The sequence below is a fragment of the Gobio gobio genome, assembly GCF_949357685.1.
Source record: "Gobio gobio genome assembly, chromosome: 19".
Lineage (NCBI taxonomy): Eukaryota > Metazoa > Chordata > Actinopteri > Cypriniformes > Gobionidae > Gobio > Gobio gobio.
Genome location: NC_137112.1, coordinates 26,158,080 through 26,446,437, shown reverse-complemented (window position 1 = coordinate 26,446,437; position 288,358 = coordinate 26,158,080). Strand labels below are relative to the sequence as shown.

The 288,358-nt window shown below is 39.0% G+C and overlaps 1 protein-coding gene across 1 annotated transcript; it reads right to left on the bottom strand.

Annotated features, from left to right (window-relative positions):
• Positions 1-96,988: 96,988 nt before the first annotated feature.
• nlgn1 (neuroligin 1) lies at positions 96,989-256,297 on the bottom strand. Its single transcript, XM_079845127.1, has 4 exons — positions 256,151-256,297; positions 105,590-105,802; positions 101,703-102,492; positions 96,989-101,025 (listed from the first exon to the last, which is right to left on the bottom strand). The coding sequence occupies exons 1-4, from the start codon at positions 256,269-256,271 to the stop codon at positions 100,191-100,193; spliced, it is 1,959 nt and encodes a 652-aa protein (XP_079701253.1). The 5' UTR covers positions 256,272-256,297; the 3' UTR covers positions 96,989-100,190.
• Between the last annotated feature and the right edge of the window lie 32,061 nt (positions 256,298-288,358).

The window sequence follows — 288,358 nt, the reverse complement described above, 5'->3', positions numbered from 1 at the left end:
GTCACCTCAGTCCTTTCCCTTCCATCCTCCACCCACAGATCTTGCTTTCACGCTCCAATAGACTGTCTGCCCCCTCAAAACTAATATCAAAACCCTCTGAATTAATCACTTCTCTCAGTCTTGGCCTTATAATGAGTCTCTGTGGGAATTATAAACTGAGTTGTATTAGGTCCCTGAAATGTTCTTCGCATCCATTGTGTTCTTCAACAATCACTCAAATAAAATCAACAAACTCCTCAGTTCTCTTCTAAATGTCAATAACATTGAAAAATATTTCAAGGATACCTGACATTTCATAACAGTGGAAAATACATTCTAAAGAAATGATAGATATGAACAAACATTTGAAGTATTACTTAGCCTACCAATTGACGAATTACATTTATTAATTTAGTCAACGCTATTGTAGTACACAATGCCAAGTTTAAACTATTACCTAAATCCTAATTAGTACACAAATATATGTTTGTTTGTTTATTTGTTTATTTGTATTTATTTTCAAAACTCTGCCACTAGACAAACAACTCCGACAGCGCAGTCCCAAGCCCGGATAAAAGAGGGCTCTTGGGATGGGGCTCGCAACCCCATCCCGTAAAAACCTAATATGCTAATGAAATGCCAAGAAATCAGAAACAAACTCAATCAGTGGCAGAGACGACCAAGTCCCAATGGCAGTGTTGGGTCAAAGCCCCTCTGTGGCCGGCCAATGGCCAATGATTGGTTCGCTCTTCAGCACCAAGACCGAGACCCTCATTGGCACGTGGAACATTCAGTCACTTTACCAAGCTAGCTACCTTTCCAACTGCTCTGGACCTTTGATTATTACAGCCTTGACATCCTCGAGATTCGCTGGACTGGCTGTAGGCGCAATGTCAGCGACAGAAAAAAATATCTTATATGCCGGCCGCAACACCGAGCACATTGACTACGTTCATTCTCCGACTCTCGCGCCCCCTGCTCGTATCGAGAACAAAGCCCGGCGACAGAAAAAGCAACTGTGGGACCAGGCCTTCCAGGATCTGACTGGGACGCTGCTGAAGAGCGGTATCGAATAGACTATCGGTTGGTTAAAAGAAATTGTCGCCGCGATTAACGCACAGGAAGCTGCCAATAGAAACTACACACGATCAGAGATAAAGATGGACGTCCACTGCTGACGGCCAAAGCGCAAGAGAGGCGTTAGGTGGAACACTTCGAAACACTCCTGAACCGGTATCAGAATATGCAAATGAGATATTTTTGCCCGTGGTTGACCTACCTGTGGAAGACGGACTGATCTTGACCGCAGAGACTAAAGCTGTGATTATGGCCCTCCAGAGTGGACAAGCACCTGGCATCGACGAGATGTCAGCAGAAATGCTCAAGCACGGTGGCCAAGCCCTAATCGAAGAGCTGACCGTCTTGGTGAACAAATGTTGGAATACGTTGTTGGTCCCGGCAGATTGGAGACTAGGCGTTATTGTTAAACTTCCAAAGAAGGGAAATCTCACAGATTGCAACAACTGACGAGGTATCATGCTACTCTCCGTCCCCGAGAGGAGCAGTCCGGTTTTCAAAAGTGGGAGATCATGCATCGAAACAATTTTGTCCTTAGGAATATTACAGTGCAAAGTACAGAGTTCCAACAGAAGCTTTCAATCAACTTAGTTGATTTTACAACGGCATTTGATTGCATTCATCGAGAAACATTGTGGAAGCTACGGCATCACGGCAAAGTTTGTTGACTTTTTATGCAACATCTATTGTGAATCCAGCTGCTGAGCAAAGATGCATATGCCGGATCTTAAAAATGTACTTCCATGACTGGATCCCAGACGAAATTCACTGCTGCGCAGCCTTTGGCCGACACTGTCACCGAAAGGCACTTATGGTTTTGCAGGTCACATGCTATGCCAACAACCAGACTGCTTACCAAAGGTCACCAAACTGTGGACGCCTGCCCAAGGGAAACGGAAGCAAGGCCTGGCTCCGGTCATTCATTGATGATTTACGTGCTGTCAGCCTATCATGGGACAAAACGGACGATTTTGTTGGAGATTGCATGGCGCCGATGTGCCAGCCGGCGCAGGAGGAGTTAAGTGCCAAGTAATTTATTTTCAAACAGAAAGACTATCATTTTGTCTCAGTTTTCCCAAATCATTAGGTTAGAAATTAGTAGCAGATACATCTATATTGTACATTCCCCCAAATAAACTATATTAATGTAGTTTTATCATTGTAAAGCTAATGTAAGCTATATCAAAGTTTGTGTTGGTAAAATATATCTACTTTAAAACATTACTGTGTGGTTTGAGCATTTCATAGCCAATAGATTACATGGCAGACAATATGTCAGCTTACTCTGACAAGCACTAACTGGTGTCAATGTTAGATATATATTTTTGTAATAATTATATTCTTTATAATTATAAGATTCATTTGACCTACATTTGGAAACTGAATAGTATTCATGTTTAAATAAAAAAAACAAATTTACAAAATTTGGTGTTTGGGTTTGACAGCCACTTTAACAATAAGTTTAATTTACTAGACCTAAGTTACTAGCTACTGGTTTATAAACAGGCGTTGGTCCATAATAAAAGAAAATAATGTACAACAAAGTCATAACAAGTGTGATTTGCAACATTATCAAGAAGTTTTAATCTACAGAGAAGGTTATGACACTTGACCTTTACTGTTAAATCCTATTATCAGTTTAATTATGCACACCATGCCTCAACTTTTGCCTTGCACCTGCTCCTTCCTCAACTTAGAAACGCATTTTCATGTCCTTACAATTAAGGCGAGACACTACAGGTAAAACACAGTTTTTTCATGCATCTGTCAATTTTGAGATGTTGGGCTTTTTAGCTATTCATTGGGCTTTTTAGCTATTCATAAAGTGTTTTTTTTTTTTCAGACTAGTGGAAAGACAACATCCACAATACACTTTTAAGTGTATCTTTCATAGCACTTTATCTATTTGCGTCTGTAGATTTCAATTACAGTTTACATATCTTTAAAGGCTGTTTTCTCAGAAATCTCCACTTCAGTAGCACTTAAATCAAACTTTACAGTTGTATTCCTATCTATATTCTAAAGGTTTTTACTGAGAGGTTTGTTCATATATAATTTCCCTGATTTTATACATTTTATTCCTTTAAAAAAAAATGTCTAGCCTGTGACAGTATTTTCTGATTTATGGAGTGATAAAAAGAAATATCCAAAATTCCCTCTGTAAAAACCTTTGAGAAGTTATTTCTTTTACCCTATTCACTTGGGGTGTCTTGCCTTAAAGGCCCATTGAAGTGCCTTGAAGCACGGAGTTTTATGCCAATAGTGCATTGTTTGCCATTCACCATAAAGTGAACAGTGAAATATTAATTCATAAATTAATTGTGTGAACAAGTGACTGATTTCAGCTGCAGGATCAGTGTCTATTTATAGTGTAGGGGCGAGATCAGGGCCTGAAATTAACACCCCACCATGCGCCAAATGCGGGTGAATTTTGCAATTGGCGGGTAACACTATCAGTCTACATAAGAATTGAGTGATTCATTGGGCAGTTTGAGAGGATGCGACTGCGTTCATGCGATCGGAAAGAAGATGAGGCCCTTCTCTGACTATGTTTGGATGTGCGAGTATTAAACTGTTGGTGAGATGGGACGAGATAATAATGCAACGCTGACGCAGGCTACGTACAGTGACAGTTGCACAGATGTGTGTGCGTCGTGTGCGTGTGCATGTTGGGAGTTGGGAAGCGGTGAGAAAATGTCCGGTACGTGGTAACTTCACCAGTAATAATAATATTAATTTAGTTCTGTTTAATCGTTCCTGAACGTGACAAAATCAGCCATCAGCCTAGTGTGATGTGTTCACATACAAGCTGCGGTGGGGTTATCTGTGGACTCAGATTAGCAGCAGTCAGTATGACTGCCTGTGAAACGGGACATCAATTAATAAAAAGATTTAAAAAAAATTATATTGTAAGAGTTATTATTACTTATATTGATTTCGTTAATAACTTGACAGCACTTAAATTTGTATTCTTACAAGTTAAGGAACAATGTTTGTGGGAAAAGTGGATTTTTGAAGGGGCAAGTGAAAGAGAATTTTACTAGACAGATTAAAACATCAATAACAAAAAACTAGGGAATCAACAAAATGATTCTGCATTAATTTAGCTTAAGTGCATGGCGATCGATAGTGTATAATAATATAGGCTATAGCCTAATGTAATGTATAATAAACTGACGGTAACAATGTTGCGCTGGAGGAGAAATCATCGTTACTGAATGATTCAGCGTTTTGAATGAATCGTTTGTATCAAAGATCCAATGACCTATTCATAAACGACTGCCTCATTCTTGAAAGAATCAACCGTTTGAACGAATTGACTCAATGACTCACTGATTAAAACGGTCACCTGCTGCCACCTACTGGTGGTTTACTTTCATGTTTAAACATTCTTTCCAACTTTTCTCATTTGTATATTCAAAAATATTTAAAACAATCTCAAGACATTTTTGAATGCAGTTGTCAATTTTCAGTGTAAATTATTTAATTTGATTGGTAACAGCCCTACAGTGTCTTATTATTCTAATTTAATTTATCGATCAAATATAAACTGAAAGCTGAAGCATAGCCTTTATTTATTAAGATTATGGAAAAAAATACCCATTATAAAAGGTAAAAATATCAAAGATATGCAGATTTAAATATGTCAAAGCTTATTGAACACTGTTGAGAATATTTATTCAGAATAAATTATATCTACTACAACACACACACACACACACACACACACACACACACACACACACACACACAAAATCCGGACAAGCACGTGAACAGGCTTAATGTTGAGGAGAAAAAAAAAGTGGCTGGTGAAAAGTCACTGTGGCAGGTGGATTTTTATATCCACCTGCCACAGTAGCTGGTGGTCAAAAAAGTTAATTTCAGGCCCTGGGCGAGATGCTTCATTCTACACTGTAAAAAAAATTATATGATCAATAAGTTATGACAACATACATCGATCAGGCATAACAATAATGACCACTGACAGGTGAAGTGAATAACACTGATCATCTCTTCATCATGGCACCTGTTAGTGGGTGGGATATATTAGGCAGCAAGTGAACATTATGTCCTCAAAGTTGATGTGTTAGAAGCAGGAAAAATAGGCAAGTTTAAGGATTTGAGCGAGTTTGACAAGAAGCATCTCCAAAACTGCAGCTATTGTGGAGTGTTCTCGGTCTGCAGTGGTCGGAATCTATCAAAGTGGTCCAAGGAACAGTGGTGAAGCGGCGACAGGGTCATGAGCAGCCAAGCCTCATTGATGCACGTGGGGAGCGACGGCTGGCCCGTGTGGTTCGATCAAACAAACAAGCTATTGTAGCTCAAATTGCTCAAGAAGTTAATGCTGGTTCTGATAGAAAGATGTCAGAATACAGAGTGCATCGCAGTTTGTTGCGTATATGGGGCTGCATATCCGCAGACCAGTCAGGGTGCCCATGCTGACCCCTGTCCACTGTCGAAAGCGCCAACAAGTGGGCACATGAGCATCAGAAGTGGACCATGGAGCAATGGAAGAAGGTGGCCTGGTCGATTAAATCACGTTTTCTTTTACATCACATGGATGGCCGGGTGCGTGTGTGTCACTTACCTGGGGAACACATGCCACCAGCACTATGGGAAAAAGGCAAGTCGACAGAGGCAGTGTGATGCTTTGGGCAATGTTCTGCTGGGAAACCTTGGGTCCTGCCATCCATGTGAATGTTACTTTGACACTTACCACGTGCCTAAGCATTCAACATTCAATACTTTAAAAGTGCAGGAAGGCAAGTGTCTATTTCGTGCACCCAACGTGGTTAACCACAACAGATAAACATGTCAGCTATGTGGACGTGAACTAACAATTCGGTAACAATTTTCGTTTTTAATTGATACTGATATGGATTCTTATTCTCAATATATTCTCAATATATTTTAATCTTTACTGTTTTCTGTTACTAACTGGGGCCATCTTCCAAACGGGCCCGGGCAACCTAACCTTATCACGGCCCTGCCTGACCAGGTATTTTAAATAGTGAATAAAATTCCTTTCTTGCTTTGCGTTGTTGACTCTCTCGACTTGTTATCTGAAGGAAAAATAAGATCACGGATGGTTTTGATCATGCTGATTTGTCCGCAGTAAAGTTTAGCATATGTATGTGTGCGTATATTTGTTTGAGTGTGTGCTTGATGAGCGGTATATCCGCGGGTCAGACAGACAAAATAATAAAATATAACATTGTAATTAATTGAGGGAGGATGAGAAATGAATAATTAATGTGTTGATTTTATTAAAGACACAGAACTCTCATTTCACTGTAACGCCCGTTTCACACATACTCCGTCTGCAGTGCGTATGCGGTGCGTGTTGCGTTGCGTATGCGGTGCAGGAGCAGCACGCGCTGTTGTGCTTTCATATATGCTGCGTTTGCAGCGCGCAACTGATCCGCGGTTGTACCACAAACACAGCATTTATTCATTATTATTTTTATTTCAAATCCAAAAGTTGTTACTGAACATGGCTTGTTAGAATTGCAATTCTCTTTGTTTACACTTTCATAGATGTCACGTTTTAACGTAGTACATTTAAACAACGTTTTATTCAATTCATTACTTTATATTTATATAGCCTATATAACTTTATATAGCCTATAGCCTACTTTAGCTCACACAAGTGGCAAAACATTGAAATATAACTTATAGCCTATAAACATTTTAAATTAGAAACTTACAATAGAAACAGCCGACTCTCGTCTTCTCTTTCGTTTTTAAACCCTTTTAAAAGCAGGTCATAAAGACCTTTTTGTTTTTCCACCTCCAGGAACGTACGTGCTCTTCATTATTTCAATTTTTTTAACCTAAATGCCAGGTAAGGTGTCGTTTCCTTGCTTTACCCGAGAAAAAAAAGCCATGTGTTGACTTTGAAACAGAGTATATTTTAAATGACATACATCTGTGGTAAAATTACTAGATTTTCGTGTCAGTACATGTTTATTTTAAAGCGAACATTGTGCTGTCACTTTATTTACGCAGTGCAGCACAGCAAAAAATAGACTCGGTACGGAAACGATCGCCGGACTGCTGCAGACGCAACGCACCTGGAACGGACTGACGGACAGCATCCGCGCGCAGTGTGAAAGCTGTAATCCGTTAACATGGGTACGGAAAAAAATACGCACCGCATACGCACTGCAAACGGAGTATGTGTGAAACGGGCGTAAAACGCAACGAACGTGCGTCACTCTTTCACTTTCGTTTTCAAAACCAGTGTGACTTCAGGGAAAACAAATCAAGGATAACATATGCCTAGAGCACCTCCTAGTGGACAGTATATAAAACACAAAGGAAAAACCCTACATGAGATTTTGCTTAATAACTTAAAAGATTTACCTAAAATACACCAACTTAACAAAAATTATTCTGATAAGAATTTTCCAACATGATTGGAAATATTAACGTGTTTAAACCTTTTTTTTTTTTTCAGGTACTAATTTGCAGAATTTACCAAATTAAAAACAAAATGAAGGAAAGTCAGGTAACATGTGAGAGCTTTTTAGTGAAATAGTTTAACAGGACGAATCAAGTGTTGGGTAGCCTATGGGATGTGTAACAGCCGTGAAGCTCTCTATGTATATGACAATAAATTAATAAAGCCTATAAGCCTACAGTGGAGAAAACTGTGAAAATTGCTGTGTGTACATGCGTGCATGTGTGTGTGTGTTAAAATGTTAAGAGGCGCATAGATTTAAGTTAGTGTTTCAGTTCTACACAGGCAAAAAAGACAGGTCAAGACAGAAATTCATAGAAATTTCAGTTCAGGTAGAACCAAATGTAGAACAAAATCCATTCGTACTGATGATTGTAATTTTATTATTTTTAGGGCTGGGCAAATTAACGCGTTAACGTGGGCGATTGAAATTTAAAAATATTTAACGCAATTAACGCAGCGTCCGTTTTTATATCCATTTTTTGCTCTTATTCATATAAATGCTTTTAAACAATCTAAGTGTGACAAGACACAAGAGAACATGCTGTATGTCAATGTCCTGTCTGTGTGGCTGCGTCTCATGTCAGCTCATTGAGGGACACTCTGACACACACACACAATCAACGCACAGACGGACTCGCGTCAGTCTCGTGCACACATCGAGTTCTCTTTTGCTCTTGAACAAACTATAACAACACAGAGAATGCTGCTAAAACGCTAGTTTTGTCGAGTATTCTCATAAGAGCAGTCTTATATTAGTTAAATAACGTCTTAAATGAACTTAAAGAGTTGTGAGAAAATGAGATGCGCGTGACAGTGTCAAATCTGCGTCATGTTCGGCAGCGGCCGATCTTAAAGTGACAGCAGCACTGATGATGTCTGTCCTTAATATTCATCAAAGAACAAAGGGAACAGAGAAAATTGTAGCTTTAATGATGATTAATCTATATTTCATTTATTATTTATGCAGTTAAGGTGTTTGATAACTATTACATTTCTGTATACGTCTAACAGGGAAGGCCATGGGTAAATATAACATTATACTGGGTTCATGTAAAGATCGTTTTAAGTTCACTTAAATTAAAAGTTGTTTTTGAAAGCCTAATAAATGTTGAAATTGGTAGCTTTCAGTTATACTGTAATGTAACGTCATTAATGTTTCATTGAGACATTAGTATCAGTGATACTGGCCTTCATTCATAAAAAGATGCCATTACAACAAATATTTTTAATATACTATCTTTAAATTGTTTCTACATTAATTTGGAGAGTAACTGAAATTATCACAATATCAAAATATTAAAAATATATATTTTTGTATTAATTAGTTACTTTTTTTAATCGATTCCCAGTCCTAATTATTTTATATACCATTGTTGATATTTGGGATTTTGAAAATGGTTTTGATTGATGTTTCAACTCCTATTCAGTTTTCTACATTTTTTTTTTTTTCGGGCTGGTTAAATTTATTTCGGACTACCAAAATCTGAAGAGTGCCTGCGCAAAGTACTACCAGGGATTTTGAAATTTTGCGAGCCCTGTATTTGTAGAGCAGCCATCCATAATTGCAGGACGATTTGTACTAAACAATCACCATTAATATGTCACTTTTAACTTGTTTGTTAATTTTAGTAAGAGCTTGTATAAAACAGCTTAAGAACAATCATGTCATGTAACATCAAATTTACCTGAGAAAAGAGCTAGACACTATAGAAAGGGGCATTTTGCCAAATATATGCACTATATCATAATCCTTACATTTTTACTTAAAACTGTTGTCTTCATGAGAAAGAATGCAAGGAGCTAAAAATGAAATTCAACACCGGCCATATAATTGCACGTGAAATTAAAGCGTTTTTATTCTTTTTTGGCCCTTGAAAAAAAAATTGCTGCCTAACTTTTTCCCTTATAGGAGCCAATGACTCCTTAATTTATATTTTTGTCTGGAGCCCTGCAATATTAGGAAGGTGGTCATTATGTAATGCCTGATCAGTGTGTGTTTTACATTGCTTTAATTCATCAAAATAAGGTAGTCAATTTGCAACTTTTTGTATAAGTTATACAGGATATAACGTAAGGACATTATACAAGTTATACATTTGTTTTAAGCCAGTTAATGTAATATAAGTTGAAATTACTTAAACAGCCAGGTTGATTATACTTAAAAATCTAGGGCAGCAACTTCTTTTACAGCGTAGAGAGAATTTGATTGGACAAGAAATCTGACTAGAAGCTAAAGTGCTGAGTGATGTCATCCATAGGCCTATAGGCAGAAGTGAGAGATCTTCTTAATGTGAATTTTGTCATTGTTTTGGAGCACACTAGCTTATAGATAACCGTAAGGATAACATATTCATACTAAAAGTTAAAAAAAATTGAATTTTGATTTCATGGGGACTTTAAAAATGTTCACACTATCATCTGCTCCCAAATAAATCAGACTTAAATCAATTTGATGAAAGATATCTGCAAGTGTTTGAATGAGAAAAACAGATCTGAAGCCACACACACACACACACACACAAAATAGCATGTTATGCCATAATTCCATGCTCCCTTGGTTTCCTTTTAACCTGTTGACGTCAATAACACATATTTCCACTTGTTTTCTCCCTTTCTGAGGAGAAAGGATGTGCAATACTTCATTAATCCTGGGTGCTATCTGGGGAGAGTGACTTGTAAATGGTAAGCAACAATATCAATCATGAGATGGAAGCTTGAGATTCATCACAATGTGTTTCCATTAAAAAGCCCCACGAGAACATCTCTTCTGTCCTGCATCTTTCTCGATCAATACCTTAAGCATGGACAGCCTTCTGCACAGCTCTGCAAAGATGCATTAAAGCATGTTTAGATGTAGAAAAAAAGGGGGAAAAAATAACTCAGTCAAACAGAGCTTCTTTGAAAAGTAGCCACAAATACAGAAAGACTGATCAATACCTTAAGCATGGACAGCCTTCTGCACAGCTCTGCAAAGATGCATTAAAGCATGTTTAGATGTAGAATACAAGAGAAAAAAAATTCACTCAAACAGAGCTTTGAAAAGTTGCCACAAATACAGAAAGACCAATCAATAGGATGTATGATTTCACGAACAGCAATCAGTGAAATAACTGAATGAATTTGGCCTGTTTAGAAAAGACAGTTTAGTGAGGGGTATTTTTGATATTGTCTAGTTTAAATGTAAACATAATCAGCAAGTATGTCACAATCATTGTTTATATAATTTTGCTTATCTGTTTTTGGGCATCCAGACAGACTGCCATAGACTGCGCTGACTTAGCATTATGGGAAACATCTTTGTTTGACCGGTTGTGAAGCATGTGTGGCAAACACGCCAATAATTTGGCTTAAATAACCTCTGACAGGGACGTCATTGGAATGCATATGTGAGTGGCTACAAATAGTCGTGAAAAAAGTGTGCCTTCAGGTTTCTTTGTCTTCAGAGAACCGCATTGTGTGCTGTGTGTGCTACCTCACTCTGCAACAATCCCTGTGTTAGGAGTTAGTTTTGTCAGGCAGAAGTGAAGAAAAAAAAAAAAAGTTATGTTGAGAGAATCTATCAAGAGTTGTCTGCCGTCCTGCTCACGGCCCATTTTAGAGGATGATTCACATGAGTTTTGCATTGCATGTCTAGGCAAAATGTAAAATTACGCTAAAATAGACCCTCAAGGGCACAGAGTGCTAGCACTGCAACTTATTTCCCCATCAAAATTTCCCCATTCTCTGCTCCAGTCTCGCCTCATGGGGCTCGCCTGTCGATCTGGCTGAAGGGCAGGAGAAGGGTCCTCCTCTTTCTCTTGTCCTCTCACCAGATCGTGAGGTCCTCAACCCCGCTTCTGGAGCTTGAGAAGCAGGCCCAAGGAGTTTGAGAGCGCTACCTCTGAGCACTCCTTTCTATAGCTCGTACAGCAAGCTGCTTGAGGTATTGACTCTCACTGTGAGCAGTCTTCAGTTAGAGACCCCCAGGCGATCCATGTTAGACAACAGATTTCAGTTGGGTGACCAAGGGGAAGTACCAGAGCGATTGCGTCCCCCTCGAAGAGCTCAAACATTTAAAAAGAAGCTGGATTTTAGATCTCTAATTTCAGTCAAAGAAAAGTCCTGCCCACGACCAAGGGGTGTGTCCCTCTGGGTCGGGGCACAGCTTGCCAAGTTTTGATTGATGGGTTTCAGTGGGGAAACACCCTCTGATCACTGGCTTCATTTTTGGAGCTAAGAGACTAAGGCCACCCATCAGTGAAAGTTCCCTCGTAGGACTTAGCCGTGGTCCTTGAGGGACTAGTCGACACCCCCTTTGAGCCAAAAGAGTCAGCGCTGGTCAAGCTTTTGACTCTAAAGATGTTTTTTTTATGGCTATTTTGTCACTGACAGAGCCTGCAAATCCCCAATTCTCTTCAGTCTCGCCATTTTGCTTAGACTTGCCCCTGGACTGGTCAAGGGTATTTTGCACTCTCACCCATCTTCCTAAAGTTCCATTTTCAACTGTGCATCCGGTCGTTCTTGAAGCCTTCTGTCCTCCGCTGTTCACTACGCCAGAGCAGGAGAAACTCCACTTACTGTGACCATATACGGCCACCGCACTAGCCACTGTTAATTTGTCATCGAGGCTGCAACAGGGGGGCCAGCCGCCACCAAGTGAACAATGTCACATTGAGTGAGGGATGCCATTGATCTAGCCTATGAGGCACGCGTCAAGCTTTGCCTCTAGGCATTAGGACTTATTCTACCTAGGTGGGGTTGCATCCTCCAGGGCTTTAGTAAGTGGCGCCCCCTTGCAGCAAGTATCCTCTCCACACAAATTTATCAGATTTTATAGTTTGTAAGTTCATGTTACTCCGGGCTCACATGTCCTTGAGTAGACATCCCAAGCTCATGTCTGAGTTCTTTCTTGTGTTTGTGCGCACACACTACAGAACACTTCCAGTGCGGGTCCAGACACTTCCAGTAAGGCAACGTTGGTATCCCATTGCACTAAGTCAGCGCAGCATTGAGAGTAGCTTTTGATAGGTCTCAGTTTACTTGACTGTAACCCTCTTCCCTGAAAAAGCGGGAATAAGATGCTGCGCCGCATTGTACGTCTCTTCAGATAAAGTGACCTGAAGGCGCACCTGTTTCATGTCTATTTATAGCCTCCCACATGTGCATTCCAATGATGTAACTGTCAGAGGTTATTTAAGCCAAATTCTTGGCATTTGCCACACGTGCATTTCACAACCGGTCAAACAAAGATGTTTCCCATAGAGCAGCAGTCAGCACAGCATCTTGTTCCTGCGTTTACATGGAACAGGGTTATAGTCAAGAAACCTGAGATGTTCTTCTGTGACCTGGTTTGGAAATATATTTATGTAAGTGACTGTTTAAAATGTTATATTAACTTCTTGTATACTGAATAATTGTATTTGAATTTTATATTGTAAATAGTTAGAAAAGTGTTAGAAGATAATCCTTTTAATCATATTTTAAACAGCCCCAATCGCTGCACTGTTTCTTTCTCTCCTTTATCTTGCATTCATTTTCCCCTGAAAAGCATTTGCTTGACCTACATAACAGTCACGGGCAGCCAATCCTCTTTGCATTTAATCATTGGCTTTATTCATAAAGAAAGCTCTTGATGTATTGACGGAAATGAAGGCCCAATCTCACTTGTACTACCATCTGGACCCCTGATTAGATTCACTTTTTTTTTTTTAAGTTTACACGAAGATGATAACTGTATTGTTTCAAAACCATTTCAAAACCCGTTTCGAGGTTTGCATTTTCTAGCCACCAAACACTGGTGCCGTGCGGATGAGCGGCTGGAACGCATTGAGTTTTTTATTTTGGTTGAAAATGTGTAAGTGGCCTAAAGTAAATAACTAATGATTTTTTACAACGGAAATTAATCAATCAAAAACTGGACAATAACTTTTTTCTAGAGCTGACGTACAGCCAAAACAAATATCCTATTATCAACAATCGATATTAGGGGTGTAACGATACACTCAGCTCACGATTCGATACGTATCACAATACTGGGCTCACGATACAATATGTATCACGATATTTTGAACTAAATGAAAAAATAACACTGAAATTCAAATAACAGGTTTATTTTCAAAACATCAAGTGTTCCATTATAGTCTTTGTTGTACATATAACAAAGAATTTACAATATTTCAATTTAAATCAAGATTTAATTTAACCTTCTTTTAACCTAACTGTTTAGGCGTCCCTGCTCAATAAAACAGAATTTATCATGAAATTAGAATTAGGATAGCCTAAGAGAGAACTTCTTAAAGCAGTAAAAGTGCAACAACAACAAAAAAACAACAAGCAGTATTCTGTTCAAGTAAGTTCAACACACACAGCTTTATGGTTTGTTTAGGTTACATATGTTACTTAGGTTACATATGTTACTTAGGTTACGTTTTTTTGCCAAAAAAAACAGCATGTCTACATTTTCTGGCAATAGCTGGGATCTTTGTGCATTTACAATATCCCCTGCTGTTGAAAAAACACGTTCACTGGGAAAAGAAGTTGCTGGAAGTGTGAGGTAAGCCTTAGCAAGAGGGGAAAGAAGGGGATACATATGAGCATTTTCTTTCCACCATTTCAGTGGACAGTTAGTGAGGGGAATAGATGTCCTTTTTGTACATGTCAATCTCTAATTCTATCCTACTTCTGACTGGGTGACTGGTGGTTCAGAAAAAGTTGCTCCAAAGAGATCTTCCAGTGCTGTCTTTTTGCTAGGTGGCTGTTATCTCTCTGATGGGCTGCATCAGTAGGATCTCCATCACTGGCACCTCCCTCCCTCTTTTCTGTTTGCTCCACAGTGGGAGCCTTAAAAATATAATAAAATTAATAATTAAGGTATAGTAAATGTTATAATTTAAGTTGCACACACGTAAAGGTCTGCACAAAGTAGGTTACACAAACAAACATGCAAATGGAGTGACAAACACACACAATGCAATACACCGATTCTCACATGACATACCTGCTGTAACTGGTTTGATTTCACGTTGTTCAGGGAGTAATTGGGGCAACGACCGAAATCTGGGGTCCAGGGCAGTACACTCTAGCAGATAATCATGTTCCTCTGTGTATCTGCTTGAGAGGTTTTGCAGGATGGCCATCTTCATGTTAGCTATAGTTGTGGAGTCTTTCTTGTCCAGTGTCATGCTCTGTTCGATCATGGATTTCAAGGGCACAATGAGTGACAGGGTGGCGCTCTTTTCATCAGACAGGACAGTGGTGACTTTTTTCAGTGGTTTAAGAAGGTTTCTTCTGCATCACTGATGTCGGTGCTATCCATAGTATCGAGCATTTTTCGCGCACCTCTGTGCTCAAGAGGGCTTCCGTTAAAGCAGCTTGTTGCTCGAGATAGCGTTCCAGGATCTCCATTGAGCTGTTCCATCGTGTAACAACATCCATGATAAGCTTATGTGATGCGATGTCAAGCATGTTTTGCTTTGCCGCGAGCACAGCTGTTGCTGTGGCACTGCGGTGAAAGAAAGCCACGACTTTCCTCACGCGACCAAGCAAACAACTGACGGGGGCAACATGCAATCCAGCTTGCGAAGCAAGATTCAATGTGTGCGCAAAACACTTAATATGAGGTGTCAACCCGGCTTCTCTCACTGCCACATCCATGTGGCGTGCATTGTCTGTAACGACAGCAATACTACGACCAGATCTTTCAAGCTCCCCCTCTTGTATGGCCACTTTTAAAACATCAGCTATGTTTGTACCTGTGTGCGACTCGAAAAGCAGGTGAATCAGAAGCACAAAACTGTCCCTTTCCCACTCTGTGGTAATAACATGTGCCGTGACTGTGATGTAGCTCTGAACAGCTCGCAATGTCCACCCGTCAGATATTATTACCACACTCTCAGCCTTTTTCAGATCATCTGTCACATTTGCTTTAGCTTCATTGTACAGTGTTGGAATCACCTCCTTACTGAAGTGAGGGCATGACGGAATATGGTACCTGGGCTCCAGTACCTTCACCAATTCGCGAAATCCAACATTGTCGACAACAGAGAATGGTCTCATGTCTTTTGCGATAAAAACTCAGATGCACCTGGTTATTTCTTGAGCTTTTGCATTTGACTGAGACCACGTTGAAGCAAAACTATGTTGTATAGATGTTTGGCCTTCTTTCACTCTCTTTTTCGTTGCCGGTTGCAAGAGTTTGTCGTTGTGTTGCCGTTTCAAATGACACTGTAGTGACAATGTACCAATGTAAATGACAATGTAGTTTTTGACATTGTGTATAACAGTGTTTGTTTACAGTATATACACACAGTTCGTGTTTTGTCTGTTTGTTTTTTACCATCCTCCTGTCGAGTGACTGGAAAACCAAAATGCTGCCAGACATCGGACTTATAAGTGGACGGGGCATCCTCTATTTCAATTTCAGTCAAACTCATTTTGCCCTGCTACTGCTCAGTTCAAGCGTGAATGCATGCGTGAGGCAGCAGTGAATGCACGTGTGACGCAGGTGCGGTAGCTCAACCAATATGATAAAACGGACGTCATATTGTAAAAAAAAACACGCCATAACTCTACGACACCACGTACCACGATATATCGTTACACCCCTAATCGATATTGTAAAAAGCGCTATATAAATGAAGGTGACTTGACTTGACTTACATCTTACAGCCTACAGAATGATGCTTTAGCAGGACAATACAATTCCTGTCACTCAAACACCAGTATAGAGTTATTTGTCAGCATAACATTTAGTAAACATGACAGAGGAAACAGAGGAAAAACACATACAAAACAGCACATTTTTACATAACTGTCATACCGTACCATAAAAAATATGGTAACTGGGGCTAGTTGTGTGTAGTTTATATAGTAACAACTTTACAATAAGGTCTTATTTTGTACCATTAGTTAATGCATTTATTGACACAAACTAACCTGAATTAAGTGAGCTGACTCATAACTATTTTCATAATAAACTTCATGTGCTTTTATTATTTTTAAAATTAATATAATATAAAATTAAGGTTGAACCACTGGAGTCACATGGACTATTTTAAAAATGTTTTACTGCCTTTCTGGACCTTTAAAGTGGTAATTAAATTGCTGTCTATGGAGGGATCAGAGAGCTCTCGTATTTCATCAAAAATATCTTACTTTGCGTTCCGAAGATGAACGAAGGTCTTACTGGTTTGAAACAACTTGAGGGTGAGTAATTAATTACAGAATTTTCAGTTTTGGGTGAACTAAGCCTTTAACCAATGTTAACAAATGACACCTTATTTAAATTATAATATTTGTTGTTCCATGAATTGTTTAGTGTTTCATTACCGTTTTATTGTTTACAATTTGTTTTTGAATTTGGCTATATTTATTGGTACATATTTTGACAACATGGCCCACTAAAGGTCAAATTTGTTTAACGAACTAAACTTTTTTTTTTGTCTGGTAAATAATGGTACAAATGTTTGTGTAAAATACTTTAAGGTACATGGTTATACAGATATGGATAGTAGTAGTAGTAGTAGTAAAAATAGTTTGAAAAGAAAACTAGTCACTATTTCTCATTGACAGTTGGCCTTTATTGCGATATTGGAAAAATAAGGTGCTGTCACATTAATTAGCCCTTGTTAGTCTATCATCAGCCTGTGCTCATTAATTAAGCGATCAGTCTCTGAACAGGTTGCAATCCAACAGTCTAATGTGGAACTGAGCCATTATTAACAGCTGCAGTGCACAAACACACTATCTCTTAGGGCTTTCAAGAATGCAACTCAAACACTAGAGCAGTGAGGCCTGCTTTTCAAGCATTTCTGCTCAGAAACTTAGTATGTGCACTTACAGTAGGCTATGTGTACTTACCTAAGAAAGTACTGGGTAATATAAAGTAACTATATGGGACAAGGTTTGGTTTAGAAGAAGGACCAGGGTTAGTACATAGTTATTACCCAGTTATTGTAATTACTATAATAAGTACATAGTATGTACATGGGGAACAAAACGGCAAAAAAAAAAACGTGTTTTAACAAATGTAACTCTACGTCACCTCCTTTTTGAACAACCTTTTTTTCCTTTTATATTTACAGTACATCAACTCCAGGAAAGTATCTAATCACCTATGTCTCTCAACAGCCTGTATCTAATTTAAGGAGCTAAGTATGAAAGATTGTAAGGTAGACTGGGGAGTGTTGTAACTCATCAGTTTAACCAATTGTAAATTACCATCACTATCATTCATTTGGCAATGTGAGGTGACAGGGAAGTCTCTATTTAAAAATAAATACAAAAATAATTTTAAAAGATTAAAAAAAAACATACAATTTGCTTTGTGCTGATTTTAATAGATTTTTACAACAGTTAGCTGCTACCCAGTTTGATTGGTTGAACATTCTACCAATTCTAAGTATGCTCCTAAGTGACATAAGAAAAAAGAAAAAAGAAAAAAAAAAAGATTAGAATATGGACCATTTTCACAGACCGTGATAATGCATTTCTGTATTTAAATGACAGAAAACTGATCAACGCTGCTAGTGTTTCTAATATAATGGCTGTGACGGCTGTATAAAGGCAAATTTGATATATTTCTCTCTTCTGCAATGCAATCAATCTCTCTACATATTTTTTTCCTCTTTTGGAAAGTCATAGAAACGCTATTGTGGAATTTGACAAATGGGAATGCAAAAATTATTTTTGTTGTTGTTCCCATTCACCACTATAGAAATTGACCAAAACTATGACTTCAGCTTCTGAGAATCTCAAATGTGAAAAGGGTCCATTAATAGTAAAGCGATGCATGAAGCACCATTCACTTCCAAACTTGTTGCGAAATCTGCATGGGAAAAAAATTCCACAATGCATGCATTACTATGAAATGACTAGATTTTGACCATAATAATTCAGAACAACGGTAATTCACGCCAGTAGTCTTTAGGAGTCATTGAACAGTTCATTCAAAAATTGTGTTGACTCCCAATTCAGTCAAAACAAACGAAAAACTAAACTGTCCCGCAACTCAATGTGCATTAAATTGTATGAAAGAATAATTGTGTACCAAAGCATAGTATGTTGAAAAGAGTATGCCAAAAGTCCCTGGATGTTCTACTATTTCTGGTAGGTTTTCGAAGTGTGGATGTGTGCACACTCTTAACGTCTCATTCTGCCCACAACCCATTGTGCTCGGTTTAAAACTACAAACACTACAAACATGAGGGAGGTTCAAGACCGTTAGTTAAGAATAGATGCTCAGAAAGGGGTTTGATTTATTATTAATCAATACCTAACCTAATAAAAATGTAAAATGAAACATGAAAATTTTATGCTGAACACTTTGGCCATCATTATGCAAAAAACATGAACTTATTTCTCAGCATGAGAGAGCCACGAATAGCAGATCAACTTGCTGCTTTCTCTCCATTATGGTGGAAAGAATTGTACTGTAAACTTAATTAAAAGGGACATATTCAAAATTTCACACTTGTTTTTGAACATATTTATGTGTCTGCAGTGCGTGTACACATCCACCCTATTGTGGTAAAAATCCATCAACTCCATTTGTTATTTTTCACATAAATCTAAAAATGTGTGTCTCAAAATGAGCCGTTCAGGAATGTGCTCCAACGTGACATCACATTGGAACAGGCCCTGCCCACAAATGACGCTGAATCTGCTTTCAATGTCATCTTCTGTAAAAAGCTGTACAAACTCCTAGATAACTAATAATTTTCTTGGAATTATGTTTTTGCAGTGTTTCGTCAGCAGAACAATCCAAAAACACATTAAATAACAGTACAATCCACTGAAGAGATGTAAGTCTATCCCTCCCAGCTTCGCTTTCATTTCTGTTAAAAATCAAAGATGGCACTGCTGTGAATAAGGTCTATTAGCATAGCTCCTCCCCTGAGTGAGCTGTACAGTCCGCCACCTTTATCTCCTTGCCAGAGCATTTAACAGTAGCGTTCAAGTAAGAAATGTATTCTTATTAAAGAAAGCTATTAAGTTAAAATATGTGATTTTGTTTTCCTTTTGTTGTTTTGTCCATATTAACAGCATATACACTCCCCTAAAGGATTATTAGGAACACCTGTTCAATTTCTCATCAATACAATTATCTAATCAACCAATCACATGGCAGTTGCTTCAATGCATTTAGGGGTGTGGTCCTGGTCAAGACAATCTCCTTAACTCCAAACTGAATGTCAGAATGGGAAAGAAAGGTGATTTAAGCAATTTTGAGCGTGGCATGGTTGCTGGTGCCAGACGGGCCGGTCTGAGTATTTCACAATCTGCTCAGTTACTGGGATTTTCACGCACAACCATTTCTAGGGTTTACAAAGAATGGTGTGAAAAGGGAAAAACATCCGGTATGAGACAGTCCTGTGGGCGAAAATGCCTTGTTGATGCTAAAGGTCAGAGGAGAATGGGCCGACTGATTCAAGCTGATAGAAGAGAAACTTTGACTGAAATAATCACTCGTTACAACCGAGGTATGCAGCAAAGCATTTGTGAAGCCACAACACGCACAACCTTGAGGCGGATGGGCTACAACAGCAAAGACCCCACCGGGTCCCACTCATCTCCACTACAAATAGGAAAAAGAGGCTACAATTTGCACAAGCTCACCAAAATTGGACAGTTGAAGACTGGAAAAATGTTCCCTGGTCTGATGAGTCTCGATCTGTTGAGACATTCAGATGGTAGAGTCAGAATTTGGCATAAACAGAATGAGAACATGGATCCATCATGCCCTGTTACCACTGTGCAGGCTGGTGGTGGTGGTGTGATGGTGTGGGGGATGTTTTCTTGGCACACTTTAGGCCCCTTCGTGCCAATTGAGCATCGTTTAAATGCCACGGCCTACCTGAGCATTGTTTCTGACCATGTCCATTAGGGGTGCACCGATCCGACATTAGGATCGGATATCGGCCGCGATACTGACAAAATAACTGGATCGGGGATCGGAAAAATGAACAGATCCACAAGCCGATCCAGGTGTTTTTTTTTCGTCGCAGCAGAACCAGGTCATTCGTCAGCTTCACGTGTGTGTCGCATGCTAGAAGCAACATGGAGCGAGCCAGAGAGTCGGTGTGGAGGAGATATTTCACGCTTGCCACGCCAACTAGTTCGTCGGCTGTTTGCAATGTCTGCAAAGTAACTTAAATGTTTCGAGGGGAGGTGGTATTACTGCAAAGTCAGGGTCTTTCCTGCATTGAACATTTTTTGATGGCCGCCAAAGCCTAATTTGACGAGTTATTGTATGTGGAATAGATGCTGCGCTTGTGACTGAGTCAGAGACAGAGAGACCGACCAGAGAGCTCCTCCCCCGCGCGCGCTCTCTGGGTCTTCAAAATAATCAGCGTTAGCTCTCTCATATTTCACATATTAATCCAATTCCAAATCTAAAGGTCGGAAGACCGAAACCATGTTGCACGTGACACATTCGGACAATTGTGTCCTTGAATTACCGCTGGGTGTGCATTGCGCTCAAAAAATGTTGACTCTTCTCTGACCAGCTGACATAAAGCATACTTTCAATAAACGGGAGACAAATCATATTCAGTTATGAAGTGTTTTCTGTGTGTTGACATCTTTCGCGATGTTCTAACAGACGGGATTCGCACACAACGCGTCTGCTAATGTCCGATTCGCGACCTAATGACTCCTTTGAACCGAATCATTTTAACGACTGGTTAGATTAGAACAACTGATCTGTCCAACACTGAACTCATGAATCAGTTTATTAATTTACTCAGAACGCATCTGAAATGAGAACACAAGTGTGCTTACCCAATTAAGCAAGAGTGGGTAGTAAGAATTATTTTTAATTATCAACAGTATTTCATCTTATTTCTGTTGACAATGTGTAGTAAAATAAATAGGCCTAGCCTACAATCATTTAGACAGGAGTGAGGTGAAACCAGAACAAAGTTGTTATTAGCTAGCTGATCATTTTTATTAAATTGCATATGGCAAAAAATTAAGACTATTTGTTAATTTGGAATGCTACTTTTTAATATTGATATGATTATTTACCAAAACAATTATCTGTAGTGTAAAAAATGTTTGGTAACTGTCAGATTACTATTGTATGTTTGACCAATACACTGTTTTTTGTTTCCACTGCTACATTTTATTTATTTAAAGAAGTTTGATTACATTCTATTTTAGATTTGAATGCACAATTGTTTTTTAAATAAATAAGAATTCAACACTTTACATACATCTGTTATTTTGTCTTAGTTATTTTTAGTTAGTAAAGTCTGGTGCCTTAGTCTCTTCAAGGAAGGTATAAGGTGGAAGATATACAGTTTATTATTAATTCAACTATAGTATCGGATCGGTATCGGGTATCGACAGATACACAAAGCCCAGGCATCGGTATCGGTATCGGGACTGAAAAAGTCGGATCGGTGCACCCCTAATGTCCATCCCTTTATGACCACCATGTACCCATCCTCTTATGGCTACTTCCAGCAGGATAATGCACCATGTCACAAAGCTCGAATCATTTCAAATTGGTTTCTTGAACATGGCAATGAGTTTACTAAACTAAAATGGCCCCCACAGTCACCAGATCTAAACCCAATAGAGCATATTTGGGATGTGGTGGAACGGGAGCTTCGTGCCCTGGATGTGCCTCCCACAAATCTCCATCAACTGCAAGATGCTATCCTATAAATATGGGCCAACATTTCTAAAGAATGCTTTCAGCACCTTGTTGAATTAATGCCACGTATAATTAAGGCAGTTCTGAAGGCAAAAGGGGGTCAAACACAGTTTTAGTATGGTGTTCCTAATAATCCTTTAGGTTAGTGTACAGCAGTACGTACTGTATGTTATGCTGCTGTCACTTTAATACACAAATCTAATATGCAAATGCAATTTCTTTCCCTGCCGTTTATGTTCACAGACATAACCAACTGTGTTTGTGAACTTTGTGTGTTTTTGACATAACCTTGTGTGTATTTGACAGTTTTTGACATAACCTTGTGTGTATTTGACAGTTTAAGTGCAATAAGACATGAAAGAGAAATTGGTTTAATAATCACATCACGGGATGAGCCGTCTGACAGCCAGCTTTCTGTGTGTGTGCTTCGGATGCATGTGCTCAGAAAACCATATATCAGAAGTTTAAACTGATATTGCTTTAAAATGCATGCAAATAAAAAAACTTTCATGATGAAGAAGAACTGCAATGTCACGTGAGCGTGGCCGCGATAGAGATAATAATCAAACCCCAACAGATGTTTTATTCGTTTTTGGTGTATCTGATGCATGAGCTGTACAGGCTCTGCCCTCTTCTGGGGAGCAGCAGCTCATTTGCATTTAAAGATACATGCACAAAAACAGCAAATTTTTCCTTCCACTCAAAAATGGGCATTTACAACATGGTATAATAAATTATCTGTGGGGTATTTTGAGCTGAAACTTCACAGTCACATTCTGGGGACAACGGAGATTTATATTACATCTTGTAAAAAAAAGGCATAATAGATCCCAGAGTCCTGCACGGGTGCGGGTACCCACGGTTACCCGACGGGTGACCCGCGAATATAGCTGAAACGGGTGAAAAACATCCTAACTGTGTCGGATACGGGTGCGATTCCGGTCGGACAAGGGAGAACACGGGTCTAAACACGGGTTTTAAACAGTCACGTGCAAACGAAAATGTATAAAAATATATGCATGTATATTGTAGATGTGTTCCTAAAAAATATATGCATACTTTTAGGAACACATCTACAAAAATATGCCTTGCCTGTATTTTAAGTTGATAAAATAATTTAAAATCCATATCAGTTTATTTGTGGCCGCGCGGCGCGCGCACGCGCCCTCCCAGGAGGATCACAACCGCGCGCACGCACGCGATCTGCCTGCACTGCAGTCGTCGAGATGGATCCTGAGGAGTTGAAGAAAAGAGAGCCACAAATGTGGAACTTCATCGCTGAGGAAGCACGCAGATAACTGTGGTAACAAACCAAGCACACGCAGTTCTATTGAACAGTATTTTTCAAAAGGGGACAGAACTGAATGTGCCTCGTAGCGAGAATAAGGACACAACCATGTTTGACAGCTTCGGCTGAAGTTATCCTTGTGTTAATGGTCGTGTAATAACTTCTGTATGCTGGCAATAAACATTTTTGTAAGTGTGTCTATAATGTGATTGCTACCATCGTGTGATGCTAAAACTGAGTGTCAGGTATCGGTTCTATTTTAAGCGGGTTGGGTCGGGTGCAGATTTTAATTAGTGCTGTTGTCGGAAAACGGGTCGGATGCGGTTTTAAGCACTGCGGGCACGGGCGGGTGCGGATTTACAAAATCGGACCCGTGCAGGACTCTGATAGATCCCCTTTAAATAAAATGTGGTGTGTTTATACTGTATGAGGATGCTAAATGTGACATGATTGACACCAGGGAGTATGGCACAAGTAATGGGTATGGCAAAGTATGGCAGAAGTAAATTAAAGTGATCTGGTTGTTATATTCGTGTCACGACAGCACTGCAAATTTACAAGTGATTCTGCAGTAGGGATGAAACGATTACCGGTTTCACGATAAACCACGATAAAATTTTGTGACGGTTAGTAATATCGTTTAAAATTTAATTATCATTAAAACCGCGTGTGATTATCACGATTATGAAAACTCGTGGTAAATCCTGTCCAGTCAGCGTCAGTCTGGCTCAGGCGCAGCGCACCGCTGTTTGAATGAGAAGAAATGGCAGTGACAGCACTCTGGAGATTTTTCAGACTTCTAAAAGGACCAAATCTGAGGTGTGGTCATATTTTGGCTTATACAAAAGTCCTGAGGGAAACTTAATCGAAGATGGTCACCCTGTCTGCAGAACATGCTAGAAGAAAGTCGCTGTAATAGGGGGAACACTTCAAATCTGCAAATGCAAGGCAAGTGGACTTTGACCTCAATACCAAAAATACGTCTGGGAAATAATAACATGAAGCGAACGAACAAGTTCAGACAAGACTAGGGGGACATTAAGGGATAATAATCAGGGCTTGACATTGACAACCGCCATTTGCGGGTGTAACGTTTTTTCGGCTGCACACTAGCCACTCTGGCGGTTGGACTTATTATAGTCTTCTCAAAAGCCATCTGTTATAATCGCGTTGCGCATTATAACCACTCACACGTGTTTCTATTTAGTTTATGAATGCAATGTCTCATAATCAGAGGCGTTCAGATACGCCGGATTTATGTTCAGAGTGCGCGCCGCTCTCACTCGCTGAAATCTGCTCTCAAAGCGGAGATGAACATGCGATGACGCAGGAGATTCACTCATCATACAGTGATCGACTGTTTCTGTTCTATTTCAGCAGCGAAAATAGTTTCAAACAAACACAGCAGAACGGCTCGGGTTATGTATATAACCCTTGTTCCCTGAGAAAGGGAACGAGCACTGCATCGGAACGACGAATTTGGGGACACTCCCTAAGCAACAGCGTGTCTGAAGTATGAATGAAATCAGGCCAATCCTGATTTGTGTTGCGTCATGATGTAACTATGACGGCATACCCGGAAGATACATAAAGGGGAGCCCAGGCATAGTAATGGCAGTTATCGCGATGAAGCATGCGCTCCAGGCCTGCCGAGGTGTGGCGACGAGATGCAGTGCTCGTTCCCTTTCTCAGGGAACAAGGGTTATATACATAACCCGAGCCGTTCCCTTTCGAGGGAACTCCCACTGCATCGGAATGACGAATTTGGGGAACGAGTACCCACTAGGCCACACCGACGGTAGCACCAGTCCTAGTGTGAAGCCGGAGACCGGGCACAGCTAGGACTGGAGTACCCTAGCACCGGGCGTCGCAGGGAGGTGCAGACTATAAAATCGAATAAAAGTGTGTGGAGTAGCCCATCCGGCCGCCTCGCAAATGTCCTGCAAAGGGACCCCAGAAAGGAGGGCCACCGAAGAGGCCATGCCCCTGGTGGAATGTGCCTTCACGGCCATAGGTGAAGGCAGGTTGCGCACCTGATAGGCCGTGGCTATTGCCTGGACAATCCAGTTACTGATAGTCTGGGTTGACGCAGGCAGCCCCTTCCTAGATGAACCAAAACACACTAATAGCTGCTCAGATTTCCTCCACTGCGCAGACTTCTCCACATATAATTTAAGGGCTCTGACCGGGCAGAGCAGGTGAAGCCTCCCTTCTTCCGCCGTCACGTGAGGCGGAGGATGAAATGCCTGAAGAACCAAAGGCCTGACCACGCTTGATGGCACCTTGGGCACATAACCGGCCCTAGGGTGTAAGATGGCCTTCACTTCGCCAGGGGCAAACTCCAGGCAAGTCGGTGTAAGCGCCAAGGCCTGAAGGTCCCCCACCCTCCTCAGAGAAGTGATGGCTAAGAGAAAGGCCATCTTAAGGGTCAAGCTCTTTGGGTCTGCTGACTCTAGCGGCTCGAAGGGGGCCTCAGCCAATCCTTCTAGAACCACTGCCAGATCCCATGTTGGAACTCTGGAACGAGCCACAGGCCTCATCCTCCGAGCCCCACGGAGGAACCGTACAACCAACTGGTGCCTACCCAAAGGCCCATCACCCAACGGTGTGTGGAAAGCCCCAATGGCAGCCACGTAGCCACGTACACCTTGAGTGTGGACGGGGTAAGCCCATCAGAGAAACGATCTTGGAGGAACTCCAGCACTGAAGCCACTGGGCAGTTAACTGGGTCCACCTCACTCTCTCTACACCAAGTGGAAAAGACATTCCACTTGAGGCTGTACAGTCTCCTTGTAGACGGAGCCCTGGAACTGAGTAAGGTCTCGATCACATCCGCCGGCAGGCCAGCCTCTAGGTATCTGGCCCCCTCAAGGGCCAGACCCAAAGGTTCCATAACTCGGGCCGGGGGTGAAATATCGTGCCCCCTGCCTGAGACAGGAGATCCCTCCTCAGAGGAATCTCCCAAGGTTGACCTGCCAGCAGAGTTATGATGTCCGAGAACCAAACCCGAGTCGGCCAACGTGGCGCCACCAGAAGCAGGTTGGCGCCTTGTCAACGGACCCGCTCCAGGACTCCCGGGAGCAGAGCGATCGGGGGAAATGCATACAGACGCAGCCTCGGCCACGTCTGCACCATGGCATCCAGCCCCAGAGGGGCCGGATGCGTGAGAGAAAACCACAGTGGAAAGTGGGTCGTCTCTCGAGACGCGAATAAAACCACTTCCACTGGGCCAAACCTCTCGCACATGGCCTCCACCACCTCTGGGTGGAGTCGCCACTCCCCGGGCCTCAGCCCCTGCCTGGACAGGATGTCTGCTCCCTGATTTTGGACCCCCGGGACATACATTGCCCTGATGGACAACAGTTTCCCTTGGGCCCACAGGAGGATCTGATGCGCCAGTCTGCATAGAGGGCGCGATCTGAGACCCCCCTGCCGGTTGAGGTACGCTACGACAGACGTATTGTCTGTCCGTACCAGGACATGGTGACCGCCGAGGTCCGGGAGAAAGCTCCTGAGAGCCTTGTAGACCGCCATCATCTCCAGGCAATTTATGTGCCAGGAGGAATGACGGCCCTCCCAAGGGCCCCTCGCAAAGCGGCCGTCCATGACCGCGCCCCAACCAGTGAGGGAGGCGTCTGTTGAAACGGATTTCCGGCAACAGGACGCTCCCAACACTGGCCCCTGGGACAGAAACCAAGGTTCTTTCCATATGGCTAGGGAACGAAGGCATACGCGCGTTACCCTGATCATACGGAACAGGTTCCCCCTGGGGGAAAACCCCTTGGTCTTCAGCCAACACTGTAGAGGTCTCATGTGCAGCAGGCCAAAAGGTATTACGTTGGACGCTGCTGCCATGTGACCCAGCCCCCTCTGGAAGTGCTTGACAGTGATGCTGCGGCCTAGCCTTAATCCTGAGACCATCGCCCGCGTGGTCTCGACTCGCACGGGAGCTAGTTGCGCCCGCATCGATGTCGAATCCCACACGACTCCCAGGAACGTTGTTCTCTGGGATGGCCTCAATACACTTTTCTTGGTGTTGAGTCTCAGCCCCAAGCACTTTATGTGGGCCAGAACGACATCTCGATGCCGAACCGCCATATCGTACGATTGGGCCAGAATGAGCCAATCGTCGATATAATTCAGCACACGGATGCCCTGGAGTCTCATTGGAGCCAGAGCTGCATCCATGCACTTTGTGAATGTGCGTGGGGAAAGAGCTAGACCAAAGGGAAGCACTCGATATTGGTACGCCTCGCCCCCGAAAGCGAACCTCAAGAGCTTCCTGTGACACGGAAGGATGGATATATGAAAGTATGCGTCCTTCAGATCTATCGTGACGAACCAGTCCTCGGACCGGATCTGACTCACGATGGTAGGAATGGTGAGCATTTTGAACCTGAACCTCATCAGAGATCGGTTCAAATACCTCAGATCCAGAATAGGACGCAACCCTCCATCCTTCTTTGGAACTATGAAGTACCGGCTGTAGAACCCGGACTCCCTCTCTGGTGGGGGAACATACTCTATGGCCCCCTTTACCAGCAAGGATTCTACTTCCTGTTCCATAACCCGAACCCGCTCTGGTTCCACTACAGTCCATGTCACTCCACAGAATTTTGGTGGAGGATGACTGAACTGCAGTCTGTAACCTTTTTCTACAGTCTGCAGGACCCACGTAGAAATACTCGGAAGGCGTTTCCACGCTCCGAGATAATCTACTAAGGGAACCAGCCTCTCGAGGCTGGCCTCGGGTGTCAACCGAGCCTCGTCCGGCGAACCGGCAGGGAGCAGTTGAGGACAATTTTCGGTGTACGGACGCGCTAACTGCCCAGTCGCAAGTCCTCCCAGAGGCGGCTGGAGCAGTGAACGTCCGCGGGAAATCGATGTGGCCCGAAGCGTCTGTGACGGCGGGATTACCACATTGATTTCCCGAGAGCGCCGCGGCGGGGACAACCTCGGTTGTTCCTGCGCGGGGGGGACCGCTCTTTGAAGTCCAGCCGAAGCTAGGACTTCTTCCCAGCAGCCTTCCTAGCCTGAAGGACGTTTCTTATATCGCCCATAGGTGCGGAAGCCTGCTGGTGCGAGCGCCGCCTCTGTTGCCAAGCTCCAGGAGGAGGGGCTCGAGAGGCGACGCTCTGCTTTTGCACCTGCCGGTGCGAGGAACTGGTGGACGGCTGAGGCTGCCCGCTGGAGGCAGCCTTCCCTTTGGAGCGACGAGGGAGGTATTGGCGGAAGGCCGCTGACTGCTTCCTCGCCTCCTGGAATCTGTCGACGATGGTATTAACAGCGTCGCCGAACAGTCCAGAAGGCGAGATCGGGGAGTCTAGGAGGAAGGTTTTATCCTTCTCCTTCATCCCCGATAAATTCAGCCACAAATGTCTCTCCACAGTCACCATGGATGCCATGGAGCGGCCCACAGCGCGGGCCGTCTCCTTGGTGATGCGGAGAGACAAATCCGCAGCCTTCCGGAGCTCCAATATGTCCCCCGGAGAGGGACCCTCACCCTCATCTAACTCCTTCAGGAGATCGGCCTGGTAGGCTTGCAAGATGGAAAGAGTATGCAAGGAACTACCAGCCCGCCGAGCCGCCATATAGGCTCTGCCCACCAAGGCTGAGGTGTCCCTGCAGGGCTTGGTGGGCAGTACCGGGGCTTTCAGCGACGATGCCGATTCGGGAGAAAGATAACCCGCGAGAGAATCTTCAACCCGCGGCATCGTCCCGTATCCGGCTTCACGCGCCCCCAGGACATTAGAATAATCCAATACAGGGGGATTGGAAACGCGCGCCGAATACGGCTTTCTCCAAGACTTGCACAACTCATTGTGCAAGTCCGGGAAAAAAGGCAAGCCCCGGCGAGGTGTTTGAGCCCGGCGTGAAAGGAATCGGTCATCCAGCCTGCTTGGTGGCTGGATTTCCTCATTTTCCTGTGGCCAATCAATTCCAAATTCGTTGTTCCGATGCAGTGGGAGTTCCCTCGAAAGGGAACCACAGCGCAACTGATATGACTGGCATAACGCTGGCGAATTTAGGGACCGTCTATAAAGTTACACACAACATTGGTAACGTTACACATTTCAAACTTCCGCATTTGAAGAGAATGACTTTGTCATCAAACTGACTGTAAAGTGTTCATCTAGGCGTCATGTATGATGCACACATTTTTATATTTAATAAAATAAACTGTCAAATCATATGGAAATATGGATATGCATTATTTCACTAGGATACTGTTTGGGCTCTTACACAAAACATGCTAGATTTAAATGTGACTGATAGAACACTGATGAGAATATTGCTTGAGAATATATTTAGAGATTATATTTATGCGTTGCTATTGACGACGGCCATTATAAGGAAGGAAATCCCACAGAATCTAGCATTAAAAAGTGCTTAGAGCTGCTTTATTTATTTGTTATTTGTTGATTTTCAAATATAAAACTTGTTGAAATGTTAATAATATTGATAACCGTGATAATTTGGGTCACTATAATCGTGATGTGAAATTTCCATACCGTTTCATCCCTATTCTGCAGTGTTGAGTACTGTAGCCAATCACAGGCATTTCTGTTAAAAATAATGACCAATCAGAAGGTATTTACATTACCGGTTAGGAGAATCCACCAAGTGTTAGTTTTCACCAAGTGTTAGTTTTCCTGTACATCGTGAACCTTTTAGTTTTACAAATAAGGACTCTCTTTGAAGGTTGAAAAATAGGGGGAACTTTTTGAGCTTCGAAATTGCTGGAAAAAGTTGTGTGAAGTACTTGAAAATCCTTGAAAAGTCCTCCATTCTTATAACAGTGGTCTATAACTGTCTAATTTGCTGTGGTTAGGATCAAAGCTATACGCGATTCAACTTTGGACGCACGACACACACACAGGTCGCATATTTTAAAGTTGGTGCCGTTGTCAACAGGCTTTTGGCTGTTTTTCTCTCTGCTATTACTATACCTTTGGTATACATTTTCCATTTCATGCATTTTAATTTGTCAAATAGCTTCAATATATAGATATGCTTTTGTGGTATTTGAGGATGGCTGCTGCAGCAGCATGTACAGGGTCAGACTATCACGACGCGGGAGTAAGATTTGATGATGTCAGAGTTCGCCAAACCTTGGCTTTTAGTGGATTGATGCCACAGATTGACAGGCTGATTTAAGTTGACAGAACGCATGTAAATATGTGACAGAGTGCAATTGTATGACGTGGTACAGTAGTATATGTGCCAAAGCTTCCCTACTATTCTGCTACAAACTTTGTTCACAAAAAGAGTACATACTTTTAAGGCATGATATAAGTAGGCGAATGCATGCATGTTTTCCAGAGATGTGTCACACAGCAGGGTTTTTTTTTCTGTACCGACTGTACTTCGTTTAGAACTATTTTTGTTGGTGGAGCAAAAATAGACAAAAGTAACAGGCAACAATGTATCTAAAATGTAAATTGCTCAATTTTAACTTATTTTATAAAAACACATTTGTGGTTGCGATGCGATGTAAATATCGGCTCGCATTACCTTAAACTTGAGGCCATATTTGGAACAACATTCTTCCTCATATGATAGGTCTTTGCTGTTTGTAACAGATCGATATGGGAATATTATATTAAAGTTTGAGACACGTGGTATAAAAAACCTTACAGTTACAGACGTTGAAACCTAAATGAAGTTATCTAAGCAAAGAGGCAGTGAAAAAAAAAGTCACTTCTGTCATCTATGTCAGAAGCAGCTGTATTATTTGTTGTGCTGGGCTTGATAAGGGGCCGCAAGAGTGGTGTCCACCTGTAAGCTGACGGTCTCTGTTCATCACTTGAAATGTCAAGTGAATTATAATGCAAAGCTAGCATTTGTCACAAATACTATTGCACAGATACCTCTACTTGTCATACACAGAGGGGAAAAGGAAGCGTTGCAAGAATATCTCCCTGTGGTGCACTTCAGTGCTCAAACTGTTGCCTGATAACCAGAAAATAAATTCTGAAATCATTCACTGTCCATGTCAGTATTTTATGAGAAGGGCATGACATGCCTTGACTGGGGCTCAAACTCTACAGCCAAAATTAATTCTACAGTACGATAGTAATAAATCAAATTGAAATGTTTGTTCTGTAGAGTTCTAAAAGTAATAAGAAAAAAATGTTGGCTAATTAGATATGTATTTTTTAAACTGGAAAATCTGAATCACTAGTACCGCCACAGTACACTTTAATTTGTTATACCCTTATATGAGCTGCGAAGTGTTGTTTCAACATACAGACTGTAAAAGCAGGTGTTATGTTACATTTCACATATCTGCAAATTAGTTAATACTTTTGCTTTGTTGTTGATACAAGCTCAACAAACTAGATTTGCATTTCCTGAAGCAAGTGTCTGAAAGGCAGCACAAGATAGATGAACAGATGTAATAAAGAAAACAACAACTCTGTATGCAAATGGAGGTACTGAAAACATCCAAACACAATTCAAAAAGCAAATACTGGCAGATTGTGAATGGCAGATGCTCTATCGGTGTCAAACGGGGAGATCTTTTTAACTTGTGCTAGGTCCTGTTACTTCACAGCTATTAACGTACTGTATCAGCAGAACAAAATTAAAGATTGTTCCCTAACCGTCATCACCCAGAGGAAATCAATGCGCAGGTAAACTTGGGGCTTTAAAAAAGGCTGTGCTAGTGTATCTGTCAAAATCGCCACTATTGTAACAATGAATCTAATTTGGAAGGTTCGTTTATAACTCATGAGAGAGTTTATACTGAGATCTTTAGCAAAATTCTGAGTTGTGAGCAAAAAAAGCATTTGATTAGTTGAAAGTGAAGCATGTACTTTCAGCGGAACTATTCTGGTAGAATTTCAATCTCTCTGACTGAGCGACCCACCTAATAACATTGGCTCAACCAATGGCATAAGTTTGGTGCGGGACAGGCAGAGTTTTTAAAGGGTTAGTTCACCCAAAAATGAAAATTCTGTCATTAATTACTTACCCTCATGTCATTCGACACCCGTAAGACCTCTGTTCATCTTCGGAACACAAATGAAGATATTTTAGTTGAAATTTGATGGCTCTGAAAGGCCTCCATTGGCACAATGCACGGTACACTCTCAAGACCCTTAAAAGGTACTAAAGACGTCGTTACAAAGTCCATCTCACTACAGTGGTTCTACAATAACTTTATGGAGTGACGAGAATAGTTTTTGTGCGCAAAAAAAACCCTAAATAACGACTTATATAGTGATGACGATTTCAAAACACGGCATCATGAAGCTTCGAAGCGTTATGAATCAGTGAGTCGATTCAGCAGTTTGGATCGCCAAATTTCAGCAGTTTGGCGTTTTGACACGCAATCCGAATCATGATTCGACTCACTGATTCATAACGCTTCGAAGCTTCATGATGCCGAGTGACAGAGTGATACAATTTGCTACTTCTCTCACAAACTCTTATGAATGTGCCAAGGACAGTTCGGATGGATATAAAGATTTTAAATAACATGCATTTCTGTCTTTTAGTCCCACAAAGTTACCAAATGGCTTCAGAAGCATGAATCTAAACCTCTGGTTTGATATCTTACGGTGTTTTTGTTTCCTTTTTAAAGCTTTGAAGCCTCATTTCCCATTCATTTTAACTGCATTCAAAAGAGCATGACAAACTTGTTCTCCTTTTTTACAGATTATCATATAGTATTTTACAGAAAAAAGAAGGCTATACAGTTTTGGATCAACAGAAATGTCATTTTTGGGTGACCCATTCCTTTAAAAATAAACATTTGATGTAAGGTATTTGATCTTTTGCATCCTGAGGTTTTAAAGCATCCCAAGTCTGACCTTTACAGAACAGGACAGAAGTGAAGTTCAAAGTAGCTCAGATTAAGGGATTTATTATCTCCAGGGCCATGGCTGTCAAATATCAATCAAGAGCTTCAGAATGGTTTGTACATGCATCTTAAAATCTCTCAAAACAATCTCTGAAATGTTCCTTTGACAAAGGAACAGTCAGACTAATCAAATTTTGTACGGATTGTCTACAGATTGGGCGAGACAAGCTGTTGTAAAATGCTCTGTGATGGACCTAATTTCGGTCAAAAGCCTCTTATGACAAACTTCCACAAACTCCATCTTTGAAATGCGGAGGGAATTAGCCTCTAATTCACTCTACCCTATTCAGCCTTCTGTTGTGGCTTGGCAGGCAGGGAAAGGTCACAACAGGTGTCCTGTGCTGCCCCCTTTTAAGAGCGCTTGGCTGTGTTCCATGGTTACCCCAGTGAATGCCACGCACCATTTCCACTCTTCAATCAAACACTGCTGGTCTTTTTCTTTACAGCCTTTGTCCAGTTCCCCTGTCTAACCAGGGTCAGAGCAGGGCAGTAAGTGTCCCGAGTGGTTGCTATTTTTCACACTAAGGAACTTGGCGTCTGGTGGTCCTGGCTTGGACATATAGGTACGTAACAAAGTAGTACTATTGTAAATGATTGCAACCCTCTGGCATTTTGCGAGTTTTTAGAGTTTGAATATCCAAAATTGACCAATGTTATGTTCAGTTTAAAGGTTTAAAGGGATGGTTTGAACCCTTTTAGAATGCTGTCTCAGGTTAGAAGGGAAATAGATTGTCTCTGCGTGATATGTTGCTCTTGATGTCATGTGACAAGTGCTGAACTGAATATTACGCTGTGACAAGACTTACATGTCGGATTTATATCAGTTCAAGTCAAGCTGTTTTATTGTCTGTCGTCTCATTAAGAACAAGACTGAAATATAGTACCTCTGGAGCCACAGCGCAAGATGTAACAATGACAGCTGGTCATAAGATGCCACAGTAAATGATAAAAGAATGATATAAATGACGAAGAATAATAGACAAAGGCGAAATGGTTTGTGTTCAACAAAAATGGATAATGCTTTGTTGTCGATTGGCTGTAAGGGCATTATGTGATGTAAAATGTTTTGTGCTGATAAATGTGTCATGAATAATTACATTTAAAACCACGCATACCAGGATATTTTAAAATGGCGATTGGAGACAGTATGGAAAATTGACGAATTCTAGCCCATAAAATATGTTTTATTAGGATTTTGCGGTTATGACAGCGGACTAAAACATTAGTAAAACCAGAGAGAATAGGTTCAAATGTTCGCTTATTTCGCTGTTTTTCTGTAACGCGAAAAATAACAACAAAAAATTCTAGCGCAAACCCAAAAACCCATCGATTTGTTATTTAATGTGTTGAACATTGTATTAGAGACATAAATCAGGAGTAGATGAATAGTAAGCGGTAACTACGCGTTCGAATCTTTTAAAATTGTCTCGAACTAACATGTTTTTGTGATAAAACTATCTTGCAACAGATCTTATCGATTGGTCGACAGCAGCTACATGAGGATTTAATATGCTTGGATTGACGGAAAAGCTTAGCAATTGTACCGCATGTTGGCACAAAGGGAAAATTCCACCACTCACTAAAGAAGTGTGATTCTCTGCAGCCAGCAGGTACCGACACGGCCATTCAATAATTCCGTCACACAAAGGAAGATTGCAAGGATTTTTTGGATATTAGGGTTAAATGGAGCTCCTAACAGTGAGCAACGTTGCGTCAACATTTCCGGAGACACGCTTCGCCACAAGGGTTAAAAACCGTACTACGCTTACACTCCCATCAGCATGCCACGCCATTTTCCTGCTTTATTTCCCCCCGCTTCCATGCTTCCTGCTCCGCCGTCCCCTCCTGAACGCTGATCAGCGAGGTATTTTCAGCCGGAGGACGAGACACAGAACACATAAAAGCAACACAAATAAAAGGTCATTGTCTGAGGGCTTACCGGAGCCGAGGCAGGAAAGGGCCCGAACCAGTCAGTAACTATCGACCACGTGCGGGTGCTGGACCTGGAAGACGGAGAACAACAAAGACAGTTTGTGACAAAGCTGACACGCTGTAGTCTTGGAAGAGTAAAATCAATTGTGACATTTTTCATTTATTTGTAAATGCCTTTTTGGCGGCAGACTCACTCGAAACGACAGTCTGGCTCTTACAGAATAGGAGAGGTGAGAGTAAAATAGAAGAATCCTGACAGTTGCCTTAATGAGATTCCGCATTAGGGCCAGGCTCACACACTTTTCCCTCAGCCAGGAGCACGCCCTTCACTTTCAATCTCACACACAAGTAATTTGGGAAACGTTAACCCTATAAAAAACTAAATCCAGACAGCATTGCTGACACTTTTCTCACCGTCTCGGATTTAATGCGAGACAAGAGCCTTAAATAGTTCGCACTGATGCTGATGAACCGAAATAGATGTATATGTGAATATCAAATCAAACATTTGCAAAGTATATTTGATTTAAAAACTTGATGCAAAAGTCAGGCAGATTTGACACAACCGAGTTTGTTATTTCAAGCATAGAGACACACTAACTTCCATATTAGAATGTATTATTACCCGTCTGTAAATACAAAAGCTGTAAACTAGAAACATTTCTTTAAAAAACTTTATACTCAGTGTTTACAAACGCACATACTGTTTAATACACACTGTGTAACTGACCCTATTTTTTAATTTCCATTAAAGTACTATAGCAATTCATTTTAGTAACATGTATTAGATGTAACAATCACTGCACTGTTTTAGGTGCTAGTGTAAAGTTTTAGTTGTAATATGTATTTAGAAAGTTGAAGCTTACTAAATTTCAAAACAATGTGATATGACTGAAAAATCATAACCAAGTTAACACAATGTAATCATAATAATTAGAAATTAGGGCTACTTGGTCTTAAATGGGGTCTTATTGGAAATACATTTCTTTAAATGTAAATGAGGAATGTCTTTTATTTCTGTAAATAATAGAGGCAGGTGTGTCTGGTAATCATACAATTAATAGCAAATACTTAAAACCAAAAAAAAAAAATCACATATGCAACCCTCATTGTATTTTTCGGTCCATCCGTCATAGGTGGAGCGCGTGTAAGGCTTAGCCTTCCCCTGGCCACGAGTCAAAAATTACCGGGGCCAAAAATACACCTGCACATTTAAACTAAATCTGGGACAAAATTTAAAGTCAATCTGGGCCAAAAATGCACCTGCACATTTAAATAAAATCTAGTAATAAAGTGAAAATTAAAAGGAAATGAAAAGTGTTGATTGCTTCATAAAATTTAGATCTGCTCATGTTGCATTACATTTTTTACGCGTTTTATAGCATTGCGCACTATGACCAATCACACACGTTTCTATTGAGTTTATGAATGCAATGGCCAATCAGAGGCGTTCAGATAAGTCAATGCTGAGTTGTGTTCAATGCGCAAGATGAACTATGAATTCTGACTGAATTCCGCACTGAATTCCGAATACTCTCATCATAAACTGATAAACATAAACATATTTGGTGATTGCGCTCTTGAGCGCATCAAATATAAATCTTTGATTTTTCTTTTTACAACATATTTTTAAATCGTTACGCCAGGGCTGGACATTAACGTTTGTCCGGGACAAGTGGATTTTTTGAAGGGGCAAGTGAAAGAGAATTTTACTTCCCCGACCGGACAAGCTAATTAAAATGTCAAAAAATAACTAGGGAATCACCAAAATGCAACAATAATTCTGCATTCATTTAGTGTAATTGGCGATCGATGGTGGATATAATATATAATGTATAATGAACTGACGGTAACAAGGTTGCGCTGTTGAGGCTAGCGCAGCTTCTCGAGGAGAAATCACAACAAATGAGCGCCGCTGATACAAACAAACTCAGTTAACATATACGGTTAACATTACAAATTGTGGAGCTTTTATATTTATAACATATGATAGTACAGTAAAGCAACATCACAGAACCAAGAGTGCTATTTTCCTGAATACCATCACGACTGAAAATGACACTGATCTCATAAGGCAGTTCCATAAACAATTAATTAACATTAAGTTACTTACATTTTAGATGCAATATTCACTGTTTTTGTTCGATTTCAGCAGCAAAAATAGTTCCAAACAAAGATCACAGCAGAACCATAACGCTTCTCACAGCAACGGTATGTTACTGAATGATTCTGCGTTTTGAATTAATCGTTTGAATCAAAGATTCAATGACCTATTTGTAAACGACAGCAGTCCTGTCCCAAATGGCACCCTAAATCTTCCTCTGAGTCCGCACTTTCACGACGTAATGCCGCTTTGACTGCCAGGAAGAAGTCCGCTGCGTAGCTTGCACCAGTGCGGGCTCGGCAGAAGTGCGCATCGAGGGCGCATATCGACCTCAAACGGGGCCTCGCGAGCACCCTTCTGAGCCCTGAAATGACAAATGGGACACCCTGCGGTCTCGTGGACTTAACGGACACGCGCACGCAGCGGCCATTGTAAGTCCACAAAACCGAAAGTGCACATGAAGTGTGCCATTTGGGACCGGACCAGCCTCATTCTTGAATGAATCATCCGTTTGAATGAATCGTTTAAATGAATGACTCAACCATTAAGACGATCACCTGCTGCCACCTACTGGTGGTTTAGTTTATTTCTTATTTGTATTTTCAAACAATCTCATTACATTATTTAATGTAGTTGTAATTTTTTGTGTTAATTGTTTAATTTAATTTCTAGATCAAATAAAAAATAAAAGGAAAGCTGAAGCATAGCGATATTTAAAAAGATTATGGAAAAAATGCCCTTTGTAAAAGGTAAAAATATCACAAATATGCAGATTTAAATATGTCAAAGCTGATTGAACACTGATGAGAATATTGCTTCAGAATAAATTATATTTACAACACACACACACACAAAAAATCCGGACAAGCAAATATTTTACTCGGTCAAGTGAATGACAGATTTACTTGTCCGAAGGACAAGCACGTGAACCGGCTTAATGTCGAGCCCTGGTTAAGCTATGTAGCCAATCACAAACATATCAGATGATTTCTTAAACTCAATTGCCAATCAGACGTGTTTAAGTTAGAATCCCCTCACCACTCAAACGTATGTATTGCTGCATTAGGTAAGGTAATGTTTAATATTTATTATTTGAACTGGCTGCCATGCCAAATCACACATACAGTATGCTTGCCTGTTCAAATTTACATTTACATTTACATTTATGCATTTGGCAGACGCTTTTATCCAAAGCGACTTACATTGCATTCCAAGTAACACATTTTACATTTTGTCAGTACTTGCTTTCCCTGGGAATCGAACCCATGACCTTGGCGTTGCTAGCGCCATGCTCTACTGTTTGAGCTAGAGGAAAGCCCAAATTATAGTAGTTTGTCAACATAACCACTTTAATAATGCTGGGATGTGTAGGTTGTTGATAGGCAACATGTAGTCTCAGCCTCAGACGTCACACCCACAGAACGTTGGCTGAACGTCTGATGCATATGATGCACTTATCTGGACACCAACCCATTTCGAAGTTGTCATCTGATTGGTTAAATTCTACAGGATTTCCATGAGACGTGTGTTGCATTCTTTAATGGTCCGCCTGGAAACAAATGCTGTGATGCCAAACTTCCTCGTGGAAGAAGAACGGCGTCATGTTTACAGCTGTGACAATAAGCGCTTACCAGGATCGACTAGTATGTGAACTTTGCGGCTCCATCGTTGCAGTAAACTCGCACAACGCATTTGAATGAATCATTTATAGACGCACAGGATTTATTCGGGACATCAACTTTACATTTTCACACCCATAAACATGATGCGGAACAAAACGAACTGTGATTGGTTGCGTTACGTGTCAGTCAAACATCCTCTTGGGCTGTCCTTGACCAATGAAATCTGCAATAGAGACCAGACCTTCTGCCGTCGGCCCTACACTTAACTATTTCCTGACATTCTATTTAAATGTTTTTAAGGAGGAATCGCATCTAGCCTTACCCTAGAGTTGGTTCACCCTCTCTATGCCATCCATCCATCCATCTTCAGAAATGAATAAACCCCTCCTGCCACAGATGACGTAAAGTACTTCACAGGAGAACCAAGACAAGTTCATTGAGTTCACTCAGACTACTCACCCATGTACTCCATGAGGGACTTCCTTATTAAGACCTGTAATCTGTAAGCACAGAAAGAGATATATATCAAACAATAATAGTTTAATGCCTTTGGAATAACTTGATCTTAAAGGAAAAGTTTGCTGAAAAAAAAAAAAAGATTCTGCCAATTAATTCTCTCATCATTTACTCTTGTCATTCCAAACTCTGTATGACTTTAAAAGAAAATGTACTGGTCATTATTTTTTTATAAACGTACAATAAATCTGTGCTTTTGAGCTTCAAAAAGTATCATAAAAGTGTGCACATATTCCTTCAAGTTTTAAAATGACTATAGCTCCCAGTTATTTTATCTATCCCAATTATAGCAGTAAAAACGGTAATATTGTGAAATATTATTGCAATTCAAAATAACTGTTTTCTATTTTAGTATTTAAAAGTTTTATTTATGTGATGGCAAAGTTGAATTTTCAGCATTAGAAGGTCAGTCTTCAGAGTCAAATGATCCTTCAGAAGTCATTCTAATGCTGATTTACTGCTCAAGAAACATTTCTTAATATTATCATAGTTTTAAAATAGTTGTGCCGCTTAATGTAAAATTTTGATCAATTTAATGTCAAAACTTTTGAATGGTAGTGGATCTACAAAAAGTATTTTTGTCAAGGTATATGAGTGCATTAGCATATAGATATTAGCTTTGAGGCTATTCGACTTGTTTTAATTTAATGGGGTCTTTAATGTAAATCACTAGTGCTTAAAGGTTAGAACTTTTTTCTCTCTCTCTTTTACTTTTTACACGTGGAGCACACTCAGAAAAGGATTAAAGAGTGTAACGTTACCTGGATCTTTTGGAATCTCCCTTGATGTGCTGGCATAGATAAAAACAGATGGCTATTATTAACCCTGAAAGGCCCACTGTTGTAATATTACAACATCAAGTTTAGCTCTTCTAAAATAAACCTGTAGATTTTTTTTTTTTCTCTCTAAGACCACATTTCCACAACTAGGTCCTATTGTTCAGTCTTGCAATGCTATTGGATGGAAGATTTTGTGAATAGGCCTGTTTACCTGGCCATGAACTCACACAACCTGAGAACTTGACTTGAAGCACATCATGAAGTTTTACAGGACTGGATAAATCAACATTCAAGTAAGTAAAATGCCCCCAAATATTTTTTATGTGGTTAGTAATATGTCTAGATCATGCAGATATTAAGGATGAAATGTACTTACTAATATAAATAATGTTTTTGATAATTTACAAGTTTTAAAATGTCATCTTTGTTACAATTTTGAGTTTTAATCAAAATTGTATTATTAAATAAGTTCAAGTTGAATTAAGGAATAAATTATTTCTTTGAGAATTTGAAAATTTTTGTGTATCAATACTTGAAACTATCTGACTTATCATTTATAAAACATACTTAACTGGTCCTGTTTTCTTTTATGGGCTTTGTTTACCCAAATATCTGCTTCCTGCATGAGGGACAGGTGATAATGTTCAGGAATGTGGGGGGTAATAGTGCTTTTAGCATAATAGTAGAGGGCACAATAAGCTAGCCAGACGGTATTGTGTGAATTCTGTGGAACGTGTGAATTCTTTAAAGTATCATTGGGATATTGAAAATAACCAGAGTTTTTTTTTTTTTTTCATTTCAGATTGCCACCAGCCAGGAAACACCGTATTATCAACAAAGTGTATAATGTCATTGATGCCAGCCAAAACGGGAACAGTGATTTTGAAATGGATTCTTCTGATACAAGTTAAGAAGATTAATGTGGAGATGCCTGTGAACTGGAAAAGTAAAATAAACAACCCATTCACCACCTGTCTGATGATTATGTGGACATCATGCCAACAAAATCAAGTCACTCAAGAACACAGACCATGCCCCGTGACAAGTATCGCTGGCTGATAAAGGATTTTATCGGTCCCAACACTGATTTTTCAGGTCATGATATCACTAATGATGCCGAGCTTAATAGACCACTGGAGTATTTCTGAAAGTTTGAGTCAGAAGATATGAAGAAAATAGAGGACGCTGCAGACACTGTGGTAAAGGCTACACCAACACACTTTGCAGCAAGTGCAATGTCCACCTCTGCTTCTCAGAGGACAAGAACTGCCTTTGGGACTATCATAACTGAATATGGCTATGAAAATAGCTAAATCACATAAATGCCAACGTTTTCTAGCCTGGATGCCAGCCGAACTTAGCCCCGCCCACAACATTTTTACTCGGGCAGTTCGGTCTGGACTTGATCGGTAGAGAAGTAATTATGCCCGAACAGAAACTGTTCGGACCAATGAAATTGTCAGGGCGGGCTTTAGACGATGATGGACAGATGATCAACATTAACGTAATCATGCACGTCATCAAAGGCGCTTGGGTTTAGTTTGTTCTAATCCTAAACGGAGAAATTGTTCGTATATGCATTCACCTTTACTCTTTCGCTCAGGAATGATGATCGTGTTGGTAAGTACTCTGTGTATCCTTAAATTCTTTTTTTACAACACCGGCAAAGATCGTCCATCTTTTTCTTCTAACGTTGGGCTACTTATTACAGTGTGCGTGCGTGCAGGTACAGGGTTGCCAAGTTTTTACAACAAAACCCGCCCAATTGCTAACGTTCCTCAAAGCAAGCCAAAAACAAGCCCAATAGCTTTCCAGGGGGGATTTCCGGGGAAAAAGGCATTTGGGGGGTAAAATATGTGTTATTTTGGCAGGGCTGGCAGCTAAAAATCGCATTCCTGGGTCTGTATATCACATAATTGGGGTCGCTTCAACCCGCGGACATGGCAACACAGTGCAGTTGAGTTCTGCGTCGTTATGCGTTATGCGTCGCTCAGTTGCACTGATTGGTTGTAGGTAGTGCTGGGCGGTATACCGGTTCATACCGAATACCGGTATTTATTTATTTTATGATATGAATTTTGATGATACCGCTATACCGGTATATGTCGATTAAACAACGTTGGGAACGCAGCGCATCATTGTTTGAGAGGGGACACATTTCATTGATGCACTGTATTAAGAACAGTCAGAGCACAGTTGAGATCGCATTAATAGCACAGCCTATGGCTGAATCCTATACTCTCATGCACTATTCCCTACATTATCACTTTATTTGAAGGAGTGAATGAAAACGTGCGTGAAGTAGTGCTGGGCGGTATGACCAAAAATGGATATCACGGTATTTTTCTAAATTATATCGGTTTCACGGTATATGACGGTATTTTTCTGTTTATCATCACGTTTTTTTATGAACATATTTCATATACTCTAGTGCTCTAAACGTGAACCCGAAGCGTGCATGCGCACATATTTCATCACGTCTGCTTCGAATGAAATGTGCACTGATTTGGCTACACTGAACCATACGCCTGATCACGACCGCGGACACGATGGATTATTCTGCTATACAAAAGACAATGAATGATGTAAATTAATAAATAAACTGACAATTCAAAGAAGAATGGGCAAAAAAGTAACTGCTTTATTCTTTCTGTGTTAAACTGTGATTCGTTCAGAGAGTAATCTTAAATGTATTGCAAATATCCGCGTTTCTCCTTGTTTTGTCAGTTTGTTGTTATATGGGGTTAGATTTTTAAAATACTGAAGGTGCCCTCCACTCAACTTTTAATATTCAGGAGTCTGTAAGTATGACTCTGAGTGTGTTGCAGGTCTGTGTTTTATTGGTTGTTGTCTCTCCACAGCATCATTTTGTGGGGCTTTGCAAACCTGTATTAACTCTAGAGTGGAATTTTTCTACAATATTCACTCGTCATGACAGTAAAACAGGGTATTCTAGTCAATCTCCTGCAGTATTTCCTCTTAATCAGTAGAAAATGTGATTAACACCCAGTCATGCATAGGGGAAAAAATACCGTCATATACCGTGAAACTGATATAATTTAGAAAAATACCGTGATATACATTTTTGGTCATACCGCCCAGCACTAGTTGTAGGCATGGGCGTCGGAAGCAAAAAAAATGTGGGTGGGTCCTCAGAAATTTTTTACTGGAGTAGATGCCAATTACATTAAGTACAAATATACCGCTTTACTTGGTAAACGTATAGGTCGGAAAGACAAAATTACGTAAATTAATCGCTATTTCATTGAGAGCGACAGTAGTGTAGGGGTAAGACGCACGGCATCTAGCTTGACACAAATCGACCCACGGTTCGAGTCCGGCTTTCGCCGAAATCAATCTTCTCCGTTTTCCCATCACATATCAAATCGGAAAGGCATTTATTTCCAATACAAATTAAGAAAATATTAGAAAAGTGGAAATAAAGCGTCTAATATGTGTTTAATAATAAGTGTTTATCGATTAGGGTTAGGTAAACAGACATGTGCTGAATGTTAGAGACGATAAAAGTGAGTGGGTCCAATATCATTGATCGTAAAAAGTGGGTGGGTCTTGTCCCACCCATATACAATGGTTCCGACGCCCGTGGTTGTAGGTCTATCCAATTGAGGTCTTTCCTGGTTCGGTTGAAACACGCCCCATAATCGCAGCCCAACGGAGCAGTATCAGACTCATATTCTGACTAGAATTGAGTATGACGACGTCAGGCTAAACGTTTTCATTCAGTTCATCATGTTTTGTAAATACAATCTGAACATATTTTTTTATAATAAATTATTTTTCATAAAAATATGACTTATCCAATTATTAATATTGTGTGATTATTAGTGTATAAATATGCTACTAATATAATCATTACACCTTGCAAATGAACCCTTAGATGTTCTCTACATTTATTCAGACAGTGAAATCACTGAAAATCTGCTAACCAACGTTATAATATCACAACATTACCCTAATAACTAACTGAAATGTCGAAAATGTAAAACCCTGTGTATTTCTAAGTTAGAGGCCTCCTACAACAACATCTAAAAGGTGGAAAACATTTTTTTTCTATATTTGGACTTTGGGTTAAAGTCCTGTCGGAGCGCATGCATTGTAATGCAAGTATATATAATATATTCATGAAGGAATAATATAATCATAAAATCATATGAGTCAATAAATATACGAGTCTAAATAATGTGATTTCAGAGAGATTTGACACGTAATTGAATAAAACATGTTAAAGTTTTTGTTTACTGACCAAAAGAGACCTCCCGTTAATTCAGTGGTAAGAAATGAATGCAATGTTATCCCATTAATGTAATCTTTATTCACGTTTTAATGTCTGTGTATAAAATTTATATTTTAAACCCCCATATTGTGTTGAAGTCAATGTTATTTGGCACTTAAACGTAAAACCTGGTTGTGGTGCAGCTAGCCTAATGCAAGTTACGAAATCTTACATAAATTCAATATTATTTAATCCTTCGTGAAGGATTATGTGCTTGTATTATTTCTTTTGATTAAATAAGTTCAAAACAAGACACTGATTATTGACGTCCATTCATCCGTCTTCCATGCCGCTATACCATATGGGACGCGGGCATTGCTGGACGGTTACTGACGTAGGCCTACAGCAGGGTAAATGATATCGGAGTAAATGCATGTGCAATTTTTGCCCAGGAAGCTCGTATTTACAATAATTCAGATAGAACGTGAAGGCAGCATTACTATAAGCTCAGGGATCATTTTAGGTGCGTAAGTTACACGCCATGTCCAATGACTCTTAACTGTAAAAAGCCTTCACGTGCTTGTAGAATTTGTAATTTTCTAAGAGCTTGTATCGCGTAGCCGCTGTACCACATGACAACGTTCGCGCCATGTTGTAATTGTCGTAATTGATTTCAACTTGTAAAAAGCGTTCCTTGTAAAGCCCATTATTATACCTTGTAAGATGGGAACTGTCCGATAGCTCCTACCTGTACATCGTGCTTGTGGCCGCTCATTTAGGCATTAGGCGTGTGTGCACTGCTGGTCTGCAGTTTCAGAACCGCGGCCACAGAACTGGAAGTGAGGGGCGGGGCTTAAATATTCATAGCTGCGCTAACCATACACGTAATTTTCTTTTGTTAAATATAAGCTGTTTTCACATGGATTTTGATTGGACCAATGTCTACAATATTTAAAAACAATACTTTTAAATAAAGTCACTTTTATGTACATATAATATGCATAAGATATCATATCATGATGACATACGAGCAAGATTTTAAAACATAGCCTATATCATGCTTGTCAATGCATGGACACAGTTTGTACTTCAAGGATATAGGCTACACTGTTTTTATAAAATAAAATAAATATTAATACATGTATTACATGTTGTAAAGTGTTTCCCATTTGACTGTGTTTCCTTCATGTTCAATTTGTTACAAATAATACTTAAAGGGATAGTTCACCCAAAAATGAAAATTATCCCATAATTTACTCACCCTCAAGCCATAGGTGTATATGACATTATTCTTACAGACAAATACAATCAGAGTTATATAAAAAAAAATGTCCTTTATAAAAGTAAAATTTCTAGCTTCCAGTGGACCCCCTTCCGTATTCAACTTACAAAGAAAGTGTAATGCCTCAAGCAGTTCAAAATGCTTCCGCTACATCTGATGCCATCGTCGCACCAGTTATGTGGCGTTCACACCGGACGCGATTCGCGCGAATAATTCGCGCTAATCGCGCGAAGGTGGACGCGTGTACATTTTGAGTTTACTCGCGCGAATCGCGCGTGAAATTCGCGCGAATCGCGTGTGACATTTACTGCACAACAGATGCGAATTCGCGTCATGGGCGGGGCTTCCGCCAGCAGCTCGTCTCGTTGAGAAATGGCTGACATGGGCTGTGTTTACATGTCTTTTTTTTTGTTCATATCTACTGTTAATGTGTGACAAAACGTAGTTTTAAGACTTTTTCAGTCGATAATGTAGTTGTTTAAAGCTCAAATCTGTGGTTTATTTACATAAACAGTGCCTATTTGAACATTTTATCTGCCGTTGTCGGAGCTGTGAGCTCCAGCGGACAGCGCGCTCAGCGCACGTGAAAGCCGGCGAGGGCAACCTTTCCTCGGCCAGTCCTTCTGCCGTCTCCCGCTGGCTCTGATGTCTCTGTGGTGTGTCTCGAGCTATAATTCGTCTTGTAACGGCCGATCTTTGGTCTCATGGATCTATAATTTGTTCCCTGGCAAATCGTTTTGGCTGAGGGCAAAGATAAGTTTCATTACTTTATATTTTTAGGCTATAACTGTACGTTGCAGTTGTAACGTTAGCCTACTAGCACTGACTTTGAATGTTTGACTGCATTGTTGCTTTGTTTCATGTATAGCTTGTTATACATTACTGATACTTTTGTATTATTGATCATACATAAACTTGCATTTAACAAAAAGAGACTGGGTTGTGTTTCATGTAATTTAATGTTATCACAGTAATAATCATATTGTCTGAACCAGATATCAATATACAGATTTTCTCTTCATTGTTGTCACTACTAGAGCAAGCTCCTGATTGGTTAACGCGGCGCGAAATATCCGCCAAAGTTCAGATTTTTCAACTTGAGCGTTTCGCGCGATTCACGCGATTCGCGCGAATCGCGCGTTCAAAACGCTCAAGTCGCGTCCTTCTCGCCGCCTCAATCGCGCGAATCGCGCGAATCTCGCCGCCTCATTCGCGCGAATCGCGCCGCAGAATGCCATTTCGCGTCTCTGCATTGACTTAACATGTAAATCACTCGCGCGAATCGCGCGAATCGCGTCCGGTGTGAACGCAACATTACACTTTTTTCATAAGTTGATAAGGAAAGCGGTCTGTCGAAAGCTAGATATTTTACTTTATAATGTGTTAAATATGGATATTTGTCGTACAAAAAACCATCGATTTAATAGATTGAGTATGTTTGAATATGTTTGAATAAAATTGACTACATTAGGTTAGCTAATTTTAAGGGTTCAGGTAACAATATAGATCCTTACAGATACACCTACCACTTTTTACTGTGTGGAATACATAATAATTACAGGGTTTTCCAAAACATCACAAATTCTCTTAAAGGTGCAGTGTGTAGTATTTATGAGGCTCTATTGACAGAAATGCAATATATAATATACATAACTATGTGTTCAGCGGTGTATAAAGACCTTACATAATGAACTGTTATTGTAACGTAGTTTGTTCGTGTGGGAAGAAGGAGACGGGAACCGGCAAACATTTAAAGGAACACGCCAACTTTTTGGGACTTTGGCTTATTAACTGTATTTCCCAGAGTTAGATAAGTCCATACAAACCATTCTCATCTCCGTGCGTGCCATAACTTTGTCTGACGCACCAGCAATTACTAGATAATTTACAATCATGGATGTTCACTTTATTGTAAAGAACTGAGACAATAAACAGGGGAGATAGGTAATACAATGATATTTCATATAATTCCCATCCAAAACGCTGACCTGATGAATCGATGGCTGCTTGCTCTGGATATATATCCAAACACACCTGTAGCCATCATCAAACACCATCGCGTTTGCGCTGAACATTTCACAGAGGACGACTGTTTTGAAAAAATGGAATCGGAGCGACCGTACGAGAGAGTGAAGAGAGAAAAAAAATAAAATTCTTGTCCGGTTCCTGGACACACTGCCGCTCGGCCCTCAGCCAGCCGAGGCTCTTCCTCGCAGTGCCATGCGATGGTACTGGACGCTCGGTGGACAGCTCGATCCTCCTCCAACCCCCTGGCGGCCGATGGTGGCTCCTCCTATTGAGGGAGCCGGCAGTGAGTCCCGCACTCCCTGCTTCTCCCGGAAATGGCGGACGGCAGCAGGCTCTGGCTCACAGCGAGCGCCGGCGACTCCTTCGCTCCCTCTCCGTCCCACCGCATCTTCACTCGCTCCAGCACCACTGCCTCGGGGAGCCACTCGTGATCTTCATTCTTCTGCGCTGCCCGATCTCCTCAGCACCGCGATCCCCCTAAGCAGCGAGGGCTCTCCGACAGCATGTCCCTCCTTCCTCCCGGGCTTCGGCACCAATGTAACGTTGTTTGTTCGTGTGGGAAGAAGGAGGCGGGAACCGGCGAACATTTAAAAGACTTTAATAAAATAAATTAACAAAATAACATAACCGGCGGCAGCCCCTCACGGACTACTGCCACCTATGTACAAAACAAACATAAACAAAACACAAATTAAAATTCAGGCCTGGTCCTCTCTCGTCCTTCACCGGTGTCGCTCGTCCTTATATGCATCCGTGCTCCCTCAGAGGACTCGAGACCGGTGTGCCTCGCAGGTGACGCTCATTCTCAGTCACGCAAACCGATCTCGCTCGCTCCTCCGATGTCTCTCGCTCATCCACCTCGCCACAGTTATGTTTTTATTACCTTAGAAAGAGCCATTTTTATCTACATAGACTGTGGGTCCCCTTACAATGAAGTCACCATTATGAACCTCTATGTTTCTACAGTAGACCTAAACCGATAAACTGCTCAAAAGAGCGCGTCACTCTCTGCTGTCTCAGACAACAACCTCTTTGTCTTTTGTTAGCCACAGTAGCTTCTCTATGTGTTTCGTAAAGGAGAGGTGAGCGGTGGGCGGTTGCAATTCGCAAACTCACCACTAGATGTCACTACAATTTACACAGTGCACCTTTAAAGGCCCACTGAAATCAAAATAAAGTTGTTGAACTTTTAGTGTGATTATCTTAGCCTTAAGGTTATGAATAAGATGGTGTGTTATAAGCAGATGGAGATATAAGCATTCAAAACTTCACTTCTCTCACTTCCGTTAAAACGAATCAAAGATTTTGATGACATCATCGCAGACTTCACCTTCTCATCAAATTTTCTGTCCAATCAAATGCGCTCTAGAATCTGAAGTCCCGCCCCCTGCATTATAAATAGACCCTGAACTGCGTCTGAAAACAATCAGTTGTTCACCCATTTACTATTTTCTACATGGTGAACGGCACATAGCGCACGATATATGCGATAGGAAACGATTCAGACAGAGTAAATATGTTTTCAATTGAGGCGAATTAAGTCTGGGTTCACAATTGTTTCACACGCACCGCAGCAGCGCACACACATAGTCTAGACCAAAGCCGTTGACTACAGACAGTGTAAATATGTCGGCGCAGACAACAAAACATATCGGACTCATTTAAATGGTGCACAGAATGCTGTATTTCAAAGAGATATGGAGGAGATTATGAGGATAAACGGTTAGATTCGGAGGAAACTGGCTTTAAAAAAACAGAAAGGCTCTAGTCAAACTGTGGTAATAACGAAACACTATTGGCTGTTTCAAAAAAGGCGAGGAGCTGCTAACAGCTGCAGCCATTTCAGGGAAAATAAGATTAATATTCCTGCCTGTTCCGCCCTCTTCAGTGATGTATTCTGCCCCAAACGGGCATCGTTGTTTTTATCCTCTCTCTATCCCCGAACAGAAGGCCATGGAGGAGTATGTTGAAGAGACTCTCCACTAGGGTTACATCCGTCCTTCCACATCCCCTGCTGCTTTGAGCTTTTTCTTTGTGGCGAAGAAGGACGGAAACTTGCAGCCCTGCATAGATTACAGAGCCCTCAACAACCTCATTGTGAAATTCCGGTATCCACTTCCCCTCGTCTCTGCGGCCCTGGAACAACTTCGTGGAGCAGCCATGTTCACCAAGTTGGACTTCCGCAGCGCATACAACCTCATGCCTAATGGGTTAGTAAACGCCCCCTCCATTTTCCAGCATTTTCATCTTGATTAATTCCTGGAGCCTGGCCGACCATCGCCAACACGTTGAGGAGGTCCTTCAACTCCTGTGGGAGCACCAGCTTTTCCTGAAAGCTGAGAAGTGTTCCTTTCATCCTTTCCATTCCTTTTCCTAACCCACTGTGCAATTCCTCGGTTATAACATCAGTGAACACAGCATCCAGATGGACGAGGGGAAGGTCACTGCAGTCCATTCCTGGCCCATACCTTCAACCACCAAAATGCTCCAGAGATTCCTAGGTTTTGTAAACTTCTACTGTCGCTTCCTCCACAGTTACAGCTCCATAACCGCACCGTTAACCAACCTCCTCAAAAAAAAGCCCATGTCTCTGTCCTGGACTCCAGCCGCCACCCAGGCTTTCCAGAGCCTCAAGGATGCCTTCACTAGCGCACCGCTCCTGATCCAATCTAACCCCAATAAGCCCTTCATTGTCGAGGTTGACGCATCCACCACCGGGGTAGGAGTGGTGCTGTCTCAGCAGCAGGGGAACCCAGCACGTCTCCATCCATGCACCTTCTTTTCAAAGAAGTTATCCCCAGCCGAGATTAACTATGACATTTGCAACAGAGAACTGCTCGCAATCAAACTGTCTTTGGAGGAGTGGAGACACTGGTTGGAGGGTGCTAAGGAGAAGTTCACAGTACTCACTGACCACAAAAATCTCCAATATCTCCGTGATGCCAAGCGACTCAACCCGAGGCAGGCAAGATGGGCTTTGTTCTTTACTCGATTCAATTTAACCATCTCATATCATCCAGGTACCAAGAATCTCAGAGCCAATGCTCTCTCACGTCTCCATGCTCCAGAAGATAAGTCAGAGGATCCTGAGCCCATCTTGCCTCAAAACATTCTCTTGTGCCCCATTCAGTGGTCCATTCGCCAACAACTCTCTTCCTCCAATGCATCTGAGCCTACTCCGCCAGGATGTACAACAGGACGCACGTATGTGCCCAGGTCCCGACGCACCAATCTCACGCATTCGGCACATACATCCGTGGGCCACCCAGGGGCCAACCACACCCTCTCACTCTTACAAGATCGCTTCTGGTGGCCTTGCTCCATCTTTAAGAATCCACGTCATCTTCCATCCGATAAGCTCCATCCGTTGCCCGTTCCACAACGCCCCTGGTCACACCTAGGAGTAGATTTCACCACAGACCTGCCTCCATCAAACGGTAACACCTCTATACTTATTATTGTTGACCGATTCCATAAATCCTGCCATTTGATCCCCCTGCAAGGTTTACCCACAGCCATGATCACTGCAGAACTCCTCTTCAATCACGTCTTCCGGTACTATGGCATCCCTGAGGATATTGTGTCTGATCGAGGGCCTCAATTAATTTTGCATTTGTTAAAGGCCTTGTTCAAGCTCCTAGGTGAGGCCATCAGTCTATCATCCGGGTACCACCCTCAGTCAAACGGGCAAACAGAGCGGAAGATCCAGGAGATTGAGCACTTCCTGAGAACCGTCTGCCATGGCCACCAGAACTCTTGGAGCCAATTCCTAGGCTGGGCAGAGTACGCCTGAGTCAGCCTGCCACTGGACTCACTCCCTTCCAATGCGTGCTCGGCTACCAGCCTCCACTGTTTCCGTGGTCCGGGGAACCCTCCGATGTCCTTTCAGTCAACCATTGGTTCCGAGAGAGTGAGAGGATCTTCAGGGGGCAGTGCGCAATAAGTTAATAACTTATTGGTTATTAACTATCCATGGTATTAATGATTATTTTTGTATTAATTATTAATTTAATATTTATTTTTTTATAATCATATTTTCAGTAAAATTATTGGCAGTTATTTGTCCTTTATTACACAGCTCTGTAAAAAACTGATAACACATCAGGTAATTGTCATTGGAGTCAACGTTTTACACGTGCTAGAAAAATGTTTTCCTTGTGGATGTTTTGCATTTGGTGAGCTAATAAAATATTAAAACTCAAATCAATATTTTGTGTACAGTTATTTCATTATGTCATCCGGTATCGTGGACTCGCTCTCTCTTGTTTTATACAAGTGTTTTTAAAACAGTTTCATATCAATATCTCTTAGTTATCCCTATAATTATTTATGTGGTCAAATACCATGTAATGAGTGGTATGACTATAACTATTGTTTTATTTTGTTTATAGTTTTATTGTCATTTAAGCAGTTTTAGTGACATCCTTGTGGTTAAATCACTAACTGAACGATTAAATGAGATATGATAGATTTTGGTAAGTTCAGCGGTATTTTTGAACATATCTTCTGATGTTCATCCATGTTTATTTCATTTTATAGCTTGACTAAAGAGGAAGAGTGTGCTGCCGCTTCGCTTGAACAATGCTACAGCAATCTGTCAAGGCACAATAAAGAAAAACCATTCATTAAATTACCATTTAAAAGCTAAGACTTTGTTTCATATAAAAGTAACAATGCGCAAAACTTATGGGAGGCTAATAAATATTGAAATAAGGTCTATCGGTTCGATTTTTAATCGACACATATTTGAGAAATCAATATTTTTCACCAGCACTAGGCTATATAAAAACAATAACAAAAAAACATAGAGAAACACTGCACTTATGGATATAGCTCAGGGTTTGATAAATTTGTCTTCAAGTTCTCTCAGGACAGTTGTAAACACTTCCCTCCTCTCTTTACCTTTGCAGGGTTGAACGGGAAGTGGATTTACTTGCAAGCGGCATGCAGCGTTAGAGTCTGAGGTCAGCTCTCTCCTTCTACCCCTCTGGTGAGGTCACAGCAGCCTAACTTCCATACTGATACACCTGACCATTGGAGCAACCATCCATAATCTAAAGAACTTGGGAAAGTACAACAGTGTGCTTCAAGCTGTGGTACTGAGGATGCGAACAAACTGAGGGAACCTAAAAGAATAAACAAGATATTTTAAAAAGATTTGAGTATGATTTTTGGTTGTACCTTCTACATCTTCGATTTTTTTTTAACCTGGAAATGCTTTGTCCCAAACTTTGTTTTTATATATTGATAAATATAAATGTCCCTGAAAATATATTTTGTCAAATGTCCATTAAATTAATTTTAATTTGTTAACATATTATGTATTCAAAATAAATGTGAAGTATTCCATTAAAATTAATTAAATATATGCACTTTGAAAACAGAATTCATGTATTTATTATACAGTTTGGTAAATGCAAAAGCAACTACATTTGCTTTGGCATTAATTTTGAATTAATATAATTTAAACCAATTGTTTAAAGGAACACTCCACTTTTTTTGAAAATAGGCTCATTTTACAAGTCCCCTAGAGCACGGTTCCTCAAATCTTACCCTGGAGGTCCAATGCGCTGCAGAGTTTAGCTCCAACCCTAATCAAACTCACCTACCTGTAGTTTTCTAATGAACCTGTAGACATTGATTAGCATGTTCAGGTGTGTTTGATTAGGGTTGGAGCTAAACTCTGCAGCGCATTGGACCTCCAGGGTAAGATTTGAGGAACCCTGCCCTAGAGTTAAATAGTTGAGTTTTACCGTTTTTGAATCCATTCAGCCGATCTTTGTATCTGGCGGTAGCACTTTTAGCATAGCTTAGCATACGTCATTGATTCTAAACAGTCCATTAGCATCTCATTCAAAAAATGACCAAAGACTTTCAATATTTTTCCTATTTAAAACTTGACTCTTCTACAGTTACATCGTGTGCTAAGACAAACTGAAAATGAAAAGTTGCGATTTTCTACTATATGTCTAGGAACTACGTTCTCATTCCTGCGTAATAGTCGCGGATATTCGCGGCCGTACCATGGCTGCAGCGGCGCAATGATTCGTTGGTATTCTGTGAAACACATCACAGCCCTTTACAACACACAGAACCATGGCTAATCACACAGGTAAATCCACAACACAATTTGTTGGCTGCAAGCCTGAAACTTTCTCTGCAACTACACGAACTTAGTGCCGGTCACATTGAAAGTTACCTAGCTGGGGGCTAATTTCAGGCGCTGTAATATCATGGCAGCCATGGTACTGCCGCGAAGATCCGCGACTATTTCGCAGGAATGAGAAAGTAGTTCCTAGCCATATAGGTGTAGAAAATCGCAACTTTTAATTTTCAGTTGGTCTTAGCACACAATGTAACTGTAGAAGAGTCAAGTTTTAAATAGGAAAAATATTGAAAGTGTCTTTGGTCATTTTTTTAATGAGATGCTAATGGACTGATCAGAATCAATGACGTATGCTAAGCTATGCTAAAATTGCTACCGCCAGACACAAAGATCGGCTGAATGGATTCAAAAACGGTAAAACTCAACTATTTAACTCTAGGGGACTTGTGAAATGAGCCTATTTTCAAAAAAAGTGGAGTGTTCCTTTAAATATTAGTTTTGTCAGGAATTTATTTATTTGTTTGTTTCTATTTATTTCAAGCAAATATGTGCATGTTAATGTAATTGGGTTTGGGTTTGGTAATGGGCATGTTAATGGGTTTAATACAATATGTAATGTTAAAAATGTATTAAATCAAATAGAAATATGTTTATTCATGTCAGACTTTTGGACTATATTCAGTCATACATTCAGCATGAAGCGTAAGTTGCGATAGGCCTTTCTTTCCTATTGTGAAATACATTCAAGTAAAACGGTTTCTCAAAAAATAAAAAAAGGAAGTGCAGGACTTGATTTCCGTCAGGAATTATTTGGATCATTGTGGTTTGCTATTGCTGTGATCTCATGAGTGACAGGTTGTCCCTCGCGCCAGTAAAAACATCATCAGAGAAGAGAAGAAATGTCACTGCAAGAGGGAGAGGAAGCTATTTTAATTAAAGATAACACAGACACCTTAAAATAAAGTGCAACACAATATTCCATTGAAAAATAAGAATTGTCAATTTTGATTTCATCGTGATTTTCAGCAATAATTTATCAATCTGAAACTCTGTTATTGACTCACTATTAAAACCATAATGAGACAAAATGATACTCCTTTGTCTCTGAAATTCATGTGTAAAGCACATTCAGGCTAGACTAGTGACTCTCTTGAGACTGTGCTCTGACCCCTCTCTCACTCTTTTTTACCTTACTGTCACAACTGACAGGCTTCTCCTCTTTCCAAGCAGCAAAACAGTGACACTGACTCTGTCCTGTCAATTATTTATGTCTAAGTGCCCAGCCTTGAGTCGTATGCCCTCTCCTCTCAGTGCACACTGTCTGGGCTTCAGTCTCTGAGAGACCCCTCCATTCCATTCAGCCTTCTGCACTTTGGCTGATAAAATTCAGCCGTTATTTCTGAGATGCTTTTACTTATGCAATAAGCCACGAGAGACTGTTCTTTACAGGCGAATTTGCCACAGGTAAAGGCTGTTCTTCGGCATGACCTTCTTTGGCATGTTCCTAAAATCTCCACAATCAATACTCTAGTGGCTAATTAAACGTGTTTAAAATCATGTAAAGTCACGTGATGATGACTGCAAATAGTAGTTAACAATGGAATCAAAAACTGAATTAACTAATGCTGCATCAAGGTGTCAAGTCCAAGATACCTGTCATAATGTCAAGCGCAACATAAACAAAATACATAGAACACTTGTATTACACTTGATATAAGTTTCAATACAATACACACTTTAGCTCCCTATGGTCTAAATGTTGATGTTGATACTCAAGTTGTTTATCTTGTCTCTATATTTATTGCTTCTGTGAGAATTTTTATTTATTTTGTTTTATTTTTAGAATTGCTAATTGTTGTGAGAGAAATCACACCTTGACAAAGGCTTGTTGCAGAAACGTTGGTGCAATAAAGTATTTGCAAGGGAGTGTGCGGTCATATCTCCTTCATACAGATTTGTTCCCTTTCGAGGGAACTCGCACTGCGTCGGAACGACGAATTTGGGGACACTCCCTAAGCAACAGCGTGTCTGAAGTATGAATGAAACTATCCCAATCCTGATTGGTGTTGCGTCATGACGTAGCTGTGACGGCATACCCGGAACATACATAAGGGGAGCCGGCGCATAGTAACGGCAGTTATCGCTCTTCAGCATAGCGCTCTGTGTTTCAAACTGTCTGTCTATTTGGGGTTGTTTGTCACAAAAAAGAATATATAAAGTATGGCGACTCCGGGCGGGCAATACTAGCGTTGTGTGCACCCGTGTCCCAGTTATATGTTGGGCACGGACACACATATGCTTTGTGTACAGTGCCTGGGCGTGCAGCACGCTAGCGATTGGCGATTGTGATAAGCTGCCGCTCAGGGTGCTTCGCTCGCGGCTGGCCGTGTTCGATGAGGCCGGCCAGCCTCGTGAGCCCCGTGGATCGGTCCCGCATCCGCCGAGGCGGTGCGGCGAGGCCGGTCATGGGGCTCACGGATGGACATGTCAGCGAGACTTGGGACTGCTGAGGCATCTTCCCAGTCTTTGTCTGACAGTTCAGATGTTCTCCTTCCCCGCGTGGAAGCCCGCGCTGCGGCTTCTTCCCCCAGGGTGGAGGACTCGATGCTTGAGCGGTCTGATTCTGAGGAATTAGACGTGCTCAGCATCGAGGCAGTCGAAGTTATAACGAGAGCTCGCCACTTCTTATATGCAAGATTCAATCTCACGATTGCCGAGGCAGCACGCAGGTTATGGGTCTGCAATTAAGGTGAACACACGCGATCGGTGTGCATGGGATACTGGTTGGTAACGTCTTGAGCCACGTTGCTGAGGCAACGTGTGGTTTACGAGTCCGTATAGTACGATAAAACAGTATCGCCTGATGATTATGGCTGCATTTAAGTCTGAGGATTTAAATGTAATATGATCTGACTCTGAGGAGTTAGATATTCAGCCTGTCATTCAGACCATGTTTCACTGTATTGTGTGATACTGTTTGGCTTTTTTCTCGAGGGATGAAAGCCAATTGTATTATAACGGCTTGAACCACGTTGCTGAGGCAACGTGTGGTTTACGAGTCCGTATAAATACAATAAAACAGTGTCGTCTGATGATTATGGCTGCATTTAATTCTGAGGAATTAAATAAAATATGATCTGACTTTGAGGAGTTAGATATTCAGCCTATCATTCAGACCATGTTTCACCTTATTGTGGCTGCATTTAATTCCGAGGAATTTAATTAAAATATTATCTGACTTTGAGGAGTTAGATTTATTTTTTATTCAGCCTATCATTCAGACCAGGTTGCACGGGTTGGGTGATTATGATGGCATTTAATTCCGAGGAATTGAGTGTCATGTTATCTGACTTTGATAAGTTGGATACTTTAATTATGTCACCCAAGCGTGTTTGACTTATTCATCTAAGGTGGAGCCCTCCTGAAGTTGATGTCATTCTCGCCGCCTTGTGGCCTGCGGGACACATCAGTTTCAGGCAATTGCTAATCGCAGTGTCCGCCCTAGTGTTGCGGCCCTGTCGAGCTGCTCCCTTAGATGAGGCCCCTGCTGGCCAGCCCCCTCTCCTGGGTAGGAGCGATCGAGCTGCAGGTCTTACCCCGTCCACACTCAGGGTGTACGTGGCTGCCTTTGGGCTTTCCACGCTCCTGTGAGTGATGGGCCTTTGGGTAGGTACCATCTGGTTGTACGGTTCCTCCGTGGGGCTCGGAGGATGAGGCCTGCAGCTCGTTCCAGAGTTCCAACCTGGGGATCTGGCAGTGGTACTTGAAGGCTTGGCTGAGGCCCCCTTCGAGCCACTAGAGTCGGCTGAGGCAGAGAACCTGACCCTTAAGTTGGCCTTTCTCTTAGCTATCACTTCTCTGAGTTGAGTGGGGGACCTTCAGGCCTTTGCTCTTACACCGACTTGCCTGGAGTTTGCCCCTGGCAGAGTAAAGGCCATCTTACATCCTAGGGCGGGCTACGTGCCCAAGGTACCATCTAGTGTGGTCAGGTCTTTGGTTCTTCAGGCATTTCATCCTCCGCCTCACGTGATGGCGGAAGAAGGGAGACTTCACCTGCTCTGCCCGGTCAGAGCTCTTATAATATATTTAGTGAAGTCTGCACAGGAGATCTGTACAGCTGTCTATAGCTTGCACCTCCCTGCGACGCCTGGCGCTAGGGTGCTCCAGTCCTAGTTGTGCCCGGTCAGTAGGGCAGGCGCTACCCTCAGTGTGGCCTAGTGGGTACTCGTTCCCCAAATTCATCGTTCCGACGCAGTGCGAGTTCCCTCGAAAGGAAACTGCTCGGGTTATGTATATAACCCTTGTTCCCTGAGATAGGGAACGAGCACTGCGTCTCGTCGCCACACCTCGGCACGCCTGGAGCGCATGCTTCATCGCGATAACTGCCGTTACTATGCGCCGGCTCCCCTTATGTATCTTCTGGGTATGCCGTCACAGCTACGTAATGACGCAACACCAATCAGGATTGGGATAGTTTCATTCATACTCAGACACGCTGTTGCTTAGGGAGTGTCCCCAAATTCGTCGTTCCGATGCAGTGCACAGTTTTCTTTGACCTGCACCTCACATGGTGTGCGGTTGCTTTATTAAGAAAGTGTTTTATTAAGGAATTCACATTATGAAACATTTGTGTGTGTTTTGAAGATAATTAAGACATGTTAGTATTTGGTTTGGATTACAATGGGCCAACATTTTTGTAAAAAAGATTAATTTCATAAATGTTGGATATTCTTCATCAGACATTTGCTTTTTGTAGGTTATCGATATTAAAGGGGTCATGAACTGGCTTTTTTTTAAAAATGTATACTGTTGTCTGAGGTCAACTTATGACGTTTGCATGGTTTTTACATTTAAAACTTCATATAAGTAATAGGCTATTTTCTACCCTGGTTTTGAGCCTCTCTCATGGAACGCTCAGTTTCAATGGGCGTGCCGCACTGAAGACTTGGAAGTTAACGCCCACTGCTATGATTGGATAAGCTTTGCATATTATAATGAGGGATTGTTTTGAAAGCGTTTGGGAAACAGAAACCGTAATTATTCATCCGACAGGACTCGCAAAATGTCTTTATCAAACAAACACAATGATTTATCTCTCATCCACCCGCAATTAATTGGAATGTTATTTTTTTATTACTTAGCCCGTCCGATCGGTTGATATAACCGTGAAACATGCATCACTAACACACACGCACGCACACACAAGCCTGCGCGAGACAAATCAGCATGATCAAAACTTCCGCGATTGTATTTTTCGTTCAAATATCAAGTCAAGAGAGTGAACAACGCACATCAAGAAAGGAATGTTATTTCAAAATTTAAGCCTGTCGCCAGGCCGGTGATACATTTTGGTAGCCTGTCTGGAAAACACATAGCTTCGGGACGTTGGGCTTTGCGAGCCCTGTGACAGCATGCTCAGATAAGTTCAGTTAGACACGTGAGCGGGGCTACAGAATCAGGCGTTCTTCTTCTCCTGTTGAGGCGGTGTTTCACCACACTCAGACGTCACAGCCTGGCACATTCTGAGATCGAGCGTTTGCTGGGCCTGGTGTCTATAAAAGCTTTTCTTTGACTAACAAGGAAGTTTTCAGCTCCAAAACTTACAGGTTATTCTTAAATCACGATTAACTTTTATATAAGGCTGAGTGAAAAGTTGATTTCTCAATTCATGACCCCTTTAATAGAATAAAAATGTTTAACATCATTTACTTAAACGATAGATAGATAGATAGATAGATAGATAGATAGATAGATAGATAGATAGATAGATAGATAGATAGATAGATAGATAGATAGATAGATAGATAGATAGATAGATAGATAGATAGATAGATAGATAGATAGATAGATAGATAGATAGATAGATAGATAGATAGATAGATAGATAGATAGATAGATAGATCTATAGCCTTGTCATGGAATTGTAAAGGCAAATGCATTTATAAAAATGGCCCTGGCTGGTACTCAAGCATCTGACTCAGCATCTACAGCAAGTTGCTCTTGCATTATAATCTTTTAAACAAAGTGTAGAAATGTTGTTCCTGAAAAGGATCATTTTCTCACTTTTTTATTTTATTTTTTTATTGCCAGACATGCCACTGAGAAAAGTGCTGACATTGATTGAGGAAAAGTATTTGTGCCAAATATCTGATCCATTTTGGCACACTGTAAATCTTCCCCTTAAAAGCCATTATTCTGAAATATTTCCATCAGAGGCTTGCACCGGCCCATTACCTCCCGCCCTTTTTCAGACAAAGTACATTCAGTTGAGTATAACGGCTCTCAGCCTCATAAAAACACCATAGGCTTACATTAGAGATATAAATGTACCCTGTTGGCACCCAATCCGTCAATCAAACAAATCCATTCACAGAACACAATAATGTTTATGTTATATGCTCATTTATAATCACATTACTTTTCGATAGTATTAAAAAATATATATAATTTTATTAAGGAGTCAGTTTATTATTTTATTCACTGTCCAAGGCCTCTCCCAATCTGCTCCTATTAGATTGCACTCTAAAACCGGATAAGTTGAGTTTACTTAAAAAATTTGAGGAAAGTGGTTGCCCTAAAAAATTTAAGTAATGATTACTTGATAAACTTGAGTTAAATTTATTTAAAGATATTAGTTCTAATAACTATTTTAAGTGGAATAGACTAAATACTTTAATTTTAAGTAATACCGCTGTTTAATTACTTCACTTATCTTTTTAATTGCATTAAGTTTTTCTTACTTAAACCGTTTAAGTTTTGTCAACTTAATTCTATCTGGGATCTGAGGAAGTGTACTCCCAGAGTGCATTGTGGCATGAATAAATTAATTGCTTCGTTTGACTATTTTTGCCTTTATTTTACTATTTGTCTTTTGTCAGTATAACCCCAATAATGACAGCAAGTAAAATAGTAAAGGTCATATTAATAATAAAAAAAAAAAATTTTTTTTTTGCATGTGTTTTGCATGTGTTTTGCATGTGTTTTGCATGCTGAATGTTGAAGTGTGTGTGTGACACACTCGAGCATGGTCAAATGATATTGTGACAAACATAGAGGGATTATATCAACTCAATTAAAAGGTTATGCCATAAATATTAGCAAAACAAATGTTAAAAGGTCATTATTTGACATGAAAAATAGTTATGTTCTATATCATTAATGGACAAATATTACACACATATTATAATATATATATTACTTCCCTTGTTTTGAAATCAATTTCTTGTTGCATTGCTGCATTTATAGGAAGTTAATTACTATAATATGAATGAAGTTCCAAGTTTCCAACCAAAGGGAACACTAATCACAATTATGGTGGTATTATTTTCAGTTTCCAGTGAAGGATCCTGTATGTTGTAGGCAGTGACTAAAGGCTGCAAAGAATTGTAAACATGGAGAGAACACCACGACAGAAATTTTGTAGTCTCCATTTCAGAGACTAACAATATATATATATATATATATATATATATATATATCATAATGCTGTTTAAAGAGTAGAAAAATTACAATACAATTTTCAGTGATCAACCTACTTTTACAATAACTGTTTAATAACCCTTGATCCAACTGTCTATTAGCGGGGGATACAAAAATGCGTAAGTCTGTTTTCAGCCTTGGAGCAGTCAAAATACATGTTTTCACATGCAAAATGCATTATTTTTGCAGAAAACTTTGTTTTGGACATACAAAAACCTAAAAGATAAATTCTAGCATACTTAAATGCACTTAAACTTAAATGTAGTATGTTCATTTCATGCTAAAACCAGCAATCAAATAGTTCTCATCTAGAAAAAATTATATTCCTTAGCTTATAGAGAGTGTGAAAACAGTGATTTTTATATGAAGTACAACGGTCTCACTTTCATCAAAGCCAAACGTACAACAGTTATTTGAAAAGCTCTCATAAAAGCATTCATTTCATCCCTAGACAGGATTCACCATATGTCACACTTGATGATTTGTCAAAGGTTAGAGAACATTGGGAGGTTGCGGGGCGGCTGCACCTGAAGATGCAGCCTTTTCTCGTTCAGCTCGACCTTAACAAGGTGAGCAGAAAGCCTCCACAAGGGTGCTTTACAGCCTCTGTGTCATTTCATCTGTCAGGCCACACAAGATCACAACACAATAAACTTGTCAACTTTCAAGAAATTACTGCAACCAAACTCATTCCCGCTCACTCAGTGAAAGAACGTATGACATTGGGTCTTTTATAAGACCATGTGGAGGTCAGAGAATCTACTGCTTCTACGTGTGGAATTAAGGTTCCTGGTGGCTCCTGATTTATGGCTGGAGGGGCCGAAGGTTCTAGTTAAACCGCTGATTAAGGTGGCTAGAGAAAGACTGATTGAAATGCGTTATGATTACACACGCTATGCAACTTGTCATAATTCTTATCCTCAAGAGTTACATTGACACCTCCTAGAACAATTATTTACTGATTGCAATTAAGAACAAGGTAATGTGCTCTAAAATGATCTGTATTTAGTGACAGAAAGTTTAGCACAATTTGGTAAATTGAGATGCAGGTAGTATTTTGGGGATTTATGGTGGGTTTGAAAGTATACCCATCAATTTGTTTGTTCACATCATAATTAAAGAGATAGCTCTGTCATTACTCATCCTCACGTCATTCCAAACCCATAAGACTTTTGTTTATCTTCAGAACACAAATGAAGATATTTTTTTTAAGAAATCAAAAAATGAAGAGGGCTTTCTGTAGCTCTTCATTCTCCATAGACAGCTATGCAACTGACACTTTGACACTTCAAAAAGTCATAAAGAGATTGTAAAACTAATCCATATCAATTGAGCGGTTTAGTCCAAATTTTCTGAAGAGACTCAGTCACTTTATATGATAAACAGATTGAATTTAGACTTTTATTCACATATATACATAGATCAGCGAACATAAACAGAAGCTCAACCGAAACCTGCTTGATGCGCGAGAACAAATGTGCTGCATTACACACGAGAATAAACGTCTTTGGTTCTTGCACGTCAAGCAAACATACTTGAACCTCTGTTTACAACAACTGATGTCTGAGCTGATGAATGTTTATATGTGAATAAAAGCCTGTTCATCATATAAAGAAATCATGTTTCTTCAGAAAATGTTGGACTAAACCGCTCAATTCATTTGATAGTTTCAAAATCTCTTTATGAACTTTTTAAAGCGTCAAAGTGTTAGTTGCGTAGCTGTCTATCGATGAAAATAAAACACACAGATGTCATCAAAAAGATCTTCATATGTGCTCCGAAGTTGTACAAAAGTCTTATGGGTTTGGAACATCATGAGGGTGAGTAATTTTTGGGTGAATTAACCCTTTAAAGACAAATAAAGAGACTGCAAATATAAATACTAAAAAAAGTGATACATAGAACAGGCTAGCTTTCACACATTTTATTTCATTTTCCACTCTATTTATTTGGGTGTAATGCATTACTAGAACACCTAGGCATAAAAACAGTTTATGTCTTCCCCAGGCTAGCTAGCACACCAATTGCTACCTGTTTGTTTTATTATTCATAATTTAGTACTTGGCATGGTTACGTCCTTTATCTGTGTTTGAGTTTTATATTTGTTTCTTCCCAGACAGCAGCTGACTCCGAGCCGGATCCGTCTCTGAACCGCAAATCCGAGTTACATTTCCAATACGGATCCAGCCCGGCCCGAGTTTTCGAGTTTTTCCAGATTCGGGCCGTATCCGTGGAAATGACCGCGCAATTTTTCATTCAGGATTTTTGAAGAGGAGGCTGCCACAGCTGTATCCTATTACTACCTCAAAAACTGTTCTCAAATGTATTAATTAATTAATGTTATCAGAAGTGCATGCTAACGTGAAGACGGCCCAGAGGACTTTATATGTTTATATATACAATTATATGTAACGTTAATTGACGAATTTAAATGCCAACTGTTTGTGACAGTGGGATCTCGACTGACCCTGGCACACACTAACAAGCTCGACTCAAATAAAGGCTAATAGGGCTTGGGCGCCGCGTTGCATTCTGGGACGTGGCAGCCATGTTGATGGCCTCGCGAATGTAAACATACAGCAAATCGAACGAGGAGAAGCAGAGTTAGGAGAAAGAAAAACGATGTTAAAATCCCGAAAAGGATGTGGAATTTACCGGAATACGTTAAATAGGGAAGCCAGGGACCAGTATATGGACAAAATCGGAACTATTAACGGTTTGGATCCATATGAAATGTGCAGTTCACAAATGGATGGGTTCAGGAGCTGCAGATCATGAACCCTATGTAACGTTAACCTTTTACCTTGAAGCATTCCAACTGCACTGCACCTGTGTTCTCAGGTTGCACTACATGCAAATAAATACTGAAAAACATCTGATTGTGTGACACTTCTTAATTTTGCACATTATACTGTTATTGCGTCTTGTTTATAAGACACATGCATTTAATTTAAGTATATTTATTGTGAAAATTGTGGGTATGGATGCAACAGACACTTATGGCTGTATTTAATGCACATTTATTTCAGCACAACACTAGGGCTCATGTTTGTCAGAGCACAAAATACAGACACAATCTTATCGAGGAATGTCATGTCTTCGTCCTTGCTTGGCAACACCATGTGAATCGGTACTTTATCTGACAAATTAGTGTACTTGTTGCGGATGGTTCCAATCACCCTTTCCACGTGATTTCGGAGGTGGGCATTTTTTCTTGTGCTCTCCACATCTCTTGCATCCAGCTGACAGCGTCCTTTTGTGAAAGCCGACAACTCTTTGTTACCTCGGATACTTGGTGTCCGTGGTTGCGCCTCCAAGCAGGAAAGCGGTGGAAAGTTAATCCATTTTCAAATTAGGACACATGACTGAGAGGGAGTACGTCTATAAACAGTGCATAGTAGTCCGAGTAGCAGTAAAGGAGGCCATCAACATGGCCGCCACACCAAGTAATGACATTACGACGCCCAAGCCCTATTTACAGAAAAAAACAGCGTTGTCATTGTATAATTTTTTGTGCTAGATTTTGTCAAATAGCTCAAATACAGACAATAAAACTCAACTTCGGCTAAATGGGTCCATTTACAGTCAATCAATAGTCTGGCTCTGAACGCTGCTTCAGGGGAATTCAACAAAACTAACAGCTTTCTTCTTGGTCTTTGTTTGCAGATGCCTCATGGGAATTAAATGGCACGTGTGAAGTGGCTTGAGTTTCATGGATTTCCTACCCATCTTGTTTGGTTCTACTCAATACCTAATTTTTAGGACTTTATATTAGGTTTATATGAACTTTGATTTGAGTTCTTGTGACAGATCGAAAGAAAAGAAAAGATTCACAGTGGCACTGTTGTTGCATTGTTTTGTGTATTGATTTGTTTTAATATGCTTAAAAAATGGAATATTGATCAAGGTATAAAGACTTAATTTTTCTTTAAATAAAAGTGTTTAGTACAGTAATTGTCTTTACATCTAAATCAGTACTTTAAATTTTAGTTTTCTAAGAGCTTCCTGTTGAAACCTAAGAGAAAATATCAGTAGAATAAAACAATAAGATATTTAATAATGCATATGAGATGAAGATGCTTGAAGGAGATATGAATGCTAAAATGCTACAAAATGAGCTGGCCCAGATCTGCTATGATACTGGACCAGAGCTGGAACAGATCTGGCCCACACTTGGAACTGCAACCTCGTTTATCATAAACAGTGGTCAAATATCGAAGCTGGAGTCTTTAATCTTTCTAATGATATTCAGTTATTCCAGATCAAGTAAGACGATGATGTTTTAACAGTGAATGTTGAACAACAGTAATCTGGGGCCGTCGGCGATCCTTGATGGCAAATGGGTTAAGCACTGTGTTTCCTTCTGTTCATTGTCAGTTTTAGTCACCTTTACATTGGTTGTTCTGTTCACGTTCTTAGTTCTTGAGTTAATTTTAAATAAACTTTTTAACTGCAAGCGATTAGATCCTGAATTCAACTTTATAAGATGGATCTAGCAGCAGTTAAAGGATTAGTTCACCCCAAAATGAAAATTTCCAGATAATTTACTCACCCCCATCTCATTCAAAATGTTCATGTCTTTCTTTCTTCAGTGGAAAGAAATTAAGTTTTCTGTGTCCCATGACAGAGGGGAGAAAGTGCCGCGATCTGCTCCTCAGATTTCTCTGTCTTCACGAAGTGGCCATTTCATGCCCTTCGGTTTTGTTTTTTCTGGCCCAAATATCTCGGATTTCGTTAAACTTTTATCACCAGCACTTCAGCGACTGCGGATCGTGGAACATTGTTTTCCTTGCGGTGAAGTGCCATGGAATTTCGTCGTTGCCTGCCGCCATGCACTCGCTTCATCGCAAATGACGACCCCCACAGTAAGTGTGTCAAATGTTTGGGGTTTTCACACGCGCGCGAGGCGGTTCAGGGGTCTTCAAAATGTACATTTTGTGATAATCTCCTTCATAAAACCCTCCGCTCGAGGCTTGCGGTTTTTGAGAGGGAGTCATCCATTTTTCCCCGTCGCGCTCCCTAGGCCGTGCAGGCCTCTCTTGGATCCGCGACCTGGGGTTCGGATATAGAGCTCGAGGATGTGGAGTGCGAGCAGACGGGCCTCGCTCTTTCTCTCCCTCTCTCCCCCGAGCACGTGTGGGGGACTCCGCCCGTCGAATTTTCGCACGACTACCTGTGTATCTGTGGAGCAGGGCTATTCCGCCATTCCTGTGGTTGAGGATACTCTGGTCACTCATCTCGCTCCATCTTCAGCTCCCTCGTGGAAGTCCCGCCCCCTTCTTCCCACTAAGCCGTGTAGGACCACTTCCGCCCTTATCGGGAAGTCCTAAACGGCAGCTGGTCAGGCTGGCATGGCCCTTTATACCATGGCCATCCTCCAAGCCTATCAGGCGGATGTGCTAAAGGAGATGGACGAGGGCGACGGTTTGACACCGGAAGCAGTTAATAAGCTGTGCAAGGCCACGGATTTGGCTTTAAGAGCCACGAAGCATACAGCTCGCGCCATAGGACGTTCAATGGCGGGCGTGGTGGCGGCGTCCTACTGGACGCTTCGGTCTCACAGTCTGGTCTGTTTGGGGAGGCGGTCAACACGGTGGTTGAGAAGTTTAGAGCCGCTAAATCTCAGTCTGCCGCTTTTAAGCAGTTCATGCCCAGGAGGGAGAGGGACTCCCCTAACCCCTCAGTCTAGAGAACGCCCTTCTCACAGAAGGGAGTTCACCAGTAGGAGGAGCGACCAGGGTCATCCCCCACCCACCACAATCTGGGGAGCTTGTGGTCGCCCGTTTCCTCGCCAACGACCTCACAGGTGCATCGACCCGAAGCGGTTCGGCAAACCCTCTGCCCCGGCCACTTCGAGTCGCTCCTGACCCTCCGGTCAGAAAAAGGAGACTGCGCAAGCGTTTCTGCCCGCCTCTCACCAGCTCTCCTTATCCAGCTCTGTTACTTTCGCTGCCCAGCATGCTTCGAAATGCCGAACTGGCCCGACCCACGCCTCTTCCGGCGCTGAAGGAAAGAGACGCTTTTTGCTTTCTCCCCTCACGTCTGATTGGCTTACCATCCGCCGCTCGTTTCATTCGGTCTTCTCCGGGAACCAGCGGGGCCTACTTTTTCCACTCTGGCCGTGACATCACCCACTCCGTGCCAGGACGCCACATGCTCTCCTTCGCGGATGGCCACTGTGTTGTCATATATGATGTTTCAGTAGAGATGCGCTGGCCCCTTTAAGAGCAGCAGCGCCTAGATGATGTCATCAATGTTAGACCAGCTACAATCTGCTGCATGGAAGATAGCTGTCCTTTATTGTGATTTCATCTTAAGCCATCTGCTACATATCTTGTCTTTCGGGAGTAATCGTTGGTATGTAAATTTATGTCAAGATATGATTCAACTAAATTTCATTGGGACAGGCATGCGTGCCATCTCCTCCTGTGGGCTCAGGACAAACTTCTGTCCCTGAGAGCGGTCCATGTACCCTGAGTCTTGAACCTCGCAGCAGATTACCTGTCGAGGCAGAAGCTCAGGTCGGGGGAATGGATGCTGAACCCTCAAACTGTATCTCAGATTTGGGAAGTGTTCGGCAAAACGGAGGTGGACCTCTTTGCCTCGAAAGAGTCGTCCCAGTGCTGGCTCTGGTTTTCTCTGAGCTTCCCAGCTCCATTGGGGATAGATGCGTTCAATCATCCATGGCCCAATCTGAAACTCTATGCATTTCCGCCCATCAAACTGATTCCGGCGTTTCTGTGCAGGGTGAGAGAGAGCGGGGTCAGCCTCCTGCTTGTGGCTCCACTCTGGCCGTCCAAGACTTGGTTCTCGGAGATGGTTCTCCTTCTGGATTCTCCCCCCTGGGAGATCCCGATCCCAATTTGTCCCAGCTTCAGGGCAGGATTTGGCATTCCTCACCCGGAAATTTGGAAGTTGTGGGTATGGCCCATCAAGGATCAGTAGCTCTAGACACTGGTCTTCTTGCTGATGTTCAGGAGACCAATGCGAGTGCGAGAGCTCCTTCCACTAGGAGGCTCTACTCCTCCAAGTGGAGGGTCTTTGAGTCATGGTGCTCGTCCCATGCGGTGGATCCAGTTAACTGACTGGTGGGTTCAGTACTGGAGTTCCAGCAAGAAAAGTTTGCCATCGCTGCTCGTAGGGAGTTGGATGAAGTCCCTCTAGGCAAGCATAGGTTAGTTTTGTCTTTTATGCGAGGGGTTAGGCGCCTCAGACCAGCACGCTCCCCTGGTATTCCTTCTTGGGACCTCTCAGTTGTCCTGGAGGGGTTAACAAAGGCTCCCTTTGAGCCCTTGGAGTCAGCTCCGGAGCGGATTCTGACTCTCAATGTTGCTCTTTTACTAGCATTATCCTCCTTGAAGCGTGTGGACGACCTACAGGCCCTCTCTGTTAATGGGACCTATATGGATTTTGCTCCTGGTCTAGTCAAAGTAACCATAAGACCTAGGCCAGGTTATGTGCCAAAAGTTTTGTCCACTTCGTTTCGTTCTCAGGTTATCACCCTTCACTCTTTTCACCCTCCTCCTTTCGACTTGGAGGAGGACGAGAAGCTTAATTTGCTCTGTCCTGTCCGAGCATTGAAGTGTTATGTAGACTGGTCTGACGGTTGAAGGAAATCTAATCAATTCTTGGTGTGCTTTGGTGCTGGCCGCCGCGGGCTTGCCGCATCATAGCAGAGGATTTCCCATTGGGTGACGGAGGCTATCTCGCTGGCATATGAGGTGCGTGGTATACACTTTACCAGAAGTGTGGCTTCCTCTCAAACGCTTTTTAGAGTGGCTCTTCTGGAGGATATTTGTGTAGAGGCAGGTTGGTCCTCCCCGCACACTTTTGTGAGGTTCTATAGTTTGGATCTCGACATGGCTCCGGGTTCGCGTGTTCTATCTGCTTAATCCGGCCATGCAGGTTATCTGGTATTCTTTGAGCCAGATATGGCAGCGCTTTAGCTTGGCGTGTGTGGTATATTGTTCCCATTGCGTCCGCTGCCAAGCTCCTCACGCTGCTGACAGGCCTTCCTTTTTTTCGGCAGAGAAATCTGAGGAGCAGATGGCGCGCGCCGGTATAATGTGGCGACGTAAGAGCGTCGGGGTGGCGCCCGCGCCATCAGCCAATGAATTGCCGTGATTCTATAAGGGCTTCAGACAACCGGCACACCCAGAGGGGGTTCCCATTGCGTCATAAGTGACGCAGCATCCAGTGACGCAGACAGTTCCAGATCAATGCAGTTTCAAAGCTTCAGAGGCTCTGCGTGATCCAAGATGAGGAATAGGGTCTTATCTAGCGAAACGATCAGTCATTTAAAAAAATAAATAAAAATGAATATACTTTTGTTCCTCTTGCACAGCTCTGCGAGGTGCTAAGGATGACGTAATCACGTCGGAAAGGTCACGCTAGACGTAGGCAGAAGTACCGCCCCCGTGTTTACAAAGCGCTCATGCGAAGACTAATACAAACGCCCTTTACCAAAAACTCTCAATTTTCAACTTCAAAATCGTCCGATATCGTTGTTTTATCTTTTTTTTTTTTTTTTTGCTAAAGGCCGTTTGTATTAGTCTTCACACGAGCGTGTGATTACGTAATTTTTTTTAATGTCCGATTGTTTTGCCAGTTAAGACCCTATTCATCATCTGGGATCGTGCAGAGCCTCTGAAGCCCATCGAAGCGCTTTGAAACTGCATTGATTTGGACCTTCAGCATTTTGGTTGCAATTGAAAAGCATTATATGATGAAAAATCCTGCAATGTTTTCTTCAAAAAACTTTCGACTGAAGAAAGAAAGACATTTACATTTACATTTATGCATTTAGCAGACGCTTTTATCCAAAGCGACTTACAACTGAGGAGTACAGGAAGCGATCCATCATGAGGAGGCAGCAAAACACAGAAAGTGCCTGAAGTACTACGTTTTGGACATCGCACAGAGCATCACACACTAGGGCAGGGAAGAAGTAGAGGAAGATAGAAGGAGAATAAGGAAAAGGAACGTTTTTTTTTTTAAGATAAGGTTAAGTGCTCGCGGAAGAGGTGAGTTTTCAGCTGTCGTTTGAATGCTGTCAGTGATTCTGCAGTTCGGATGGAGGTGGGAAGATCGTTCCACCAGCAGGGAACGGTGAATGTGAATGTTCTGGAGAGGGATTTTCTGCCTCTCTGTGATGGTGCCACAAGCCGTTGCTCCTTAGCTGAGCGAAGGCTTCTGATGGGGGTGTAGACTTGTAGGAGCGAGTCAAAGTATGCAGGAGCGGAGCTCGTGGTGGATCTGTAAGCAAGCGTTAGCGCCTTGAACTTGATGCGAGCAGCTAGTGGTAGCCAGTGCAGAGAGGTGGGCCCCTTTGGGTTCGTTGAAGATAAGACGTGCTGCTGCATTCTGGATCATTTGGAGCGTATTGATCGCACATGATGGAAGTCCAGCTAGAAGCGCATTGCAGTAGTCAAGCCTAGAAATGACCAGGGCCTGGACGAGAAGTTGTGTAGCATGCTCTGTTAGAAAAGGTCTGATCTTCCTGATGTTGTGGAGCGCAAACCTGCATGAGCGAGCTGTCTTTGAAATGTGGTCTTTGAAGGACAACTGGTCGTCAAAGATTACGCCAAGGTTTCTGACCGACCCTGAAGGGGTGATCCGAGAAGAACCTAGCTGGATGGTGACGTCATGTTGTATTGTCGGATTGGCCGGGAAGACGAGCAATTCAGTCTTTGCCAGGTTGAGCTGCAGGTGATGTTTTTTCATCCATGCCGAGATGTCCGCCAGACAGCTGCAGATTCGTGCAGCTACTGTGGGGTCGTCTGGTTGGAATGAAAGGTAGAGCTGAGTGTCATCCGCCTAGCAGTGGTATGAGAGGCCATGTGCCTGTATGATGGGTCCCAATGATGTAGTGTAAATGGAGAAGAGGAGAGGTCCAAGCACTGAACCCTGAGGAACCCCTGTGGTCAGCTGATGTGCTTTGGACATGAACATCTTGGATGAGATTGGGGTGACTAAATTATCAGGAAATTTTCATTTTGGGGCGAACTAATCCTTAAAGATTCTCCCCTTCTCGCAGTGGGAACAGTCCCTCGAGAGTCTGTTTTTATGGACATACCTCGAGGGGCATTCAAGAAGTATGTGGAATGGGTACAACTGTTCCCCCTTCACCATCTGTGAGTGTGAGGAGGAAAACAGAGTCTTCCTGTGTCCTGTGGCCACCGTAGTGTTGGGGTAACAGTCTAGGATCCAGGAACAGTAGTAAAAAATGAAGACCAAGAGTCAGGTGTGCAATTAATTAAAGAGAAATTTACTGAAGAATAGTTTGCAGTTTCATCAGCAGAAGCCAGCTTCAAGTCTCACAAGGAGTTTGTAGGCCGCGCTCCTTCTATCAGCCTATTGTACATACAATTTCTCAACAGTTATACTGTTTTCAAGGTCTAGCCACGTCATTACTGCAAGTTGAATGATTCTGATTGGCTCAGAGAAAATGAACATTCTTGGTAAATTTCCACACATTGTCAGTTAATCAGTTTCACATACACTTTTTGACACTTTTGACAACGTGTTCTGAAATCAAGTGTTTTGGCGAAAAATCACACATCCCTAGGACAGACCCTCAGTCACCACTCAGAGACCAAATACAAACTTTAGAAAACATAAAGGAAGAAACAATCATTGGTCCTATTGATTAATCAAAATCCTAACTGGAAAGAGTCATTAAAAATCATTATAATAATATAGAAAGAAAAAGGCTTTGATTATGAATTTAAGTAGTATATATATATATATATATATATTGAAGCAGCGGTAGAGTTCAGAGTCTTTCAGTAGACGCAGAGCCAGAGTCTGCCACGATCAAAATGCCAGCAGTATGGACTGAGCATCGGATCGTCCCAGAGCCCAGACTCAAAAAAGCTCAGCTTCTGGAAATAGTCCATTGCAATGAAATTGATGAAGTTGGATAAAGTTAATGAATGCACTTTTGTTGTATTTTGGTGTAGCTGATGTGACCGCTGAAACGGTTAGGGAAGAGATGAGGAAGGAACATGAGGCGATTAGAAAGAGTAAGGAGCAGGAGTTGGAAGATGAACGTGTGCGATTGGAGCTTGAATGTGATAGAGTAAATCAGATAAAAATACAGCGTCAGAGGGAGCATGAAGTAAGATTTAATATTGTTTTGCATTTATGTCTCGATTTCACGCTGACACAGTTGATGTACTTTTCGAAGAGTTTGAGACAATTGCTGCAGAAAGAGATTGGCCACAATCTGAGTGGGTGACATTGGTTAGGAGGCAGTTTGCTGATAAAGTCCAAGAAGCATACGTAGCCCTTGATGCTGTTCAGTGCACTGTGTATGAAACTGTGTAACAGGCATATGAATTGGTGTCTGAAGCCTATAGGCAGCAGTTTCGGAAAAGTAGGTTAAAGCCAGACCAGACATGTTAACTTAGCTGGGCAGTAGGAAATACCCTCTGGTAAATGGCCACTGGCAATATAAACTTATTCCTTTAAATATTTGAAGCAGTTAATGGCACTGGAGCAATTTTAAAATAGTCTACCCAAACATATTGCAGTGCATCTCAATGAGCAGGAGGTAACTGAGGTTTGTACAGCAGTGAAAATGGCAGATAATCTAGTTTTAGCGCACCAGGAGCCCTGTATAGCAGACAAGAAACTGGTTCCCCCTAAGCAGTTTGAGTAAAGGGTTAAGAAAAAAGGTAACAACGAGGGAGTAATCACAAAGTCCTGGGAGTTTAATAGATCCCATAAAGATCTTTTTTATCATTACTTTAGAAAGCCTGGGCATATCAAGCTCCAGTGTCCTGCCTTACAGAAGGGGAAGGAAAATTGTCCCGTTGCTGTTGCACTGGAGGGGAGGGGAGTGGGGCTTTGGGGGTGGGTGTAGAACAGTAGATTTGTGTGTAGACTAAATTGGGGGCAGAATCATCGGTTTATAAGTATTCTAAGTATTCTTCTTGGAAACATAGTGGCAGCCCAGTCACTGATACTTAAGGGTATCATTGATTTACATTTACATTCAATCATTTAGCAGACACTTTTATCCAAAGCGTCTTACAAATGAGGAGAGCAATAGAAGCATTCAGACCAACAAGGGGCAACCGTATGTGCTGTAACAAGTCTTAGTTAGTCTAGCACAGTACACATTTTTTATAAAAATGAATAGGTTAGGGTTCGTCTTAAGTGGTCAGGTGCTGCTGAAAAAGATGTGTCTTTAGACATTTTTCGAAAATCGCTACAGAGTCTGCTGCTCGAATTAAGATCGGCAGGTCATTCCACCAGGTGGGAAAGGTCCAGGGAAAGGGGAGAGTGATTTCATGCCTCTTTGGGATGGCACTATGAGACGACGTTCACTTGCAGAACGTAAGCTTCTGGAGGGCACATCCATCTGAACAAGCGAGTAGGTATATTGATGCAGAGCCAGTGGTTCTTTTGTAGGCAAACACCAGTGCCTTGAATTTGATGCTAGCAGCTATTGGCATCCAGTGCAAACTGATGAAGAGAGGTGTGACGTGGGCTTTCTGTCAGCTCCTTGAAGACCACCCTCGCTGCTGCATTCTGGATCAGTTGCAAAGGTTTGATAGTGGATGCCGGAAGGCCTGCTAAGAGCTTGGACCAGGAGTTGTGTGGCCTGCTCTGGTAGGAAGGGTCTAATCTTCCTAATGTTGTATAACACAAATCTGCAGGACCGGGCAGTTGTAGTTATATGGTCAGTGATGTTTAACTGATCATCAATCACAACTCAGAGGTTCCTGGCTCTCCTGGAAGGAAATATGGTTTATCACCTCATACAGCGGAGGAAACCTCAGTTTTGATTGAGGGTGTTGGAGGAGAGTATAGGTCGGTGCATTTGCACAAGGGGTTTTTGAAGTCTAGTTTGGTCACAGGTTTGTTGTGAGAGTTATGCTTTCCTTAACCTGTTAAAGGAGTTAGTCTGGTTTTTATGGCTCTCCCATTGTGACTTCAGACCCTTGCGAGGTCCCTACCCTGGTGGCGTTGAAAAGGAAGTATCAGCCTGTGCAGTTACTCGCTCACATTTTCAACAGGTGGCTTCAGAGTCTAAGGGGAAACTATATACAGGACCTGCGGTGGCAGTAGATGGGGCCCCTATGCCTAAAGGGAGTCCCGTAGACATGAGTATTACCATGTTCTCCCACTTATTTGGTGGGGTGAGTTGCAAAAAGTTCAGTAGGGATGCTCTTTTTGAGGCTCAGAGGTTAACTTTGTTGCGAGAATCTGCTGTCTCTTGGGTCGAGAGTGAAGATATAGCTGAAGGTCTATACTGGGGTGATGGGGTTTTGGTGTGAAAATGGCGACCCATTGATCACCTAGATACGAAAGCTTGGAGTTTGGTAGAGCCTATGGCAGGACATACAGGTAAACGGAAGACCCATGGGAAGATTTTGCAGCCTTGTTTCTGGCCTAAATTGCACAAAGATGAGGTGGCATATTGTAGGCCATGCCATGCTTGTCAGCTGGTTGGTAAACCAAACCAGAAAATTCCAGTGCCCCATTGTGTCCTTCTCTGGTGTTTGAGGAAGGATTTTCTTAGGTTCATTTATAAGACTGTGTGGGCCCTTTTTGCCCAAGACAATAAAAAGGGACATGAATAACTTTTCACCATTATGGAAATTCTTTGAAGCAATCCCTCTGAGAAATACCAAGGCTCAAACTGTGTTAGATGCATTGTTGTTGTTGCCGATCTTTTAAAAAAAAATTTTTTTTAGATGTGGTATTCCCCAAGAGGTACAATCAGAACAAGGGTCTAATTTTGGATCTGGGGTGTTCCAAGAAATTTGGCATTACTCAGATTGTTTCTTCTGCATATCATCCTCATTTTCAGGGGGCCATTGAGAGGTGCCATCAAATGATGACAACAACGATTAAGACCTACTGTGCTCAGTTTCCGAGGGACTGGGATGCTGCAATACCTTTTTGCTTTAAGGGATTCTGTGAACAAATCCATAGGGTCTACCCCTTTTGAGTTGGTGTTTGGCCAAGAGGTAACGGTACCTTACCTCCAGATACGTCTCAATGAAGCCATCTAACCCTATTCCTCTAGAGGAGGAAGATGTAAATGTTGGTGCTCAACTTGGGAATTCTGCTCATCTGTGGGCATAAGAAGTCTCTGCCTTTGTCACACCTGTTCTCCCTTTTGGAATGAAAAATGCACCCACCACCTTTCAATGACTTTGATGTTTGTTTCAAAGTCTTCATGAAGCTTGACTGGTTATCAATCCACCACATATGAGCTGGGAAAGGGCCAGGTTACTTATTTGGGGCATGTAGTAGGTCAGGAAAAGGTGATGCCTAGGCAAGCCAAAGTAAGAGCCATTTTGGATCTCCCCATTCCATGAACTCATCAAGAGTTAACGCGGGTGCTTGGGATGTGCCATGATAGCGGAACCATTAACAAGGTTGTTGAAGAAGGGAATATGCTATGTCTGGTCTGATGACTGTGCTAAGGTGTTTGGTCAGATTAACCCCTTTAGGGTCAAAGATCGCAGATGGCCCCATATTACTGTTGTTCAACATTCACTGAACATTAACACATCACACACTTTCTTCATCTGGACAAACTTAGTATCATTACAAAGATTAAAGACTCCAGCTTCGGTATTTGACCACTGTTTATGATAAAACGGGGTTGCAGTGACATTAATTTATTAATTTATGTCAGGAGGGCAAAATAACCGATCTGTAATGTAGGATATTTTTAATAGAATATCACACGCCAATGAATCCTCTGCTGCTGCGGTTCAGTTGTGTCCACACAGCTGCAATAAACAGCATTTGCTATGGCTCTTAGTTCAAAAGTGCACATATTTGGAGAAATATTGATTTCTTATCACGTTTGCAAAATATTTCATCATATAGAATACCATTTCTATTCATTTCCCACTGAATTATCCAATATGATAAGCTGACAGTGTACACAGCGATTTCTGTGTCTCCTTCACCTGATTTGCGTCAGATATGAGTCATCACGCGCTTATTCATCCTCTGGAGCTGTCAATCATCTTACGTGACTCAATACTGCCCTCCTGCATGACACTGTCCTCTGTTCCCCCTTCCTTGTCCTGTGCTCAGTGAAGAACGAACCAAATCTACATTTCTACAAGTAAAATGTGAATCTAATAAACACACGATAACTATGGCATAAGGTTTTTGTGTGGTTTTCATGTGATTTCGGCTATTATTACTATGGCATAAGGAGGTGTAGCGATTAACTCCATATAAATGCTGAATATAACATGTTTTAACATCATCATATGAATTAAATCCCTGTTAGATCATGACAGGAAGCTAATACAAACACTTGATGGTGGTCTAAAGTGAAATTTTGAGTGAAAGTGTAATTTTAATCTTTTAAATTGTGTTATGTAGCTTGATGCTAACTGTAGCTCTAATGAGTGTTGCAACAGGAGCTATATCTTTTTTACAATCTATTTTGTTACAAGAATTCACATAAGATCTCAAGAATATGCTTTTTAGGTTGTTTGTTTTCTAGAAAGACTTCAGATAATATGTGGATTACTGTATGTGGTTTTAATGGGCAAGCAGTCATGCCAGAATAAAGGCTAATGGCTGAAAACAAACAAAATATAAGCGATATACATGTCACAAGCACGCCAGGCTCCACCCTCTCCCAGACACAACGTGCACCTTCACCAGAGTACTGATTACACGCACCTGCACGTCATCATCACATCAATCACCACATGCACTTAAGCCCCATGCATTCACTCAGTCACTGTCCGGTCTCGTTTGCACATGCTCACGCTACTGCTTGCTGCCATGGACTTACCTGTGTTACCTACCTGTTCTCTCAGTCTCCTGAGTGTCTCCTCGTCTTATCTCCTGGCACCTTGTCTCCATTGCTCCATCGTCCTGTTCACCCACTCACCTGCAATCAGACGTACAGTATTACCCATTGACTTTACCATTCCGCTGGACTCTTTCTTCTGATACTCACCTCATCTGCTCACTTCCTGGTTCTGTTTAATAAACTCTGTTTACCCCTGCCATCAGTTCTCCTTGTCACCTCTGTTTGTAACAATAAGAAGAATGAGGATGAAGTCTCATACCGACACAGGTGTAAAATGTTGCGGCGCTTGAGAACAACAGAGCATTAATTGAGTGGTTCTCCTCACCAGACATTAGACAAAAGACTGCAAATGGGTGTTTAAAGGGTAATAACATATTGCATTAGCATCTTTATCAGCTCTTTTAAAAACTCCTCACAAGGTCTTATAAAATGCTTAGTAGAATTCATACTTTTAGATGGAGGGTTGTCTGGTAAGGGGTTAAGGCTGTGCTGGCATGTTCGACTGGTCTTGTTGCTCCAGATTTCGGAAAACCGTTTAAGCTGGCTGTGGATGCCTGTGAGGTGGGAGTGGGAGCTGTTATGCTTCAACCCAGCTCTACAGCGCCCCACAAATTTCCAACGTAAATCTGTGGAGAAAACTTTAACTGCAGCGCGCTCTCATAGAGCCATTGCGGCAGATATCTATATCGCTTATTTTCACGTTAGATAAACACACATTATGTAACCTCATTCCAGACCAAGAGGACCAATCAGTCTGCTTAAGCCATGTGCCTGCATCAGGTTAGTAACTAGTTGGCATGTCGGTTCTTCCTATGTGGAGTAGCATATCAAATAAATTAAGGTATAAATCCTTTAGTTTAAACGTGTTCATGTGAATAGCTTTTATGTGCAGTAGTTCTGTAGTGTTTGTTTTGTGTTTGTTCTGAGAAAAAAACTCATTTTTTATTCCTAACTTTTAATATTTTAAAACAACATTCGGACGCAATAAATACATTAAAGCAATTCTAAGATGGCATTCTATGCGTTTGTCATGTATACTGAAGTCTGTCAATCAATATTAGAGCGCCACCCTCAGGGTGAATAAGGCAAGGACATTAGAATTCTGCCAAAAGTGTGTCTGATGTGTTCAGCGACTAGGATAGCTTACAAAATGTTTTCCATAAACTAGCGATACTTTAAAATGTAATTTATTACATTACTCCAGCCTTTAGAGTCACATGATCCTTCAGAAATCATTCAAATATGCTGCAAAAACAACAACAACAACAACAACAACAATACAATTCGTGTTGTTATAAATATTGAAAACAGTTGTACTGCTTAGTATTTTCATTTTAGAATTGTTTGATGAATACAAAGTTCAAAAGAACAGCTTTTAATATATATATATATATATATATATATATATATATATATATATATATATATATATATATATATATATATATATATATATATATATATATATATATATATATATATAATGTGACCAGTCACGGAAGGTAGGGACACAAGTCGGTTCTGGGGCATTTTGAGTTATTTACAGATTCTGAAAGTGTAGTCTCCAAGCTTTCCAGTGATGTGTAACACATGATAATATTTGGAGAAGTTGTGGCCATTTGAAAGTAGGCACTCAATAAAGCTTAACAGGGAGAAATTTGCCTCTAAAGATTTTCTTCTCACCTGCTGGGAGTGACAATAGGGCTCATTTACATCTCATGTATGCTTGCACAGTGCTATAGCTCGTCCTGGGTCGACATTTCATTGAGTAACATTAGCAGCTATGATTTATATGCTGTTTAATGTTGGTGATCGCGTCATTTTACATATACATATAATTACATATGAGATCGCTTGTTTCTGCATATTCTTTGCATGTGTTTTGATCAGGAGATTCAGTACTGTTTCAGAAGATGTGTCACAGCGCCCCCTATCGAATAATAGTGAAAACAAGGAAAGCCGGAAAATTCTGTTAATGGCGGGGAAAGAGTTAATTTCTAAAAAAATTTAAAATAAAAATCTTACCGACCCTAAAAATCTTAGTTTGGAAGAGTAGTTACACCTGACATTTGTTTAAATACCCTGAATTACGATTAAATAATTACAATAATAAAATGTATTTCTAATGGGATTTTAGTTTTTATTTTCACCATTTACTCTTGTGACAACTTCTCTGTGTGACCTAGACCTTGTACAAAAGCTCAGTTGAATTTAACCCAAAATTGTTAAGAAAAAAGATTCAAGTGTGTTTCTTTAAAGCCAAATTTGTCTTAAATAAAAAAAAAAATTGTGTTTGAATGAAAGGATGTCCTTCATATAAAATAGAACAGAGAGTGCTGTTCTCTATTAGCCATATTACAATGAAGCCATAATGCAAATGTTTACTATTCATTAAAGCTTGGCTCTGTGCAAATGTGTGTGCATTTCCAAAATTTCTTACTGCACCATAAAGCTTTTATTCACTCATATTCCCTTTGCCCTCCATCTGTCTCTGTTAATATAAATATTTCCTATAAGTCCAGGCTTGTCAAGGGTTGAGAAAAAACATTGGCTTTCGTGGGGAGAAAATTGCTGAAGTATCAGCATGCAGGCTTACGCTCAAGCATCAGGGCAGGCGCAACACACTGTTTTGTTCACAGCTTAGCCTCAAATACCCATTTCCCATCAGCCCAGGTGAATGCGCTCTAATCCCCGATCAGCTCAATGGTATTACGGTATTAACAAAGACAAACAGGTAGGAGGATCCAGTGATAGATTACAGAGGTGTGTCGATTTCTATCTATCTATCTATCTATCTATCTATCTATCTATCTATCTATCTATCTATCTATCTATCTATCTATCTATCTATCTATCTATCTATCTATCTATCTATCTATCTATCTATCTATCTATCTATCTATCTATCTATCTATCTATCTATCTATCTATCTATCTATCTATCTATCTATCATCTATCTATGCTTTGGCACATCCATGCAAATGATTATGTACAATTCTCTGCTGTTTCCTACAACCCCAAATCAGAAAAAGTTGTGACAGTATGGAAAACGCAAATAAAAAAAGAAAGAAGTGATTTCTAAATTTACTTTGACTTGTATTTCATTGCAGACAATATGAACACAAAATATTTCATGTTTTGTCTGGTCAACTTCATGTCATTTGTAAATATGCATCCTTTCCTGTCATTCAGACCTGCAACACATTTCAAAAAAAGTTGGGACAGGAGCAATTTAAGGCTAGTAATGAGGTAAAATTGTTAAATAATGATGTGATTTGAAACAGGTGATGTCAACAGGTGATCGTAATTATGATTTGGTACAAAAGCAGCATCCAAGAAAGGTCTAATCCTTTAGGAGCAAAGATGGGCCGAGGATCGCCAGTTTGCCAACAAATACGTGAGAAAATTATTGAAATGTTTAAAAACAATGTTCCTCAAAGAAAGATAGGAAGAGATTTGGATATTTCACATTCAACAGTGCATAACATAATTAAAAGATTCAAGGAATCTGGAGGAATTTCAGTGCGTAAAGGACAAGGGCGCAAGCCTAAGCTGAACAACCGTGATCTCCGATCCCTCAGGCGGCACTGCATCAAGAATCGTCATTCATCTATAAGCGATATCACCACATGGGCTCAGGACTACTTTGGCAAACCTTTGTCAAGTACCACAATACATAGTTGCATCCACAAATGCCAGTTAAAACTGTACTGTGCCAAAAAGGAAGCCCTATGTTAACAGTGTCCAGAAGCGCAGTCGACTTCTCTGGGCTCGGAGGCATCTGGGATGGACCATCACACAGTGGAAACGTGTACTGTGGTCAGATGAATCAGTATTTCAGGTATTTTTTGGGAGGAATGGACGCCGTGTGCTCCGGACCAAAGAAGAAAAGGATCATCCAGACTGTTACCAGCAACAAGTCCAAAAGCCAGGGTCTGTCATGGTATGGGGTTGTGTCAGTGCCCTTGGCAAAGGTAACTTGCACTTCTGTGAAGGCACCATTAATGCTGAAAAGTACATAGAGATTTTGGAGCATAATATGCTGCCTTCAAGAAGACATCTTTTCCAGGGACGTCCATGCATATATCAACAAGACAATGTAAAACCACATTCTGCACACATTACAAAGTCCTGGCTGCGAAGGAAGAGGGTACGGGTACTTGACTGGCCTGCCTGCAGTCCCGACCTGTCTCCAATAGAGAATGTGTGGCGCATTTTGAAGCGCAAAATGAGACAACGAAGACCCCGTACTGTTGCCCACCTTAAGACTTGTTTGCAGGAAGAATGGGACAAAATTACACCTGAAACACTTCATCACTTGGTGTCTTCAGTCCCTAAACGTCTTTTAAGTGTTGTGAAAAGGAATGGCAACATTACAAAGTGGTAAATGCTTTACTGTCCCAACTTTTTTTTAAATGTGTTGCAGGTCTGAATGACAGGAAAGGATGCATATTTACAAATGGCATGAAGTTGACCAGACAAAACATGAAATATTTTGTGTTCATATTGTTTGCAATGAAATACAAGTCAAAGTAAATTAAGAAATTACTTCTTTGTTTTTATTTGCGTTTTCCATACTGTCCCAACTTTTTCTGATTTGGGGTTGTACATTATCAATTGCTTATGTCATGTTGATCAAAATGTATTATAATGGGTCTCTGTTGAATAGCCCCCCCCCCCCCCCCCACACACACACACACACACAACATTTAGGCATTAGTTCATACCATAAGTCCTTACATGCAAAATGGTTGAACAAGTTGTCATAATATGTCAAGCATATTTCTATACATTTCCTTTAGACTTTTTTTTCTAAAGATATTCATTGTGATGAGGATAAGAATTTGTGGCTCAACAGAGAGGAACGCAGGAGGTGTAGGAGGACTGCACTGTAATTCCTACAGAACTGCATGTACAGTTTTCCCTAAAGAGATTGTTCACATTTCTACGTTTGTTTTTTTCTTTAGTTTTTTCTTTGTGCTATGCAGTGCTGTCTTTTCCTTTCTGTATCGCAATGACATGGTCTGTCAACAAATTACAGTACAAACTGTAAATGTGAATCTTGTACAGTCGCTTGCAATCAAACTCCCACATACTGTACACTAAGGTGTAACCTACAATTTACAACAACTGTCATCAAAACTTTAGCCATAGTTAACATCAGAACATCCCTCCAGAGTACACTGTTATATTGACAACATGACTAAGCAATTTGACTGTCTTATCCATACACAATAACACAAGGACTTATCATTCTGATGGCACTGACATGTTCATTGACACGGATATTTACTTTTGTAATCTATGGTGTTTTGCTATTTGTACGAATTGTCTTAAGAAATGCACTTACTGTTTTGCAAATGTTGAGGATGTTTTGAGAAATGTACCAAAGCGACTGATGTTAACTATAGTAACCATGGTTTTTGGTTTTGTATGTAGTAAAACCATCGCTAATTTTCGTACAGGTTGTGTTGTTTTCTGCCCTAGCTCCCTCTAAACCTATTAAACCATGTACATATTTGTCTGCTAAATTACTACGGTAACTTTACAATAGATAATAATGATGTCCTTTAGCATACAGTATTTTGAGTGATGATAGTAATGGGGTGCTACTGCTAACAGTTGCAAGCAGTTTAATACTTAACTAAGTAAACAAAAACAAAACTACAATAGCCTATTTACAGATGACCTGCACTTAAAGTCCTGAACAGGTCAGTAGTTTCTGTTCTCTGCTCCAACTGGGCGCTTCACTCAAAAAAAAAAAAAAAAGAAAAATCACGTCTAAACATTCTGTATTTGAATTGCGTATACATTTTCCATGCATTTGGATTACATAATTTTAACATAAACAAATGAATAAACTCAATGTGATTCATATATGTAAGTCAATCATAAATGTAACAGGTAAGATTTATGTAATTGTATTGATAAACTGAATGTGATTCATACATGCCAATTATATGTGAATGAAACAGGTAAGATTTATGTAATAATACACAGAAAAACGCTCATGTTAAATTTACACTCCCTAGTGTGCATGTGTGTGCTCACTACTGGGTTAAAGTACAATTGAAGCAGTGTTAAAGTTAATGAGATAATTGAGTGACGATTGAGTAGTAATGATGAACACCTGATAATAATGAGCAGAATCAACGTAGGAAAGAGAAACACAAGAACTACAACTGACTTCAGCCACAGCCTTAGATGAAATCAACTTAAGATAAAAGAAGACATTAAGGCCCCGTCCACACAGAGACGCGTTTAACTGTATACGTAAAAATGTTGTTCAGTATCAGCGTTTCGTCCACACAGATCCGGGTCCCAGAGTGGATAAATCTCAAAACGACACCCTTGCATTTTCGTGTGTACAGCCAATCCGTATATTTTGTGAAACGGTGATGTCATCACACCACGTCCCGCAGGGGAAGACTAGAAAGGGATAAAACTACGGGCACTGGGCATGCGCACATCAATGTTGCGTCATTTAATTATTGTATTTGCATTATTGTAAGGGTAGGTTTAGGGTTGGGGTTGCTGTATGCGTTAATAAAACACAATCTGGTAAGTAGCGAATGTATTTATTGTTATTTGTTGTGAGATTTTGCCTCACTTCCTACCATTGCTGTGCCCCTTCTTGCCACAACTCTTCTTCTCCATTTTTAATGTGTATTTCTGTGGCAGAATTACAGCGCAACATACTGGCCTGGCATGTATACAACAGAGTTTTGAGTCGTTTTTATTGCTCTCTTGTGTTGGCAGATATTTCTTGAAACGAGGAACAAAAAAAGATTGGAAAGGGAAAGCTCTGGCTTCGTGTGGATGGGGCCTAAATCTCTGAAGAATTCAGCTGAGGAGGATTAAACAACTCCACAAACAGCATTACCAACCTCACGCATTACTAACTTTATTTCTGTAATTTCTGTTTTAATGATAATAATATTGTTGGATGTCACCATGCTGGCGATCAGTTTCTGCTTTAGTTGGGCTCTTGACCCTTAAAGGGTTAGTTCACCCAAAAATGAAAATTCTGTCATTAATTACTTACCCTCATGTCGTTCGACACCCATAAGACCTCCGTTCATCTTCGGAACAGAAATGAAGATATTTTAGTTGAAATCTGATGGCTCTGAAAGGCCTCCATTGGCACAATGGCACTTTACACTCTCAAGACCCTTAAAAGGTACTAAAGACGTCGTTACAAAGTCCATCTCACTACAGTGGTTCTAAAATAACTTTATGAATCGGCGAGAATAGTTTTTATGCGCAAAAAAACCCTAAATAACGACTTACATAGTGATGATGATTTCAAAACAAGGCATCATGAAGCTTCAAAGCGTTATGAATCAGTCAGCCGAATCATGATTCGGATCGCGTGTCAAACCGCCAAACTGCTGAAATTTGGTGATTCAAACTGCTGATTCGACTCGCTGATTCATTCACCCTGAAAGAATGGAAGTGAAATGTGACAACATGCCCCATGGTGGGGTACATTGTAACATGACCAAATGAAAGCTTAAATTGTTACCTGATATAATAAAAATATATCCAAGACAAACTTAAATATTTTGTCAATAAAATACAATTATTAACTTCAAATAAAATAATGGCATTTTTTAATAATTCAAAATAAACCATTTTTTGAGTTTGACAACAAACAAACCGCAAAATACAGCTATACAGCATAGTTAAAAACATAATCATTTTTTATAATTTCTGAACATTGACTCGGCTTGTATCTGGTTGGATCAGCATTAAATAACTCAATTGTTAAATAACAGATAGAAGATTAAAATAACATCATATTTGTCTTATTTTAAATAAGCACAAAAAACAGAGATGAAAAATGAAAAAACTTTTGCTATGGTTAAATAAATGGTCAGTGATATCTTCCAAATATTTTTTAATTTTGACACAATCTTTTCTCTAAATAATGTTGATAGGGCAACTCATCCTGGCATGTGTGGAAAGTGTTAAACCATGTGTATTACAACTAACCACGCGTTAGGTTGTGCCCCGCTCTCCCCTACTTTGTTACTTCCCATCTCTGTGTAATAGCCTACACCATGGGCCCTATTTTAACAATCTATACGCATGGTCTGAACCGTCAGGTGCACTTAGGGCATGTCAGTATCCACTTTTGCTAGTTCAATGACGGAAAAAATGGTCGGCACACCAGGTGCTTGGTCCAAAAGTGTTGGACCTAGTATCTTAATGTGTCACGGTTCATGAATTCACTGTTTCATTCGCTCTCCGTGTGTGTGTGTGTGTGGAGGTGTGGTTGCTGATTGCCGCTGATCTGATTATGCTGCGTCTGATCAACTCGCCTATTTAGTGTCTTGCCATCCACCAGATTGTTTCGGAGTTCTCCGGTGTGTATGTCCTGGTCCTGGCTGTCTCTGTGTTCCTGCGTCTCATGTCTGGATCCAGTGTTTGTCTTCCTGGTCGTCTGGTTCCCTGTGTTTCACGGAAGGCTGGCTGCTCATTCGCGTCCCTGCGCTGCCAAGAGTGGATTTTCGAGCGCCTCGATTCATCTGACCCACTGCTACCTTTATTGAACCTGACATAATGAGCCATGGGTGTGTTTTGGGCATAACATGCCATAAACCGATGAGTCTTATCTCCCATTCCCTTTAAAAGCCAGTCGCACTTGAACCATGGCGGATTTGCTATTTACACGGCAGAATATAGACACCCTCAACCTGATAAGTCAGTTTAAATACATGTGTGTATTGCCACGATTGGTTAAATAAGTAGGCAATTTTATTCGTCATTACTGCAAATAGGTAATTCTGAGACATGCAATGACTATCTATTATGACATGCAGGCATTTTTATCTGTATGTACACAATAATAATCTTTTAAATTGTAATCCTTTTATTTCTAATATTTGGCATGTTTGTGTGCTGCTGCGTCCCTGTGTGTGTGTGTGTAATAAGCAGAGTGTACACGCGTTGTGCACCTGCCTATATGCACATATTATTAATACAAAAAAATACTGCGCAGTCGTTTTCAGTTGCCTCAAAATAGCAATGTGCCAACAATGCGGCTGAACACACCTCATTTTCAGACCAGCACGCACATGGGCGATCAGATGGGCGCGAGTACATTTGCTATTTAAACAACATGGCGCTGGACATGAAAATGATAATTGCGTCGGGTTGAAAGTAGCAAAAAAACACTTGTTTCGCATTGCGTCGGGTGTATGATAGCGCCCTATATCTAAAACACTGTAAAATGAAAAATATGTGGCTTTTGCATTTAAATCAATTCATTTTGTACACATGTATTCAAAGTACACCATAGAAATCCCCCTTTTTACAGGTTAAACTGAATCCATTGCTTTTGTTCTCCACTGCACCATTCACTTTTCTCAACCCTTTTGTCAAAGAAATTTGCTGGTGAAATATGCTGGCAATAAATATCGTCTTCCTCCAAAAGCACAGGCTCACCTCAATAAATGTATTGCCCCAGTCATGTGTAAATCATCTCTTATCCCCTTGCTGATACCTGATCTTTCAGCCTTCGGTCTTGAAACGTCTTTCAAAAAGATTGCAGATAGGATGTCCTCAGCATTCCTGGTCCAAGGAAGAGCTGTAACGGATGCCATCTGAGATTAAATGTAGAGTGAGGGATGGGGCTTGTCTTGTTACCCTGTTTAATTGAAAACAATGAGTCTTCTAGTGGAGTCTCCAGGCTGACACATTGACCTGGATAGACCATTACGTCTTTTATTATTTGGAGAGTAGCTTCTTCTTCTTGTATCCTATGAATGAATGCCACAATCCAAGACAGAAATGACAAATTCAAAACACCTGCAATATCTTCCTGTAACAAATGTGCAACAGACTCGAAAACCAGATGATATTTGACATTTGTTTAAATGTATCGTATTGGTTGATATTGGATATTTAATTGTACATGCTAATTCCCTTCTAATTGGTCATTTAGATTATCCTTGATTATCCTAAACCCTACTAATTTAGTAACATTTTACATTAGGGTTCTATCTAAAGCATGTACTATTAATAACAGTTGCATCTGTTGTTTAATGGACCTATGTTATAATGAATTAACAATGAACAGCTGTATTTTTATTAACTAACATAAAGATTAATATATACTGTACATTCAACTTGAATGTAACTAACATACTAACAATCAATAGTATTGCTAAATGTACTGTAATCTTTTGCAGATCTCAAAATGAATATCCGATTTGATGCTTAAATTAGCTTTACATATATAAAAAAATATTTTTAGCTTTATCTTTCATTTATTTAGACAAAATTAATTTGAACATTAGTTATATTTTAATACACAACAGCTTATCTGTGAATTAATGGAAAAAAATATTGAGATAGAAGGAGATTTTTGAGCAACAAAGAGAATGAAAAATGCATGAAAAAAAAGAAAGTGAGACATTTCCATTTGGAAACACATCCTGACAGAAGCAGTCCATCATGTAGTGCAGCACAGAACAGACGTAATAACCTGCAGGGGAGGAAGGGAGTGAGGGTGGATTTTACCTGACAACACAGACCCCTGCAGGCCTCCAACTCCAGGTGACAAGATGACATGCTTTATCTGAATATCTTATGGGCTGTCCAATCACCTGCTCTTCTCAAATTACAGCATTGAAGACAGGAAGTGCCAGAGGTAGACATATCAAGCTGATTAGTTATGGTTCAATCCATGTAATACAGTTCCTGTATAAAGTGGGTAAATTATTAAATTAATAATTATAATACGCTGATGTCAGATTTCTAGGCAGATTGACACATTTGGGAGTAGTAGGTCTTGACAGATGGATCTTGGCTTTGTATGAAACAGGAACACACTTAATGTTAACTCAGTACAGCTGATTGAACTATTTTAAAGGGATAGTTCACCCAAAAGTAACATCATTTGCATATCGTTATCGACTCTCATATTGTTCCAAAACCCATGCAGGGTTTTTCCCTGTGTGCTATTTCTGTGTATATGATTTTGAGAGCTGAGAAATATTTTTTTCAGGTTGTTTGTCTGACGTCAGAAGACTTGGATTCTCTTTTTAAGTTTGACAGCCTGTTCAGTCACTTAATTTGAGTTGCTTGACCTGACCAAAAAAAAAAAAAAAAAAATATATATATATATATATATATATATATATATACACTATATTGCCAAAAGTATTGGGCCACCTCTCCAAATCATTGAATTCAGGTGTTCCAAGCACTTCCATGGCCAAATGTGTATAAAATCAAGCACCTAGGCATGCAGACTGCTTCTACAAACATTTGTGAAAGAATGGGTCACTCTCAGTGAGCTCAGTGAATTCAAGTGTGGTTTCGTGATAGGTAGCCACCTGTGCAATAAGTCCATTCGTGAAATTTCCTCACAACTAAATATTCTACAGTCAAATCATAGTGGTATTATAACAAAGTGGAAGCAATTGGGTACAACAGCAACCCAGCCATGAAGTGGTAGGCCATGTAAAATCACAGAGCGGGGTCAGCCCATGCTGAGGCATACAGTGTGCAGATGTCACCAACTTTCTGCAGAGTCAATAGCTACAGACCTCCAAACTTTGTGTGGCCTTCAGATTAGCTCAAGAACAGTGCGTAGAGAGCTTCATGGAATGGGTTTCCATGGCCGAGCAGCTGCATCCAAGCCTTACATCACCAAGTGCAATACAAAACGTCAGATGCAGTGGTGTAAAGCACGCCGCCACTGGACTCTAGAGCAGGCAATCCGATTGACAAGTCTGGGTTTGGCACTTGCCAGGAGAACGGTACTTTCCTGACCCAAACTTTGCCAGTAAAGTTTGGGGGAGGGGGGATTAAGGTGCGGGGTTGTTTTTCAGGGGTTGTGCTTGGCCCCTTAGTTCCAGTGAAAGAAACTCTTAATGCTTCAGCATACCAAGACATTTTGGACAATTTCATGCTCCCAACTTAGTGAGAACCATTTGGGATGGCCTCTTCCTGTTCCAACATGACTGCGTACCAGTGCACAAAGCAAGGTCCATAAAGACATGGATGAGCGAGTTTGGTGTGGAGGAACTTGACTGGCCTGAAAAACAACCCGATAGAACACCTTTGGAATGAATTAGAGCGGAGACTTCAAGCCAGGCCTTCTCGTCCAACATCAGTACCTGACCTCACAAATGTGCTTCTAGAAGAATGGTCAAAAATGTCCATAAACAGCTGTTATAGCTGCAAAGGGTGGGCAAACTCCCTATTAAACCCTACGGCTTAAGAATGGGATGAAATTAAAGTTCATGTTAAGACACACGTCCCCCAGACGACTATATATAAATATATATATATATATATATATGATTATAACAGTTCTTATGTAAGTTTGTGTTTTATTAACATAAATTGGGAGTAGTGCTTCATTAGTATTACTTTATCACTTTTAATTTATTTGAATACATTAATAATCATAAATTACTCTGTAAATACTTTTAAGTCATCATGTGGTCCTCTGGGAAGTTTTCTGAGGCCCCCTAGTGGGCCACGGTCCCCTGATTGAAAACTACTAATATACAGTGGATGTTACCACTTAAAGCGTATTTAATGCAACCTGACAAAACAGTTCTTAAATAAATAAATAAATAAGCAAATTAAATTGTAACGGCACAAAAATGACAGTATCTATGTGAGTTAAAAAGCTTTCAATTGTTTTCAAATATACTGTGAAGCTGTTTACAGATACAGGGGGTGCAGAATTATTAGGCACGTTGATTTTCTGATCATATTTTTTTTCCAGGCACATTTGACCAATTCCAAACCACAGTAATCCTAATAACTACTATTGATTTAGTATTTAATAATGTATAAGTGATATATAATTGTTCATGAAGGCTGGAAATGAAAAACACCTTATATTCAGGTGTGCAGAATTATTAGGCATGTTTTCTTTTACAGATAAATTGAGCCAAAAAAGAGATTTAACTATTTAAAAAGTATTAAATGCCCATGAGAAGGATGCAATACTAATGCAATACTAGACATTGCAGTTAAGGCATGACCATTGGACAGTGAAATGCTCGTTGGGTCAGCAGGGTCAGACAAAAACATGTGGCGGAGAAAAGACACCTATTAACCGCAAAAGAATTAAGAATTAAGGTGAAGAATTAAGGATGAAACCATCAGGAACCCTTTAGACTCCAGCGCCACCATTTTCCAGAGCTGCAACCTACCTGGAGTCTCCAGAAGTGCAAGGTGTCAGGATCTCAGAGACTTCAGAAGTGTTGTAAAATACATGAAGAAGGTTTTTTATAGGCTTTATAGGTTTTATAGGTTGAGAGTGACTCTTGAAGGACCAGCACCACATCCTCTAGTACCACTGTTTGAAGAATTCATCTTCCAGAATCTGGCAGTACGTTTTGGGAGTTCATTTTTAGTCCATCTCTGCAAAACGGACTTCAGGATGGACTAAAATGAACTCCCAAAACGTACTGCCAGATTCTGGAAGATGAATTCTTCAAACAGTGGTACTAGAGGATGTGGTGCTGAAAACCCTAAAAAACCTTCTTCATGTATTTTACCACACTTCAGCTTGTGATTCTTATCTAGTGGGGGTCATTTTTTAGGATTCTTTACCTAACTGAAGTCTCTGAGATCCTGACACCTTGCACTTCTGGAGACTCCAGGTAGGTTGCAGCTCTGGAAAATGGTGGCGCTGGAGTCTAAAGGGTTCCTGATGATTTCACCCTTAATTCTTCACCTTAATTCTTAATTCTTTTGCGGTTAATAGGTGTCTTTTCTCCGCCACATGTTTTTGTCTGACCCTGCTGACCCAACGAGCATTTCACTGTCCAATGGTCATGCCTTAACTGCAATGTCTAGTATTGCATTAGTATTGCATCCTTCTCATGGGCATTTAATACTTTTTGACTTTTCAGTCTGAGTTAAATCTCTTTTTTGGCTCAATTTATCTGTAAAAGAAAACATGCCTAATAATTCTGCACACCTGAATATAAGGTGTTTTTCATTTCCAGCCTTCATGAACAATTATATATCACTTATACATTATTAAATACTAAATCAATAGTAGTTATTAGGATTACTGTGGTTTGGAATTGGTCAAATGTGCCTGGAAAAAAATATGATCAGAAAATCAACGTGCCTAATAATTCTGCACTCCCTGTACATGCTGTAAAATAAATGCAGCAGTGTGACTCTGAACTCAATGTTTTCACCCTATAAAGAATATTCTAACTCTGTATTATGAACTTAATGTAATAATTTGAAGACCGGATCAAACAAAGCACATACTGTACATGGGCACTTTGCCGACTGTGCTGTTTCTTTCATCTCAACAAAGTATTTGGTTTTCTGGCAAAATAATGAATATGTAGACGTCATAACCGTCAATGCTCATGTTATCATGCACCTCAAGTGCTCTCTTTGATCACTGAGAGCTGTCATGCTTGTGTTCTTAGGCAATTGTAGATGAAAAGAAATACCTGTATTTCACCAAGAAAAAAAAATTGAATTTGCTCTTTGCTTTAATTTCTCTACCTTGGGATCCAAAGCAATTCTGCTGGAGATTACAGCGAACATGTAAATTCTAATTACATTTAACAAACTGCAGACGAACACAGGGTCTTATGAATGATTCAGAAGCACATGGCTGGCATTTTCTACTTAAAGCCGGAGATACTATCGTGTGCATTCATCACTGTGCTCTATAATTTACCACTCATAATAATTATTAAAGGTGACAAGCATATACTTTTAGTTTAGTTATTTATACGTGTGGCCTACTCACCATGGACATGAAAGACAATGCTTTATTTAAAAACTCATGAGACTTGGATGGAAGAGGCTCCACTTAACTCAATATACACTAACAACATTGCCAAAAGTTTTGGGACGCATGCCTTTACATGCACATGAACTTTAATGACATCCCATTCTTAATCCATAGGGTTTAATATGGAGTTGGCCCACCATTTGCAGCTATAACAGCTTTAACTCTTCTGGGAAGGCTTTCCACAAGGTTTAGGAATGTGTTTTATGGGAATTTTGACCATTCTTCTAGAAGCGCATTTGTGAGGTCAGGCACTGATGTTGGACGAGAAGGCCTGGCTCGCAGTCTCCACTCTAATTCACCCCAAAGGTGTTCTATCGGGTTGAGTCCAGGACTCTGAGCAGCCCAGTCAAGTTCCTCCACACCAAACTCACTCATCCATGTCTTTATGGACCCTGCTTTGTGCACTGGTGCGCAATCATGTTGGAAGTTGGGAGCATGAAATTGTCCAAAATGTAAGCTGAAGCATTAAGAGTTCCTTTCAGTAGAACTAAGGGGCCGAGCCCAACACCTGAAAAACATCATACTTCAATCATACTACAAATTGGCAGAGTTGACAGTAATTTTCAAGGCTATTGCCTGTTAATAATTTTAATCTAATATCTTCTAACCACAGACAATTTCACAAATTTAAAAATGCCCCTAAGAGTCTCTAACCCATTCAGACCCTGCGTCCATTACAATGGACATCACATGTCACCTCCCCTTTTTTTTACTTTTGGAGCATTTCACCTAGTTTAAAGCCTGCACTCCATGAGATTGGACGTTTGTCATCCAATCAAATGGCAGTAAAGCTCTGCATGTGGTAATTTAAAAACAAAACACTACATTGAAGAGAAGCATGGCAGCACTTTATTCCAAACACAGAAGTAAGCAACATTTTCTATGGTTTTATTTACAATGTTTGATATGTTTGCCAGTATTTCATAGTTTGTATTCAAAATAGAAGGATTTAACTTATTAATTAAAGTTAAAAATCGATTGTAGAACTGCAAGTTTAAAATCAGGATTTTTTCAAATGTGTCTGTCCATTTGAATGGACATTGGGTTCAAAAGCCTGCTACTGAAAACACATGTCCAGCAATGCTGATTGAAATTTCTTATATATATATAAAAAATCTGTCACAGTACTAATACATTTTTGAAACTATTTAATATGCAGAATATACAGTTCTTGAAGTGCTTGAACATATAGCTGATGGAAATATCTCAGATGTTGACTTTATGTGGAGTGATGAGGAAGATGAAGATGGAAATGCAGATGATGCTAGATCTCCAACAATTGGTGAGTGTAGAATGAAAATTAGGGTTAGTTAGTTAGTTAGTTAGTTAGTTATTAACTATAAATTTATCTAATAATGTTTTATTGGATATACAGTTTAATTTCTTTCCTGTAAAAATAAATTAAAATATAAAACTTGTATGAAGTTGTTTTATAAGGGACAGTTTTTGCTAATCATTTCAGGGGAGGACAGAGATGAGCCACTACCAGTAGTTGGGGAAGAAATTGAGATTGAGGCAGAAGAAAGACAGGATCTAGAAGACAGAGAAGATTATGAGCATGAGGCAGATGTAGAACCAGTACTTGGTGTTGATCCTTTTACAAATATCACAAAAAAGAGTGATATTCAGTGGCCAAATTACGATACAAAAAAAGAAGCAACAAGATACAAATTGGAAGGTTGTTCTGGGAAAACACACATCTTCTGTGATAAGTGCAAGGTGCACTACTGCTTTGTGTCACAGAGAAATTGTTTCAAAGATGCACACAGGAAATGAACGTGACTGCACTGATTCATTCTTAGGTTTATTTTGTTAGGAATAAACAAATGTGCAATCTGTAAAACAAAAAACTCAAAATTAAAGTTGAAATGATATATTGTTCAAGTTCTTGACCTTGAGAAGAAGCTTAAAGTATAGACCAACAATTTTTATGTTTATTATTATTTTTTCATGTTGGTAAATTTTTGTGAAGTACACCTGTTTTAACCTGACGTCCATTGAAATGGACAAAAAATATTGCAATTAAAGAGTGTTGAAATTTGTATTATTTTTATTTGGTCTCATTTATGGAAGCCTCATGAGCTGGGAAAATGTACTTTTATATTTTTCAGAAACTTGAAACATAATTCAGGTCTAAAGGGGCTAATCAGTGTAGTTGAAATTGTCATATCAGTTGATTGGTGGACCGATGCAACATTGCATAAACTGACGAAAGGCAAACCAATTCAACCTTCTATTCAAAATATCTCTAAAGCCCCAACTACTATATTTCTCTGTAAACTCCAATTATCAAGGCTTTAAATCACTTTCAATTCATTAAATGCTCAACATTACTGTGACCAGGTTTGCATAAAAAGCTTAAAATAGTTATTATGAATTCTGAAAGAGTGTCTTTTTTATTCTGAAGTTGGAAACTTTGGAAACATTTTAACACAATAAGAAAAGATCCCATGCTACCCATGATGAAAGCTTAAAGTACTGTATATAACCATTCAAATAATCCTTTTGCTTTAAAATGCAAAAATCATTTTCATAATAAATGTCCCTCTTTAAAACTTTTAAAGTCCATATATTCTCACTCATTAGACCATGAAAGTTTGCCAGTTTGGATGTCCTGATAGCACATTTAATGTGAACAACTGCATTTCAAGATCACACAATTGCTAATGAGAAAAAGACACCCTATCATTACACCAGAGTTTTGAACATGAAATAAGGAAATGAAAAAAAAAAAAAAAAAAACGGCTTAATTTGGTGTCCTAAATTCTCCTCTTTAGTAAACCGAGATATGGTTCAACAGACTGGAACATTCAATATTTCTGAAGTAACAGGATTTGCCCATGCAGTGCAACTAGACTGGTATTTAAGTTTTAGGCTACATTAACTAGACAGGGCTACTGTGCCAATGTGGCAGTTCTGTAGTGGGTGACTGTCCTCCTTGGTTGCGTTTGTTGTGCGAATACACTAAACAGTTGTGCCACATTTATGCATGGCATTTCAGTGCAGCAACCTGTGTCTTATTCACCAATCACCCACAATCTAGTTTAACCAGGCAAAGCAATAAATGTGATGCTCCGTATTAAAATTGTCATTGTCATTCTGTTCTGTGTAAACATGGCTCTTTTCTGTGCGGAATAGGCTTATTATTGGACATACAGTGCTCTCCACTAATACTGGCACCCTTGGTAAATTAGTAAAGACGGCTGTGAAAATAAATCTGTGTTGTTTATCCTTTTGATCTTTCATTCAAAAAATGCACAAAATTCTAACCTTTCATTGAAGTAAAACAATGAAAAGGGGGGGGGGGGGGACTCACATTACGAAATACATTTTTTTTCTCCCATGCATGTTGGCCTCGATTATTGGCTCTCTAAAAATTCATATGAGTGAAATACACTGTATTGCCAAAAGTATTGGGACACCCCTCCAAATCATTGAATTCAGGTGCTCCAATAACTTTCATGGCCACAGGTGTATAAAATCAAGCACCTAGGCATGCAGACTGCTTCTTTAAACATTTGTGAAAGAATGGGTCACTCTCAGGAGCTCAGTGAATTCAAGGTTGGTACCGTGAAAGGTTCTGATGGTGAGTCTTGCTTTGGCAGTTGCCAGGAGAACGGTACTTGCCTGACTGCATTGTGCCAACTGTAAAGTTTGGTGGAGGGGTGATTATGTTATATATTCTTTTTTTCAGGGGTTGTGCTTAGCCCCTTAGTTCCAGTGAAAGGAACTCTTAATGCTTCAGTATACCAAGCTCTTTTGCATAATTTTGTGTGTTGGTTAAATCGCCTCCGGTAGAAATTAGAAATCACATTCGCGGGGCACTGCGGTGCGATTGAAAAGGGCACTTTCACAATTAAAGGGGCAGGGGCTCAATGACATCTTGTTTAGATACATGGTATCATGGATTCTAGAAAATACCAACAGATAAAAAAAAATCAAAACCTGACCACTTCTGATAGAAGTAAAAATCAAAACAAAAATGTGCACAAAATGAAGCTTTTACAATGGCTGTCCCAGTCCCCTGACCGGAACCTTATCGAAAATGAGTGCGCTGAATTAAATAGCACCAACATGGAGCTGGGAATCTGAAGGATCTGGAGAGATTCTGTATGGAGGAATGGTTTCTGATCTCTTGCCAGGTGTTCTCCAAACTCATCAGGCAATATAGAAGAAAACTCAGAGCTGTTATCTTGGGAAAAAGGACATTGCAGTAATTGCGTGCCAATAACTGTGGCCAACGTGAACTAGAGAAAAACTAGAGAAAAACTAATATTTCCCCCCACTTTCAATTGTTTTACTTCAATGAAAGGTTAGAATTTTGTGAAAGATCAAAAGGATAAACAATGCAGATTTATTTTCACACTCACCTTTGCTCATATTGACCAAGGGTGCCAATATTAGTGGAGGGCACTGTATTTCATAAAACACAACTTTATTTCCCTAGCAATATCTACACTGTGTTATTAGAGTAGCTATAAATTGTAATCAGCACTTTTTTATACTATGTTTGGATTGTTTACATCCAAGTGCTAAAAAAAGCAGAAAGTTCATGCAAATGAATGCCGCTGTATGCTATGCAAGCATTTGAATACAGATGCTTAGCTATACACAAATGCTGCTACAATGGTATTAGTGGTAACTGTCGTCTTTTACAGATTTCACAACTCATTGTAGAGCAACTGTTTTATGAGAATATTACAAAGCAACTTTGTTGAATTGAAAATGTTTATAGCAATTTACCTGAATAATAACACACATGGTTTGAATGTAACATTTGAAAGTATCTATCGCCCCCTGGAGTAATGGAGGTGTGTTACCACGTTGACCGAACGCTCAATGAGCAATCACATTTTCAGCATTAGTGAATTAACTTGTTGTTACAGTAGATCTGAGTGTTGACATGTTGATTGGCAAAAGTCTGGACATGATACAACCATTTTGGCAAACCAGTGGTAAAGAAAGACCGATGTAAGTTGAGCTTGATAAAATCATTTATTGTGCTCCAGAAGATTAAATCCTATTTAACCAGAAAGAAAGACAAAATGACAAATAATCTACATCACAACAACCCTCTGTAGTTCCCAACAGCCATTTTGATCTTCTTTCAAGGTCAGCCAGTAGAAAATAAACACATAATGAAATTTGGTTGCTGTTTGTAAGAAAATGGCCCTCAGTCTTGCATTACATTCAGTTACAAGGCTTGTCCTGGCATGTGTGTATGTGAGCATATGTGCCTGTGTATGGAGAAACATACTGAGCGGTGGATCTTCCCAATTACAGATGAATCCCATCTCTCTCCTTGGTAAATGTGCATGCACAAGATGAATCCTCCGAGCGCCCCACCAGTGTATGGTTCATTAAATTTTAATATCGTTCAAAGGAGCTTCCTTGCAGGGGGACACATGGGTAGGCTGACTTTGCATATGCATACCTGCAGATGGGGATTGGCATACAGAGCAGCGATGCTCTCTCTGGCCCGTTTGTACTGCACAAGGTTGTCATAGGTGAAGGCAGAACAGAGAGGATAAGCCCAGAGGAGATTCTGTCCTGAATGGTAACATGTTGTTGGGGACAGTGTGTGTCACGAGTTGGCTGATCAGGTGAAGAGCGGCACGATTCTTTCAATCTTGTTCCCTTCGTTGGCTTCCCTTGTCCCTCATTAGTTCTCTGCCTCTAGCTATTCACCAGGGCCCAGGTATTCACTCCCAACAGCCTATGTTTGACCCCAATGTTTTCCCCACCAACTATTAATTAATTACCTTGAGATGTGAAAGGCTGTGCTGATAGTAAAATGGCTTCTAATGTACTCGCTTTGGTCGTTACTCCATATCCTAACCAAGTAATTTTGTTGTCTGAAAGCAAACACAGCCAATCAGAACATATTTGATCTTTAATATTCAGCTATGTGGAGCAAGATGGCCTGTCAAGGACATAAACTCAGATTTACAGTACATAAAAAAAGTTTTCGTTTTTCTGTTTGTCGCTTTATCCTGTCGCATCTGGTTAGGACACAGCATTAGCATGGGGTAGTTGACCAAGAGAGTTTGCACAAAAGCAAAGAATCTGATCTGGGAGAACCACATCACCAATCTATTGCTGTTTTTCTATATTCATTCGCTACATGCTGAGAAAAAAAATGTAGAAGTTTCCTTTTTACCGGTGTTCGTGTCCAATCAAATTTCCCATGAGTAAAAAAGGATTCAAGAGAAATCTAAATTGTCACCACAGGAACTGTCACACTGAAGAGCCTTTTTAGCATGTAGTGTGTAACGTAACAAAGCTCTGAACAAATTAATCATGAATGTTCCTCGATTCTCTTTCTCAAGCTAGCTTCAATGGCCTCTTAAGATCAGAAGGCCCCGTAACGGACTCTCTCATCAGGGGTCCTCCTGTCTTTAGTCTGGGATTCATTGCCATTGATAATTAACATATAGCATGAGAAAAGAAAAATAATCAAGGATGGATAAAACTAGCAATTACTGAGAGATTTACAGGTGAAACTGGCTTTTAGCACTAAGGCTAATGACTTTGAGCACTTATATCTGGGTGAAAACTGACAAAAGTGTTGCTTTCTTTTCAAGTTTCTCCATTTTTCGTTCTATTTTCTTTCTTTCTATAGCTAGCTTTAAGCAGTATGATCAAGGGATTCGTAACATCAGAAGCCCCCCTAATACACTCTTTCATCAGGGGCCCTCCTGTCTCCAGTGAGGGATTCATTCGTGATGATCATTCAGGAGAATCACAGAAAGTTCTGGATGAGGGGATATCAACGCAAGTCTCCAAGTTGTACAGAATAAATCCCTGCGTTGGTCACTGGTTGTTCAAAGCTGCGTGGGGGACTGCCTCATAAAGCACCGAAAATAAAGAAATGAGAATCAAACATTACAGGTAAGAAATTTTCTAAGGTAGGGTGCTTTGACTATTAGCAACTTAAAAAAAAAAAGAAAAAAAAGGGTATTATAACTGAGACCAATGAGCAAATCAAAAAGTACATTAATGTCCCACACATGGGAGCTCAAACAACAAGTGATTCACCACTATTAAAAAGTTTTACCAACACACATGTACAAAACTAGTCCTTATAACCAGGTTCACTCAAGCTATTTGCAAATGCAATCTAGTTAGCATATCCCCACCCCTTCCCATCACCATCTCCAGAACCCAACATGTCCGCCCTTGTCAGCATATTCCAATTCCTCCCGTGAGCCAATCAGAGCAGTATTTTCTTAAACAAATCCAAACGGGGAAGAAAATGATTTTTTTTTTGTTTCGTTTTAAATAATGACTTAATCAGCAGAACAGCCACCAAGCAGATAAATTGTCATGCGTGTCGTGCTAAAAATATCCAGCCTCCCTTTGAGTCCACCAGTTTCAGTATAGACAGCACTTGTGTGATGAAGCTGTATCTGCCAGGAAGCCAATAAATTCCCCGCTACGCTCTTGAGGCAGATTCCTCAGTATCAACGCCCCCAGCCAGGGCTTAAAGAGCATGGGTGCTTTGTGTACATATCTAGATATGTAAATAGGTCCTATACAATAAAATTGTTCCCCCAAAAATAAATTGACAAAAAGAATTCAAAGACATTCTGTGAATGTCTCTATTGTGCATATTCTTGAGGATTTCTCATTCTCCTTTTTCCCCCGTAGTATTCCGCATTCTCCACCAGAAGGAGAACGCATGCTTAAATTAGGTAAGCAGCATCTCCCATCTGCTCTGAAGAGAGTAATCTACAATCCAGCGCCCCGGGAAAACAATATGTTTCCTTTTGTTTACAAAGGGCCTCCCACACGTCATCTCTTCTGTGCTTCCGTCGTTTCCTCTCCGGGTAACCGAATCAAACCATTCTTCAAAGAATCCCAGACTGATAGTTGTTTCCAGAAAATGGTCCTGGTTTTGTCACAATATAAGGGTAAAAAATCATCTCTGTTTGTTTTTCATTACATCAGAAATAGTTTTTTTTTGTCTTTTTCGTTCTCATCTTTAATATAAAATGATAGTTATGATCTCTCGGAACAAAAGCATTGTTATTTCCTGTTCCTCCGAGCACCTGGAGTAAAGATATTCCTCAACTCAGTGCTATCACCTCCGTCCGTTGTCACACTCTTACTCCACATCTGCGGGAGTGTATGTGTGTGTGTATGTTCGTGTTTGTGTGTGAGAACATGTGTGTGTGTGGCTATACTCTAGTGGTTGAGTGTGAATGAGGGTGCGGATGGGGAAGAGTGTTATTCTGTCCACTGGGGTAACTGTTGAAGGGATGTAAGGAGGTGAGGCCTGGCATGCTGTTGGGTATCATAGTGATGGTGTTGGGGGTCATGAGAGGGATGTCGTCCGGTGAACGGCGCATGGCAAGAGTGTAATCGGGCGGGCAGGCAGTTCTCAGGACCACCTCGTGCGGGTGCATAGCCTCCCGGCACTCCCGCTCCAAGTCGCTGTGTTTCATTTGTAGAGACATGATCTCCTCTTCTTGCGTATGGGGCAGCTCATTGGCTGTGGTCCTCTGCGGGCTGCAACGCCGGTGGACCTCATGCCTTCGCTTGTCCTTCTTGTAGTATAGTGCGGCGAAAGCCAAAATGTTGAGGAAGAGCAATGAAGCACCCACGGCGATGGTAACGCTTAGTTCGGTCGAATAGTCCCGTTGGTCCACTAAGAAAGGTTGGTTCTGGTTCTGGTTGTGGCTGTCCTGTGTTTCGGTGGGAAACGGTGTAGGGTAGGGCCTCTTGGTGTTAACCAGAATCTTCTTTGGTGTACGGGGAGTGACCTCAGGTGGAGGCAACTTAGTGGTAGTGGAAATGATCTGGGTGACCTCGTTGAGGCTGTGGAGATGAGGCACCAGCTCTAGCCATAAGTTAACCTTATTGGCACGGTAATGTTCCTTGACACGGGGCTTCAAGCCAATGTGCAAGTATAATTGGTCCTTTTGGTTGTAACGCATCCAGGCCACCTCCTCAAAGCGGTTAGGCTTGGTGTGGATGAACTTGGTGTCCTGTGGAACCGGCTGGTTGGGGTCACTGAAAGGTAAAGGAAGATTTCAGTACTCCCCACACAAAAGATAATTTCTACAATTTCTCTTTCAGAATTGCACATGGAAATTGAGCACTCCATAAGACAAATATCATACAGCCCATTACAGACAAGTCTAAGGGGAGTGCCTAGAGACCCCTACAATTCTCTCTGTGCACATTAGGGTTTCCAGACAACTGCAACAGCTTTTAAAATTAACGAGAATATATCTGAGAAAAGAAATTACACATTTGCACACAAATTGATTTGTTGTCCTCCTGTGAGATGATTATATGTCTAGCCAGCAATGTCATATAAACACTAAACTCACTCTAAGTGATCATCAGCTTTACTTTATTCACTACATTAAAACTCAAATGCTGTTGCGTAAAATTTTATGTAGTACAACTTTGGGAATCTTAACAAGTATTTGTGAGTGAGAATGCATTAACAAACAATTAAGAAATTATTAAACCTTAGGAACCCTGTAGCACTGTTTCCTGGTAACAACTAGGTTTTGTGCGGTAATTGTCAAATCAATTCTTGAACTATGAGATGTTTGCGTTGGTGGTTTAGCAAAAAAACCCCTTTCATTCAAAATCACTTCTAAATCCTTATTAATAGCCGTATTGTTTGCCTCAAGGATATTTGATTAGAAGTAATGCCCTGCTGCCTAGAGACTTACCCAGTCTTGGCAAAGTTGGTCCAGTAGGTCATTACCACGGCACTAAGCATCACATCATTTTTGGAAAAGTTGCAGGGGAAGAGCTCAGTTGGACCAATCATTGGCAGCCCAAAAACATACGGGATCTCATCGCCATGTGCCGCATCAGCCCAGGGTGGGACCTGCTCTGTCTGGCAGTGATGGTAGAAGGCGTAGAAATAAGTAGGCGAGCCAAAGCTGGAGTGGAGGTCTGCCGTGGCCACAGATGGTGCCACCCACTGATGATCTGTGAAGAGTGCCAACAGGCTCTTTCTTCTGGTCTCTGGGTTGTGACGGTCAGACCAGTCAGTGTACATAAACTTAATGGTCTCCCGAAGGATGTCCTTCCCCTCAGGGTAACCATATAAATCATCCACAAAACTTGACACAGCGTAGTCAAAATCGTTGGCTTGAACACCGTTCTCGTTGTCCACAATGGGTTCCACAAACTTCAACCCCTCGCCTTGGTTGACACCAAGCATGATGTCGTAGTTGAGGAACTCCCCTTGCTCCATGAGGATCTGAGGGTCATCGGGAATTACATCACCATCAATGACGGGTCCAAATGCGATGTGATAGCGAGCAGGCTGGATGTCCTGCTCTAATAGTTCTTTGTAGTGTTTTTTCTGCAGGCACTCTACCATCTCCACTGTATCTTTGAGGTTGCACCCCACCTTTTTGGCCAGCATGCGTGCATACTTAGCCGGCTGAAAGCTTACGGCCCAGCTGGACAAGGCTGTGCCACTTTGGGCTATGGCCCTTTGGAAAAGACCTGTAAAGGAAAAACAAAACAGAATCACAAAGAGAACAATCTCTACGTGCCACAGTAGGGTCCAAACGTCTGAGACCACTAATGACCACTTGTCATATATCTGAAACAACATTTTTCTTTACATACAGTACTATATTTGTGCATTTTTTTATAACATAAAAAAAAGAAATAGTGCAGAATTTAACTAAATTAAATATATAAAAATTAAACAAGGAATATTAAATCACACACAAAAAAAAACTAAAAACTAATACCTTTCTAAAACCTCAACCAAAACACTAAACTTTACTTCTAGGTTCATATGGGGGAAAAAATAGCAGATTTTCAATGTGCTCGCAGACTTTTGGACCCCATTGTAGGCTATTTACACACAACATGCTCCTCAGAATGCAATTTGGTGCAAATAAACACATCTCGATTTAGCTGTTTTTATGCAAATCTTAAATGGTTTGGGAAAAGAGGCCATGCAAGTCAACACGCTAATGCTGATGAATTTGAATTGTACGCAGAGCTGATCAATATTTCACTTTGTTGTGTAATTTTAGGCTGGGGAATGTGACTATTTCAAGAATTTGATTACATCGCATTAACGGTTATTAGCTGTTTGCATCCTGTAAACCCCTTTCATATAAACACGACAAGAAAATTGACCCATACCATTGAAGAGAAGCAGATATCATGCACAAATGTAAAGAAAATAAGTGAGTGAGCAAGAGAGAAAGTGTGTGCTTGTGAGAAAGACAGATAGAAAGAGCAAGAGAGAGGGAAATTGAGTTACTCTGTTACCATGACAACCCCTGGGATCTCAGTTTTAACAGTGCAGTTATGAGTAAAAAAACATGTTCTTACTATAGAAGACAAAAAAAAAAACCCTATAAAAACACACATGGAAATGAAATGGAGATAAGCGGATGTTTCAGTTTGCAATTCAACAAAACGGTGACAATTCTGTATGAACAGACGAATTTTGTGAATGGACACACTGCTAAAATAAAAAAAAAAAAAAGAAAAAAAGAAGAGGAAGATATGTGAAATATTTGAAAATTATTAAAGATTAAGCAGTGCACGGTTTGCCACTGGGTAAAGCAATTGCATGGCACACTAAAGTCTTTTCCAAAAGTGTCTCTGGGTTCATTTGAATGATAGTGACAACCTTAAAGCATGTCTGTGCCAGGAGACCTCTTCACAAAGCAATCTTCCAACCAGAGAGACTCAAAATGGAATTAATGTATTTACCCTTTTTGTGCCAATGGAAGGTGAATGGTGTATTTGGACAGTGTGCTCATGGTGTGCCTGGTGATGTGTATGGACTTGACTAAATAAAGATGGGAACATGAAACGACCCAGTGAAAATTAATTTCCATAAACAAGTGATATCAGGTCAAACAGAGTGATTAAGCAGCTTAAAGTTGAGGATGAAGGAACTGCTGTGCAACTTTTTAGGCAACTTTGTTGGTTTTAGGATTTTGAGGCTCTGTTACCCCTTTTCCACCAAGGCAATGCTAGAGCTAGATCGGAGCCAGAGCCTAGTTTCAAATCGGTCCTTTGTGTTTCCACACCCAAAGCCCCAGCTCAGAGCCAGGAAAAGTGGTTCTTAAGTAGCACCAAAACATTGCTGGGCTAGAACAGGGCTAGAAGTAAGAACCGATTACATCAGGCGCTGGGGGCGGGGTCTACAAGACGAAAACAAACTTGAGATCCGCCATTGTTGAAATAGCAGCTAATGGAGCTAACAGCTGCTGCTCGTTTGTAATCTCCGTCTATACAAATGACGGCGAACTGCATGAATGCGTTGGATTCGTTGTGTTTAGATGCCGCTGTAGGATCGTAAAGACATGTGAATCAATAGTGACGCAACATTTGCATTGTTGGTGGAAGGCTTGTTTGCAGCGGTGCTGTGCAGAGACCGATCGCCGTATGATAACGAGTCCAGTGAGAGCACATGACTCCTTATGCTTTTTAATATCATACGTGGATTGGTCTGCGCAGCGCCGCATCTCGAACAGTGTGTTTGTGTTTCCCGCTGCCCAGGGTTGCCAGGTTTTCACAACAAAACCCGCCCGATTGCTACTCAAAACAAGCCCAATCGCGTTTCAGGGGGGCTTCCCAGGTAAAAATCACATTTGGGGATAAAATATGTGTTTTTTTGGCATGATTGCCTACTAAAATTCGCATTCCTTGGGCTAAATATCACATAATTGGGGTCGCTTCAACCCGCGGACATGAAAAACAGCCCGCGGCAACAGTGTTGAAGTAGCCCAATTACGCGGGAACACCGCAGACTTGGCAACACTGCCGCTGCCTCCCTAGCGTTGCTGAGAAAGAGGAGACGTATACAGAGAAGTAAGACATGGCTCTGTTGTGGCTCTCAGCCCGTGGAAAAGCAGACGGTTCTTAGAAGGCTCCTCAGTCGAACCAACTATGAACTGGGACTAGCTCTGGCTCTGAACTAGCTCTAGCACTGACTTGGTGGAAAAGGGGTATGTGAAATTGAGCATTATAACTCCACAAAATAGGGTCTGCAGAACCCTAGTAGTTGAGAACCTGATTAGGGCTGGGTGATATAGCTATTTTATATAATTTCTTTCTTCATTCAGAGGATTGAAACAATCCCACTAGACAATACGATTCAATATATCAGGTTCAAACTGTAAAAAAAAAAAATCATTAAACAGATTTTCCCAAAATCAATTAAATTATATTTAATCATTTTCTATTTATAATATATTTGCCTATATACAATATATTTGCTTATATAACATCACTATTTACCTCTTTGGATCCTTGTAAAGACTAATGGCATTAAAATCGTTGTAACATTCACAAATTTGCTTAATTTTATATATCACCAGCAAAATCACATTCGGTATATAGCCCAGCCCTAATGACCAGTGTTACCTGTTCCTGAAAGAAATAGTTCGGTTGATCGGTTGTCACAAGTTTTTCATAATTATGATTGAAAATTTATTTTTGAATGAATACATGGATGTTAAATTCAGCCATTCCAACAGACAAGACCTTTTATATGAGCACATTACACAAACAGCTTTAGCATGCAGACAAAAATGGTCAAAAAGTTAAAACCTCTGCATTGTACCTTTGGTTGAATTGCTCCAACGGTTACCTTCAGAATAATGGGAAAGAGTCAGCAGGTTGACACATGAGGCCCCTGCCCCAGACCCAAAAACAGTAATGCGTAAAGGGTCACCCCCAAAGAATGCAATGTTTTCACTCGTCCAGCGCAGGGCCTGGATTTGATCAAGAAGTCCATAGTTTCCCTTGGCTGCCTGGTCTCCTGTGCTCAAAAAACCTGCAGAAAGAAGAAAAAATTAAATCAGTGTTTGTATGCATTGCTGTGAAAATTTAAAACCATAATAAGATAGAAAGCTATTAAAATATTCAATAGCTAAATGCAGTTGAAAGAGAAGGTGACGGATTTCTGAAATGAGAGAAAACATTCTCCTCCTTCCAAATACTTATTAAACATCCACAAAATGTTATTATCAGACTTTCAGCCTCAGCAGAGCTTATGTAAACAGTTTTTAATAGTAGGTTATTTCTTGTATATCACAGATGGCTCCTCCTCCCCTGACAGACAACACAATCAATATTTTTGGTTGAATGCAGCATCATTTTATAGACTATTTTGGGCCTATTATTAAAAATGAAATGATATCAACCAAACACAAGGAGTTCAAGCTCTGTTGCAAACCACTGTGACAAACTCTGTGAAAAAAAACCCCATTTAAGAGTATGATTACAGAACACAGTTTTCACCTGAAAACTTATTATGCACTTTGTCGATTCATTTACGCGAAAACAGCATTTTGGGGGCCTGAAAATGCAAGCTTTTAAAAACGGGTGCAAGGTTTTGAAAATGATACAGGTGAGCGGGGCACAACCTAATGCGGGGCTGGTAACACATATGGATAACGAAACTTGATCTGATATTATTTTAACCTTTTATCTGTTATTTAAGAGTTGAGATGGTTCTTTAATGCTCTAACCAACAGAAGACACAAGCTGGGTTTAAAATCCCAGTTGCGCAGGTGGGGCATGTTGTAACACTGCGATACAATGTGCCTCTATTAGAACTATGCTATTATATTCTATACTTTTATGAAATATATTGAGAAACCATGAGAAAAAGGTGAATAATGACTGAGAGTCAATGTTCGGAAGTTATTCATTATTATTATGTTTTTAATAGGGATGCAACAATACAATTAGTCCACGGTTCAATACAAACCTCGGTTTTTTAACCACGGTTTTAGGTTTGGTTCGGTTCTGATGGCTTGTCACATTAATTTTTTGCTTTCCTATTCTTAACCGACAGGAACAGCAAGAGGTTAAGGAGAAAAAAATACTATTTTTGTTATTGCAGTACTCTTTCTTTATTTAACTTAAAAGACTTAAAATGTTAAACTTAAAACGTTACTTCAAAAACACTTAAAAGTAGGCTACACTTTATTGAAGATGTGCTATATTGCATATTAAGCATTTTATAATGGTTTTCTATGGGAGAAAAATGTTGTGATGAACAATGTTGTGATGAACAATGTTGTGTTGATAACCTGATTTAATCTCCTTGCCTATAAAAAGTAGCCTATGCGTTATTAATAACTTTTTAATGCTAGCCTACTGTTAAGCATTTTCCTCATCTTTATAAAGAAGACACAAACAGCGTCTGTTTTGGCAGATACTGCCATCTAGTGGCAGCAGGTTTTCTTTGACAGCTGTGTGTGGATCGTGCAAGGCCAAACCGGCGAAATGAAAGTCTCAAAATACAAATGAATCAAATAGGATCGACGCACAAACGAGTAAATGAATGCAACGCGTCACCGGATCCACAAATGCACATCTTACTCCTTGCACGCACAAATTCTGACTTACATTAATACAAAATCAAAGTTTTGTATTCACAACTACGTCTCTATTTGTACAAATCGCTGCAAATTCATGTAATTCTGTATTTTTGCACACACAAGTTAAAAGGCATTTGTTTGTGGATAGTAAAACATGTCTGCAACAATTATTAAGTCCATGGATAATTGTGTGTGCATTTATTAATCATTTTGAGTCTAAAATCATCCCATAATATTAGCGCAGTAAGACTACTTAGTCCTGTAATCACATGTTTGACACGCTTTTAGATGCCCACGCTCAGAAAAGCGAATGTGAAAACAGTGCATAAGCACGCGAATGAAGTGTTTACCCGGCAAGGCTTTAAAACGCATGCAAAAATTAACTTTCGTGATTCCTCACTTCACCACTCCGTTAAAGTGTGAACAGCATTGCAAGCGTGGCTAAACACCCCTAACTTTAGTGCAGAGTTATTGGATATTTGCTCATATCATATCACTCACAGGCACACTCAAACAGAGCCAATTCGGAGAGAAATAAAAATAATTAATTAAAGTCAAAACCGAAAAAACACAAGCGCGTATTGAACTGTGATTGCCGTACCAAACGGTTCAATATTATATTGAGAATTGTGGTATCCCTAGTTTTTAACTATGCTGTAAAGCTGTGTTTTGCAGTGTGTTTGTTGTCAAACTCAAACGTTTGTTTATTTTTAATGATTAAAACAATTCCATTATTTTATTTAATATTTTAGTTGGTCTTTTTTGATTATATCAGCTAACATTTTAAGCTGTCATTTGGTCATGTAACATTGTAACGTGAGGGGCACATTGTAACATGTTACACATATGGGGCATGTCGTCACATTTCACTTCCATTCTTTCAGGGTAAATCAAGAAAAAAAGTATTCACTGTATTAAGGAAACAAAACCACATAATTGTACTAGACGTGTGAAATTAATGTGGGAAAAAATAAATACTCTGAACCCCAAGTGAATTTACACAAACTGACAAAGTCAAAAAGCGTTAGGTTGTGCCCCTCTCTCCCCTACCATTCGCATGTCATTCGCATGCGTATTAAGTGTTCACGCATGCGTAGCCTATTACATGTTCACAGGTGTTTTTTGACAAATCGACATCTCCAACTACTGGCCTGGCATGAATAATACAGCTGTTTTAGTCATTTTTGCAGATCCGTGTGAACAGGGATCATTTTGACAACGTTGTCGTCTGTTTTTAGTACATCGTTGTCATGTAAACATACCCTAAGCTAGGATGAAGTATGATGAATGGATGAATGAATATAGTTTAATCTGATTTTAAGTGCAATCTTTTACCCAATACTCCTGTAAGCTATTATTATATATTATTGTGATGTTAGCTCAGCAACATGCTAACAGCAAACTTGACTGAACTCAGTGGTGAGTAGAGACTCATGTGCTTCGTTGTGAGAAATGCTATTTGAAAAACAGAAAAAACCTTCAAAATCAAGTGAGTTACAAGGTTTTGTTTCAATTAGGATGCTGCCTTAGAGGGTAGTTGCTATGTAGGCAGTACACAACAAGGGTACTCGCTATGTTTACTATTATTATATGTTAGCAGTGTAGTTCTTAACGCTAAACTACATTAATCAACATTACACTTCTGTGGTTTCACATTAACCCTGCTTGTCTTTAAAAAAAAAAAAAAAGAAGTTTGCTTTGGTTTGGACATTCAGTGGAACCACAGCTCTCTGGGGTCATTGGAGAATGCAACTGTTGTTTTACCCCTTGACTTCCACTTAGTGCACTCCAATTAAAATAGTTTGTAGCAATATTTTACAAATGTCAGTGAAAGAATTGTGATTACACAGAACTAGCCCAGTGGTGCGTTTTAATGGAAAACTAGTCACTAACTACTTCACTACAGTAGCTTATCCTGGGAATATACGTACATCCTGAGGGTGCTTGTGGAATACTGAATGTGCGTATGTTCAGTGAATAGACGACCATTTTGGTCTTGTAATTGCCTTCGCAGTCCCAGAACACATGAAAAATAATAAAGCCACACAACAAGTGTTCTACAGAAAGCTCATTTACAGTCGCAGACGACAAGAAACAAAACCCTGTGAAATAACTTTGGTTCTGTACACATAGCACACACACACACACACACAAATCCATCTGACCCTTCCTCAGTTACCTTCCTTTTGTTAATTGAGTTCTTTATTGGATTTAATTAATCTAGTTGTGTTGCTACATCAAGAAGTTGATCTCCTGGAAGTGGCCGTCGAATACAAGCACACATTTAATTGATTCCATTTAGCCAAGGCAGTGTGCAGAGCAAATCAAAAAGACCAGGCACAGGCTAGAAAATGATTAGCAATCAAATGGCAGGCTGTCAGGTGCTCATGCCTGCGGCGCAGAGCCGTGAGCACATTTGGCTGCTAACACAGGCAGGCGGCGGCCCGCTTTCCATCCTCATACATGCAGAGAGGTACAATCCAATCACGGGGAACAAAAGGGCCTCCCTCTGCTCGGACAGTGAATAGCCCGAGCTTGTGAATGGAAGTGTATTTGGTAGATTGTGGAGAAAACAGATTCACAACAATGCGCTTTAATGAGACAGGCAATAATCATGGATTTTTATCAAAGTAGTCAAGAAGAGGACTGCTCTGGATTTGCTGTATAAGCGTTATTGGCTCATTTCTATGAGATTCAGGGTCAGCGGAACACTATCCATGGCACCTTCCCAGCTAACAAAATTATGTTCTAAGAACGTTTTGCTAATGTTCCCATTCGAGAGTTCATGTTTTCAACTAAAAACAGAAGACTTTTTATGCGTTTTGGCCGTTTCATTTACATGGAGGCCTGAAAATGCAAAGTTTTGAAAACGATACCTTTACTGTCTCCATGTAAACAACAAAAACGTGAATATGTGAAAACGATGACGTCATGCGCATGTGTGTGACATGTTCGCGGGGTGTTTTCTTGACAAAGCGACATCAACTATTGGCCTGGCATGCATAACACAGCCTTTTTAGTCATTTTCGGCAGATTCATGTGAACGAGGATCGTTTTTACAATGATGTTGTGACAAAAATGCGGGTTGCAAAGTGCAAGGTTTTGAAAATTATACCTTTACCGTCTTCATGTAAACAACAAAAACGCAAATATGTTCACACACGTGTTACATGTGTAACATGTTCACGCATGCGTATTGACAACGTTGTCGTCTTTTTTAGTTGTCACGTAAACATACCCTGAGGTATACATTTTTTTTTTTTTTTATGTTCTCAGAACGTCCAAAATGTCACTTTTGTTTAATTTTCAAAATGGTTATGTGAACATTAAGGAAACATTCAATTTTAGCATTCTTCAAACATTATGGGAATGTTACTGTTGGATGTTCTCTGAACATTCCAAAACGAGTAGTAGCATTTAAACATTTTTAGATGAACTTCCAACTGAAACATTTCAGAAAAACAATCAAACAAAAAACGTTCCATGAACAATGTGTAAATTATGTTGTGCAAACATTTTGAGAACATTATTAAATACTAGATAACATTGACTCAACATTCTAATAATGTTACTAGAAAAAAAAAAACATTTGTTCATAACGTTGACAGAACCTTGCCACAGCGTTAGCTAAGTTCTGAGAATGTTTGCTGTTAGCTGGATTGGAATACAACATTATTACAGGGAATGCACAATACTATTGTCTATTGGAGACAACAGATTTTAATTTTATGGAATTTATTTAGCAAAAATATATATATTTATATATAAATTGGATAGAATATTCAATAGATTAGAGGATATCATCCATCCTCTCAAAATACAAAGTTCTGATGACTTCACAGTTCCTTCCTCAGATGACTATCAACTTCAAACCGCAAAAATGAAGCACAACTCACTCAAACATTTAAAAATGAACATTTCAATCCAAGCTACTCCTGTACAAGTGTTAAAACTTGGATGTTGTTGGTCTATGATAACCACCCACTCCTCCCATAGATATGCTAATGGAGGTGTATTCCACTTCCTGTCTAATGACAGAAATCAGGAAATTTAAATTCTGTAAAGTAACATCTTTAAAACATAATAATAATAGAGAAAGAGGGTCAATTTGCTAAGTTTTCAAACACAACAATGTGTGTATTACAGGAACCTGAAGCCATAGTGCAAGTTATAATGGGAATGGTCCAAAAAGATAAATAAAAATGGAACAGAATGCTATCGCATGCTTTCGTTCCCACAAAGTGGAATTCAGAACTAGATGAAAAAGCAACAGAGCGGCTTAGCTCCAAGTGGCATGTACTTAAATGAATTCTTTTTGGAACCCTGGTAGAAGGTTTGAGATGTTAAAGTAATCTCGGTTTTGACTTAAGAAGGCCAGAAAAGGTGAAAGAAAACAAGACCAACAAAATAAAAGAAGGAAAGCTGGTTCCCCCCAAAGCAATGCGAGAAGTGACAAAAAGAGAAAAAGGCATTACTGTACATTCCTTTCAGGGTTACAAATAAAAGAGAGGAGGCAGGAGCAGGTTCAGTCCCAGAGATGTTGCATTAGAACATTTGCCAGTTCGGTCTCTCTCCAAAAAAGAAATGTCGCAGCCAGACCGTTGCCGCTTTTTTGTCTGTTCTGTCTCTACTCACCCGGCAGTGAGACAAATTGGCCCTCCTGTTGTATTTGTGTCCCTAAAAATATTTACAGTCCGACAACAACTTCATACTTTCCCTTTCCGTCGCAGAATTATCATCCATTTCAGAGACTTCAAGACTAAAAGCAAATGCCAACTGTTCCCATACCACAGGCTGGCACCTGAGAAGATGCGATGAAATGAACTGCTAAAAGTTGGTTTGAAAAGGTTACAGTCACTCAAATGGCAATACTGCCTCAAGTGGTAATTAGCTGTACTGCATGCTGATAATTAAGAAGTAATGCACAGTGACCACAGATGGTATGAATTACTAGCTCTGAGCATTGTTTCTGTCAAAGGAGATTAATACACTAAGGGTTGGCATAGGCTAACAACAGTATCCACTCCAGGATCCTGACTGAATTTGACTTGACAGACCTATTCCTGTCTTCACTGCTTTGATATGCAGAATCCAAAACCTGAAAACTGCTGCTCAAGGCAAAATACATAGAATTTTATTCAAACATTTATTTTTTTTCATAGGGATATTACATTAAAGTAACCCACTTTCCTCTAGAAAAAAAATCCATCTCCTTTTATTTTGCTCCTCTCCAAGGAGGATGGATCAGTGACATGCGGAATGCCTTTCATGTTAATATTTTGTGAAAAATAAACACTAATAAAAAATAAATGGCTATAGACTTTGCAACATTACTAACGAAAAAATCCAGTCCACACAAATGCTACGGCAGGGTAATCTCCCCTGTGTAAATATAGGTAATGAAAGTTAAATGTACATTTCGATAATAGAATGGATTACAGTATTACACCTAGACACTGGATGTTGCATTATTTAGCATATTTTACTGCTGTCAGATTCTTATCCTGTTAACATCCTTGTCATGTCCAATTTCAGTGGATTGGGGAAATGAAATTACCTCTAGGTAAGGTCTACTGTTTGCTGACTTGGATGAACATACTGAAATATCAGCTCAATAATCATTTTAGTCACATAATGTAGCATAACATCACTTAACATATTGTAAACGAATAAAAAAACACACAAAGCATAATGGAACAAACCATATTAACAGTATAACAAAGCATAACATAACGTAACTTGTAGTATAAATAAACTAATATAAAGTAACATAACCCAGACATAACATTATCCAGAAGTAGCACATAACAACACAACATAACATCAACCCAGACATAGACAGTGTTGGGGAGTAACTAGTTACATGTAACTAGATTAAGTAATTTCATTGCATAAATAAATGTAACTGTAATCAGTTACAGTTACTGAGAAAAAAAATGTGTTTAAATTACAGTTACTTATGAAAATGTTAATGATTACAAAGGGGGTTATATCTGAATATTTTCTGTAAAAAACTAGGATATGCTGAATAATATTAATGTGTTAATGTGCGCAATGCCTCCTGCAATTTAAAGGGTTACTTCAGCGATTAGCATTAAGCTTTATAATCATAGAAACCCAGTAGTATATTTGAATTATCGTGCTTCCCCCTTCATATCCCCCTGAGACGAGAGATTTATGTATTTTATGTCTGGAAAAAAGCCTCAGATGACGCAAATATTGTCATTTTGCGTCATCTGAGGGTTTTTTTTGGCCAGAGGCTAGAGACTACAGCCAGTAGTAGGAGCTAGTTCTGCATGTTTTCAACCCGCTCATAGGGGGTGGGATCTCACTCACAGAATTTAAATGCGCACGACCGCTTGGGTATTCATAACGGAGTGGTGTGGAGCAAACTGAGTGTTTTCAATGAATTCCTATGAATGTTAAGCTTCCATAGGCATGAACTGAAAACACGCCAGACTGGACACGCACCATGAATGACTGCAGCCGTGAATGAATGCCGTGCTTAGCTCAGCTCAGCTCTCCGCTCTCGTGATGAATAAAATCTGACTCCTGCTGCGTTTGTGCTGCGACTCTCGTTCGGCTCATGCTGTATTAGTCAGACACGTTCAGTTTTTAATTGTAGTGTCTGTTCACATTTTCACTAGCCTGGATACCAACCGAACTTAGCCCCGCCCACAACATTTGAGTTCGGGAAGTTCGGTCTGGACTCGATCCGTTGGGGAGCAACTATGCCCGAACAGAAGCTGTTTGGACCAATCAAATAGTCAGGGCGGGCTTTAGACGATGATGGACAGATGATAACGAAACCATCCACATCTCCAAAGAGCGCTTTAGTTGAATTTGTTCTAATCCTAAACGGAGAACTTGTTCATATATGCATTCACCTTCACTATTTCTCTCAGAAATGATCGTGTTGGTAAGTACTCTGTGTATCCTTAAATTCTTTTTTACAACACCGGCAAACATCGTTTACAGTTACTTCTTCCAGCGCCCGTGCAGACAGGGTTGCCAAGTTTTCACAACAAAACCCGCCCAATTTCTACTCAAAACTAGCCCAAAACATAGATTTGCGGGGGGGTTCTCCGGAAAAAATGGCGTTTGCGGGGTGTTTTTTTGGAACGGTTACTTGGGTTCCTAGGTCTAAATATTACATAATTGGAGTCGCTTCAACCTGCGGACATGGAAAAATAGCCCGCGTGTGCAGTTGAGTTCTGTTGACATTTGACAACTAACGTTATGTGTCGCTCCGTTGCTCTGATTGGTTGTAGGTCTATCCAATTGAGGTCTTTCCTTTTTCGGTTGAGACACGCCCCATAATCACAGCCCAACAGAGCAGAATCAGACTCATATTCTGACAAGAATTGAGTATGACAATGACAGGCTACATTTTCAGATTTCTACTACATAAATTACCCAATTTAAATACACATTCATCTTTCCAGCAGTGAAGTATCCCTTTAAAGACCGTTTAGTAAAGCGAAGCTATTCTGATGCTTTTGATTGGTTTTGACCATACATGTCTGCCAATTACATCAATCCACACATCAACCTGTCTGAGAGTTGCCACCATGGCAACTTGACAAGTGATAAAAAGGCATTTCAGTGCTGGAAATTAGAAAAGTAATCAAACGTAATCAGTTACATTACTTTAATAAAGTAATCTAAATAGTTACACTACTTATTACATTTTTAATAGGGTAACATGTAATCTGTAACCCATTAAATTTCCAAAGAAACCTTCCCAACACTGGATATGGCACATAAACATTACATAACAAATATGCAGTATTAATAAAACTTCATAAAAAATAGACATTGCACGTAACATAGTGTAACGTAGCATTCATTGGCAAGTAGAGCCTATGGTCTGATGTGGACGTTCCGTTTAAGGGTTCAGTAATGTGCTAATTACATTAGGTGCTTGCTGAGTAGCATGGGGAGCGTAATGAAGGCTAATGCAAATACTTGCTCTTCACTTATTCCACCTCGCTAACTCTACTTAAGGCATGCACACCATCTTCTGACAGGGCCAAACAACTGCTGTGAATCTCCAGCAAACAACAAAAACAGCACTAACCTGCAGCCTGTATGGATTGAGTTGTTTGGGATAGATTTATCTTATGTATACAAGTGTATGGAATGTAATGTTTAAATAAAATATGGCCCTGAATAAACATGAAACCTCATAAATTATACACATAAAAAAAAAAAAAATTCTGTGGAACAAGTTCAGGTGTAGAAAGCCCTCATGCATCCAACAAGGATGAAAATACAAATTTGGGGAGGTTTTTTTTAATAGCTTTATCGGTACTATTATGAGCCACTGTTGCCAGGTGCTTAAGCAGTTTTGAAGACCTTGCTATTGTGTACACCTCTCTCCAATAGCAAGACGTTGAATTAAATTACGGAAGAAAAACAAGGCGAGTTTAATGATAGTCCCACAAGCACACAATACGTTATTCAACAGTTACATTATCTGTCAAGCCAGTGTTTACCCTATTCGGTAATTGGAAGGCTTTGATGAGGTTTTATTTGTGACATGCTGTTGCGCATTGAATCTCTGACCAGTCTCCTCAGCAAGAGACTAGTTAAAATTCTAGCAGTTTTAGCTAATGATAATTGTTGAAAATGATGTATAATTACAACATGCATGCAAAATATTTTATCCTGGAATAAGATCATAAAGGTCTGTAAATGTTTTAAAATTTGAAGCAATAGAAAATTCCAGTATGCTGTTATTTCCATGTTTTGATTATCGTATGGAAAAAAGACTCTTCAGAGATTCTCATTTTGTGCTCCACTGAAAAAAATAAATAACAGCAAGCGAAAGCGAGTAAATAATGACAGAGTTTTCATTTCCTTTAATATAATCCATTTGTATAGTAGTTATTTAGAATCTGAATGTCATTCATATGCCTGACAGGTGGCAAAACAAAATAGCTCTATGTATGTATTGCAGAGCGCAATCTCTAAGTTCAAACGTCAACAGGATGCAATAATTGTTCTTAAAATACTGCCATGCAACATACATGAAAGCCCCAAACTGCAGCACATCTTTCTTTGAAATGTGCTTCTTGGTAGTTGAATTGCTTCAAAACCTGATCTGAATTGTTAACCAGCTCCCTTTCCATAGAAAAGAACAACATTTGCATACAGATAACAGCCTTCTGCGGTTTAACACACACACACACACACACACACACACACACACACACACACACACACACACACACACACACACACACACACACACACACACACACACACACACACACACACACACACACACACACACACACACACACACACACACACACACACACACACACACACACACACACACACACACACACACACACACACACACACACACACACACACACACACACACACACACACACACACACACTCCGAGCAGGATGGGAAAAGAGAGTGAGAGTGAGCGTGAGAGGGAGAATAAAACATTTTCATAAAGAAGTGAGAGTCTAAAGATAGCCCTCCATCTTTTTTCCCTCTCCAATGCACATCCTGGAAATATTCCTCTCCTCTGACATGAGCGAGAGCAAGAGAGTGCAGTTGAGTGCTGTCTTCCAGGTGGCCCTATCTCTACATAAAACGCTGAACCAGAAAGTCCTCTTATCTAACAGAATACATCCAGATATGTTTTATTTCGATATTAGATAGGTTGATAATGATCCAAGGCTTTTCCAGGAAACGAGGAGAGCACAGGCCTCCCTGACTCAGCGATAAAGGCATACGGGTGTTTCTTCAACTTCTGGAATTGTAAACACATTTAAAATAGACTTTTCACTACTCAGTAGTTCATGTAATTTCTCTACTACCAGTATCCAAAGGTAAAAATCTGTACATAAAAGGCATTTAAAGGGATAGTTCACCCAAAACTTTTGTCGTTATTTACTCACCCTCATGTTGTTCCAAACCCGTTAGACTTTTGTTAATTTTTTGAACACAGATTAAGATGTTTTTGATTAAATCCGAGAGCTCTCTGAATCCTCCATAGACAGCAATTTAATTAAAAGTTTAAGGCCCATAAAGGTAGTTAAGACATTGTTAAAATAGTTCATTATTATTATTATTATTACATTAGTATAGTTCATATTTTAACTATGTTTTTACTACCTTTCTGGACCTTGAAAGTGGTAATTAAATTGCTGTCTATGGTGGGGGTCAGAAAGCTCTCGGATTTCATCAAAAATATCTTCATTTGTGTTCCGAAGATGAATGAAGGTCTTTCGGGTTTGGAACGACATGAGGGTGAGTAATTAATGACATAATTTTCATTTTTGGGTGAACTAACCCTTTAAAATATCATGAAACCCCCCTGTTTTAGCCTGGTCGTTCACACCTCAGAGTTGGACAAATCTAAAAAAAATGGCTGTGTAAAGCTGTGGAAAAGTGGTAGAGAAGAGGGTGGGAAAAGGGGAGACAACAACCATTAAAACACACACCTGCAACGCACATATTATACAGACACATGGATAATAAAATATGACCACGGAGAAAAAAACACATTGAGTTGAGGGCACCTTGATGCATTTTAAAAATCTAACCCTATATAACATCAAACTGCCAAAACGAGGGAGAAACGCAGTAGAACATTTAAATGGCTAATAATATTTTCATTAAATTTACGAGCACTATAGTCTCTGAACAAATGACACACGTCAGTTTAAAACAGAGAGAATAAAGACATGGCTGTGTCTGTGTCCGTATTTGCACATATATTTCATTAGAAGAAGACTAAATATGTGCTCAAACACGGTGCCGGTTCATGTTTGGAGTATGTAAAAAATGTCCATAAAAATGCGGTTGCTCCAGTCTGTATCTGATCTATATGCATGCGCGCTCCACATGTTGTTTGAATTCTTCGCTGTAATGTAATCTCATGCGTAATACAGCGCAGTGATTGGGTTAAAAGACCTCATTCTCATGAATAAATGCAGAGAACCGGCTGATGTAGAATCGTGCCCACAGCCAGTCACACACTCCGAAGGCACGCTTCAACCTCACATTCTGTGACGTTGCTTTTCGACCGGAAGAACGAAATTGCTCAGAAAAACGCAAAAATAACCATTTCCCACTTGTTGGTAAAAATTATGAGCTCTTTTCAGAGATGTGCAGCCTGTACATATCTGTGCACGTCTCAAAAAAATGTGTTTTGGGGTTTAATGACCCTTTAAAAAGTAGCAAAAATAAATGAGGAGAGCATGAGAGAAAGTTTTTCTTGTGATCTTCGCATTTCAAAACACAAGTTGAAATCTGTTAGTTTTAATAAAAATCTACCCCATTGGCCATAGCTGAAGAAACACCTATACATGACCTCAGAAACCTGCATGGAACCTGGAGGCAAGGTCTCACTAATGAGCCCAGACGAAGAAGGAAATGATGTGGAGGACGAGCCCCATTGCCCACTCTCTCCAGTAACAAACTCACAGCTTTGAAAATGTCATCTTACTTCTGCAGTGGTGACAGTACCGTCTGCAGTCAAGCGGCCCACCGCTGAGCCAGACACCATGTGTTTAAAAAACTGCATTTGTGACGATCTTTGTCTGTCAACACAACATATCAGCTTCAGGAAAAAAAATAGCAGGGACTTACAGGTTAGAGAAATGTGTTCCAATACTTTGTGCAGCAGCAATCACGCAAGAGTTTGAGTCTGACTGGCATGTAGGTTCCAAAATTAACACTCAGCAAACAAACACATGTATAAATGGGCTTTACCGAGTTATTAACCATTTTTAGACACAAAATAAAAAAAAGGAAGAAAATCATGATGACTGTTTTCGCAGTTATGGGTGCTGTTTAACCAAGGCACAGAGGCTATTTGGAAAATAATGTATATGTGTGACATGTGACATAACGACCTGTATTGTGTTGTATAAACCTGCATTTTAGATTATTTATATATATATATATATATATATATATATATATATATATATATATATATATATATATATATATATATATATATATATATATATATATATATATATATATATATATATATATATATATATATATATATATATATATATATATATATATATATATATATATAATCTAAAATAATCTTGCATCATAAATATATATATATGTCAGTTAATTTTGGACCCTTCTAGCATTTCTTACTTTCCTATGTAGTTTAAAGCCACAATATATAATTTTTCGCCACTAGAGGTCTCTTATTCAAAACAAAGGCGTAGCGTGATGATGCCTGGATTTTATTATGCCGCAGACGACCGCTCACGCTTTTTCCGGTCATGCGTATGCAGTGCTGTTTTATTTTATTAGATACATTATTTGAATGTGTTGAAAGTTGTTATAATGCTATTCTGTGCATTCGCTCGGCGGCTACTACGAGACACTTGTTGCACACTGCAGTAAGCTAGATCGCTATTAGGCATGGTAAAACATGGTACTCATGGTAAATCAAGAAAACGAGATTTAAACACTAAGACTAAGTTCGCTAAGCTATATAACAAAGCTTAGTTTTCTGTCGATTAATGTATCCAAACAGTTGCTCACCTGTCTAATAAAACACATAATATATTAAAGCGTCTTTGGTGTTTCAATGCTTTCTACAAAATAAAACTGGAAATCGAGGTTAATGCGGTTATGATAGGTGACGCACGGACACGGTCCATGTCCTGGTTAAAATTGATCTGGATTTAAACACTCTTGGAAACATTTGGGATAATGTATATAACAATGTTCTAGTGTTTTTTGGATATTTTAAAACTTACATATTATGCCTTTAATTATGAAAAAAAAGAAAACAAAAAGAAAGGGTAGTCATGTCACTTATTGTGGACGACCTTGTGACCTTGAGCCATTAAACATAGCTTGGATATTGAGCACATGTCCATAAATATTGTCTGTAATTACCAACAATCAGAAATGTTTAGTTTTGTGTCAAGCTAACCGAATCAGATTTGGATCTGGGTGTCCTAAGGGGTGTGTTTTAGTGCCAAAATCTCCTCTGCTCACTTCAGTAACCTCAACAAGTTATTGCTCTTATTATGTTGACTTGATCATCTTGCCTTACTGCAATGAAACCAAACAAACCAAGCTTTGATCTCAGACTACACTACCATCTTTCATGATAATGGGACAGTCAGCCCTAAAACTATCCAGACAGTCTGCCTGCATCCTTAAGTTTACAGTCTCTGCAGAACCAGACCTGCAGAAAAAAAGAAAAAGAAAAGAAAAAGTTGTCAAGGCTTCACTTTGGTGGCGCTGAAGGGGATACTAGCAAAGCAGACAAAACGACATCAAAACATTAACTAACCCAACTAGCAAAATGTAAAGTGTTCCATAAATGAGGGATAATGTACAACTACAGCCACTAACAGTTATTAGTGCAAAAAACAAAAAACAACAACAGGTTGATCAGGTTGATTTCCCAAAAGCTGATCGTAAAACATTTGGTGCCCTGGTCTGAGGGTACTAATTAATATATAACTTTACAATAAGGTTCCATTTGTTAATATTAGTTAACTAACAATAACAAAGACATTGTAACAAATGCTCATTGAGAGTTAAAGTTAGTTAATGCATTAATGGGACCTTATTGTTAAGTGTTACCATATTATGTGAGAGCCAAGTGACCACATATTGAGACGAGAGACATATAACTACTACTGCTACTTAGGAAACTGGTTGGCAGGCTGGGACAATGTCTGTAATCGAATACTTCTCTACTATATAGTATGCCAAAAAGAATAGTATGTCCAAATATATATATGGCCCTATCATACACCAGGCACAATGCGACGCTAGGCGCGACACAAGCAAATGCACACGCACCCATCTGTTCGCCGTGGCCGAGCTGGTCAAGAAACGAGGTGCGTTCAGGCACATTGTTGCCGCTTTGCTATTTTGAGGCAAATTAAATCGACTGCGCCATTGACCAACTGAAACCTGGTCTAAAGTTGATAGCGACTATTTTTATTTTATTTGTATTTTTTGTGTTATTTTAAGGGCGTGTTAGTAATATGCGCCTATAGGCGGGTGCACAATGTACGCACTCTGCTTATTACACACAAGGATGTGCAGCAGCACACTAACATTTTTTAATATTAAAAATAAAAGGATTCCTCTCTGGAAAAGCATTCAGTCTTTCCGCTCGCAAATTCCGCCATGGTGCAAGCGCAACTGGCTTTTAAAGGGAATGGGAGATGACTCTGGTTGGTTTCTCGTTATGCCCAAAACACACCCCTGAGTCATTAAGAGACTAGGTACAATCCTTTTGGACTATGCGCCGGGTGCACCAACTGTTTTTTCCGTTGTTAAAAACTAGCAAAAAGTGGATTCGGACCTGCACCTAAGTGAACCTGCGCCATGCGCTTCAGACCATACGCTCAGATCGTTAAAATAGGGCCCATAGTATTCGAAAAACAGTAAGTGAAAAGTCCCTGGATGAGCTACTACTTCCGTTGTGATTCTGAAGTGCACATTCGTTGGACACTTTACTATCCTATGAGGCCACGGGAGGGGATTTATGAATGGAGGTGAAGGTCATGTGACAGTAACAACATGGCAGATGTAATACGTCCAAAATTCATTCAGACCACGATATTCATACTATATAGAGCATACTTTTTAACGGTTGCAAAGTAAATTCAAATGCAATTGTAGTACCTACTCGCAGCAAAAGTTTAGCGTCAAGTGACTGCAGAATGCCATGATCGACCAATCAGAATCGAGTGGCAATCTTTGTGGTTGCTGTTAATGGTTTAAAAACTAAAAATTTCTGCACTAAAGAGATTAAACCAGACATATATTAATAAATTATTGGATTGCATCAGCTTGAAAACATCTAACCAGACGAGATCTGTCTGCAGACCAGAGTGATGATCCCGTATTATTTGTACACAACCAAGCAAGACATGCCAGAACTCCAAACTTTTACCCCCACTGTTTGGCAAAGCGACGTTTGTGGAGAGGCTCCTGTCTGTCAGTTCAGTCAGATGCTTTTGGTGAAAGAGCAGAAAAACATGAGATGAGGTGTCAGAAAGGGCATGCAAGACGTTAAGGGAACAGTATTGAATGCTATCTCAGGGGCCACAGCGGTTAACCATGTTTGACAGCTTCAGCGGCTCAAGCCTGTACCTGAGTCGCTCCAGCCAATCAGAACCCTCGTGGCCGCGTCTGAACCTGCGGCCAGTGAAGCGCCGAAAAAGAGTGTAAGTGCATTCTGACACCCTCCCAGATTAAATGTCACAGAGTGTCACTGGGTCCTAATGCCCCACAGTCCTTCACTCATTGGTTGGATATGACTATCGACCCATCACTGCTGTGCCACAGATGATTGTCTTTGTCTTTTTGCCCTCCTGTCTCAGGACAATACACTGTAGAGAAAGACTTTTATACCTCCCAAAAAAGCAACAAGTTGAAGAAAAATAATACCAAGTTCTTAGAAATTAACAAACCTTGCTTTATCATAAAACAATCAAAGTGTAATTTATTCAGAGTCTTTTTGACCTCGACACACTCTTGTGTTATGCATTTTTAAAGAAAAGTTAAATATAAAATTCTAAAAATGTCATGTGGTATAACCAAGTAAAAAAAGTAATAAAATATTATATATATATATATATATATTTTAAGTTAAAAAGTTTTTTTTTGTTATTTTAATATCAAATTATAAAATAATGGAAAACATTAAGTAACCAGAACTAACCTTGCATTATTATAAAAAAGATAAAATGATCAAATATTTTAAGAAACTTAATTTCAAAAGAAAAAGAAATTGTATGTTCATCCTGGCATTTCTTTTTTTATGCCCATAATCAATAATAGTAATAATAATATTAATAATAAATAAACACATGCTTATCATAGAAGTGTATTCATGTCATTATATGAATTGTATTTTTTATGTATTTTGACATACATTAATTTAAAAAAAAGTATGTCATCATTCATTTTGTACACTATCATTCAAACATTTTGGAGTAGGTACAATTTTGAAATAAATATTTTACATTAACAGGATGCAATAATAACATAGAGTGTAAAGATTATATTTATTAAAAGTATTAAATGGATGCCACCTTAATGGGACAATAAAAGCCCTCGCTACAACTACCCCTAACTCTACCCAATAAATGCTTTTATTATTATTAAACATTTCGTTAGACACTTTATTTATTATTTACATTTAGAACATTTTCTTAATTTTTATTGAAAGTAAATGCATTTCTGGTGTGATTTGTGATGAGAAAAGAGCTAAGAAAAAACTCTGCAAAAGGCGAATTCGAACCCAGGTCAATTGCGTCAAAATCAAGATCCATTAGCCATACACTTTACTGATTGCACCACTGAAGATGTTGAAACCCAAGCGCTTTTTTAAATCTTGTTTGGCCCAACCAGGCATTGTTAGGCGGAGCTACTGCGAATAGCACTTGCCAACAAGGCACACTATTTGCACTTGGTGTGAATAGACGCTCTGAAAAAATATGATCAGAAAATCTACGTGCCTAATAATTCTGCATGCAGTGTAGACTGACCCCCAAGCTAGTGTAGCTCTATAGGCTTACAGTATTTCAACAACTGTCACATTTGTGTCCTTTTGTATTTCTCACAAGGAACTGCAGGAGAAACACCAGAGGCCCAAATGAGAAAGTTGATACTTCAGTGAAACAACTAAAAACTAAAAGAAGAACCTCTGTACAGTTTTCTTTTCCCAAGTAAGAAGCACTTTGATACACAGCAGGCCATTGCTGATGTATCAACCATTATATCAATGAAAATTGTTGCACAACAGCATCCAAGACATCTCTATAGAATGACTCTATTTGTAACAAAAATAAAAATCTATAAATGTGTAACAGACACGAAAGGATGACTGGTAAATGAGAAATGGATTCTGTATTGCACTTCTAGAGTCATTAACGTAATGGAGGCTGAATTACAACATCCATAACCGACAAAACCTCTTCACAAATGCTTTCTGTTACTCTAACTCACTCTCTCTTCTTTCTGTCAATGCACGTAAGGAAAAGAGACAGTTTGTCTATAGATCTGGAACTGATAAGGGCAAAATAAAAGCATATCACTGCCAAAACGAATCTCTATCAGGAAACAACATCAACGGAAGACTTATTCATGCCAAACAAGTATCAGTAGGTATCGGCAGTGAATATCTAAACAGTCAAAGTCACAAGTTGCCACCCGGCTGCTAAAGACTTTGACAAGTTAACTACTTTGGTCTGTCAATCAAATGCTTCCACAAATAAAGATATTCTGATCTCGCTGGCCTTAAATGGCTACAAATCTCTTTTCAAGCAATATAGAGAAAACACAAACCTGAAAACAGTCTATACTAATGTATAAAGATATAAACAGCACACTGACGCACTACAAAATAACCCCCTGTAAATCAGTGCCTGAAAGAACAGTCGCATAGTAAAAAACAACATCTATCAATTAAGCATGCTTTCTCCTGCCACTCTTTGAAGATGCATCACAAATTCACATTTGTTTTGCTCTTGCATCATAAATTAATCATAAGGCAGCCATTCCCGTTTGATTGTATTAGTATTGCAAAAAGGGATGGATTCTGATGGCTTCTGTTGCTTCAAAGGCACCATCTAAAAGACTTCAGGCAGGCTTGGAAATGCACAAATCTAGCAGGCTCTTAAAAATTTAAACAGAGACAGAGACCTTCTTCTGGGACCGCCTGTCAAACCTGTCCTAATATGTGAGATACACAAACAACTCGCATTGCAGGGTTTGCTCTCAGACCCCGACAACAGCAGATCTCGGCTTTATTACCTCAGACAAACACACACTCACATACTTCATATGGACATAGACACAGGTGTACACACACACCTGTGCACATCATACAGATGCACACGCAGAGCGCCGCAGTCGGCCAGCTCTTTATAACTCACTGAAAGAGATACCGTAAAATGCAGTCTGAGATCGGAACGGATACAGTTTTTAACTCAAAAAGACAAATCTTGAGTGAAATACCATTTGACAGCTTGGGAATTCAGGCAGAAAAACGTGGTGTTTGGATTATTTGACATTAAGTGTGTTTTAGCGTTCTATTCGTGGGACAGAGAACATTTTGAATTTTGAATCAGCACAAGAGTTGGAATTTAAATTGAAATGCCAGGAAAAGGAATATACCGAACGGCAGTTCAAAGAAATGCAACGTTTTTTGGTTCAACAAAATAGGTATGAACATCAAAGGTTCATCATTATTATCAATTATACATTCATTTAAATTAATGTATTTTTGGATGAATTAATTATTAAAGTTTCTGGAAATTACCTTTTATTAAAAAAAAAAAGGATTAAAAGAAATGCTCTTTGCATTTAAATTAGGCAAATTAATAATAATTATAAGAATAAAGAAGAATATAAGTAATAATACAGTGAATTACTAATAAATTATATTTCTGTAAATACCCCATACATTGATACCCCCATACAATAATAATTTATTATTTTAAATATTATATAATTGTATTTATAATTAAGGATGTCGATGGTTAGTCAAATTGTTATATTACAAGGCATGCACTTTGCATCTAAATGAGGTGAACGGGTTAACTGCTTTCATCTTTATTCACACAAGCTCATTTAAAAAGAATACAAACATAAAATCCTAAACCAAAGAGACATCATTTTACAAAAGCAGATGCCTCATTAGTTGGCCTGCATTTTTACTGGAGCTGTAAAACAGCAGGCTGACCGGGTGAATGTGTGCTGGGGTGGGTCATGAGGGGACCATTAACATTGACTGTTAGATTCAGCTCATGGCTTTCATTGAGCGTGACCAAATCTTTGTCGGAATGAGAATGCTGACAGTCAAACGCTGAGCTTATACGAGACGTACAGCTGGGAGGCTGGCATCTTTCAATGATGTGGCAGATCCTAGTGCCCACAGGGGACTCCTCACCAAACAAGCACCACACCACATGTCTATAAACAAATCTCAAATCTGCCCCCAACCCCTAGATGCATCCAGGAATGATACAAAACCAGCTGTGGGGAAAGGACGATGTCACCTTAAAACGTCTTGATGGATGTAAAAATGACACACAAAGAAAGGTCAGTAATCTTCACAACTTCAGGGTGAATTTTTGAGGTATAGCTGGTCTGAGGACAGGCTTTATTCCTAGGGCACATTTTCAGGTTTACAAAACCACACAGACTAAGTAAGCAACATGATCTGAAGCCAAAAACAGGCAAACCAGACTTCAGAGCAGCCAGAAGATCTATCAAACCCCCTGCCTGGCCTTCGCTGGCAACCCGCTGGCCATTAATCCCCTCTGTTATGGAAAAAACACACACTTTCAGAGGCTTCGTGGGACGCCCAGATAGGCTGCTTGGTTTTGATCAGCTTCATAAGAAGCGATACTGATTGTTTAGCCAAAGTGTTGAGGATGCCAACATCCCGCAAAACAATTACCCATAGTTACTGCTGGAACGGCTTTGAATTACCTTCAATTATCATTTACCACTAAAAGATTTAGAAACCTTTTATTTTTTCCCCATAAAAAAGAGCAGGTACCAAACAGCTCTAGGGTAACACTTCTCTCCAGGCTATACGTGAAAAGATTACTGTGTTTATGAGGAAATAAAATGTAATCCATGAGCACTCTGAATCCATAATGGATAAAGGTGGGTTCAAAGAGCTAACATTCCTATTCATGGGAAAAAGCCTTGGAATTGGCAGCACACCCTCTTCTCCTTCTTATCCCATGAGATTTTATGATTACTATGAGTGCTAGAGACGCAGAGAAGTGAAAATTACATATGCCTTATCGAGGGCTACTAGAGGAGAGGCAGTCGATTCAGGTGCAGCGTGTGGAAGTTGATGATGAAAAGGCTTTAATGCTCTGAGAGTTTTCAGTCACAGACATTAATAAACTACTTTTTTTACATTTCATGTTTGAAGAATACATAAGATTGAGAGCCGCAAAATCACTAAAATTATAAATATTAGTGGTGTTTCACTTGTAAACATATCTGTTTTTTTTTTTTTTGAATCTTGTGAACCAATCATTCTTGTTTACTTCCACACAGACCGATATTGAGTAATCTGTTTTTGAATGAGTCTTGTGAATGAATCATTAGACGCGTTTCAACTGTCGGGCAAAAAGCGGGCTTGCAAGTGTGCGCCAGGGCCAGACGCGTTTTCACGGTCATTTCCCGGGGCTTGATTGGGCCTTGTCGGGGCTTCCTCGGGGCCAACGGCCTGGGTTTTTTGCCCCGCCAAATACCATGGTCCAAAGAGGTCCAGCTCTGGCTTGAGGAGTGGTTATGAAAAAAGGTGTTCATAACCACTTTTAAAATCATATTAGCTCAAAATTCACTTTCAGACAGCAGCGAGTGTTTGAATAACTTCTGTTTGTGGCCCGATGTGGATTCTGATCATCGTATAAGGCATAAATATTTATATGCCATGCCAAAGACTATTGCGCTAACCATTACCACATGTTAAACACGACTGCTTGAAGAAATCTGAAATATCATATAGGCTATCATAATCGTGTATTTACTTTATTTACTTTATCTGTCAGTGCGTCTCGTCTCTTTATACCGGACTGACTGATATCTTTATTTAGCTCTGCATGTCATTAAATATACGTAGAAGTGATCCTTCTTTCTAAATGTGATAAACTGTCCCATGACTACAAATAAACAGAAATAGATGTGACTGAATAAGTGCGTATGTCCTCTTTCTTTTGTGAAATATTTATGTGTGACTAGCCTAATTGTGTAATCTCTACAAATTAATTTATTAAGATCAATGTATTCCTTATTATTGTAAAACTGTGGTAAAACATTGGTGCTTGGGTTCTTTAAGTAAACAACAAAAATGCCAACAGACGGTTTTATCATGTTGGTTTTGCGATCTTGTTAGTTTCAAGTGATTTCTTTCTGATTACTTTTATGATAAAAACATACATTCGTTGTTGAAATTATGGGTTTGTGTGATGTTGTTCCAGATAGGCGTGTTAAGTGCGGGTTTTAGTGGAGCGCCTCTGAGCTTTTGGCCCGAACAGTGGAAACGCAGCGTGGTTTTGGGCTCGGTGCTACAGGTCCGAGGCTATTAGTCCAGGCCGGCCCGATGAAAGCCCTGGCTCCAACTGGCCCGACAGTGTAAACGTGGCTATTCTTGTTTGTGGTTTTTAGTTTCTGAAGACTTGGACTACAGCACAAAATAATAATTCATTTTGTGTCTCAAGACATTCTTATTATCGAGAAAAAGAGCAGTCTGCCAGAATATCCTTTAGAGATTCATCTTTAGTCTCAAAGAAAAAGAAAAAAAAAAGTCATACAGGTTTGGAATAACTCAAAGGTGAATAATGATGACAAAATGTTCCTTTTTTGGGTGAACAATTCCTTTAAAAACTATTTCTTTAGCCTTTTAGTAGACATGCAACAAAGAACAAAAGTCTTATAAAATTGTATTAATCCAAAATGTAATTAATATAAATGATTTAAGACTCATAAAGTCAACAAATACACTGGTATAATGACAACCTATTGAATCTGAATCAATCTTTTCAGAAAATGGAAAAATTGTAATCTGAGATGAATCCTGAATCTGAGATGAATCTTCGATGAATCTGGGGTGACCACTAATAAAGATAAAGATGCTGTAATGTGTGTAACCTTATATTTAAGTTTAAAAAGTCCAAATTGAAAATTTTTGAAGGAGTGCACTGTATAATGGATAGCACTTTCCAAGTTCTTCACGTTTATGGCCCGCTGACCTCCCTTTCATTCAAGTTCACAAAATGGTTGCAGAGTTACAATGGCAACCATGGCTTTGAATGGTGGCCTGGCTTGGTGCCAGTCAAAGTTTTGTGTAGAGGAAATGACACAGCATGTTGGCTTAAAGGTGTAGAGGACAGAGAGAGAGAAAGAGTAAAAGAGAACACTAGTAAGTTAATTGTCTTCCATATGCGCTTACAAAGTGGCACAGCAGCAGTGACTTGGCCTCCGTCAACCCATGCAATCTCATATCCTGTACCGATGTGCAAATATGGAAATGTATAAAGTGCTGATTCTAGCCAGTATCACAAAGAATGTTCAAACTGAAGGAAAGGTCAGAGGCAGCGACTGCACAGACCAACTGTCAATCTATAGATGACTCTGCCTTAAATACACAGACAAGTTAATAAAGTTTGTACATTGAGGTCCCATTAAAAAGAGCCTTAAGAGCATGCATAGGTGAGACTCACACATGCTCAAATAATATAATATACCATATAAAAACATAACATATATGAGCAATATCACATGAGTAGCATTGATATATGATATATGAGTAGTATATCAGCATGGCTGTGATTTGACAGGTAATCACAGCATGCCGATATACAACCATGTCGCACGACTACGGGTGTGATATTGTGTTTATACAACAGTTCAACAGCACAAGTGTGTAAATAAATAAGAAAAAACAATGGACTGTCTTTAAAACCCTCTTTTGTGTAGAACTACTTCCTCCTGCAACAGATTCAAATCTCAAGGTGACAGTTTAAAGCTACACTATGTAACTTTTCCGTCCACTAGAGGTCGCCTGTTCAAAACAAAGGCGTAGTTTGATGACGCCACGTTTGAGCGCAGATTCTCGGGACATGTGGTCTTCACCTCACAGCCGGTGGGAAACAGTCAGGATAGGACTCGGGCAGAAATCATGTTCATGGATGCGATTATTAACATTACTGTAGTCTGAAGCAGAGCAGGACCGAGTGTTGTGGAGCTGAGCAAGGCCGCTGGAGCGATTGAAGAGCGAGACTGTTATTATGGCATAGTCGCTGGCGGGACTTTTATTATGACACGGTTGCCGGCGCTACTTCCTCTTTTCCAGTCATGAGTATATGAGGTAACGCAACTCTGTTTATCGTATTAGATATATCTGAGTGTGTTGAAAAGGAAGTTATGATGTTCGCTCGGCGGCTGCTATGACACTTGTTCACACTGCAGTGAGAGTAAAGTGTTTCACTGAATAAAACCGGAAACCGAGGGTGACGCAGATATGACGCAATCGACAGGCGACTCCCTCACACGCATAGCTCACACGTCCCGGTTCCTTGGTTAAAATAGCAATTTTCTCACGATTTACAAATAGTTGAAAACATTTGGGATATTCTAAGTACTCAACTGAACAAAATATATAACACTGGCCTAGTGGTTTCTGGATATTTTACTGCAAAAATCCTACATAGTTCACCTTTAACAGTTGAGCCCAAGCCTCCGTTACTAATTCTTAAACGTCACTTTGGAACTAGTAACAAAGGAACGTTGAGTCGCTTCATTGAAGCTTATTGTATTATGTAGAGTAAAGTATTATGGTATTATAAGAGAGATCGACTAAACGAGTGTATTACCTGCATATGATATAGCATTCATTCTTCAGATCGATGTCCATAATAAAAAAAATCAGTTTGAATATCTGCTGAGTAAAGCGATTGTTTTCCTTAAAGGCGAAAGTATACTTACATTTTTACGTGTACGTGAGGGTCAGCGTACAGTGCGCGTGACACAAATTTTGTCATCAGTAGAGTACCGACGTATTTTTGTAACCGTGGTTGCACGTGCATAATTTTTTTTTGCATTATTGACATGGATTGTAACTCGTGGCGAGAGATTGCTCAAAACTGCGCATGCATCGAACGTCTATGTACGCGTATGAGTCAAAAGAAGATACTTTGCAAGGCTGTACGTTTAACTGTGTGCATACGCTCGCGTACGCGTAAAAAAAAAAATTAAGGGGATTCCCATGAGAGCGCTAAAACAACTTCCTTGTTCTGACCAGAGACCAGAGACAATCTTTGCCGCCATCTAAAGGCGTAATAATGTAACTTTTACCCGTTTCACGATCACTAATGGACTGTTTCTCAATACCAAATACAGCATATTATTATTCATATAAAATAATATTTATTGGACAATATTAAAATGAACAACAATAGCTATTATAAAAGACAATAGGAAATAAACACAAGCAAACAATTCGGTCAAACGTACAAAAGCAGCGCACTAGTACAGGATTCAAGTTAACTTTGCCTTTAGCCAAATCGATTTTTCTATGGAACAAGTAATAGAGTAATAAGACTAAAGATTGCAGGTTTGCAATACATCAAATGAATTATATCTCATGTTTAACCACTATTGTAAAAAATTGTATAGAATAGGTGCTAAGCTTATGTATGAGTCACATGTTTGAGGTCTAAATAACTAGATTCTTACCTAAAAAACTCTTAAAACTACATTTCGTGACACAACAACAGTAGTATTTGTAAAAAATATATGGTGGATTTGCTTTGTTGCCATGACAGTCGACGCAAGCGGAATGATACAAACGGTGAAACGGTGCCGTTACTGCGGGAATATCGCACGGCTGGAAAAGGCTCTCAGCCAATCAGATAATATAATATAATATAATTAATATAATATAATATAATATAATATAATATAATATAATATAATATAATATAATATAATATAATATAATATAATATAATATAATATAATATAATATAATATAATATAATATAATATAATATAATATAATATAATATAATATAATATGGTCCTTTATCAGTAGCAGTATGCCATAACCTTTCAAAAATAGATATCGTGGGCAACAAAAGTAAAGTCTGACAGGCGTAATGCAACAATCTCTCTGTTTCAGATATATCATGTTTACTATTCTATAATAAAACCACTGAACAAACAGGAAGCTGCATAAAAAGGCTCTCAGTCCCTGGAACAAACAGATGCATCTCAGTCATTCCAGCGAGCCAGGAAAGATGTCCTTTTCTTCACCAGCTGACCAGCAGCATGGCGCTTTCACAGCAAACCATTCCAATTTACAACGACACTGTAATATTCAGTGCTCCCATTGCCCATGTTTCCTTTGGTTGGCTAATTTAGTTCATGGTTCGCAACTGCACTTCCTATGGGGGAACATGGCAACAAGCAAACACAGTGGATGGATACTGAACCACACACTCACGCACAGCAAGACAGCAGCTTTAAATTCTTCTGCTAAACACCTGCTGCTGTTGAAGGCGACAAATTTGTGGCAGGACGTCCAAACCATTACATTTCCTTGACAACCTCCGCACGAAAACAAAACTCAGGCAGGTGGGAATGCCTTACTGCTGTGAATAAACATTATTAGCGATTTTGCAAAGTAGAGAATTGTCCGTCTACTGTGGTCAGCTTAATTGAAAATTTTGTACCACAGGGAAAAAATAAAAGACTGTTAAGAAAACATATTGACATCTGATTAAAAAAAAAAACAGCATAGAGAACAAAAATGGTACAATATGCAGACACAACAGGCCACGAATAATAAGCCAACATTTTCTCTATTGTGTAATATCTTAAATCCCAATTGGAGTTCTTCAATCTCTTCATATAATCTTTTCTCTGAGGTCATACGTTCAAAACACAGCGAAAATACTCTAATTGAGTAATTATGTCCAGCTGTGGCCAAACTATCTGGTCCGTTCATTTAATTCTCCTAAACAAAAGGCATAAAATATGCAAGGCGGCGTGCTGAGTTTCCTGCCATTACATCTAAGCTTCGGACCATCTAATAGAGCTATTTGAGTATTTTAAGCAAGGCTTTGCCTATTAACATGAATAGATCCTAATGGCTAGACAAATTGGGCTCACGTGTGACAACCATGATGGATGATCTTGACAATGATATTTTGAGTGCAATAATTCCACAATATAACTCATAATTAAGAGGTAGTTATTCAGTCGGCGGCACTCATCAAGGGTGTTTAAGCGAGAAGCTTGAAACACGACTCTCGCAACTCCAACAAGGTCAACAAGCGTGCAGGCATAAAAAAGACAATTCCTTTCGCAATGCAGTACTGGAATTTGTTGTACCTCTGAAGGTGTTTCTGGCAGCTGGAGCTCTCCTGTTTGAGAGGCACCAACTGTTTAAATACGATACTTCATAGAGACCAAACCAAAGCATTTCTGTCACATTACAATGCTCATTTGACTGGATAGATATTTGACAAATAATTGAATTGCTTCTGAACAGAAATAAAGGATTATCACAGGCCTGCAGTCTGTGTGGAGTCAAGTGTGGAGATTTGAAGAGTTTCTTGTTTTCAACAATGTGTTTACACTTTCAAGCGTTCAACTTTGAAGATCAACAATACATTTCAGGGGTGTATCCAGTGGCGGTTGTTTTTTCACAACATAGTGGAGTATTTAGTATATCTTAAAATATGTACAGAGACACACACAGTATATATATGTAAGGGATAATGTACATTGAGCCTATTGTTAAATCGCAGAATAAACCCAGACGGAGTGATCAGGATCACTCTGAAGGGGTTTATTCTGCGATAACAATAGGCATATGTACATAATGTACATTATCCCACTTATTACACGGCTACTTGCCACATTAAATAGTAAATAATTAGACACAAAATATTGACCTTAAAGGGATAGTTCACGCAAAAATGAAAATTATCCCATAATTTACTGACCCTCAAGTCATCCTAGGTGTATATCTATCCGACTTCATCGTCACGCCAATTAAGTTTTCCAGTTACGTGGTCTGCCGGAAGCTAGATATTTTTACTTTGTAGCGTGTTAAATATGTATAATTTTCTTACAAAAAACAATCAATTTGCTTCATAAGGCCTTTATTAACCCCCCGGAGCCGTGTGGATTTACTTTTATAATGGATGGATACACTTTTTGGTCTTCAAATTTTGGGCTGCCATTCACTGCCATTATAATGCTTGGAAGAGGACAGTTTTTTATATAACTCAGATTGTATTTTTCTGAAAATAGAATGTCATATACACCTAGGACAGCTTGAGGGTGAGTAAATTACAGGATCATTTTCATTTTTGGGTGAACTATCCCTTTAAGTTGAAGTGTTTAATTAGGTCTTTAAACACAAATCTTCCATGAAGAAAGCAGTTGCTAGCAAGTAGCAAGTTAAAACTTCCACAAAGAAAAAAACTTTCCAAGCAAGCATATAGCGATGACTTCAGTTACCAGGATAAGCCTGTGTTATCAGTTTTTATCGGTTGTTATCGGGAATAAAATACTGCTGGATGGCACGATTGACAAATCAGAATCAAGTATTTCCCAGAGCCATGTAAAAAATAAATAAATATATAATAGTGCTGTCAAAATTGGTGCGTTAACACATGCAATTAATGTTTTCAGTTTAACGTATTAAAAATATTAAATGATTTGTATCAGAGCAGCATCCTTTGGCTAGTGTTACATTATATGATCACGCTCTTATTAATGCAAATGCTTTTAAACCTTTTAAGGGTGCTTTCACACCTGCCTCATTTAGTTCAGTTGAAAGCAGCAATCGCACTCGGATGCGCACCAAAAGCGGACCAAACAAGCGACCCGAGACCTCCTTGAAGAGGTGGTCTCTGTACGCTTTCAAACGAACTCTGGAGCGGTTCGTTTGTGGTGAGAATGTGATCCGACCTCGAACAGACCCAACTGCAAAAAGTACTGATCATTTTTGGACTAAAACAGCTGCCGTAGTCAGCTGCGCTGTGCATTATGGAATGAGGAAGTGTTTGTTGACAGTTTGCACTTTAGCATGGCAGCTCGCGGACAAACTTGGAGTAGTGATGAGGTGCAGAGCCTCAAAGAAATTTGGTCTGAAACTCACCGTTTGCAGTGCATTAGAACGTGGTTTTCAAGCCGCATCCACGCTTCATTATAGAAATGTATTGTTTGCATATTGTGGTGTATACAAACAATGTAATAGATTATGGCCAGGGACAAAACCAGCCCGCGCAGTACTCTCTCCAAAGTTGTGTTGTCTCCATGTTTGCTGGCTTTTCCTCTTCTGTTGGAATTTTACAGCACGTAAATCCTGACAAATCGAAAAGCAGTTTAGGACATACGCCATGGCCAGTTTGTGATGTGGATGTTGTCATGTGACTGCATTTTGGTTTGTTTCAACTGGTTCGGACCAAAGCAATCAGTGTGGTGTGAAAAGAACCAAAAAAGCTGAAAAATGCTTCAATGTATAATTGTTTGCCCTTGGTTCGGACCAAATGAACCGAACTAGAGATGTGAAAGCACCCTAAGCACAACAAGACAAAAGAGAACGAGCTGTCTGTGAATGTCCTGACACACACACAACATAGAGACATTTCATAGGGACATCAGTGTATTAGCATCAGTGATACTGGCTTTCATTCTTAAAAAGATGTAATTACAACAAATATTTTAAATACACTGTCTTTAAGTTGTTTCTACATTATTTTCGATTAATTACAGAAAAAAAGTGCTATTAATAAGTTTTAGTTTTTAATCGATTCACAGCACTAATATATATATATATATATATATATATATATATATATATATATATATATATATATATATATATATATATATATATATATATATATATATATATATATATATATATATATATATATTAGTATATAGACAGCACAAGCTGGCTTCGATGTAACGGTCAATTAGTTTTTTACAAAAAATATAAAACAATAAAATAGACAGAGAAAAGTAGCTGCATTAGCACTGAAGCATGTAAAAAAGAATCCGACTTAACGTTCATTTCCAGTTTAGAATATTTACCAACTATCTAGTTTTGTTGTGACGTTTAGCATCGCATTGCACAGACACAGGGTCTGAGTCTGACACTGATGTTTTCAGTGACCCTCTGAGTAAATATGTGCTCCTATCCTGATCTGTTACATACGCTTTCTGCCCACATCAATGTGCTTTGGAAAAAAGCACGATTTCTGTGACGTGACCAAACATGATAGTTCAACCCACACATATTTTGACCTAAGTGGACGAAAAGAGCCAGTGCCAGTGTCATTATAAATCATCTTGGCAAACAAAAGCAACAGATTAATAGATAATCTTGGTGGATTTCTCAGAGTTTTCTAGCGTTTCCTGCTCTGAAAGGTTAATTGGGACTGGGAGAGAGAAGTGAGTCACCCACAAGGCCAGATTTCAGGCGGCAGTGGCATTCTTCCCTGTTATGAGGGAGCCGAGTGTGTGTGTGTGGGTAAGACGTCAGCATGGTGTGGAGGGAGATGGAGATAGACGGAGAGAAAGAGAGCAAACAGAAGAGAAATACACACACAATAAATGATTATTTTGCCAGACAACATTCCTCCTGAGAGAGGGAATGAGAAAAAGACAAGGAAGACAAGGGAGGGACTGTGGGGGTGAGAGGGACAGACAGCAGACTTGAAAGCAGAAGATGTAATAATGTGGAGAACAGGAGGAAAAAGCAGACTGTCAGGAGTTTCTCTGGGATCTGCCCGATGCTTTATTTCTCACACAGAGCTGTATGATTAGGTTGCCGGTCCCGGGCTGTCAAATGACAACCTTCCCCGAGAAGGACGTCTGGCTTGGAGGAGACAGCTCATAGGTGAAGAGGACACATATTAGGCTTTGAGCGTGACCTATGAGGCCAATTCATCACGTAACGCAGGATTAGTCAACTATGACAGAACGGCTTAGTTTAGCTAAGCTGACCTTTAAACTGCACTTCTGTTTATGCATATGCATGTTTGATGGAACCTGAAGTCCACATGTAATGTTAGTTGTAGTTTCTTGCTGCAATTTAGTTGTAGAGAAAGAGTGGAGGGGCTTTTATGGATGCACAGTATATCTGTACCATATGTGCCAATAATAGAGATTTTCAATCCATCATTAATGGTTGATACACTAACCATAATTTTTTTATCCTTATGTCCTCTCTTTCTATATTAGGAACACATTGCTAATAACAGGTTGGACCAACTTTTGCCTTCAGAACTGCCTTTTCTCATTGTCATGTTCAAAATACCATTTCGAGATGATTTGAGCTTAGTGACGCAATATCCTGCTGGAAGTAGCCATCAGAAGATGGGTACTCTGTGGTTATAAAGGGATGGACATGGTCAGCAACAATAGTCAGGTAGACTGAGGCATTTAAACAATGCTCAATTGGTACTAAGGGGCACAAAGTGTGCCAAGAAAATATCCCCCACACCATTACACCAACACCAAACTAAACTGTTGATACAAGGCAGGATGGATCCATGCTTTCATGTTGTTTACGCCAAATTTGAACCCTACCATCTGAACGTTGTAGCAGAAATTGGGACTCATTAGACCAGGCAACGCTTTTCCAATCTTCCATTGTCCAATTTTGGTGAGCCTGTGCAAATTGTAGCCTCAGTTTCTTGTTCTTAGCTGACAGGAGTGGCACTGGTGTGTCACAATACAGCACTCTACTTCCTGTTCATCGCAAACCTTGTGCATGAAGTGCTCGCATTGTTGTATCCACCAAATAAGCTTCTGCAGAGAGAGAAAACTGACCTTTGAACAGGTTTGGGCATTGTGGCCAGTGCAAAAGAGTGTGTGCAGAAACTTTGTTGTGATGAGGGATTTACAAAAGTGTGGGAGAAAGCCAATGCACTGCTGAGATCCATGACCCCGAAGACGCACGGCAAACAAGAATATGGACAATTACTTGGTGGAAGAAACCACAGGTCAAGAAGACGATGACATAAAAACAGAACTCTACGGCACTGTGGATTCAGTGGTTGGAGAAATGGATCAGAGATTTGGTGAACCTAACACACATCTGTACCGCGCACTGGTTGCACTTGATCAGGAGAGCGATTCATTTCTGGATCCTGAGACTGTGGATCATATCATGGACCTGACACAATCACCAATTGTTGATTGGAGAATCAAAACATTTTTGAGGTCACAAAAGGAAATACAGATGGGGGAAACTGGACCGCAAGATCCATTCTCTCCAAGCACTACAATGCTCTGCAAACAATGTCTAGTGTACTGATTGCGGTCAAACATCCTCTGACTTTTGACGCTTATACAGCACCATTGAGAATTCTTTCTCATCTCTGCGCAATGTTTTTATGGACCACATACGATCAATGCTTCACAAATGGAAGGCCCAGTTAGTTCAGCTGGCTTACTCGGAAATGCACCACTGAATGGAAGGACGTAATTTTAAGAAGGTTTCAGTTGGTCAATGGCACAGTCGTTGAACACACCTGTGCCAACAATGTGCCTGAACACACCTCGTTTTCAGACCAGCATGGCCATGGGCGCACAAATGGGCGCAAATGCATTTGCTATTTAAACAATGTTGCGCTGGAAATGAAAACGATAACTGCGCCAGGCTGAAACGTGCACAAAAACACTTTCATTGCGCCAGGTGTATTGTAGGGACCCATATAATTGTTTTTGTTGTGACTGTGGTAATATTGATTAGTTTGTGTTATTCTGTATGGAAAATGAGCCGGCAGACTGTACAAGTTGTATGAGACTGTACAAGTTGTATGAGTGTGCGCTTGCACAGATGTGGTAGTTTTTATGCCTTTTTTTTGCAAGTTAATGATGCTGATTGGGTGCCCTCTTGTTGGGAGCCACTTGTCCCCCTGTTAGTTGTGGTCTGGCAATGACTCTGGGTCCCCCTCACCTCCTCCGTTATGCACACACACATACACACGCTCAAACAGCGGCAGCTTTCATTCTAGAAGGTCAAGAGCAGCTCCTCAGTTCTACTTGCATGCAGAGAGTCATAAATTAAGACCAGGCAGAGAGTGCCACAATCAGCCAATTAACTCAGAATCCAGAAAGGCCAATGCAATTTCATCTCCACACAACTGCTCTGGCACCAGCCGCAGATTCATTAAAGCTGACTGACCGGCTTTCCCCGGCACACTGCCTCGACTCACACACAGTGCGACACTGCTCAATACACCCTGCATGTAAACCAGGGGAATGCAGGGGAGACTTTTCAATGGTAAAATGTGTCAGTCAAATATATCAAAGCAGACGAATATGAATGAAAGATTGAATCAGACGTTCACATCATTAAAAAAACACAATATATCATCATGGTTTGATAACTGGGAATAAACTGCTTGAGATAACAAGAAATATTCTCATTAAAGCCATGAAAGGACAAATAAAGGACATAACTAAACTTCTGACTATTCGCAGGAAGTCTGATCCTCTTTAAAGTCTGGCAACTTATTCTGGTCAAGAAACCATCACACTTAGACACAAAAAAGACTGTCTAAAGTTAAATGAAACATCCAAAATGGCAGAAAAACAATGTCCTATTGTGCCCTAATTAAAGATTTAGATACTGAGTAATATTAAGCAAGTACATGCACTTACAATAGGGTTGGGGTTAGGATTAGGGTTTGGTTTAGGGTTAGTTGCATGTAATTATGAATAGTTTTGGTAACACTTTATTTTGGTTTTGGTTCATTGTGAATATGTGTTCCCCATACTAAAGTGTTTGCACAATTTTTAGTTGGAGCAAGTACATGTAACATGTAACAGGGACACTATAAAATTGTCACGTTTGGTCTGTGTTTGAGCATATCAGATTTTTTGCATATCCAGATTTTATCCAGATGGGTTTATGAACGTCTGGACAGCAAATAAACAAAACACATCAAATCGGATTTATCCAAATCTGATTCAAACTACATTTGGAGGTGGTTTGAAATGCGATTCTAATCTCATGCATCTCACTGCTGAAGTTCTGGCTGCTCAAATAAGATTTCAGACTGTCTTCTGCATCACTCTTAACACGATACACAACAATAGTGTCAAAACTGAACACTTCATACAGTGTTCAAATGGTATGTCTAAAGATTTCGGCATATTCCTGTGCAATGGAGAAGTTCACCACAACTCGACAGGGCACTTAATTAGAGAACGAAATGATGCACCTCCATTTTTCCTGCATACTTTTTGAAAGCCTTGTCACATACATGGGTACTCCTACGTTGTTATCAAAGCAACCCATGCAGATGGTTATGTCTGGACACAAAAATCTTATTTGATCACTTGCAAATAATAGTACGGACAGTTTGCCTGAGAAGATCTGATTTGAGAAAAATATTTCATTTCCCTGCATTCTAAACAAGCCTTAGATTCGTTTTTTTCTGTGTTTCTGATCTGTTTCATTTGTTTGTATTTGTTTCCTTGGATTCCTCATCCCTGCATCAACCATGAGCTGACGAAAACAAAGTGTTACCAAAAAAAAAAACAAGAAAACTTAAAAAAACTAAATATTTTACAGATATTAAAAATATATAATTTGGAATAATACAATGTTTGGAATAATTTTGAGAGTTTATTAAGTTCACCATGGCTGATTAAAAAAAAAAAATATATATATATATATTCCTGTGATGGCAGTCTTCAGTGTCACGCGATCCTTCAGAAATCATTTTAATATGCTGTTTTGGTGCTCAGTACTTGTTATTATTGATTCACAATTATTAATAATGGTTCTATACTGTATATGTATTTGTAAATTCATAGTATTAGCATGACCCAAACCAAACTGTTTAATTTCAAAGGTTGGCTGGTTCGCATGGCCCTGTTTCCCTGCTAAAGCTACACTGCTGGCTTGCAAAAAGCCTCTTGCAGTCCTTTAGATAAGACTTCCTTGGTTTATATCAGCACTTAACCAGTTCTGGAGCCTCTGCACTCATGAATGTATTAGTGTTGCTTCACTACTAAGGACAGAAGAACAAATCTTCTGAAGAGCCAATTGAGCCTCTGCATCATTCTCATCCCCATTCACTGACCCAGCCAGGGAAGATACATGCACATTGATATGTCATGCAGGGCTCTCTAAGCATTCATCCTGGCTCAAAATTCAAGGACAACCATCAAGTGTGCAGCTAGAGTGCCCTGGATCGGTTACATGTAACCGTATGTAGGATCTAACAATGATGTCAACATGTAAAGAGACCCTTACAAGAAACATCTACTGTATATTGAGTAGCGGCGCTTATTTTTAAAGGAATCTTTGAGTGTGTTCTTTAACATGAGTTTAGAGGTTTATGAATTCCTGAGAAGTCATGGAAGAATATGTCTTACAACTTAAAATGAGGCTCAATGACTGGATTCTACTTGAAAACAACTCATTGGTAATATTTCAGTTAAATATTACATTATGGGGCAAGTAATAATAATTTTAATAATAATAATTATATCTATGATAAATCTATTAACATTTTTTTGTCTGGATTCTGGCCCCATCACAGCACATAAACTATTAAAATTGCAATTGACTTACTCCTAGCATAGTTTTACTTGACCGTGGTGCATTCAAAACCATAGATTATGACATACAAAATCACACTGGTAATTAGGCATTAAGATGGTTAAGATGCTGCCAGTCTGGCTGTTACAATTTTGTTTATGTAAATGGAGAATTATCTAAGTTACCGCCAGCAAAGTATGGAGTGCTGCAAGGGTCTGTTTTAGGCCCTCTGCTATTCTCAATATACATGTAATATAAATTCAATATAAATGAATATATTCAATTAATATATTCACTATACGTTTTATTTCATGATTTAACTGACTATTAACTTGAACCCTACCATATAACACCCAAAAACGTACCCACTGAGCTGCTTCGGGGATCTGCAACAAACTCAGTGGCATTTGCATAACGGGAGGCACATTACAAATAATTCAAGCAGCTACTGAAAAAAGATTAAGAATCATTATCAGTTTGCTCAATCAAATGCTGTGATTCATTTGAAAATCAGTATTTTTACCCAGCCCTTTACAAAAATCCAAACAAACAAACAAGACAAATAAACACAAACAAAACATGTGACCCTGGACCACAAAACCAGGCATAAGGGGCTTTTTTAATTTATACATCATCTGAAAGAATTGATGGCAAAATGATAAAAAAATAAAAACAAAAAAGATTAAGAATCATAAACAGTTTGCTCAAACAAATGCCGTGATTCATTTGAAAATCAATATTTGTATAAAAAATCTAAATATTGAGAAAATCGCCTTTAAAGTTGTCCAAATGAAGTCCTTAGCAATGGATATTACTAATAATAATAAAAATGTGTGGACCTTCATGGACATGATATTTACTTAATATCCTAATGATTTTTGGCATAAAAGAAAAATCGATAAATTTGACCCATACAATGTATTGTTGGCTATTTCCACAAATATACCCGTGCGACTTATAACTGATTTTGTGGTACAGGGTCACAAACGTAAAGTCAGTAAGACGGCGTGACCAAAAAGAGAGATGAAAAAATTCAAATCCAAAAATTAAAGTAACAAAAAAATACAATTACATCATAGTAAAATAGGTGAACAAAACAAACAACACTAAATTCCCCACAGTTATAAAGAAATCATCTGAAATACACAAAAAGGTAATCTCTCCATTTAAATTTGGCACAACACTGCACACATTTAATTGAACAGTCTCTCTTGCTCTGAACAACAACACATACAAATGAACTGAAGCAAATAAGGAGACTGGTCTGGGCTTGTTTTAGGAAAATACATGTTTTTCAGGCCTTCTCCTCACCCTTTCGCTTATGTTTTATCATGGCTGTGTTTTACTGCGCCCATCCAATCGGCTGGGTTTTAATTACCCTACAGCCATGTGTTTTGGTCTTATTTACTCTCAACACTCTCTGAAGCAATGCATCAATAATTCTCTAAGAACATCTCCATGTGAAATGCCCTCGCTATTTTTTTCTTACCTCTAGCCTTTTCATTTAAATACAAGATGTGAGGATACTAATTGTAAGAGCAACACCTGTTTTAAGAGGCCAAGGTCTTTATTTTGTCTAAAAGGAAAATATAAACACAAATCATTTTCATCTGTATATTTACAGTCTATTTCTTGATAACTCTGATGCATTCTCTCTCTATCTTTGTACTTTCCCATCAGGCTTTGCCGCTGACTGCACTGCCTACACTTTCAGGCTCATTACAGTTGACAATGACTGACAGATCGCTGTAATTTTTATGCAAAGATCAAAACCAGTTTCCCCATGACCAGATTCTAGTTAGGACAAAATTTGTGCAGAAAAAGGCATTGGAAAATTATATATAAAACATTGCAATATAAGTAAATATCACAATAATATATCAAGCTGTGTTATTGTTATTAGTTGTCTTTATGCAAAATTGGCCAACGTATTTATCCAATACAGGCCTGGGTATTAATTCAAGGGCCTTCTTGTTTGAAATTGAGCCATTGCGCCATATGAGACTGTGTTTAATGCTGTGAAGTGACGGCACATGCTGTGACGGTTCGCCTGGGGGAACTCGAGCATGAAGGAAGAGGATTTGAGCCACATAAAGCCGTCCTAACCAGCTGTAATATCCACCATAAACAGAACAGCTAGCCGAAAGTCACGTCCTCAAGAAGCACTTTTGTACAATAAAACACCGTGTTAAGGCCGATGTGTTGAACTTTATTTCTTTGAAGGATAAAAATGAGTTTTTAGCTTCTCTGGGCCTCGTAGAAGTTCGAAAGGCGGCTGTTTGATCAAAACACAATTGCTTTAGAAGGGACGTGTGATTACGAAAAGATGAAAAAGAAACTCAAACCGCCGTCAAAGGAGACTGATGCTCAGTGACTTTATGAAGGAACATTTGGTGCAGATCCATTTCAGAGACTCACCCTTAAGCCGAAATGTTTCATTCATGTTATTATCATGAAAACATTCCGCCTTAAAGCAGCATTAAATATTATAGCCTGCAAGAGAACATTCAGTATGCATAATTTCAGCCCTGCGTAGATTCGATCAAAAGCGGTTCCACTCAAAAACGCAACACTGCCGAACAGTTTCGAGTTTTTTTCAGAGCTCAGGCCCTAGAGAAAGGTGAGCAGGTGGCACTTGCTGGCGTAAGACCCGTTCAAACCCTCATGCTTCCCTCCCTCGTCTTCGAGGAGCCGGAGATGGCTCACAGCGCGAAGGAGGAGCTGGGGGCAACGCTTAATATTTAAACACAAGCCTCACTGTGCAGGCCTGACAGGTAGAGGGCCAGGTGTTGGCAGCGTTGCCACAGAAGCTGTATTCAAACGTCTCTGGAGCTTAGCCAGATATATGCATACAAACTGAGCAGACACTCTTGAGCGTGTGAGCTGGAAAGAGGGCTAAAAGAACGAAAAGAAGATATAGAATTCCTTCCAAGATGACCCGCGAGTGCTCGTTTTTTATTTTTTTTTAATAATGATGTGGGATGGAGAATGGGATGTGATATAAGCTTTTATGGCTGCTATTAATCTTGTATTAGGAAGGCACATTGCTGGGAACAAGTGACATGCATTTCATTTGTGGCATAAATGTCACCTCCTCCAGCTCCTGGTATCTGGGGAAAATGAGACTTTCTATAGTAGGAGTAAAACACATTCATATTACAAATATGGGTCTGCTGTGACACTACTGGTAAAAGTATTGGCAAAATCATGTCCAAGGTGGTTTGAACAATCAAAAGTAAGGCAATTATCTTACAATATACACACTATGCACATGAAACATAGCTGAAGTGTAATTCTATGTAATATCTACAAAGTATACGCATGCACTCTAAAAAATGCTGGGTTAAAAACAGCCCAAGTTGGGTTGAAAATGGACTAACCCAGCAACTGGGTTGTTTTAATCCAGCGGTTGGGTTAAATGTTTGCTTAAAACAACCCAATCGCTGGGTTAAAACAACCCAATTGGGTTAGTCCATTTTCATCCCAACTTGGGTTATTTTTAACCCAGCATTTTTTAGAGTGTGTGAACTGGACTAAAGGTTGGAAAAAACGAACAAAAAAACAGTCTGATTGAATTACACCAGTATGCTCATGTTTTACCTGACAGAATTCAAACATGTAAACATGATGATTTTGACATTTACCCTCGTTTTGATTTTAAAACAGTGAGCATTATGTGAAGAACTGACCACAAAAAGACAGCACAATCTAAACAGCCCTTTTCGGTGTGTATCATTTTGTCATTATTAGTTTCCACCACGGAATAAAATAATTGCGATAATTCTCGCAATTCTAAGAAAAGAAGTCAGAATCGCAAGATTTAAACTCGCAATTGTGAGTTATAAAGTCAGAAGAGAGGGATATAAACTTGCAATTTTGAGAAAAAAGTTACAATTGTGAGAAAAAAAAGTCAGACTTTGCGAGTTATAAAGTCAGAATTGCGCAATTATGATATTTTCTTGCAATTATGACTTTTTTCTTGCAATTATGAGTTTATATCTCGCAAATCTGACGAGTAAAAAGGCTGCATTTATTTCTCTGACTTTATTTGTCAGTTTAGATTTCGCAATCCTGAATTTATAACACTCAATTGCGACTTTATATCATGCAATTCTGATTTTTTTTACAGCTTTTTCCTTTTTTTTTTTTTTTTTTTTTTTACAGCTTTTCAACTCTAATTATCTTCAAAAATTCCAAAGGCTGCTTATTAGATTAATAAAGGTAATCATCATCATACACAACAAGCTGCCTTAAAGGGATAGTTCACCCAAAAATGAAAATTAGCCCATGATTTACTCACCCTCAAGTCATCCTAGGTGTATATGACATTCTTCTTTCAGACGAACACAATCAGAGTTATATTACAAAAGTCCAGGCTAATCCAAGCATTATAATTGCAATAATAGTTGCTCTGTTTTTGAAGTCCATAAAAAAATGCACCTGTCCATCGAATAACGTGCTCCACGTGGCTTCGGGGTGTTAATAAAGGTTTTTTGAAGCGAATCGATGCGTTTGTGTAAGAAAAATATCCATATTTAAAACTTTATCAAGTAAAGTTCCAGCCAATCGCCTTCCATGGAAAAGTGTTGAAAGTTGAAAGTGAAACTCAAGATGCGTACGTGACGTCATGGCGAGCGTACCTGGTCGCGTTAGTCTTTCGACCGGCAGAGGACCTTTTTCCATAAATTGAACACGGAAGGCGGATTACTTGATAAAGTTTAAAATATGGATAGTTTTCTTACACAAACGCATCGATTCGCTTCAGAAGGCCTTTATTAACACCCCGGAGCCGCGTGGAGCACGTTATTTGACGGACAGATGCATTTTTTATGGACTTCAAAAACAGAACAACTATTACTGCTATAATAACGCTTGGATTAGCCTGGCCTTTTGTCATATAACGTCTGAAAGAAGAATGTCATATACACCTAGGATGAGGGTGAGTAAATCATGGGCTAATTTTCATTTTTGGGTGAACTATCCCTTTAAAAGTATAGTTCATCAACAAATGAAAATTCTGTCATCATTTACTCACATGCGTGTCATTCCACACAGTATGAGAATGTACGGAAACATAAAAGAAGATATTTTCAAAACCAAACAATTTTGGACTCCATTGACATTCATTACAATATCTTTCAAAATATGTTGTGCTTCACAGAATGAAGAAAGTCCTATAGGTTTGGAACGACATGAATGTGAGTAAACAAAGGCAGAACTATCCATTTAAGAAGTGATGCAAATAAAATAAGAACAGAGTAAGTTACAAACTATCTAGCAGTTAAAACCCCCCTAACCCCCCCCAAGAACTTACAGACGGCTGGTTCAACCCTACCCAGAAGTTTCATGCCTGGCTGAGAGGTACATTTTCAATTTCCTGAACATGGTGCACAGGTGTACAGGAACAGGTTTCAAACCAGCAGCTCTCCAATTACTGCCAGAGACAGTATAACAACTGTGGGCCAATTAGCCGGTGTTTTTAAAAAAACCCTGCACATTTAAACCAATTGCAGCAGAAAAAGGCAATAACAGGTCACTATAAAATCAGCAACAAAATACTGTAATAAATAGTATTCAGTAAATGAAGAAAGTTTTGTGTGAGATCAAACAGAGTTGCCCTGGCGACCACTGAATCACACGGTGTACCTTTGCCTTCCAGCATTAACATCCTTGGTTGACCAGACCTCTATGTAACTCGACAGGAACCAACACTTATGTTCAGAGGAGCAGAAACTAAAAATCACCATATGCATGACTGCCATTTTATATATGCATATGCAAATGCTCAGCAGCTGAGGGTAAATCGTATCTCAACAGGGAAAGAAGGCAGAGATTAGGCGATAAATGCATATGGGAGGTTTCTAATTTGCTCACGTAACTGAGGTGAGACTGAGGTACGTGATTCAATTCTGAGATACAGAGTGAGCGGTTATGTAACACCAGCGGCCGCATGTCGCAGATGCACCCAGACGCCCGTAACATTCTTATTTCCAGAGTTTACCACGCGGAAGCACTTCCAGGTCACGCCTTCCTTCCCTTGAGCCCGAACTTGTCTGTGTGTTTGACACGGGTCGGTTGCCTTCCGCCTTTACTTTACTACAGTGAGTCACAAAGGTGAAGGATCATCTTGCCCGAGGAGGTTCTACAACATTTGGCTGAAACCAATGTGACAAGACAAAATTTTTTATGCTGCTTATGGAAGTACATTAGTGCACGGGTAAGACCTCCAACCAGGGAATGCAGCATTTTTATGTTCATATATATCTTCACATGAAAAAGGTGAGAACGTGCAGGCATCTGTCAGCGAGCAAGGTGTTTCTTCTCGAGCTTGAGTGCTCTTTCTGTATCCCACGAGGAATAAGACCCTCAGAGGTTTCTTTATGCGAGCCAGATGGTGTCGCATTCAGAGAATTCTTTCTGTGCTGTCCTCATTTCAACCTCTATGCAACAAAAGTCTGAGCAAAACTTGGCAGATGAACAAGAATTATAACCATAAAGCCTGGGAACATCTCGATAGTGCTTCTGAAAGAGAATTGTTTAGCCTTGGAACAACATTCAGTAAGAACATAGTTTAAACCTCATAATTTTTCTACAAAATCTACAAATTCATTCAAGAAAAACACAACTGTTTAAAAGTTTGGGTATTATTTTTTTATGTTTTTGAAGGAAGGTCTCTTATGCTTACAGAGGCTGCATTTATTTAACAAAAACACAGTAAAACAGTATCATTTTGAAATATTATTACAATTTAAAATATTAAAAAATAACATGTAATTTATTCATGAGATGGCGTTATTATTCCAGTCTTCAGTGTCACATGATCCATTCATGTGACACTTCAGAAATTATACTAATGTGCTGATTTGGTGGTCAAAAATAATTTCTTGATATCAGTTGAAAACAGTTGTGCTGCTTAATATTTTTGTGGATACATTAATTTAATAATTTAATAACTGTAATACAAATATTTTTTATTTGATCTAAATTAAAAAGAACATCATTTATTTGAAATATAAATCTTTTGTAACAATGTAAAAGTTTTGATGCATCCATGAATAAAAGTATTATTTTATTAACTGATTTCTAACTAAAAATCCAAACATTTAAAATAGTGTATGTTAAAATATAATTCATACATGTAATGACTTGAATATACATGTTCTGTGATAAGCATGTTTTTAAATGTCTATTTTTATTAATAATTGCACCAAGAAATTATTATTTGTAAAACAATATATATTCAGAAATCAAGCACATTTATGTATTAAAATGCTATTTTAAAACCTGTATGGATATAAATATTAAGCTGCTGTACACTCATGTATTCAAGGTGAAAGGAAAATAGTTTTTTTACTAAATACCACTTTACATTTTAGTCACTAAATGGAAACTTTTGTTACAAAAAAGTTAATCAAAGTTTAAGCACTGACCAGATGCATAAATTTAGCATCTATGTTAAGACTGTGGGCCCTATCATACACCAGACGCAATGCGACACCAGGCACGATGCCAGTGTTTTTTGCTAGTTTCAGCCCGATGCAGTTATCAGGGTGGCAGTGGCTCAGTGGTTCATGTAGGTTGTCTACAAACCGGAAGGTTGGTGGTTCGATCCCCGGTTCCACCTGACCAAGTGTCGAGGTGTCCATGAGCAAGACACCTAACCCCAGCTGCTCCCGACGAACTGGATGGCGCCTTGCATGGGAGACACCGCCGTCGGTGTGTGAATGGGTGAATGTGAGGCAATGTGTAAAGCGCTTTGGATGGCCATTGGTCTGTTAAAAGCGCTATATAAATGCAGTCCATTTACCATTTTACCATCATTTTCACGTCCAGCATCATGTTGTTTAAATAACAAATGCATTTGCGCCCAGGGGCATGCTGGCTGAAAACGAAGTGTGTTCAGGTGCATTGTTGGCTCATTGCTATTTTGGCACATACATTCTGCTTATTACACACACAAGGATTTTTAAATATAAAAAATAAAAGGATTCCTCTCTGGAGAAGCATTAAGTCTTTCCGCTCGCAAATTCCGCCATGTAAATAGCGAATCCACCATGGCACAAGCGCAGCTGGCTTTTACAGGGAATGGGAGATGAGACTCTGATTGGTTTATTGTACGTTACACCCCCACGTTACACAGAACACACCCAATGCTCATTAAGAGACTAAGAACCACCCTTTTAGACCAAGAGCCGGGCGTGCAGACCTTTTTTTTCTGTCGTTAAACTAGCAAAAGTGGATTCGGACATGCACCTGATGGTTCAGACCATGCGCTCAGATCGTTAAAATAGGGCCCTGTGTCTTAAAATCTAGTTTGACCAACTAGCAGTTAGTTGGTGGTATAATTCTTACTTTTCCAATTCAAATTAGACCAATCAAACCTTTTTATCTAACTGACTTTACAAAGTTAGGACATTGAAGGAAAAAAGTTTTAAGACTAGTCTAAGCTGTTTATGCAACGGGCCGGACATGTTGATTGGATGAGCAGGAGTTCGATTCTGGTCCAGAGACCCAAACACAACTCAATTTCTTCAGCAAAAATCTCCAACAGAGTGTTATCTACTGCATCATCCAGGCTAAGAAGCAACCCCATGTATACCACAAATAATTCCCAATTTAACACTCTTTCTGTGTCTATTTCATCTCAGAGAGCTCTGACAGATATGCTTGTCTCCAGGCTGCTGTTTTAGTAAAGCAGTACAGGTCAAGAGAGAGAAAAGGAAAATGAAGCAGAGAAAGAGACAGGTCGGCCTGTAGAAGACTCGGCCCGAACAGCGGTCTTCTTCATCTCTTCCCCTTCCTCCCCCACGTCCTGCCCTGTCGACTCTAATAGACTATTGATTTTCCATCTGCCGTAGGATCAGTCTCCACTTTTACCATTCACTCATGATATTAGCTGTCCATTAGGTGCAGAGCTCTCAGCCCTAACAGCTTGTCAGCACAGAGGCAACACTCCACCTCCAGCACAATACAATCAGCTGATTAGTCTCGAGACTCAAGCAGCACAGAGCAGCCCTCCAACACACTACAAGAGGCGTCTTTAAGCTGATAACACAAAGGTGAGTAGCTGGGGGGTCACAGGTGAACTCTAACACCCGAATGCACATCAGACAGAGTGGGAAGTTACTAAGTGGATTAAAGCAGGCCGGACGCACTCAGGACAGTCTCTGTTCACAGCTTATTACCAGATGCATTGTTTTAAAAGTTGGAAAACTGCCACAAGAGCCTCCTTGGAAGTTCTGCTGAGATTTCCGAACGTACAGTCATGCAAGATGGCATGCTCATGCCCGGAAGGAATTTTATCAAGCTGATTTCTGTTGACTCATATGTTAGGGATTGGTTTGGATTAATAATAAATAAATAAAACCCAACAAAAGACCTAAAATAATTCACAGGATATAAAACTGAACCCTGCATTTGAGCTATTTAGCCTTGTGGTTATACTACATGTGTCAAAAATATTGAGCCTTGCTGTGCATGTGGACAACACAACTTCAAGTCTGGCTTGCAACATTTCTTTTTCTACAATAATTTACTGATTTATTTGCATTATACTGTGAATAAAATAGCCATACACTACTGTTCAAAGCATGTTTAGTACTTATATTCAGCAAGGGTGCATTGATTTGATTAAAGGTGACTATTATGGCCCCACTTTATATTAGGTGGCCTTAAGTACTATGTACTTACATCAAAAAATAAGTACAATGTACTTACTGTGTTCAAATTGTATTGCAAAACACCTTTTTCTGATATTGAGGTGGGATACGGGTAGGGTTAGGGACAGGAGTGGTGTTGTGGGTAAGTTTAAGGGTAAGGTTAGGTGTAAGGGAAGTGCTAACTGTGTAATTACAAATGTAACTACAGAAATTAATTACAGACCTAATTACATGCAGGTATTTTTTAAAATGTAAGTACAATGTACAAACATGTATGTACACAATAAGTGCATTGTATCAAATGATTAATTAAAATGTTAGTACATAGTAGTTAAGGCCACCTAATATAAAGTGGGTCCTTAGAATGATTTCTAAAGGATCATGGCTCGAATAATGATGAATATATTGAAAAAGTAAACAGTTATTTTAAATTGTAATCAGTTCCATTTAATTTACAGTTTTACTGTATTTTTGATAATAAAAAAATGCAGCCTTACTGAGCACAAACATTTAAAAAACAATGGGGAAAAAAACCCGTTATAAAATCGCAGACCTCATACTTTTGAACAGCAGTGTATATAAAATATAGAAAGAAAAATGTTAAGAAATCAACATCTTGTAACTTACAAATACAATGTTTAAGTTCTATGCGATAAATCTATATCTAGTTAATAATGGAGCTGAAATTATAAGCGTCAGCAACTTAGTTTGGGGACTAATTACAATCCTGTGAAGATAATGAGAGTTCGATCGGGAGCGTTTCTGAGGAAAAAACATTATTTAAGAACAAGAGGATGATCAGCCTCATAGCCTCTCTGTAACATGCCACTGTGTCCCGACTCCCTCTCTCTTATTGTTTTCACAGAAATAATATGACAGCACACCAGACATTCCCAACATAACCTCTGATTTCACATCATATCTGTAGGGTGAGTATGCGATCGCGGCTCTGTCACTTCCTCGAGGAGGTCACTGGATGAGCAAGTGGACGCTGTTAATTGTACATACACCTTTAATGAAGCAAAGGACAGTTTCTCCTGCAGTAACACTCTAAACAGTGTCAATCTTCAAGCCACCTTTCTCCTTGTAGTGAGAAAATGTACACGTTTGTGTGAGAAACCGGACCATTCTTATTTCTGAATGAAAAACAGATCAAATTATTAATTTAAAAAATAAGACACGAAAGAATGATTTGTTTAGGAATCGTACATTGCTAATTTATCTAATCAACAAGAACATCGTCAGGTGTCAAGATTCGGTGAATAATCACTTACATTCCATTTTGTTTTCCACACAAAACCGCTGTAAATATGGAAGATTGTTTCCATCATGGAATAAAAAAAAGGTAATTGCAAGTTTTTAATTCTGACTTTATATCAAACTATTTTTTTCCCTCAGAATTCTGAGATATAAACTTACAATTCAGACTTTTTTTCTCACTGAGTTTATCCTGGAATTCTTACTTTATTACTTGTAAATGTGAGAAAAAAGTCAGAACTGCGAGTTTGTCACAATTCTGTCTTTTTTCCTCAGAACTGTGATATAAAGTCGCAATTCTGAGAAATAAAATTGCAGTTCAGACTTTTTTCTCGCAATTGTGAGTTTAAATCCTGCAATTCTGACTCTATAACTTGCAATTGTGAGGAAAAAAAGTCTGAATTTCAAGATAATGTCACAATTCTCACTTTTTTCCTCAGAACTGTGATATAAAGTCACAATTCTGAGAAATAAACTTGTTTGAACTTGCAGAATTTGTAGAACAAAAGTCAGAATTGTGGGATATAAACTCGCAATTGCCTATTATTGTGATTTTACGTTCTTTATGAAAGTTTAATGTTCAAGATCATGGAAAACAGTAACCAGATTTTCTCTTTATGTGTTCCACTGAGGTAAAAAAAAGTCAGACAGTTTGGATCAATCTTAAGGTGAGTAAATGATGATAGAATTTCTATTTTTGAGTGAACTACCCCTTTAAAATGTTGGAAACTGAAGGACATCTATAAACCTTCTTTACTCAAAGCAGATTTTCTAAGGATGGGGCCTAATATTTCAGAATGCTATTTTCAAAGACATCTCCTATCCAGAGCACCCAGAGGAGGCTGTCATATCCACGGTTGGGTCTCAATATGACTCTGATCACATAACCTTTGTGATCCTTTTTTTGCGAACCCCCCCGGCACAGGGCTCAGGAGATGGATTCAGACACAAGCTTTCACCGTGGGATCCTGGACAAGAATCCAGCCAGATTTAGAAGCTTCATGTAGGTTTATCTCCAGACTGTCAAGGGAGTGTGCTTTTCATAGGAGCTACTTTTGTTTTCATGGGTGTGAGTCACTGCAAAGATATGGAAATAAAGAATTATGGTAAACAAGAAATTAACATCTCCACCACACTATCTTCAGACATACTCATGAAAACACTACTTTTACTGCTAGGGAAGAAATGCTGATGTATTTTGTGAAATATTTATTTGAAAAGTCTGAGCGTGTACATGAATCTTGCAATGACAGAAAAATCCACTTCCATTTCTTTCCCATGTCTGATAATATCTCTGACCTTGTGTCCAACTGCACCTCTACAGAAATGCAACACTGCTGCCGATCGATTTTTTTCAGAATGGCCTCCCTCGAGTTCTCAGCTCCTCTGTGAATGAGCATAAAGAATGTCCTCAGCTTAACCTTAATCTTTCCAGTGTAAAACAAAAGAGTCCTGCAATCCCAAAGACTCAAGACTAACAGACACAAACGATGTAGACTGGTAACAAATTGGAAAACACTAATATTTCTTAATATATCAGGGGTGGGCTACATCAAGTCTTAAATCCTAAATGCTGCCCAAAAAACACCCGATGAAGATTGTTATAGCATCCATAATGGCCAGTATGTTGCAGTGAGACACCAAGAACATTGTGAATACAGACACAACAAAAGTGGTCTAATCCACAAAGTGGGTTTCAAAAGAACTGAAAGTTGCCGTGTCCCATCTCTGGATCAGCAGACCTGATGGTTTTCCTTCCATCTGCCACTGTACAATCCAGGATAAAACAGCATTAAGCTAAAATGGAACTTATCAATCTTCTCTTCCCTGGCAGCCAGTGGAGAGGGTAAAAAGTGTAGAGAAAAAAAACAGGGCAGTCTGTCTCACTGACAGAACAACTTCATTTATAACACAGCTGATTGGGCGCTGGCAGGTAGGCCTCACGTAAGGGCGATGCCGACAGAAAGAGAAGAATAGAGAAGACGGTAATGCACTGCCTGCATTCAGTTTCCACATAAGAGAACAGCTGCATCAAGCTCGTTATAACAAAAGCCCCCTTGCCGTTTCACAGTGCATCTTCCTCATTAATTATCCCTCTATCTTGGGAAAGTGGAGGCATGTGCTTGTCTAGGCATTCAGAAGTGATCAACTGATAAATGGCTTGCTTAACGGACCCAGTCCATCCAACCCCCAGCGCCGTGTTGGTGTCCTCGCCTCACAGACAGAACCTAAACAACTTTTCGTTTTGCAACATTAGTTGGGAAGGGAGTCGATGGCGCATAAAAAGGAATCATAAAAGGAAGGTAGGCAGCCATGCGCCAAATTCACCGAAAGTCTCTCCCAGAACAGCACGGTGGTCTCGACTGGCTTTGTGAGGACCTTCAAAGGTACTTAGGAGTGGAAATATGTGGCTCCATCCCATGCCAAGCCTAATTAGGTACACATCAGAGGGCCGGTGTGAGAAGGTGGGCTCTTTCCTACACATGGACCCCTTATAACACCAATGAAAGCATGGACCCTGGAGACAGGCACTCAAACCAAACACAATCTGGGCGATATATACACACTGTGTCCAAGAATGCAGCCAAGCCACACGGCAAACCGGGCAGGAAGCGGAGCTGCCGTCCCCGGCCAAGTCTATTACTCCCCAGATCACCTAGCTCACAGACGCAGAAGGTGACCGAGAAGTGGAAGGAATTAGCCGTTTAAAATGAGCAGGGATGACAAACAGTAACTGGCAGGTCAAACAGCTTCTCCTGCCCAAAAATGCAATCAAACCTTAAAAATGTGGGTAATGCTTCAGTACATAAACTCTGCATGCCACTCAAAATACTAGATATAATAAATCAAATACTAAAGTATTATTCTATCTTTTTTTTATTTTTTATAAATATTACAATTTTAAAGAAAACAACAACCTTGCACTGAGTTTTAAAGACTTTTTTCAAAAAACAAACAAAAAAAATGTAACAACTCCAAAATTTTGAACAATGTTTATTTTTTTGGAAGTTCTTTAGAGTACCATATTAAATTGTCATTTTACCATCTGATATCATCACTGTACTATCACAGTATGAGAAGTCAAAGAGAAATTATTCTAGACAAATCTAGTACAAACATTTGTCCTATGCTAAAAAACAACTCTGTAAAATAAACATACACTATCTGTAGTAGTTTAAAGTTGGAGCACATTGCTGAACCATTTGAGACCCACCCACTCAGTCCACTTGCCTACTAGTAAACAAAACCAAAAACTCTTCTACCTCCAACTTCAAGCTTCAGAAACCCCTAGATGAAAATATGCAAGAGTGCAAACACTCACACTCATTCACAACATATATAAATATTATCCAGATAAATTAACATGATGAGAGGCCCATGGGCTGGTTGAGTTTTTCTTGTTGACCCAGTGGGTGAGGAACGGCAGAAACCCTCTGTCCGTTCCACAGATATCCTAAGGAACACACACACAAACACGCACACACGGGACACAAATGCAATTTATGGCAGGAATCAGAGAGTTTGCAGCTCAGTGCTCAGGCAGGAGAGATGAGGTTATCACCTCTATCTCCACGCCGGTGGGGGCCGCAATAAAATCATACCTCAGCAACAGGGCCAGGCAATGAGATTTGCAGGACAGTTGTAAATGTTCAGGAGTGCTTTCTCTCTCCCCAGCTCGCTCTCTTTCTTTCTGACACAAGGGCACCCTGGTATTTCACCCCACTTCCCACCAGCAGCAGAGGCTTTAAGGCACGCATATTTGGAAAGGCGGCACACTCAAATATAACATTTAGAGCTGCAGAAAGGACAAAGCTTGACTGCTTGGTCGCGTAGCACTCTTAAAAAAAAGTGTGGAGCTACAAAGTCATTAAATCATAATTTCAGATAGTAATTAGATGTTAACAACGGTTCTGAACAATGAACATATTCATACATCATTGTATTTTACATGAAACACCAGCATACTTAATAAAAAAACAATGCTACTATGGTTCAAGGTAAAAGGTAATGGCATTTATCAAGGGTGTAGATTCAGTAATGGACTACAATTACGGCATTACTGTTTAATAGTGTGTTAAAGAGAATAAAATGGTAATTTCAGGCAAAATTACCACAAGCGCACATGAAAATGAAAGTTATGGCCACTGGGGAATTTATTATATATTGGAGTACCATATAAAAGTGCCATGGAATTATCATGGTATTATCATCAACGGTGCAAATGCAAAGAGAAGTCATAGAAGTATCCTAATAGTAAAAACACTCATCCTACACTATATGGCACTAAAAGTGGTTATTGGCTCGTAATCATAGGGGAACCACTTTTAGTGCTATATAGCACCATATCTTAACATGTTCTTTATATGATAGCGGTGCTAGCACCTCAGTCAGTGGTGCTATATAGCACCTCAGCCAAAGAACCGCTGAAGAACCACTGAAGCACCAAGATTGGTGCTATACAGCACTTAAAAAGGTTCCCCTATGATTACAAGCCAAGAACCAATTTTAGTGCCATATAGCACAATTTTTTTTAGAGTGTACGCAAAACAAAACAAAAAAATCAAAACAATAATGATAATACCTGACTCTGATCACTTGTCTTTGTGATGACTATGTCAAAAAAATTCCTATTACATGGGTCTTTACCCATGACCTAAATGACCTAAAACTACTAGGGCTGCCCCCAACAAAAGATTTTTAAAGTCAACATTTAAGCCATTAGTCGACTTTTTGAAGAAGTTTAATTTATATAGCACCTTTCCACAAGCCCAAGGACGCTTAACAGAGGTAGTTGAACAACATTTACAGTGTATAAACAACAACAACAAAGCGAGGAGAATTTAAAAAAAAAATACATTTCAAACAAATATGTTTTGAGTTGAAACTTGAAGGCAGATAGAGAGGAAATATTTCAAAGAGAGAGGGGTAGTGAGATCCAGAGTTTGGGAGTGTTAACACAAAAGGATCGTGGAACGATATGACGAGGAAACATTAAGTGTCTTATAGGCAAAAGAACGCTTACGGTGCCGTTGTCTGATTTGGCAGAATACTGCCATCTAGTGGTAGCAGGTTTTCTTAGACAGCTGTGTGTGTGGTTCGTGCAAGGCCAAACCGGCGAAATGAAAGTCTCAAAATCCAAATGAATCAAATAGGATCGACTCACAAACGAGTCAATGACTGCATGCACATCACCAGATCCACAAATGCACATCATACTCGTTGCACGCACATATTCTGACTTAGATTAATACAAAATCGATAGTTTTGTATTCAAAACTATGTCTCTATTTGTACAAAATGCTGCACAGTCACATCATTTCTGGATTTTGCACACACAAGTCGTAAATTATTAATTTAAATGTAGTAATGCGCATTTGGTATTTGTGCATACATTAATAATTAGCACCAGGCTTATTCACTGGTAGTTGTTTGTGTGTGGGTTGTTAAATGCTTGAAAACGAGAAAAGAAAGTCTCAAAATCCAAATGAATCAAATGAGATCAACCAAGAAAAGACGCCAATAAATGCACACACAGGTTGAAAGGCATTTGTTTGTGGATAGTAAAACGTATCTGCAACATTTAATTAAATATATGCGTAATATAGCCAATTCCACGCTCAAGTGCACACATAAAGATTGCTGCAAAGCACCGCAAAAGTAATGATTATGAATGCGTCAAAAAAAACAAACAAACAAACAAGTTTTTTTTCTTTTTCTGCTTGTGTAATTTGTGACTATGAGGCAAGTAGCCTATATGCTGAGTTTCATTTCATTTTTGTGACGCCTTCCAGTTCACGGAGACCAATGTGGCAGAAAGCGCAACCTGTTTGTTTTCTTTATTTTAGACAGTCACACCATTTTCTTGTTATTGTGAGTTTACACAAATGAAAGTAGACAGTTTCGAATGATGTATTACTCTTATCTGTATGACCAAAAATGATGGAGTATTTTAAGTTGTTTCTGTTCACTGTAAAAAAAAAATTTCATGATTTGTCATCACAACTTTTTATAATTTGTCAAATCAACTTAATTAATGTGGTTCAGATAACATAATATTTTAAGTTTCTGTTTATTAAACCAATCTTCTTTGTTATATTAACTAAATTAGTTACATTTCAATGAACTCAAAATTTTAAGGCGACCAGTTAACTCACTTTTTTAAGTTAAACCTTAAAGAAGCACGCCAACTTTTTGGGACTTTAGCTTATTCACCGTATCCCCCAGAGTTGGATAAGTCCATACATACCATTCTCATCTCTGTGCGTGCCATAACTCTGTCTGACACACCCACTGCTAGCCTAGCTTAGCACAAAGACTGAAGGTAAATGGCTCCAGGTAGCCTACTGCTCAATAAGTGAAAAAAGAACGCCAACATTTTCCTGTTTTTCCTTTTGTGATGTGTATAGTTACATTGTGTACTAAGACCGACGGAAAATGAAAAGTTGCGATTTTCTAGACTGATAAGGCTAGGAACTATACTCTCATTCCTGGTTATGATCAAGGAACTTTAAGCTGTACCATGAGTGCAGCGGCACAATGATATTATGCAGCACCTGATAATAGTCCCCAGCACTCTTTGTGCAAGCAGATTGTCACATTGTGTAGCGAACCCTGTCCGAATGATGGCCAGACTTTACTGATGTTTCATGGAGTTTATTGAAACCGCTTGATCTCCAAAAAATCTATGTAAGAGCTGAACAAATAAAGCAAAGAAGTGCGCATTAACACCTCGTACACAAACTCTCTCTCTTCATAGCATTATCATTAACATACAGCGAAATACACAAAAATACTCATTACAGATGACAGTAAACAAGAACATACACACCTTATGCCTTTTCGGGGGGTGCTTAACAAAATGCAAACTTTAAATCGGCCTAACCACTCCGATGAACCGCAAGCTCTCGCTATTTTTCCGTAGACTACAACATGCGTCAAAATAAAAGTCCCTACTTATTAAGACAGATAATGCAGACCTTAAACCTATTTAAACACACAGAAATAATACAAAAAATGTACACAAAAAAACAATTATAAGATAAATCACAATGAAGTCTGTTACACGTTGGTTATGTTGATGGCAGTTAGCCTATTTTCAGGTGCTGCATAATATCATTGCGCTGCTGCACCCATGGTACGGCAGTAAAATTCCTTGATCATTACGCAGGAATGATAGTATAGTTCCTAGCCATATCGGTCTAGAAAATCACAACTTTTAATTTTCCGTCGGTCTTTGTACACAATGTAACTATACACATCACAACATGTAAATAGGAAAATGTTGGCGTTATTTTGACAATTATTGAGCAGTAGGCTAGCTGGAGCCATTTACCTCCAGTCTTTGTGCTAAGCTAGGCTAGTGGTGGGTGCGTCAGACAGAGTTATGGCACGCATGGAGATGAGAATGGTATGTATGGACTTATCTAACTCTGGGGGATATGGGGAATAAGATAAAGTCCCAAAAAGTCGGCGTGTTCCATTAAATGCATACCTCGGGTCTTTAGCGACCCAAGATGTCATTCACTAACCTCCTCCTAATTAATTTTTAAAGTAAGACATCAACCTTCTTAGTATTCCTCAATCAATCCATTTTAAACAATATAACAAGAAAAAAAAATACAATTAGGATTGTATAGGGTCGCTAACGACCCGAGGTGTGTAAGATTGTACTTTTTTTTTTCCTGCACAATAATAAATGAATCTATAATGACGAAATAACTGCAATTCACCTTTATCCGACAAGGTGGCAATGTCTTACACACAATGATGAAGTACTGAACACAATCAAATATTAGTGTCACTGTCACTTGATGATGGATCTGGTGAAGGAAGCTGTCAGTGATCAAAATATTTGAAAATTAGTTTTGAGAATATGCGTGAGATCGCGTATATGATACAAATGCAGAATATACTGGGAAATGAGTTCTGACGAGGACAGTGATGAAGGTATAAAACATCTGCTCAAACAGAACCCTTCCAAGCTCCAAAAGATAACAAAATATGTTTTATTTAATTCTTCTGTAATCGTTGCACTAATATCAGGAGTTTTATATATTATCGCGACAGGTAAAGATCTATCCATGTTAGATATAGATCCGGGTCGCTAAAGACCCGAATATGTACGAATGTTTGGCAAAACAGTCATGCATTTAAGGGTTAAGGGTTAAACCAACTATTTTTTTACAGTGAAAAATGCAAGTGATCGCACCGGCGCCTCTATCATGCAGTAAGCATGCTATACTTTAGCTTATACACTCTGCACAAACACTTGGACTAACTTAACGTTAGAGCGACAGCCATGTAAAGTTGCTACTTACATGTTTCAATGAAAAGCATCATTTGAGGTCGATGGATGATAGGCAAACGTTTGGATTTCCTGGCTGACATAATTATCACAAGGACCCACCGTTAACGATCTGTCCTTCACGGAGTGGGCGATTTCGCTACAAGTTTTTTGTTCCCTGTATCTAACCGACTAATTAAATTTTGGTCAACTAAGCCTCTTCTAGTCGACTAACATTCAGTCGACTAGAGGGCAGCCCTAAAAACTACATTGCCATTCCCATGTGCATTTAATGCATTACAGTGACATGTAAATGCAGACTGGTGTGATTTATCGTCAAAACTAATGCATCCAAGCCTCTGATTAATTATTCAATAACAGACCAAAGTTCTTGTCCTCTCATCCCTCTCACGCTCTCTTCCTCTGAGCAAGCAGTTTGCAAGCATGTAGCACTTCATCTTTGGTAAATGGCTGTATGATACCTCTTGGCTTAAGTGGAAGACTAAAAGGAAAGTCTTTAAAATCACAATCGAACTTCAACAAGCGCACCGAGGCAATAGAGCCATCCATCAGCAGACAGGTACTGCTCGGTAATATCACCTCAAGTGAGGTGGAGACTTCATCTCAATAAAAACCCTCCTTTTGTGACTGCGGCAGAAGAGGGATGAATATGGAGATGTATCTGGAAGGAATATGTTTTTTTTTTTTATCACCGTGGTAACCTGATGCAAACTGTGTCACTGACACCCACCAATCCACCCCCCCATCCCATCCCAGAATAATGAAAATACATACAAAACCCATTGCTCTGCATCTTAGAAATGTCATTGCATAAATAATGCAGAGATTCCCCCTTTCGCAACCTAAGGGTCTATATAACACACATGGCACAAAATGGATGGCGCTCCAGCATAACAAGGTCTGGTCGTCATAAAAAGCTTTCAGACAAATGGCGTACCATCCTCTCCAATAAATTACGAGATGCAAGGAGGAACGAAACACCGCTCTGCTAAATAAATGTACCGACATACGAGAGGACGGAATGACGGGTAATTCATCCTATTGTTTCTAACGCTGACTCCGCCCCCTCATCTGTCCTCCAGTTTATAAGTGATTTGAGCTATTGTACTAAACTCTTTGTTATGTATAAAAATATGCAGATATCCCGTGCCACTGAATATCCTGAATAGGTGCATATGTGTGTGTTGTTGACAGCTGGTTTATCTAAACAGTCAGATTTTTCTGGCAAACAAGTGTATGTGTGTGCGTGTGTGAAGGAAGGCAGGTGAAGCTCCAGTTGTCTCGTTCCAAGTTTTTGAATATTCTGACATCTCTCTGCCCTCAGGACAGCAGCAGGCTGCCGGAGTCCCACAAGGCTGTTTCATGGCAGGAGGGAACCAAGCTAATATCTACCTGCGGTTCCTCAGCGATGTCTGAGAGAGATAGAAGGACGAGGTGTGCAATACTGTAACATACTAGCTTCATTTATAAGCGCACGAGTCAATCCAAAACCATCTATGTAAACAGACAACTGTGAAATGCAACACGGTTATATAAGCTCTGCTCTAAAACATTACTCACATAATGTCTGGGATCGACAACCAAATGTACCAACAGGTATGATGCTTGAATAGTTAAGAATTTAAAGGAGCAGCTCAAATACTGTCTGTATAAATGAATAACCAAAGTGATAGTCTTGAATAATCATAGTGACAGTGGCCAAATGAATTGACAAAGATGCTGACTTTCATAACACCGAGAAGTTTTATCTAATTTGAAATGGCTAGTCGGTTGACTGACATATCGGCAAAGTCTTTTTGTTTGCCCAGAAGTGACTTTTATTTTGACGGCACTAAAAATGCAAGGACCTGAGCGCAGAAGCATATATTTAATAGTTTAATAGTTATGTCTAATAAATGAATACATTTATTAGAGTGCTTATTATAATAGTTATAAAAGTTATAAAAGTTATAAGTCTAATATGTGTATATAGTATATATGACACAGACACGCACGCACGCACGCACGCACGCACGCACACACACACACACACACACACACACACACACACACACACACACACACACACACACACACACACACACACATAGTGCTAAAACAACTTATTCATAGACAGTCTTTGCTTCCATCTAATAACAACTGAATTATGCCATCTGGCGTAATAATGTAACTTTCACTGAAGTCCATATCCCAATCACTAACGGACCCTTTCTCAATACAAAATACGGCATATTTATATAGAATAATATTTATTGAACAATATTTAAATTAACAACAATAGCATTATAAAAGACAATAGGAAATAAACACAAGCAAACAACTTAGGATTCAAGTTAAACATAGCCTAAATATAAAGCTATGAAACTTGTCTTTGCCTTTAGCCAAATCGATGTTTTCTCTGTAACAAGTAATAGATTAATAAGACCAAAGATTGCTCGTTTGATATACCTCAAATGAATTATACACTATCAACATAAGAGGCAAATTTCCGAAGGACTGGTCGAGATGTTGTTCTCGAAAGGTACATTAGCGCTGAACAGCCACTTACTGCCTGGAGCTCGCATTTGCAAAAACATCTAAACAAATTGTAAAATAGGTGCAATTTTTATATATGAGTGACATATTTGAGGTCTAAATAACTACATTCGGCTCACAAGGCTCTCAGCCAATCAGATTCGAGAGCCAGGAAAAAAAAAACTGTTGTATAAATATACATACACAATCCTTAGAAGCCACAGGTGAGGAAGATCTTTTAGCTGGGCTCAGTGGGCTAAGGGTTTTTGTCTGTACAGCTGGATGAGAGTGGCTGTGGCGCAGATGATCAGAACAGGTAGAGGGTGTTTGACCAGCTCGCTGTGGAAGAGTCTTAAACGTATTTGCCCTGTAATCCACACGCAGAGTCCCGTACAGTCAAGGCTGCCCGCATCTACACCAGATCTAGCACTGCGGCACGCTTGTAATTCTGACAGCACTATCACTCTGTCCTTCTCAACAGCAAGCAGGACACAGCAAATCAGGCCAGAGGAGGGGCTTGTATGGTGGTTAGACTCAGCAGATGGTACATTTTGAAGTAGTTCGATTATGCTGATGTCACAGACCTCTGCCCTACATAAATACTGTATAGTACTCGGAATGCATACTTAAGTAACTAATACTTACTTACCTATTTATTTATTTTTGGGGGGAAACCATCCACAATTAGTCTCGTAATGCATATACTGTATTTATACTATATGTGTGTGTGCATATAAATACATCGATCAGGCAAAAATTATGACGGGAAGTGAATAACACTGATTATTTCTTCACGGCACCTGTTAGTGGGTGCGATATATTAGGCATCAAGTGAACATTTTGTCCTCAAAGTTGATGTATTAGAAGCATGAAAAATGGGCAAGCGTAAGGATTTGAGCGAGTTTGACCAAATTGTGATGGCTAGATGACTGGGTCAGCGCATCTCCAAAACTGCAGCACATTGTGGGGTTTTCCCGGTCTGCAGTGGTCAGTATCTATCAAAAGTGGTCCAAGGAAGGAACAGTGGTGAACCGGCGACAGGATCATGGGTGGCCAAGGCTCATTGATGCACGTGTGGAGCGAAGGCTGGCCCGTGTGGTCCAATCAAACAGACCAGCTACTGTAGCTCAAATTGCTCAAGAAGTTAATGCTGGTCCTGATAGAAAAGTGTCAGAATACACAGTGCATGAATCACGTTTTCTTTTACATCATGTGGATGGCCGGGTGCGTGTGCGTCGGTTACCTGGGGAACACATGGCACCAGGATGCACTATGGGAAGTAGGCAAGCTGGCGGAGGCAGTGTGATGCTTTGGCCAATGTTCTGCTGGGAAACCTTGGGTCCTGCCATCCATGTGGATGTTACTTTGACATGTACCCCCTAGATTAATTGAGAATAAAGGGTGTACATGGTCTGCAAACAGTGTACATGGTCTGCATTGTTGCAAACCATGTACACCCTTTATTATCAATTAATCTTTATTATATATCCAGGAAATGGTATTCTTTGGTGGTTGTGGCCTCTTTCAGCAGGATAATGCACCCTGCCACAAAGCAAAAATGGTTCAGGAATGGTTTTGAGGAGCACAACGAGTTTGAGGTGTTGACTTGGCCTCCAAATTCCCCAGATCTCAATCCAATCGAGCATCTGTGGGATGTGCTGAACAAACAAGTCCGATCCTTGGAGGCCCCACCTTGCAACTTACAGGACTTAAAGGATCCGCTGCTAACATCTTGATGCCAGATACCACAGCACACCTTCAGGGGTCTAGTGGAGTCCATGCCTCGACGGGTCAGGGCTGTCAATATTAGTCATAATGTTATGCCTGAACGGTGTATACATATATACACTGCCACTTTCCCATGAGTTTAGCAAATACTTTTGTGTAGGGCCGCTCAAACTCTTTATAGAGCCACAGTGTTTACACTTTTCTGGGAAACCAACCTATAAATGTCTTACTTATAGTTGAGCCGACAGCGTTTATATGCTGTGCACTACCTTCTGAGCCACACATACAACCAGATTAGTATTACACACTTCAGTTTTAACTAAAATAAATCCCATAACACAGAGCTGAATCCCAACATTACGTCCATTATGGTCATGCTATGTTGAAAAAAAAAAGTACATTTTAAAAAAGGGAAATATTTCCCACAATGCCTCGCAGCTTCACAGTGCGCCCATTCTGAATCAATTCCAGCAGTAGCAGGAGAAGCCCAGCAGGATTAAACAGCAGTCTGGGCCTGGGCCAATTAATCACAACAGAATTGCTGTAGAGGGGAAAAGGCTTTATTCAAGACTCCTTCTGCACACCAACAATAAGTACAAGCCAATTCCTGGAACCTTGCAGCATGTTTCTAAAACAGCGGGCCAGGCTGATAATGCTACTTTGAGCTGAATAGCGCACCCCGAGTGCAAACAGCTTTAGGCCAGGCCACAAAGGCCCTACCGGACCACCAGAACTTACAACATGGCACCAGGGCTGAAACCAGACCAGAATAAGCAAACAAGAAATTTCATTGTTAAAAACGTGGCTGGAGCCCCAACTTCTGAACAAAGGCATGCTACGCTGATTCCAACCGGCAGACCTCGGCTTATAGATTCAGCCACACGTTACATTTGGTCTCGACTTGGACTAGGATTTAAAAGGACTTGTGACGCTAGTGGTGCACAAATTATATATTTTACCTTTAAAGGGACAGTTAACCTCAAAATGAAAATGTTGTAATCGCCCTCATTCTAAACCTGTATCATTTTCTTTCTTCTGTGGACCACAAAAGAAAAACAAATAAACAAACAAATACAATTATCTATTTTTGTCCGTACAATAAAAGTCAGTGGGGTCTAATAATTTGTTGGACAAATTAATATAATATAATATAATATAATATAATATAATATAATTAATATAATATAATATAATATAATATAATATAATATAATATAATATAATATAATATAATATAATATAATATAATATAATATAATATAATATAATATAATAAATATAATATAATATAATATAATATAATATAATATAATATAATATAATATAATATAATATAATTAATATAATATATAAAAATTTAAATGCTGTATTGAGCAATAAACATGCTGACAGTAGGGAAATGGCCTGACTTTCAAATCACATGAAAATAAAATAACATGGATCAAAAAGGGAATCATCTTTAGACAGGATTTAGTACTTACACTAGGAATTTGTAATCACAGTCTGACTCTCCAAATCCAGATAGTAGCATCTTTTATCCGTGACAGACAGCGTCCATCAGAAATCTCATCAACCTCTTTTATTACCACAAATCTAAAGAATTGCAGCTTGGAGCAGAAGGCATTGCAGACAAAGGACCAATAAATGAATAGTGCTAATGAATAAACTACTGATTTATGAAATGTGTCGAAATATAAGGAGTTTCAAAGTTCAAACTTCCTCTTTATTTCTATTGCTCCGCATTACCGTTCCAAACAAATCCACAGCAGGGTTTCATTACTTGTCCGTCTACCTATCTAATGACTCATAGGACAGATGCAGAGCCACTTACACTGATAAACAGGACAAGGCCATGACTGACTCTTCAACAATCAGAGCACTTGTTGCTTGAATGGACAGTAGGGGAAGACTGGGGATGAAAGCATCTTTCATATATATATATATATCCATCAAAATCCAAAATATATGTTAAAATAATTGAACCCAAATAAAACAGGAATTTTGCTAATACATTTTGTTAATAAATGTCATTAACAAAAAGTTTGAAAAGGTTTTTCTGTCATTTGTTTTTGTGTGTGTGCTTAGGTGTGCATAAATGTATGAATTATATGGACTCCATATATCATTCGGTTATTTTGTGTCATTTTGGTGTCTGGAAGCAGGGCTGTAGGCAGGATTTTATAATCTCAAGGTCCCAAATTTGACATAGTAAGGGGGGTTCGGGGCACACGCTCCCCTGAGAAAATGTTAATTTCTCTGATATACATATGTGCATTTTAAAACATTTGAAGGCCAAAAAAAAAAAGGAAAACAATAGCTTTAAAATCATGTTCAGTGGCCTGTAAATTATTTGTCAATACATGCTCTCTACATCGTCTCCATCACTCTTTTTTCTCTCTCTCAGTCTCCTTATCTTGCCCTGTCTCTTCCTCTCCTAGAGCTGAGCTTTGACTGATAGTCTTCTCATTTTCGTGTCACTGCCAGTGAAGAAAGTAAACATAGGGTCAACTGATATTTATGTTTTATGAATCATTTTCTTAGACAAGTACATTTACTGAAGGCCACCAGGAAAGCTGGGTAACTACGTTTATTAAATTCATTCACAATATGTACACTCATTCATTATTAACCTTATGTGTAATATGATGAATTCAGATCTGTTATACATTTCTTGCCCTCACACATTGACAGTTACTATAATTATTACATTACATGAATGCTATGTAAATTAGGCCTATTTTCAAAATCAAAATGGCGAAATTAGACAAAAGTTTATTAGTTTGCCTGATTATTTTGTTGGTCATTTAGCATTTCGATCCTAAAACAGCTGTCAAATATGAAATGTTTAGCTATACTTATATCATATCTTTTATCATATCTTGCACTTTATGAATGTTAACAACTGAAACGTCACGGTGGAATTGGTGCCTAGCAGCTTCTGGGAACAAAGCCCCCCTAATTTGGTTTGATTGGTCATCTCAAATATTTTGACATTGACAAGCGGTGACAGACCACTGAGTTAGCTCAGATGAGACGATCTTGATGCTGTGCAGGAGTAGCAGAGTTAATACTATATTAGGCAATTATTTCAAAACTTTTATAATATAAACCTCAGAAAAATACAGAGGTCCAGACCTCGTGACCTCATAGCTGGCTACGGTCATGTCTCCAATTGTCCTTTCTTGGAAAATTTACCTTAAAAAAAGCTTGCAGAAAATACAGTTATGTGAGCACAGTAGGTTTTTTTTTTTTTTAAGTTTTGTACAAAGTGAAATGATCACATTTCTTTTTGTCAGGTATAGAGAGAGATTTGAGTACAGTTGTTGAATAAGTATAACCAGAGACAATTGTTAACCTACAATGTACTTCCTTGTATAGCAAATACCCCATTTGGGATGAAGGTAAAATGCAGTGCAAATGGCCTTTCAATAAGATCAACAACACAGATTTTTGACACACAGAGTCAGCAGGAAAGGTAGAGAATGAATTTAAGCTGATCAGTCACGCTCCAAGTTCCTCTTTCAGTTCAGTTGCATCCCATTATTCTCTGATCGAACACGTTAGTGTGTGCTGAAAGGATATTCACAGAAAGACAGTCATACCAAAAATTGCAGTTCAGTATTTTTTACTGCTGGATGAAACTGTTTGTCCACTTCTTTATGATCTTCTAATTTATGCCTCTGCGATCATGGACTGAGCATTGTGTTTTGACGATAAAATTCCTCTGCTCTCTGCAAACCCCATTATATCCATGACCTTGACTCTACTTGAGGTTTGAACAGTGGCCAGACAGCAGTATCTGCAAGCACTAAAAAGTTTTCTGAATCATATCCTTCATCAAATCTTTTTTCATACTACTTCAGTCTGGAGCTGGCATTTGTTACTGGTATTTGTCGCTCCAGAGCGAAGTTTGAAGGTGATTCTACCTGTAGTATAATGCGATTCAAAGCTCTACCCTTCAGCGAGACTCAACCACAAGTGAGATGTTTTCACAGTTATCGAAATCATGCATGGAGCAGCTGTGTATCCTTCTACTAATCAGCTTTAAATAGCTGATGACGATATGGTTTGATTCAGGACACATTCAGCCACCTGAGCAGACAGAAAAACAATCATCAAAACAGGCCAGAAAATCAAAAACATCTGCCCGCAAGAAAATATTCCACAATATAATGCAGACAACTGCAAAAGCAGTGACTAAATACACAAGCATAACATGTACAGTATATAATGTATTTTGCACTTCATGTGGGGATTATTAGATCAACAGTGGGCTTTATGCTAATAAGAGGCCAAAAACTGTGAAGTGCAATTTCAAAATATTTAATACGTTTCTTCTGCGTTTGGTGCTTAAACCATTACAGTATACTTAATACAGATTTAATATGCTGCTAGGTAACACTTTATTTTCGAGCCCAATTCACACTATTAACAAGTTGCTTATTAGCATTCATATTACTATTATAGGGTGCTTATTAGTACTTATAAAGCACATATTAATACCTTATTCTGCTTGACCTTATTCTACATCCCTTAATCCTACCCAATACCTAAATTTAAATGATATAAAAACTACCTTACTAACTATTAATAAGCAGTAAATTAGGAGTTTATTGAGGCAAAAGTCATAGTTAATAGTGAATATGTGTTCCCCATACTAAAGTGTTACTTGATGTTTTTTTAAACTTTCATTTCATCAGAAAACTCTGAAAGACATTATATCACATTTTCCATACAAATATTAAAGGGATAGTTCACCCCAAAATGAAAATGACCCCATGATTTACTCACCCTCAAGCCATCCTAGGTGTATATGACATTCTTCTTTCAGACGAATACAATCAGAGTTATATAAAACAATGTCCTGGGTCTTCCAAGCTTTATAATGGCAGTGAATGGCAGCCCAAAATTTGAAGACAAAAAAAGTGCATTCATTCATTCATCATAAAAGTAATCCATACGACTCCAGGGGGTTAATAAAGTCCTTCTGAATTGAAGCAAAGTTTTGTGTAAGAAAAAATATCCATATTTAAAACTTTATAAACTAAAATAACTAACTTCTGACAGACGACTGTATTGATTTACAGCAAAAGAGTAACCCCTGACCTGACGCATATGGTGTATTGATGAACAAAACAAAACACATGTCAGTGTGTTTAGAAGTAAAAAACGATATTTTAAAAGATATAAGAGAAGAGGAGCTTGAGTTTGTTGCAGCCCTATTTGTTTGAACCGCAAACCGTCAGGGGTTACTCTTTTAGAGACTTGCATACGGCCTTCCGTCAGTTTTAAATATGGATATTTTTCTTACAAAAAAACATCACTTTGCTTCAGAAGGCCTTTAATAACCCCCTGGATTCGTATGTATTACCTTTTATGATTGATGGATGCACTTATTTCGACTTCAAAATCAGGACCGCCATTCACTGCCATTATAAAGCTTGGAAGAGCAATAATATTTTGTAATATAACTCTGATTGTGTTCGTCTGAAAGAAGAATGTCATATACACCTAGGATGGCTTGAGGGTGAGTAAATCATGGGGTCATTTTCATTTTTTGGTGAACTATATCCTTTTAAGGAGCACAGCTGTTTTCAACAGTGATAATAATAATAATACATTTTTCTTAAGCACCAAATTAACATTTAAGAATGACAACAAACCTCTTGAACTTTAAAACAATTCCACCATACAACACTGAAACCTGATAGTAAATTAGTACAAGCACCAATTACGTATGTGCGGAACCATTGCATGAATACTTCACATACATAAACACACAATATAACATATTGTCCTGCATTTCTGACGCATTATATTTTCATTAAAATCATTTGATATTTACATTAAAATGTGCTGCTCGGCCACATCTATTCTGGTCACACGTGTTGTTTTATTTCTCTTCCAGTTTGACAGCGGCTGCTCCATCTCCCAAGCATCCGTGTAAAAGTATCTCCTAGCTAACGCGTTAATTACACCTTCATTTATGAAATGAGCGGGTGACTTGGGTTTCTGTACCAGAGAAAAATCACATTACTCAACTAATTAATAACTTAATTAAAGCTTCTTGCACGTCAGGCGTGGCTGATTACATAATAATTAAAAGTAAATGGGTGACTTATTTAATGGCACCTTGAGAGCTGATAGAGGTGAATCGCTGTGATTAAGCCACCACTGATCAACTGTCTTTTTTATTCCTCTCTTTCCACCATGCACATCCCTTCATTAAGCAAAAAAAAATGAGGGGAAAAAAATATTATAATGGCCACAGGCTGATTTTTACCCTGAAGTCCACTTACAGCATCATTAAAGGGTTCAACATAACATAATTTAAGTTTATATGACCATTTTCAACACTCTTTTTGACCCTTAGCTGTTGTATCTTTAAAGCTTATGAGAACTGTCTCTGATATGATGGGTTAAATTTTTCACCAACTGGCACAGGTCGCTTTTGTTCATCACAAATTGGTTAAAAATCCAAATAGACATTAATTTGCAAATGTAGGAGGTCATATGTTAAAGTTTTTAATTGCTTTGTAATGTCTAAATTCTCAAATTAGATTTTTTCTTCTCAAAACAATAATTTCAGATATTATCTGCACAGTTTGTATCTTGTTCACATAAGATTTGAATTTCTTATTGATTTAAGCAAATTGCAAGTGTTGGCACACATGCAAAAGAGTAAGTACAATTATTGTCTACAATTTGCACAATAACTAAATGCACATGGCTTGTTGATCAAAACTGATGTGTTGATTCTCAGTGAAATCTTTCATTGTGAAAATAATCCGTTCAATTATCAAAATCTGTCAGACATGCATGTATATTCCATAAATACCTATGGCATGGAATGTTTGTAATGTCTGCTAAAATTAGTAAATGCCATTGTAATGAAATAGGAATCACAATCTTACCAATCAACTAACAAAGTTTGGAAGCATACAGTAGGCTATATGGAGTTTGCCCAGCAAGATCACTGCCATTTTTGAACATGTAGGAACGTCACAACCCTAAAGCAGCAGTTTTTTTTTTTTTTTGTAGAAATGTGTTACATGTAAATTGAAAATTCACAGTTGCTTGTTGTGAAAGAGCAATAGGAAGATATAAGAATGTGTGGTGTTAGGGGGAGACATAACAGAGTGTGTAAAAATGAACAAGCAACTGTGAATTTTCAGTACATGTAACACATTTCTACAAAAATAAATGTGCTGTGTAAATAAAAATGTTCGGTCCCACTTTATATTAGGTGTCTTTAACTACTATGTACTAACATTTAAATTAATCATTTGATACAATGCACTTATATGTATATGTGTACATGTTTTTACATTGTACTTGTTTAAAAAATATCTGCATGCAGTTATAGATAGATGTAATTAAAAACAATGTTGACCCTTCTATTGTCCCTTAAACCAACCAAACCTGTCCCTAACCTTACCCGTATCCCACCTCGATAGCAGCACAAGTGTTTTACAATACAATATAAACACAATAAGTACACTGTACGTAAGGACATAGTATTGGCTTTTCCTAGTACATTTATACCTACTGCTGAAATCTGTCTCAGTGTGAGCATTCCGCTAGACAAAACTGACATTCTTTTATAGTGTAGAAAACAGTCAACTAAAAAGTATATTGTATATAACAAATATTTCCAAGGGGAAAAAACATCAAAACATTTTGACTGGTGTGGCACATAACTGACACATTAACCAGGTTTTGAAGCATAAATTAAATGTTTTGGGTGAGTTCTGCTGACATGCAATATAGTTCTGATGTTCAGGCAAGCAGTTGTGACATTTGCACTCAGTTTAGAGAATGTTAAGACTCAATCACCAAAGCATTTGAGAAAAAATGTAATGTGCTAATAGTTGTGACATAAAAACCATTCACATTTCTGAATGTCCCAGTTTTGCAGCTAGTTTTCATTAAGGATCTGGGTAAACTGAGAAGAGAGGCTTTGCATTTTGAACATATAGAAGATTTTAGACATAGAGGGCCCTATTTTAACAATCTGAGCGCATGGTCTGAAGTGCATGGCGCAGGTGCATTTAGGGCATATCCGAATCCACTTTTGCTAATTTAACGACAGGAAAAATGGTCGGCGCACCAGGCGCAATGTCCAAAAGGGTTGTACCTAATCTCTTAATGAGTCATGGGTGTGTTTTGGGCATAATGAGCATTAAACCAATCAGAGTTTAAAAGCCTTTTAAAAGCCAGTTGCGTTGCACCATGCCGGATTCGCTATTTACATGGCGGAATTTGCGAGCGGAAAGACTGAACGCTTCTCCAGAAAGAAATCCTTTTATTTTTAATATTTAAAAATTTTTGTGTTCTGCTGCGCGTCCCTGTGTGTGTGTGTGTGTAATAAGCAGAGTGTTTGCGTGTTGTGGACCCACCTATAGGCACATATTACTAACGTGCCATTTAAATAACACAAAAAATACTGCACTATTGACTTTAGACCAGGTTCTTGTTGGTCAATAGTACAGTCGATTTCAGTTGCCTCAAAATAGCAACGTGCCAACAATGCACCTGAACACACCTTGTTTTCAGACCAGCACGGCCATGGGCGAACAGATGGGTGTGAGCGCGTTTGCTATTTAAACATTGTGGCACTGGACTTGAAAATGATAACTGCGTCGGGCTGAAACTAGTAAAAAACACTGGCGTCACATTGCGCCGGCTCAGTGTATGATAGAGATGCCCAGAGTATGTCTAAAAATAGTATGTTTTAAAAGTACAGACAGACAGACAGATGATAGATAGATAGAGAGGCGAGGCAGGCAGACAGGCAGAGATATGATAGATAGACAGACAAATGCAAATACCCAGAATATCCCTGCTGAAAGAAAAACAACAACACTTAAAATAGCTCAAGTCTTTCAGCCTCACCAGCTCCAATACCTCTAAAAGTCCTCTAAAAGCAGCCAAAATAGAGTGCTGCAGGGATGACATATTTTTGTAGGGCAAAACTATTTAGAATTTTAGCACTTACAGTTCCAAGTCAATGTTTTTTTAACGGCTAAAATCTCTGTTAACAAGCTTAATACAACTTAATGTATAATTTAACTTATCTTGAAAAAGGCGATTGCTAACAAGCAATGACATTGAGCATCATCACACTGAACAGGTAAACTAATCTATTCACTAGTCCACTTTCACACATACGTCATGTAGCTGCAGTGCTCTATACCAGCCTGAGAAGGCTAGAAGACCAGCTAAGAGGAATAAGCAGTTTTTTCGTGTATGAATGGCCCCTTTATAGTAAAATATTTCCTCTCTTGAATCCATGAAGCATATGTACAGGATTTACTGTATGTTCTCCAGTACAATTAACAGGACAAGGCGACAGCATGCTAATAATTTCTACATGACTCTATAACGTATTGTCCGCCAAAGTGGCTCTTCTACATTTCTTCCAGCATACAGCAGATCTTCCTCATCACCTGCTCATTATTTCTGAGCCAGATTAGCAAAGGCCGATTGGCTTGGTCCTTTATCTATCGACGGGGTGATTATGCACTGACAATGTTAATGAAATTAGTCTCCTAATGCTTTTTGGACCTATTAAAATGTGCAGATCCTCAATCCACAAGAAGTCTTTCAAGACACTCTTTCTCCCCCCAGCAGACTAATAGAATTTCCAGTGAATTCAAATGAATGCTGGTGATGAAGAGGGAAAGCAGCCATTATAAATCATGAACACACTGCTTTGTTTTTCATTTGAAGTGTAGCAGACTGGGACCGTCATAGAGCTGAAATACAGCCAGGGAGAAGATGGCAATAATATGTGATTGTGATGTGGAAGAGAAGCAATTGTACCAGAACACATTCACAGACATTTAAACTGAGCTCAAGCATTAAAATTAGCATTTGTGTGGGTGAAAGCCGCCTTGCCTGCTAATACAAAATTAAGCCTTTACAAATTTATATGGACATCTCGCGACTCAGATACAGTAATGGCTTTCTTTCATGAAAGTTCATTCAATTAAGTCCCTTTGCGAAGAAAATTTGACGTCTAGGTCGGAATAAATATGAACAAATTGCCTTTGTGTTGTAACGCTTGGGGCTGCAGCGGGAGATGAGGGACGTTTTCGAAACAGGAAACATCTGAGGAAAAAATATGATTAAGATAACAATGTGCTGCTTTTCATATCCAACCATTGAGCTGCTCCTGGACTGACATCCAGCAAAGACCTCTGGGAAAAAGTAACAACAAGGCTTCATTCACCATTCCCCCTCAAACCAGAAGCGCCAAGAGGCAATCTAACGTTCTTTGCCTAATCATCAAAATACTGTTCCTGGTCACTACTTATAAACGCTAGTCAGCAAGCTGCATAGCACTCAAAAAACATGACGCCATGTAAGACCACACATCAAATGTGCAGCGCATCTAATTAGGGGGGCTTGCCAGAGTAATTGTGGCAGATTAAATAGATTTTTCTGAGCAGTGGCGGCAGTCTAACAACAGATAAAAATCAAAGAAGTGTGAGAAAGGAGTGTGCAATAAAAAATAAATAGCCCTGGGTTAAATGAATCTTAAAGTCTTTTCAATTTCCCTGGCACAACATGGCAAAGGTCAATTTAGTATGAATGAAGCCTCATTTGCGACACCACAGAATGCCGCATCGTTAAAAAATGAAAGAGAAATTGCGTGGGTGGCATCTGCTATCTCCCCCTGTGATGACCATTCAGCCAAGCTCTAATCTCATCAGATGACTTGAATCAGAAATTGTTCTTTTTTCTTGGTTAACTTCACTCCAAAAAAAAGCAGTGCCTACTGCGAGCACCAACAATGACTTTATTCTCTTTTTTTATGGATGGGCGGCGTATCCCTTGATAAAATCCTTTTTCAGCCGTGCCTGTCAAACGATCATGTTTTACCTCTTTAGTATTCCTTTTGTCTCTGATCTTAAATGGAATCATATATGGGGAAACTCAAAGAGAGGTGCGCTGGTTCCTGCAGTAGCACCGAGTGCTTATTCTCTTCATCCATGAAAGGCCCATGTATTACAAATGGAAATCTCAATTTTCCAAAGCACAGGCAGTTACGCAAACAACCATTTGAGCATGAAAAGGGCTCTGAATTACATTTTGATGTGAAATAAAAACCGAGATGGACCGTGTGCAAAAGAAAAAGAAGAAGAAATTGTACAGTTGAAGAGCTATGGCTGAACAAAGAGGCCGTTTGATCCCTCACTGATTTCTGGAATACCACAGAAACATCTAAACATAGTCATGCAGACATTTTCTCAAAGATTTGATGGAGAAATGATCAATAATTAACCTGAGTTTTAAAAAAGCTCACATTGGAGCTGTGGCTTAGCGGCCTTGGTGCTCATGTGGGGAAAAGTGAATTAAAGTCCAAAAAATGACATAAATAAAACGACCAACCCAACATTACCTGTTGAAATAAACCTAAAATGATAAAGCATTTTGGGACTGTTGCTAAGAGACATTTGAGCAGTGCCGGGATTCATGGAAGAGATCCAGCTGTTCTATATCTACCCAGGCCTCCACATGGAGAATTATTCATTCCATACCAGCTATCAAACAGCATTTGAGGCAGAGCGCTGATTTAACGTAACACATTCTGACAGTCACCTGAGGATATGTGCAGAACGAGTCTAGACTACAGGCATAACGACACAAAGGAAGCATCTGCCCACTCTGGACATCCTCTCACCACAAAAAGCATCCTCTAATCTGACAATGGATTTCCATTAGCTACGAGTGAGACTAATTGATCTCCTTCACAAATGTTTTTTTTTCACCTACAAGGTATATCAGAGAAAGGGACACAGTACACTCTGAAAGAGAGATCGGAAAGCACACGCTCGCAAACTGACCGATCAATGACGAGATGGCTCACTTGAGTCACATCAGGCAAGAAACTGCCAAGCCACTTATTTTTCAATAACCAACCTGAAGTGCAGAGAGAGCGGGAGGTCTGTTGTTCCCTTATAACAGTGAAAATAAGCAGTTTGGGGTGGAAGATTAATGTACGCTGAAGAAGAGACCACCTCTCTTGCTCTTTCTTCCAAAAGCTATTCATTAACCTGACACATATAGAGAGATATTAGGATCACATTTCAAATACTCTAACATTTTAGAGAGGCTTCAATCTGAGCAAGAAGGGAGACAACAAGGAAAAAAACAGAAATGATGGTGACATTTATTGGACACATGTCTTATCAAAGATCTATCCATGACTGGGCCAAGAAACAGTACATTTCTGAGTTTAATCAGGTGAAATACTGTTGGGCTGTATGATATGACAGCAGAAACAACAATACCAATTAAACCATAGTATATCTAATTCAACACCAAGCAAAAAAAAAAAAAAAAAAAAGCTTTAAGCTGTGTCAGGTACTTCCAATGTGAGCGTGTGTATGTTTTTAATATATATATATATATATATATATATATATATATATATATATATATATATATATATATATATATATATATATATATATATATATATATATATATATATTCCATTTACAATAATGGCTCGTTTCCACCCAGCGGTACACTACAGTATGTTTCGGGATGGTAAACCCTGATCCGGCTTGCTTTTCTACCACCAACAGTACCATTACTTGATAGGCATGGTGTATGCAGGAAAGTACAGATCAACATTCTTGTGTGAAGAAGAAAACGACACAGTAAACAACAATGGAGGACATACAGCAGATCTTGTTCTTGCTTCTCGGCATGTGGCTGATTGTCTCAAGACATTGTGTCGCAACGGTATTGTTTCTCAACTGTATATTAAAAAATGCTGCCTCTTGTGTTGTCATTCCCTTTGTCGCACGCGCAAGTGACAATTCTCTGTCAATCAATCAACATTCTGCTGTGAGTCTAGCTCCACCCTTTAGGTACCAGGACTACTGTGCTTGGTACCCACCCCAACGGAAGGGTCCCAAAAAAGTGGTACTATATATGGTTTTGTATTTTGGTACCATTCGCAACTTCTGACAATTGAAACAAAATAATTGTGTACTGTCCTGTACTATACCACTCGGTGGAAATGAGCCATAAGTGAAAATAGCAGTATTTTAAGTAACACATTATTTTAGGGGTCAATTCTCACTATTAACTAGTTGTTTATTAGCATGCATATTATTAGGATATTGGCTGTTTATTAATACTTATAAAGCACATATTAATGCCTTATTCTGCATGACTTTATTCTAAATCCCTTAATCCTACCCAATCCCTAAATTTAACAACTACCTTAAAAACTATTAATAAGTAGTAAATTAGGAGTTTATTGAGGTAAACGTTAATAGATAATAGTGAATTTGTGTTCCCCATAATAAAGTATCACTGTATTTTATTTGCAATACGTGTAAATAGTAGTTAGATGTTATTCTTATAAATAGTGGAAGTTACTATTTTCACCTCAGTGTTATTTTACTTTAAACAGTATGTAATAATAACACTGTTATTGTTAACACTAAATAATGTTGTTAATCCAAAGTCTTCCGTAATTTTGTCTGGGTCAAACAGACGTCAGGTATGGGAGTTAATGTAAATAGCATCTTCCAACACACCGTTTTTCCTTTCAAAGAAATAAATAGTTTTATTTAGCAAGGACTATCTCATGCCAAACTGCCAAACTGATCAAGTTGTAAGCACAGGTAGGAATACCTGCAGAGGCATTTCTGCCTGATGCACCTCCGACGGTGCCATTTGGGCTGGCTGCAGAGTCGTCAGCCGGAAGCCACCCTTCGTTGATGTTTCGCTCCTTTAATCCCGGAACATCTCCGGGTGGTGGAGCAACGGCAGGGACGTCTCCCTACCACCCCCTGCAGCCAGCCTTAGGATCCTTCTCTCCCCCACACCTTGTCCTTTCTCCAGAGCCAGAGCCAGAAGCTCCCTTGCTCTGCCATCTCTGCTAGCTCTTTTAGTGTCTTTGATAACCTGGCACCTAGTGACTTCAGGAGCCATTGCATGGAGGTTCCAGTGAAGCCTTGACAGCCGACTTCGACTGGGTAAGTGACAGCATGCCACCCTGCCTCTGCTTTCAGTTCCCAGTTGCCTCCGGGTGACAGCAACGACCACTCCTTTGAGATGCTGCTTAGCGCCTCACCCTCTTGCCTCACAAACTGGATCAGCCCGTGAGTTGCTGCTGGGCTGGCCCTGTTGGCTTCTAATCTGCATGGCTCGATGAATTCAGTTCTGGGGTCAGTGCCGTTTTGCAGATGGCCACAAAGCTGCAGATTCTGGGGGCTTGGTAGGGTATCGTACGTGGCCCAGATTAGGAAGCTCAGCCTTGCCTGAGGCATCCTCCACAAATCAGCCCATGTCACAGCCTCCCAGGTTGTCCATCTCCCTTGTTGGCATTGGCTCACGGCTTTGATTTTGTAGCCCTCCTTTTCCTCACTCACAACTTCAGAGATCACCATGTTTTTCTCTCTACCTTTGAGGCTTTGGACCACATCTTAGGTGGTGTTCCCCTGGTGTTAGCCTGCCCTGCCACCAATCCGACAACCTCCTGGTGTCTCAGGCGGGTAATGGCATGGTGTACTGACTGTGATGCTTTCCATTTCCATCCAGTCTGCACTTGGGCCTTGGTGTTTTGCACTGCCGGATCCGGTGAGTCTTTCAGCTCGAATACCAGCTGCACCTTCTCCAGCTTGTAGCCCAAGCTGATGGATTTCATTGGGAGCATCAAGGTGTTTTGTCCAAGCAGGGCTACATTTGACAAACATCGGGGAAGGCCCAGCCACTTCCGGATATAGTTGTTAGCCTTTGAGTCCTTCTTCTGGAATGCTGATATGCCGATGTCACACAGTTTGAGGGGCCACATCAAGCGATGGTACAAGGTAAACTGGTAACACCAAAATTTTATTTTGCCAGGTAGCAAGCTTTGGTCGATCTTTTCAAGGCCATCGGAGAGCTGTAGAGTGATGGAGGCAGCCATGTTCTTGTCGGACAGGTCTGCTGTGTAAAGTCTTCCCAAACTTCTCACTGGTTGGTCTATCAGGCGTGGGATTTCCTCACTGTCCACTGAGAAGATGTTGTCCCTCCTGACTCCTTTGCGGATTGAGAGGCTGCGTGATTTGACTGGTTTATCTTCATCCTAGCCCAGCTTAGTAGTCCCTTAAGCCTTTCAGCAGCCTGGTGGTACATGCTGGAGATGAGGAGGGTGGTAACATCTTCCATGTAACTTCATATAGCCGGGAGTGAAAGTGACAGTAAATGTTACAAAATATTTATTTCAGATAAATTCTATTCTTTCTGAAGAATCATGTGACACTGAAGATTGGATTAATGGCTGCTGAACATTTAGCTTGCCATCAAATAAATAAATTGCATTAAACAGGACATTTAAAATTGTAATAATAGTTCACAATATTACTCTTTTTCTGTATGTTTGATCTAATCAGTGTAGCCTTTGTGAGCATAAGAAAATTCTAGATATACTTTGATCCATCAAACCTGATGGCAATCTAAAGACATACAAATCTTCAACAATCTTTCAGAAACAGGTGTTTCAGCCTCACAAAAAAAAACACTTTTTGTCACTTTCATTTAAATTTAAATAAAACACTAATCAAAAACAACTCTTGTATGGGGTGCCCAGAAGCGTCGTTGCCGAGTGTTTGCATGTAAACAGCAATTTAATCTATTGGAGAACATCCCCTTGTAGCAAGTTAAGAGGAAGAAAAAAATATGTAAACTTGTAACCTTAGAAACAGTTCCCAAGGAAACAAGGAGCAGGAAATGATACTCTGGGAAAACACAGTCATGTAATTACATCAATGATTCAAACGTGAGAAATTACAAAAAAATGACCAAAACAAAATGTCCAGAACTAGAACGTGATCTCAAAACAGATAAAACTCACACCGGGTGCATAAATCTCTACTTTAAATGCAGCGCTGATGATCCGGTCTCAGGAAATGAGTGATATTCCCAGTCACAGAGATGTCATTTCGGTGATGAAAACGTGGGCCTAACAAGACTATTTTTAGCGTGGCACGTGTTAACGATGCCATCCAACCTCGCGTGCCCTGGCAAAGGGCCAGACATCTGCCACAGGGCCACATCTTTCACAGAGGAGTGACGCCATGTTTAATCACCCAGTCAGGTTGATTATCCCCTGTAGCCTCTACCATCGTACACGTCTGCAACACATTGTCGTTTTTGGTACGTGTGAGAGTGTGTATACATGGCTGTCAGACAGAGCGCTTCTTAAAACCCCATCTCCAGGCCTTTCTTACACGAGATCCAGAAACAACAAATGCAAAAAAGACCAGCTTATCTATTCTCGCACTAGGAAACGGCTCATGCTCACGTAAACTACCCAATAAAGGAAAACCCCTCATATTTCCTTAACTCTCCTGCTTTAATTGCCTTTATTTGCTGTGAAAAATTAATTTCAAAGGAGAAGAAATGCAAATGTGCATGAATAAGTTACTAGATAAACCCATTTCACAGTTTAACAGCTGGGAGTTGTTTCTGTAATTTTCCATTTGAAAAGGCGATGACACCAGTACACACATATTTAGGCTCGGAATCTTCGAGGAAGATTAATCAAATCACTCCTAGATCCCTTTGCAGCACCAGAAACAACCAGTATAATATGTCTTTTGCTGGGTTTTAGGTATCAACACTCATGCATTTATGCTCAGACAATCTGTGCTTGGCTTCATACACACACTCACACACTCACACACTCACACACTCACACACTCACACACTCACACACTCACACACTCACACACTCACACACTCACACACTCACACACTCACACACTCACACACTCACTCACACACTCACACACTCACACACTCACACACTCACACACACACACACACACACGCACTAATATGTACACTTTTGGTACCAAAATGTATTAATATGCACTCTTTAGGTACAAAGGTGCACCTTTTGAAAAGGTACTACAGTGACACCTTTTTGTACCTTTTTTTCTGAGAGTGTATGAGTTCCTGTTTAGCATCGAAATACATCCACTGTGTGATGGAGTATCAGCTAATGCAAGGCTGCGCAAGATTGTGATGTGTCACAAGCTTAAGTTGAGACCTATTTCTCATGACAACAACACCTAATGACCGGTTTCATAACATGCTATTCACAGCATCGGTTGCAGGCTATATGTGTGTCAATGTGTCAAGAGACAAATGACAGGAAGTCACGGCTGAGTCCAATAAATGAAAATGAACATAAAATGAATGAAAGTGACAAGTTTGGTAACCCATATTCGGAATTGGTCCTCTGCATTTAACCCATCCAAGTTAGTGAACACACACACACACACTGTAAACCGTGGACACGCACACCCGGAAGCCATTTTTGCTGTGGTGCCCGCGGAGCGATTGGGGGTTAGAGATAAAGACAGACAAAGACAAGAGCAACAACTGACCCAATCCAAGCAACACCTGACCCAATTAATATGTATGCACTTAATGCACTTATGTATGCAATACATTTACTTTGGGATGCACCCACAGCTATATGCTGCACAATGGAATCAAAACCTCAAAAACATGTATTAAACACGGAACTATTTTAAACTTAACATGACATACATACATGGATACTTCAAGAAATGCCTGACCCAATTAATATTCATGCACTTTACTTTAATATATATACATACTGGACACATTTTTGCACTCAAAAACTATTTACAACAACAATTAAAAAGCTCTAGAATGTGTACAGTATGAATACACCTGCATTAAAAAAGTAAAATAAAAAATAAATAATAATAATAATAATTTCAACCACCTCAGTATCTCAGCTGGTCTTCTCTCTCTCTTTCATCTATGCAGATGGCTATCCTCAAACCACCTGAGCACCAGATTAACATTAAATCATTGATTAATGTTTTCCTTTTTTCCTCTTCCTGGCTAATGCTGATATTATGTGACCCAAATCCAGGAGCTTGTGTTCAGTCTGCAGCTGGAGAGAGAGATTTTCTCTCTGTGCTTTCTCCCGCCTCATGGGTGAGCTCCCTCTGCCCAATCAGACCGCCATTTCGGCCCGGTGGGCGCTTGGCTCAGTTCAGGATTAAGAATGACACTCAAAGGAAGCTGAGCTTCAGCCAGTGGCCTGACACTCCAGCAGCAAACACACTCTGGCACTCTGTCTTATCTGGGAGAGCTGACACTAAAAGCACCTTGCTACATCTATAAGGAGGCTTGTCGTGTACTGGTGCTTGCTTTCACGCTATTTCTCCTTAGATAAATCTAGCCGAGACTAGAGGTAAAGAAACTGACTACTGTGCACTATACAATAACGGTTTGTCAGAGCTTTCTCTCTTTCTGAACAGCTGGACCTGGAGACTGTCAGTCATCCAAAAGCATGGTCAAATAAACTCATACTGGGTAAAACAACAAAACCAACCCCTTAAGCTCTCGCTCAGGCTCTCATCATCCAAACAAGTAAAGCATTGTGACATTGGCCTATATCTCACATTTAATTTAAAAAGACAAGCTGCAAGAAATATTGTGTTAACAGCAAGGATCCATTATCTTTAAACTTCAACTTCCATTATGGTATAACGAATGAACAAAGCCATATGTAACTCTTAAATGCATCTCTATTGATCATGATTACAGTCATTTACAATCAAGCCCTTACACACGTACAGAGAACTTTATCCTGAAATCTCCCAAAGCGAAACATTACCCCTCAAATTGAGATTTACCCTCAGATTTCCCAAAGCGATACTGAATCTGACCCCTTAACCATAAAATATTCTCAAAGTGATATTCAACAATACTCCTTAAAGTGAAAGGTCACCTAATATTAGAAATACTGTCATCCTTTATTTTACCATCTGTCGTTTCAAAAGAAGATTATTATTATTATTATTTTTTTATTTTTTTTGTTGCTCCATATAATGAAAGTCAATGGGCAATGTTGTTTGGGTGCAAATTTTCTCTTAAAATGTCTTCTTTTTGTGTTCTGCAGAATAAATAAAGTCATAATGGTTTGGAATGACATGAGGGTGCGTAAATTAGTGTAAATTAGACAAATGTGGTGAACAAATGTGAACAAATGTGGGTGAACAAATGTGAACTTTGTCGCAAAATGTAATTATTATTGTATAACTCTTTTTATAAAGTCGGATAAAATGTTTCCACAGATGTTTCCACAGATATTAACATTGTGTCATGTTTAAAGTCCAAAGATGATGAAGATAAAGGCAAGTTTCAAAATAGTAATGACGTTTATTAACAAAACAAACAACTCGAGACGGCATGCAATACAAACACCAAAAATACCAGACCAAGACAAAAGGGAGATGAGGGACTTAATACTCAATGATAAACTCAATAATGATCAGCTGTGATCATTAAATGAATATGCATGGTAACAAATGACAATGTCAACAATGCATGAAAGTGAAACTAACTGAACATAATCGTGACAGAACGCCCCCCTCCAGGAAGGCACAGCCTCGTGCCGTAAAATGGCTAAGGAGGTGGTTTCAGAGGGGGACGAGGGACTGGTGAAGGAGGAAGCCACAGTGGAAGGAACCAAGGTGGCGATGATGGTGAAAGGAGGTGAGGATAGGAGGAGTGACCAGGTCACCAGAGCACAGCCAGTACGATAGCCCATGGAGGAATCAATGGGGGGAGGAGCCTAGGTGGAGCCACACAGGGGAGGACTAAAGTAGATGAAACCGTAGGAAGTGGAGCCCAGGGTGCAGATGGAGAGCAGATGGGGACAGCTGACACCAATAGTCCAGCAGGCAGAGGCGGAGCCACAGTGACGAATCTCAGATGTGGAGCCAGAGTGCCTGAGGACTGAGGCGGAGCCAGTGCAACTGAGGACCAAGGCGAAGCCGAAGGGAAGGCGGAGCCTGCTGGAGTTTAAGGGGTGAAGAGAAGGAGTGCAGTGGATGGCTTGAAAGTCCATGGCGGAGGCAGGGTGATAGCTGACCAAGGTGAAGCCGGAGGGACAAGGGAGCCCGGTGGAGCCGACAGGTTGACGGACCGAGGTGGAGTGACGAGATCAGAGGGCTGGAGGCAGAGCCAGGGATCCACTTGCTTGGACAAAGCTGGTGACCGGACGACCTTAGGATTAACCACACAACAGCATTGTTTTAGGGAAGAAGTCGATGGGCAGAAGGGAACCAGCGGAGACGGGCTGAATAATGCAGTGGAAGTGAATAATGCAGTGGAGGCGGGAGAGGGAGGCTAGGCGGGATCAGCGACGATAACTCCATCTCAATACGAGATGATGAAATAGGCATTAGGTTGGGCAGGACCAGTGGTGATGATGAAGGCTCAAAAGGTACAGGGCAGGGTAGGAAGCATTACCTCAATTTCCCAGTCTATCAAGCATTCGTCAATGTCCAGCTCCACCAATTTCCCCTCTGTCACAGATGTTGCCAGTTCACACACCTGGTCAGACTTACTTTGGGGCTCAGGCTCTGGGGCGCATGTGGCTTAGGCTCCTTAGCTGGCATTGGCTCCGGATCAGGGTCCATGGCAGGCGTAAGCTCCCCGTCTGCAGTGGGCTCCGGCTTGCAATCCGTGTGCTGCATGGGGGGTGGCAGGTAAGTCACAAGGGTAGTGAAAATCTGATCTAATCCAGAAATGAGACTTTAAAATAAAGTCTGTTCGTTCAGTGATCTGGCAAAAGCGAAGTGAAAATTCAAAAAATAGAAGCCCAGCATGGGCAGTAACTGTTCGGTTTAAGCCATAATCCTTTTTAGATCAAAACACCAATAATATTGGACAAAGACAGAAAGAAAATTAGGAACTTAAATACTCAATGATAACAAACTCAATAATGATCAGCTGTGAATATCCATGGTAACGGATGACTGGTGGGAAAACTAGAACAAAGGATACAAAAAAAGTCCATGAAAGAATATAATCGTGACACATTGTAAATCTATTTTCTTCTTATTATTATTCAATGTAGATTTATAACTATATTTGTGTTATAACACCTTGGCATTACATTTCAGAAAAACTAACACTGCAGTGTGGGTATAACACAACAGCTGAGGGAGTGACGGCAGTGAATTTCGAGGGGGGACAGGATTCCAGTTCAAACTGGTTAGATTTTTAGGGGAAAAAGATTTCTATCTTTTATTCACTCAATACCCTACGAAAGCAATCAGAGTTCTCTTTACAAAAACATAACACAATAAAAAATATACAGTATATAACTAATAATAAAAATGCAGTAGAGTATTCTACGTCTATATAAGGTTGCACATTGTGGATTTTCCTGAATGGCCATTATACCTGCAGTTTTCAACCAATGGACATGCTTCTCTATCAGTGCACGATGCGTCCTCACAGAACCGATCATCAGAGCAAAGCACTTCAGTTAAATGAACTGGGATGAACTGAGATTTTGCCCGAAAATCTGAACAGAAATCGTTACTTTAACAGATGTAATAACAGAAAATTTTATATGGATAAAAACTGCGTTTATGTATCTGAAATTATCTCAGGGCTTGTCCAGGGCCAGCGTGAAAGACACTCGGGACAGTTGAAGGAATTGGCCAGGTCAATTTAAATGTTCAAATGCAAAAAGATGCAGAAGAAAACTCAATTCGGCAGGCAAATATTAAAGTGAGTTCTCATTTTTGTCTTCCTGCAATGGAACAGACAAATTCACACAGCATCATAACCTTATGTGATGATGCAGGTTGTGAGAAAGAGGGGGTGAATCATCTTATTAATATTCTTTAAATTCCTCAAAAAATTATTAGAATCAGCATTTAAAATTATTTTTGAAAATTCAAGTTTTACTAGACGTCATAGAGCCCTGCACGAGTGTGATGGCTACGGCCACACAGGGTAACATCACCTCAGTTTTGATTACCATTTTATTTCACCTCTTTAGTTTATTGTACTGATTATTATTATTTACAGTCATCTAAACTAGGATATCTAAATAACGAACACAATACAGTCTTTTGATTTTGTTTATTTGGTATTACATTTTACATTGATGTACAGGGAGTGCACTAATCACATGTTTCTTTGTGTTGAGTTACCTGGACTGTTGGGGGCGGTCCCTTCCTGGTTGGGCGAAAGGAGTGGCTAAGGGCTGAGGAGACCTATATCCGGGAGCCAGCTCATTAGGCCATACCATGTCTCACCATGTGCCAGGGGGAATTTTGCCCTTAGTTAGTTCTTGAGTTCTCAAGTGTTAGTTTGTTTACCCCTTCAATGTTATTTGGTTTTGTCAAGCCATTATATAAGCTCCCTTCTGTTTTTGTGGAGAGATCAGTTTTTGTTTAGTTAACCTTGTGTTATGAGTTCATTTATTTGAGTTCATATTCAGTTACTTTTGTTGACCTTTTTTGTTAAGGCCTAGTTATTAATTTTGGTCCTTATGTAACTTTTTCATATTTTTGGGTAATAAAACCCCACTTTTGAAAAACAGCTTCCTGTGTCCTCTTGCCTCACTGCCTTGGTCCCTAACAATGAGCCTCAAATCTAGGCCCTAGCCCGGCCCTGGCCCGAGACGCTGAGGCCCTAGCCCTGCCTGTGTCCGAGAGCCTATCAAAATTCTCGGCCAGAGTCCAACTAAAGCCCGTGTTTTTTTTTATTTTTATCCTCCCTATTATACATTGTAGCAGCCATTAAAATAGTTCGGTTTTGTTTTTAACGTCAAAGTAGTTATATTTTGTTTAGTTTCTTTTTTAAGTTAATTTAGAAAAATGTTTGAAGCATTTTTTTTGTTTGCTAAATTAAAGTTTTCGTTTTTTAAAGTGACGACCAGCGGCCGGCGGCCGACAGTGAGTTAACCATATGTTTGATAAAAACTATCTAAACTAATAAAAATAAAAAAACATACAGGTTGTCTTACCTTACACCTCTCCGCAAAATGAATATAAATCCGATCTTTCAATTCCCGTGCTATATGCCCATTTAACGGAGTTCACATCAACGAAAGCAATAGATATGAGCTGCATTTTATTCATCAGCTCATTTCAAGATCAAAGACCGCAATATGAGAATGATCGAGCGACCTAAGCACTGGTTTATTACCATTTATTAGTTTTAATGAAGATGTTTTAATGATTTGTTTTAATGTAGATGATTGTGTTTTTCAGCATCTAAGACTTAGCCTATTTTTCAATTTCACTTGCGGCAGTTTGCGTGTTGGCTTGCTTTACTGCGGAGATGCGTGTTGCATAGCGCCGTACTGTAAATACTGTGCGAGCCGGTCTTGACAGTCGCGGTATCATGGTCTCATGTTGTTTCCACCAGCACAGCACATCTCATTGTTTCTTTTAATTAATGAATCTCTAAAATATAAAACGAAGGAGAAGCCTAAAAAAGGCCTGAAGCCCGGCCTGCGTTTGAGGTATGACGGGAAAACTGGGCCGAAGCCCGACCCGAAGGGCGTAAAAAAGTCGGGGCCCTTCGGGGGCCCCCAACGTCACATTTCAGCCTTTTAAACCATTGTTTACAGAACGGGATGGCTCATTATATTGATGAGAATATTATTCGAGATACCTTATTATCCAAATTATTCCATTACAACTGGATTCACCTTTAACCGTATTTAACAATTGATTTATAAAGAGTTTGACTTCCAAAACATTCTTAAGTTTTCTTCAACTTGCGGTCAAACATATATCAATACACATATTTTACACATATGCAGATTCCTACACAAAGTAGGTCCATCTTTTATTTAGCCAAAATTACACAGGTAATTATCTCCAAGCAAAGATTCTTTTGAATGGGTGTTTGTGCCACACACAGTTTATAAAGGCTTGTTCTAGATACACAAGAAAACATTGTTTACAGAAACATGAAATATGTTTAATGTAATTATAGATTATAGAAGATTTTATATTGAAATACATATGAAAGGCCACTGAAAAAAAAAAAATCTCAGCCATTTCTACCACTAGTAGTGTGGTGTATATACTATGTCAGACTATACTTAACTCTTTAAAGAACCCTTAATCTTAACAGTGAACTCTTCTTCTACAATCCCCTAAATCTACACAGCTACTCGAGTAATCCAAAAAACAAGCAAACATCTCATAATCATCCCAACAACCAAAAAAAAGTAAAATTGTCTGACGTCTATAAGTCATTGATTTTTCTTTCGATGACCCTTTTAAAAGAACTTGAGGAAAGAAAGTAAAAAGGAAAGGAAATAAAGGAAGAAAAATAAAGAAATAACTATATCTAACCACACTTACTGTTTCTTAGCAACTGCTTCATGCTTGAGTCTATCATGAGACTGGAAAGAAAGGCTTCAAAATGGACTCCATACTGTCTGTAAGCCCCTCAAGGGCAGATTCAGCCTCTTAATTACCACTACAGCATGATATATTGATTTGAGGAAGTATTGTGCTTCATCCCAAAGACAAAACTAAGAGGGCATTCATTCCCCTTCGACCATCTTCTTCCCGCTAACTTCTACATTAACGACTTCATCCTGCAAAGCCTCGAGTGTTCTTGTCATTCAGTGTGTTGGATGTCCTTCTGATCTACAGATAATAACACCAGGCGTCTTAAAACACTCTTCAACCAACGTGATCTCATGAGAATACGTAGACCAGGCTGCTTCAACACAATCATCTGGTGTGACTACGCTCAGAGAGATTGTTTACAATACACAAAGAGCTCATACATTCATTTAACATAATACAACTAATTGAATACCAGGTTATTCATACTGTTACACTGTATTTATTTTGAAATAATCTCATTAAAATAATAATAAAAAAGTTGCATATAGGATGACTGAGGTCGCTTTCATTTCAAATGCAAGTCACTTGTTGTCAGGATACGCTGTTTTGGAGAATGAAAGCGCTCTCATTACTTTACATTTATAATAGTTACAGTAAGAATACAGTCAAATGTATGTTACCTCACAACAAGTGATCATGAGAGCCTAATAATTAGAATTTCATACTGATCCAAATTTTGTGAGAACTAAACCAAAAATGCAAATTAGTTACATTTTGTGATTTTCAGGACATGAACTACATCATTCCATGCTCCAATTCCTAAGAGAAAAATCTATCAATGACCCCGAGAGAAACAGCTAGACGGAGCAAAAGTGAATTGAACTATTATTAACCCCATTATGGCATCTTGAAAACGTGCAGCTCATGACGGAAGATGCTGAAAAAACAACAAGATGCATGAAAAGACATTTGTTTGACGCATATGTACACACAATAACGAAAACAAAAATATATCTTGAGTAGACAAAATGCCCTTTAAATTGTGTTAAATATGTTTGGTGTTTATCCTTGTATTGCCCTTTTGGTCCTATAGGCTGAAATGGATTCAAGAAATTAATTAATCAGTAAAGTGACTATTTACATGATTACTCAGTAGGAATGGCATTACAATCTAGAAAAAGGTTTGAATATTGTAACTTGCATCAATTCAGCAACAACTCAAACGTGCTGCTTTCTTTCTCCTGCTCTTTTTGTAATTCTTTTTAGCGTGCACCTTTGAAAATCCAAGTAAGAGAGATGTTTTTAGCAGAGCGAGTGAGCAATCAAACCTATAGAGTGTGTTCTCTTTTAGTGTCCTTCTTTGAGGGTGAGAATAGAAAAGGGGAGAAAAAAAAAAACCTTTTGAATGACCCTGATTTGATGCACATTTCTCGACTAGCTGCATTTATCGCAGGAAAGTCTTAGCACTCATGCGATAGTCGTGACCATACCTGTCATTCTCTCGGACAAAAGAAATATCAGACTGATGACATGACATTTGGATTCTCCGAACATTAAGATATTTTTAAGGTGTACTTTTGACAAAACTTCAGTCTAATTCAATGAAGAAAAATTAAATTAAACTACTTTCCAAAAAGACATTTTACTTTTGTCTGTTCTTTAGTGTTCTGGTAGCCTGGTCTTACCAGACTCTCGTACATTTCATTTGTACAGAGAGTCTGGCCACTATCCATTGACAAGCGTTTACTTCCTTGAAGGCGGGTATTCTGTTGAAGTTTAAAACTATTGGATCTGCCCGGAGCCACTCTGGATCTCCCATAACCAATGGCTAACGTTTGGTCGTGACTTATGTCATCCGCTGTTCGCCCCTGTTTCTCACATGGAAGTCCATAAAAATAACTGCAGATTGTGCACTCCACCTCAGTGATAACCTAAAACTTGTGCATTCGGATTGTGATTTGGTCATTACAAATTATTGGGGGGGACTTGTCCTCAATGCCTATGGTGGTTCCTGCCCTGACTTGCTATCTCTCCATAGACGTAATGGATTTTATACTGTACAAACTGTATATTCTATCCCCTTACACTAACCCTACCCCAAACCTACCAATCACACAAAACTTTCTGCATTTTTACATTTTCAAAAAAACTAATTCGGTATTATTTGTAAGCTTGTTTCCTCATGAGGACCTCAATTTAGTCCCCATCGGGATAGAAAATCATGTACACACACACAAACAAAAGTTTTCATGTGTTTTAGGGTACACACTATATATTTTTTATACAGTAAAAACTATTTAGTCTATCCCTTCACCCTAAACCTTCTCATCACAGAAAACTTTGATCACTTCTACATTTTCAAAAAACAAAATTTAGTCTGATTTATGAGCTATTTTCCTCATGATGACCACAAAATGTTCCCACACAGACAAGGATTTCGGATATTGCCATCTTTGTGGGAACATTTTGCCCTCATGTCGTAGGCTTTACCAGGACGCACACACACACACACACACACACACACACACACACACATCAAAAAGGTGATAAAACTGTCAAATCTTGAAAGAGACTAAGAGTTAAATAAGCCAGGCTGTGTTTCGTCTTTTGAGATTTGGACCGAGAGAGAAAAAGAAAGAGTGATACATCAAACCTAAACCATTATTTTCCCCAGGCACACAAATGCACATATTTGATCAAATCCAGATTAGTTCCAACTCATTGATCTCCGAGAATTATGCTATATCATGAGAGATTATATTAGTGAGCTTAAACTACAGATAATCAAGCTAATGTGATTTTAGAAAGAAAACACACGTGAAGGCGCAGGAGAGACGCTATACAGAGTGAAAACCCCTTGAAACATGGGTGGAATCCTAAAGAGGAAACTATTCTCCATCTGGAGAGATCTCTTCCGGGAATTTGTGAAGTGATTTCACATTAATTAAAAGAGATGGTGTGTGTGTGTGAATGAGTACAATGAATAGCATGAAATTCCATCTGTACGGAAATGTACAATACTTTTCTGTGGTGTATTTCAGAGAAAGAAATATATACGGTAACACTTCACAATAAGGTTGTATTAGTTAACATTAGTTAATGCATTAGTTAACATGAACAACACCTCTGTTCAGCATTAGTTAATCTTTGTTAATGTTGGGCATTAATAAAGTAAATAGGATCTGGAATTTGACTCCCTGTTGAATTTTAAAGAAACAAATCTAAACTTATTTGCGAGGAAAATGCACAAATAGTCACCAAATACAAGGAGGCTCTTGGTGTAGGTTTTTCTTTCTTCCTATACTTTGCCCAATCAGTGCACTCTCAGTGTCTCTTATATGTGCCTGTGAGAAGCCGTTTACATAAATGATGACACAAGGACCCATGGACATATGCATGGAGGGCTTTTTAGATAAAAGCAAAAACGGAGAAATGCAACTCTGCTCTTGTTCTTTTTTCCCTCCATCCATTTCAGTCTAAGGGATCAGTTAAACAGAGCTAGCGAGGGCTGTGAATGCTAAAGATAGGAGCATTAGAGAAGAGAGTGAGTCCTAACGTACGGCTTGAGAGGGCTGTAGGGGGAGTGGAAGACCTGTCATAAATTAAAGATGGTTTCTCTTCTCTCGCTTTCACCTCTAGACACACTACCACACAGAGATATCACAAACAGCTGTCATGAGTAATTCATAATGTTACAATAAACGTGGCATATTTAAAGTTTAGGGCTGTCAATTTAACAGTTATTTAGTGTGATTAATTACAATAAAATAATGTGATAAAAAATGAACCTAATTAATCATGTCCCCTGACCCATACGTAAAGCGCATCCCATGCACCTAAAGCACCACCAAGCAGACATATACTGCATTCAAAAATAGTTGGGGTCTCATACAAAATGCAAGGGTTTTGTGTTTTCGTGTTGAACTCTTTAAACTCTTCACACCATTAAAAGAAGTGACACTCATTGGGCAGATGCTGAAAAACAATTAGAGGCGATGAAATGGATATCCATCTGCATATGAAAAGAAACAGTTAAAAAAAAATATTGCACTGTTACTAAAATTCTGTCTGGTACCAATACACTGATTATTATTTTACAGTCGATAAAAGACAGATATTCAAATTCTATACTATTTGTTACTCAAAACCACAAAACCAGTCATAAGGGTAAATTATATATATTTAATCTGAAAGCTGAATAAACATGCTTTCCATTGATGTATGGTTTGTTAGGATAGGACAATATTTGTCCACTATACGAGATACAACTATTTGGAATCTGAGGGGGCAAAAAAATCTAAATATTGAGAAAAATCACCTTTAACCCTTGTGTGGTGTTCATATTTTTGTTATTCAGCCAGTGTTCGTGGGTCTGGTGGACCCGCTGCATTTTGGGGTTTTTAATTCAACACAATCAAATATTTTATGTTAAAATACTCAACAGATGTTTACTTCATCCCAATTACAAGCAATATAAACAGCATATATGGTTAATATTTTCTCTTTACCTTTGTTAGATCACATTTAAGAAGTGCAACCTCGTGTAGGAACGGCAGGGGTAGAAACTCACTCTTGCACTCTCTCACACTTACACACAATCTCTCTCTCACACGCACACACACGCACACACACACACACACACACACACACACACACACACACACACACACACACACACACACACACACACACACACACACACACACACACACACACACACACACACACACACACACACACACACACACACACACACACACACACACACACACACACACACACACACACACACACACACACACACACACACACAATCGGATATGTGGTGTATGGTTACTCTCCATAGGCATAATGGTTTATCTAATGTACAAACTGTATAATCTACCCCCCTACACTAACCCTACCCCTAAGCCTACCAATCACAGAAAACTTTTGGCATTTTTTGAATTTCAAAAAACACCATTTTGTATGTTTTAGTATGAGGACACAGATGTAATCATAAACCATGTTTACGTTGTAATACCCATGTCATTATACACATTTGTGTCCTCATAAACCATATACATGAACATACACACACTAACAGCAGGCCCTGACAGGAGGAGGACAGAGTAAAGGTACACAGGACCTACAATTTCCACACTTTTATTAGCCCTGGGTCCGGTGGACCCGAACATCCTGTGTGTAATATAAATGTGTAGGGGGGGTGTAGAGTGTGTGGTCATTGAAAATGTGTTGTGATATATTCCTCACAGAAAATGAGCCAAGGCCAATGAGTCTCAGTTTGAAAAAATAATTAATCGTATAATTTTTCTTTTGATAAAAAATGAAAACGGGTCCAACAGACCCGAACACCATACAAGGGTTAAAGTTGTCTAAATGAAGTCCTTAGCAAAGCATATTACTAATAATTATACATTTGACATATTTACGGTAAATTTACAAAATATCTTCATGGAACATGATCTTTACTTAAAGTTCATATTTAAAAAAATACTAAGAATTGCACTGTTAAATGTAATCTTTAGCGAATCTCAAAATGAATATACATTGTTCATGCAGTACATTACATTTTTGTATATTATATTGTTTACTCATCATTTAAAATGAGGGATTTTAGTGTTTTATTTTTAATTTATTTAGACAAAATGTGACCCTGGACCACAAAACCAGTCATAACTTGCACGGGTATATTTGTGGCAATAGCCAACAATACATTGTATGGGAAAAAATTATAAATTTTTATTTTATGCCAAAAAACATTAGGATATTAAGTGGGTGTTAGATGATAGAAAAAACAATCTAAATTAAATCTGAAAAATATGCACCATTAAATATCAATACATAAACTTATTTTGATAGTTTAATTAAGTAATCATGTAATGAAATTAATTTGATTAAAAAATAATAATAATCATAATCATAATTGACAGGCCTAAAAAAAGCTTTTTTTTCCTTTTAAAAACTACTCTTAAAAAACGTACAACATTATTCACCATATGGTTGTTGTGCAAGGTCAAAAAGGAGTGTGAATGAGAACGCCTATTAGCTTAATTGCATACACATATGCTCGTCATTCTGAAAACACAACACTCATGCAAATCACAGTCATGCACAGCTTTCAAAACAATCAGAGAAGGGGAGGTGAACTGTGATCCTTCTTTCTGATGCGGCAGACGGCATCCGCTCTCCGGGGATGTTCAGTGCCCTTTGTTCTGCTCTCAGATCAGTGTTTGAGTGGGCACAGAGACCACAAGGCTCAGCCGAGTCCAACTCCCTCTGCTGGTTACTTGGGTAAATGTCACACTACTGGAATTTATCATCTACGGGACTCAAGCAAACAAACATGCTTGTGCACTCTCAGCCACACACAACAAGCTGCCCCCGCGTACGACCAAAATGGGACCAATTATATGCAATTAAATCTGTAATAACTGCATGAATCAATATCTCTCAATACCTCTTATTTCCCAAAGTGGTAAATAAGCCTGTCATCTGCTCCCAAGCCTAGGGTTTTATAAGGGCATGAGCGGAGCACTCAGCATTTGGACCTAGTGCCAGTGCCACTGATACAAGCTAAACACCAAATCACCATTCCAGCTGATGGCCTTAATGGACGAACCCCTTTCTTTGTCTTAAATGCTTTGACATTTAGGTCTATGAATACCCACTGGGTGGGAGGGGGAAACGGGTGGTCACGTCTGAAGGCAGCGGCTAATTTGCTTTTAAAATGGGCTGACTGACTAACGGCGGAGCGAGGGTCCTGCTAATGGAGACCCCGCAGATGCTCGCCCGTATGCTCCTGGCTCTCCAGCGTATCCCGAGCACCCAAACAGTGGCTTATTCACTCTGCACAGTTTGACGGCTCCAGATGCCACTGTCCACACACAGACAAAAACAGAAATATTGTGCCGCAACTACACATTAACACTGACGTCCTTAGCAGACACTTTTTTTTTTCCGAAAGTGACTCATAAGCAAGCGTACTTTTCATGAACATGGTAATTTATCAGAGTGAGTGACTTGCAAAAACAAGGAGAACATCTAGAGCTCTATACAAATCAAAGTAGAATAACAGCCAAAGCCGGGGCCTTAGTGTTCAATGCATGTGCTCCAACATTTTCGAATCTTACACCCCTTTTTTACTGCTCCATGTCTACTCTTCTGTAAGTCCTATCCATTCTAAATGTCAAAAAGGAGAAAATATCAACACAGGCTCATTGAAAATATGTGACTATGGCTACATTACTGCAAAAACGTTTTTATACATGAGCGATTCTACAATTGGAGATACAAGGAAAAAAAAAACTGTATTCCAGTATTCTTATTGAAAACATTACATTTTAATAATCCAGTGTTGTTTAATAATTCAGAGTTTGACGGTAACAGGATTGACAATTTTAAATTGTTTAGACAAAAACTCTTCATTAGAGCACATGGCACTAATGAAATCATGATTAAAAGATTATTAAACAACCCACTGTGTGATCAGTGACAAATTCTGTTTTCCTTTTGATATTGTGGTAACAATTTTGACGTTTTACAAAATAACTTTTTTGATATAAATATTTTCTCAAAGAGCACACACATAGTGCTTATCAGTGAGGGAAAGTGACATAATTTCCTGATCTTACATAGTTGTGGGAGATAATTCCACCAATGTAAAGGCAAAGTATGGTACGGTAACAGAATTGAAACAAGATTTATGGACATATTTTTTAATAAGATTTATAAGTAATTTTTAAACAATCAAATATTGTAGAATGAGGAAAATTACTATTTAGGGATTTTATAAATAAAAGAAATTAAATATTACCAAAAGAAAATTTAAATAAAATATTTTGATTACATGATACATGATGGAACAAATACATTGACTAACAAGAAATCATAATTTTCAGCTATATAAGACAATTTTTACAGAAAATATTATATGGCCTCTAACATGTTGTGATCCATGACGATGAGTAACAAATTATCAAAATAATTGAAAATATAACCATTTGGTTATTATAGATTCACCCACAAACATTTGACTGCAGTTTTCAGCTTAAATGGACACTAGGGGCCAGATTTATTAGCAGCTTCTCTTCTCAAAACTCTCTTTTGGCATTCAAAAACTACTGTTAGAATTTACTTATTGATATGTACTTTAAGTGTGTGTTAGATGATGGAAAAGTAATCTAAATTTAATCTGAAAAAAATATGCACCAATATTAAAAAATTGTCAGGCTTCAATTTGCTTTTCTTGCTTTGTTTTTTCCTTTTTAAATCTACCCTTAAAGACTTAAAACAGTATTAAACATAGTTGGTTGTTGTGCAAGGTCAAAAAGGAACATTAATGAGAACGCCTATTAGAGTCACATATCACATACAAGCTTGACGGGTCAACATAAAAATAATGAATAAAGGTGATACATTAAAAAATAACGGTTGCCTTAAAAATACACACTGGTGGTTTAGTTGATCTTTCAGTTGTGTTTTCATCCTGTCACATGTTCCTTTGTCATAGTTTCCCGCCACTAGTTTGTTCTCATGGTTACCCTCATTAGGTCATTTGTTCCAGCTGTGTCTTGTTAATCATCTTGTTTCTGTTCACTACTTAATGCTGAGTTCAAGTTTGACAGGTTGCGCGAAATCGCCGACAAATGCCCAAAATCATTGGCAAATCGGTGCTCGTGCACATGAGTGACAATCATGCCGTGTGAATGATCAAAGACGTGATCTGAGAGAATCACAGATGAGTTGCCGACGCCCGTGAGATATTTGGCATGCTAAATATCTGGACTTGTCTGCGATTCAAACTCCTGCTGTGTGAAATGTGTGTGACTGAAAAATACTTAAAAAAAACAGTTTTCATAACTTTCATAAAGTTTATAATTGTCATTATAGTGACTCAAACTCGTCATTTTAAATGAATTTGACAAAAAAAAATGCATATTTCACATTTATCCAGTATATAGTGATTGATGCTCTTCCAAACACCATCGTAAAGGAATAGCTCCCCCAAAAATGAACAGTATTTTTTGTGTTTCACAGAAGAAACAAAATGCATGTATGTATATGTATGTATTTATTTATTTATTTTGGGTGATCTATTTGATTAAATGCATTTAATAAGCTGAGTATTCATAGAGGCAACAATGATGCAAGAAAGATGAAAGGAGTGAGAACCAAATACCGAAAATAAATGAGGCGGGCTATCATCCTGGTCTCTAGATCGTGTTTTAGGGGTTAGAATGAGAGACAGACTCAGTGCCTGAGTTGAGACTGGTTACTGCATTAAGGAGACGTCGATCCAAGCTACTGCATGACAATTACAGAAAAAGTGGAATGTCCCGCCGAGAGGCCTCACTGCATTCATCATCTCTGACACTTTACCAGGACACACAGGGAAGAAAAAAAATCACCTCCGCACTGCCCTCCATTTTGCAGGTCGGAGTCTGAGGAACGAACTGTGTTTGGCCATACCTGCTCATCAGCGGTCAGTTGATGTGTGTTCTCAAGAAAATGAAAGTCAACTTGAAAAGTCAATTGAATGGGCAAAAATATCCGGGCAGGCGGAGACTTCTTTAACTACAGACATACGAGCTGAGACAAGCTATTCATACATGAATAAAAAAAGCAGATGACCTCTTTTTTTCTGGGCCAGCAGACCTGGACATTCCCTTTCAACATTTCTTTAAGCTAGATTGCCAAGACTTAGCCAAGAGGGATTGGAGAAAGAGATATATGCAATGAGAGAGAGAGAGAGGGGATGAAAAAGAGAAGGATTTTTGTCATATGCAAATGCAGCATTTTCATGTTTCTTTGGGGGTTTTGACTATTTTTATTAGCAGCTAGTGTGCTACATAGGCAGCTGTGAGCAGCATCCTCCGAAATGGTAACTTATAAGCGAGTGTTTTAGAATGTGCTGCATTGGTAACAGCTCCCTCGCAGATCTCAATTTGCAGTTCATATCAATAGAGACTGAAGTTAGCATATTAAGCTAACAGCACAAAGCATAAAAATAGACAACACACTTACATGTATATAAGTAATGCGCTCTTTTTTACACTTTTCAGTAGTGCATGACTGCAAGATTTAAAAGTTTTTGAAAGTAGTCTCTAATGCTTGTTATGAAAAATACAGTAATACTGTGAAATACTATTAAAATAACTGTTTACTATTTTAACGAAATATAATTTATTCCTGTGATGGCAAAGCTGAATTTTCAGCAGCCTTAAGTGTCACACGATCCTTCGGAAATCATTATGCTGATTTGATGCTCAAGAAACATTTCTTATAATTTTCAATAAGATCAATTTAATGCATCCATGCTGAATACAATTTGCTTACTGACTCCAAACTTTTTATCAGTAGTGTAATTTGCTCAATCAATTAATCTGAAATCATGTTTGCTGATTATGTATCGTTAAAAAGTATGTATCGTTAATAAAGCTCATTCTATACTATGCACTTTAAAGTATAAAGTGTAAACCCTAACACTCAAAATAATTTGAGTAGAGCCAACTTAAATCAAACAAATTAGTTCCAATCAAATCAACTTTTATTAGTATTTAGAACTTTATTTTTCTCAAAACTGACACATTTTAAGTAATCTCAATTGTTTCATTGTTTTGAGTTTTATGAACTTATTTCTTTTAATTTAGACTAACTGAAACTGGGATGGGATTTCTATTTCCCAGCATGCTTTGCTATGTCACTCAAAAGGAAGAGTAAATGCTGAAATTAAGTGTTATATAATGTTTTGTGGAATATTAACATTAAGTGGGAGATTTAGTAGTATGTAATGTTTTGTTATGCTAGTTTAGAAGAGTTTCTGTTATGTTGTTGTTGTTTTTTACCATCATGGTCATGAGTGGATTATGAGCTTGGTTTGAGAACAGATATATGTTAAATGTATTATATTGCTGTACTCATTCAGCAAGTGCTATGCTGTGCTAATGCTATCAAAGCATTGTGTTACCAATTATCAAGGTAGCATTTATTGAATTAGCTAGTTAAAGCTAGCCAAGTTACCACTACTAAAAATATTTACGTTGATAATTTAAATTTAAATGTATGAATTAGCTTACTCAAATATTTGAAGTTAAGAGGAATTAAAATGTATGAGTGGGGCACAACCTAACACAGGGTTAGTTGTAACACACATGGTTTAAAACTTTCCACACATGCCAGCATTACAAACCTTAGTGTGCTTACTAGTTGCCATATCAACACTATATAGAGAAAACATTGTGCCAAAATAAAAAAATCTTTGGAAGACAACATGGCATATATGGGGCATGTTGTCACATTTCACTTCCATTCTCTCGGGGTAAATCAAGAAACATGTATACACTGTATTAATGAAACAAAACCACATAATTGTACTAGACATGTGTGAAATTAATGTGGGGAGAAAAAAAAACTCTGAACCCCAAGTGAATTTACACAAACTGAGAAAGTCAAAAAGTGTTAGGTTGTGCCCCGCTCATCACCCATGTTTCTGCAAATACACACATGTATTTTGTAATGACCTCTTTTTTACACCTGCGGTTACTCCGCAAGGACATCTGTGTGAACTTGAGGGCCACTGCAAAAATAGCTTGATGTTTTATCTAAAAATTCACAAGAGCTTTAGAGAGATCTCTCTGTTTTTGACAACTCATCAATATCTCTCAATGTCACACTAGGCAGTCTTTTAAAGTGTGGCAAGCCTTCAACGGTGGACTAATTTGCCTAGAAAGAACCTACAGTACCTCCGTTAACAGGCATGAAATGCAGAGGTTTTATTTGTCTGAAATTACCAGGCCCCGGACCACAGGAGACTGAAGCGACGATGACCCGCTGAAGAGTTTAATAACATTGAAGTCTCTGACTGAGAGAAGAGCTAGAATGTCAAGTAAGGGCAGTGTATTTAAATAAAACCCCATTTAGTCTCACTCCTCGTGCCTGTGCGAAACAAATTCCACCGACAGAGACAGAGAAGCCTTTATTTTGCAGCCGTCCATTTGAAATTGACCTTTCAACACAGGGAAAAGCTGAAATTGTCAGAGGCAGGTTTTAAATTCTTCCTTTTAAAAAATTCTTCCTTTCACAGAACCAAAAATAAGCCCTAATGGAAGCAGACATCACACTAGCCGTTCTACCATATCGTCCTTTACGCACAGCAAGGCTGAAATGTCTCAAATTCAACAGTGATGATGCAACCGGGGCCCCTTTTATATTGCAGCTTCAAACAGAAATGAGATGTGTATTACTGTCATAATAAAATGCTTATTCCCATAACGGGGGATGTCACGGTCAGACTGTGCGGAATAATTATGATGGTCACCCCAGGAGCAAAGCGCTGTCAATACCTATCTAGCCTATATAGCCACAGATGTATTGGATCTCTCTCATTATAATATACCTGGGGCGGTGACTGATGCGTTGAGTCCGGTTCTGCTGAATAGAATAGCTGTCAGAATAAGTCAGTCAAGGTGCTGACGATAATTTATTATCGTCACTATGCTCTTCATGGAGATGAATGTACCCCTCCATCGATATTAATACATCCCTCTCCTCTGCGTTCGGCAGATATAAAAACAAATGAGATAGTGACAAAAGGATAGAAATGGAAATATAGAGGTGCCCCTGGAGAAAACATATTCCTTTTCTTTGGAAATCAAATTGGAAGTGGTTGAATCCTTCCCAACACTGCGACACGTGGCTTCTCTGTCTTTCTTTTTTTAATGCTTATTTTGTAGCATCACCAACGATTGCTAAAATTCCATGAAATCGCTAACTCTCATTGAAAACCAATGTCTTCTGATCATGAAATGCCACCCCATTGGTATTTCAGGGCTGTCTACTACTCATGCCACATTGATGACACACATTCTTTATAGGTCTCTTTCCAATGTTCTTTAACAGCAGGGTTTCCCAATTTATTATCTGGTGTCCAGCATGGGTACCGGATCTTCGAGTAATTGATATGCCAGTTAGGCGGCTCTTTTTAATGTCATCACGTCCCTTGCTTGTGCTGCTCATTTCTAGATCAGAGGAAGTTTTGGCCACGCTGTGAAAACAGCTAACAGCCCACATTTACGCTTACAATCACCTTCTCTTGTGATAAAGTTAATTACAGTTTGTTAAAAAGATACAGAAAGTGATTAACCTGCATGAAATATGTTTTTCAAATCACAAAAGAGACCCCAGAGAACATTAGCTTAGATTTCCAACTCAAGGCCACCTACGGTATTGATTTTTATGTAAGAGTAACACACAGTGAGACATTTGTGTTTTATTTTCTTCTTATTTTGAGCTATTATATTAGCAATTTCCCAAATCCTAGTTAGCTTTTTCACTGCCTACATAGGCAGCTGCCTTCCAAGACTGAAATAAGTGCAACAGTCAGTTCTGGAAGTAAAAGTTCAATTTATTTTCTCCATAGGGGAACATATTTTAAATGATTACTTATAAACGGTTAAAGACAGACCTATACTGTGAGGTACAATGTTGTTAATCAATGGTATATGCTTTTGTTGAAGCCATCAGAATGGATTATTTCAACCTATTTTTTTTTAATAATCCTGTTAAACAGCTGAAATGAATGATGAAAAACTTATTATTTTTCATATTTAGCACCTAAACTCTGGAACAGCCTTCCTGATAATGCTCAGGGGTCAGACTCACTCTTCCAGTTTAAATCTAGATTAAAGGCGCATCTCTTTAGCCAATAATTCACATAATGCATCTCATAACCTTGTACTCCAGTTATATCAGTGCACAGGATTGTCTTTTCAGCAGTTCAACAGGAAACAAAGTCATGTTTACAAGCTTCCAAACTGACAGAACTTCTGCAGAACTATCCACTGAAGTTTACCAGAAAGGATGAATGGATAGTGGCTAAGTGAAAATAGTAAATAAAAGCAAATTTTTAAAAGAACAGTCCATCGAGAGCAACTTTCTCAAAGACTCAATCCTCATAATTCTGAATTCACAAACAGCCATCCAATGTTTGAAGCAACAAACTTTGGGTTACCACCCCTGATCTTGAGCCAGTAAGTTCCTAATGTGATAGCTCTGAAGGACATATACACAATCCATTACGGGGATTGAACTGATAATGTCTATAAAACAGATGAATAAAGAACCTACAAAGTTGTCAATTGGAAACACCAAGTGCAGACTTAGCGGTATCAAAGTAATTAAAAAGCTGACAAACAGTAATTAAACTGACCCTCTTGTCTTTGAAAAGAAGTTTGCATTCGCTGTCATTTCCCCTGCCGATTGGCCGTAGCCTCCAAAAGGGCTCCTTAATGAAAAGGAAAGCTGTTCTTGGCCGTCCATATAGATTGCGCACGCCTTTAAATATGGAGAGGTCACAATCAAATCTGTGTAACTTATTTTGAATCTTGCTTTGAGCATACACCCGAGTTCCTTCCAAAGATAAACACCTGCGGGACTCAGAGCACCTCAAAGGCTTTTCTAGACACTGTGCTGAGACCCCAAGCAGCCAAGGCATTATGATTTCATCCTTTCTGCATAATAACATCAGATTAAAACTTCATCCCCAACCTTAATGGACACATCCGCAGATAATTACAGCTAACCCAAAGCTATTTGTGTTGTATGAAATTGAAGAGGCTGTATGTCAACCCTCATCTCTTATTCATCTAATTCCAGCAACCTGCTTTACGGTAAAGTGCAGGCATTCTCTGTTGTATGGCTTTTAATTAACTGAGGTGAAAAGGATCTTACAAATTACAGGCCCGCTGTCGCATAGAGACTCCGATTTCTTTCTGGCTGCGTGGAGCCTCTTGTTATTGCCACAATGCTTGGAAACAGCTTGTCTTCTAGCATTTAGCATGCTGATTCTGCACGCTGATAAGAGGAAAACCTTTTTATGTGACCCTTGATCGAGCTTCCTGGACTTCATTTACATTGCATATGATTAGGCCCGCTGTCACTCACGGTAAACAGAACGATGCTGAGGCGATAGTAATTTATGCATGTCAGGTCCAGAGCTGAGTTTCCCTTCACGCAAAACCGCTTTTGTAAAAAGCTTGTGTACTAATCAGTCTGAAAATTAATTCTACAGTTTGGACTTTTTCTTTCTATGTGTCAGACTACAGTAAAATATCACAAAGTTCACCGGTTGCCCACCCACCGCCACTTAATTGGCCGTGGTTTCCACTCGGCCGGGCGAGACAGTATAAAAACGCTGTTATTTCTCTTTATCTTTATGTTTTATGAAAGGGTAAGAACTTACTAAAGGTCATCCTCAGCAGAGATAAAGGGGAAGACAAACTAAAAAAGGGACAACATTAACATATTCTCTGATATCAGTCTTCAAAAAAGAAACACTTTAAGAATTTCAAAGAAACTAATAGTGTAGGTTGTTGTCATAAAGACCCTGTAGATGGATTTTATTTTAAAGCAGGAAATTGCCACCAGCCGCAAATCAATTCACAGTATAGATGCAACAACATGCAGAAAATGTGTTAAACCAGGGGTGTCCAATCCTGCTCCTGGGGGGCAACTGTCCTGCAGAGTTTAGCTCCAACCCCAATTAAACACACCTGAACCAATTAAGCTCTTAACAGGCATACTAGGAACTTTCAGGCCGGGGTGATGAGGCAAGTTGGAGCTAAACTCTGCAGGACAGTGGCCCTCCCAGACACCCCTGCAAAGCTGCCACAGGTAAAAAAGCGAAAAGTCTTTGTACCATATTTACCCCTAATTGGTACATAATAGTACCTTAAATGTACATATTAGTACCATTTAGCTTTTGTACCCTAGGGTACTGCACCAATGACAACTTTGTACCTTTTTTTCTGAGAGTGTGTTAAACTAGGTTTGAAAAATCTGGCTGCTCTTACATATTTACATCAATGCATTTGGCAGATGCTTTTATCCAAAGCAACTTACAGGGACATTAAGTGCCTTGCTCAAGGACACACTGGTGGTGACCGCTGGGATTGAACCAGCAACCTTCTGCATATCAGTTCCATGGTTTAACCCACTGGACCACCATCTCACCATCTCACCATCTCACCATCTCACCATCTTTAATTTTTACGTATAAAATAAAATAATGCATTTACAAACCAAAATAAAACTTTCTAGAATGGGCTGAGAATAGGTTGACTAGTTTAAAGTATAGTAGTTAAAAAAATAATAATAATAAAAATGTTATTTTCCATACATATCTATTGTGGTACAGTAGGTTGCACTGTCCAAATACAGGAGGAGAAGTACTTGAGCTCTAATGTGGGACATGCTGTACTATCCAAACCACTCCAGTGGCCCAATCCATCATGCTCTAGTGCTGCCTCATAAACCATCTGCTAATTGAAGGAGCTCTGAATGGCTTTTTCTTCTCGTTTCCTTTGTCTGGCTTTTCTTTTCTCAGATTGTTTTTTTTCTGCATTTCTCGATCCTCTTTCCGTATCCAAAGCTGTGCAGCCAATAGAGCTCCACAGAGCATCTCAATACTGGCACAGTATTGGAGGAGCCCGGCTTCTCCCAGGATGCCCATGCAAAACTGATTAATGTCAGGCCAGCATAAACCCAGATTACACCCGCAGCTTTGAACTGCAGCTGTAGAATCTAACCCAATTAAAACATCCAATTACACCCCACAGTGAGAGAGATAGAGAGAGAAGGAGAAAGAATGGAGGGAGAGAGATCAGCCTCTTAAACAGATAAAAACAAACATATGTAATGAAGCTTGTTCAGCTTACCAAATAGCCCAGCGTTATTTGAGAAAAAAGTGGATGCAGTTTGTTTTTCCGGAGTTCTGCAAGTGTGTTTGTTCGTTCTCGGTCGTGTTTGTTTGTTCCCGGTCATGAGTCGAAACCACAGGCGGTTAGTGAAACGGCATCAAATGTCTCTGTTTTGTTGGCAATCGGCACGCGTAAGTGATAAATAATATCAACATCACAACCGTATATGAATCGAAAGTTATCCAGGGATAATGCCATTATGTATTGTGTGTGTGTGCTGGAGATTCTTTAGCTCCGCCCACTGCACACCTTCACGAGTTTGGCTATTTTTGGAAAGAATCTGTACAGCGTATCTGTCTGTTATAAATATGATAAAACTAAAGACTCTTCGGAGATATGAAGGATGCAATACTACTCTATAGGTACTCAAGATTAACATGAGATTGGCAGAAACTGTGTGTGTTATGTACTCTCTAAGCAATGTACACAGGGCTTGACATTCACCCGCCAACCAGCCAAATGTGGGTGAATTTCAGCAGTGGCGTGTGACACAGACACAAAGCCACTTTGGCGGATTGATTTTTAATTATAAAAATTGTATATAGTAAATGTAATTGTAGTCTTCTCAAAAGGCATCTTAAATAATAAACTAATTGTAATGTGTCACTACGACATGAGAGTGCACACAGTGTTTGCCCAATGGTCCATTCGAGATGTCTACTGCCTTGCCCTCATGCGCTAGTGACTGATGTCACATGTAACCAAGAAAATCTTGTGGAAAAGTGAGCTATGCGGCACATAAAAGCATAACAAAACCCAGACACACAAGAGAAAACCTGATGATGAAAAGGAAGAGGAAACCAAGACAAAGAAAATTCAACCAAAAGTGGAAGATGTACAGCGGTGAAAAGGTGAAGAGGGTCTCTTTTTTGGTTGGGACAACCAATTTTAAAGTCAAGACTATAAAGGACAATGAAATGTCCCTTGGTCATATCGGCAAAGGTAAAGTAAAATAAAATAATGAGCCATAGAGACAGAGCGACACGCGTCATAATCTGAAGACCACGCCCACCGGGGGGTTCTCCATTGACTTTGCATTGCGTGAGGCTGCCTCCTTGTCATTTCGGACTTATAACAAAAAACTGAACAATGTATAAAAGCTGATATGTGACAAAGTGCACAGCAAACAAGCTAAACAAAACCCAGAAGCAAAAACCCAGACGTTTTTATAAGCTGTTGACCCAAAAAATGAGCGTTTAAGGACAAAAAAGTGGATTCAGGCCATTGAGACAGAGCGCGACGGGTCATATTACACTATATTACACTCATATTGCGACTAGAGGGGAACGTAATCAGCGACAGTAAATATAATATATAAAACGGACATTTGGATATTTGACTAAACAGTGACAAAATGTTTACTGCACACATAGACATATTGAGGCATACTGAGTGTCAGTATCTCAAAATTTACCCATTGTTCCTGCTGAAGCTTCACTTCGTATTTCCTGTATCCACTTTTATCTTCTTAAACGCTCGTTTTTTTGGGTCGACAACTTATAAAAACTTATTTCTGTGTTTTTTAGCTTGTTTGCTGTACACCTTGTCACATCTCAGCTTTTAGACATTGTTCTGTTTTTTGTTATAAGTCCGAAATGACAATGAGGCAGCCTCCCGCAATGCAAAGTCAATGGAGAGCGTTGGATTGCACCCCCCCCCCCCCCCCCGGTGTGGGCGTGGCCTAAATACGCTCTGTCTCTATAGCAAAAAAATCTGACAAAATATCTCTAGTAGTCAAACACCAAAAGTGTGACCCTGGTGTGAACTTCATGCACAAAAGCCATGTCGCTGCTCTAATTAAATGATGCTTAAAAAAGATGACCTACTTTCCATATTCTATTTCACAGTGCACTTGCTTCAGAATTCTCCGTTCTTAAAAATAGAGAAGGTTTTTTTTTATTAATTAAAACAGATTAACTCCTAAATACTGATACTTCATTTACCCAATCCACCTGTTACCTCTCTTCTTCTTCTGCCTTCATTCCTGTTTAACACTGTCAAACATTTAATAAAGTGTCACTAGAAGCACCGTACATGGCCTTGTAAACAAATTGGACATTATAAACTGTTTAATGCTGGATTAATTTTGTTAGATGAATGTATAAAAGGTTTATTTTATGAGGCTTTTTGCTGATTTGACCAGATTTACACCAGTGGAACGGGAGCATAACATTCTTTGTTTCCCCCGGGCGAGCCCTTATGAAATCTCTCCCTACGTAGCATTATGCACACAGAGATGAATAATGCTCTTTGAGGCTCTTCCGACACCCCTCCGGATTACCGACCTGCAGAGGAGGAAAATGGTCTGTTTTGGCTCTGTTGAGAAAGCCACTTATGTTGTACTTCAGGTCAAAGAGGGCTGCGATCTCACCGTGTGTCTCGCTGCTTGAGGGAGGAGAATGAAGAGGAGGAGGAGAGTGTGTGTACTTATGCAACTTACACCCAGGGTTTAGAAAGAGACTAAAAGACACTGGTTGTTCTGCTGTAATAATCCAGGTTTCCAGCATGTGCCTCCTTGACAAGCCAATCATGAGGTGTTTTTATTTAAAACAGCACTGACTCCTGATCCTGCTATACTGTGCTGCTAGCTTACTGAATGTGGGTGGTCTCTTCAACTGCTGGCACTTTTATGTTCTAAGAAAAAATTTGACAATTCAGAATGTGGCGAGGTTAGCGAGGGACATGGGAGGAGCGAGCGGGACTGGTGGGTGATTGAGAATGAGCACCAACTGCGAGTCACACCTGTCTCGAGTCCTCTCATGAGGGAGCCCGGAGACATATAAGCAGGAGTGATATCAGTGGAGGACGAGAGAGGGCCAGGCCTGGGGCCTATACCATGAAGTCGGTTTAGATGGCTAACCAGATATGTCTAAGCTTAGTTTGTGCAAATTCTGGGTTTTTGGTACCATTAAAGAGGTTTGGCTTTTAGCAGTGTTCATCTCCATAGTAACTTGCGCTCCACGGCTAACCTGCTCCAGGGCAGGTTATGTTCTGGATAAGAGATCTCAAACTGAAATTGGACCAATCAGCTGTGAGCAAAGTGACACACCTCTGATGCAATAAAGTCACTCCCCCTTTTTCTACTCCAAATGAAAGGTCACTACATAGCAAATGTTTTTTAAAGACTAAAGCGTCTGGCTTTTAATAATGCTTATTTATAATAATAAAAATGTTTATTACACATGCATAATTTTAATTAATCAATCATTAATAGGCACTTGGTTAAAATTAATATAAATAGCCTATATAAAGGTCATACAAATAAGCTTTAAAATCAATAAATAAAGCGATAAAAATGACTACATGTGAGCTTAAATGTTCAATTCTCTCTATATATCAACTAAACTAACTTTTACTTGCGTTGACGTAGTAAGATTTTTCTTTAAGTGGTCCTCTTTCATAGACAGCTCTTTTCTTTTTCCTGTGTAAATTATTTTAAATTCTTAGTATTTTTCAATCATGTCATATTCTGCAGAAGAGAGAAATGAATCTCACTGCTTCTCTCGCGAGAAGTGAATCTCAGTTTCACTGATCCACAGCGTGTGATTGGCTGTTCACTACTGATGTCACAGCTAAACTCCTAAACTCAGGATCAAAGACTGAGTTGACAGAGAAAGCTGATGATCAGTATCATGGGACCAACAAAGCCTGAATAGATTGGTTTGGTTTTGTCAACTCGAAACAAATCCTGTAACCCTGAGTTTGTTAAACTACCATCATGGTACAGGCCTCTGGAATTTTATGTTGTGTTTTGTTTATGTTTGTTTTGTACGTAGGTGGCAGTCATCCATGAGGGGCTGCAGCCGATTATGTTATTTTGTTGATGTATTTTATTAAAGTTGTTAAACGTTCACCGGTTCTCGCCTCTTTCTTCCCAGGTTTTGGCACCAGAGTAGTAATGTTTGTTCGTGTGGGAAGAAGGAGGCGGGAACCGGCAAACGGACAACTGCCGCCTACGTACAAAACAAACATAAACAAAACACAACATAAAATTCCAGGCCTGGCCCTCTCTCGTCCTCCACTGATGTCGCTCCTCCTTATATGTCTCTGGGCTCCCTCATGAGAGGACTCAAGACCTCTCAATTCTCATTCTCAATCACCCACCGGTCCTGCTCGCCCCTCCCATGTCCCTCGCCAACCTTGCCACACAGAATAAAAATTAAATAAAAAAACGAATATACGGTATATACTGTACACTATATTGGCAAAAGTATTGGGAACCTCTCCAAATCATTGAATTCAGGTGTTCCAATAAGTCAATTTGTGAAATTTCCTCACTACTAAATATTCCACAGTCAACTGTTAGTTGTATAATAACAAAGTGGAAGCAATTGGGAACACCAGCAACTCAGCCACGAAGTGGTAGGCCATGTAAAATCACAGAGCGGGGTCAGCGCATGTTGAGGCGTACAGAGTCAATAGCTATAGACCTCCAATTTTTGTGTGGCCTTCAGTTTAGCTCAAGAACAGTGTATAGAGAGCTTCATGGAATGGGTTTCCATGCCCGAACAGCTGCATCCAAGCCTTACATCACCAAGTGCAATGCAAAGCGTGGGATGCAGTGGTGTAAAGCACACCGCCACTGGACTCTAGAGCAGTGGAGACGTGTTCTCTAGAGTGACGAATCATGCTTCTCTGTCTGGCAATCCGATGGACGAGTCTGGGTTTGGCGGTTGCCAGGAGAAAGGTATTTGCCTGACTGCATTGTGCCTAGTGTAAAGTTTGGTGGAGGGGGGGTTATGGTGTGGGGTTGTTTTTCAGTGGTTGAGCTTGGCCCAATATGGCCTTAATGCTTCGGCATACCAAGACATTTTGGACAATTTCATGCTCCCAATTTTGTCCTAAACAGATAAACTTGCCCCCCCCCCCAGAAAACAAGACACAAAGCATCTTGATTTTTAGATATTTGAACTGGAAACAAGACAAAAATACTAAGTAAGAAAAGCTTTTTTTGTGTGTGTGTGTGTGCAGTGTATCAGCCAGTAAAAGGATAAGTAAAGGACCTATACATATGTAATTTTTTTAATTTCCACATGGACAATGTCTGAAAAACCATAAAACATGCTTTCTGGTTGAATTGAAAAACTGCTCTATTTCATATGGATGGCTTTTTTTTTACTTGAAAAAATGATGATCAAGTTACAGTCAAGTACGACCATTATATTCTAAAATGCTTAAAATTGCACTTGCACACACTTGAAATGACATTTGTTTGAAAAAAAAAAGTCTGACAAATTAATAAGCTAGTGAATTTGAAAAGCATCTCTGAAGGACCAAAAGTGATCATGGTCAGAGAAACAGATCTACGTTAGCTGAGAGAGAGGCTGGAGTGATGGAGAGGCCAGGAAAGTGAAAAGACAGCAGGCTGCTTTCTGAGAAATCTGTCCAAGCGCTGCCACTCCTGCAGCCTGTCTGCAATAGAAATTCGGTAAATCCTGCAAATGAGTTGAGCTCATCTCACAGGGCCTTTCAGCAGGGGTAAGGGAGGGAGGGGGGTGCTCTCCTACACCGCGGATCCACAGGAATCCTGGCTGCTCCCCGGTCCTTCCATCATTAGACACAGAGCCCGCGAGCATGTACGCGGCAGCCAGCCAGCGTGTCACAAAGAGAAAGTGTTGCTCGGCGGCAACGCTCTCGCGAACGTCATTTAAATTCATCAGCGGCCGACAGGCAAACACACACGCACGGACAGACAAACAAATCGCACACAGAAGCAAACAAACAACTCCAGACTCATTTTGCTAAGCAGAATTAGGAGGGAGGCATGGGTGTTTTGTGCAACTATCACAACACGAAGGAGAGAAAGACAAACAGAGGAGATTCCGGCTGTCGCTTTCCTATTACGCTTAAGCGTAATTTGATTATTAGGAGAAATGTCAGTTCGCCTCTCTCATCACAGGAAGCCTCTCTTCAAACCAGAGTCACTCTCTACTAGTCACCAGTACACTGCCCGGGGATCACATGATTCCGAGTTGCCCTGGCAACAGGACAATGATAAATTAGCCTGTCGGAGCGTAGCATTCTGCTCACACAGTCGTCCAGCGAGGTGGCTGCTCCGAGCTTTTCCAGCCTTCCATATTTGGATGTAGTTCCTGTGACGATCTCCCAGGTACTTGGCAGCTTGAAGAGGCACATTATGCCTGCTATAAGCACAGTTTAACTGCTTTACGCTGTTTAATTAGGGCCTGTGTGCTTGTCTTGAGGCAGATCTGGTTATTTATATCTGGTTACTTATCAAGCCGCCGCGTGTAGTGTGAACAACAGGTGAGGACTCTGCCGGGGAGCCACCTGTTCGGAGATCGGCGTTCAATGACTTGTGAAACAAGACAAAGGTGCAAAGCCGTAGGTGGGACTGTGTCCCTTCGGCTTGGCTGACTTCCCTGTCCTCCATTTCAATCGCACAACATTAAGTGACAGGAGATGTTTGAGAGTTCGTGCCATGTCATAAAACATGCCTATTTAGAGCTATATTTTTATGACGCAAAACTATCTCTGTGACACTATATATAGTCATGTAATTGCCATGCACAGCTGGTGGGCATTTGGTTTAATGGTCCATAGTACTGTGACATACACATTGGTGAGATAAGCAGCACAGTGCTGATAAAAACTCATCCGTGACCATGTCCACATGCGATATCTGAGCGCAGAACCCAACAGAAACAGACTTATGAAGATTTGTTTTTGTTCAGTTGCAAATCAGCTATATATATATATATATATATATATATATAGAGAGAGAGAGAGAGAGAGAGAGAGAGAGAGAGAGAGAGAGAGAGAGAGGTAAGCTGCTGGTTTTTATACCTTGGTAGTAATTGGAAGATTAGATGGGCGTACTCCTCCTGAAATTACGTTTCATAACTTCACTGACAGACATCACAGCAACTGGTTTATTAGGCTGCTGTCACTAAGATCTGCCGCTGCCGAACTCCTGCATCTCATTTTCTCTTTAAATTCATTTAAGACTTTATTAAACTAATTTATGGATGCTCTTATCAGAAAACAAAACAGACATTTTGGCATAATTCTATGTTATTGTTTGTTTAAGCGTGAAAGATAACTCAATTCTGGTGCGGTGTCTGTGCGGTGTCTTTCTATGCGTTGTGTGTGACACACAGACAAGACATTCACAGACAGCGCATTCTCTTGTGTCTTGTCGTGCTTAAATGGTTTAAAAGCATTTGCATGAATATTGTGTGTGTCATATAATGTAGCACAAGCCAGATGATAGAAAAACGGATGCTGCGTTAATTGCGTTAAATATTTTTAGTGCATCAAACTGAAAATATGAATTGCATGCCTTAACATGCTCATTTTGACAGCACTATATATATATATATATATATATATATATATATATATATATATATATATATATATATATATATATATATATATACACAAGGATTGTGTGTCATAAATTGTTTTTATATAGTCAAAAATTGAACTGCATGCATAAAAAACTGAATTTGAAAAAACCCTCAAGTGATGTAAGTTCTAAAAAGTTCCATCTGAACCTGCTTATGACCTACAGTAAAGCATGCAGCAACCAAATCTCCCAACAATAACTAACCAGATACAGAGACGATGGAAAAAGACAGCGAATATAACATCTCCTGACCCTGGAGTTGATTACAGAATGTTTATGACCTGGGTAGGCAAGTAATCTGGTGTGGGCATGTGAATAGAGAATGAAGCAGCGCTGGTTTTTAATAAAGAACGTGTCCTGGTGGAGATAGCTGGGAGTTATGAATTCATGGAGTATTCAGCATGGTGGGGCCAAGGCTCAAAATCCCTGCAGTGCATCAGTGCTGTCGAGTCTTAAACCGACCAATCCGTCTTCTGTCCTCCCGGCTGTCACAGCATGGACCTGAAGCTCAGCCTGCACACTTTCATTAGATACATCACTCTATGGGGCAGCCGTCAAACGGGCTCAGTCTGCGTGTGATGATATTTTATTTCACGTCTTCATAATTAATGACCATTTATCTGGTATAAAACGCAATATAGTTCTTTTCAGTAGGCAAGACACGTGCAGTGGTTAATATTGAGCTATAGTGCTAACATCGGAAATGTAGGTTTGAGTCTGGTTTGCAACTATACGGATCCTGTTATTTCCTTCTTTCCCCACCCCTTGTGTGTCCTTCTCTCTCTGTCCTATTAATAACATCAAATATAAATAATAATTTTTAGTTTTTTTTAGTTTTAGAAGTGTCTTATGCTTACCAAAGAACCATTTATTAGATTAAAAATACAGTAAAAACAGCAATGCTGTGAATTATTATTACAAAAATATTTGAGTTTCCTCGAAAGGGACCTGTTTTCTATTTTAATATAAATTTAAAATGTTTTTTATTCCTGTGACAACAGGAAGCTGAATTCTCTTCAGTGTCACATGATTCTTTCAGAAATCATTTTAATATGCTGATTTGGTCCTCAAATAACATTTTTTTTTATTATTATTGTCAGTGTTGAATGTTTTTGTGGAAACCATGATACACTACCTTTAGTAGCTAAGATTTTACACAGATCAACACTTTTATTCAGCAATGATGCATTAAACTGATCAAAAGTGACAGTAAAGGCATTTATTATATTAAAAAAAAAAATATTTTAAATAAATGCTGTTCTTTTGAACTTTCTATTCTTCAAATAATTTGTCAATTTCCACAAAATATTAAAGGTGCAGTGTGTGAATTTTAGTGGCATCTAGTGGTGAGGTAGTGAATTGCAATCCCCCGCTGCTCACCCCTCCCTTTAAAACCACATAGAGAAGCTACGGGGGTCGACAAAGGACAAAAATGTTGTCGTCAGAGAAAGAGCAGAGAGTGACTCGCTCTGTAGAGAAGTTTGTCCATTCAGGGCTACTGTAGAAACATGGTGGTGCAAAATGGCGATTTCACTGTAAGTGGACCCACGGTGTATGAAGATAGAAACGGCTCATTCTAAGGTAATAAAAACATAACGGTTCATTGTGTAAGGTCTTTAAACGCCACTGAAAACATAGTTATGTATATTATATTGCTTTTCTGTCAATAGATCCTCATAAATACTTCACACTGCACCTTTAAGCTGTTTTCAAAACTGATATTAAGAAGAACCATTATTAATAATTGATAGGAATGGAGCACATAATCAGCATATTAGAATGAGTTCTGAAGGATCGTGACATTTTAAATTCTTGTGTTATTCAATTGTAATAATATTTTACCGCATTACTGTTTTACTGCATTTTCGACCAAATAAATGCAGCCTTGATGAGCATAAGAGATTTCCAAACTTTTGACCTGTAGTGTATAGACCTAGTTTTGACTGATGTGCCAAATACCTGTTTCAGATACCAGGCCCTGCACCTCATACTTTTCTCATATGACAGCAACACTCTGTAAATGTCACATTGAGTGGTGAGGTCATGCGTGTAACCCCGGGCTCAGCACGTCTGACGTGTATAACCCATGGCTTTGTCTGTCACTTTAAAGCCACCGTCTAAGCCGGGGGCATGAGTCTGCCCAATCTGATTCACATTCAACAGGACAAACCCACTACTGCTATTGGTTACAGGCCTACAAAGCTCTCTTTCTCAACGGTGACACACAATTCAGAGAACCACATTGACCTGGGATCAGTGGAATACAGACCGCAATTGCAAACCAGATCTCTTTGTACAGTATAACACACAACTTCGCTGTTTCAACACAATGGCGCACTCTACAAAGCAGAGAGACCAAGGGAAGAAACGTTATACATCTATTTTCTTTCTCTCTCTGGAGATGGCTGATGAGCCTCGGGTCCGGTTGTGTCCGGTTCTCCCCTGTTGTGCAGTTCGGCTAATTCTTCACTAATCACAGTGACACAAGTGTCAACACTGGTAATCTTCAACCCTCCGCCACTGCACCATCGTCTCGGCAACAACCCATTTGACAGCAGGAATTACACAGTAAGATATGTGAAGTGCTGAGTTCAGAGCCACACACGCAAACTTGCTGGGTGTCAAAGCTTCGGGCAAACAGAGGAATCCTTATTAGAGTCGTAACCAATGGCTACACACCACTGAAATATGCATTAAGAGCACGGAAATGAAAGAGAGATAGATAGATAGAGAAAACTCAAATAAATCATGCCTCTGTGCCTTTTGCTGCTCCTCACACAGCTCTTTTACCTAAATATTGTTAATTCGCGAATTAATTCTTAATTCTTTTCGGATTATTACAGGCACCGGTAGGACTCAGACCACAGATTTGTATCTCTGCTCAATCAATAAAGAAAGAGTGTCCTATCAACGCGGTCAGCCTTTGAGTGTCTGAGCAAAGAAAGAGAGAGACATCTTCAAAGACATAGTTCATCTGAAAATTCTGTCATCATTTACTCATCCTCGTGTCGTTTTTTTCTCATAAAAAAATTCTCAGAAAATTACAGAGCCCCACACATGACATACAGGAAAAAAAAATATGGTTATTTATATATTTTATATTATATATATATATATATATATATATATATATATATATATATATATATATATATATATATATATATATATCATTAATATTCTTATCTTTGATAAGTATGTTGATTATTTTACTTTTTTATGGTAGTAAAATGATAATACTTATGACTTCACTTGCAAGCTAGGAAAACTGCTGGAAGACCTTTAAATGTCTCTGACAACATGTTTACAAATTGTTTTCAATACAAATCTAGTGAAATGCTGTAATCATCTGTCCACAGTGGAAATTATGGGAATATGAAATTATTAAAGTAAAAGGTGTCCGTTGCCTTCCCAAATAAACATTAAACACAGCATGTGCAGAAATGGAGCTGTTTGCGTATAAGAACACAGCAGTGACACACTTTGCTCTGAAACACGAATATACTTATTAGGGGTGTGACGAGACACTTAGCTCACAAGAAGAGATGAGACGAGACACGAGATTGGATTTACAAGAACGAAACAAGATTTTTGCACAGTATTTTTAAGAAATACTCAATGACAAAATTCATGACTGGAAAAATAGTCAGCAGGTGCATTTTGAAATGTTTTAACCTAACCATCTTGTAATGAATGTCATTTCAGTTCTACTTTCTACAAATTAATTATCATATTCATTGAAAGACAACAATATGCAAGCACTGTAAAAGGTTTTGCCACAAACTCAACTGACTGGCTTCTCTCCTGTATTTCACATGAGTCTCTTCAGACCTTACCGTACAAGAATTATGAGCTTCCACAACTTCTGATACCTAAATGATGATATTTGCGTCATCTGAGGCTTTTTTCCAGACATAAAATACATAAATCTCGGACCCACTTTATAGTAGGTGGCCTTAACTACTATGTACTAAAATTTTTATTAATCATTTGATACAATGCACTTATTGTGTACATACATGTTTTTACATTGTACTTACATTAAAAAAAAATCCTGCATGTAATTACATCTGTAATTAATTTCTGTAGTTACATTTGTAATTACACAGTTGACACTTCCCTTACACCTAACCCTACCCTTAAACTTACCCACACCACCACACCTGTCCCTAACTCTACCCGTATCCCACCTCAATATCAGCAAAGGTGTTTTGCAATACAATTTGAACACAGTAAGTACATTGTACTTATTTTTGATGTAAGTGCATAGTACTTAAGGCCACCTAATATAAAGTGGGGCCTAAATCTCTTGTCTCGGGGATATGAGGGGGGAAGCACAATCATTCGAATATTCTACCGGGTTTCTACTGATACAAAGCTTAATGCTAAATCGCTGAAGTAACCCTTTTAATGCAAACAATAAGTGCAACCATAATCTAAGTACTCTCTTGATATTCAAAGTGCAAACAGAGAACAAAACAGAGATAAAGGGGCTTTTTACAACTACACAACTCAGTCTAAGATAGGTTCAAAATTGGGAGACATGCTATTGTATGTAGCCTAATTTGCGCGCATTTCGAATTTGCGATTGCACATGCTCTATGTATAGCGTGCATTCTACAAGATAACACATTTATCAGAAGCTTAGACTCTGTTGCAATCCTCAGCCATGGTCCTGTCAGTCATTTCGCCCATCATCTCGTCACATTTTAATATATTAAACTACTGTGTGTCAGTTTGTTGGAGAGAAAGCACAGCAGGTACCAGTGTATTGATATGATACTCCTGAGTTTTGAAATCGTTTTGATATGTAACGAAAAATCTTTTCTCTTTTGAAACCATTACAATCTTAGCTAACCGCTAACTGGTTAATAAAAGCTTTTTGTCTTAGCTATTCACTATTGCTAGAACAAGATATCCCAATAATACAATACATTCAGGCCCTTAAATGCAGTCTTTCATGTGTATTGCTTTAATCTAAGTCTTTTGAAGCGATATAATAGATTTATGTGAGGAACAGGTGGAATTTTTAGTCGTTACTCACTGAAAACCAGCCTTAATAGGGTGAAATGAGGTTGATGATTCAATAGATAGTTAAATCTGGTATTAAAAGTAAATGAGACATTAGTTTGATTGAACTGTGGAAAGAAAAACTTAAATATTTCCATTGAAGGTTGTTAATACTGTACAATACAATATTCTTTACTGCAGATGGAGAATATGATTGACTGCAGTCTCAGTTTCTCTCATTATTATGGTAGGCCTACTCATTATTACCTTTAACTTGATGAGGCATGCTACGTGGATGGGGAAAGGGACAGGAATTATCATATTGGAAGGCACCCAGGCATTTGTGTGTAAGATGTCATTGTAGATTGATTAGTAGCAGTCCATGAAGTTGTTTTCTTAACTGTACATCTTACTGTTTTAGCCTGGTTAGCATGGGCTAGTTAGCCTCTACAGATAGATGTTGTTGCAATCATAGACTGTAAAAAAGTTGGAGGACTCCCCATTCACAATCTTCCATTGGAGAAAAGTGAAGCCGCAAATGTCAGAATATGGCGCTGATTTCTTGTGCTGACTCCGGACCCGAGTCTGCGCAGTAGAGAGCAGGAAGTAGAGCCGTGATATCAAAACCCTGCACACCCTTCCGCAGAATCTATTAGTACAGTTTACTGCAGAATAACTCATTATGTTGGTGTGAAATAAACAGTTATGGAAATATAAAAATAAAGCTAAAGCTCCTATTTCCTTCTGAAAATCCCCCCAAAAAGTCTGTTGGTGCCTCAGTGACAACTTCGCTCAGAGAAGCCGTCAATAACAGCTGTCAATCATGATGTCACACTCCCATTTTTATAGTATCAAATAACTAACTAACCAAATGTATTTAAAGAACGAATAATTGAACTAACATCAGCGTGATAAAAAAGTACCTAATATGACAGAAACTATCTTTGGAAAAAATGTATTTGAAGTCTAATTTGATTGTTTTGTTTGTCTCTCGTCCCATTAGAATACATGGAGGTTTATTAGCTATACTGGGACTAGTCACCTGGGGGTGATCAAGACGCGTTGGCTTCACTTTTCAGGAAGTGTGTTTCATGCTTGGTTGCAACCATTAAAGGGATAGTTCACCAAAAAATGAAAATGTACCCATGATTTACTCACCCTCAAGTCATCCTAGGTGTCAGGATCCTGCCCTGACAGTCTTGTCTGTTTTGTCCTTGTTTAGTGTTTCTTTGTTTGTCTTGTGCTTGAGCACATGGCTGTGTCTTTGTTTGTGTGTTCCTCTTGTCCTGCCTCCTTGTTTCCCTTTACCACGCCCCCTTGCCTAGTCCTCATTTCACTAATTGTGCTAACCTGATCCTCATGTGCTCTGGTCCCTTTATATTGTGCTACTTTCCCTCATGTCCTTGCGGGTTCGTTGCGTTTGTTTGCATTCGTTGTCTGGCTTATCTTGTCCTTGTGATAGCTGTTGCTCTTGCCTAGTTATTGTTCTTAGCCTTATTTTCCCTAGCCTTATTTTTTGGTTTTCTCTAGCTTTGATTTTGTTTCCCTCTAGTTTAGTGGTCTTATTTTTCTCTCTCTAGTTTCCTGCAAGTTTGCAATTTTGTTTTATTTTTGTTCTAGTTCCAGTCTTTTATTTCTAGTATTTATCTTGTTTGTTTTTAAATTATATATTTATATCTCTTTTGTTTTCTTTTTAGATTTCTGTTTCTTAGTTGCATTTTCCCTATTCTTTGTTGTTATTTTTGCTCTTGTTTATTTCTTGTGTGTGTGTGTGTGTGTGTCTTGTGTTGGTTCCTGTCCTGAGTTCCCTTGGCCACTGTCTCCTTATCCCTGGCAATCAAGACTGGAGCTGATTCTGGGAGAGGACATCAAGTCTCAGTTTCCTGGTGTTCCAGCCTGGGTTGTCCCACCATCTGCCTGGTGTTGCCTTCCAAGCGTCGTCAATTTCATGGTCTCCCTGGACTGGTCTCAGTGGTCGTCCTCCCTGCCTGTCATCGTGGTGTCTGTCCCCTGCCCTGCTGTTTGAACTCACACCTTACCACTTCCTTGTTGTGCCCTGTCTAGAGTCTTGTTAATAAAGTCTTTGATGTTCAATCTGCATCTGGGTCCTCAGTTTCAGAAACCCTGACACCTAGGTGTATATGACATTCTTCTTTCAGACGAATAAAATCAGAGTTATATTACAAAAGTCCAGGCTAATCCAAGCGTTATTATAGCAGTAATAGTTGCTCTGTTTTTGAAGTCCATAAAAACTGCATCTGTCCGTCAAATAACGTGCTCCACGCGGCTCCGGGGTGTGTCCGGGGTGCTTGTCATGACGTCATCGCATCTTGAGTTTCACTTTCAACACTTTTCCATGGAAGGCGATCGGCTGGAACTTTACTTGATAAAGTTTTAAATATGGATATTTTTCTTACACAAACACATTGATTCGCTTCAGAAGGCCTTTATTAACACCCCGGAGCCGCGAGGAGCACGTTATTCGATGGACAGGTGCAATTTTTTATGGACTTCAAAAACAGAGCAACTATTATTGCAGTTATAATGCTTGGATTAGCCTGGACTTTTGTAATATAACTGATTGTGTTCGTCTGAAAGAAGAATGTCATATACACCTAGGATGACTTGAGGGTGAGTAAATCATGGGCTAATTTTTATTTTTGGGTGAACTATCCCTTTAAAGCTGGGTAAAATTGTCCAACCTACAACCTACATTTTTGCTAAACACACAAAAAACATACCAATACATAAAATCACTGCAGTTTCCAGCTGGAAGGTACACTGAGTTAGTAAAACAGCAAGCGATTTCGATTAATAAAGGTTTATTTTCACTTGTTTCCTTGAACAATATTATATTATAACCTGAAAACGCTTTTTCCATAGTGCATGATTAACAAACTAATACATGTTGACGTTTGCATCACATAACCAGCTTCATATGTATAGCTTTTCTGATGTAGTAAACTTGCTCATCTGAGTGCACAGAGTTACGAGCCCCATGAAACATGAGACGCGACCAAAAGATCTCAAAGTCTTGTAGAAGCAAGCTAAAATGGCATGGTTGCTTCAGCAAATGCGTTTTTGAGTCACGTTTGCTTTTGTTAATGGTCAGATTCACGTTCATCTGTTTAATCTGTTCATCAGTTTCGCTCACCACACACCAGCTATGGAAGTGCCATGGGATTTTTAATGACCGAAGGATGGTGCTTGATACAGTATAGTGTCCCCGTCATTATACTGGGGAATTAGGACCCACACAGATCACAGGGTGACAACCCACTGCAGGCCTCACTAACACCTCTTCCAGCAGAAACCTGGTTTTCCAAGGAGTGTTTTCCCAGGTACTAACCAGGCTCACACCTGCTTAACTGCGTCACTGTTTGATCTGAAATAACACTGTCGATTCATACCACAACCCTAGAATTCTCCATTGCATGCAGACATGTTGTGAGCAAAAGGTTTAATAGTTACTGGGGGTAAGTCTGGCCGTTCTCAATGGAAATCATTCATATATGGCCAGTCAAGTGCCCTGGCTCTCCAGAGAGATCCAGCAGTTTAGTCCCCCTGATTTAGGCACAGGTCTGTAATTCAATTCATTAGCACCGGGGACATCGGTGATGCATGTTGAGACCCTTGTGCTGCTTTTAGTAATAGTCCAGGGATAATTGCATGCCGCTCTCTGCATCTGTATGAATGCTCTTTAATTGCACTCTAATGACACAGTAGGGCTGATTCCAACCTTACAGTGCTATTGGGAATCCATCTGCACACCTATCCCAAGCTCTGTATGAACTAGGTATCAGCTATGTTCTGCGGTTCAGTTAATTTCTTCCACTAGGGGACATTTCCCAAAAACCATCAGGGCTTTGAAGTAATTTATTTAAGCTTAAAATTACAGATCCTGAGTTTTAGTGCAATAATGAGAAATAAAACTGAATGGATTCAGCTCAGAGTCTTTTTCACCAGCATTACCCTTACGAAAATTAACCATGGTTTTATTATAGTAAAAGTGTAGTAACCATGTTTTTTTGGCTAATTGATTACCATCTATATAACCACAGTTTTACCACAAATACCATGGTTAAACTAAGGTTAGAGTAAGCCATGGTTCATTTGTGGTTACAATGGTTTATAACCATGTTTTTTTGGTTTTATTTGTAGTAAAACCGTGGTTCATTTTCATAAGGGTAATGCAGGGCTAACTAGTAAAAACAAAGCCAGAGGTATTTTATTGGTGTAGATTTTTTTATTGGTAAATCCTTACTAAACAAAAGCCCATTTGCACTGTAATCATGAGCTCAACATGACTCTCTTGTGAATAACATCATTTCCACTGCATTTCATTTGAGAACACAAATAATATTCATAAATTAAATTTGTGTTTGTATGAAATCTCAGTCTCAGAGCATTTCAACATGGGCTATTGTGCTCTTTTATATTGTGATTTTAACTGAAGAGAGGTATTATATATTGCACACTTCTGCATATACAAACGTGCCACACCATGACTGGTCAAGTAATAAAATCGTGCACAAAAAGAAAAATAATAATAATTAAATCATGCACAAATAAATAAATGCTGTTATGCAGTATATACTGTATATGCAGTTAAAGTCACAAATATTATATTGCACACTTCTGCATATTCAAACGTGCCAGAATTATAAAATTGTGCAATTTAAACATGCACAAACATGCACAAACAAATAAATATATAAATTGTAGGGTTGCAAACACAATTTTATTATGGTCTGATAACTAATGTGAATATAATCTCAATGTTATTAAAGGCTGAGATGGATTGATATGACAAAATAAAATAGAGCTAAAACAGAAAGATGACAGTTAAATCAATAAAAACCAGCAGTATGAGTGGAGGGGGAGAAAGAAATCTGTGCATGAAAATATTTTCAGCAACAGGAGAACATTGATTTCCATATATCAAGCATAATGCATCTTTAATGAAGTGTGTATACATGTGTGCAGGTGTGTGTGAGAGTCTACGCGCGTATGAAATTCATCCAACACAGCACAGTTCATTTTCAGGGCACACTAAGCTGGAATTTTCAGCATATCACCTTTGTGACCCACTTCAGACACATTAAGGAGAGAAAGACATCAAAAATCCTGTTATATCATTATTTCAATGAAGTTGAATATCAGACAGTTGTCTGGACATGTCCTACCGCAGTCATTTTAAAGGGTTTGCATTTTCCTTGAGTTTAATTTGAGCGGTAACCAGTTTTCACACACACAAACAAAAATAAGTCAGTAAAAGACCCCATAACAACTTGGTGAAACTCATTCAAATAACCACAAAGGCTGGAAACATAAAAAGAAGTCACTTTAATTCCCTAATTGTTATCGATGCGTCACATTATGTTAATGCTTTAGTAGAAGCTAATAACTACTCGCTGACGTACTCTACAAGCTATTAAATTCATTTTACAAAGCTTTGCTAATATAAACAATTGAAACTACATCAGAACATGACTTTTTTATTATATATCATTTAAAATATGAGGTAGGAAACACTGTTTGCACCATAATAAACTGCAATGAACCTCAGTGCATTAATAATACTACGAGAATGAAAAACATCTTGTAGAAGCTAATTACATGGCATAAATTTACAACGAGACATTTATAGAGTTAAAGTCTTCAACAGAAACAAGGGCAATTACGAACAGAAAGAAAAGAATACATAGCCTAACTACAATGCCCAAGGATTATATCTTGTTTCCGGAGACATCCCATTCTATTTGACAGGCCAGATTTGTTAAGGCTTGGAAAGAGACAAAGAAGTGCGCTGACAAATCTCTCAAAAGCAAAAAAAAAGGAGAATACAATAGACATATACTTCTAAGTGCATTTAAAGTCATGATTTATTGGAAGTAACTACGGATCTTTTGTTCCATATTGTGACATACATCAGAGTGAAACGGATTATGAGTATTAAGTAATGGTTACACTTTATTTCGATAGTCAACTTTAGACATTCTTAGGTCACTTTGCAACTACACGTCAACTACCAGTCATTCGAATTTTAATAGACTCTCTGCTTAAGATCTGCCAACACTTTATTTTGATGATCCCCCAAAAGACATCCTCATGACTATAAGTAACTTTGCAACTACATGACAACTTATTCTACTAACCCTAACCTAACAACCTACTAATACTCTAATGAGATACTCATGCCTGAATAGTTGCCTTTTCAACGATTTACGATTCACATTGACAGGGTAATATCTGAGAAACTGATCTGAGAATATTGGAATTGGACAAGGGATGAAAAAATCGGAAATTGGGTCACTTAAAGAGGTAGTTCACCCAAAAAAAACTAAAATAACTAGCTTCCGGCAAACGGCAAGTCGACTTCCCCTTAAAGAGTGTAAGCTTTGATGCCTCTCACGGTTCAAACAAATAGGGCTGGGCAACAAACTCTGGCCCCTCTTCTCTTATCGTGCAACATTTCGATATGTCAATCTGTCTGTCGAAAGCTAGTTATTTTAGTTTATAACATTTTAAATATGGACATTTTTTGCACACAAACGCATTGCTTTGCTTCAGAATGCCTTTATTAACCCCCTGGATTATTTTTATAAATGATGGATGCACTTTTTTGGCCTTTTTGGCCTCCATTCGCTGCCACGATAAACCTTGGATTAGCCAGGACAATTTTTAATATAACTCTTATAGTTTTCGTCTGGAAGGTGTCATACACACCTAGGATGACTTGAGGGTGAGTAAATCATGGGGTAATTTTCATTTTTGGGTGAACTATCCCTTTAAACCATTTAATGTAAATGCAGCCATAGAGTTAGTAGAATGTCTAAAGGGGACTATTGAAATAAAGTGTAACTAAAAAATGTAGGGCGGGGACTTGGTTCTATCTATTGGTTATGTCCATCGGATGAAGGTAGCTTGTAAAAAAGGGGTGGGGTTTATGAAGGATAAAATGATTGGAGAAGTCTGGCACACATGAAAAGAGAGAAAAAAGGTTTGATTAAAAATTATGTCAAAATTCAAATGAATAAACATATGCATGGATGAATCGCTCAGAATAATATCAATAAGATACATCTTAACTATTGAATCCTATCTTATCTGTTTGGGAACCATGGCAATTTTAGTTAGGACTGCATTTAGGACAAAAGCTATTACAGAATGACATTTCTTAAGTGCATAATCTTATCTTAACTATGGATAGGAAACGGGTATTGCAGAAGCATCCTAACTCAACAAAAAATCCTAAAAGCTGTCTTAACTTTAGGACAACCCCACTGGTGTCCTAACTTCAAACCTTTATGAAATCCAACGGTAAAAATCACAGTACAAAAAGCCTTTTTCCAGAGAGCGTTACATGTATTGATTATACAAGACAAATAGCAGCGACGCTTGATGGTGGAGAGACTTTTGGAGGACCTAGAGGATGTGCTGTGCTTTGACAAAATGCTTGTAAATAATTACAGACTTCCACGACACATGATTTTGCAATTAGTTGACGAATTGCGACCAACATTACAGAGGCCAACGAGCCGTCACAGAGCATTACCGGCCGTTCTTCACTGGCATAAAGTTGGTTTGACACTGGACATTCGATATTCGCCAATTTAAGGACCGTCTCTAAAGTTACATACAACATTGGTACCTACACATTTTTTACTTCAATAGCATTTGAACGAAATATGTAAAATGTGTGCATCATAGCTGACACCTAGATGAACACTTTACAGTTGGTTTTGATGCTGTAAGTCATCCCGTTCAAATGCTATTGAAGTTAGAAATGTGTATACCAATGTCTTATATAACTTTAGAGACGGTCCCTAAATTTGCGAATATCCAACTTTATGCCAATTCGCCAATATTTTTTATTTATTTTTTGTGCAAAAGGCGATTTATAAAACAGGCTTTAACTTTTCAACGGAGCTAATCAAAATTAAAATTTCTGCCACACTGGAATTAAAAGCACGCCGTTGTTTCTCCATTTTGATTTTAGGTTTACCTCAGAGGCAGTTTGCGCGTTGTTGGTTGCTTGGTAACAGACCTGACAGTTGATTACCGAACTCAATGGAGCGGTTTAAGATTTCCTAACAGATAAGATACATTTTGTAAGATAGGATAAGAATCCTAAATCAAGTTAAGATTTGCTTCTGTAATACGAAATTGTGAAAAATCCTAAATCAACTTATCATAGCTTAAGTTAAGACCTAAGATAGAAAGTTTCTGTTATACGCCCCCTGGACCACAAAACCAGTCATAAGTCGCACAGGTATATTTGTGGCAATAGCCAACAATACATTGTATGAGTCAAAATTATCGATGTTTCTTTTATGCCAAAAATCATTAGGATATTAAGTAAAGATCATGTTCCATGAAGATATTTAATACATTTCTTACCGTAACTATATCACATTTATTATTAGTAATATGCTCTGCTAAGGACAACTTTAAAAATGATTTTCTTAATATTTAGATTTGTTTGCACCCTCACATTCCAGATTTTCAAATAGTTGTATCTCGGCCAAATATTGTCCTATCCTAACAAACCATGCATCAATGGTAAGCTTATTTATTCAAAAACTGACCCTTATGACTGGTCCAGGGTCACATTTTAATTGACAAGCTCAGAGAAGAAAAATTCAAGATTGAGGCCAAGTTGAAAAAAAATTATAATAAAAAAAAAGCTCAGAATGATTAAAAAATGTTGTTAAGCCGTTAGCTTAGCAACATGCTAATAGCAAAAGAACTAATGATAAGTCAAGTCTCCTGTCTAGAGATGCTGCATATACGTTCCAAACCAGTTGCTAGTCTTGTTTGTAATTACAAAAAGCATTTAGCCTTTTCATATGGTACAAATACATTTCCTGTGCTCTTCCAAAACCTCCACATGGGATTTGGAGAGGCCCGTAGCACTGCATGAGGCCTTACTGTAATAACTCCAGTCTGGTACATTAGTGAATGAGAGTGTGTCCGGAAATCTGCAGAAATCCTCCACGTGGATTTCACCCCAATCCCTAAATCGGGATTTAATCACACAGTTCCCATCATGGGCAAACGTCTCATCTTTTCTCCGTAAAAACACAGAGGGCATGGCTGCTGCGAGCTCCATACATGATAATACAGTAACCTCCTTGAACAATACTTCCCTAAGCTGCCTGGGAAAAATAAGTCCTCCATTCACAGGGATGAAAGGGGGGGATTTGTCGCCACGACTGTGGATTGATACCGTAGCTATTCCCTACGACGGTTTACTTGCACTCAACCCTCCATCTACGGATCCTTCCTGCTTGAATGGTGGCGACAGACACCTTTTGCGACAGATGCATCCTCACAGCTCTTAGAGAGGGTTTATTTGAGCCCATTACCTAGAAAGGTCCCTTCCTGGGCCTAGCGGAAGACGAATACAGCATGGCAGAATTTTGTCATCTGTCATGAGGAATTGATGTCAAACTGTCAGTTGTGAGAGGTTACATAGAGAGAGAAAACTAAAGGGTGAAAGTATTGATCTAAATGGCACTGAAAAAACAGATAGACTTCAATCTGCCACAATGAAATGTAAAGATCAATGCGCTTGGGTGGTTTTGACAAAACCGCCAGTCTCTGGGTACGTGGATATCATAACAAAGACATGTGCGAGGGGCAATTACAAGGGGAAAATCTCTGGATTTTATTTGCCAAGAGCTAAACAAATATAGACAGCTTGCTCTCCGTGACAGGGTTTCTGTTTAGCTTGGTACTTACTCTGGAAACTGGATTCTGATACATTCTACCGGATCTGAGAAGATTTGCCATTTGATATTTTTTAGTAAGTGTCCAAATAACACACGACTGTGACCTGATAAGGCTATAAAGTCAGGGATTGGACAGGGTTATTATTGTTAACTAAAACAAAGCCATTAAGAAAATCATTAAAAAAAAAAACAATTTTCATTAAGAAATTTAATTACAAACAATTAGAAAGTAATTACAAAGAAACGGCAATTAACACATTGGATTAAATGTGACATTTTGAAGTAGACAGACTGAAATACTGTAAAACGAATCAAATCTAATTATTTCAATATAAATAAATAAACTGAAATAAAATGATATTTATATATAAAACTTTGTAATATATATATACACTTTGAAAACATTTATTTTTGTTTAATTGCCTTAGTTACCAAGGCAACATTTCTCACTCTTTTCTAGTTTTCACATTTCCTTTTTCTAGTTTAACTATTTCCCCGCAAGTTGCCAGCCAAAGTCAGTGTTTTTAATCACAAAAATGTCATGGCCCCTTGAATATTTTGTTTTATGAATATCTGAACATGCAAAATATCAAAAGAAAGAACAGAGCCTCTGCTTCAAAACAACAACAAAACTAAAAAAGAAATGCTCCTTTTTTACCTGTGTACGCCCCTAGCGTATATCAGTGAAAACACGGAAAGCTGGAAAATTCTATCAATGGAGGGAAAGCGCTGTCTCATAAATGACTGAAAATACGGAAAATACAATGGTGGAGAAAGAGTTAAGTATTTAAATAACTATAAAATAAAATGATAACTATCTACTTATTTTAAAAACAAATAAATACACAAAAATGCATAAATAAACAAAAACACAACAAAATTACTAAAACTTGAACTAAAATGTACACGAAAACAGAAAATATGAAAATGTAATGTCATTTAAAATATTAACAGATACTACAATAGTATACAAATGAATATACTAAAATAACACTGGGATGGGATCAACGGGACTGGCACACTTTCATACCCGCAGAAACACATACAAAACTGTCACAGAGTTCTCCCAGTTTGGAGACCCATGGGGAAGAACACAGCCATGACATTGCCAAAAGGAAAAAAGAGGCGAAGGGACAGACAAAAGAAAAGCTAAGGAGATTAATGAGCCTAAACTCTGTTTTTCTTTCTCGTTTAAACAGCGGTGCCTTACATTTGTTAGGATAAACTTAGGTTAAAGGTGTCCCACAGGCCCTGGTGCTCTGAGGGTATAGAGGTTAGTGGTTCGGTTCAGGTGTTAGACTCCAGCGTGCTGAGGCCCACTAGCGTCTCCTGTGGGGCGTCGGCAGACTTTTTAAACAGAACTGGCCTCTGCCCTTTCAAACCCTCGACTACCGCCTCCAGAGAACAAAGTCACCTCTAAAGCTCATTGCGAACGCTGGAGTTTCAGGCCAAACCGGGAGGGATTACAGGGGCTTCTGAGCTTAACTGATGTACAAGTCTGCCTAATGTGAGGCACGAAAAATTAGCCCTCATAATCACCTTGACTTTCACTGTGATGACACCTCGCTTTTTTCCACCTCAGGTGTTGAAGTAAAGAATTAGACGCACCGGAAACATTTAGCAACTTACTGGCGTATATTAGACACTTTGATTTCACAATGAGATGGAAAACAAGCCCAGAGGCCTTGTGAATCCCGTGTTAGAACATTTGAAAGATTCTGTTAGATTATAATAGACAGCTAGATTTCTTGTACATGCCTGTGTACAATGGTAAGGCATTCTGAGCAGTTGTTAGCACTTTGCTATGCGGTTGCTTATACTAGTTCTCAAAAAAAAAAAAAGGCACCTGCAATGATATTATGGTTCCTAGATATGGCTTCTACATGGGACAAGCAGTTCAGAGAATGGATAAGTATGGCTTGGGACCTTTAAATAGACAGTTCGCCCAAAAATTTTAATTTTTTCATCACTTACTCACCCTCAAGATGTTCCAAACCTGTTTTTTGTTTGTTTGTTTGTTTGCTTATTTTTACATGCACAAGGTGAAAACTAGGTATGGATGATATTAAAATTATGTTAGGGTTGATAGACAATAAAATTATAACATTCAAATAAAACACAATCTAGAGTATCTATCCACCCATCCATCCATCCATCCATCCATCCATCCATCCATCCATCCATCCATCCATCCATCCATCCATCCATCCATCCATCCATCCATCCATCCATCCATCCATCCATCCATCCATCCATCCATCCATCCATCCATCCATCCATCCATCCATCCATCCATCCATCCATCCATCCATCCATCCATCTATCTATCTATCTATCTATCTATCTATCTATCTATCTATCTATCTATCTATCATCAAAGAATCATGACAAAGTGTATCGTATTTTCCACAAAAATATAAAGTAGCACAACTGTTTTCAAACTTAATAATCATAAGAAATTTGATACGATCAAATAAATGCAGCCTTTGTGAACATCAGACTTTAAAATAATCTTCCAGACACTACACTTAAATGTTAGCGTCTATAACAACAACAAAAAAATCTATCAAAGTATTCTATAAATAAATAAAATAACCAACATCAGATGATACCAATAAATAGAAGAAGAAAAAGGGCCTATATGCACCCAACATATCAATCAGGGAGCCGACTACAACTGTAGGATTTGTGGGTATTCATTGAAAGCCAATCATAAGGATATGTTTTGAGACAAAAAGCTCTACATAGGGCGACAAAAGGGGGCCTGGTCAAAAACTGTTGTCAGAGAAACAACTTTTGACCCCTGTGGAAGACACACAGAGAAGAAAATCCAAGCAAACAACCCAGAGCCTAAAGAATACAAGGAGCGATGTTTGATCTTGAGGGGCTAAAGAACTGGGGGTCAGAGTACATATATAAAACACCAATAAAATGAGATTATAAAAATGTATGTATTGACCACTTTGATTGTTGTAAAGGAATCTAAATTAGACCAGATGCCAATATAATTCAAATAGGAAAGAGAGAGTTGAACCTAGTATCAATTAATCTGATTGGAGCCCACAAGGACCCTAAATTCTTGTTTTTATAGATTGTCATAAATACAGCTTTGGCTTGTGAACTTCGATTGACCTCCATGTGGACTGAAGTCAATACCTTCATATGCAGTTCTATTTAAATGCAGCATGGAGACACTAGCCGTCTCTGGTCCACTCCACATTCATCTAGGAGAGATTTTCTAGATGTACTTAATGCAATGAAGGTCATTACTATGGCTCTTTCTTCTTTTACTACTGTATCTCTGCCAGATGTATGGTGTGTAGAGTGTCAAAGAGCACAAGGTGGGTTTTTACTTGTATGGACTCACCCTGAGGACTCAAAGCTTAATCAATGTGAAAGACCTGTCAGACAAACACACATGTTTCAGCCTCTTGCTGGGGTTGGTGATGTTGATAGATGGTGAATGTCACCTGGCTCTCATGGAGGACAATTCCTGGCTATATTACCATTACAAGTCAGCTCTACCTTTACAGGCAGTTTACAAGCACCGACACAGGTTACAGGCTTTGAGCAGGACAGCGGGATCTAAAGAAAATTAAAAATTAAATAATAAGTTATATAAAAATTATTATTATTATATATATATATATATAAGCAACATGATATAGCTAGTGGTGGCCAAAAAAGTTATTAGAACACTTTGCATCTGGGAGTCGTCTTATTGGGCCTGTATTTTTTTTCTCCAAGGACAATGACCCGAAACATTCTTCTAACTATTGCCGGAGCTACCTGTGACAGAAGGAATCTGCTGGAATATTGAAAACGATGGACTGGCCCCCTCAAAGTCCAGACCTCAACCCCATCGAGCACATTTGGGGCGAGTTGTAAAATAAACTGGACAGATCTATTGGACATTCAAAGGAAAGCCTTTGGCTTCAGTTGCAGAAAGCATGGGATAACATTAGAGTTGAAGTTCTCAGAGGAAATATATTGATATGCCAGAGAGATGTGCTGCTGTAATAGCTGCAAAAGGTGGACATACCAAATATAAAAGTTTGAAGTGGATAAAAACTGTACGACTGGCAAAATGTAGATTACATTCATACTATATAGAACATAATTTTTTAGCTTACTTATTCAAAATAAGTAACTGTGATTTCAGACTCAGCCCTAGTTTCTCAGTCTGTCTGGTTATTCATTACATTCACCTGATTTGTAAATTACTTCAATAGTTCTTCGTGTTTTGGTGGGGTGAGGGGAAATGATGGCAAGGCTAGTAAAAAGTGCTGTCCTGACCAAGCCAGCAAAGCAAATAATTTACTGTTGAGCCCTGAGCTTCAATGTTTAATCCACAAAATCATGTATATTTATGTGTAGTTGTGTGTTTACAAGGAGAAAATAATCTAAATCAACATGCACAACCAACAAAGTGGGTTGGGTCTTGTGGGCTTACTGTGCTCAAAATACCAAATGGACTAAAAGATAAAGGCTAATACAGCCACAAAAGCTGTTATATCCTCGTTTGTCGGGTTATGTGGTATGTGTGTTGGGTCTGAAGTCAAACTGAGCCTTTTGGCAATCCGACCCTACTAGGTCCGATGGGAACTAACCGACTCTCCGCTCAAAGCACTTTGGTACAAGAGCCATTCTCATCAGTCTGGTAATCTGTCCGGCATGTCCAAAATATCTGGAACTCACTCTGTGATGTCTGCCTCGCAAGTGACAAAAGCCAAAGCACAAGGGAGTGAATGTGTGTCTGAAAACATAAACAGAGACTTTTTAAACAAAACTGAAAATAAAAATGGCTCTTGAAACTGAATACTTTTTTTTATTCAGATCTTTGTATGCACATGAAAATTAGGCCTATTTGTATCACGTCTGAATTCAGGGAATATGAAAAAAATGTTATCCAGGTAAAATACAATTTGGTGTGATTTGTTTTTAAGTGGATATTGTCACGTTATTTAGCTCCATTAGACTTGTTTGTGAATTGGCCTTGAGTTTCTAGACTGCTATCTGTCGTTTTATGATAAAAGGCCCAATATTTATGAGGCAGGTGCTTATTTGCCATTGGAAGGGGTTTGATGTCAGAAGAAGTTGACTGAAACATCTTGCCGACCCACCTAATGAGCTCAGCCAGCCAGCTGGCTGCTGTCCTCTTCTCGCCTGTTTCCTCTCATGTGATATTCCTCAATTCAGGGCCAAGAACAGGGTTAACATGGATGTTGAAGGTCAATATACATCATATCAAACTGATTCACCTCACCAAGAGGAAATCACCCTTGACGTCAATCTCACTCTTAGTCTCGCGTAGCAAGAACTTCAGACTGACGGCAGAAGGTCTGGACTCCATCGCAGCTTTCATTGACCAAGAACCGCCCAAAAGGAGACCTAACTGACATATAACGCAACCAGTCATAGTTCGTTTTGTTCCGCGTCATGTTTAGGGGCGAGAAAATGATGTCCCTATGATAACAGACCGGCGTGCATCTAATAAAGGATTCATTCAAGAATGTTGGAGCCGTGAACTTCATATACTTTTGAAAATTATGATCATGATAAGCACTCATTGTCACAGTTGTAAACATGACGGGTTTCTTCTTCCATGAGGCGGTTTGGCTCTATGATGGCTTTGTTACCAAGTGGACTGTTAAAGAACGCGACACACGTGTCTCCCGGAAACCTGTGGGACCCAACAATCAAAGACGTCTTCAAAACTCCCATTTTGTGTGCCATATGCATCAGACGTTCAGCCAACGGTCCGTGGGAGTAACGCCTGAGGCTGAGACTAGTAATGTGTAGCAATGTTGGGGAGGCTATTCGCCAAGTTACTCCTTATGGCAGATCAACTACAGTCAAGTTACACTTTTGAAAAAGTAATTAGCTATTTAAAACAAATAACTATCACACAGATACATTTACTCTAATTTCAACCATTAACACTAAAAACATTTCCATAACTGAAAAACACAGATAAGTTAGCTCGCTACTCCAGGAAGTAAGGGAGCAGAAGTGAGTAACGCTACAATATTCTGCAGTTTAGTTTGACGGTTGTATAATAACCCAAAAGCTCCATGAATTTATGGTGCCTTATAATAGGAATTAAAATCCGCGAGGAGGGGCAGGCAGACAATCGCCTTGACCATAAATGCTATCCACATAGCCTATAACAGGATTCACACGACGACAATGAGCAAAGTCAGTTGCTACAGTTACACTGAGTAACCTGGCCTGGAGCACCACTGTCAGAGGGAGAAAAAGAAGGAATACAAACGAGTGGGGAAAAAAGCCATATCAGTACAGACCACGTAATCCTTAAGCACTGCAGTCACTATCACAATGAAAAGGGGGAAAAAAACAGCTAACGCAACTATTTGGTGGGGAAAAAAACGACACTTTTATTTTGATAAGAGCCACCCCACTGTGTAATCATAATGGGAAAATAATTAGCACGCATAATTACGCTAAGTAATGGGAAATGCCAAGCACATCAGCCTGCACTGTGGTAGCTGTGAGCGGCACTGGTTAACATTGTTATGAGTGCACTGATTGGTGTTAACAAAGACAGATTTTAGGGGGAGTGGTCACATGACAGACCACATACAGTAGCACATGGGGCCATATCATTAAGGTGTAGTCAAATTTACCGTTAAGGGTTCAAAATACTCATTTCAATAAGAATTGAAAATGTGATCTGGAAATTCACATGAGGGCGAAAGATTTCTCAACTATAGATAGACACTAACAATGTCATAAAATCATATATTTTCAATATATACAGTACTGGTCAAAAGTTTGGAAACATTACGTTTTTGTATGTTTTTGAAAGTCTCTCAATTTCACTAAGGCTGATCTTTCAGAAATCATTCTAATATGCTGAATATGCTTTGGTGCTAAAGAAAAATTTCTTCTTATATTATTAATGTTAAACACAGATGTGCTGCTTAATATTTTTGTGGAAAGTTTAATGAATAGAAAGTTCAAAAGAACAGCATTTATTCAATTTATTTGTGGCATTGCTAAATAAAAGTATTCATTTCTTCTTTTTTTCTTTTTTAATCTTAATCTTACACTGTAAAAAAAAAATCAGGTCTCCAATTGAAAATTTTCTAGTGACCGATCACATCTAAATTTTTCAGTTGGCTAAATTGAATTTCTTTGAATTGATGCAATTTAATTCACAGAAATTCAATTTGGCCAACTAAAGAATTTAGATGTGATCAGTCACTAGAACATTTCCAATTGGACACCTGATTTTTTTTACAGTGTACTTACTTTCCTCAAACTTTTGTATTGCAGCGTATCATGATTTTGGTCCTGATATGTTGGTCATATAAATTTGCTGTGTTGACCAACAGAAAGTTGTTTGGTTTAAAAGTGACTTCTGTGTAAGTTCTGCTTCAGACTTTTTCTTTAATTTTCATGAAATTTCACTAATGTGACAACAACTTTAGACTAACAACTTAAACTAACAACAACTTTAGAATAATTTAAATTGGTTAATTTAGACAAATTTAAATTGGGGCCTAAATAATCTGAAAAAAAAAAAAAAAAAAAAAAAAAACATTTCACAGTAGAACTGAGTAATACCAGGGGGAATAAGCCAATATAACAAATCTACGATGTAAAAAACATGCTGAGCAAGTGAAGCTTAAAGTTTTTGTTTGGCTATGACAGCCATCTGTTCACTTAAACCACTGCACAAGTACTGTAATTGAAAATAAACATTCATGAAGCAGACAAGGGTATTTTGCTGAAGTTGTCTTCTGAAGAGGATGATCTACTCTTGGTCTCTCTCCAGTGAAGTCACTTACGGAAGAGACGGGCGGATTCATCCATCAAGTAGGTCACGGCATTGCACTGCAAACCGGGGTTGTTACATTTGTATTGATTTACCCTGAAAAGGTCCTCCGATAATTGCAAGAACAATCTCTTGAAGTCAAGAGCACAAATTTAGAGTACATCCCAATCCTCCCCTTGCCTCCAGTCCTCAACGGGGTCGGCCGAGTCAGGCAGATGCTAATGTGCTCACTGGCGTCCTCTGTTTAATGGTGGACCAATAATGATAAAGAGAGAAAAACTAGACAGACATACACAAATGCACACCAAACGACCTCTTAGAAAGACAACATCATTGTGTGAGAGATGGAAAAGGGTATAATCAGGACTTCTATGCTGCTATTCGACTGTTGTCATTCCATGTACAGTGGGCTAAAAGTTGGATAATGAGATAAAGCTAGCATGATCCTAATGCCACAAGCTGGGTAGTCAATCCTACAAGGCAAACATACAACTTTTTGCTTGGATCTGATCAATGCTGTCTACTTGGAGTGAACAAAGACTGTGATAGAGCAACACATATAATTGGGGCAATAGGAACAAAACAATAAGTGGGGACTGATATATGGTCCTAGCATGTTATATGTTTGGCAACAGTTCTTCTAACCCTAATTGACAGTGTGTAGATTTTCCTTTCAACATAACTTCAACATAACAACTGGTATTACCTGGTATTTTTTTTAATTCGGTAGAATTCAGAATAAGAATGAAAGATGAAAGTTGTTGGGGTCCAGTGTTGTTTTGGACCCCATTAACTTTCACTGTATGGATAAACACAGTTGAAAACGTTCTTCAAAATATCTTATCTGGGTATCTGAAAAAATATAATTGCATTATATTTACACTAAGTGAAAATAGCATATTTTCTTAGCAATATATGTTATTTATACTAAGTGACAATAGCAGCATTTTCTTAGCGATGCTATTTACACTAAGTGAAAATAATGATATATTCTATTTACACCACGTAAAAGTAGCAGTTCTTTGCAATATGTGTAAATAGTAATTAGATGCAATCTATTATTTTGGCAGATACATACTATTTGCCCCTCAGTATTGTTGTACATAACAGGAGGCAATAATAACAGAGTGTAAATTATTATATTTATTAAAATTAGTAATAATTACACCTAACACCTAACCCTAATCCTACCCAATAAATACTCTTATTATAATTAAACATTTCGTTAGGCACGTTATTTCCACTTTTAGAACATTTTCTTCATTTTTATTGAAAGTAAATGCCTTTCCAATGTGATATTTGATGGAAAAAGGAAGAAGAGTGAGCTTGGCAAAAGGCGGAATCGAACCCGAGTCGATTGCATCAACACCTAGTTCCACGAGCCTTACACTCTATTGAATACGCCACTGAAGACGTTGAAACACATGCGTCTTTTTTTAATCTTGTGTGGTCCACCCAGGCATTGTAGGGCGGAGCTAGTGTAAATAGCACTTTCCAACCACGCACGCTATTTGCACTTGGTGTAAATAGACATTCTGATTTTTTCCCCCCATCACCACCACCCAAATGCTAAACGATTTGTGATCAGGAAAGTGTGATACAGTTGTGCCACTGATAAAGTTTCACTCAAGACAACAGCATGTTAAGATAAAGAAAAATATATTTTTTTACTCAAAAGAGGTACATACTTTCTCTTACCCCTGGACACTAAAGTGAGCTCTAGTGAACCAGATCCCTTGGGAGCGAGACCACTGGGCCCTGCGTCTGAATATAATGACCCACTCACCATCAGCAGACAGCTAAACCCACTTGGGTGTAAACTAAATTAAAAGAGCAATGTTGGCTGTACTTGCGGGGGATTATGGGGTGGCCGGCACCGCCTCGGTGGCTCATCTCCACTGGACTCCCTAATACAGCGGGCTGTTTACTCAGGCTTTGGAGTTATTCCTCTGGAATTAAGCCCTAGTGCCCACCTGTCAATCACCCAGGCCCTACTTCTGCCCATTTTGAAGCTCCAAATGGTCACAGAAAAGCTCTTCTTGGCTGGTAAGGGATCTCGCTGTGCCATGTCAGCAGGCCCGTACTGGACCCGCTGGCCTGACAGAGGAGAGGAAGATGTTCCTCACTCTGATTTCCTACGCCTGGAGTCGGCATGCAAACACGAAAGGATTTGGCAGTAAATATCAAGACTTCATCTGCAGCCACAAGAACGCAAGAAGCATGTAAATACGTGCTCTGCTTGTGTTCTCTGCTGCTTCTGTTTGATTTGAAACGTTGTCAGGCAATATGACAGCAGGTGTGTGCGTGCATGCATTGGAGCATGGCTTATTCAGCAGCGGGTGATTAATGGCCACTTGGGTAGGCTCTCTGTTAATAAGGTGGGAGGTATGAAAATCGGATGTACCTGTTAATATTAGTTTTGACTAATGATTCCTCCTGTTAGTCAAGCTCAAAGGGGGTCTAATGAGGGTGACGTCTGGTTATTAATGAAGCAATACAATGTTTATCATGCACCGCATTGCCAGCAAATGAATGGGTGTGAAATTTGATCTATTCCAATGTAATTGAGGCACATCTATCTTTGGATTACATTCTTTCAAGTTGGAATGAAGGGATTGGAAAGAGAGACGCTGAGCTGTTGATTAGTCTCGCAGGGTTATGACGGGAAGCCTATGCCTCTAATTCACCTTTCATTCATTACAACTCTATCCATCACGCTTAAAGCCATCAGCATTCAAAATCCAGCCCGTGAAAAGGAATCACAAACTTGTCACACCTTCCCTGCTCTTAATTTGTCATCAAGCTCAAATGTAGATATCACATGCAGGTGTTTCAATAACGGGGATATGTGCATAAACTGATGCATCTATTAATTATTTCTATTAAACATGCACACAACATTATGTGAACCAGGTTTGAATAATTTCAATAAATAGGACTATTCAATTAAATCGATTAACTTGGTTATTGGGATTTTAATTTTTACTTACTTTTATACCACTATGTCTAAATAAATTCGAAATAAAACTCAACTGTTTCTCAAATGTTATAAATGAAACTAGACACCTCAAAATTATAATGTACGTTATGAAAAATGGACGTCTATTTTGAGATTTGCATTAGATGATGAAAAAGGCAATTACATATAAAATAGTAGAAATTAAAATACACTATTAAATATCCAATATTGTATTTATTGATATTAATAAGGATATGTGTGATTGAATGTGTACAATACATTTATGTATTTTTAATATGCTCTTTAAATAAAGGTTGAGTTGAAAAGAAAAAAATCAGAATTTCAGACAAAATAAAACTCTAAATACTGGCCAATACATCATAATAATCACCAGTAACTAATATACTGTAATAACACTGTGTATGCCTTCCTCTTTTTCTACCATGATACACCCAATTAATCTTACAAACCTGAGATCTTCAGGTTGCCTTATTACATTCTACTCCTAACACTGGGCAATGCTCAGAATATATCACAGACATAGATAGAGATTTTCGTATTCCTAAGTGGTCTGACTGTAACATACGGCCAATTTACACTTTTCGTATGTGTCTTATTTATGTAAAATAGCATCTCTCTTCACGAACAGGGCTCTTCATCACCTGTTCCAAGATGCTAATGAAAAGTTTAAATCGCTTGATTTGGCACCGTAGTACAATTCTGTCTCAGTGACAAGGGTATGAAATTGAAACCCGGTCATCTGTTTAAATATCCCAGTTATTGTCAGATGCTAATGAAAACAATCTTTCACGGTTAAATTTGTGTGGAGAAATTACATTAAAAAACACATAAACCAAGAGGGCCTGACTGATGAAATGCACAAGATAGAGGAGAGGCAAGGAGAACGCTCCACAAAGTTCACTGCATTGATGCCCACAGTTTCCCAGTGTTATTGCTTCTCAGTGTCTGGGATCAGACGGAGTTTGATTTCTTCCCACTAGGAAGAAAAAAATCAGAGCTGTTCTGCTTGCCTTCCCTCTGATGAATTCGGTTAATGACAATGAATTGCAGAAGCATATCTATGCCAAAACAACTCTTGCTTCATTGGTTATACTCCTCAGTTCAGTAAATGTGTTAATCGCACAATTATTCCAGAAGGTAATATGCATTAAAAAATGAAAAGAACCCTCAAGCTTGCATAAAAAAGACCTCTAAATGATATACACAAAAAATAAATAATATGGTGATGCAAGTGTGCCTATTGAATGGAGTCGGTTTAGCTGAAAATTACATTAAAAATAGAACAAAAGCTTTATGATTTAATCTTAATGCCTTGGATTTGCATAATAAAGATCCCTAGGAGCTTCATGCACAGGTAACTGTTTAGCATTTAGTGCTTAAAATGTTCCCATGATGCAATGTGATCAGTCCCTGGTCAGCAATGCAATGTTTTCACCACAGAGCTGATGTTTGAAGCCAGCTTTGCATGAAGAAGGTCACAACTGTACATCTGTAACTTTATGGTGCTGTCAGAACGTGCGTCTAATTCAGATTAGTACAGAACGTAAGGAAATAGCATTATAAAGAATAAATAACCATCGTTCATCATTTCAATAGTCCAATTTAGACATTCTGACTATATGTAACTTTGAAAGTACATGTCGACTCATTCTACTAACACTACTTAGACTTACTTATAGTTAGTTGAATGTCTAAAATAGACTATCGAAAGTGTAACCGATTCACTTGTGATGTTTAAAGAGGAACAAGACAAATATAGTAAATCATGTTGGTTAAACAATGAATAAATGAACAACTTGTTCAAGGGTGTTCAAGTATAATAATTTGACTAACCTGATTAACCCAATCAACCTGAAAATTTCCAGCTGTGGATTTTCCTCAAGAGGTTTAGATACAGGCATACTGGGAGATGCACATAAACGGATTACCGAAAATTAATAAAATGCGCTGTGAATTACATGCAAAGCATGAAACATACATAAAGTCCCACACCTACACTGGCTTCTTGAGTCGGGACAGCTGCCAGTCATTGGGAATAGCACTGTTCATTCAAGGTTGTCGGAAAATTTAGGTTCTGTTTTGCTCACATTGGCTGAATTTCGGTTTCCGTTCCTTCCTGGAGAACTGCTATTCATGTGTCAACAATCAGAGCAGAATGCACAAACAGAAAAACCCTGATGGGTGACAAATTATGGAGTAAGTTGTTTTTGAACGTGTACCACTGCATAAACAGAATGCAACATGACTGTTTCAAGCTCTGGCTCATGAAAATAATCAAGGATATGTCACCGTGAGCCTATGGGTTGTCTCGGCACATTGTCTCCGCATACAAAAGACATCACTGATGCCTTCTCCGACATCACCATTGCGCTTTGGCAAGAAAATAATATGTTTGACAAATAAAATTATGACTGGCAGACAACTAACTGGCTCTTGTCTGTAGGCAGGAATACATTTCTCTGCTGTGCTGTCTTGTCATGTATTAACCTCAAAAAAGACGCAGTATGTCCTAACAGCAGCGTTTTACTCATGTTCTCTCAGAATTGTGGATGACTGGCAGAATGATTGACATAAAGCAGTGCTGGATCAGGAGTACGGCAGGATCCCGATGTCAAAATCAAAATCATTGTGATCGTGCATTGGCACAAAATAACAATCTACATTGTAAGAAATGATGATTGCCAATCTATGAAAAGACTGCCAGAACAAAGTATGCACGATAAAGAGATGCTTTCGTGCGATAAAAAGAGGCAAGCTACTGAAACAAGCAGCATGGGGAAAGTACTTGAGCTTTCTGCCCTCTATGCTGGAGAAATGCACACAAGGATGCTGGGAAATCTGTGGAGAGCCTTAACATCTGTCCACTGGCCAGGGCTGATGTCCTGCCAGCCGACAGCTTCTTTACCCTCTGTAGTGGAAACGTTTGCCACAAAACAATCCCATGTGGAGTCTCAGCAGAGTCAAAGCTCTGTCCTTGAGAAATCCTCAATCCACTCTCAATGAGTGACACTGAGAAGACATATTAGTCTTAAATGAAAATGCATTGTGATGTACTGATAACAATAACTAATGAATGGCATACTTCAAGGGAGGGCCTAAATTATATTTACAAACGTATAAATTACGTATAAAATAATAGTTGAACTCTTTCCCCAAACATAATTTTCTTGGTTTCCGTGTTTTCACTGTTATACGCTAGGGTGCGCTATGACACATCTTCTGAAAAGCCGCGTTTCCACTGCAGGAACTTTCCCCAGGAACTAGGGACTTTGGGGTGGTACTCTGTGTGTTTCGATCACAAGGACCAGGGTCAAAATTAAGTTATAAAAAATTCCCCCTAAGAAAGTCCCTGCTCTAGAGGTCACGCAACATTTATTTCAACCATTTTCCACCATTTTTAAAAAAGTCTGTTTCAGTGCGTGCAGTAAGAGTTGTTTGCTATTCGAATCAACAATGGAGTTTAAAAAATGCGACTGGGGGATGAGGTTCAGGCCTTATTAAGATTTTATGTGGCAGAAACTGGAAAGTCGAGTGCAGTCCTACGTCAACGGACTAATTTGCCTATTCTTCACGGTACTTTAGACCACGATGGAAACAAAGACAGCAACATGTCTGGGGGACAAAAAGTTCCTGGGACAAATTGTTCTGGATAATTTCTGTAGAAACGCAGCTATAGAGTACTGAATCTCCTGAATAAAGCACATGCGAAGAAGTTGTAGCAACAAGCGATATCATATGTAATCATATGCATATGTAAAATAACACGATCATCAACATTTAACAGCATATAAATCAACACTGCCTAATGCTACTGAATGAAATGTCTATAGGACTGTGACGCATTAGGAGTGTTGATGAATTCGATTTACTCCATCTATGTTTTGATCATCATTCTGAATCCGAACCAGATGTAGTCTATTACAAAAAACATGAATTTCTCAGCTTTTTGCTCAAAATGTTGCTTTTTTGTTTTGTTTGTTTGTTTAAAAGCAGAGGGTCTGCTCTTTCTTTTGATTTATTGCATGTTCAGATATATTCATACAACAAAATATTCTGGCGGCCATGACATTTTTGTGAAAATGATAAAAAAAAAACGCTGGCAGTGCCTGGCAAAATAAAACCCGTGAGTTAAAAAGTATAAACTTTTTAGTTCTAATTTTATTTTAGGAATTTATAATTTGACAATAAACATCTAAATCTTTTTTGAGGAAAATCTGCCTATTCAGTGTGTGTTGTGTTATGTAAACACCCATTTTCTCCATATTAGGTTTTCTGCCTAACACTTTCAGCTCTGTGATTGGTGGTCCAGCTGTGAAATATAGAGGGCCAAGCCATAGCAAGTCAAAGAAAGACTCATTTTAAATGACAAGGAAATTGACCAAATCTATGGCCCCTCTAAATGGCTGGAGTTAATCGGCAAAGGAAGACCTACACAAGAGCTTAATTTGTGCAGAAAGCCAAAGCTTTTTAAAGCATTTCAACCACAGTAATTAAGCAAAACCCCTGGATGACAGCATCAATCAAGAAGATAAAGCTTTACTGGTGGAAATGTTTGCTGTTTGGGTAAGTTATTTAAAATCGACGTAACGTTACTGATTTTATTCTGGCCGCTGCTGCCACTTTTTTATATGTTAAGCTTTAGTTGAAAAAAAACAACTTTATTTTGTATAATAGCTACATTTTTTCCAAATCATAAGTTTAATACGGCCTGTTACGTACATATAATTGGCTGATGTGCCAGTGTAATGATATGATTTAGTATCAACATATGTGGAAGTGTCTGACGCTAATGGGCTTTGGTCTGAGTGCTGTCATGATACATTACATTAAATGTTGTTGGTTTTGTGGCCATTTGTCACCATATTCCGCTGAAATGACAGACCGATTGTGTGATGATGCAATACTTTGTAATCATGATTTGCATTTTATTACTTTTTAATTTTGGTGATTACTCTCACGCTCACTTTGATGTTTGCTTGTGGCATTTGTTTGTCAGCAGCCATATCACCCTGTAGCCCAAGACTGGTTTCCCACTGAAGCTAAGCAGGGCTGAGCCTGGTTAGTACATGGATGGGAGACCAAACTGGGAAAACTAGGTAGCTGCTGGTAGAGGTGTTAGTGAGGCCAGCAGGGGGTGCTCACCCTGTGGTCTGTGTGGGTTCTAACGCCCCAGTATAGTGATGGGGACACTATACTGTAACAAGCACCGTCCTTCGGATGAGATGTTAAACCGAGGTCCTGACTCTCTGTGGTCATTAAAAATCCCAGGATGTCCTTCAATAAAGAGTAGGGGTGTAACCCCGGCATCCTGGTGAAAATTTGCCCATTGGCCCCTGTCCATCATGGCCTCCTAATCATCCCCATATATATACGATTGGTATCATCCCTCAGTCTCCTCTCCACCAATCAGCTGGTGTGTGGTGGGCGTACTGGCACAATATGGCTGCCGTCGCATCATCCAGGTGGATGCACATTGGTGGTGGTTGAGGAGATTCCCCCTTCTATGTAAAAGCGCTTTGAGTGAGTGCCTAGAAAAGCGCTATATAAATGTAATAAATTATTATTATTATTAATTATTTCTTGTCAAAGGTAACATGCAGTATTATAGTAGAGGACACAGTAATCTAGGCTGAGTTTACTTATTTCCAGATATGTTTCGAGAGTCCTGATTCGCTACAGGTGTCATTGTTTATAATTGTCAAATATTCATTACAAGTTAATAGTTATTTTCTTAACCATTTTTCTTATTACATATTTTCAAGAAACATTTTCTTATTATTATTACAATTAAAAGCACTTGCTCTTGCCCTGCTTAATATTCTTTCTTGCATTTGTTCAATGTATTTATTTGGAAATAATTATGAATTATAAATCATTAAAAAAATCTGATCAAATTGAATGGTAAACTAATTGCAGATGTTACAATTCATCACAACCATAAGGTAGAACAAGTAAACTAATCAAATCTTTGTTTGTCACTACTGAAGATTCAATAATTACAGATTCTTAACTAATTTCTGACATATTCGGCAGCTTTGTTTCACACTGGACGAAATGTTATTTTGAGAGGCACTGCACCAAACAGCACCACTAGGTAACCCGCCTCCATTAAGCAGTTTATTACTTTTTCATAAACACTGTGTTCCCTGAGGACTTAGCTGATGACTGAGACTGAGCAAAAGCAAACCATGTTGGATGGTAGCTTACGAAGGGTATACATTGATTTAAATGTACATGCATGCAGCTCAATGCTGCAGTAGAATGCAGTACAGCCTACAGCGGTATCCAATGTCAGTAGTCTTTAAAGGGGACAGTTACTATACATATGAGAATATGACTCTCAAATGGGCCATAAAATGCACTCTTGGATCTCAAATGCACATCACGTATCCCTCCTGACCCAGAAAGGGCACTTATAGGCCTGTATGGGCAGTGTGTATAAATCCCGCTCTTGGTAAAAATTTTAACAGGTATTCCCAACCTTAACTTTGCAAGCTGTGCTAAAGATTTGCACGGCTGCAGGAATGAAGATGGATGTTTATGTCCCTGCACCATAGCGACACGTTCCTGTGCGGATACAGGGACAGAGAATGAGTAATAATCGTAGAGATTAATATCAATGATCCAACGTTCCTATTCTTGATGAGTCTTGTAATTAGAACCAGCAGGGCAGAATGTAAAGCAGCTGTAGCATCTGAAACACCTGCGTCGTCAATTTTAACATTTTGTATATAGAACTTTAAGCTTGCCGCTCGGTTATTAACTCCTTTCTGTACTTATTTATTTATATTTTGCCACTAGTGGGGTAGTTGGCACCATTCTTGACTCACCCCACAGCTCTCCTGCCATAATCCTTTATAGCGCATTTTTCCCTAGCAGGGCTGACTAATAATCACTGTGCCGCAAGGGGAAGAGAGATTGACCTTCAAAGGGATTTCTGGATTTTCTGAGGTATTAGACAATGCCGGATGCCTTTACTAAAATAACACGTTACTCAGAGACAGCAGTCAAAATATTTGTAATAGAGAGCAAAGCGAACAAAGGGACACGAGGGCAATAATAACGCTGGGTCATCTGATTCACAGCGCACTGCAGACATTATCCACATGTCTCTATAGGGTAAAAGATTCATGGTTTACTGATGACAGGCTCAGCTGATGTAGCCCTGCATGTTTTAACCCAGCAGCACACCACTAATCTCAGGGCCCACCCACAAGTGATGACACCATGTAGAGTGTTTGTATCAGGGGTAAAATAGTACTGTGGATGGAGACAGACAATAGCCGCTTTTCCACTGTCGGGCCAGGGCTTTCAACGGTCCGAACTGGGATAAAAGCCTCGGACCTGTAGCACCGAGCCCAAAACCATGCTGCGTTTCCACTGTCGGGCTAGAAGATCCGCAGCGCTTCACTAAAACCCGCCCGTAACACACCTCTCTGGAACGTCACACAAACCCAACCAATCAGTTCACCAACAAATGGAAGTTTTATCAGAAAACTAATCAGAAAGAAATCACTGGAAACTAGAGAGATTGCAAAACGAACACTATAAAGGGGGCCGTTTGTTGCAATTTTTGTCATTAACTTAAAGAACCCCAGTATTGATGTTTTACCATAGTTCTACAATAGTAATATTATACATTGAACATAATGAATTAATTTGTGTCAAGATTGCACATTAGTCCCACAGAAATACAGTGGTATTTACCGTTATTTCACAAAAGAAAAAGGAGACACATACTTATTCAGTCGTGTCTGTTTCTGTTTATTTGTAGTGACAGGACAGTATGTTTACATCATATTTAGAAAGAAATAAAGAAACATTTCTACAAATTTCCCAGCAAAAATACGACCTGAGGAGCTTTAGCACTCTCTAGAGTGACAGTCCCAGTAAAGTTAAACAATATTTTCAGTCAGAGAAAGAGAGGAAGCTCTGGAAGAGTTGCTAAATTTTTTTTTACATATGCAGAGCTAAATATGGATATCAGACAGTCCGGTATAAAGAGACGATACATACTGACAGATAAAATAAATACATGATTGTGATAGGCTATATGATTTGATTTGATTGATTTCTTTAAGCAGTTATATTTATCATATTTACTATGGTAATGGTTAGAGCACATAGTCTTTTGCATCAGATATACATTTCTGCCTTTTACGGTGATCAGAATCCTCATCGGATCACAAACAGAAGTTATTTCAAACACTCACTGCTGTCTGAAAGTGAGTTTTGAGCTAAAGTTATTTTAAAAGTCTTTAATGCTAGCTGGTATATGAAACCCACTGCCTCCAAACTTACATAAACCTTTGTTTGTAACCATTCCTCAAGCACGAGCTGGCTCGCTTTGGACCAAGGTATTCGACGACGAGGCCCGGTCAAGCCCCGAAAGTGACAGTGGAAACGCGACTGGCCCTGGCACACACTAGCACGCCCGCATTTGGCCTGACAGTGAAAACGAGGCTAATGATGTTGAGGGCAAAACCTGTCTTCAATACTTTTACCTTTATTTAGGTCAATGGCACAATGCAATTTGTTTGTGTGTCGAATGTTTGCCAGTTCCCGCCTCCTTCTTCCCTTATGACCGAACTCCTTTTATCCCACTGAAGCTCCTCCATGAGCCTCGCTCCATTCCCACGGCTCTCGGGCCCGCCCTGCTTGCCACAACAAATAAATTAGTATTTTGAAAATAATGATTAGAATGTTTACACACACTTTCTACTGGATGGTTAGACCACATGACATTTTAGGGCAATTCAATTTAAAACCAGAATATAGCTCTATTCTAAAAATGTCCTTGCTTTGAAGCAGCTTGTATGTGGAGTAAAAAAAAAATTCTAGATAAACTAGCCACAATATAATTGGCTCACAACGCCATGAGGGGGCCCTGAGCACCATAGAGGCAACGGGGGTGTCCTGAACGCTAGCGGGTACCACATACAACTTCACAAGACTTTAAAATTGGAGATTTCAGACACGCAAAAAGCAGGTAGCTCAGAAACCAGTGAAGTAAATAAGATTTTGTTGAGGCCAAACAGAATAAACGAAATTACAAGAGCCAAGAAGCTTGGGGCAGGTGACTAGAGATATAAATCTTTATGTGTTCGGGCTACAGGCTAACCTCTGATTAACTGCATTTGGGGGAAATTTACAGCTGTGGATCTCCTCAGCAACAAAATCATAAATGAATCTCAATGAAGGATTGAGGCAAGTTACAAGGACCAGGATGAATTACTTCAAGGTTCAGTAGTATGTGGTGATCTTAATCCTGATAATCGAGCATGTTCCAATTCGCACAAGCTCTATAAACAGACAAGATGGAAAGACCATCAAACCTCAAGGTATTTCAAAATTGCAGAGGGATCATCCAGAGTCCTGTTTACAATCTCAACATGAGATGTGGGCGTACCAGCGGCCGTACACACGGGCCCTAGATCCATGAGCAGACCTTTATAAGTAAAAAAGGCTTATTTCACTTATCTCTTACTTCCAGAGTATATAGGACACAGAATATCAAAACGCCAAGATAGTCACAACCCCACTGCTCCCTTCAAACATGCCTTGTCCTGTCTTGCCCTTACTGATAAAAGTGCAGCTAAAAAATGCTGACCAAAAACAGTATTTTCCTTAAAGTGTCCCCTGTTCTGATCTCTAAAATTAGTATTTCAGTTAAAAGACTGGTAAATATTTGACAATATGGAGAGCCACAATAGCAATAAATAATGCCTGCAAGGCAACAGGACCTAGAGCAGCATTTTGTTTACACCAACCTAAAGAATACCACTGATGTAGAGGGATGAATGTCCGGTCATCATTTACTCATGTCGTTCCGAACTGGTATGGCTTTATTATGTGGAACACAGAAGAAGATATTTTGAACCATTATCATGTAGCCCTAATTGGATCCTATTGATTTCCACTGTATGGACACAGACATTTCTCAAAATATCTTCTTTTATGTTCCACAGAAGTAAGGTGAACTATCCCATTGGATGAATGGGGAAAGCATTTCAAGGGAATCTCCATGGGAAATGTAATTGAATGTAATGCATGGGGAGTAAAAACCTAAGCACCAAACCAAAGATTTGTTCCACCCTCAGAGTTTTACACGCAATCCATCCTGGCTCAGAGGGTTCCCTGGCTTTGGTCCTGCAGTGTAGTTCATTTCTAAGGTGTTAAACATGTCCATCTGTTTTCCCCCGGCAGAAGCTACAACGCTGCGTGAATCCCGGCGAGCACCTTGATCATCCGCAGTGGCAGTTGTTCCCTGCCGAAAAGCCCACGAGCAGACCTGGCTAATCTCAGGCTCCGTGGCAGAGATGGATGGAGGCACATGGACGCATCCATCTGCTGGAACCCTCTTGCCTAATAGACCCTGCAGTGTAGCTGGGAGTGAGGGTGGTCATCCTGACAACGAGTCTCAGACGCTGGAGAGGACTCCTGCGCGCTCTGGGCTGTAAATGACTGGAACTTCAAATGCCACTTTGAGTTGAGTTCAATTTTTTTCCCTGATACAGTAAATAAAACCCCAAGGGTACTCTTGCAATTCAATCTTAATTCATTATAGCTCTCTTCATAAAAGAATCCCCAAAAATTAACCTATTAACCTAATTTTTAAAACTTATTTTCAAAACTTTCAAACATGGCTTTATAAAGTCAACATTAAAATTTGAACTGAAATTCAGCATTCTGCTTGCTACCTCAATTCAAATCAGAATATTTCTAAGTTTAATTCTGAATGGTGTAAAGAATCTGAACTTTTGACATTAAAGTTGCACTATGTAACTTTTTTTCCAGTAAAATATCCAAAAACCACTAGGCCAGTGTTATATATTTTGTTCTGTTGAGTACTTACAAAATCCCAAATGTTTCCAACTATTTGTAAATCGTGAGAAAATTGCTATTTTAACCAAGGAACCGGGACGTGTGAGGGAGTCGCCTGTCGATGGCGTCATATCCACGTTACCCTCGGTTTCTGGTTTTATTTTGTAGAAACGCTTTACTCTGACTGCAGTGTGCAACAAGTGTCATAGCAGCTGCCAAGCAAACGCACAGAGTAATGTCATAACATCATATTCAACACACTCAGATGTATCTAATATGATAAACAGAGCTGCGTTACCTCATACTCATGACTGGAAAAGCCGAAGTGGCACCGGTGACTGTGTCATAATAAAAGTCTCGCTGCTCGCGAGGCGTGTTCATTCATCTTATTAACAATCGCTCCAGTGGCCTTGCTCAGCTCCACAACACTCAGCCCTGCTCTGCTTCATACTACAGTAACGTTAATAATCGCGTCCATGAACATGATTAATGCCCGAGTCCTATCCCGATTCTTTTCCACCGGCTGTAAGGTGAAGACCACATGTCCTCTGCTCTGCGCTCAAACGTGGCATCATCAAACTACGCCTTTGTTTTGAAAAGGCGACCTCTAGTGGACGGAAAAGTTACATAGTGCACCTTTAAAAAGTATGGTTTGCTGGTGCACATCATTCAGACACAAAAAGAAGTCTGATGTCAAACGGGCTCTCATCTCCACCAAAAGTTCTAGTGTAAATGCAGCCTTGTCTCTGCCCGAGATCCCTAGGGATTATGATACTCCACAGAGAGGAAAGTGTCACAGCAATATCATTAACTCATGCTTCAAGTCTAGGAATGCATGAAATCATGATGTCAAACTTCCATTGTGGATTCAACAGTACACCAAATTTGACTACTTATTAATATCTACATTGAGGCTAGCCTGGGGCAATCCACATGTCAGTGGAACCAGGCCAAAACCGGGAAGCGAGGAAGAGAGATGGCGAAAGGAAGTGAAAGAGAGACTTTGGAGATGAGGAGGAGGAGGAGCCGTGAGTGAGTGGGCCCAGATGGGCATCTGCTGCACTCTTGCAGGCTGAACTAATCCTTTCGGTTAGCGGCGCTCACAGGGCAAAGCCTCTCTGATGGCAGATGTCCTCTATACTCTGTCGCTTGCCTTTTTGCCCTCTACCAATGCATCCACCCGTCACAACCAATGAGGCCCATCACTTAGACTAACGTACACGCACATACGTTGACTACTAAATCTACAGGGTAGTGCTATTAAATCTGTAAGGTAGCATGAATGCTGGGTCAAGATCAGAGGTGGCAGTAATATATTACAGCAAACACATATAGGCAGACATGCTGCCTACTGTTAAGGGTGCTTTCACACTTGGTTCGATTGCCTGGTCCGAACCCGAGTTTGATTGCTCCCCCCTCCTCCTTTGGTTTCAAAGCATCAGCACATAACAGCACTTGCATCTGTCTGCCGTGAATGTACTGCAAATGTTCTAAACAATGCGGGAATCCAGCAGAAACGAGATATACATTCTCTCTGCTTGCAGTGCATCAGCCACGCTTATCAGGTAAGTGAGTGAGAACACGCAAAAACACAGTTTTATTGAATCATACATCATCAATAGAGTTCACATGAACCATATGCCAGACCCAGACTTGGGTACAATTCGTGGGTGCGCACCCGAGTTCGGAAACTCTGACATTTTTCGAATTCCGGGAGAGCACCAAAAGTGCTAGTGTGAATGCACCCAAAGTCTAAGCTTTACAAATTATTTTACAAAGAAGAGGAAAAAGAAGAAGAAGAAAAAGAAGAAGAAAAAGAAGAAGAAGAAGAAGAAGAAGAAGAAGAAGAAGAAGAAGAAGAAGAAGAAGAAGAAGAAGAAGAAGAAGAAGAAGAAGAAAAAGAAGAAGAAGAAGAAGAAAAAAATATAAATTATAAAATATTATATATAGTGTATAGGGTTAAACTGACCACCCGAATCAACAAGAGTCCCAAACAGCCAGTACAAGCAGCAAGCATTGAAGAGGCAAAATAATAGACTAGGGACGATCTCACGGAGTTATTAAATGCTTGTTAAGATTAATAAACACCCTCCAATGAAGCATCTCCCCAGACACACTGCTTCCTGAAAAGGGTTAGACATCATACATGCTTCCTTAAAGACCCTGTGGCGGGCTTACACTTAAGCAAGCATATGACTGAGGGGAACGAGAGAGAGCGAGAGAGCGAGAGAGAGAAAGTAGGTGATAAAGGACGCAGTGTTGGAGGTAAAAAAAACACAGAGAGAAAGCAAGAGAGGTGGAGGTTGGAGAAAGCAAAAGACTAATGAAACTGAAACATCAGGGGTATTCATTTCAAGGGAGAAGAAAATTAATAAGCATGAAAAATAATAATCCTCAACATTGGGCCACATGGAATGATTAAAGCAAAACAGCAAACCAATTATTACAGGGTGAGCAATGCGGTGAAGTCTTGACAAAGAAGTAAACAACCGAACTAACCGGCATGCGAGCACACACACCTCCGCCGGCGACTGCATCTGCATTACACCAGCACAGCACCCAGCTAACCACACGCATACTGACTAACAAGTGCTGATGACTCAAATCAATTTAGTTCTAGTTAACAGTTCAACTGTAACTCATGACCAGAGAGCGACGCTCCTTCAAAAATGAAATGTACATTTTTTAGAAGACATTGGGCCAGATTTACTAAACAGGGAAAATTTGAGTGAGAGTGCAATTCCACAAAAGCATTGATGGAAGTGGAAAGTTCTGCATGTGATCTACTGACGACGCACAAATGAAAGAACACAGATGCAGACGCATCATTTTCATAATGACCAACGCAATCTACCAGGAGCAGCGAAAATTAGCATCTGGTTTACGACATGCTTTTTTAGGTGTTAAATAATGCCACAAATACCGGTAAATTGACTAGCAAATTAGTAAATCCCCTTAGTAAATCACCTTGCATGTTCATTTAAACACTCTCCTCCCATAAATTTTGCGTCTGAAAGGGAAACTCCTACAAATGCATATGCAATAAGGTCAGCCGCAAAAATTGTGTCTTTTCAGCACATTTTTTTCACAGCACGCCTTTAGTAAATCCGGACAAAGTTGTTTGTTTTATTTTTTTGCGCTGGTGCAAACTGTGAGTAAATCTGCACATTATGTGGTCTTAATATGCTCTTTTTATTCCCAATAAAAGTTCAAGGGCAATTTGCCTGATGAAAAATAACACCATAAACCAGCCTAAGCCAGTTTGGTGGTCTCATCTGACCATAGCTGGTTTTAGAGGGGTTTTGGGCACTGGAAGACCACTTAGCTAAACCACGAATGTAACCGTACCTTAACTCTGAAGCCAGTAATTTATCCCTTATAGGTATGGCGCTATTTAAGGTTATACTTGATTTGAAGGATGGTTGCTAGGATTGGGACACCAGCACCTCCAAAAAAAATTATGGTGGCACTCGGTAAAACGGGCCCTTATGGCAGCTGATTAGCTGTCGGAGAGCAGTTTTATTCAGGGGGGCATGACGAGAGCGACTCGCTCCATAAATCTACAACAGTTCTGATAATGACACTCAGACTGTGTGCAGTGCTATAATCCATTAGGCCCTCTCACCATTACAGCACCTTTCCCAGAGGCTGCCTCGGAGCTTAGCCGAACCCCAGACAAGCATGAGAAAAACATAGCAACAAGAAATTAAGGGTTGTGGCATGCGGGCACATGCTTAAACCCCCTAATGGATCTGTGTGCCTTAGCTAGGGAAAAAAATAGCCAATCATCAGCAGTGGATTTGCTATAAAAAGCTAAGGGCGACTGAGGGAAGATGGCTGCAAACTAAATCATTAAGAGAGAAAGATCACACTGAGCCTCATTTGCTAACGGAGAGATATACTGTGAAGGTTCTGATGCAAATAACTGATGCTAATTTCAGAATTCATGCATTCATTCTTGAATATTTTAGACTAACGACACACACTACCACCAGCATATTTGCATCTGCTAGCACCCTAATACTGGTCAAAATGGTGACTTATACTATACAGATGTGAATAACTTAATTAAATAGGCAATAAAAACCCTTTGTAGGACTAGCAGCAGCTGCTAATGTTTCTTTAACAAGTCTATTTGAACAAATAGCCCACAAATTAATCAGCACATGAGTTGTAATGACCTATAACTCTTATTCAATTGACAAGACATCCATTGCATAGCGTGTTATTACAACTGAAAGATCAAATTGACCCTGCATCACAATTTACACATTTCGTCCCCTTGGAATTATAAGGTTCTATCTGCGTTCTGAGCAGTTTTGAGATATTGAGCTTCAAAGTTTTTGCATTACATATAGGAAAATGTATATGGGGAACAAGTTTCTTTCAAACATGAAAATAACAGGGACCCTAAATGTATTCTAAATATACAATATCAAAATCCTCTCAAAATTGTAAATGGGGATTTTTGGAATGGGTCAAATGCAGATAGAACCTTCTAATTCTAAAAAAACACTTTTCGCTTAGAATTATAAGGTTCTATCTGCCAAACCATTATTTGAACATTAAATATAAAAAATAATGTTGTAACAATGTCTCAACATGTGTTGGAATGTAAAATTTTATCCTTTCTTATGACATTTATTTCATATTTTTAGCACTTCCATGTATTTAGGACATTTCAAATTAAGCTAGGCAGGTCTAAATATTTTGTCCAGTGCAGATGTAAATTTTTGGTACCAATTTGGTGGGTAATTAAACACATTATTGCAGAAATTGTTCATCTTTCTTTTGTTTAGACAGAAAGCAGCTACTGTAATACATCTGAGCAGGATTTTATTCCACCTAAAGTGGGCCAGGTAAAATGTCTTTCTCTCTAGACATCAGTATGGCTGAAATAACATGCTAACGTTTATTGTTGTAATTAAGACCCCATCAATTAAACTTTTTACTATTTGACCTTCAAGGCTTAATATTGTAAAAATTAAGACATTTTAAGACTTTAAAAACTGCAAGAAAACAGACATGCTTCAGCAAATTAATTCATAAAGTTTAATAATCATTGAAAAATGATTCACTGACTATATGTGATGCCTGGAATTCGGGCTGCTGTCCTTGACAAGATCGTCAATAAAATTGTCGATCTTGAGGTTTCTTAAAAACTTTGCATTGTGTGCCATAATCCTCACAGATATTGTGTGTCTGCGATCTTTCCTGTCAAGGAAAAAGCCGGCGACACAACCTATAAAGTTGATCCTGATTGGTCCTCTTCTGTGCATTCAAAGTGCTGATTGGCTCACGCAGATAGAACCTTATAGAGCCAAGTCAGAGTTCGACTTTGTAGATAGAACCTTTTTGTTTTTCAATAAAAAGTCCCAAAATGTACACAACTTTAAAAAAAAACATCACATAATGTAAATAAGTTGTCACAGAATACGAATATGTGAATAACTCAATTTTGACAAAAACGTCAGATAGAACCTTATAATTCCAAGGGGACGATTTTTCTCCAAAAACAGGAGGCTTGAACATGCACTATTTTGGATGTTTTAAAGTTGAAAAACTGAAAACTGATGCAAAGTTGAAGTCAAATGACCCCCAAATGCACAGATTAAAATCATCGTGTCATGTCTTAATAGAGCGTTATTTGCTAAAACAGATAAAAAATTTGAAATGCTTGTTTGCAAAAACAACAAAGGTTTTTGTGGCTTTGATCCATTCACTCTTCAGACAGATGCATTTCTCTATAACATGTTAAGTACAATGAGTTTATATATGAGTTTCCATCATTTTAATCTGAAATAATAACTGTCAATCACTGAGGAATTTATATATAATGAAAACACTGACTGATCTGTCATGAACACAATAATACATTTGCATAAGAACCTCGCAGACAAATATTGATGAAGCATTCTGACAAAAGCAGCGGCTGAAAAAGATACATCAAAATGCCTTTTTTTCTCTGTGCTATCTGCATTTGTTCATAACTAAAATAACACTTAACTTTCCTTGATAGCAGATGCTTCATATCGAGACAACTTGAATACAACTTGAGAGAAAGCTTATTAATGAATCCATCACCATTTACTTGAGGCAATCTCAATCATTAAGTAAAAATACACAAATTTATCTCTATCCACAAATCTGTTGCGTTGAAAAATGATCATTGACAGAAGGAAGAAGAATAGCAATGGGGAAGAGACAGAGGGACGCATACAGGCTAGAGTTGTTGTATTGCAATTGAAACCAGAAGGTCATAAAGCTTTGATAGTTCCAGTATTTACTATCACCTTAAATCATGTACAACTACAGCAAACTTTTCTATAATAAGTTTTCATGCATGCACGCCGCTGTGGAGAGCATTGCCACTTCACCCGTTTTATGCTTATGAGCTTGAGGCTATTCACAGGCAACTAAATCATCTTTCACTGGAGAGAAATTGCACCTCGTGGAGAAAGACAAAGCTTGAACAAGCCATTCAGAAGATATCGAATGGGGCATTGACCGGGAAACCTTGATGCACGATGGGTAAAGTTAGGCAAAAAATGTAATTGCTTACCAAGCACACCAAGCCGATAGTTTACGGTTATGACGATGACGTTGCCGTAACTGGCCAAGATGCTTCCATCAAACATATTTCCTGTTCCTTCCATGTATGATCCTCCGTGAATGAAAACCATCACCGGTTTGGGGCTCCCACTTTCACGAATGTCTGGAAAAAGGAGGATAGAAATGATTGAATGACAAATTACTGTAGACAGCTGGAAATGCATTCAGAGCTGAGGGCTCCCATTTTGCTCAAATTGGCCACATTGGCTTTGTTTTTGAGACTTGATCAATTTTAGAAATGAGCTCATTAATTTCCTAGGCAATATGAATGTCATGTTCCTGGTGATCGAAAAATTCCCTTTTTTTTTTCTTTCTCTTGAAGGGCCTGCCAGCAATAAAAGTCATTCTAGTAATGCTTTGAATTAACTAAAGATTTGAACTAACTAAGAAAGAAAGAAGGTGGGCAAACTTAAAGTAAGGGGACCTTGTCTGCGCTCTCTGAATAGGATCCGCCTGCCGCTTCACCTCATCTTCTCAGATCCCATTTTTCTTTTAGCAATGGAAATTGCACACTTTTGAAATTTTCATACATGGCTAAGGCAAAGTAATCCACTTTGGGCAAATTGTCTCTGTCCGAGAGGGAGGTATTTTCAAAACACAAATGCGATGCAGATGATAACTTTCGTCTTGCTTGAGGGAGAGTGCCATTTCATCATGGTTGCAAAGCCTTCACATAAATCTCGGTTATTTTATTGGGCGTGCAGGGACCTGCTTCCGGGAGGTCTCGTAACAAGCGAAAAAAGCAAATGAAAAAAGCAATCATTTTCCAAAACAATTTTCTTAAGGCCCCTAAACAAGACCACCTCTTGCCAAATGTGCACACAATAGTTATTTTTTATCAGTCAACGTAATTTCTTGTTTCTCTTCTTGTCTCAGTTAACTCGTTTCTTCTTGTAAAATGCTCTAAGTGAGATTTTTCTTCTGTATCAGGCGATTCTCGTCTAGTCTCATCGCCTTCTCTTCTCATCTCACCCCTTCCATTTCGTCTGTTTTCCTCTTGCAAAATGCTCAAAACAAAACTTCTTTATGTCTCTTTATTTTCTCATCTTGTCTCATCTCATCCAGTCTCATTTTCTCACCTGTCCCCAGTTCTTCTTCTTCTTCATCATCAGGCAAAGTCATTTCTCGTCTTGTCTCCTCTCATGTCCTCTCACCTCGTCCTGTCCAATCTCTTCTGTTCTTCTCTTTCCAAGGTGAAAAAGTCCAGAGTGATTCTCACCTCACCTTTTCCTGTCCCGTCCCACTTTTTCAAGTCTTGAAAAGTGCCATTTGCACAATGTCTCATATTGTCACAATGTCTCATTGTTATGCCCCTGCCTGCCCCGTTTCATCTCTTCTTACCAAATGCTCAGAGAACAGTCCTATGATCTCCTCTTTTCTCGTCTCCCCTTCCCATTGCTTTTCCTCTTTATCAGAGATGTAATGTCTCATCTTCTCACTTTTCATCTCATCTTGCATCTTTTTGAAAATGCTTCAAGTGAGATTTCCTCACAACAGACTTTGTCTCGTCTTGTCTCACTGGGTCCCTTCCTGTACCATCTCTTCTGTTTTCCTCAGATGTCAAATTTGGACTCAATGGTTCTTATTCTCCTCTTCTCCATATAATGTCTCTTCTCTTTTCTCAACTTATCTTGTCTCACCACTTCCTGATACGTATTTCTTCCTGCCAGTGTTGTGACTTTGTGTATGAAAGAGTGCTTTATTAAGCTTTCATCAAAATTAAGCATTAATTAGGTTTTAATATCTTATATTTATTTTGATACTGAACTGAATGACCCATGAGCCACGGAAGAATGTAAACTAGAAGGCTAGTGAGTCTATCAGTGTCCAGCAGGAGGCAAAGACAGGAAGTGATTCCTCAGAGAAATGAATACTCCATTGATCCCAGTCTTCATTCAGACTGACAGAAATTCTCTTCATCAGCAGGCTGGAGTTCATGTGTGTATGCGCACACCAGTTCTTTTGTATTTTCCTCAGTCTTTTATAAATGTCATATGTCAACAATAAGTCCAGTGTACCACAGTTTTTCTCTAAAACGTCACTCCTAAATGTTTTTCTGTCACTGTTGAAATGTGACCAACTATGTTGGCTCGCGAACACTAAGCTATGTTTGTGAACGGAAAGGTTAAGAGGTAAGTAAGGTATTTGCTTTTTTAAATTATGTTTTGCCCATACAATGAAAGTCAATGGGGTCCAATGTTGTTTTGAATGGACAAAAACAGTTAAAACATTGTTCAAATGATGTGTTCCACAGAAAAGAGAAAGTCATATGAGTTTGGAATCAGGAGTTTTGTCAAACTAAAAGCTGGTTACTTTGAGGTGATCTGTGTAAGACTTTTACTTTTGCAAATCCCATTTCTTCGGATTTTCGATCTGGCACAATCTAAGACCACATACTTGCATCGTCTCTTGGGCCTTTTGCTACCGATTGCTTAGAAAAAGTCAATAAACGTTGTACGTTTCATACTAAAGCACCAGATTAATGAACGTGTCAAAAGCGGCTATTGATTTTGGTGATAGTTTGCTTTAGTAAATCTCCAGCAAATAGTCATATCTGGAGAATCCCTTGGCATTTGAAGTTGTTATATGATTGATGATCCCGGGATATGGGCTGTATGCAGCTTTTATATCAAAAACAAAAATGTAAACTAATTAGAATGGATATTAATATCAGTGAGTGGGCCACTGATATGATCAAGCCAATTACTGAATCTATGAAATAAAATCAGAGGAGCTGGTTGGCGAGAACTGTCGCCGATGCCACTGCAGCTGGTATAAGCAGTGTGCAGTAATAAGCTAGCGTTATGTCTACATAATTAATGTGCGCTCTGTGTCTCCTCTCAGCCCTATCAGCTACAGCTGTCTGGATGCCAAAACGGCGGCCCTTTTCCACTTAGCAAAAAGTATGCACAGATAGGCCTCGGGAATTCAAATAAATGTCTTTACTTATGTTTCGCTCATTTGGGTACATTTGAACATGAATTCACTCGTACATTCGATTGAAAAGTGAAACGTGGTGGTGTAAATCAAGCTGTTTCTAAGTATGTCAAGAGTAAAGATTTTCAGATTCAGTTTGCTTTAACCGCCACCTGATTTCAAAAAGCTAAGAAGTTTGCCAGACTTTGTCACCTTGGTGTGTTCTGACACACTGGCTTTGTGTTTCTCTCTTTAAAGTCCTTTTAGTGAATGTTTGAATTCTGTTACACATTTGAAGTAGGGGAGAGTGGGGCACAAAGTAATACTTTTTGACTTTCTCAGTTCATGTAAATTCACTGGGGTTCAATGTATTAATTTATTCCCACATTAATATAACGCGTCTAGTACAATTATGTGGTTTTGTTTCATTAATACAGTGTATACTTTTTTCTTGATTTACCCCGAAAGAATGGAAGTGAAATGTGACAACATGCCCCATATGTGGGGCACATTGTAACATGACCTAATGACAGCTTAAAATGTTATCTGATCTAATAAAAAACATATCCAAGACAAACTAAAATATTGCGTCAATAAAATACAATTATTAACTTTTTCATATAAAAAAATGGATTTTTTTTAATAATTATTTAAAATAGTTAAAATTAAAAACACTGCAAAACACAGCTATACAGCATTGTTCAAAACATAATAATTATTCATTATTTCTGAACATTGACTCTCAGTCTTTATTCACCTTTTTCTCATGGTTTCTCGATTGAATTCATAAAAGTATAGAAAATAATAGCATAGTTCTAATAGGGGCACATTGTAACACAATGTTACAACATGCCCCACTTGCACAACTGGGATTTAAACCCGGTTTGTGTCTTATGCTGGTTAGATCAGCATTAAAAAAAATCTAAACTCTTAAATAACAGATATAAGATTATTATATCATATTTGTCTTATTTTAAATAAACAAAAAACAGAGATGAAAAATGTACTTAAGTAAGAAATTTACTTTTGCTATGGTTAAATAAATGTGATATCTTCCGAAGAAGTTTGAATTTTGGCACATTTTGTTTCTCTAGTGTTGATATGGCAACTAGTAAATACGCTAAGTTTCGTCATGCTGGCATGTGTGGAAAGTGTTACACCATGTGTGTTACAACTAACCCCACGTTACGTTGTTCCCCCCTCTCCCCTAAATTACAGAAACTAGCGGCGCCACTAACATTTTACTTACTAGCGAAGCCACAGACCTTTCAAAACAGTGTAGGTTTCTGGAAACAAGCATTGTTGTAAACAAGCTAGCACAAGCTAACACAACAAAATGAAAGATTTAGCACAACAAACTGCTAAATCACTACTTTTAATGTCACGTTATATTGTGGAACGGACCGTGGTAAGAGTCAAACTGTCACATTTGTAGGATTCAAAAGCGATTCAGGTCTTAGCGAAATATTAAGTTAGCGAGTTTAGCTGCAGTTCATGACTGCTTTTAACTATTGTATATAGCCTACTGTATATTATATAAAGCTTGTCATTATAGTTTGTTTTATTTCGAGTAAATCTGCTCAATTATCTGTTCAAGTTCAACGGTGTGACTCTGTTCATTCATTAAAAAAGTGTAAGGAACACTTTTACACTTGGTAAGTTGTAAGGAACACTATATCGAGTCCAACCTTTAATTTAAACTGAAAATCGTTTGTTTTACTCGTGTTTTCGCAGTTTCCCCTATTAACTCCAGTCATGCAGCAGCTCTTTTGTCACTCAGTCCGGCCGAGGGGGCGTGTGAAAGTGACGTCAATGCATTCCCTCTATAAAATGCCTTTAATTTACTACATTTATATTTCCTAAAGGAAATACTACTACTTTTAAAGGGATTGTTCACCCAAAAAAAGTAATTCTGTCATAATTTGCTCACCCTCAAGTTCTGTTGAACACAAAAGATGATATTTTGAAGAATATGGGTAACTAAACAGTTGATGGACCATTGACATCCAAAGTGTGGAAGAAAAAATACTATGGAAGTCAATAGGGATCATCAACTGTTTGGTTACTGACATTCTGCAAAATATATTTTTTGTGTTCAGCAGAAGAAAGAAATCATACAGGTTTGGAACCACTTGAGAGTGAGCAAATGATGACAGAAATGTAGTTTGCTACTTTTTTGTTAGTTGCTATCTCCACTGATTAACTGACAAGATATGGTTTCAAAACAGATTCCCCAACACTAATGTAACTGTATGTACAGCAAGGAAGGTTCAGGCTGAAAGTCTACAACATTAGGAATTTGAGCAGGTCCTCGAAAAGAAGAATTTGGAGCATTGTTGTTACCATCAAAGGAACTGTCGATCACTGGAGACGTCTTAATAGATGCACAGTTGCAGTCTTGATTTTGGGAGGACTTTGCCATTGTAGCTTGATGTACAGCATTCTCCAATATGAAGAGACACCTGATGGGTGGCTGTGAGTGTCCTGAAAGTAATTCAGGCCTCTGAAGACACCAAGTCCGAGGCTGATGTGGGCGATGAGTGTTTTCCCAATATATCGTCGGGCATGCTTAAGAGGATTATTCAGTCGGTTTTCAAGAGAGTTCATGTGAGATACTCTGCGGGATTCTCACTGTATATTTGTGTTGCTGTAATCTTTTGATGTGCAGATCAAAGCGAGCAGACTCTTTCCTGGTTTTAGCCTGCTCTAATTGGTTCTTATTTCATTTGATTATACAGGAGACAGTCTTCACTGCTTCTGTTCTGACATGAACACGACAGGAAATGCTTTTATCACATACAGTCACTCAGGGATTATTATCATTAGATTTTGTACCTCTTTTACAGTCTACAGCCCAGGCATTTAATCGATGTGTTAATTTGTTGTGCATCTCTATAGATTTTTGCACAACCACTAAACATTGGGCAATTAAAAGTCGTCTCAACGGCTGGACAGTAATGACTATTGATGCACAGTCTGATGGAAATGCAGACATGGCATTTTGGATTCCAGGAACATACAATGTTGCGTAGGAAATTTTTGTAGGGGACTTCCGGTTGAATTTCGGAAGATTTTTTTTTTTTTTAAACCAGGGGATTTCCTCAGAAGATTTTTTAAAGGCAGAAGAGTTGAAAAATCATGCAAAAAAAGTGTTAAGAATTAATATTAGGATTATTAGTTTTTTTTTGTTTGCTTGTTTTTGGTTTGTTTAAGTGAGATGCAACATATAAAATTAAAAGGAAATGATAAAAAAATATATTCAAGCAAGAACCTATGAAGGGTTATTAACAATTATGTGTATCTGGAATGACGGGAGACAGGTCACATCAAGCAAAAACGACAAAACACATCCAGCAAAAAACGAGCAAGAAAAAAATCTCCACTCTCAAAAAAGGACAAGAAATTTAAGAAAAACAAAGAAGAAAAAACCGGAGGGTTCCTTGTCATGCATATCAGTTTGGCATCAAAAAATACCTTCATCCTCAGCACCGTCATTATCAGCTAAATCATCATTCTGTTTCTTTGAAAGAGGACCTAGGATCAAGAATGGAAAAGATGGAGCAGAGAGAAAATACAAGAGCAAACAAGCCTTCAAAAAGTGCTTCAAAGACACAAAGAACTCGCATTGAAATCCTTGGTTTTAAAAACGATACCGTATTTAACCAAAAAAGAAAGAAAGGGAAGATCTAAGCTAAAAATGAAATGAAATAAACATTTTTAGAACTACAAAGGTGTAAGATAAAAATATATCTTGCCTACTTATCAAGGGGACAAGTGTTGTTTTTAACGGGGTTAACTACTTAACGCTGGCTTTTGACAGTCAACAATGTTTAAACATGTTTCCCTTTTTGCATGGAAATAACACACAGAATTTTCCAAACACATTCAACAGCCAATGCCCTGCGTTGTTATTTTACACCCGATGTGAGCTGTGGGTCATTACACAGATCTTAACTTGGTCTTTTAAATACCTGATAGATTATTAAAGGTAATATCCAATTGTGAAATTTATGTGACCGATGGTACCATGTTTGCATGTACCACAGGAACAAATAAATACATAAATCAAACAAGAGCACCATATTCATGAAGGGGTTAAATATCTACATGCTCACCATTTGCTTTTTAATCGGCAAACCTGACACAGAGAAGCACAGCAGAAATAAACAACGCAAAATAACAACGCAAGTCAGAGGCCGGTGAAGATAAATACTTTTGTTTTCTGGCTTATTGTTTTCAGCAATATTGTTTCAATGCATGAAACACTCACACGCACAGACGTACAACAAACACGGATGAACTTGTGCATGCAGGAAGCGCATTTAAAATGAGCCTAGCCAAAGGTTTCAGTGCTCATGCTCAGGGGTGTGTATGGTGTGCGTGTGTGTGTGTGTGTGTGTGTGTGTGTGTGTGTGTGTGTGTGTGTGTGTGTGAGAGAGAGAGAGGCAGGAGGATTGGGGGATGAAGCAGCTCTCTCAGCCAAAAGTCAATCTGTCCATTTAATCAGACAGCTGGGGCCAAAACTCATGACCCACACATTCTAATGGACCACACAGGGGAAGGGAGATGGCCGTGCGCTGCATTGCGTCCATTTTATTTTGGTAAATCACTATGTTTTCTGGTCTGGGCTATGACCTTTGTAACTCCAGATATTGTTTGAAAATGACAGCTGCTGTTTTGAATAAAAAGCATTGTTAATATTTGGGACTCTTCCACTCAGATTGTCTCTGGAAAGAATAAACACTGTGAATTTGCATACAAAAACAGTGGCTACACACAAGAGATAAATATTCAATCCAACTAATCGAGTCAACTGACAACCTGTGTTACACTAAAAGAAAAAAAGAGAGAATGAAGAAGGTGGGGAGAAAAGGTGAAACATCTGATTATATTAAAAAGTACATTCACTACCATCATATTTAGCAAAAACGAAAGAAAAATTACAAGTCATTTGTGTATAGTTTGGCATTCAAGCAAAACATTGTGCCAAACAAGATAAATGTCAGGTTGGGGCAAGTTGTCACATTTCAAATATTATTTATTTATTAATTGGAATATTTGTTGTACAAAACAAAAGTTTTATGCTTTTTTGCATCACATTTAATATGTTTTCTGTTTCACTAAATTGGCCATTTAATGGCAGATTCTATTGTGACAACTTGCCCCATGTGTCCAAATATATTACAATATGCCAATATGCATTAAAATTAACCTTCAGAAGTAGATGTAATAATAATAATTATTATTTTTATTTTCATTGAAGTGGACCCAGAGGCAAACATTTATCAGAATTAAATATAAAAATGCATTTTAAGTTAGAAAAGCATCATTGGTCACTATTAAGTAATTTTGCTTTACTGTCAACAGTCAAGCAGCCCTTCAAAATAAATACATATTTAATAAATAGCACAATTATAGACCAAGAATTGACTAAAGCCTTGTCCGACAACACAACTAGCACAAATATGCTTTCACAATAACACCAACTATAATGAAAATTACCTCAATATCCCTGTCTTGCAGCTTCATAGTTCTGCAGCTTATTACAGAGAATGATTTTTATCAGTAGATAATTGCTTTGAGAGCGGTCTTCATTATATAGGGTGGAGAATTCGAGCGCCGCCCAGACTCTAGCTGACATGAGGACCAGGGGTGAATGGAGCAAGCAGACAGGCAAAGGCAGAGATCAGGCCTGACCGAGGCATGGCTTAGAGTTAATCTTGCCATCAGTACAAAACATGTTTGCGAAGACTGACTTTCTCTAAATCTCAAAAAAGCTACTTTGGAAACGTAGTGTTTACATCAGATGGGCAAAAGCTGTCAAAATAAGACTCCACAGAAGAATATCGACAATAGAGGGTGTGTCGCCACCGTCGGCCGGAGTCGCTGCGGTTACACCCACTGAGTGGCAAAAAGACAGAGGCAGCATTGGTTTTCAGCGTGAATGCTGCAATAAACACACAAAACACATCTAAACCGGGAGAGAGCAATGAGATTGACTGTACAAACAGATTTGACAAGAAATCTGAGGTATATTTTTACAGAATGCCCAAAGCTACAGAAAAGAGAAGCAAATGGATCGCTGCATTTCACAGAAACAACTGGATAGCGAAACATGGATTTGTCTCAATATGTTGAATTTTGGGGTAAAATCATTGCAAATTGTATTGTTATATATTGTATTGACAGCTCAAGGGGACTAAAGGTTTTTTTATAATTTGTTTTATATAAAGAAATTAAATAATAAAAGGGATTTAAGGGAATAAAGAAAAAAATAAGAATGGTAAAATAAGTTATAGGTCTAATTAAACCATTGGCCATTTTCCAATTATTGGGGGGGGGGGGGGGGGGGGGGGGCTTGTCAATATCTCAATGTCTATGGTGGTTACGGCCCTAGATATATGTATATATATATATTATATATAACATTGCTATAAATGATCACCCGTATTTAGACCTACCTGTATTGTATAAAGCATTCACAGGCCAATTTGCTTTATGTATTTCCCCGGTGTCGAAATCAGGCACATATAAATGTCAGGAAACATGATCCTGGCTGCATGTCAATATCCATGGATCACTGGATCTTTGGTAAGTTGTAAGGAACACTATATCGAGTCCAACCTTTAATTTAAACTGAAAATCGTTTGTTTTACTCGTGTTTTCGCAGTTTCCCCTATTAACTCCAGTCATGCAGCAGCTCTTTTGTCACTCAGTCCGGCCGAGGGGGCGTGTGAAAGTGACGTCAATGCATTCCCTCTATAAAATGCCTTTCATTTACTACATTTATATTTCCCAAAGGAAATACTAGTACTTTTAAAGGGATTGTTCACCCCAAAAAAGTAATTCTGTCATAATTTGCTCACCCTCAAGTTCTGTTGAACACAAAAGATGATATTTTGAAGAATAAGGGTAACTAAACAGTTGATGGACCATTGACTTCCAAAGTGTGGAAGAAAAAATACTATGGAAGTCAATAGGGAAAGAAATTCATACAGGTTTGGAACCACTTGAGAGTGAGCAAATGATGACAGAATTTTCATTTTTGGATGCACTACCCCTTTAAGGAAGCAAAAACAGTTGCAAGAAGAGGGCTTTGGCTATTCATATTTTGGACCAAATACAATTTTGGACGGGAGAGGCTACACTGTGTCCATTTTACTTTGGTTAATCTCTATATTTTCTGGTCTGGGCCAAGACCTTTGTAACTCCAGATATTGGTTAAATATGACAGCTTCTGTTTTCAATAAAAAGCATTGTTAATATCCGGGGCTCTTCCACACAACAAACAAAAAAAAACCTGTGTATTCATATACAAAAAAGCAGTGGATAAACACAAATATAAATATTAAGTCCAATGAATCAGGTCGTCCGACATCCCATGTTGCACTAATAAAAAATATAGAATGTTAACTTAGTGGTTCCATCAGACAGCTAAAAGCTGTCAAAATAAGACTCCATAGAATAACATTAACATAAGTTCCCTTAAAAAGGTTTTGGGCTTTAGTTCTTCATAAAATGGAATCTGTATGCCAAATTCATTTCCAAAGTTTAATATTTCAGGTTTAGAGGTTTAGAGCAAACATCTAAACGGAGTGTTTGTGGAATATCAATAAAGCAACAGTCCACATATATACAATTATGTTTCTGGAATGAAGGTTTAAAAGCAAAGTTTTCGGCAAAATGGATTCTCATTTTTTAAAACGCAATCAACACACCATGTAAAAGCCCTTCTCGTTCTGTAATAACAGGATGTCTGTATTTATATCTCATCAAATCAATCCATTATGAGCCAAGCTTTTATTTCAACCGCATCGTGTATCTGTTCTCTTGAAGCCTGGAAATGTTTCGGGGCAGCGAGGGCATTTATTCCCTTCACCAGCTTGTCACTTCATCCCTGAGAGGGGTTATGGTCCCCGCTGGAACCCTCGGTGTGACCTCTACAGCTGGGTTCACCTCAGTCTCTTTCTTTCTCTTTTTTTTCTTTCTCTTTCCCCCAGGTTCCAGTCTGTTGATCAAAGGCAGCAAGGTTTGCAGCAAATCCACTGCGTGACCACAGCTACAAGCCGATCAAGTGTCCACTAGGAAGCGACACGCACACAAACAGACTCCACAATCAAGCGCTCTTTCCCTGTCATAACACACTAGATTGATTTATCATCGTTCAACTGGCTCTGACTCGCCGGCTCTGCCTACAAAAGCATTTCCATATCCGTCCTTACGCTCGCATCGATTGCTATTCACCTCTGACTGATAAACTGCTACTTCATGCCCGGCCACTATTTAATGCAGTGCTCCGGTAGGATACACCCGACCGCCGGGACTCCGGGATGCTGACTGAGTAATCGATGCTCAGAGGTGGACTGAGTTGAGATTGAGCCCATTGACATCTGCGCGCATTTGTCACGAAGCCCCTCTCAGACTCTCCGTTGAGCTTCTACACTCATTAAGGAGCCATATGGAGTCATCAGTATCTGACGAGACGGTCTCCATGCCGATTCCAATGTAAATGTTACTGGAGAGGATGGCTAAAGAGCATATTAGTATCATGAGTCTTGACTGTGCCCTGCATGGTAGAACGCAATAAGCGCTGATGAGTATAATCACACATTCAGTTGAGATCTTTGCATGATGCATGCATGCTTTGCTGGGAACACATTTAACTCGATGAGTCTGGGTAGTTTACTTACTGAAGGGCCTGGAAAAGACAAGAGGCATTTCTCAATACCAAGTACGCAAAGTTCGGACGTGACAAGTTTGGCTAAGTAGAACGAATTCTCGAGCACGGGACGATGTAAGTCCGGTAATTCTGCAAATGGTACAGCATTGTACTTGATAGTGTCCCTCATTCGCTCTGGCTTCTCCAGTTATATCTGTATGTAAATTTAGGCTACAATAAAACTAACCATTTAAAAAAAACTAAAACATATTAATAGCCACAGAAATGTGGTTCAGGCAACACATTATTTGATTATCTTCACTGCACGTATATATATATATATATATATATATATATATATAACAAAACGGGGTATAAAACACAAACCGGCCTCTTTGTGTTTACGTTTAAAATTATAAAAAATATTAATTAGTGTTGTCAAATCGATTAATTGTGATTATATTATGTATATTTGAATACCCACACATACATGTATATATTTGAGAAATATTTGCATTTATATATTATATACATATATATATATATACACACATTTTATATATAAATATAATATTTTTTTCTTAAATATATACATGCATGTGTGTTTATTTATATATACATAATAATTATACACTGTACACAGTCACACACATATTATGTCAACACAAACTTATTTTGAATGTGATTAATCGCAGCACTAATATTAATATGTGGTTTAGGCAATATGTGCATATGTACGGTAGTCTAATTATCTTTACTGTAATAAAATGAAATATGACATAAAACACAACTCTGTCTTTTTTATACTTATCTCATCTAAATGTTTGCTCACTAAATACATTATAAGCGGGACTACGGTGGCCCAGTAGTGCACAACACAACAAAATTTAAAAAGAATACATAAGTTCACAACACAACGAAATAAATCCACAACACAACGGAATGAAACCATAACACAACGAAATCAAGACACAACACAACGAAATCAAGTCACAACACAAAGCAAAATCCACAACACAACGAAAAGTCCACAACACAACGAAATAAATCCACAACACAACGAAATCAAGCCACAACACAAAGAAAAATCCACAACACAACAAAATCAAGCCACAACACAACGGAAAATCCACAACACAACGAAAAGTCCACAACACAACGAAATAGCCACAACACAACGGAAATGCTCCCGACCACTAGGGGACTCTCGGAGTGCGGTAAAGTTAGTTTTCCTTGCCTTGTTCTATATAGATTCGCCAATCTCACAAATATTTAAACACTACGATCAGTTTTAAGTGTGCAGTTGTATATCGACATGAAATATCAATTAAAAATCACTTACGTGCATAATAGCTGCATATTTATACTCGAGAACGCTTTGACCCGCTGCCTCGGCGCTAAGGGAGCGTCTGCCAATTCCACCAAGTTGAAAAATAATTTGTATGAATTAAATTAACTTTTTTTTTAATTTTCAAATTCCAATGTTGTGTTGTGCATTATTAAGTTAATTTTACCAATACAATCAAGCTGTAGAATTTTAACATGTCTGTTTTTAAATGTTAAAAGTAATTTTTATTCATACAAATTATACGTTTCAACCAATTGGTGGAATTGGCAGACGTTCCCTTAGCGCCGTGGTATCGGGTCAAAGCATTCTCGAGCATAAATATGCAGCTATAATGCATGTAGGTGATTTTAAATTAAAATTTCATATAGATAAACAATGGTTAGCCTACATACTGTTAAAACTAATTGTGGTATTGATTTCTTTGTAAGATTGCAGACTCTATAGAACAGTGCAAACTTTACAGCGCTCCGAGTGCCCCCGAGTGGTCGGGAGCATTTCCGTTGTGTAGTGGCTATTTCGTTGTGTTGTGGACTTTTCTTTGTGTTGTGGCTTGATTTCGTTGTGTTGTGGCTTGATTTCGTTGTGTTGTGGATTTATTTCGTTGTGTTGTGAACTTATGTATGCTTTTTAAATTTCGTTGTGTTGTGCACTACTGGGCCACCGTACGGGACTAGCTGAGGTAAGGCTATTCCAGGCAGAGTTAATGAGCACTGAGCGCACGGTGATCGCCTGGATTAAAAAAAAGAAGTAATATCAAATATGTTGTAGAGGTGAATCTCACAAAAACGTGTTATGTAATATTTTACTATAAAATCAAAAGGAAAAAAATAAGATTTGCATTTTTATATTTTACATTATTATTTTTTTTACATTATTTTAATGATTATTAAACACATCCAACACACCAAATTCTCAATAATTTATCTGAAATTTGATTAAATGGGTTATACTTTATTTTAAGGTGACGTAGTTACATTGTACTTACTCAAATATGAATGAACTACATGAACTTACTAGAGTTACATTTAGGTTTAGGGTTCATTACTTGTAATAATTGACTGTTATTACTATAGTACGTACATGTAGTAACGTGTAATTGTCATCTTAAAATAAAGTTTATTAAAATGTATTTATGTAATTCTCTTTTTTAAATGGTGAATTTCATTAGATTCTCAATGCAATTATTTAAATCAGCCTAAAATGATTGTTTACATAATATTACACTTATATAATTATTTATATAATACATGACATATATGTATAATATGCTACATTACAATATTTTTCAAATATATTTGTTAAAATGTGTATTTTACTTTGATAAATGAGTACGGGGAAATAAGCTTGTATTTCAAAATAACAGGCATACTTTTCTTCAAAAAACTTTACCAAAGTATGTTTAATGTTTTTGTTAATGACTAATGAGTGCATGTTATTTTAAAGAAAAAATATATAATAGTATGACGTATACTTTTGTGAGATTCATTCAATGTGTGAAATGAAAGTCTCTCCAATGAAATTGTCAAAAACAAAACAGACAAAGACAAAAACACAGACAAAAACACATACTGTACACGCTAGACAAGCTGCCCTGTTTTACTGTTCTTCCTTGAGTTGTTCTTTCAATGTTTTTGGCGGTTCTTGCTAATGATGTCATGAAACACACAAGCTTGGATCTCTTTGTTTCTCATTTGTTTTTTTACAGTACAGACTGAGGACAGAGCAGGCTGAGGACTCTCTCAAAGGAAAACATCCTCTAGCCACACTTTGGGATGTATACCAGGGCACAAAGAGATACGAGTGCTTTCCCCCGATCCCTGCCTCGTACAAGGATTCTCACAAATCCCGGCTAAACAAGCCCCAGGCTAGAAAACATGCATCATGTAGCTAAAAGCTTTAGCAGCCGCTCCCATATACTTGAAAGAGAGAGAGAGAGAGAGAGAGAGAGAGAGAGAGAGAGAGAGAGAGAGAGAGAGAGAGAGAGAGAGAGAGAGAGAGATACATCGACAAACTCTGTTATATTTTAGGAGAAAAAGAGAAATGTATCCACTTGGCAGCTCAGTTTGTGTCCTCCTGCCATATTATGAGGGACAAAGGCTGAACCTTCTTCCCCTTTTTATTTTATTGTGTTGCTCTTTCCAGTCTCACCACTGCTCTCTGTAATTACCACTTGTGGAGTTGTGTGATAACATATGTACCATATATATGTTTTTATTTTTATTTTATTTTTTAATCTATTTATCTATACCAGTTTAACTTGTTACATGTTTATTGCTTTGGCAACATTGTACTATCCCACAGTCATGCCAATAAAGCTGAATTGAATTGAATTGAATTTATTTGAATTGAGAGAGAGAGAGAGAGAGAGAGAGAGAGAGAGAGAGAGAGAGAGAGAGAGAGAGAGAGAGAGAGAGAGAGAGAGAGAGAGAGAGAGAGAAAGAGAAAGATCATTTCGTCAGAAGATGTTAGACACTGACCACAATTAGGGAAGTTGTGGTGGTTTTGTACCACAACTTATTTTAAAAAGAGTTATTACTATTGTAATAACGATGGTACCAGAGATGGCACCATCTAAGGATTATTTAAAGTTAGATAATACTTATAGTATTATCTAACTTTAAATAATCCTTAGATGGTGCCACCTGTCACATTAATTCCCAAATCTATGTATAAATCTATATTTGTTTTCTCTTTTCATTATTTTTTAGTTAAAGTTTTTAGTTGTTGTGTTGTGTTGTGTCATTTATATTAGTATTTGTTTTGTATTTTTCAAATATGTTTATAGTTTTAGTTTTAATACATAGTTTATATATGTATTTTAGTTATTTTAGACTGGTCAGACCACAACTAAATTGCCGGTGCATTGTCTGATTTATTTGTTAACATCAATAATGTGATTGGATGTAAAAGTCCTGTTTCAATGCAATCAATAACTAATTTCTAATTTGATTTATTTTGTTACTGATGTGCCAAGAAGGGGGATTGTCAAAAATATAAGCAAAATGAATACAGATGGCCACAAAATTTGAGATATGATTGCAAAATAGTACTTGTATGACCTCTTGGTTTTTTTTTCATATATATATATATATATATATATATATATATATATATATATATATATATATATACACTGAACAAAATTATAAACACAACACTTTTGTTTGACACTTTTGCATACATATATATATATATATATATATATACACACACACACACACACTGAACTAAATTTTAAACACAACACTTTTGTGTTTGCCCCCATTTTTTATGTGCTGAACTCAAAGATCTAAGACTTTTTCTATGTACACAAAATGCCTATTTCTCTCAAATATTGTTCACAAATCTGTCTAAATGTGTGTTAGTGAGCACTTCTCCTTTGCCGAGATAATCCATCCACCTCATCAAGATTCTGATTAGACAGTATGATTATTGCACAGGTGTGCCTTAGGCTGGCCACAATAAAAGGCCACTCTAAATACATAGTTTTAGTGTCCTTACTACATTAAACGAATATATATATAATGTTGAATATAATGTATAATAATGCAATGGGGGAATATTTGTGGGTCCTGATAATGCTAAATGTCTTATGTGACCAATAAAAAGTGGCCAACATTATTTTAAATATATATAGTTAGTGACAGAGTGCAACCATTTTTCTGTGCATTGGGTTACCAGCACCAAGTCCCACAATGTAATACCAAATTTAGAATTGTATTCAACAGTACATTTTTTGTTAACCTTTTAACATGTCTAGGAGTATTGCAATAATATCGTATTGTGAGTTCAGTATCATGATATGTATTGAATCCTGACATGAGGGTATCGTTCCACCCCTAATTTTATACAAACGTTCAATAAACAAAATGCTATATGTAAAACATAAATCTCAACATTATTTACACAGTTGTAATTGAACCAATTCAGAGGCAACACATCTGCCATGCAAAGACAAATTTAGTTTTTAGTGGTTTCATTTTATTGGTAACAGCTCTATATAGTGTCTTATTGTTCCAACTGTATTCATTGATTAAATATAAGACATTTCTCAGGCAGTAATTGTGGATCTTTAAAATTAATTTGAGGTGTGCTGGTCTGGTCTTTGGACTTGACTCGGTTGAAAAGTAGCTGGGGAAAAAAATATATAGTTTAAGGCAGTTTTGATTGTTATATAATGTATGTTGACAGAAAATTACAAAGTAACAAGGCTGCTCCAATCTCATACAAAACAAACCGAAAATCATGTAATAATTTGTTTGACTCCCTGAGGCTGACGATCATTGCTTTCTGACATTAAAGCAGCTCACTGACTATTTGTTGAAAAAGAAAAAAAAGCTACAAGAATTAGAGGAAATAAGTTTCAAACCATTTTGTACTCTATCTAAGTGCTTGTAAAGACAAAAGTGAACAAACAAAGCAAATCTTCTAAATGCAATGTTGTGTTTCTACACTGTTTATTCACCCACCCATCTACACTGACGTCTTATATTGTTGCGTTAGCAGATGAGAAGCAGGTTCCTCTGTGAGGAATTGTGTCGTGATTTTCTAGCAGGCACTGTCTGGCATGCATGCGTCAACTTCCCATGTGGCGGCCGTGTCAAACGAGCATCCACCCCAGCAGCGCAGCAACGATGTTCTACATGACAGCTCCATGTTGACAGTCTTCACACCCCCCCCCCCCCCCCCCCCCATTTTTCCCTGTTTCTTTCACACTGTTTTCTAATTCAGCCAAAAGACAAGGAAAAGCAGCATCGAAGTTCAATCCGTTGTCAAAATATAATTCCAACCTTCAATAACATCGCATTATGAATGATGCCTCCCCCTCTGAGACAATGAAATACATCGTAGGCGTATGACATTCCTGTTTACAAGAAGCCCTCGTGAACATTTGTTCCCTTCGACATGGCTGTCGATCTGTGAAGAGTTGCCACTTGGTCACAATGAGCTGAAACTACTGACGGAAATTTCAATATCCAGGCCATGAGTGGGGAATGATTTTCTCAGAGAGCCCCCGCTGAGAGCAGGGGGGAAATCGCAGGGACCAAAATGTCACTGCAGCCTCAGATTTTGAGGTGCTGCTTATTAGAGAGGGAGAGTGACAGGACTTAAATGCAGGTAACATTTGTGAGGTAAGATTTCATTAGGAGCTGTCAAAGTCATAACAGTCGACATGGAGAGATGACAAAGCTCGTAATGAGCCGGCTACCCATCAGGGAGTAAAGAGGAGTCTACAGGACCAGGGAGCACTCTAAAAAAAAGGCTCGTAATCATAGGGGAACCTTTTTTAGTGCTATATAGCACCAATTTTGGTGCTTCAGTGGTTCTTCAGCGGTTCTTCAGAGGTGCTATATAGCACCTTAGTCAAAGAACCGGTGAAGAACCTCTGAAGAACCGCTGAAGAACCGCTGAAGAACCGCTGAAGCACCAAAATTGGTGCTATATAGCACTAAAAAAGGTTCCCCTATGATTACGAGCCAAGAACCATTTTTGGTGCAATATAGAACCTTTTTTTTTTTAGAGTGTAGAAGCCACTTTCCTTTGAGGATATGTAATGCACGCTTGGCTTTAGCTTGGTATTTGTCAGATGAGTGTTGTTTATATTAAATATAATCATAATCCCCTTATAATATATATGACTAATTTTATCCTATGTCAATAAAGCCTTCCATTGGGATGCTCAGGCAAATCCTTTGCCAACAGGGATGAGGTATTTTTGAGTTAGCATTTTAGCACTTCAAGTTCCTTCGTCCTGAAGTCAATGGGCTTTTTGAATAGGTTTTTGGTTAACCCTTAAACACATACCCGGGACATCATTCACTACCCTCTTCCTCATCCATTTTTTTTAAAAAATGGTTAGACATCAACCTTCTTAGTATTCCTCAATCAATTCATTATAAACAAGAAAACAAGAAAAACAATATAAAAGAATGCCTGTTTTCTCGTGATTTTTTTTGTACAAATTATATAGGGTCGCTAACGACCCGAGGTGTGTAACAGTGTAAGAATATATTTTTTTTGCACAACAACAATAATTGAATCTTTGATGACTGAATAAGTGCAATTCACATTTATTCCTCAACGTGGCACTGTCTGATACACAATGATGAAGTGACGTTTCACTCACAGTTAGTGCAGGTAGAAAACTATAGAATAGGAAGTATCATCAGCAAAACTCTAAATGGCTCAGCGATTTACTGCAGAGCAAGTACTGAACGTAATTAAATATTGGTGTCACTGTCACTTGATGGTGGATCTGGTGAAGAAGCTGTCAGCGATCAAAGTATTGATTTTGAAGATGTTGAAAATGATAGTTTTGAGAATATGTTTGAGATGGCGAATATGAGCCAGATGCTGAATGTACTAGGAAATGAGCTCTGCTGATATTCGTTAAATATCCTACCTGAAATAAGGACTGTGGTTAATACAAGATATTTGCAAGATTTATTTCACAATTTAAAATAATACCCCCTTGTAATTTTTGTGAGTTTTTGTTTGCCTAGAAAAGTGACTAAGTGGGACTACAAAGGTTATTGGGACATAAAAACGTCATCACACTGAACAGGTAAACTCATCTACTAACTAGTCCACTTTCACAGCCACGCTGTGTTTATACATTCGTACAATCTATTCTAGCTCAAACTTTCAGGGAAAATGTTTTTAACTAAAGACTGAAAGAGTTTTTGGAAGCGTAATGGTTGTGACGTTAAAATCATTCAACCGTGGTGTAGTTCGTTTATAGCCTATGTTTAGCTTTTTACTTCTGATGATTGTATTTAGGTCTCAGAATTCATAAGTTGTGTACATTTGTGAAGATTATCATGACAAACAAAACGTGTAAGAATCATAAACTTTTGTTGGTCAGAGATCTTATTTAATGAAATAATCCAAAAGCCAATGGAAAAATCCTATTGGGTTTTTTTTTTGTCGAGGGAACCAGGGTGGTCAACTTCCGGGTTGGCCTACTAATAATATACGTCATCACTTTAGTGATCTATGGGGGTGGTATATCATGGTGGTTAACGATAAAGGCTGCTAAGGTTGCAGGTTCAATACTGTCATTATTGTGTCCTTGATTGTGGCATTTATCCCCAGGTTGCTCCAAGGAGACTGACCCTATATAACATTACGGGTGCAATTGGTAAAGGCAGAGTCATGATCCATGTGGTGATAAATATTAGCTCTGTTTCATAGGTGTATTATCAAGGACAATGCTGTTCCAAACACTAGGGGCCCTATTTTAACGATCTGAGCGCATGGTCTGAAGCATGTGGCACAGGTGCACTTAGGGCGTGTTCGAATCCACTTTTGCTAGTTTAACGATGGAAAAAACGGTCAGCGCACCAAGCACAATGTCCAAAAGGGTTATACCTAGTCTCTTAATGAGTCATGGGTGTGTTTTGGGTGTAACATGCAATAAACCAATCAGAGTGTCATCTCCCATTCCCTTTAAACGCCAGTTGTGCTTGCATTTACATGGCGAAATTTGTGAGTGGAAAGACTGACCGCTTCTCCAGACAGGAATGCATATTAGGTGCCTAGAGTTGCATATTACTAACGCGCCCTTTAAATAACCCAAATAATACTGCGCCATTGACTTTAGACCAGGTTTTTGTTGGTCAGTGGCGCAGTCGTTTTCAGTTGCCTCAAAATAGCAACGCGCCAACAATGAGCCTGAACACACCTCGTTTTCAGACCAGCACAACATAACTTTCAACACACTCAAATGTATTTAGTATGATTGTTTTAATGTAAAACAGCACTGCCGTTACCCCACATACGCAACGAAAAGAGCGGAAACAGCAGACTGCAGCATAAGCATAATAAAAGCGTTATTATGTTCCGCGCAGGTCTCTTTCATTAGCATTCGTTCCCAAGGGCTCTCGGCGCATCCTGCTTCATACCACCATAACCTTAATAAGACTTAAATACATTCGCTCATTCATGAACTTGATTTCTGCCCGAGACTGTCAGATTCCTTTCCATCGGCTGTGGAGGTGAAGAGTCAAGACTACAACTCCCATGATTCCACACTCATTCACACTGTCATCAAGCTACGCCTTTGTTTTAAATAAGCGACCTCTAGCGGCGACACTAACATACTGTGCCTTTAAATAAATAGGTTTGATTTGAATCACTGATGTAATTTCCTGTAGATGAGGGTCGGATTATCATTCATACATTGTGATTAAAAACGATATATTGTGTTGCAGTTCCCAATAAAAGTTGGAACTGAAAAAAAGGAATCTATACGGCAAAGCCCATTTTACTTGCATTTGATTCTTGTCGAGTCTAAAACATTTTCTTTTGTAACACACCCATCATGCCCAGGAGCCAATGGAGTTGAACCTGTTATGGGCAACTATAGCAAACTGTGGGGGTAGCAAACACTTTTTGTCATATGTTTTAATAACTGTTGATCACAATACCATTTGCATAGCATTATATTATTATGTATATAACATATTATGTAGGTATACATTTCACAAGCTTTAAATACCTTTAGCGTAAAGGTGAATCATATCAAAATTGCTTTGATCTGGACACTTAAACAAGATTTAATTTTGTGCTTAATTTTCTCACAATTTCGATACACTATGCTGGCCGTAAGGCTAAATGCAGAAAGGATCGTCCATAGAGTTCATTGAAAGTAACACCAAGAGTTTCAAACACTGGACTATGTCTTTCAGACGAGAGAGGTGACTTCATGAGAACTAGCCTCTGGGTGACTGGCGGATATAAATTTGAAGAAAAAGGGGATAAAGTAATAAAATATAATCATACTGAATTAATTCCTATCATCACATGTCCAGCGAGTCAGAAAAAATGACCTAGAGTCAACAGGGAAAGCGGAGAGGGGGAAAAGGTGGCACAATTTGATTAAGGGTATTCAGATGTACCCTTGACACTCGCTCCAGAGGATTGTGGGCGAATAAAGAAAGCTTGAAGGCCTCTTCTACTGAAGAGCTGAACGGCATTGAAGTTATTATTCATTCTATGAGCGCACAGAGCGAGAACACTAACACTGTCATATTCAAATTTTATATGACGCTCCTGTCAATGAGACGGTTTGAAGCAAGTTTTCCACTGAAAAACAAATAATCGGTTCCTACAGTAATATGTCAGTGTAACCAAACCACTCCTATGCCAATAAATATCACAGAATCCTTTATGACTGCATGGTCAAAGATCTGAACAGTACTATATTATTGAATCAGATTTCAGTTGTCCTACTTCACCCGTTAATGGAAGATAATGCACAGTATGCAGACTTTTATCTTACAAACGGCATAGACCTCTCCGGCAGCTAGTATGTGATATAGCGGAATTAATTGCGTTCTTTTGCTGTCTGGATGTTAACAGCGGGATCCCGCTGGTGCATCATAGATGGTCATCTTCAGGTTTCACTTTCTTGCTTTCTTTCTTTGTCTCACACCTCATCAAGTCTCCTACTTTAGCTATCTTGCACTTTCTGTCTGGTAGGGGGCAAATGATTGCTGATTCGAAATAGTCTATGCTGCATTTCAGCCAGTACAGATTTTCATGTTCAGTGAGAGCGAGAAAAAGGAAAGCAGAAGGAGAGGGGAAAACAAGATACAGTTTGTTTCATTCTGTTGGTCATTTGGTACCACCTTTAAGGGGTCATTCTAAAACACTAAGAGAAAAAAAAAGCTAAACATGGCTTAATATACTAAAACAATTGCAGAGGAGAACCAAAATGTTCTCAAACGTTACTTTTATACTAAGCAAGCACATTCTTTACCATCAAAGCCCATAATAACTTAATGTTTCTTAACATACCACATTTTTTATTAAACTTAGTCATACAAACTTCAAGTCAATGGACAATATTATAACCAAAGCACAAGGCAAATAGTTAAATGGGTTATAAAGCAAGCTAAATGGAAAAATATGGTCCTTCTGTGTAAATTACAACTTTGTTTCTTAGGTCGTAATATTATTTATACTTTTTAAAGTAAAATATCTTTAGAGTAACTGCTGATATTATATAAATTTTATGAAAGTAATATGTTATACTGTTTAAATACACTATATTACCAAAGGTTTTGGGATGTCTGCCTTTACATGCTTATGAATTTTAATGGCATCTCATTCTTAATCTGTAGGGTTTAATATGGGGTTGGCCCACCCTTTGCAGCTATAACAGCTTCAACTCTTCTGGGAAGGCTTACCACAAGGTGTAGGAGTGTGTTTATGGGAATTTTTGACCATTCTTCTAGAAACGCATTTGTGAGGTCAGGCATTGATGTTGGAACGAGAAGGCCTGGCTCGCAGTCTCCATGCTAATTCATCCCAAAGGTGTTCTATCAGGTTGAGGTCAGGACAGGTCTCGCTCATCCATGTCTTAATGGACCTTGCTTGGTGCACTGGTGCGCAGTCATGTTGGAACAGGAAGGGACCATCCCCAAACTGTTCCCACAAATTTGGGAGCCCGAAATTGTCCAAAATGTCTTGGTATGCTGAAGCATTAAGAGTTCATTTCACTGGAACTATGGGGCCAAACCCAATCCCTGACACAATCCCATACCCTAATCTCTCCTCCAAACTTTACACTTGGCACAATGCAGTCAGGCAAGTACCGTTCTCCTGGCAACGGCCAAACCCAGACTCGTCCATCGGATTGCCAGACAGAGAAGCGTGATTCGTCACTTAGAGAACACTTCTCCACTTCTCTAGAGTCCAGTGACGGCGTGCTTTACACCACCTTCCATGATGCTCTCTACGCACTGTTCTTGAGCTAATCTGAAGGCCACATGAAGTTTGGAGGTCTGTAGCTATTGACTCTGCAGAAAGTTGCCGACTTCTGTGCACTATGAGCCTCAGCATGGGCTGACCCCGCTCTTTGATTTTACGTGGCCTACCACTTCATGGCTGAGTTTCTATTGTTCCCAATTCCTTCCACTCTGTTATATAATACCACTAACAGTTGACCGTAGAATATTTAGTAGTGAGGAAATTTCACAAATGGACTTATTACACAGGTGGCTACCTATCACGGTACCATGCTTGAACTCACTGAGCTCCTGAGAGCCACCCATTCTTTCACAAATGTTTGCATAAGCAGTCTGCATGCCTAGGTGCTTGATTTTATACACCTTTGGCCATGCATGGAAGTGATTGGAACACCTGAATTCAATGATTTGGAGGGGTTCCCAATACTTTTGGCAATATAGTGCATCTCATTGATTTACCTTAAAAGCTATCAGAATTTCATCTTACTTTTTGGCAATATAAATATCAGCAACTGCACCAAATGGCATACTTTTGCTCAGTTTGGGTCTCTGAATAAAATTAAGTTGTTTTTTTCTCTCTCTAAATATGTGCTCCGTATGTCATATAAGCCATGAAAGCTTATTTATCAACTATGATACTCAACAAAAAACACATATGAAAACTTTTTTTGTTTAACTTTTGTATCACATCTATCATGTAACTTAAAGGTCCCCTTTTTTCCTGATTTTTTGAAGCTTTGATTGAGTTTACAGTGTGCAATATAACATGTGTTCATGTTTTGCATTTCAAAAAATACTAACTATACTAAAAGTATTTTTCACACAATTTACTTATCTGTATACCACTGTTTTCACCGTCCTCAAAACGGCTTGAAGATTTCCTTATTCTATGAAGTCCCTCCTTCAGAAATACGTAACGAGTTCTGATTGTGCCAGCGGTTCCCGTGTTGTAATTCGACAGCAGCTTAGCCCGGAAAGGTCATGCCTCTTACCATGACAGGGAGATGCATGCGCTCAATGTTATTGTAAACATGTCTATATTACCGTATCAATTTGAACCACAAACGTGATTTGACTCCGGGATGAAAATAACAGCATCTGGACGACATGGTGACAAACACTCTACAAACGCAACCGAACGCAACACTTCCTCTTCTCCACGTGGGAGAGCAACAAGACCACGCCCCCTTTTTTGCGTATTCTTGTGGGCGGAGGTTAGTCAACAAACTGTTCTACTGACGTCATTAAAGCAGGATGTACCGGGATGTAGTCCAAACTGGCCGTTCGCTGTAGGCTTTGAAAGGGAACTTCTGTTAAATAAAATATCTCGCTTGGCATTGAACTTTGAGCTTTATAATTTTACAGGTATTATTTATGCTCTAACAGCAACATTACACACTAACTAAAGTTTGAAAAATGGGATCACGAAGAACAGGACCTTTAAACATCAAATACAAAACACATGTTTTACCAAAGTCAATAGCCGATATAACTGCCATAAATGAAACAAAATCTGATGCAAAATGTGACTAATCTTATAAAGCAGCTAATTATGGTGGAAAACTCTAAAAATAGGCTAACTTTCTCCATATAAATACATTGTGGCTGAGCATGCTGAAGATTAGCATCCAGGCAGTCAACTTATCAAGTGCTGTTACCACACAAAAGCATCTCCTCTATTGACTTCCATTCAAATCAACAGTCTCTGCTCTTCCTCTTGGGTGATCTCCCAAAAAAGTAATCCAATTCAGACACCCTACATGAAATCTGCATCAGATTAGTCAGATTCCGTAATGTTCCATAAGCCATATTTTATCCATGTAAATCCCTTTTGTTTATATACATTTAAAAACACATAACTGTAAATCCATGCATATGAATCCCTGTTTAAAGTAACCACAGGAAGACACAATTTCACATGAATATATGTTTAGAGAGTGAAGAAATGCTACTTATTCTCCTGCTAGCGAAGTAGCTACAGTATGTCTTTTTAGCATAACATTCCTCACGGTATAACCTCCATTAGTTAACAATTACATACAAGTTAACAATACACATGATTCCAATTTTTTTTTTAAAGATTTGCTTATCTTTTTCTACGTTTCCATCTCTGTAGCTAATAATCAGCTCAATCAATCAATTTGATCAAGCTAATAAAGCAAGAGAACTAGCTAGCCTAGCCTATATCTAGCTCAAAAAATAGCTTGGTGTTGCTTTAAAAGACATTTAGCCTACTACTAGGTCTGGGATCAGAATCAGAGAAAAAAGCTAGCTCTTCCCAACATGCCCATGCCTCTTTGAAATGATTGTGCATTAATATCTGGTACGCATAACTACAACCCAGAAATGCAAGCGTGCTTCAAACACAGACTAGCAAACTTTAAACTGTCAGTAGTTTCAGGCAAACTGGCCCCTGATCTCATTACTGCCGTACGCATGGCAGTTGACATCTTTTTAGTGAACAGTGATGTGGTCTATGTGTTAATAGGTTCAGAGAGCAGACAGAACATGAGCGAGATGGACAGTGTGGCTAAAAGAGCCTGGCACTGATGATTAATGCTAAGCTGGCACTATGGTGGGCCCTGCTTGTACCCAATAAAAAAGAAGAAGATGAAAACACAGGCCATTAGAAAATGCTGGCGGAAGGTTTGATGCCTGAGGGATGTGGTTTTAGAGGGTGTTGAATGTGTGTGTATTTGTTAGGCTTGTTCAAAGAGGTTCCAGTGTGAGCGGGACAGCAAACGGGCTAATTTGCCACTGTATTATATTTCCCCATCATTTCAATTTCAAAGTGCTGCATTAGCGAGTAGCAGGGATGAAAGGAGTGAAGAGCATTCTTTGCATAGAGGCCGCCATCAACATCCTTTAAGCCCAGCCCCTCATCAACCGCAGCGCGTCAGCAGAATTATAGAGCGTCTCTCCGCACAAATGAACTCAAACGCTGCCCGCTACCATCCGCGTGTGCCCAGGGACGCCTTTGATACCAACCAGCAAATTACAAATTTTGTGTTTAATCAATAATTCATTTTCCAGCTCTTTTTGCGTGCATGCGGCTAACTCACAAAGGGCCAGCGGATAAACTCGCCAGCAAAACACGTTACGTATTCAAATCCTTTTAAATGAAGTTTTCACAAATATGCAGCACTGAAAATATACCTATATTTCTCAAGATCATTAAAATATTGTTGTCCTAAGAGAAACAACTGGTAAAATATAAATCTTTCGCCAATGAACTACGATAGTCAAGATGACCATGCTTTCAGAAATTTTTTTTTTATAAATTGTGAGTTCCCAGCATGAATTGCAGCATCAATAAATTATGAGGTACTTTTATAGGATTTTTAAAATGTTCTTTTTTTTTTGTCACTCATTTGTTTGTCAGTTACTTGCAATGTTAAGAGCTCATTACACCGGTGATTGACACCATTTAGGATAAGCACACACACACTGTCATGATCATCTGTCACCTTCAGCACTACATTACCCAGAATCCTTCCTGGTCCACGCTTTCTTCAATCACCACCAGCTATCTTCTATCACCATCAGCCCAGCACCAGATATATGTCCTCCTGTTTCATTCTCTGTTTGTTGGGTATTGTCTATGTAGAGTGTGTGTTGCCACTGCCTGCCTGCCTGCATGCCTGTCTGCCTGCCTGCCTGTCTGTCTGAGAACAATTCATGCTATTAAACTTGTTGGAACGTTATTCATCTTCATCGTCTGTTTGCCTGCAACAACCTTTGACACACAAATGTTGGGTTTTCATGTTTTATCGGGACTTAGACTTATGTCTTTCCATAGACATAATGATATAATTTTTACTGTTTTTATCTGTATTTTCTATCCTCTGACCCTAATCCGAATGTCAAAATGATAGACCAATTTTTTTGTGTTACTAATTTAAAGTAATCTGTGGTTGCCTTTATGAATTTATTGGTGTAATGAGGCATTTTGCATTTACTGAATGAACAAATTCAAATTGATAAAACAAAGTAGTCTTATTTACTATTTAATTATTTAAAAAAAAACATAGTTATGAGAACCTAAAAATGAATGCATCAGATTGTGTTGATTTTTTAAAAGGAACACGCCGACTTTTTGGGACTTTAGCTTATTCACCGTATCCCCCAGAGTTAGATAAGTCCATACATACCATTCTCATCTCCGTGCATGCATTAACTCTGTCTGACGCATCCACCGCTAGCCTAGCTTAGCACAAAGACTGGAGGTAAACGGCTCCAGCTAGCCTACTGCTCAATAAGTCACACAAAATAACGCCAACATTTTTCTATTTACATGTTTTGATGTGTATAGTTACATCGTGTACTAAGACCGACGGAAAAGGAAAAGATGCGATTTTCTAGACCGATATGGCTAGGAACTATTCTCTCATTCCTGCATAGTAATCATGGAACTTTGCTGCCGTACCATTTGTGCAGCAGCGCAATGATATTACACAGTGCCTGAAAATAGTCCCCAGCATGCTCTCTATGCAAGCAGGTTGTCACGTTGGTTATGTTGATGGAAGTTAGCCTATTTTCAGGCGCTGCACCCATGGTACGGCACAAAGTTCCTTGATCATTACGCAAGAATGAGAGTATAGTTCCTAGCCATATCGCTCTAGAAAATTGCAACTTTTCATTTTCCATCGGTCTTAGTACACAATGTAACTATACACATCACAGCATGTAAATAGGAAAATGTTGGCATTATTTTGTGACTTATTGAGCAGTAGGCTAGCTGGAGCCGTTTACCTCCAGTCTTTGTGCTAAGCTAGGCTAGCGGTGGATGCGTTAGAGTTATGGCACGCACAGAGATGAAAATGGTACACTCTAAAAAAACTCAAAACTTCTAAAGGGCCCCAAAACGGCTCAGACTCCAGAGGGTTAACCCAGCAATTGGGTTGTTTCAAGCAAACATTCAACCCAACCGCTGGGTTAAAACAACCCATTCACTGGGTTAAAACAACCCAATTGCTGGGTTAGTCCATATTCAACCCAACTTGGGTTGTTTTTAACTCAGCATGTTTTAGAGTGTATGTATGGACTTATCTAACTCTGGGGGATACGGTGAATAAGCTAAAGTCCCAAAAAGTCGACGTGTTCCTTTAATATATTTTTTTTCAACAAGTGTGTGCAGTGCTAAAACTGGCAAACCAGACGATTTTTAACAAAAGTTGAATTATATAAATCAATCATTCTACTGTATATACTTATATTATCAGACATTTTTTTTTTATTCATATCACTTTGATGGCTTCATAGAGAACAGTCAAGAGTTTCTGTCACATTTGGGAATGCCAAGGCTTTGCCAAAAACCTGTCCATCTCCGAATTTAATCTTGTTTTATCAAAGTGATGTTTAAAATCGTCATCAGCATAAAAGACTGGCGCTTTCCTAAGCAACTACAATTAATAAGTAGGAAACGAAGGTTATAAGTGAACTTTCATTTGTTTCCAGAGAGACCAATGAATTAGAAAAACAGAGCAAAAAAGGTGATTTTAATCTAAATCTTTTGTTGGTCAGAAGGAAAAAGAACACCGGACTGTGCGTTTGATGGCTGTCTGTCTGTGACGGCCAAGTTAATCCATTCCTTCAACAAGTTTTAACAAAATGACATTCTGCAAAAGCCAGAATTCTCCCATGTAGGACCTGAAGACTATGTAAAAACAAGTCCATTAAAAAGCAAAGAAAAATCAAAGCGTGAATCGATAGCACCTGTAGTGAAGTTTCCATGGTTTTGCAAAGCTCAAGCAGTTCAACACCTGATCAATGAGAACATCTAGAGATTGGTTTCTGTGCTGAAATGGGCACCTCAGTCTGTATGTATGATCTTTTACCTTTCTCTGCTTTGGGTCAATGTAAAGCTCTTGTTGTATGTAGACCAGACATTTGCTAATTTACCAACTTCAGAACATCATGAGCTTTCTATAGCCAGACCTGGTCTAATACAGCTCTAATATGTGACACTGGACAACAAAACCAGCTTTCCATTGATGTATGGTTTGCAGAATATTTGTTCGAAATACAATTATTTGAAAATCTGGAATCTGAGGGTGCAAAAAAATCTAAATATTGAGAATTTTAAAGTTGTCCAAATGATGTCCTTAGCAATGCATATTACTACTAATAATACATTTTTTATATATTTATGGTAGGAAATTTACAAAATACCTTCATGGAACACGATCTTTACTTAATATCACAATGATTTGTGGCACAAAAGAAAAATAGATACATTTGACCCATACAATGAATTGCAATCTTTACCAAAAAAAAAGGTACAAAAAAATGTAACTCACTTTTCAATAGATTGGTGCTATTATGTTTGAAGTTACACTATCTTTTGGCCCATAGTTCTGTGGAAGAACATTTGTTTGGTTGTGCTTCGGCTCTGCTACTACACGGCACTGCGTGTGTAGCAACTCATAATGTAATAACTGCACATAATGTAAAAACTTCACATAATGTAATAAGTATTACATTATTGTAATAAAATGTTCATAATGTAATGATTTCCTCAAAACGTAATAAAATCTTGAGCTTATAATGAAATAACAATTCTTACAATATGAGAAATGTATTACATTATAAACTCACCAAAAACATGTCATTTTTCATTATTGTAATAGCTTTTAAAACATTAAAAAAATTGTATTTCCTTACAGTCAATTATTTAAACATATAAATCAAGTCTTAAACTACCTGTGAAATGCAACGGATTTAAATATTCATGCAATTATTAAAAATTATTCCTTTATAAATCCAGTCTTAACTTTCCTACAAAATCCACCAGATTACTAATACTGCTGCTACTACTACTACTACTACTACTACTACTACTACTACTACTACTACTACTAGTAGTAGTGGTAGTTTAAAGGTGTAAAAGTTATTTATCTTTCTTTTTTCTTTTTTAATTATTAATATTTCAAAACATACTGTCATTTAAAAAGAAGTATACCATGTAAAGTAGTAGTAGTAGTAGTAGTAGTAGTTTGTTTTAAAAGCTATTGCAATAATGCAAATATGACTATGAATTCAATATGAATTCTCTCATAATGTAAAAATTGTTATTACATTATGAGCTCAAGATTTTATTACATTTTAAGAAAATTATTACATAATGAACATTTTATTATTTAGTTTTTACATTATGTGCAGTTATTACATTATGAGTTGCTACACTCCGTGGATGAATATGGTTCTTTCTCTAAACTAAAAGAGAGAGAGAGATTATCCTACTGCTCAGGTAGTCAATGGCTGCTAAGATCTGCTCGGTTACAAACATTCTTCCACATATCTTCCTTTGTGTACAGCAGAACAAAGACAGTTATACAGGTTTGGAACAACTTGAGGGTGAGTAAATGATGACAGAATTCTCATTTTTGGGTGAACTAGCCTTTAAGATGTAGTAAACCTAAATGAAGTGGATTGTGCTTTTCAATAGATAGCAATAAATGTTCAGTATAAAATGTAATAGTAAAACCACAGTTAAAAGGTAGAAGCGTTGATGACTAAGTAATGTTGCAGTGTGGGCCAGGAGTTTCTGCTTTCAAGCTGTTCCAGCATTTATTTGGGTATTAAAAGCAGCTGACGGGAATGAGTTCTTACTGACACATGTACATAGACTTGTTGCAGAGTGAATCAGACAGATTTAATAGAAAAAGACGTTAAATCGTGCCATATCCTCTCCTGGCTCTCGCAAATCTCTCTCCCAGACACATAAGCAGAAATGACAATACAAGCCCAAGAGATTAAGATTCTGAAAACCAGTTGCCGATTGTATTGAGACTGTACAAACATATATTGCTGTTTATGTATTGCTTGTATAACTGATTTTCTTCTGTGGAGTGTGGAATGAATGAATGAAATTAATCAAATATAATATAGATTCACGAGTTCACACTTACATCAAATTAAATAGAGTAAAGATTATGCGTATTTGGCGTGCTGTCCTGGGGAGGGCTCCGGGCTCGGAATTTTGGCCCGAACCCATCCCCCCGTGATAGAGCTAGTCTAGAACTAGACTGTATTGTATTATGGATTGTGTTGACGTCTAATAAGAGTTTATTCAAATCAAAGTGAGGAGATGGGGTGGTGGAGGGATGCTAAAATAAAAACGGTCAACGAAAAAAGGTAAATCTGCTGTATATATACACACCTCTTATCGTTGATTAAATTGATTAGCTTAATGTGCTCCACTCGTGTTTAATTAGGTTTAATTATCTAAACATGCTCCTCCCGAAATTTGTTAATAAATCATCACATAATATAATATAATATAATATAATATAATATAATATAATATAATATAATATAATATAATATAATTAATATAATATAATATAATATAATATAATATAATATAATATAATATAATATAATATAATATAATTAATATAATATAATATAATATAATATAATATAATATATAATATAATATAATATATAATATAATATAATATAATATAATATAATATA

Coding starts and splice junctions, on each gene's coding strand:
- nlgn1 (XM_079845127.1), bottom strand. CDS start 256,271: ATGGTTTTCATTCACGGAGGATCATACATGGAAGGAACAGGAAATATG. Junction 102,493..105,589: donor TTGGAGCAATTCAACCAAAG/GTACAATGCAGA, acceptor TTTCCTTTACAG/GTCTTTTCCAAAGGGCCATA. Junction 101,026..101,702: donor ACCAACTTTGCCAAGACTGG/GTAAGTCTCTAG, acceptor TTTACCTTTCAG/TGACCCCAACCAGCCGGTTC.